The sequence below is a fragment of the Phoenix dactylifera genome, chromosome 5 (assembly GCF_051530095.1).
Source record: "Phoenix dactylifera cultivar Ajwa chromosome 5, Ajwa_hap1_PhDact_Kaust_v1.1, whole genome shotgun sequence".
Lineage (NCBI taxonomy): Eukaryota > Viridiplantae > Streptophyta > Magnoliopsida > Arecales > Arecaceae > Phoenix > Phoenix dactylifera.
Window position 1 is genome coordinate 16,879,670 of NC_143194.1, and position 286,568 is coordinate 17,166,237.

General features: G+C 41.8%; 6 protein-coding genes and 1 pseudogene across 16 annotated transcripts; 3 read left to right on the top strand and 4 right to left on the bottom strand.

Moving 5' to 3' along the window:
• Positions 1-14,189: 14,189 nt before the first annotated feature.
• Positions 14,190-17,595, bottom strand: LOC148703420 (uncharacterized). Its single transcript, XM_088722970.2, has 5 exons — positions 16,710-17,595; positions 15,439-16,234; positions 15,108-15,235; positions 14,355-14,586; positions 14,190-14,193 (listed from the first exon to the last, which is right to left on the bottom strand). The coding sequence occupies exons 1-5, from the start codon at positions 17,593-17,595 to the stop codon at positions 14,190-14,192; spliced, it is 2,046 nt and encodes a 681-aa protein (XP_088579096.2).
• A 3,399-nt stretch (positions 17,596-20,994) lies between these two features.
• LOC120104633 (uncharacterized) lies at positions 20,995-22,048 on the top strand (annotated as a pseudogene).
• Positions 22,049-23,256: 1,208 nt separating this feature from the next.
• LOC148703421 (uncharacterized) lies at positions 23,257-24,258 on the bottom strand. The gene has a single exon (XM_088722971.2). It carries the CDS (start codon positions 24,169-24,171, stop codon positions 23,257-23,259), a length of 915 nt encoding a protein of 304 aa, XP_088579097.1. The 5' UTR covers positions 24,172-24,258.
• A 40,631-nt stretch (positions 24,259-64,889) lies between these two features.
• Positions 64,890-75,483, top strand: LOC120104631 (uncharacterized). The gene is made up of 8 exons (XM_089923519.1): positions 64,890-65,330; positions 71,091-71,574; positions 71,819-72,974; positions 73,121-73,208; positions 73,322-74,026; positions 74,217-74,946; positions 75,081-75,363; positions 75,480-75,483. Exons 1-8 carry the CDS (start codon positions 64,890-64,892, stop codon positions 75,481-75,483), a joined length of 3,891 nt encoding a protein of 1,296 aa, XP_089779645.1.
• Positions 75,484-81,389: 5,906 nt separating this feature from the next.
• Positions 81,390-198,677, bottom strand: LOC103695786 (Small GTP-binding protein). Of its 11 annotated transcripts, none has more exons than XR_005507009.3 (23): positions 198,256-198,672; positions 186,826-187,002; positions 171,729-171,815; positions 171,280-171,336; positions 171,021-171,086; positions 164,281-164,343; positions 162,467-162,511; positions 162,232-162,332; positions 158,175-158,271; positions 140,643-140,714; positions 140,016-140,170; positions 139,858-139,915; positions 121,017-121,097; positions 120,851-120,937; positions 119,200-119,271; positions 118,959-119,093; positions 118,434-118,507; positions 112,413-112,500; positions 111,735-111,812; positions 99,583-99,611; positions 95,997-96,072; positions 95,758-95,798; positions 81,390-81,940 (listed from the first exon to the last, which is right to left on the bottom strand). XR_005507009.3 is itself a non-coding variant. In XM_039116098.3 (23 exons), the coding sequence occupies exons 2-23, from the start codon at positions 197,740-197,742 to the stop codon at positions 81,845-81,847; spliced, it is 1,977 nt and encodes a 658-aa protein (XP_038972026.1). In that variant the 5' UTR covers positions 197,743-197,753; positions 198,256-198,598; the 3' UTR covers positions 81,390-81,844. The 11 variants fall into 11 exon arrangements, 10 of the variants coding, with proteins under 10 accessions (XP_038972026.1, XP_038972023.1, XP_038972024.1 ...); XM_039116098.3 differs by lacking the exon at positions 99,583-99,611 and adding an exon at positions 197,572-197,753 and having other exon boundaries at positions 198,256-198,598; XM_039116095.3 differs by lacking the exon at positions 99,583-99,611 and having other exon boundaries at positions 198,256-198,677.
• On the top strand, positions 100,805-101,558 carry LOC148703422 (uncharacterized). The gene is made up of 2 exons (XM_089931117.1): positions 100,805-101,231; positions 101,300-101,558. The coding sequence occupies exons 1-2, from the start codon at positions 100,806-100,808 to the stop codon at positions 101,516-101,518; spliced, it is 645 nt and encodes a 214-aa protein (XP_089787243.1). The 5' UTR covers position 100,805; the 3' UTR covers positions 101,519-101,558.
• Positions 198,678-204,953: 6,276 nt separating the features above from the next.
• LOC120104629 (uncharacterized) lies at positions 204,954-205,346 on the bottom strand. Its single transcript, XM_088722973.2, has one exon. The coding sequence runs from the start codon at positions 205,344-205,346 to the stop codon at positions 204,954-204,956; it is 393 nt and encodes a 130-aa protein (XP_088579099.2).
• Between the last annotated feature and the right edge of the window lie 81,222 nt (positions 205,347-286,568).

Here is a 286,568-nt window from a genome sequence, read left to right on the forward strand (position 1 = left end):
CCTCATGTCATATCCTAAATAGGGTATTATTAAGACCTATCTTGAAAAGAACTCCATATGAACTTTGGAAAGAAAGAAAGCCAAAATTAAACTACTTTCATGTGTTTGGTTGTAGATGTTTTATTCACAATAATGGGAAAGACAACTTAGAAAAATTTGATGCCAAATCAGATGAAGGGATCTTTCTAGGATATTCTTGGTCTAGTAGGGCATGTAGAGTATTCAACAAAATAACTCTTATAGTTGAAGAATCTATACATATTATTTTTGATGAAACTAATGAAATTTCCTCTAGCAAGGAAGTAGTTGTTGATGATGATGCAGGATTTCTAGAAGACAAACTTGAAAGGATAAGCATTTGCGAGGAAGAACAAAGGCAAAATGAAGAAACCTTTATAATCCAAGAGGAAACAACTGAACATGATCTTACCAAAGTTTGGATAATGATTTCACTAGAGGACATGTAGATACAACCTTATTTCTGAAAAAGAGAAACAAAGACATGTTAATAGTTCAGATTTATGTTAATGATATCATTTTCGGTGCTACTAACAATTATCTTTGCAAAGATTTTGCCGAGCTCATGCAGGGAGGATTTCAAATGAGTATGATGGGTGAGCTAAACTACTTCTTTAGACTTCAAATTAAACAATCAAAGGAAGGTATCTTCATCAATCAAGCAAAGTACATCAAAGAAATGCTTAACAAATTTGAGATGAAGACAAGTAAAGCAATGAGCACACCAATGAGCTCCCCATGCAAATTGGACAAGGATGAATCAGGAAAAAGCATAGATCAAAAGTTGTTTAGAGGTATGATTGGCTCACTCTTGTATCTTACAGCTAGTAGACCAGATATTATGTTTAGCGTTTACATGTGTGCTAGGTATCAATCAAATCCAAAAGAATCATACTTGCATGCGGTTAAGAGAATCTTTAAGTACTTAATTGGAACAATAAATGTAGGATTATGGTATTCAAAGGATTCCAACTTAGATCTAATAGGATACACTGATGCTGACTTTGCTGGTTGTAAGTTAGATAGGAAGAGCACTAGTGGTACATGTCAACTATTAGGAGAAAATTTAATTTCATGGTTTAGTAAGAAACAAACCTCAATTTTATTATCTATGGCAGAAGCCAAATATATAGCAGCTGGGAGTTGTTGTGCTCAGATTTTATAGATTAAACAACAACTTGAAGACTATGGCATTAAACAAGACAAAATTTCTATAAAATGTGATAATACAAGTGCCATAAATCTAAGTAAAAATCCAATTCAACACTAAACCATTTCATAAGAGATCATATTTTGAATGGTGATATATTGCTTGAGTTTGTATGTACTGAAGATCAATTAGCTGATATCTTCACTAAACCATTGAGTGAAGATCGATTTAGTACTCTTAGAAGAAAATTAGGAGTGATTGACCCATTTGATTAACCTACCTTTTACTCCTAGTAAATTTAATTCCTCCATGACTTATTTCAATCAGATCTGAGCATATCACTGTCATATAAACTTGTTAGAATCAGTAGAACGTGATCAAGATTTATTTTAACCCAAGACAATTTGATACATATGGGGTAGACAGGGCTCGAGCCGACTCGAAGTAGAACTGTGAGTCGATGTTGCACAAGTCATCTCGAGGACGGGCGGACGATTACTTAACCTAGAAGGGACATTCTTATCCTATTCTTCCCTTTTGTCTCCATAGTGCCTCATTTACTCTCGTCCCCAAGAGCTGTCCCTAGAATCCATTTCCTTAGATTTTCTCTCCTTCCATTCCTTAGGTTCCGTGGCAATGGCTCCCAAGAAAGCAACCACATCCCGCGGAAAACACCCCCTTGTAGTAGACGAAGCGGAGAGACGGTCGAAGGCAAGGAACGAGCCGGCTCGTTCTGAGCCCGAAGCTTCTTCCTCCCCAAGACCGGTTCCCTCGCGTTCGTACGCCGGAAGATTGGTCACAACCGGGAGAAAAGTCGATTTCGATTTCTCTCCCGGGAAGAGTTCACCCTAGAGCATCATCTTAGGGCACAAGGCTTAGAGTTCTTCTGTACCTTGGACCTTCCCACATACCCAGGGCTAGTGAGAGAGTTCTTTAGCACTGCTAGTAGAGGTGGCGGAGGCATCATTGGTTCGGTAGAAAATGTCCAAGTAACCATTACCGAATCCCTAATCTCAAGACTCCTGAACCTCCTCAATGTCAGTGCCTCTTCTTCATCACATTCTGATAGGGGAGAGCTTCTTAGAACCATTCTGGATAGAGAACCCGAGAGTCCCCTAGAGGAAGTGTCTGCCAATCAGTTGAATGCTGAAATGCGGCTCTTTCAAAGCATCATTCATAGAGTCATATTTCCAAAAACTAGGCGCTTTGACTTCATATCTGAGAGAGATCTTGCTATCATGTATTACATCATTAAGGAGATTCCTCTGAACCTCTCTCAACTTGTCCTTCTTCATATGACTGATGTCCTTAACAAGGGTAGGACTAGTCTCCCTCACAAGATGGTTCTCACATTAATTTTTAGGGAGTTTGGAGTGCCTATCTCTGATGGGGAGTCCTCTCGTCCACTTCGTTATACAAATTTTGTAAATGAGGGAACCCTTATAAGGATGGGATTTCATCGGATAGAGGGAACCTGGACTAGGACAACCTTGAATACTGCTGCTTCCTCCTCTGCTCCACACCCCAATATTCCTATAGCTTCCCCTGACATATCCTCTTCGCCTTCCATCCATGCACCTACAACAACACATCCTGATCCATCTTCTTTTCCCTCTCCACCTGCACTGAGTGAGGATTAGTTGCGCAGATTAGCATCCCTTTTGGCTGATGAGATGGCATCTCATGGATCATTTGGTGGAGGACCTTCCACAGACATCCTACCCTCCACTGCTGCTCTCACTCAGATGGTAGCTGATATAGGTGCCGAGCTTTTTAGTCTCAGATGTCTTCTGCAAGGATAGTATAGACGATTCATGGATCTTGAAGACACCACAAGGCAGCTGCAGCAGTCTGTAAAGAGGCATTTAAGGAAACTCCAAGAGAATGCTGAACAAATGGCCAATAAATTACTTGGTGAGCTTAATGAAAACAGTCAGAGGATATCTAAGCTCAGGAAAACCTGTCAAGAGACCTCCCTTGAAATTATTCTGGATCTTGGCAAATGCAATACTGCAGTTCAGAAACTCATGGAAATCACCTCATCTAGACCATCAACCAGCAGACTTCGCTCTTCTTCTCTTCTGAGTGATTATGATTGTGTAGTGCAGTAAACTACATTTTGATGTTTCTTTTTGATGCACAATGTAATCATCTTCTTTTATAGTGCAACGTCTTGTAATCTGTTGCAATACAAAGAACTTTCCTTTTAAGTACTTCAACTTGCGCATCTTCTTCACTTTCACTTACTATGAATGCAAAGTATTCCCTATGCTTGACTTTTCTTTTTGCTGATGATAAAAAGGGGAAGAAGAAAGTAAGAAAGATCAAAAATTTCTATGCATTGCTTGAGGGGGAGATGAAGCTATGATTAAGGGGAAGAAGAAATTATGAAAATATGTTGGGATGAAAATGATTAGGGTCAAAGGTCAAACATTAGTTTTAATTATATTTTTTCACTATGCTCTGATACATTGGCTGAATCAAGCTCTAATATTTTAATTCAGACCAAGAAGACCTTGAATAAATAAAGAATATAAAGACGAGACTCATTTATCTAATATAAGCAAAATAGTTAATTGCATATTATGATTGCTTGTACAATTCCAAATGAAAGGGGGGAGTCTTAAGTTTTAAAGTTTATTATAAACAAAATTATTGAACATTGAATTCATTCTAATTCCTTCTGACTTAACTCATAGTATGTGTAAATTTAGTTGCATATACTCAGTGTTTTGTCATCATCAAAAAGGGGAAGATTGTTGAGTGATTGTTGTTCCCATATTTGATTTTGATGAGCCCAAAACACTTGAGTATATTTTATATTATACTAATGAATTCAAGTGAGTGTTTCAGGGAATATACTCCTATATACATTAGAATGACTTAGAAAAGTGGTTCAGAATTAGAAAGATCAATTATTAAAATGTTTGGAACCATTTTTATCAGGTCCTGAACTCGAGTTGACTCCAAGGTTTTGCGAGTCGACTCTGGCACAAAAGATTGTATCTGGCACGACCTTGAGTCGACACCCAGGTTGGGCGAGTCGACTCCGGATAGATTGGCTGAAAGCAGAATTATCAAGTTCAGAGCGCGAGTCGACTCCACCTGAGATTGAGTCGACCCCAGAAAAAAGACAGAAAACTCATTTTTCAACCTAACTGATTCCGAGTCGACTCCGACTGTTACCGAGTCGACTCCAACAAAAAGATAGAAGATTTATTTTTCAACCTAACTGATATCGAGTCGACTCCGACTGTTACCGAGTCGACTCCAACAAAAAGATGGAAGATTTATTTTTCTGCGTAACTAATATCGAGTCGACACATAAAGATTGCAAGCCGACTCCAACTTTTGGCGAGCCGACACCAGATGACGTGAGTCGATTCCAACAAGAGAAGATAGAACGATTAGTTTCTAACACTCTGAGATCAAGCCGACACTTGAAAGACGTGAGCCGTCTCCCGCCTTTGGCGAGTCGACTCTGGAATGTCACGAGCTGACTCCTGGAGGATAGCCGGGTAAGTATTTTTAAAAGATAAAGTGGGGGAGTCGTCACCTGAAGAACATGAGGCGACTCCAGCTACAGTCGAGCCGTCTCCAAGTCGCGCGAGTCGACTCCAAGATCAACGGTCATATTGTCAGGTTGCACAGTTGAGTCAGAATGGCTCTTTCACCTTTTGTAACGGCTAGTTTTCAAAAAGGAGGCATCTGAAAAGTGTTTAAAAGGAGAAAGGAGGCAAGAACAAAGTATCCATTGAAGAGAATTCAAGTTTATATCCACCAAAAAGGATTGAAGCCTTTCTCAAAGCAAAAAGAGGAGCAATTGCCCTAACATCAAATTCAGGAGGACTCCTCTCATTCAAGGCTTGGTTAACTGATCCTCAACCACCAGCATATTCAAGAGAAGATCCAGAAAATAAGAAGCCACATCCTACTTCAACATAAAATTTGTTTGAAAGCTTCTTCTCTTTAATATTGATTTTATTATGTTGTAACTATATAACTTTTATGTTTTGTTAGTATACTTGATTCAATCAGGAGATTGAATTAAGAGGAACAAGGTTGGTTCGTGAACCAATGTAAAACCAGCAAGATAAGTTATGGTTGGTGAACCAAGAAAAACCAATTGGGTTAGATTGTAATTCCGGATAAAATAATTAGTTTGGTTGTAGTCGGTGATCCTGTAAAAATCGACCGAGTTTGTTGTGATCTCGTGAAAACAACAAGTTAAGTTGTGAGCTTGTAAAACAACTGACTGAAATCAGGGAGATTATAGTGGAATTTTCAAAAGAATTTGAGAAGTGGACTTAGGAGCAGGGTTGGCTCCGAACCACTATAAAACTTATTGTGTTTGTGTTGTGGTTCCTTGAGTATCACGTTACCATTGCTTTCTTTATAGTTAAGATTTATCTCTTAGATTAAAATCAAGAAAGGTTTCATAATCTCCTTTGATATTTCGAATAGAAACTAAAGTTATTATTCATAACCCAATTCACCCCCCCCCCCCCTCCTGGGTTGTCTATTGGGCAACACAAATTATTTTCTTTCTAAATTGGTATTTTGATATAATTTTAAATTATATAATACAGATGGATAAACAGTTCATGAATATAGAGTTAGAGAGTGATGGTGATAGGGCAAATGAATCGACGTCCTTAGGTTCTAATGTAGTAGTATGTGACTCCACATATGAAAAACGTAAAAGAAAATTGACTTCCCCTGTTTAATATTATCATATAAATGAAGCAACTGAAAAATGCAAATGTATAAAGTGTGGTGCAAAATATTCGTTTAGTGGTAAGGTTTGGACCGGAAATCTGAAACGTTATTTAAAGAATTGCAGAAAGAACCGTGACATAGGACAGATGATCTTATCACAAGCTCAAGGGTCCATATCAATGTGTTCTACTAAGTTTTATCCTGACAAATTTTGTGAATTGCTGACACTTGCAATTATTAAGCATGATCTACCATTCCAATTTGTTGAGTATGAAGGCATTAGATCTTTATTTGCTTATGTTCATGAGGAGGCCAAGTTAGTATCAAGGAATACTGTAAAGGTTGATTTGTTGAAATTATATAAAAAAGAGGGGGAAAAATTAGTATTGTGGCTACATTCAATTCCTTTTAGGATAAGTTTAACTTCGGATTTGTGGAGCTCCATTACTACCGATCGGTATTTATGTTTAACTGCCCATTTTATTGATGATGAATGGGTGTTACAAAAGAAAGTTCTTAACTTTCGCTTCATGCCTCCTCCACACAATGGCATATCTTTATGTGAAATAATTTACAATTTGTTGATTGATTGGGGGATTGAAAAGAAATTGTATTGCATGACTTTGGATAATGCATCAGTAAATGATGTTTTTGTTGACATGCTAAAGATCCAACCTAATTTGAACAATGCACTTTACTAGATGGTGAGTTCTTTCAGGTCCGATGTTGTGCTCATATTCTTAACTTAATTGTACAAGAGGGATTAAAGGAGATAGATGAACCCATCTCTAAAATTCGTGAAAGTATTAAATATGTGAGAGGTTCACAAGTTCGGAAACAAAAATTTTTGGAATGTGTTAGATAAGTTTCTTTGGAAAGTAAAAAAGGCTTAAGGCAAGATGTTCCTACAAGATGGAATTCAATTTTTTTGATGCTAGATAGTGCTCTCTTTTACCGTCGTGCCTTTCTTCATTTGAAATTAAGTGACTCTAATACAAGCATTGTCCATCTAAAGAGGAGTGGGGTAAAGTTGAGAAGATTAGCAAGTTGTTGAGTGTATTCTATTGTCACGGCTCCTCGAATCGGGGCTGGACCGGATGCGGATCAAGGTATAAACCAGATCAGGTCGCTGGACGGGTTCGAGGTCTGACGGTGCTCTCTAGAGATTTGGGCAACTTGGAGACCAAATCTGGACCCTAGGATCACCTAGGGAAACGTGTGCTCCAAGCCTTGTTGAGAATACATGCTAGTTCATCATCAGGAGGAAAGCTGCTGCAACGAGATTGATTCAGCGTTGTGGGCTTATCTCGAAGCATGGACTGAATCCAGAAAATTGGGATGCATGGAAATGTGTGCCACTGATGGAGGAACGTGGCATAAGTCTTCAGAAGGAAAGGGACACGTTTTTATAACTGAAAACGTGTATGGTTAGAAGACGTGGCTGTAACGCTGTTTCCACACGCTTTCACTTTGAGGGGCATTTTGGAAACTCTATAGAAGTCCGTTCAAAGTGAGAAAGGTGCCATCTGGAAGGGTGTTTCGTCTCGAATCCAACGAATCTAGTTTCATGGTAATCCGAGTTCGTTTGGGACACGAACTTGGCTGTTTTATCTGATTGCGCAGAATCCTGCGGGAATCGGGGTTTTCCTATCTTATCTAGAATTCATCCTTATCTTGTGCATGGGAAGTTGAGTTCGTGAGGGACTTGTAATTGGAGGTTGCTCCTCTATAAAAGGATCCTCAAAGGGGAGGGAGGGATTGGCATCCGGTAGAGCTGGAGAGGCCAGGAGAGCTTATTGTAATCAGTTGAGTGGTTATTCAATAAAGTTCTCTTCCCCTATATTTCTCGTTCTCCTTCGTGGTGTTTTCTGGTGTTGTGCTTCACTGCATTATTGTTGTTAAGCGTGACCTAAGTCATAGAGACTAGGTACCCACGCCAGGAAGCCTAGTGGTACTGGGCAGCAATTCTAACCACAACGTCCCAAGTTCGAATCGCTGCGGCGACGATTAAATTGTGGACCAGAGCTCACTACTTTGGCCACTGCTTGGACTTGTGGTGTAGGACCGCTCTTGAACCGCTAGTAGCCGGGGTGGTGCCGGGTGTGACGTACTCACACGTGGGACTCGAGCCAGAGCTCAGAGGAGTAGCTGAGCCGGGCCTACGGGTGGGGAGGGTATGAGTAAAACCGGTCGGGGTGCCCAACACACGGCCATTTCTGCCCGCATCGAACATTCTCCTGGCGGGGCGGGGGCCCAGTGGGGCTGCTACGCGGGGGTGGGCTTGTCCCTTCCTCCCCCCTACCCCTTTTCTTTAGCAAAAAAAAAAAAAAAAAAAAAAAGGAAGGCTGATCGGTTATCTTCGGTAGACCAAGCCGCACATTGTTGGGATTAACTCTGAAATCCCTTCGTACGTGACACTTGGTATCAGAACCATACCAGAAACGAAGGAGACGACCTCTAAGGTAACTTCCATGGTGGGAATGGCGGACGCATCAACCGCGACCGTGGATCCCAATCCAGCCTTAGGAGGAGGCACGGCGATGGGTGGAGCACATCCAGTTGATGATTCCCTACATGGGTTACGTATTGCATCTTCGATTATCTCCGCCGACAATCGATTATGGAGGTGCGAGGCCCAAATAACTGAGGTTGAAGGGCGGATGGAGGACCTTGAGGGTAGGGACGCAACCCTCCGAGGTGAAATCGCCGCTCAGCTGAACCAGATTTTCTTCGATATGGAGCGGCGCTATAAGGAAGTGCTACGGCGTAACGAGGAGTTGGAGATCATGGTGAAGGCTCTCCAAAATCAGGTGGTTGACCTTTTAAAGGAGAGTACCACCACAAGCGTATCCTCTTCTCCATTGACAATGGAGGTCGCAAGAGAGGTTATGTGCCCCCTGCACAAGCTTGATGTTCCCAAGCCACAGGAGTTCTGCGGACGACGGTCTGCGAAGGAGGTGGATAACTTTCTTTTCGCCGTGGAACAATACCTGCAGGTTACCGGCGTGAGGGAGGAAGCCATGAAGGTGAGCACGGTGGCCATGTTCTTGAGGGACGTGGCGATGCTTTGGTGGCGACGTCGGGCCGACGATGTGAAGTGAGGGGCTGTTCCAATCACCACTTGGGTACAGTTCCAAACTGAACTTCGAAAGCAATTCTTCCCCGCGTTCGCTGAGGATGATGCTCGAGCACGACTACGGCGACTCATGCAAAAGTGCGATGTGCGTGAGTGTGTGCGGAGTTCAGCGAATTGTTGTTGGAGGTACCAGACCTCAGCAACGAGGACTCTCTCTTCACTGTCCTTGATGGGCTCAAACCGTGGGCCAGAAAAAACGAGGCGATAGCTCAAGTGGAGGCTCTCATCGAGTTCAAGACTCAACCCACAGCTTCCAAAGCCCAAGCATCGAAACAGGGCAATGGTGGGGGAGCGAAATCAGGTCACAAAGGAGGTAAAAAAGGCTCAAATCCGGGCTCCTCGAGTGGAGGGGCTTCCCAAGCGAAGGGCAAAGGGGTGGCGCAAGGTACCAGCACTATCTTATGCTATATTTGCAATGGACCACACAAGGTGAAGGACTGTCCATTGAGGGGCAAGATAGCATCTATGGCAGTGGAGGAGAAGCAAGAGACCGACCAAAGGATGGGCTCACTCAGTCTCAATGCCCTGAAGGCCAAGAGGCCACGAGGTCTGCTCTATGCACCTATCTGCATTGGTGGTCACACCTTCCAGGCACTCATTGATACGGGTGCCACTAACTTCTTCGTGGACCTAGCTACGGCAAAGAGGTTAAATCTGAAGATTGAACATGATGAACACACGTTCAAGGCGGTCAACTCCGCAGAAGTGGCTACGAGCAGAACGTCGAAGGATGTTGAGATCCAATTGGGCACCTGAACCGGACGGGTGACAGTGGTGGTCGCCCCGATTGACGACTACGAGGTGGTCATCGGCATGTCTTTGCTTACCCAGCTACAAGCCATGATAAAGCTGGATTCAGATGTGGTGGTGGTACTGAATCCAAGTGGAGCTTGTGTAGTTCCAGGGAAGCGAGTTAAAGGGACTCCACAGCGAGTCCTATCAGCGATGCAACTTGCTAAGGGGCTGAGAAGGGGACTTCCAACATATATTGCGTCCCTTCAGGAGGATGAGCTATTGGAAGGAGAGGAGATTCCAGCACCCATCGAGGGTGTTCTCAATGAATTCGAGGATGTGATGCCCCCCGAGTTACCCAAGCAATTGCCACCAAAAAGAGAAATCGATCATCGGATTGATTTGGTGCATGGAGCACGTCCACCAGCTCAAGCACCATATAGGATGGCCCCACCTGAACTCCAGGAGCTGAGGAGGCAGCTAACGGAATTGGTGGACAGCGGGTTCATTCTACCTTCGAAGAGTCTGTATGGAGCACCGGTACTTTTTCGGAAGAAGCACGATGGTTCGTTGAGACTCTGCATCGACTACAGGGCCCTCAACAAGCTCACGGTGAAGAACAAGTACCCCATTCCTCGAATTGATGATTTGTTCGATCTACTTGGCAAGGCACGATGGATTTCCAAGTTGGATCTTCGCAGCAGGTACTATCAGGTTCGCGTGGCGGAGGAGGACATTGAGAAGACTGCATGTGTGATAGGGTACGGGAGCTTCAAGTAACTTGTCGTGCCTTTCGGCCTCACCAACGCTCCAGCAACTTTCTGTGCTTTGATGCAGCGTGTACTCCACGACTTCATCGATAAATTCGTGGTAGTATACTTGGATGACATTGTTATGTACAGCCGGACGTTGGATGAGCTTGTGGCACACCTGAGGCAAGTCTTCTCTACCCTACGGCAGCACCAACTCTTTGTGAAGAGGGAGAAGTGTGTGTTTGCGCAGCGGAGGGTGCTATTCCTCGGGCACATCATTGGGGATGGAAGGCTCATGATGGATCCCTCAAAAATTTCAGCCATAGCCGAGTGGGAGGTACCTACACGTGTTACACACTTACGCTCTTTTCTTGGCTTGGCAATTTACTATAGGAGGTTCATCACCGGATATTCGAAGTTAAAGAAGGATCGACCATGGCGGTGGTCAAACCAATGTCAGGAGGCATTTGATCGTCTCAAGCAGGCGGTCACGGCGGAGCCGATCCTCGTGCTACCGGACTTTTCTATTTCTTTTGAAGTCCACACCGACGCATCAGATTTCGCCATTGGAGGGGTGCTCATGCAGGAAGGGCACCCAGTGGCCTACAAGTGTCGAAAGTTGAATGACACCGAGCGCAGGTATATGATTCATGAAAAGGAGATGACTGCGATTGTGCACTGTCTTCGAACCTGGCGTCATTACCTCCTCGGATTTAAGTTTGTGGTGCGCACGGATAACGTGGCCACAAGCTACTTTCAGACCCAACCAATACTCACCCCCAAGCAGGCGAGATGGCAGCAGTTTCTGGCTGAATTCGATTTCGACATTGAGTACAAGTCGGGCCGAACTAATTCAGTCCCTGATGCTTTGAGTGGGAAGGCATAGCTGGCTGCAGTCTCTTCCTTTTCCGGACCAGCAAGCAACCTTATGGAGATGGTCAAGACCGAGACGGAGAAGGATCAATGGGCCACTTCCATGGGTGAACTCATCAAAGACGGCAAGGCGCGCCGTTTCTGGACCGAAGGAGGGCTGATTTTGACACGAGGGCGACGTGTCTATGTGCCTTCAGGCGGAGGGCTGAGGCACGAGGTGCTGCGAGAACACCATAATTCTATGTGGGCGGGACACCAGGGGGTGCATCGGACCCAAGCTCTCATAGAACATAACTACTATTGGCCGAAGATGCGGGATGACATCGAGGAGTATGTTCGCACTTGTCTGCTATGCCAACAAGACAAGGTTGAACATCGACGACCTGTGGGGTTGTTGGAGCCATTACCTATACCAGAGCGTCCGTGGGAGAGTGTCTCCATGGACTTCATCATCGGGCTACCTCTAGTGGATGGGAACGGCTCTATCATGGTAGTGGTGGATCGCTTCTCGAAGTACGGAGTCTTCATTGCAGCACCTACTACTTTCCATGCGGAGGACGTGGCGCGGTTGTTCTTCACATATGTGGTGAAATATTGGGGGATACTGCGGAGTATCATTTCTGATCGCAATGCTCGCTTCACGGGGAGGTTCTGGGCGGAGTTATTTCGGATACTCGGAACGGAGCTGAGGATGTCCACGGCCTTCCACCCTCAGACCGACAGCCAAACAGAGCGAACCAATGCATTATTGGAGATGTATTTGAGGCACTATGTGAGTGCCAACCAGCGGAATTGGGTGCGACTCTTGGACCAAGGCCAATTCAGCTACAACTTACAGCGATTGGAGTCGATAGGTAAATCACCATTTGAGGTGATTACAGGGCTGCAACCAGACACTCCGGAAAGTATCGCAGCGGACTACATGGGACGTAGTCCGACCGCCTCCAGGTTCGTGAGGGATCTAAAGGAGGATACAGATTTGATTCAGGTCTCCTTGTTGAAGGCGACCAAACGGATGAAGAAGTGGGCTGACATAAAGCGGCGGGTAGCTGAATTTTAGGTTGGTGATCGGGTATTGGTGAAGCTTTACCATCACATGAAATTGAAGTCGGGCTACCATAAAGCACTTGTGAGGAGGTATGAAGGTTCCTTCATCATCACACATCGAATTGGAGAGACAGCATACCGATTGTCGCTGCCTTCCAAGCTGAAAGTGCACCCGATGTTCCACGTGTCCTTGTTGAAACCGTTCAGAGAGGACACAACTGACCCTTCTCAGGCTCGAAGCGGGCGAGCTCCAGTAGTCGTACGAGTTCATTACACCAAGAAGGTTTCTGAAATCAAGGCAGACAGGAAAAAGGGTAACCGTGTGCAATACTTAGTCCGATGGAAAGGACTATCAGATTCAGAAGCAAGCTGGGAATATGGTGACGAACTATGGCAGTTCGAGGACATCATCAACGAGTACCGCCTAGCCTCGTCAGGGGCGACTTCGGCTTAGGTGGGGGAGGGTGTCACGGCTCCTCGAATCGGGGTTGGACCGGACACGGATCAAGGTATAAACCAGATCAGGTCGCTGGGCGGGTTCGAGGTCTGACGGTGCTCTCTAGAGATTTGGGCAACTTGGAGACCAAATCTGAGCCCTAGGATCACCTAGGGAAACGTGTGCAAGATCTAGGAGAAATACCCAAGAGCATGGGGCCGTGGGCACGTGCTCCAAGGCATGTATTGTTGAGAATACATGCTGGTTCGTCATCAGGAGGAAAGCTGATGCAACGAGACTGATTCAACATTGTGGGCTTATCTCGAAGCATGGATTGAATCCGGAAAATTGGGATGCATGGAAATGTGTGCCACAGATGGAAGAACGCGGCATAAGCCTCCAGAAGGCAAGGGACATGTTTTTGTAACTGAAAATGTGTATGGTTAGAAGACGTGGCTGTAATGCTGTTTCCACGCGCTTTCACTTTGAGGGGCATTTCGGGAACTGACAAGAACCCACCAGGAGACCTGCCCTTGGAACCCTTGAATCAATTTGCTATACTTGCCCCGAGATTGCTAGAAAACAAGTTGTAGGTGATTAGATTAGAACTCTAAGGAAACTATGTCCTTAAAACCCTAATCCTTGAAGACGCCACAAAGGATGATCACTCCCTTTGATAAGTCAGAATTTTGTATTCCAATCCAAGAACACAAGAGAGTATAGCAAAGCTTGCCAACACTTTAATTCATTCATAATAATCCTTTGGTTACATATGGCAGCCTTTATATAGGCTTCAAACTAAGGTATTAGAAAGGACATCATCCCCTTTCCAAGGCAATAAGTAAAAAACGTTTTCCAAGTCACAACTTCCAAGTTACAACTTCAAAATAATAAATGACACAACTTTCAAGGTTCCTAACTACGAAGTACATGAATAACTTAGGAAAAACGAGTTGACAAGTCAAAACTTCATGTACAAGTAATTAGAAACACAACAAGACTCAAGCCCAAAAGTACCCACGAAATGGGCCTAAATAGCATCTCCACGTGGATCAGCCTTGTTTAATGGCTCCAAGCTTTGTTCTTCAGCATTTACTATGTAAAGATAAGTGATCAATCTTCAGCATTTCCAAGCTTTCTAGAGCAGCCTCCTTCTCTTGAATTTCCATGACTAGTCCATATAAAGCTTCTTTCATTTGTTTTGCCCTTGCTCTAGTCATTGGACCTCCAATTCCTTGTAATGGATCTTTGGAATTAGCTTGAACCATTCGGCCAGCCCCTTGATCTCTATCATTCCCTCCCTCCTCGAAAGGATTCGTCCTCGAATCACCTACATCAAATAAGGATAAATCAGCAACATTAAAAGTAGCACTAATATTACTATAGTTGCTTGGCAAATCCAGCTCGTAGGCGTTGTCATTGATCCTCTCTAAGACTTGAAAAGGTCCATCTCCTCTAGGCTGTAGTTTGGATTTTCGTTGTGTTGGAAACCGTTCTTTCCTCATATGCACCCAGACCCAATCACCAGGTTCAAAAACAATCTTTACACGTCCTTTGTTGGCTTGCTTAGCATATTGCTCATTCTTCTTTTCAATGTTAGCCCGAACCTTGGCATGTAAATCCTTCACAAATTCTGCCTTTTGCTTTCCATCAAGATTAGCACGTTCTTTAGTAGGCAAAGATAGAATATCCAAGGGAGTTAAATGATTAAAGCCATATACAACTTCAAAAGGTGAAAATGAAGTAGAAGAATGCACAGTTCTGTTGTATGCAAACTCAATGTGCGGTAAACATTTTTCCCATTGCCTTAAGTTCTTTAGAATGATGGTACGTAACAAAATAGTGAGTGTCCTATTAACTACTTCAGTTTGTCTATCCGTTTGAGGATGTGCAACAGTAGAAAATAAGAGTTTAGTTCCTAATTTATTCCATAAGGTGCGCCAAAAATGACTTAGGAACTTCACATCTCTATCACTAACAATTGTCTTAGGCAAACCATGCAAACGAACTATGTCTTTAAAGAACAAGTCAGCAATATATGTGTTGCATCATTGGTTTTAGAACATGCAATGAAATGAGCCATTTTGCTAAATCTATCAACAACAACAAATATGCTGTCCTTTCCACTTTGAGACCTTGGTAATACTAAAACAAAATCCATAAAAATATCAATCCAAGGTTGGTTAGGCACGGGTAAAGGTGTATACAAGCCATGTGGTAAAACTTTAGATTTCGCTTGTTTACATGTAATGCATTTATCATAAACAGCTTGCACATCATGCTTCATGTTAGGCCAATAAAAATGCTCATGCAAGATATCTAAAGTCTTTTGCACACCAAAATGTCCCATCAAACCACCCCCATGAGTTTCTCTGACAAGCAATTCACGAATAGAACAAATAGGCACACACAACTGATTTTTCTAAATAGAAATCCGTCATGCCTATAATACTCACCAAATGCACTCTTTTCGCATGTATTCCATGTTTGGCAGAAATCAGAATCATTGGCATGCAAGTCCTTAATCAATTCAAAACCAAGTAACTTAGTTTGCAAGGTAGTAAGTAAAGCATACCTTCGAGACAACGCGTCAGCAACGATATTTTCTTTTCCATGTTTGTACTTGATGAAATGAGGAAATGTTTCTAGGAACTCCAGCCACTTAGCATGCCTCTTATTAAGCTTACCCTGGGATTTCAAGAACTGCAAGCTCTCATGATCAGAATGAATGATGAATTCCCTCGGCCACAAGTAATACTGCCATGTTTGAAGAGTTCTCACTAATGCATAAAGCTCTTTGTCATATGTTGGATAATTCAAGGCTGCCCCACTTAGCTTTTCACTAAAATAAGCAATTGGTTTGGAATCTTGCATCAAAACAGCTTCTATTCCAATTCCGGATGCATCATATTCAACTTCAAAAGCTTTATCAAAGTTAGGCAAACTTAACAAAGGTGCATTAGTTAGCTTATCTTTCAAATCAGTGAAAGCTTGTTCATGTTGATTATTCCACTTAAAAACAACATTCTTTTTAACAAGTTCATTTAAAGGTGCAGCAATAGAACTAAAATTTTTAACAAACCTTCGATAAAAACTTGCTAAACCATGAAAACTTCTTACCTCGTTCGCATTCTTAGGTGTAGGCCAGTCCCTGATTGCCTTCACCTTCTCCTCATCCATGCTAATACCTTGAGAACTAACAACAAAACCAAGAAATACAACAGATTCCATGCAAAATGTACACTTCTTAAGATTAGCATATAATTGGTGTTCTCTCAATTTGCTAAAAACAGCATGCAAATTTTGTTCATGTTCATCCAAGTTCTTACTATAGACTAAAATATCATCAAAGTAAACTACCACAAATTGACCTATGAAAGCACGCAAAACATGATTCATCAATCTCATGAAAGTACTAGGTGCATTAGTTAAACCAAAAGGCATCACTAACCACTCATACAATCCATATTTAGTTTTGAATGCTGTCTTCCATTCATCTCCCTCTTTCATACGAATTTGATAGTAGCCATTTCTCAAATCAATTTTAGAAAACAAACAAGAGCCATGTAATTCATCAAGCATATCATCTAATATTGGGATAGGATGTCTATACTTAACTGTTATTTTGTTGATGGCTCGGCAATCCACACACATGCGCCATGTTCCATCTTTCTTTGGGACTAGGATGACAGGAACTGAACATGGGCTAAGACTTTCTCTGACAATTCCCTTTTGCACCAGCTCATCCACTTGCCTTTGGATTTCCTTTGTTTCTTCGGGATTAGCTCTATATGCAGGTCTGTTTGGAATGGTAGAACCGGGCATGAAGTCTATTTGATGCTCCACCTCTTAAGAGTGGTAGTCCATTAGGAATCTCTTTTGGAAATACGTCATCAAATTCCTGCAATAAAGTCACAACAACACTAGGCAAGGAGGGGTTAAGGTCGTTAGTAGAAAGATAAACATCCTTGTACATAAGTACAAGTAGTTGATGTCTTGAGAACATAACACTCTTAACCTCATTTTTTTCAGCAAACACACTCATTTTTTTACTTTTCTCTTGTTTTTGAATACTTTTCTCTCTGCTCTCAATCTCACTCCTTTCATTTGCATTTTTCCTCTCGGACTCACCTTCTCTCTTTTTACACTCTCTCACTATCCGAATCTGATCTTCATAAGCTTGCAAAGGTTTGAGAGGGGTTAGGACTACAGTGTGGTTGTTCATCATAAAAGAATAATGATTTTTGTATCCATTGTGTGTAACCTTCCTATCAAACTGCCATGGTCGTCCAAGCAAAATATGACTAGCATGCATTGGTGCCACATCACAAAGAATCTCATCTGTGTATTTGCCAATTGAAAATGAAACGAACACTTGCTTGTTTACCCTCACTTCTCCATATTCATTTAACCATTGCAACTTGTATGGATTAGGATGCTTCATGGTGGGTAACTCCAGCTTATCTACTAACAAAGTACTAGCAACATTAGTGCAGCTTCCACTATCAATAATCATAGTACATACCTTTCCCTTCACATGACATCTAGTATGGAAAATATGTTCACGTTGCTCCTTGTCACCATCATCCTTAGGTTGGATGCTTAGTGCTCTTCTTGTCACCAACATATCTCCATGTATAGGTTCTTCAATGTCAATATCACTACAATTTTCTAAGGGTGGCATCTCATCCTCACTTGAACTAGCACTTTCAATGTCACCATTCTCCAACATAATCATAATCCTCTTGTTTGGGCATTGGGAAGCAATATGCCCAAATCCTTGGCACCTAAAACACTTAACATTACGTGATTTAGAAGAAGTGTTAGTTTCGGTTTTACCTTTTGAAATAGCAACCGAATCTTTTGGCTTTGCATCTTCTTTTGTTTTTGAGGCAGATTTGTTATCCTTCCAATTAGACTTCCATGTGGAACTAGAAGCCAAACCCGATTTGGATCCTTTGGATTTGATTTGCTTTTCTATTTTGATGGCAGCTCCTCCATCTCCATATAGTGTTGCAATTCAACCACATCAGCAACCTCTTTGTTTAAGCCTCCAATAAATCTTGCCATGGTAGCCTCTCGATCTTCCTTTATATTAGCTTTAATCATCACCATCACCATTTCTTTGTAATAGTCTTCCACACTCATGGAGCCTTGAACCAGCCCTTGTAACTTTCTATGTAAATCTCTACAGTAATGGCTAGGTACGAATCTCTTGCGCATCACCAATTTCATTTCGTCCCACGACCGAATTGGCCTTTCTCCAATCCTTCGCCGACTAATCATCAATTGATCCCACCATATGCTTGCATAATCCGTGAACTCAACTGCTGCCAATTTCACCTTTTTCTCATTTGAATAGTTGTGACAATCAAACACATGTTCAACTTTTCTCTCCCATTCCAAGTAAAGTTCGGGATCATTCTTTTCTTGAAAGATAGGAATCTTCATCTTGATGCTGCCCAGATTATTATCTTTTGAATCATCGGCCTTCTTTTCCCTTCTAGAGTTAGATTCATAATCTAAATCTTCTTCATCATCTTCAAACATCCGCCCCCTCAAAGGTTTGATTCTGCTTGGTGATTCCAAATCATCCATTCGTGCACCAAGCTTAGTAAGTTGATTAGCAATGGCTTTCATTTATAACTTCATATCAACATCTGGTTGTATGCTGCAATCAAAAGATTAGAATAAATAGAATAGGTCCTCATACACTCTCTCGGGTGGGCACTCTTTTATGGCTTTTTCTTGATGATGATCTCACCCTCTTGCCTTTTACCACTCAAGCCAGCCCTCTTTATGTTCTTAAAAGAATCAAAATCAACAAATCACAAAGAGCGATCAGATGGATGGTGGCAAATCTCCAAAAAATCAGAATTTAAGGACTTAGATGAGGCAAATGGTACTCACAAGAAAAATTGTCTTAAAGGATCAAGAACATAAGAAGACTTCAAAAGGAAGTAAAGGATATGTCATAGAAACAACTAGAAAGCAAGAAGAAATAAGAGCAGGCTAAGCAGCCTTGTAATACGTAAAACGGTCTTGTAACAAGTGAAACAACCTTGCAACAAGGGGTCTTCAGCTTTGCAACAAGTGAAACAGCCTTGTAATTAATGCCCCTTAATCAATAAACTTCTTTCTTTTTTTTTCGTTTTTTTTTCGTTTTTTTTTGAATCAAACTAAGTAACAGAAGATTAAAGAACAAAACAGATTAGAGAAAACAAGAAACACAAGGAACTGAAAAGAACAGAAATAAGAGAACGAACAAAGAAACTTAAAGAAAGAAAATAAGAACAAAGGAACAAAGATGATAAAGGATAAGTAACCTGATTTCTAGAACCAAAGCTCTGATACCAAATGACAAGAACCCACCAGGAGACCTGCCCGAGGAACCCTTGAATCAATTTGCTATACTTGCCCCGAGATCGCTAGAAAACAAGTTGTAGGAGATCAGATTAGAACTCTAAGGAAACTAAGTCCTTAAAACCCTAATCCTTGAAGATGCCACAAAGGTTGATCACTCCCTTTGATAAGCCAGAATTTTGTATTCAAATCCAAGAACACAAGAGAGCATAGCAAAACTTGCCAACACTTTAATTCATTCATAATAATCCTTTGGTTACATGTGGCAGCCTTTATATAGGCTTCAAACTAAGGTATTGGAAAGGACATCATCCCCTTTCCAAGGCAATAAGTAAAAAACGTTTTCCAAGTCACAACTTCCAAGTTACAACTTCAAAATAATAAATGACACAACTTTCAAGGTTCCTAACTACGAAGTACATGAATAACTTAGAAAAAACGAGTTGACAAGTCAAAACTTCATGTACAAGTAATTAGGAACACAACAAGACTCAAGCCCAAAAGTACCCACGAAATGGGCCTAAATAGCATCTCCACGTGGATCAGCCTTGTTTAATGGCTCCAAGCTTTGTTCTTCAGCATTTACTATGTAAAGATAAGTGATCAATCTTGGTGAAGCCTTAGAGTCTTCTAGAGCAGCCTCCTTCTCTTGAATTTCCATGACTAGTCCATATAAAGCTTCTTTCATTTGTTTTGCCCTTGCTCTAGTCATTGGACCTCCAATTCCTTGTAATGGATCTTTGGAATTAGCTTGAACCATTCGGCCAGCCCCTTGATCTCTATCAGGAACTCTACAGAAGTCCGTTCAAAGTGGGAAAGGTGCCATCTAGAAGGGTGTTTCGTCCCGAATCCAACAAATCCAGTTTCATGGTAATCCGAGTTCGTTTGGGGCACGAACTTGGCTGTTTTATCTGATTGCGCAGAATCATGCGGGAATCGGGGTTTTCCTATCTTATCTATAATTCATCCTTATCTTGTGCATGGGAAGTTGAGTTCATGGGGGACTTGTAATTGGAGGTTGCTCCTCTATAAGAGGACCCTCAAAGGGGAGGGATTGGGATCCGGTAGAGCTGGAGAGGCCAGGAGAGCTTATTGTAATCAGTTGAGTGGTTATTCAATAAAGTTCTCTTCCCCTATATTTCTCCTTCTCCTTCGTGGTGTTTTCTGGTTTTGTGCTTCGCTGCATTATTGTTGTTAGGCGTGACCTAAGTCATAGAGACTAGGTACCCATGCCAGGAAGGCTGATCGGTTATCTTCGGTAGACCGATCCGCACGTTGTTGGGATTAACTCTGAAATCCCATCGTACGTGACAGTGGTCCCAGCAGTACAGGGGTCGACTCATGTAATTCAGGGGTCGACTCATGTTTATCCTGGGTCGAGACTTCAAGATATTGAGACGGCTCTTACTGTGATAACTTCAAAGGGTCGACTCTTTAACCAAAAGGGTCGATTGTAAGGTAGATTACAATAACGACTAAGTTAAAGGCAACTGATTGTAAGGTGTTGGTGGACCGGATTATTGCCAAAACCAAGAGTTGGACTTGCCGTGCTCTCTCCTTTGCAGGTAGATTACAACTCATCAAATCTATTTTGTTTTCCATCCAAGTTTATTGGTCCTCCTTATTCATCTTGCCCAAATCAATTATTAAGAAGGTAGAATCCACTTTACGCTCTTTCCTTTGGAAGGGTTGTAAGCTTAGCACTAGAGGTGCGAAGGTAGCATGGGACAATATTTGTTTGCCTAAGGAGGAAGGGGGTTTGGGCATTAAGAACATGGTGACTTGGAATAGGGCAGCCATGACCAAACACTTATGGGCTCTTTGTAATGATGATGGTAACTCTCTTTGGTCTTCTTGGGTTCGCTCTTATCTTTTGTGAGGCAGAAGTATTTGGGAGATCAAATGCCCTAGGGATTGCTCTTGGAGTTGGCGGAAGATTTTTAGTCTTCGCAGCCTTGTCCGATGGAAGATGAGATATCAAGTGGGCAATGGGAGTAGTATTTCACTTTGGTTTGACCATTGGCATCCCCTTGGTCCTCTTATTGAGGTGTTTGGGGAAAGGTTTATCTATGATTCTGGCCTTGGGCAGAATGCCAAGGTGGAGGCTATTATTGACGGCCAGGAGTGGCACTGGCTTATCTCTCGCTCCCCTGCATGGCTTGAGCTCATTAGTAGTACTCCTACTTCATTCCGGCCAGATAGCAGCAGGCCGGATGTCTTGCAGTGGATTGATGCTCCGAAGGGTTCCTTCTCTGTTCGTGGTGTTTGGGAGTCGTTGCGCCCGCGTCACAGTAGTAGAGTGGACTGGTGGAAGCTTGTTTGGTATAGCCAAGCTATTCCAAGGATGTCCTTTATTCTTTGGTTAGCCATCCGGGATGCCTTGTATACTCAAGCTAAGCTTATACGCCTTGGCATTATTTAGGTCGCCCAATGTGTTTTGTGTGGGGGGTGGGCATGAGGATGTGGATCATTTATTTTTTGAGTGCTCATTCTCTCAACGCATCTGGTCCGTTCTTTGTGCCAAGTGTAATATACCGTGGGCCTCGCGTAGATCGATGGATACGATCTCTTGGCTTTCTCACATGGATGGTCGTTCACTCTTGGGTCGAACTACAAAGCTTATGGTGGCAGCTGCGGTCTACTACATTTGGAGGGAATGTAATGCTCGTTTGCATGGTGATGGCCCTACACATGAGTGTGTTCTTCTGAGAGAGATTACTTTTTGTATTATGACTCGGATTAATCTCACATGGGGTGTGATTCCATCTCCTGGTAATAGATGGTTTCACAGTTCGTGGGGATTCTCTGATGATATCTTTTGACACTCTTGTCATTTTGTTCTTACGAGCTTTGTAGTTAGTTGTTGTGGCTAGTGGGGTATGCCCTCCTAGCCTTTGATTTCTGGGGCATGCCCCTGTGCATTTGTACGTCATTTCTTCAATTTGGATATATACACACTTACCTTTATCCAAAAAAAAAATGTCCAGTAAATATTATACCACTGTTATTGGTACTAGAAACTAAGTACATAGATGATTCGAAAGTCACAACATATTCTTTATCACATAATTGACTAATACTTAGTAAATTATGTTTTAATCCATCCACTAATAAAACATTTTCAATAAAAGTTGTTGGAGTGATCCGATTGTTACCAATACCAATGATTTTGCCTTTGCCATTATCACCAAAGGTAACCATTCCTCAATCTTTCCTTTTGAGGGACATGAATTGGGATTCATCCTCTGTCATGTGTCTGGAGCATCCACTATCCAAATACCATCTCTGTTTGATTCATGGGATGATAGACACTCCTGCAAAACAGAATTTAGGCTTTTATCTTAAGTACCCAAGCTCTCTTGGGTCCTTGCAGGTTAGCAATAATACTTCCTTTTGGAATCCATATCTTCTTAATTGAAACATTACTTACAAGATTTTGACTTTTAGGATTGCATGCAATGTATTTCTATTTCAGTTTGTCTAACTTAATTAGTGCAGATTTCGGTTGAGCATAAGTTGATTTTACAGACATATTTTTCAGAGATTTCTATTTTCTCCATAGATTATATCCTAATCCACCCTTATCATAGACAACTTTCTAACTTTCAAAAACTAAATTTAATTTTTTAGAACTTAGGGTGAATTTGTCTACTATAGGTTTCAGTTTATTAACTTCTTTAGCTAACTTCTGATTTTCTTCATGCAGTTCCTTTTCATTTTTCAGAAGCAGAGCATTTTCTTTTTCCAAGGATTGATTCTTAATTTTCAATTTCTTATTCTTTAAGCTAAGTTTTTTATATTCAATCATTAGCTCAGAAAAAGCATCTTAAAGTTCATCAAAAGTGAAATCATATTAAGTATCTAAGTATATCTCATTTTCGTGTGCCATTAGACACTGATTTGCAGCTTCCTACTGCTGTTCTTCTTCTCCAGAGCTAGAGTCATCACTGTCACTCCAAGTAGCCAGCATAGCTTTCTTCCTCAATCTTTTTGAAGCCTTTTTTAATAAGGGACACTCAGTTTTGAAGTGTCATGGATTTTTGCATTCATAGTAAATATATTGCTCCTTATTGTTATTTTCCTTGCTTTGCTCCTCCTTGATTACAGGCCTTTTCTTAAAGTTTTCTCTTTTTCTTCTTCTGAACCTTCTTGTAATCAGGACCATTTTCTCACTGTTATCCGATTCAGAATCCTCGCTCTCATCTTCATATAGAGTGGACTTAAGAGCAATGGTTCTGCGCTTCTTGGGTTCGTCCTCCTCAAGGTTCTGTTTCATTGAAAGCTCATAAGTCATTAAGGAACCCAACAGTTCTTCCAGTGGGAGAGAGTTGAGATATTTGGCTTCTTGAATGATAGTAACCTTTGCTTTCCATGCTCTAGGAAGAGACCTAAGGATTTTTCGAACAAGATCACTGTTAGAGTAAGATCTACCAAGGCTTTTCAAGCCATTTATAATATCAGTGAATCTAGTAAACATTTCAGTTATAGACTCATTGTTTTTCATTTTAAATAGTTCATATTTATGCACTAGCATACTGATTTTATATTCTTTGACCTGGTTAGTGCCTTCATGTGTAACTTCCAACCTATCCCAGATTTCTTTAGCAGTCATGCAGATTTCTTTAGCAGTCATGCAAATAGATATACGATTAAACTCATTTGCATCTAAAGAACAGTAAAGAACATTCATGGCTTTTGCATTCAGCTGAGACATTCTTTTATCATGGTCATCCCATTCAATTTTAGGTTTGAATAAGGTGATGCCATCTATAATCTTAGTTGGTGTGTGAGGTCCATTGACAATAACAGTCCATAAATCATAGTCAAGTGCTTGAATAAAAATACGCATACGTGCTTTCCAATAAGTAAAGTTTGTGCCATTGAAAAGAGGTGGTCTGTTGGTAGATTGCCCTTCGGCAATAGAAGATCCCATAGAGGCTGCCATGACCTTTAACTCTTGATCGTTAGATCAATAAGTTACTGTGAGTACCAGGCTCTGATACCACTTGTTGCCCAGAGGTGCAGCCCAAGAGGGGGGGGGGTGAATTGGGTTTTTTAAAATTAATAAAGTGAAGTGAATGAGTTACTGAAATCTTCTAGTAACTTGGAGATTTAGCAGCGGAATTAAAGTAGCACAAATAAACTAGTAAATAAGGTGAGGAATGCAGTTAGAAATATGCAGTGGAAGAATAGAGATAAGCCATACACAAATACCAGAATTTATAGTGGTTCGGTGCACTCCCAACACCTACATCCACTCTCCAAGCCTAGCTTGAGATTTCACTATAACCCAGCAGATTACAACCTGATTGTTTTCCGGGCTCACAATCACAAATCCAGTTGGTTTTTTCAGGCAACCAACCGAAAACCTATCACCATCTATTTTTCCGGGCTCACAAACAACCCAGTTGGTTTTCAGACAAACCAACCAAAAACTTTACACTGTTTGCTTTCCCAGGCTCACAAACAACCTAGTTGGTTTTCAGACAAACCAACTAAAAACTTTTTCCGGAGTATTCAGCAACTTCCAATCAAGGCTTGGAAGAGCCTTTATAAGTTTCAAATAGTGAAACAGTTACAGCAACAGATAATCCAAATAAATGATTGCTGTAACTAGAAAACTCAAAGCTTCAGAGAATATAGAATAAATCAATAGAAATAAAAGCTAAAGCCGATGAAGAAGTTGGCTGTGAAAGAGTGTTGTCAACCCTAAAGGATGAATTTTGATGATTACAAAATACTTGAGATGATGTTGTGTACTAATGATGTTGAATTAATTGTGAAGTTTTATAAGTCAAGAAAAATCAGAAGAAATGAAGCACTGCAAAATCATTAGTTCTTCACAAACACTTCATTGGATATGTTCTAAAAGGAAAATGATCTTAATCTAATCCATGGAGATCAAAGATGAAGTCTAAAGTTTTTTGTTTGAAAAACTTGAGTCGACCCCTAAGCAAAAAGGACAAGTTTGAGTTGACTCTAGCATATTTTCTTCAAGTGGCATAGTCAATCAGTCGACCCCCACAAAACATGAGTCGACCCTTGTGTAGTTCAAATTAAATAGAAAACTTTTACCACCTGAGACAAAGTTTAAAGAGTCGACCCTTGTTCTAAATGAGTCGACACCCAAAATTGAAGAGTCGACCCTTGTGTTTGAAGAGTCGACCCCAATTCAGTCTCAGCGTCATCCAGAAAAATTAGTGCATGAGTCGACCCTTGTGTTTAAAGAGGCGACTCCTGAAGAAGATGAGTCGACACTAAAGGCTAAAGAGTCGACCCTTGAAGTTATCACAGCAAGAGCAGTCTCAATATCTTGAAGTGCCAACCCAGGATAAACTTGAGTCGACCCCTGTACTACTGGGACCACAACGGAAAGCTTGCAACAACTTTTGTCTTCTTCTGTAACAGAAAAGATTCCCATCAGCACGAAAACAAAGAAATTCAAATCCCTCTTAAGAACTCGTCTATAAATTCAAGGAAACCTTAGAAGGGAAACAATAAGGAAAGTGAGAAAGATTCTATTGAGAAAGAAAAGTTTCCACTAAAGAAAGGAGAAGAAAAAGCTAAACAGTTCATCATCCTTATGTCACGGCTTCTCGAATCGGGGCTGGACCGGATGCGGATCAAGGTATAAACCAGATCAGGTCGCTGGACGGGTTCGAGGTCTGACGGTGCTCTCTAGAGATTTGGGCAACTTGGAGACCAAATCTGGGCCCTAGGATCACCTAGGGAAACGTGTGCAAGATGTATGAGGAATACCCAAGAGCATGGGGCCGTGGGCACGTGCTCCAAGGCGTGTATTGTTGAGAATACATGCTGGTTCATCATTAGGAGGAAAGCTGCTGCAACGAGACTGATTCAGCGTTGTGGGCTTATCTCGAAGCATGGACTGAATTCGGGAAATTGGGATGCATGGAAATGTGTGCCACTGATGGAGGAACGTGGCATAAGTCTCCAGAAGGCAAGGGACATATTTTAACACGTTTTTATAACTGAAAACGTGTATGGTTAGAAGACGTGGATGAAACGCTGTTTCCACGCGCTTTCACTTTGAGGGGTATTTTGGGAACTCTACAGAAGTCCGTTCAGAGTGGAAAAGGTGCCATCTGGAAGGATTCTTCGTCCTGAATCCAACGAATCTAGTTTCATGGTAATCGGAGTTCGTTTGAGGCACGAACTTGGCTGTTTTACCTGATTGCGCAGAATCCTGCGGGAATCGGGGTTTTCCTATCTTATCTAGAATTCATCCTTATCTTGTGCAGGGGAAGTTGAGTTCGTGAGGGACTTGTAACTGGAGGTTGTTCCTCTATAAGAGGACCCTCAAAGGGGAGGGATCGGTATCCGGTAGAGCTGGAGAGGCCAAGAGAGCTTATTGTAATCAGTTGAGTGGTTATTCAATAAAGTTCTCTTCCCCTACATTTCTTCTTCTCCTTCGTGGTGTTTTTTGGTGTTGTGTTTCGCTGCATTATTGTTGTTAGGCGTGACCTAAGTCATAGAGACTAGGTACCCACGCCAGGAAGGCTGATCGGTTATCTTTGATAGACCGAGCCGCACGTTGTTGGGATTCGCGTTGTAATCCCTTCGTTCGTGTCACTTGGTATCAGAGCCATACCAGAAATGAAGGAGACGACCTCTACGGTAACTTCCATGGTGGGGATGGCGGACGCATCATCCTCGACCATGGATCCCAATCCAGCCTCAGGAGGAGGCACGGCGATGGGTGGAGCGCATCCAGTTGATGAATCTCTGTATGGGTTACGTATTGCATCTCCGGTTATCTCCGCCGACAATCGATTACGGAGGTGCGAGGCCCAAATAGCTGAGGTTGAAGGACGGATGAAGGACCTTGAGGGTAGGGACGCAACCCTCCGAGGTGAAATCGCCGCTCAGCTGAACCAGATTTCCTTCGATATGGAGCGGCGCTATAAGGAAGTGCTGCGGCGTAACGAGGAGTTGGAGATCATGGTGAAGGCTCTCCAAAATTAGGTGGTTGGCCTTTTAAAGGAGAGTACCACCACAGGCGTATCCTCTTCTCCATTGACAATGGAGGTCGCAAGAGAGGCTACGCGCCCCCTGCACAAGCTTGATATTCCCAAGCCACAAGAGTTCTGCGGACGACGGTCCGCGAAGGAGGTGGATAACTTTCTTTTCGCCGTGGAGCAATACTTGCAGGTTACCGGCGTGAGGGAGGAAGCCATGAAGGTGAGCACGGCGGCCATGTTCTTGAGGGATGTGGCGATGCTTTGGTGGCGACGTCGGGCCGACGATGTGAAGCGAGGGGCTGTTCCAATCACCACTTGGGTACAGTTCCAAACTGAACTTCGAAAGCAATTCTTCCCCGCGTTCGCTAAGGATGATGCTCGAGCACGACTACGGCGGCTCACGCAAAAGGGCGATGTGCGTGAGTATGTGCGAGAGTTCAGCGAATTGTTGTTGGAGGTACCAGACCTCAGCAACGAGGACTCTCTCTTCACTTTTCTTGACGGGCTCAAACCGTGGGCAAAGATGGAGTTGCAGCGAAGAGGAGTCCAGAGTTTGAACGAGGCGATAGCTCAAGCGGAGGCTCTCATCGAGTTCAAGACTCAACCCACAGCTCCCAAAGCCCAAGCATCGAAACAGGGCAAAGGTGGGGGAGCGAAATCAGGTCACAAAGGAGGTACAAAGGGCTCGAATCCGAGCTCCTCAAGTGGAGGGGCTTCCCAAGCGAAGGGCAAAGGGGTGGCGCAAGGTACCAGCACCATCTCATGCTATATTTGCAATGGACCGCACAAGGTGAAGGACTGTCCATTGAGGGGCAAGATAGCATCTATGGCGGTGGAGGAGAAGCAAGAGACCGACCAAAGGATGGGCTCACTCAGTCTCAATGCCCTGAAGGCCAAGGGGCCACGAGGTCTGCTCTATGCACCTATCTGCATTGGTGGTCACATCTTCCAGGCCCTCATTGATACGGGTGCCACTGACTTCTTCATGGATCTAGCTACGGCAAAGAGGTTAAATCTGAAGATTCAACATGATGAACACACGTTCAAGGCGGTCAATTCTGCAGAAGTGGCTACCAGCGGAACGTCGAAGGATGTTGAGATCCAATTCGGCGCATGGACCGGACGGGTGACAGCGGTGGTCGCCCCGATCGACGACTATGAGGTGGTCATCGGCATGTCTTTGCTTACCCAGCTACAAGCCATGATAAAGCCGGATTCAGATGTGGTGGTGGTCCTGAATCCGAGTGGAGCTTGCGTAGTTCCAGGGAAGCGAGTTAAAGGGACTCCGCAGCGAGTCCTATCAGCGATGCAACTTGCTAAGGGGCTGAGAAGGGGACTTCCAACATATATTGCGTCTCTTCAGGAGGAAGAACTACTGGAAGGAGAGGAGATTCCAGCGCCCATCGAGGGTGTTCTCACTGAATTCAGGGATGTGATGCCCCCCGAGTTACCCAAGCAATTGCCGCCAAAAAGAGAAATCGATCATCGGATTGATTTGGTGCATGGAGCACGTCCACCAGCTCAAGCACCATATAGGATGGCCCCACCTGAACTCCAGGAGCTGAGGAGGCAGCTAACGGAGTTGGTGGACAGCGGGTTCATTCGACCTTCGAAGAGTCCGTATGGAGCACCGGTACTTTTTCAGAAGAAGCACGATGGTTCGTTGAGACTCTGCATCGACTACAGGGCTCTCAACAAGCTCACGGTGAAGAACAAGTACCCCATTCCTCGGATTGATGATTTGTTCGATCAACTTGGCAAGGCACGATGGATTTCCAAGTTGGATCTTCGCAGCGGGTACTATCAGGTTCGCGTGGCAGAGGAGGACATTGAGAAGACTGCATGTGTGACAAGGTACGGGAGCTTTGAGTACCTTGTCATGCCTTTCGGCCTCACCAACGCACCAGCAACTTTCTGTGCTTTGATGCAGCGTGTACTCCACGACTTCATCGATAAATTCGTGGTAGTATACTTGGATGACATTGTTGTATACAGCCGGACATTGGATGAGCATATGGCACACCTGAGGCAAGTCTTCTCTACCCTACGGCGGCACCAACTCTTTGTGAAGAGGGAGAAGTGTGTGTTTGCGCAGCAGAGGGTGCCGTTCCTCGGGCACATCATTGGGGATGGAAGGCTCAAGATGGATCCCTCAAAAATTTCAGCCATAGCCGAGTGGGAGGTACCTACACGTGTTACACACTTACGCTCTTTTCTTGGCTTGGCAAATTACTATAGGAGGTTCATCATCGGATATTCGAAGTTATGCGCCCCACTGACGGATTTGTTAAAGAAGGATCGACCATGGCGGTGGTCAAACCAATGTCAGGAGGCATTTGATCGTCTCAAGCAGGCGGTCACGGCGGAGCCGGTCCTCGTGCTACCGGACTTTTCTATTTCTTTTGAAGTCCACACCGACGCATCAGATTTTGCCATTGGAGGGGTGCTCATGCAGGAAGGGCACCCAGTGGCCTACGAGAGTCGGAAGTTGAACGACATCGAGCGCAGGTATACGGTTCATGAAAAAGAGATGACTGCAATTGTGCACTGTCTTCGAACCTGGCGTCATTACCTCCTCAGATTTAAGTTTGTGGTGCGCACGGATAACGTGGCCACAAGCTACTTTCAGACCCAACCAAAACTCACCCCCAAGCAGGCGAGATGGCAGCAGTTTCTGGCTGAATTTGATTTCGACATCGAGTACAAGCCGGGCCGAACTAATTCAGTCCCTGATGCTTTGAGTAGAAAGGCACAGCTGGCTGCAGTCTCTTCCTTTTCCGGACCAGCAAGTAACCTAATGGAGAGGGTCAAGACCGAGATGGAGAAGGATCAATGGGCCACTTCCATGGGTGAACTCATCAAAGACGGCAAGGCGCGCCGTTTCTGGACCGAAGGAGGGCTGATTTTGACACGAGGGCGACGTGTCTATGTGCCTTCAGGTGGAGGGCTGAGGCGCGAGGTGTTACGAGAACACCATGATTCTATGTGGGCGGGACACCAGGGGGTGCATCGGACCCAAGCTCTCATAGAACATAACTACTATTGGCCGAAGATGCGGGATGGCATCGAGGAGTATGTTCGCACTTGTCTACTATGCCAACAAGACAAGATTGAACATCGACGGCCTGCGGGGTTGTTGGAGCCATTACCTATACCAGAGCGTCCGTGGGAGAGTGTCTCCATGGACTTCATCATAGGACTACCTCTGGCGGATGGGAACAGCTCTATCATGGTAGTGGTGGATCGCTTCTCGAAGCACGGAGTCTTCATTGCAGCACCTACTACTTGCCATGCAGAGGACGTGGCGCGGTTGTTCTTTACATATGTGGTGAAATATTGGGGGATACCGCGGAGTATCGTTTCTGATCGCGATGCTCGCTTCATGGGGAGGTTCTGGACGGAGTTATTCCGGATACTCGGAACGGAGCTGAAGATGTCCACGGCCTTCCACCCTCAGACCGATGGCCAAACAGAGCAAACCAATGCATTATTGGAGATGTATTTGAGGCACTATGTGAGTGCCAATCAGCGGGATTGGGTGCGACTCTTGGACCAAGCCCAATTCAGCTACAACTTACAGCGATCGGAGTCGACAGGTAAATCACCATTCGAGGTGATTACAGGGCTGCAACCAGACACTCCGGGAAGTATCGCAGCAGACTACATGGGACGTAGTCCGACCGCCTACAGGTTCGTGAGGGATCTGAAGGAGGATACAGATTTGGTTCAGGTCTCCTTGTGGAAGGCGACCAAACGAATGAAGAAGTGGGCTGACATAAAGCGGCGGGCAGCTGAATTTCAGGTTGGTGATCGGGTATTGGTGAAGCTTTATCATCACATGAAATTGAAGTCGGGCTACCACAAAGCACTTGTGAGGAGGTATGAAGGTCCCTTCATCATCACACATCGAATTGGAGAGACAGCATACCGATTGTCGCTGCCTTCCAAGCTGAAAGTGCACCCGGTGTTCCACGTGTCCTTGTTGAAACCATTCAAAGAGGACACAACTGACCCTTCTCGGGCTCGAAGCGGGCGAGCTCCAGTGGCCGTACGAGTTCATTACACCAAGAAGGTTTCTGAAATCAAGGCGGACAGGAAAAAGGGTAACCGTGTGCAATACTTAGTCGATGGAAAGGACTATCAGATTCAGAAGCAAGCTAGAAATATGGTGACGAACTATGGCAGTTCGAAGACATCATCAACGAGTACCGCCTAGCCTCGTCAGGGGCGACTTCGGCTTAGGTGGGGGAGGGTGTCACGGCTTCTCGAATCGGGGCTGGACCGGACGCGGATCAAGGTATAAACCAGATCAGGTCGCTGGACGGGTTCGAGGTCTGACGGTGCTCTCTAGAGATTTGGGCAACTTGGAGACCAAATCTGGGCCCTAGGATCACCTAGGGAAACGTGTGCAAGATGTAGGAGGAATACCCAAGAGCATGGGGCCGTGGGCACGTGCTCCAAGGCGTGTATTGTTGAGAATACATGCTGGTTCATCATTAGGAGGAAAGCTGCTGCAACGAGACTGATTCAGCGTTGTGGGCTTATCTCGAAGCATGGACTGAATCCGGGAAATTGGGATGCATGGAAATGTGTGCCACTGATGGAGGAACATGGCATAAGTCTCCAGAAGGCAAGGGACATGTTTTAACACGTTTTTATAACTGAAAACGTGTATGGTTAGAAGACGTGGCTGAAACGCTGTTTCCACGCGCTTTCACTTTGAGGGGCATTTTGGGAACTCTATAGAAGTCCGTTCAGAGTGGAAAAGGTGCCATCTGGAAGGATTCTTCATCCTGAATCCAACGAATCTAGTTTCATGGTAATCGGAGTTCGTTTGAGGCACGAACTTGGCTGTTTTACCTGATTGCGCAGAATCCTGCGGGAATCGGGGTTTTCCTATCTTATCTAGAATTCATCCTTATCTTGTGCAGGGGAAGTTGAGTTCGTGAGGGACTTGTAACTGGAGGTTGTTCCTCTATAAGAGGACCCTCAAAGGGGAGGGATCGGTATCCGGTAGAGCTGGAGAGGCCAAGAGAGCTTATTGTAATCAGTTGAGTGGTTATTCAATAAAGTTCTCTTCCCCTACATTTCTTCTTCTCCTTCGTGGTGTTTTCTGGTGTTGTGTTTCGCTGCATTATTGTTGTTAGGCGTGACCTAAGTCATAGAGACTAGGTACCCATGCCAGGAAGGCTGATCGGTTATCTTTGATAGACCGAGCCGCACGTTGTTGGGATTCGCGTTGTAATCCCTTCGTTCGTGTCACTTATGTCACGTACGAAGGGATTACAAAGCGAATCCCAACAACGTGCGGCTCGGTCTATCAAAGATAACCGATCAGCCTTCCTGGCATGGGTACCTAGTCTCTATGACTTAGGTCACGCCTAACAACAATAATGCAGCGAAACACAACACCAGAAAATACTACGAAGGAGAAGGAGAAATATAGGGGAAGAGAACTTTATTGAATAACCACTCAACTGATTACAATAAGCTCTCCTGGCCTCTCCAGCTCTACCAGATACCAATCCCTCCCCTTTGAGGGTCCTCTTATAGAGGAGCAACCTCCAGTTACAAGTCCCTCACGAACTCAACTTCCCATGCACAAGATAAGGATGAATTCTAGATAAGATAGGAAAACCCCGATTCCCGCAGGATTCTGCGCAATCAAATAAAACAGCCAAGTTCGTATCCCAAACAAACTCGGATTACCATGAAACTAGATTTGTTGGATTCAGAACGAAAAATCCTTCCAGATGGCACCTTTCCCACTTTGAACGGACTTATGTAGAGTTCCCGAAATGCCCCTCAAAGTGAAAGCGCGTGGAAATAGCGTTACAGCCACGTCTTCTAACCATACACGTTTTCAGTTATTAAAATGTGTTAAAACGTGTCCCTTGCCTTCTGGAGACTTATGCCACGTTCCCCCATCAGTGGCACACATTTCCATGCATCCCAATTTCCCGGATTCAGTCCATGCTTCGAGATAAGCCCATAACGCTGAATCAGTCTCGTTGCAGCAGCTTTCCTCCTAATGATGAACCAGCATGTATTCTCAACAATACACGCCTTGGAGCACGTGCCCACGGCCCCATGCTCTTGGATATTCCTCCTACATCTTGCACACGTTTCCCTAGGTGATCCTAGGGCCCAGATTTGGTCTCCAAGTTGCCCAAATCTCTAGAGAGCACCGTCAGACCTCGAACCCGTCCAGCGACCTGATCTGGTTTATACCTTGATCCGCATCCGGTCCAGCCCCGATTCGAGGAGCCGTGACACCCTCCCCCACCTAAGCTGAAGTCGCCCCTGGCGAGGCTAGGCGGTCCTCGTTGATGATGTCCTCGAACTGCCATAGTTCGTCACCATATTCCCAGCTTGCTTCTGAATCTGATAGTCCTTTCCATCGGACTAAGTATTGCACACGGTTACCCTTTTTCCTGTCTGCCTTGATTTCAGAAACCTTCTTGGTGTAATGAACTCGTACGGCCACTGGAGTTCGCCCGCTTCGAGCCCGAGAAGGGTCAGTTGTGTCCTCTTTGAATGGTTTCAACAGGGACACGTGGAACACCGGGTGCACTTTCAGCTTGGAAGGCAGCGACAATCGGTATGCTGTCTCTCCAATTCGATGTGTGATGATGAAGGGACCTTCATACCTCCTCACAAGTGCTTTGTGGTAGCTCGACTCACTACAAGAAAATACACTTTCAGCGACCACTTTCGGCGACTAAATGAATAGTGGTCGCTGCAAATAAGGCTGTCTATGATAAAGCTTCACCAATACCCGATCACCAACCTGAAATTGAGCTGCCCGCCGCTTTATGTCAGCCCACTTCTTCATCCGTTTGGTCGCCTTCCACAAGGAAACCTGAACCAAATCTGTATCCTCCTTCAGATCCCTCACGAACTTGTAGGTGGTCGGACTACGTCCCATGTAGTCCGCTGCGATACTTCCCGGAGTGTCTGGTTGCAGCCCTGTAATCACCTCGAATGGTGATTTACCTGTCGACTCTGATCGCTGTAAGTTGTAGCTGAATTGGGCTTGGTCCAAGAGTCGCACCCAATTCCGCTGGTTGGCACTCACATAGTGCCTCAAATACATCTCCAATAATGCATTGGTTCGCTCTGTTTGGCCATCGGTCTGAGGGTGGAAGGCCGTGGACATCTTCAGCTCTGTTCCGAGTATCCGAAATAACTCCGTCCAGAACCTCCCCGTGAAGCGAGCATCGCGATCAGAAACGATACTCCGCGGTATCCCCCAATATTTCACCACATATGTGAAGAACAACCGCGCCACGTCCTCCGCATGGCAAGTAGTAGGTGCTGCAATGAAGACTCCGTACTTCGAGAAGCGATCTACCACTACCATGATAGAGCTGTTCCCATCCGCCAGAGGTAGCCCGATGATGAAGTCCATGGAGACACTCTCCCACGGACGCTCTGGTATAGGTAATGGCTCCAACAACCCCACAGGCCGTCGATGTTCAACCTTGTCTTGTTCGCATAGCAGACAAGTGCGAACATACTCCTCGATGTCATCCCGCATCTTCGGCCAATAGTAGTTATGTTCTATGAGAGCTTGGGTCCGATGCACCCCCTGATGTCCCGCCCACATAGAATCATGGTGTTCTCGCAACACCTCGCGCCTCAGCCCTCCACTTGAAGGCACATAGACACATCACCCTCGTGTCAAAATCAGCCCTCCTTCGGTCCAGAAACGGCGCGCCTTGCCGTCTTTGATGAGTTCACCCATGGAAGTGGCCCATTGATCCTTCTCCATCTCGGTCTTGACCCTCTCCATTAGGTTACTTGCTGGTCCGGAAAAGGAAGAGACTGCAGCCAGCTGTGCCTTCCTACTCAAAGCATCAGGGACTGAATTAGTTCGGCCCGGCTTGTACTCGATGTCGAAATCGAATTCAGCCCGAAACTGCTGCCATCTCGCCTGCTTGGGGGTGAGCTTTGGTTGGGTCTGAAAGTAGCTTGTGGCCACGTTATCCGTGCGCACCACAAACTTAGATCCGAGGAGGTAATGACGCCAGGTTCGAAGACAGTGCACAATCGCTGTCATCTCCTTTTCATGAACCATATACCTGCGCTCGGTGTCGTTCAACTTCCGACTCTCATAGGCAGTGGCCTTCCTGCATGAGCACCCCTCCAATGGCTAAATCTGATGCGTCGGTGTGGACTTCAAAAGAAATAGAAAAGTCCGGTAGCACGAGGACCGGCTCTGCCGTGACCGCCTGCTTGAGACGATCAAATGCCTCCTGACATTGGTTTGACCATCGCCATGGTCGATCCTTCTTTAACAAATCCATCAGTGGGGCGCATAACTTCGAATATCCGGTGATGAACCTCCTATAGTAATTTGCCAAGCCAAGAAAAGAGCGTAAGTGTGTAACACGTGTAGGTACCTCCCACTCGGCTATGGCTGAAATTTTTGAGGGATCCATCATGAGCCTGCCATCCCCAATGATGTGCCCGAGGAACGGCACCCTCCGCTGCGCAAACACACACTTCTCCCTCTTCACAAAGAGTTGGTGCTGCCGTAGGGTAGAGAAGACTTGCCTCAGGTGTGCCACATGCTCATCCAACGTCCGGCTGTACACAACAATGTCATCCAAATATACTACCACGAATTTATCGATGAAGTCATGGAGTACTCGCTGCATCAAAGCACAGAAAGTTGCTGGTGCGTTGGGGAGGCCGAAAGGCATGACAAGGTACTCGAAGCTCCCATACCTTGTCACACATGCAGTCTTCTCAATGTCCTCCTTAGCCACACGAACCTGATAGTACCCGCTGCGAATCTGATAGCTTGTTGAGGGCCCTGTAGTCGATGTAGAGTCTCAACGAACCATCGTGCTTCTTCCGAAAAAGTACCGGTGCTCCATACGGACTCTTCGAAGGTCGAATGTACCCGCTATCCACCAACTCCGTTAGCTACCTCCTCAGCTCCTGGAGTTCAGGTGGGGCCATCCTATATGGTGCTTGAGCTGGTGGACGTGCTCCATGCACCAAATCAATCCGATGATCGATTTCTCTTTTTGGCGGCAATTGCTTGGGTAACTCGGGGGGCATCACATCCCCGAATTCAGTGAGAACACCCTCGATGGGCGCTGGAATCTCCTCTCTTTCCAGTAGTTCTTCCTCCTGAAGGGACGCAATATATGTTGGAAGTCCCCTTCTCAGCCCCTTAGCAAGTTGCATCGCCGATAGGACTCGCTGCGGAGTCCCTTTAACTCGCTTCCCTGGAACTACGCAAGCTCCACTCGGATTTAGGACCACCACCACATCTGAATTCGGCTTTATCATGGCTTGTAGCTGGGTAAGCAAAGACATGCCGATGACCACCTCGTAGTCGTCGATCGGGGCGACCACCGCTGTCACCCGTCCGGTCCATGCGCCGAATTGGACCTCAACATCCTTCGACGTTCCGCTGGTAGCCACTTCTACGGAGTTGACCGTCTTGAACGTGTGTTCATCATGTTCAATCTTCAGATTTAACCTCTTTGCCGTAGCTAGGTTCACGAAGAAGTCAGTGGCACCCGTATCAATGGGTGCCTGGAAGGTGTGACCACCAATGCAGATAGGTGCATAGAGCAGACCTCATGGCCCCTTGGCCTTCAGGGCATTGAGACTGAGTGAGCCCATCCTTTGGTCGATCTCTTGCTTCTCCTCCACCGCCATAGATGCTATCTTGCCCCTCAATGGACAGTCCTTCACCTTGTGGGGTCCATTGCAAATATAGCATGAGATAGTGCAGGTACCTTGCGCCACCCCTTTGCCCTTCGCTTGAGAAGCCCCTCCACTCGAGGAGCTCGGATTCGAGCCTTTTGTACCTTCTTTGTGACCTAATTTCGCTCCCCCACCTTTGCCCTGTTTCGATGCTTGGGCTTTGGGAGCTGTGGGTTGAGTCTTGAACTCGATGAGAGCCTCCGCTTGAGCTATCGCCTTGTTCAAACTCTGGACTCCTCTTCGCTGCAATTCCATCTTAGCCCACGGTTTGAGCCCGTCAAGGAAAGTGAAGAGAGAGTCTCGTTGCTGAGGTCTGGTACCTCCAACAACAATTCGCTGAACTCTCGCACATACTCACGCACATTACCTTTTTGCGTGAGTCGCCGTAGTCGTGCTCGAGCATCATCTTTAGCGAACGCGGGGAAGAATTGCTTTCGAAGTTCAGTTTGGAACTGTACCCAAGTGGTGATTGGAATAGCCCCTCGCTTCACATCATCGGCCCGACGTCGCCACCAAAGCATCGCCACGTCCCTCAAGAACATGGCCGTCGTGCTCACCTTCATGGCTTCCTCTCTCACGCCGGTAACCTGCAGGTATTGTTTCACGGCGAAAAGAATGTTATCCACCTCCTTCGCGGACCGTCGTCCGCAGAACTCTTGTGGCTTGGGAACATCAAGCTTGTGCAGGGGGCGCGTAGCCTCTCTTGCGACCTCCATTGTCAATGGAGAAGAGGATACGCCTGTAGTGGTACTCTTCTTTAAAAGGTCAACCACCTGATTTTGGAGAGCCTTCACCATGATCTCCAACTCCTCGTTACACCGCAGCACTTCCTTATAGCGTCGCTCCATATCGAAGGAAATCTGGTTTAGCTGAGCGGCGATTTCACCTCGGAGGGTTGCGTCCCTACCCTCAAGATCCTCCATCCGCCCTTCAACCTCAGCTATTTGGGCCTCGCACCTCCGTAATCGATTGTCGGCGGAGATAACGGGAGATGCAATACGTAACCCATACAGGGAATCATCAGCTGGATGTGCTCCACTCATTGCCGTGCCTCCTCCTGAGGCTGCATTGGGATCCACAGTCGAGGATAATGCGTCCGCCATTCCCACCATGGAAGTTACCGTAGAGGTCATCTCCTTCGTTTCTGGTATGGCTCTGATACCAAGTGTCACGTACGAAGGGATTACAAAGCGAATCCCAACAACATGCGGCTCGGTCTATCGAAGATAACCGATCAGCCTTCCTGGCATGGGTACCTAGTCTCTATGACTTAGGTCACGCCTAACAATAATAATGCAGCGAAACACAACACCAGAAAATACCACGAAGGAGAAGGAGAAATATAGGGGAAGAGAACTTTATTGAATAACCACTCAACTGATTACAATAAGCTCTCCTGGCCTCTCCAGCTCTACCAGATACTAATCCCTCCCCTTTGAGGGTCCTCTTATAGAGGAGCAACCTCCAGTTACAAGTTCCTCACGAACTCAACTTTCCATGCACAAGATAAGGATGAATTCTAGATAAGATAGGAAAACCCCGATTCCCGCAGGATTCTGCGCAATCAAATAAAACAGTCAAGTTCGTATCCAAAACAAACTCGGATTACCATAAAACTAGATTTGTTGGATTCAGGACGAAAAATCCTTCCAGATGGCACCTTTCCCACTTTGAACGGACTTCTGTAGAGTTGCCGAAATGCCCCTCAAAGTGAAAGCGCGTGGAAACAGCGTTACAGCCACGTCTTCTAACCATACACGTTTTCAGTTATAAAAACGTGTTAAAATGTGTCCCTTGCCTTCTGGAGACTTATGCCACGTTTCCCCATCAGTGGCACACATTTCCATGCATCCCAATTTTTCGGATTCAGTCCATGCTTCGAGATAAGCCCACAACGCTGAATCAGTCTCGTTGCAGCAGCTTTCCTCCTAATGATGAACCAGCATGTATTCTCAACAATACACGCCTTGGAGCACGTGCCCACAGCCCCATGCTCTTGGGTATTCCTCCTACATCTTGCACACGTTTTCCTACGTGATCCTAGGGCCCAGATTTGGTCTCCAAGTTGCCCAAATCTCTAGAGAGCACCGTCAGACCTCGAACCCATCCAGCGACCTGATCTGGTTTATACCTTGATCCGCGTCCGGTCCAGCCCCGATTCGAGGAGCCGTGGCACTTACCGGCATTCATCTGAAACTTACTCCTATGAGAAAATCAGTCAAAAATTCTCATTGCATCGAGAAGAGCTACTGTTCAAGCATTGGGACATTCTTCCACAGCCAACTTTTTCATCGGCTTCAGCTTTTATTTATATTGATTCATTCTATATACTCTGAAACTGTAAGTTTTTTGGTTACAACATTCATTTTTGTGGATTATTTGTTGCTGTAACAGTTTCACTATCTGAAACTTGTAAAGGCTTTCCAAGCCTTGATTGGAAGTTGCTGAATTGGGAGTATTCAGGAAGGAAAAAAGTTTTTGGTTGGTTTGTTTGAAAACCAACTGGGTTGTTTGTGAGCCAAGAAAAACAAACGGTGTAAAGTTTTTGGTTGGTTTGTCTGAAAACCAACTGGATTGTTTGTGAGCCCGAAAAATAAACGGTGATAGGTTTTCGGTTGGTTGCCTGGAAAAACCAACTGGGTTTTTGATTGTGAGCCTGGAAAACAATCAAGCTGTAATCTGCTGGGTTATAGTGAAATCTCAAGCTAGGTTTGGGGAGTGGATGTAGGTGCTGCGTTGCACCGAACCACTATAAATTATGGTGTTTGTGTGTGTGGTTTATTTTTCTTCTTCCACTGCATATTTCTAACTGCTTTCCTCATCTTGTCCCCTACTTTATTTGTGCAACTTTAATTCTGCTACTAAATCTACAAGTTATTGGAAGATAGCAGTAACTCACATTCTTCTTGCTATTAATATTAAAAGACCCAATTTACCCCCCCCCCCCCCCCCCTCTCTTGGGCTGCACCTCTGGGCAACAAGTGTCCTAATGCTTGAACACCAGCTCTTCTTGATGCAATGAGAAGCTTCGACTGATTTCCTCACAGGAGCAAGTTTTAGATGAATGCTGGTGAGGATGGTGAACTTTTTAGCTTTTTTTTCTCCTTTCTTTTGTGAAAACTTTTCTTTCTTGATAGAATATTTCTTTCTTTCCTTGTTATTTTCCTTCTAAGATTCCCTTCAATTTATAGACAATTTCTTCAGAGGGATTCAAATTTCTTTCTTGCCGTTTTGATGGAAATCTTTTCTATTACAGAAAAAGAAAAAAGTTGTTACAAGCTTCCTGTTGTGGTCCCAGCAGTGCAGGGGTCGACTCATGTAACTCCGGGGTCGACTCATGTTTATCCTGGATCGGCATTTCAAAATATTGAGACAGCTTTTGCTGTTGCAACTTCAAAGGGTCGACTCTTTAACCTTAAGGGTCGACTCATCTTTTTCAGGAGTCGCCTCTTTAAACACAAGGGTCGACTCATCTTCTTCAGGAGTTGCCTTTTTAAACATAAGGGTCGGCTCATCCAATAATTTTTTTGGCCAATGTTGAGACTAAACTGGGGTCGACTCTTAAAACACAAGGGTCGACTCTTCAAATCTTGTCTCAGGCGGTAAAAGCTTTCTGTTTAATTTGAACTACACAAAAATCGACTCATGTTTTGCGGGGGTCGACTCATTGACTATGCGACTTGAAGAAAACATGCTAGAGTCAACTCAAACTTGTCCTTTTTGCTTAGGGGTCGACTCAAGTTTCTAAAATAGAAAACTTTAGACTTCATCTTTGATCTCCACGGATTGAATTAAGATCATTTTTCTTTTAGAACATATCCAATAAAGTGTTTATGAAGAATTAAGGATAATGATTCTGCAGTGCTTCATTTCTTCTGATTTTTCATGACTTATAAAACTTCACAATTAAGACAACATCATTAGTACATAACATTATCTCTTTGTAATCATTAAAATTCATTCTTTAGGGTTGACAGTACAGAATCCGTTCATGATCTAAGACTATCTTAAGCTTTCTAAGCTAGTTGTTAAAGTTAGGTCCTGTCAACTTGTCGCTATCCAATAGTCGGAGCGACAAATTTGTGGCTATTTCTACATAAAGAAAAATCATGAACCTTATTAGTATATGAATTAATTAGACCCAAGGACTTGGACTTTAGTCTAAAGGTTCTCCCACTGTTTTATACAAATCATTAACCTCTACATTCAATTCGAAGAATTACCCTAATCCTTTAGTGGCCACTAGAATGCACATGATCGCATATGGGCCCGAGTGTAGCTCGGCTAACCCATGTGCATCAATGGATAGGTTCTTAACCAATTGTTTCATCTAAACAATTTCTAGTGTTAATTTTGCCCCAGGCACCTCTTCAGTCGGCGTGTGACGTCTCTACTAAAAGTCCTAGTTAGGTCCAACTATTAACATGACAGCATTTAATGTAACCCACTAATAAATGACCAGGCCCGAGTGTGGCTTGGCTAACCTGATTACTTATCAGAGAGCACAATTGAATCATCATATCATGAATGATAATTCTAATGGTCGATAAGCACCAGGTGTGTGGCACCTCCAATGATTATCGTAGCATTGGATCCGTTATCATTCAACTTAATGGGAGGCTATGAGCTAGTTATCTCTATAACTATTTCATTTTAGGGATCTAATAATTATAGAAGATTTGATTCAATTGATAAGAGAAGAGAAGAACTAGTTAATTTGGATCCTCCCACTAACTTCATCAAGTCAGATTAATAAGAACTAGATTCAATCCGGTTAAGGAGTCACCTAAATCAATCAGACTAATTTTTCTTAAAGGCATGGGTCAACTCGAATTATTAAGTGATCTAATCAAAAAATGATTGACTAAGTCGGCCAAGTAAGCGAGATCGGTGGGAGGGATATGCCATTAACTCGACAAAGACGAATCAGTGCGAGTAGCTCCCAATTAAAAACTACCGGTCAAGATTGCCAAATTTACTTGAGACACCGACTGGTTAATCAATTTTGATTTGATTATTCAAATGACTCGATCTCAACCTCTGAGCCTCAATTAAGTTCCATCTTGGTCTAAACAAAGACATGGAATTTGATCAACTACAACTATTGCATTTGATCTAGAGTTTTCTTGACCTAATCTAGTTACTACTTAATTAGATTTGATCAATTAACTCTAATTAGACCATGTTTGATTCTAACCCTAGGTCTAACCCAATCTTAAGAACTTAATTTGAGCTAACCCAAATGCCCCAAGAATTATGCAATGTCATTGAATTGGGTTCACAATTCTACATCTAGATTGTCATCATCACTTAATTCTTAATTAAGTGTAAATTTATGAAAATTCAGATCATTGCATGATTCTTAATTACATATTAATTACAAAGTTTCAGTCCTTAAAACTTATTTTCAGATCTGAGATTTTCAATTAATCATGTTTAATTCAGATTTAATTTATATTCTTTATATCACATATAGATCAACATGAATTTACCTAGATCTTATGCATCACATGCAACTGATTTTCAGATCTGATTAATCATGCAAAATCAGTAACTAAATCATTCAAAAATTCTCTTTAGATCTGATCTAAACACATTTATAAATACCAGATTTAATTACAAAGATTAAAACAGATTTTAATCTACCTTTCGTTGTTCATCTTCAAGGATCAATCACAGTGGCACCCCTACATGCCATAGGAGATCCCATCGAATGGAAAAAGAGGGTAGCGAACCCTTCTTTCTCCTATGACTGGACGGCCTAGTGATTAATCCAATTAGATTACTAAACTACTCAGATTAATATAATTATTTTAAGCATAAACAGTTTAAACATTCAATGAACCTTGGCTCTGATACCCTTGAAAGGAACCCTTGCGGGCTGTATGCATTCATTTTCAAAAATTACAGCGGAAGCATTTAAAAATTAAACTATTTAATTTTCATGCATGCTAGAGATCAGGTCTCTACAATAAAAATAAGAATTATGATTTAAATATTTATGTAAAGCATGAACAATGATTGTATGTCTAACATACAATTCTGAAATTTCAGCAACCCTGAAATTTTAGCAACCATGTTTAAGATCTAATCTTAACTTTAATAAGATCAAATATCATATCTGATTTCTTGGAGGTTTTGGATGACTCTTTGATTATGCTTTGCAGCCGCACATGCGTTCAGCCTCTATAGATTGTCCACGCGAAGCCTTAGGTAGATCGTCTTCCGCGGGAGTGCTAACTCGCGCAGGAACGCTGCAATGGCTGAAGCTTTCTCCTTCTAAACACTCAACCTTTGATTGTTCTTCAAGGAGTTGGAGGATGGACATGAGAAAGAATGAGCAGAAGGGATGGTGGCCCTCAGAAAATTTTTTCATAATTTTTTGAAACCTCTAAATATTGTATACATTGAACCCTAGGTGTGGGGGTCCTTTTATAGCCAAAAGACCCCCCCATGCCTCACACCTAATTTAGCCAATTAATTTGGCTGATAAAATCTCCAAAAAATTCTAGTGATTCGGCAGCTAAGAGGAGATAAACATATCTTAATTTCGTGCATTTTGAATACCTAAAAGATAGAAATTCATGCATCCAAAGTTCAGCGGCAGACTACTCTATTTCATGCGCCATGCAATCCCTACAAATTAGGAATTTAATCATAATCATTTTAGGAAGATTTGAGGTGCCATTTTTATAAAAAATATAGCCCCACACCTTCTCTCTTCTCACGCTAATTTTTGGCCAAAAATAAGAAGGATAGACGTGGAGAATTCTGGGGATAAATCAAGGTGTCATTCTTCTCCAAGAAAGATAAGGTGGGTTTCTAAAATTTAGGGATTCTTCTCCTTATCTAATTTTGATTGTTTGAACTCATAATCCTCATTAAATAAGGTCTTCTAATTGATTTAGGTCAATCCCAATATAATTGGGTCAAGTTTCATCAATTGGGTCAAGCTCAATCCACTTGGGTTGAACCTAATTCGATTAGGTCAAACCTTGATGTAGCTCAAATTGAATCCAATTCAATTTTGCTCAACCTAAGCCCAATTACTCAATTAAATTGAGTTCATTAGCAATCTAATTGCTAATTTATCCTCCAATAATTCAATAATTATTTTAATGCAACCTTTGCTTAGGGTATTTTGTCAATCGATTTGACCAATGTACCCCTGGATGATTTTTAATCATCGATCAGCCATTTGATCAACCTAGAAACTTCTATGCATGTGACCCCATAGGTTCGAACCTAAGCCGGTAGCATAAGAACAACTTCCTGTACTAATCGAAATGACTATCTAGCAATGGTACCCGACGTTCGGATAGGCCAAATGATTGCAAAGCAACATTCAAGAACCTTTGGACTATGGTTATCGTATAATTCATCCCTATGACTCCAAATGCTCTGGACGATTTTAGCGTTCATTGTCAACTCTTTAATCAGTTCATCCATAATGTGTTTCAATTTTACAAATCCTATGACTCCTCACAAGGATTACCCTGGCCAAGGTTTTGTTAAATTGAACACAAGAGCATTATCTCCTGTCACCAGGAGGGGTCAATTCCATCTTGACTCACACACCGACTTCGCAAGTACTTGACTGCACCCAGTAACCTTCCATCACTGAATTAGAAACTCAGATAGTTCAGTACCAAAATACAGTGAGTTGCTTGCTAGTCACGATGGTGATCTTAGGTCGAAGGGACACATATACCCATATCCACTTGGAACATCTCTTGACAGCAGAGCATTTTAGAACTGGTCACATTCAGTGAAATGTACTCCTACACTTCACTTATGTGGCATATCAGTGTCTCTACACTCCTTGGTTAAGAGGACAACCAACGATATGGCACACAACGACCTATTCTTGATAATGCTATTGTCCCAATAATAGCATGTCGTTGGGTCGTGAACTGGTTTAAAGACTCATAGACAAATCCTCCTTTATCTCTTAAAAGAGTCCTAAGGACTTCATCACATCACAAGAGTTCAAAAAGACGTACAGAATATATGTGATGAATAATGCCAAATAATCTTTTATTAATTCATTAATTCATATACAATTCAATCATCAACAGGCCGACGATTGACTTTTAGGATACAATTCCTAACAAAATGACCATTTAGCAATGGTACCCGACGTCCGGATAGGCCGAATGATTGCAAAGCAATATTTAAGAACTCTTAGACTATGGTTACCGTATAATTCATCCCTATGACTCCAAATGCCTAGGATGACGTCAGAGTTCACTGTCAACTCTTTAATCAGTTCATCCAACATGTGTTTCAACTTTACAAATCCTATGACTCCTCACAAGGATTATCCTGGCCAAGGTTTTGCTAAATTGAACATAAGGGCATTATCTCTTGTCACCAAGAGGGGTCAATTCCATCTTGACTGACACACCGACTTCGCAAGTACTTGACTACACCCCGTAACCTTCCGTCACTGAATTAGAAACTCAGATAGTCTGGTACCAAAGTACAGTGAGTTGCTTGCTAGTCACCGTGGTGATCTCAGATCGGAGGGACACATATACCCATATTCACTGGAACATCTCTTGACAGCAGAGCGTTCCAGAATTGGTCACGTTCAATGAAATGTACTCCTACACTTCAGTTGTGTGTCATTCAGTGTTTCTACACTTCTTGATTAAGAGGACAACCAACGATATGGCACACAACGACCTATTCTTGATAATGCTATTCTCCTAGTAATAGCATATCATTTGGTCGCGAATAGGTTTAAGGACTCATAGACAAAAACCTCCTTTATTTATTAAAAGAGTCCTAAGGACTTCATCACATTACAAGAGTTCAAGAAAATGTACAAAATATATGCGATGAATAATGCCAAATAACCTTTTATACAATTCAATCATCAACAGGTCGACGATTGACTTTTAGGACATAATTCTCAACAAAATGACCATCTAGCAATGGTACCCAACGTCCGGATAGGCTGAATGATTGCAAAGCAATATTTAAGAACTCTTAGACAATGGTTACCATATAATTCATCCCTATGACTCCAAATGCCTAGGATGACTTCAGAGTTCACTGTCAACTCTTTAATTAGTTCATCCAATATGTGTTTCAACTTTACAAATCCTATGACTCCTCACAAGGATTATCTTGGCCAAGATTTTGCTAAATTGAATACAAGGACATTATCTCTTGTCACCAGGAGGGGTCAATGCCGAGAAATGCCCCATTCGATGCGACGTTCATAGCGGAATTCGAACGGGATGTCGTTCATCATATGAACGCGCCTCGAATCGTAGAATTCAAAAAATTTTCTAGATCCAAATTGATAGAGATCAAGGGGCTGGCCGAATGTTTCAAGCTAATTTCAAAGATCCATTACAAGGAATTGGAGGTCCAATGACTAGAGCAAGGGCAAAACAAATGAAAGAAGTTTTATATGGACTAGTCATGGAATCAAAAGAACGAGGCTGCTCTAGAAGACTTTAAGGTTTCACCAAGATTGATCACTTATCTTTACATAGTAAATGCTGAAGAACAAAGCTTGGAGCCATTAAACAAGGATGATCCACGTGGAGATGCTATTTAGGCCCATTTCGTGGGTACTTTTGGGCTTGAGTCTTGTTGTGTTCCTAATTACTTGTACATGAAGTTTTGACTTGTCAACTCGTTTTTTCTAAGTTATTCATGTACTTCATAGTTAGGAACCTTGAAAGTTGTGTCATTTATTTTTTTGAAGTTGTAACTTGGAAGTTGTGACTTGGAAAATATTTTTTACTTATTGCCTTGGAAAGGGGATGATGTCCTTTCCAATACCTTAGTTTGAAGCCTATATAAAGGCTGTCATATGTAACCAAAGGATTATTATGAATGAATTAAAGTGTTGGCAAGCTTTGCTATGCTCTCTTGTGTTCTTGGATTAGAATACAAAATTCTGACTTATCGAAGGGAGTGATCAACCTTTGTGGCGTCTTCAAGGATTAGGGTTTTAAGGACTTAGTTTTCTTAGAGTTCTAATCTGATCTCCTACAACTTGTTTTCTAGCGATCTCAGGGCAAGTATAGCAAATTGATTCAAGGGTTCCTAGGGCAGGTCTCCTGGTGGGTTCTTGACTTTATTGCAGAAATTTGAGGACGTATTTCCAAAAGATATTCCTAATGGACTACCACCCTTAAGAGGCATTGAGCATCAAATAGACTTCATGCCCGGTTCTACCATTCCAAACAGACCTGCATATAGAGCTAATCCCAAAGAAACAAAGGAAATCCAAAGGCAAGTGGATGAGCTGGTGCAAAAGGGAATTGTCAGAGAAAGTCTTAGTCCATGTTCGGTTCCTGTCATCCTAGTCCCAAAGAAAGATGGAACATGGTGCATGTATGTGGATTGCCGAGCCATCAACAAAATAACAATTAAGTATAGACATCCTATCCCAAGATTAGATGATATGCTTGATGAATTACATGGCTCTTGTTTGTTTTTTAAAATTGATTTGAGAAATGGCTACTATAAACTTCGTATGAAAGAGGGAGATGAATGGAAGACAGCATTCAAAACTAAATATGGATTGTATGAGTGGTTAGTGATGTCTTTTGGTTTAACTAATGCACCTAGTACTTTCATGAGATTGATGAATCATGTTTTGCGTGCTTTCATAGGTCAATTTGTGGTAGTTTACTTTGATGATATTTTAGTCTATAGTAAGAACTTGGATGAACATGAACAACATTTGCATGCTGTTTTTAGCAAATTGAGAGAACACCAATTATATGCTAATCTTAAGAAGTGTACATTTTGCATGGAATCTGTTGTATTTCTTGGTTTTGTTGTTAGTTCTCAAGGTATTAGCATGGATGAGGAGAAGGTGAAGGCAATCAGGGACTAGCCTACACCTAAGAATGCGAACGAGGTAAGAAGTTTTCATGGTTTAGCAAGTTTTTATCGAAGGTTTGTTAAAAATTTCAGTTCTATTGCTGCACCTTTAAATGAACTTGTTAAAAAGAATATTGTTTTTAAGTGAAATAATCAGCATGAACAAGCTTTCACTGATTTGAAAGATAAGCTAACTAATGCACCTTTGTTAAGTTTGCCTAACTTTGATAAAGCTTTTGAAGTTGAATGTGATGCATCCGGAATTGGAATAGGAGCTGTTTTGATGCAAGATTCCAAATCAATTGCTTATTTTATTGAAAAGCTAAGTGGGGCAGCCTTGAATTATCCAACATATGACAAAGAGCTTTATGCATTAGTGAGAACTCTTCAAACATGGCAGCATTACTTGTGGCCGAGGAAATTCATCATTCATTCTGATCATGAGAGCTTGAAGTTCTTGAAATCCCAGGGTAAGCTTAATAAGAGGCATGCTAAGTGGCTGGAGTTCATAGAAACATTTCCTTATTTCATCAAGTACAAACATGGAAAAGAAAATATCGTTGCTGACGCGTTGTCTCGAAGGTATGCTTTACTTACTACCTTGCAAACTAAGTTACTTGGTTTTGAATTGATTAAGGACTTGTATGCCAATGATTCTGATTTCTGCCAAACATGGAATACATGCGAAAAGAGTGCATCTGATGAGTATTATAGGCATGACGGATTTCTATTTAAGAAAAATCAGTTGTGTGTGCCTATTTGTTCTATTCGTGAATTGCTTGTCAAAGAAACTCATGGGGGTGGTTTGATGGGACATTTTGGTGTGCAAAAGACTTTAGATATCTTGCATGAGCATTTTTATTGGCCTAACATGAAGCATGATATGCAAGCTGTTTATGATAAATGCATTACATGTAGACAAGCGAAATCTAAAGTTTTACCACATGGCTTGTATACACCTTTACCCGTGCCTAACCAACCTTGGATTGATATTTCTATGGATTTTGTTTTAGGATTACCAAGGTCTCAAAATGGAAAGGACAGCATATTTGTTGTTGTTGATAGATTTAGCAAAATGGCTCATTTCATTGCATGTTCTAAAACCAATGATGCAACACATATTGCTGACTTGTTCTTTAAAGACATAGTTCGTTTGCATTGTTTGCCTAAGACAATTGTTAGTGATAGAGATGTGAAGTTCCTAAGTCATTTTTGGCGCACCTTGTGGAATAAATTAGGAACTAAACTCTTATTTTCTACTGTTGCACATCCTCAAACGGATGGACAAACTGAAGTAGTTAATAGGACGCTCACTACTTTGTTACGTACCATCATTCAAAAGAACTTAAGGCAATGGGAAAAATGTTTACCGCACATTGAGTTTGCATACAACAGAACTGTTCATTCTTCTACTTCATTTTCACCTTTTGAAGTTGTATATGCCTTTAATCCTTTAACTCCCTTGGATATTCTATCTTTGCCTACTAAAGAACATGCTAATCTTGATGGAAAGCAAAAGGCAGAATTTGTGAAGGATTTACATGCCAAGGTTCGGGCTAACATTGAAAAGAAGAATGAGCAATATGCTAAGCAAGCCAACAAATGACGTGTAAAGATTGTTTTTGAACCTGGTGATTGGGTCTGGGTGCATATGAGGAAAGAACGGTTTCCAACACAACGAAAATCCAAACTACAGCCTAGAGGAGATGGACCTTTTCAAGTCTTAGAGAGGATCAATGACAACGCCTACAAGCTGGATTTGCCAAGCAACTATAGATTAGTGCTACTTTTAATGTTGCTGATTTATCCTTATTTGATGTAGGTGATTCGAGGACGAATCCTTTCGAGGAGGGAGGGAATGATAGAGATCAAGGGGCTGGCCGAATGGTTCAAGCTAATTCCAAAGATCCATTACAAGGAATTGGAGGTCCAATGACTAGAGCAAGGGCAAAACAAATGAAAGAAGCTTTATATGGACTAGTCATGGAAATTCAAGAGAAGGAGGCTGCTCTAGAAGACTCTAAGGCTTCACCAAGATTGATCACTTATCTTTACATAGTAAATGCTGAGAACAAAGCTTGGAGCCATTAAACAAGGCTGATCCACGTGGAGATGCTATTTAGGCCCATTTCGTGGGTACTTTTGGGCTTGAGTCTTGTTGTGTTCCTAATTACTTGTACATGAAGTTTTGACTTGTCAACTCGTTTTTCCTAAGTTATTCATGTACTTCGTAGTTAGGAACCTTGAAAGTTGTGTCATTTATTATTTTAAAGTTGTAACTTGGAAGTTGTGACTTGGAAAACGTTTTTTACTTATTGCCTTGGAAAGGGGATGATGTCCTTTCCAATACCTTAGTTTGAAGCCTATATAAAGGCTGCCATATGTAACCAAAGGATTATTATGAATGAATTGAAGTGTTGGCAAGCTTTGCTATGCTCTCTTGTGTTCTTGGATTAGAATACAAAATTCTGACATATCAAAGGGAGTGATCAACCTTTGCGGCGTGTTCAAGGATTAGGGTTTTAAGGACTTAGTTTCCTTAGAGTTCTAATCTGATCTCCTACAACTTGTTTTCTAGCGATCTCGGGGCAAGTATAGCAAATTGATTCAAGGGGTCCTAGGGCAGGTCTCCTTGTGGGTTCTTGTCACAAATTCAGAAGATCTTTGAACTCATTAGGAAGGGAAAAATAGGACCTGAGGAGGGTTGATTAAAATTCATAAAACTGAAACAAAAATCAGAAGTTATAAATTTGAAGATCTCATCTTCAAAAATTCTGCAGGTGTAGGACACCGCAGCCTGATGATCTTTCTAGGTTCCTAATTAAGCCGCACATGTGTCCGACCTCTACAGGTATCTACACGAGGATCTAATCATCTGAGATAGGGTCTTACCAGAGTGCTACCTCCTTGCAAAGACCTCGCATGACTATCATGATATTAGAAGAAAAATCAACAACATACCTCTTTGAAGAAGAAACCTTTCTTCTTCAACCTTGCTCGCAATGGAGGAAGATGAGGGATGAAGCTTTAAGCATGGATCTTCCTTGCCTTCCTCTCGTGGATGAAGAGGAAGACGAGGTCCCCTTACTACCGTGGAGAAGGAAGGAAGAAGAGAGGGCTTGAGGTGTGAAGGAAGAACCCTTTCTTCCTTGGCGAGTTGATCTCTTCTCTTCCCTTACTTTTTCTTCTTTCTTTCAACACTTTGGAGAAGGAAGAGGAAGATATCCCTTGCTGCCGTGGGAGGAAGAGGAGAAGCCTCTTGCTACCCTGGGAAGGGAGAAGAAAAGAGAAAGGGGGCGTGGAGAGGAAGAGGAGAGAATTTTTTTACCATGATGTCTCCCTAGCTACCCTTTTATAGATTGGGTTTAAGGCTTCTCCTAATCTTATTAGGAGTATGGGATAATAACTCACCCTTGGATTAATGCCAAGTGTCCAATCCTTGTGCTCATGGCACCATCAAATAGATGCATAACATGTGTCTACTTAATCAATTTCCTAATCACATTAGGTCTTGATCAATTTCCTAGATTAGCCTAATTTCTAATCAAATTAGGACTTAGGCTAACTCCTAATCACATTAGGATAATTAATTTGGGACTTAAGTCATATTCATCCTATGACGACATATGGACTTTAAAATCCGCACAAACCCTGATTTAATCAAATTGATCCACTCATGAACCCAAATCAATTTGGTTCGAACCCAATTTGATTTGGTTCATTAAATCAGCCCAATTGCAATTAATTCCACTTAATTCTTCTTCCATTAACTCACTAACACTTAGTGGGTTAATTCAATCACCAATCATATTGATGATTGATTTTTATTGTGATTATAAATCACAATTATGATTGTCTGACTAATTAAATCATCTATGTGTGTGACCCTGTAGATTCTATTCTAACTGGTAGTGAGACATATTGAGATATCTATCTCAATATTACTGAAACTCCTTTCAGTGGATGGAAACGATTTCAGTTCTACTCTCAGGGTTCACTGATCACCAAGTGAATGCCTTTGAGTCTCACAATCCATTAGTGATACCTAGAAGTATGTGGTGGCAACCCAGTAGAATGGAATGTCTGAACCTCTAAGTGCAGTTAGCGTATGATACAGTCCCTCTATCATGGATCCCGACTTGACGGAGGTTATGGTAATCTCGTCAAACCCCATCGTCCGTCATATGTCAAATTTATACGACCTCCAGTTTGAGATATAGAAAACTCTTTTTCCAAAATACCTGGTCAGAAATTTATCGAACTCAGTCTCATAAATCACATAGGATCACTCCTAATCTATCAAGATCGATAGATCCCATCTAGATACAGCCCTATTCCAAAATGAACCTACTGCAGCCAATCTGCACTACAAGGATCCGAATGGCTAGGGCCCAAGTTCACATGCTCGTCAAACTACAACAACCTCACAGTGAATAGCTGAGGCATCGCAGGTCAAAGGACCAGTCATACAACTGCAGCATAAGTAGTCACTGACGAGTGGATAGACATCCATGTGACTACTATTTTTGGTCATGCTTAGTACCTTGTTCTCTAACAAGTACTCGCATAATCACTCTAGTGTCTCTACACCGTGGACTCAAGACTCGTCCATCTGACTAAGTGATCTGTGCACTCATCTCAGCGGATCGATCACCGTCCCTCGTGATGGATCCATCAATCAGGAGTATTTAGAAATTAATCCCTTATGACACATGCCTCAAATTCTCAACTCCTTGAGAATATGTGTCATCATCTATTAATTTCTTGGACGATTCATGGACACATATAAACATGAATGAAAAACAAATTGCCCAATCTTATTTATTAGTAAGTGTCAAATTGCAAATTTATGCCCCAGATTACAAATATGCGTCAGCCACATTGGCTTCTAGGGCATACTTCTAACAATCTCCCACTTGCACTAAAGCCAATCAGACATGTATTTAAGTCCCATTTTTTCAAGATGGACTTCTAATTTCTGACTCAGTTGCTTAGTCAATGGGTCCGCCACGTTATCAGTGGAGTCTACTCTCTGCACCTCTACATACTTTTTTCGAGGTAGTCGCGAATTAAATGTAATCGCTGCTCTATGTGCTTAGACTTCTGGTGAGACCTCGGCTCCTTAGCCAGTGCTAAGGCGCCGTTGTTGTCGCAGAAAAGGGTTATGGCATCTGAATGACATGTCTCCTAGCTCTTCGACAAACTTCTTGTGTCAGAATGCTTCCTTCGCAGCATCCGATGCTGCAATGTACTCTGCTTCCATGGTAGAATATGTAATAATCGATTGCTTGGAACTCTTCCAATTTATCGATCCTCCATTGCATAAGAATACATATCCTGATGTAGACTTTCTATCATCAGGGTCAGTCATGAAGTCTGAATCAGTATATCCTTCTACCTTTAACTCTGTGCCTTTCCCAAAGATCAAAAACATATCCTTAGTCCTTCTCAAGTACTTAAGGATATTTTTCACAGCTATCCAGTGCTCCTCACCTGGATTTGACTGATATCTACTCGTGACACTTACAGCATGTGCTATATCAGATCAAGTACATAGCATGGCATACATGAGGCTCCCTATTGCCGATGCATAAGGGATCCTACTCATGCGCTGAATCTCTTCAGATATTTTGGGGCACATCCTTTTGGAGAGATTTATCCCATGCCTTAAGGGTAACAATCCCCTCTTAGAGTTTTCCATGCTGAACCTCTTCAGCACTTCCTCTATGTACATTTTCTGTGATAGGCCAAGCATCCTCTTAGATCTATCTCTATAGACCTTAATCCACAAAATATAAGATGCTTCACCTAGGTCTTTCATGGAGAACTTCTTAGACAACCATAACTTGACCGATGTGAGCATGGGAATATCATTCTCAATCAGGAGTATATCATCCACGTACATTACGAGGAATATTATAGCCCTCTCACTGACCTTTTTGTACACACATGGTTCCTCTTCATTCTTGATGAAATCAAACGATTTGATCACATCATCGAAACGAGTGTTCCAACTCCGAGATGCTTGCTTTAGTCCATAAATGGATATTTGCAGCTCGTAGACCTTGTGATCACCATCACTGGAAGTGAACCCTGAGGCTATTCCATATAGATATCTTTCTCAAGATATCCATTAAGAAATGCAGTTTTCACATCCATCTGCCATATCTCATAATCATGATAAGCTGCAATGGCAAGCAACGTTCGAATGGACTTCAGCATGGCTACCGGGGAAAAGGTATCCTGATAGTCATGCCTTCGCGCTGACTATAACCTTTTGCCACCAACCTTGCCTTATAGGTCTCTACCTTGCCATCCGAACTCATTTTCCTTTTGTAGATCCATTTACAGCCAATAGGTACTATACCTTCAGGCGGATCTACTAAAGTCCATACTTGGTTGGAATGCATGGAGTCTATTTCTGACTTCATCGCATCCATCCATTTTTCAGAGTCGATGTCTAACATCGCTTCGTTGTAGGTCTTGGGATCATCACTATGATCTCTTTCTCCCATGAGGAACTCTTCCTCTATTTCCTCTGTAAGCATACCTAAGTATCTTTCAGGAGGATGGGAGATCCTACTGGATCTACGAAGTGGACGAGGTTCTTCATGTATTGGCTCAATGTGAATAGGTTCACTAGGCTCAGTTGCTCGTTGCTCTTCAGAGACTTTCTCTTCGAGTTCAATTTTTCTTCCACTGCCTCTATCAAGGAAAAACTGTTTTTCCAAGAAGATGGCATGTTGGCTCACAAATACTTTGTGATCCTCTGTGATGTAAAAATTATATCCTAACGACTCTTTAGAATATCCAATGAAACGAGCACCAATTGTCCTAGCCTCTAACTTGACTGCCTGTTGTCGCTTTACTTGGGCCGGACATCCCTAAATCTTGAGATAACCAAGGCTTGGTTTCTTAGCATGCCATATCTCATACGGTGTGGTAGGATCGAACTTAGAGGGAACTCTATTCAATATGTAGATGCCTGTAAGTAGGGCATCTCTCCACAAGAATAATGGTAAGTCAGTGAAGCTCATCATGGACCTGACCATATCCAATAGGGTTCGATTCCTCCTTTTTGACACTCCGTTGAGTTGAAGTGTTCCAGGAGGTGTCCATTGTGAAACTATATCATTTTGTTTGAGATAATCGCGAAACTCTCCACTAAAGTATTCTCCTCCTTGATCTGATCGAAGAACCTTAATGAGTTTTCCTGTTTGTTTTTCTACTTCAAATATGAATTCTTTGAACCTTTCAAATGCTTCAGATTTATGTCTCATAAGATAGATATAACGATACCGTGAGAAATCATCGGTAAAAGTAACAAAGTAGAAAAATTGACCCCTAGCCTGCACATCGAATGGGCCACACACATCAGTGTGTACTAGGGCAAGTATTTCAGCGGACCTCTCCTCGTGTCCGACAAAGGGTAATTTGGCCATTTTTCCTTAAAGGCAGGATTCACAAATCGGATATGACTCAAAAGTCAATGAACTCAAAAGCCCATGTTTCTCCAATTTATTAATTATGTCTTCTCCTATGTGATCAAGTCTGAGGTGCCATAAATACTTTTAATTTATCTCATCTCTAGATCTCTTAGATCTTATGGTACTCACTGTATGCTCAGATACGTTCACAGATATATCCATATGTAAGTGATAGAGACTGTCAATCATAAAACCACATCCAAATAGTTTATTTCGCAAATAAATGGAAACGTAGTTTTTATTGAAATTGAATTCAAAATGTTCCTGTGCTAGACAAGATACAAAAATCAGATTTTTGCTAGCACTAGGTACAAAATAACAGTCTCTAAGTATCAAACTAAATCCTGACGGTAAATACAAAGAAAATGTGCCCACAGCAACAGCAGCAACTCTTGCTCCATTGCCAACCCGTAGAGTTACCGCACCTTCCGTAAACCTTCTACTTTCCTTTAGACCCTACATGGTAATGTATAAGTGAACACTAGAACCAGAGTCTATAACCCAACTAAAAATAGAAGAAACCGTTAGATTAGTTTCAATAATAAGCATATTAGACGTACCTTCAGAAGGCGTGTCACCCTTCTTGCTCTTTATGTTTCCCATGTAGATAGGACAGTTCCTCTTCCAATGGCCGTCTTTATTGCAATAGAAACATTTTCCTTTGGGTTCGGCCTTCTTCTTAGGAACTTCCTTCTTCGGCTTTTTCTCGATCTTCTTTTTTGGATAAAGGTAAGTGTGTATATATCCAAATTGAAGAAATGACGTACAAATGCACAGGGGCATACCCCAGAAATCAAAGGCTAGGAAGGTCATACCCCTCTAGCCACAACAACTAACTACAAAGCTTGTAAGAACAAAATGATGAGAGTGTCAAAAGATATCATCAGAGAATTCCCACGAACTGTGAAGCCATCTATTAGCAGGAGATGGAATTACACCCCATGTGAGATTAATCCGAATCACAATACAAAAAGTAATCTCTCTCAAAAGAACACACTCATGTGTAGGGCCATCGCCATGCAAACGAGCATTATGTTTCCTTCAAATGTAGTAGACCGCAGCTGCCACCATAAGCTTCGCAGTTCGACCCAAGAGTGAACGACCATCCATATGAGAAAGCCAAGAGATCGTATCCATCCATCTATGCGAGGCCCACGAAATATTACAATTGGCACAAAGAACGGACCAGATGCGCTGAGAGAATGGGCACTCAAAAATAAATGATCCACATCGTCATGCCCACCCCCACACAAAACACATTGGGTGACCTGAATAATGCCAAAGCGTATAAGCTTAGCTTGAGTATACAAGGCATCCCGGATGGCTAATTCTGCTTTTTCGCAGGCTTCTTCTTCTTCCCAGTAGACTTTCTCTTGGAAGTAGAAGCTAGCTCAGCAGCGAGAACTGTGCCCCTTGAACCTTTCAAGGCTCCCTCAGTTGTCACCAACATATTCAACAATTCAAGCTTGGTGCATTCAATTTTATTTATATGAAGATAGCAACAATTGTAGGATCAAATCCATTTGCAAATCCTTGTGCATGGTCATGCCAAGCTTCTCAAGCTCCTCAAGATCCTTGATCATGGTCAAACCATATTCATGGATGGACTGCCCATCGCGCATCTTAGCTTTGAAGAGCCGCTTGGACACTTCAAACCTCGCTGCGCGACTCTGTTCACCATACAAGTATATCCTTAGTAGTCTTCATGCTCTCATGATGGCATTGCAATTCGTTGGACATGGATGCTAAAATGTAGCACCTAACCTTATTGTCATCATCTAACAATTTTGCATGTGTCTCATGCTGTTCATTGGTTGCACGGTCTGGTAACACCGGAAGTTCTTGGTCAAGAACATAAGCTATCTTTTCGCAACTCAAGACGATCTTCAAGTTAAGAAGCCAATCTTTGTAGTTTGGTCCGGTCAACCTATTGTTATCTAGGATTCGAACTATTGGGTTGGAAGTCATTGACATCTGCAGAGAGTAAAGATTTTAATTAGAAATTTGTATTTGACATTAATTTGTTTTAAGAACTTTTAAAACAAAATTGGATCAAATTCTCCCACTATTTCTTGGATCGCTCACACTCCCTTGGTAAAGATACGGAAACCTGCGACTTAGGGTTTCGAGTGGGGTGCTGCGGTCCCACCAATCTACATGTCATCTCATCTAACAGTTATTGGAGACACATAGACGATGAGTGTATAACTTTTGTCCAATGCTTCATAAGCATATTGAGCTAACCTGGTCTCCAAGTCATAAGGACCTCACCTAACAGTTATTGGACCCGTTCCTTGGTTAAGTCAGACCCACCATATATCCCGCGAAAATAAATCCGTGATTGGGTCCTCACCTAACAGTTATTAGGTTCTTTACCCCACAACATCTCATGTCAACAGAGAGGTCCAATCCCCCGATGCAACTAGCCCACTCTATCTAGCCGAGACTAATCAACGCCGGAAAGATCTTAGCAACTCTACTGCGGCGGAAGACCAATCGACTTAATATTAGGTAATCATATCTTAGTGATTCCAACTTTGAGCTTTCCATAGAAGGTAATCGATCAATTGGCCAGGTAAGCAGGTGGGAGGCTCCCCTTACTCAGAGAGTAAGGACCTAATTAAGTAACCACCTTTGAGCTTTCCTAAACACCAATTAGATCAATTAATCAAATATGGCTAGCTCAATGTATCGTTCACTCTCGATTGATTTAGGGAGGTTTTAGGTCTCATGGGATTTACATCTAATGCAATCGTCTACCCCAAACCACATGTCGTTTAATTTACATCTTATGTAAATGTCACATTGGTTCAAGTTTACATCCTATGTAAATATGAAACTCTTTTATATATTATGTAATTACATCTTATGTAATAACATGATTGTTTCAGTTTACATCTTATGTTAATGTCCTATTGTTTAAGGATTTTATTCACATCTTATGCAAATAAATTTTGTTTAACTTATATATACATCTCATGCATACATTGTTTTAAACATAACCTTAAACAAGTATGAACATTATGATTACCACATGCATCTCATGTATATTTTCAGATCTAAAACTTTAAACCTATTATGCTATTCTCTGGATTTCAGATCATGCATTACTTGATTTAAAATATTATAATCTAATTGCAATTCTAAAACAATTTGCAAGATCAAAGCAAATAAAAAAAATCTGCATGCTGAAAATCCAACAAGCATAATTCCTTAAAAAATCAGATTAAAAATGTGATAATCATTCCTTAAGTCCTAATTATGCTCCCTAGAACCATGGCTCTGATACCACTGCTGAGAAATGCCCCGTTGGATGCGACGTTCGCAGCGGAATTCGAACGGAACGTCGTTCATCATATGAACGCGCCTCGGATCGTAGAATTCAAAAAAAAATTTGGATCCAAATCCAGAAGATCTTTGAACTCATTAGGGAGGAAAGAATAGGATCTGAGGAGGGTTGATTAAGATTCATAAAACTGAAACAAAAATCAGAAGTTATAAATTTGAAGATCTCATCTTCAAAAATTCTGCAAATGTAGCACACAGCAACCTGATGATCTTTCTAGGTTCCTGGTTAAGCCGCACATGTGTCCGGCCTCTACATATGCACATGAGGATCTAATCATCTGAGATAGGATCTTACCGGAGTGCTAGCTCCTTCCAAAGACTTCTCATGACTATCATGATATTGGAAGAAAAATCAACAACGTACCATTTTGAAGAAGAAACCTTTCTTCTTCAACCTTGCTCGCAATGGAGGAAGATGAGGGATAAGGCTTTAAGCGTGGATCTTCCTTGCCTTGCTCCCATGGATGAGAGGAAGAGGAGGTCCCCTTGCTGCCGTGGAGAAGGAAGAAAGCAGAGAGGGCTTGAGGCGTGAAGGAAGGTTGTGATAACAAGTAGATGCCATTGCTCAATCGTCTATTTATTAAAGCAACCTCATTTATTGAAATTTCATAACCGTTCATGGCCAAAAGGCCTACGTAAATTATATTCAATAAGAACGTAGGACAATAGTGACAATCACTCAAGACAATTACATGAGAATTAAAATCAAGTTTGAGATTTCCTAAAGCTAGAACTGGAACAGATCTTTAATCTCCAACATTCAGGAATCTCTCGTTGTTTCCAAATCTCTTATTGACCTGAAGTCCTTACAACGAATTGCATATATTAAATGGACTTTCAGTATCTAATACCCAGGTCGAATTATCACATATAGAGAAATTACAAGGTGTTATCATATAAATACCTTGATCAGCAACTGATTGCCCTTTTCTCTTGCTTGGCCTATTCGGATCAAGTGAGGCAAGGTACTGAGGATAATTTCTCTTCCAATGCCCCTGCCTTTTACAATAGAAGCATTCTGCCTAACTTTGGTTAGCCTTAATCTTTTTGGTCTGACTATGCTGAGTTTTCAGCTTTCTAAGCCAGCTATTAAAGTTGGATCCCATCAGCTTATCACTATCCTTAGCGATTGGAGCGACAAGTTTGTGGCCATTTCTGCATAAAGAAAAATTATGAACCTAATTAGTGTATGAATTAATTATACCCAAAGACTTGGATTTTAGTCTAAAGGTTCTCCCACTATTTTATATAAATTGATAACCTCTACACTCAATTCGAAGAATTACTCTTACCCTTTAGTGGGCACTAGAATCAATTTGATCACATATGGGCCCGAGTGTGGCTCGGCTAACCCATGTGCATCAATAGGTAGGTTCTTAACCAATTATTTCATCCAAACAATTTCTAGTGTTAATTTTGCCCCAGGCACCTCTTCAGTAGGCGTGTGGCACCTCTACTGAAAGTCCTGATTAGGTCCAACCATTAACATGACAGAATTTAATGTAACCCACTAACAAATTACCAGGCCCGAGTGTGGCTCGGCTAACCTGATTACCTATCAGAGAGTACAATTGAATCATCATATTATGGATGATAATTCCAATGGTCAATAAGCACCAGGCGTGCGGCGCCTCCACTGATTATCGTACCATTGGACCCATTATCATTCAACTTAATGGGAGGCTTTGAGCTAGTTATCTCTAATAACTATTTCATTTTAGGGACCTAATAATTTTAGAGGATTTGATTCGATTGAGAAGAGAAGAACCGGTTAATCTAGATTCTCCCACTGACTTCATAAAGTCAGATTAATAAGAACTAGATTCAATCCGGTTAAGGAAGCACCTAAATCAGTCAGAGTGATTTTCCTTAAAGTCATGGGTCAACTCGAATCATAAAGTAATCTAATCAAAAAATGATTGGCCGAGTTGGCCAGGTAAGTGAGATCAGTGGAAGGGATATGCCATTAATTCGACAAAGACGAATCAGTGCAAGTAGCTCCCAATTAAAAACCACCGGTCAAAACTACCAAACTTACCTTAGACACTGACTGGTTAATCAATTTTGATTTGATTACTCAAATGACTCGGGCTTAACCTCTGAGCCTCAATCAAGTTCCATCTTGGTCTAATCAAAGACATTGAATTTGATCAACTATAACTATTGTATTTGATCTAGAGTTTCCTTAACCGAATCTAATTACTACTTAAATAGATTTGATCAATTAACTCTAATTAGACCATGTTTGATTCTAACCCGAGGTCTATCCTAATCTTAAGAACTTGATTTGAGCTAACCCAAATGCTCCAAGAATTATGCAATGTCATTGAATTGAGTTCACAATTCTAGATCTAGGTTTTTATATCACTTAATTCTTAATTAAGTGTAAGCTTATGAAAATTTCAGATTATTGCATATTCTTTTAATTACATATTAATTACAAATTTTCAGATCTTAAAACTTATTTTCAGATCTGAGATTTGCAATTAATCATGTTTATTTTAGATTTAATTTATGATTGAATCTTAGATGATTTATGTTCATATATCATATATACAAACTAATATGAATTAACTTAAACAACATACATCATATGCATTTGTTTTCAGATTTGATTTGTTATACAAAATCAGAAAATAAATGAATCATAAATTTCATTTAGATCTAATCTAAACAAGTTTATTATTTCAGATTTATTCATATTCTTTATATCACATATACATCAACATGAATTTACCTAAATCTCATGCATCACATGCAACTGATTTTCAGATCTGATTAATTATGCAAAATCAGTAACTAAATCATTCATAAATACTCTTTAGATCTGATCTAAACACACTTATTATTGCCCAGAGGTGCAGCCCAAGAGGGGGGGTGAATTGGGTCTTTTAAAATTAATAGCATGAAGTGAATGAGTTACAGTTATCCTCTAGCTTGAGATATGCAGTGGAAATAAGGTTGCACAAATAAAGCAGTGAATAAGAGGAAAACAGTCAGAAATATGCAGTGGAAGAAGAGAGATAAACCACACACACAAACACCAGAATTTATAGGGATTCGGTGCACTCCCAGCACCTACATCCACTCCCCAAGCCTAGCTTAAGATTTCACTATAATCCAGCAGTTTAGAGCCTGATTATTTTTCGGGCTCATAATCAAAAACCCAGTTGGTTTTTCCAAGCAACTAACCGAAAACCTATCATCGTTTGTTATTCGGGCTCACAAACAACCCAGTTGGTTTTCAGACAAACCAACCAAAAACTTTACACTGTTTGTTTTTCCGGGCTCACAAACAACCCAGTTGGTTTTCAAACAAACCAACCAAAAACTTTTTCCCTTGCTGAATACTCCCAATTCAGCAACTTCCAATCAAGGCTTGGAAGAGCCTTTATTTCAGATCAATAAAACTGTCACAGCAACAATTAATCCAAATAAATAAAAGCTGTAACCAGAAAATTTAAAACTTCAGAGTATATAGAATGAATCAATAAAAATGAAAGCTGAAGCTGATGAAGAGGTTGGCTGTGGAAGAGTGTCCCAATGCTCGAACACCAGCTCTTCTTGATGTGATGAGAAGCTTCGACTGATTTTCTCACAGTAAAAAGTTTCAGATGAATGCCGGTGAGGATGATGAACTGTTTAGCCTTTTCTTTTCCTTTCTTTTGTGAAAACTTTTCTTTCTTTGACGGAATATTTCTCTCTTTTCCTTGTTATTTCCCTTCAAAGGTTCCCTTGAATTTATAGACAAGTTCTTCAAAGGGATTTGAATTACTTTCTTTCCATTCTGATGGGAATCTTTTCTGTTACAGAAGAAGACAAAAGTTGTTTCAAGCTTTCCGTTGTGGTCCCAGTAGTACAGGGGTCGACTCATGTAACTCAGGGGTCGACTCATGTTTATTCTGGGTCGGCACTTCAAGATATTGAGACGGCTCTTGCTGTGATAAGTTCAAAGGATCGACACTTTAACCTTAAGGGTCGACTCATCTTCTTCAGGAATCGCCTCTTTAAACACAAGGGTCGACTCATCCAGTAGTTTTTCTGTCTGACACTGAGACTGAACTGGGGTTGATTCTTCAAACGCAAGGGTCGACTCTCCAATTTTGGGGGTCGACTCATTTGGAGCAAGGGTCGACTCTTCAAACTTTGTCTCAGGCGGTACATGCTCTCTATTTAATTTGAACTACACAAGGGTCGACTCATGTTTTGCGGAGGTCGACTCATTGACTGTGCCACTTGAAGAAAATATGCCAAAGTGAACTCAAACTTGTCCTTTTTCCTTAGGGGTCGACTCAAGTTTTTCAAACAAAAAACTTTAAACTTCATCTTTGATCTCCATGGATTAGATTAGGATCATTTTAGAGAGATGAATTCCATGGCCCATCGGAAGATGGCCTTTCTTGGAATTCAACATGCTGAACCTCTTTAGCACGGTATCTATCTCTATAGATCTTCATCCCTAGGATGTAGGATGCTTCTTCCAAATCTTTCATGGAGAATTGTGATGAAAGCCAAACTTTTATTCCTTGTAATGCAGGGATGTCATTCCCGATTAAGAGAATGTCATCTACATACAAAACAAGAAATACAATTACTGAACCGTTAGCCCATTTATATATGCAAGCTTCTTCTTCATTCTTAATGAAGCCATACGTTCTGATCACCTTATCAAAACGTATGTTCCAACTCCGTGAAGCTTGCTTTTATCCATATATAGATCTCTGAAGCTTGCACACTTTAGATTCATCTGCAGATGTAAAACCTTTAGGTTGTGTCATATACACCTCTTCTTCCAAATTTTCATTTAGGAAGGCAGTTTTTACATCCATTTGCCATATTTTATAATCTAAATATGTTGCTATAGCAAGCATAATGCGATAATGCGATTGTCCTAGTGTCCTAGTAAGGTTCTAATGCGGACCTCTCTCTCTTCCTCCCTCCCTCTCTTATTTCTCTTCTTCCTTCGTAATCATCCTTGATTCTTCTTGTTGATTACGATTGTTCCTTCTTTCCTCTCTTCTATAGTTGGATTAGCCTCCTTTTTGATCCGATTATTTTGGTGGTTTTTTTTTTTTTGTGGGATTGTTTGGTTCTGGTGGGCTCTTCTTTTCATCTCTTTGATGGATTCTCCTTCGAATGATGGTGAGGTGAAGAAGAATCTTGTTGGTGGTGAAGTTATTGGTTGTTTAGGCCCTGGTTGCGGTGCTTTGAATCTTGATCCGAGTGGGTCTAAGTGTGGTGGTGCTGCTAGTTCAAAGATTGTTCTTGGTGACAAGAAGGGAGTTGTGGATGCTAGTTCTGCACGAATAGCCTTGGGGTTGCCAAATACCAAGGTTGGAGATGTTAATGGTGGCGTTCAAGTTGCTGGGTTGGATCATATGGTGCATCCACTTGGAGGTGAGAATGCAGGTCGGTTTGGAGCCATTGGTGATGGTGGTGTGCCTACTCAAGGGGCAATACAGCCTCCTACAGCGGCACTACTCTTCCCTCAACAACTGCTGCGAAATTCAAATGGAGATTGTTCTATTGATGGCAAAGAAGCTATTTTCGGAAGTAAATTATTGCCTATGAATGATGCTGATTATGAAGGAAACTTTCCTTCCTTGCAAGCTAGTAATTATGGAAAGAATTTCAAAAATTTGCTGGCTTTAGAAGATTAAAATCTCTCCAAATTAAGTCAGCCACCCTCTCCTTCCTTTGTCTCTCAAGCCCAACTAGGTAACTTTCCTGTATTGCAAGCTACTACTTTTGGGAATTATTTGAATGATCAGTTGCCTTTGGGAGATTCATTTATCTCCAAAAAAAGTCAGCCAGCCTCTCCTTCAAGTTTGAATCAAGCTCAAGGCCTCGGAGTGGGCTATGATCTTGTGGGGGCCGCACATACCAATGGGCCTAGTGTGATTGTGGCTGAAAATCCTAAAGTTCAGCCTAGCTTTATTAATGTATAGCGTGGGCCTCAATTGGTAGAACATTCCAAGACCTCTCATTCGTTGCATTATGAACCATCATTGAGAGAAGAAGGTCGGGTTAAGGTGCTACCACCTCCTAGCATTGTTGAAGAAGGGTGTGAGGTATGGAAGGCTACTCTCATTGGCTACTTTGTTGGCAATAAGCTCCCATTTCCAATTGTGAATTCGATTGCTCATAAGATATGGGGTAGTTCGGGATTGAAAGACGTTCTAGGTTCTGAAAGTGGCTTCTTTTTCTTCAAGTTCGATAGCATTGAGCATGCATACAACATCCTAGACAAGGCTCCTTGGCATATGGCGAATAGGCCGCTAGTGCTTAAAAGGTGGCAACCTAACTTGAAGTTGGCCAAAGAAGATATGCGGAAGATCCTGGTGTGGGTTCAGCTTTACAATGTGCCACTTGAATATTGGACTGTTCAAGGCTTAAGCTTTGTGGCTAGCGCTGTTGGGATTCCTTTGCATGCGGATCACATCACCCTTGCAAGGAAGCGACTTAGTTTTGTTCGGGTTTGTGTGGAGATTGATGCTTCTGAGGATCTCATTAAGGAATTTGATTTGCAATGCCCTAATGGGGAGCAAATATGTGTTGTTGTTGACTTTGAGTGGCTGCCTCATAAATGTGGACTTTGTGGAGTGTTTGGCCATTCGAATGACACTTGCCGTAAGGTGGCCAAGGAGAAAACAAAGCAAGTTTGGGTTCCTAAGATCGATGGTGGTGACAAAGTGGTGCCTAAGGTGGGTTCTACTAGTGAAGGTGAATGGCAAGAAGTTACAAGGTGTAAAAAAGAAATGTCACCGGTGGAATGTGGGGTACCTTCAACTTCTTGAAGGAATGTCCTTGTTGAAGGCGACCAAACGGATGAAGAAGTGGGCTGACATAAAGCGGCGGGCAGCTGAATTTTAGGTTGGTGATCGGGTATTGGTAAAGCTTTACCATCACATGAAATTGAAGTCGGGCTACCATAAAGCACTTGTGAGGAGGTATGAAGGTCCCTTCATCATCACACATCAAATTGGAGAGACAGCATACCGATTATCGCTGCCTTCCAAGCTGAAAGTGCACCCGGTGTTCCACGTGTCCTTGTTGAAACCATTCAGAGAGGACACAACTGACCCTTCTCGGGCTCGAAGCGGGCGAGCTCCAGTGGCCGTACGAGTTTACACCAAGAAGGTTTTTGAAATCAAGGCGGACAGGAAAAAGGGTAACCATGTGCAATACTTAGTCCGATGGAAAGGACTATCAGATTCAGAAGCAAGCTGGAAATATGGTGACGAACTATGGCAGTTCGAGGATATCATCAACGAATACCGCCTACCCTCGTCAGGGGCGACTTCGGCTTAGGTGGGGGAGGGAATCACGGCTCCTCGAATCGGGGTTGGACCGGACGCGAATCAAGGTATAAACCAGATCAGTTCGCTGGATGGGTTCGAGGTCTGACGGTGCTCTCTAGAGATTTGGGCAACTTGGAGACCAAATCTGGGCCCTAGGATCACCTAGGGAAACGTGTGCAAGATCTAGGAGGAATACCCAAGAGCATGGGGCCGTGGGCACGTGCTCCAAGGCGTGTATTGTTGAGAATACATGCTGGTTCATCATCAGGAGGAAAGCTGCTGCAACGAGACTGATTCAGCGTTGTGGGCTTATCTCGAAGCATGGACTGAATCCGGGAAATTGGGATGCATGAAAACATGTGCCACTGATGGAGGAATGTGGCATAAGTCTCCAGAAGGAAAGGGACACGTTTTAACACGTTTTTGTATCTGAAAACGTGTATGGTTAGAAGACGTGGCTGTAACGCTGTTTCCACGCGCTTTCACTTTGAGGGGCATTTTGGAAACTCTATAGAAGTCCGTTCAAAGTGGAAAGGTGCCATCTGGAAGGGTTTTTTTATCCCGAATCCAACGAATCCAGTTTTATGGTAATCTGAGTTCGTTTGGGGCACGAACTTGGCTGTTTTATCTGATTGCGCAGAATCCTGCGGGAATCAGGGTTTTGCGATCTTATATAGAATTCATCCTTATCTTGTGCATGGGAAGTTGAGTTCGGGAGGGACTTGTAATTGGATGTTGCTCCTCTATAAGAGGACCCTCAAAGGGGAGGGATTAGCATCCGGTAGCGCTGGAGAGGTCAGGAGAGCTTATTGTAATCAGTTGAGTGGTTATTCAATAAAGTTCTCTTCCCCTATATTTCTCCTTCTCCTTCGTGGTGTTTTCTGGTGTTGTGCTTCGCTGCATTATTGTTGTTAGGCGTGACCTAAGTCATAGAGACTAGGTACCCACGCCAGGAAGGCTGATCGGTTATCTTCGGTAGACCGAGCCGCACGTTATTGGGATTAACTCTGAAATCTCTTCGTACGTGACAATATGCATCTTATTTTCAGATCTGATTTAACATACAAAAACAGAAAATATATCAATCATAAATCTCTTTTAGACCTAATCTCAACATATTATGATTTTAGATTTAAATACAAAGATTAAAACTACTTTTAATCTTCTTTTCGTGGTTTATCTTCATGGGATTTGATCACAATGGCACCCCTACACGCCTTAGGAGACACCATTGAATGGGAAGAGAGGGTCATGAAACCCTTCTTTCTCCTATGACCAGACGGTCTGGTGATCCACCCAATCTAATTACTTGACTACTAGGATTAGAAATCATATTTTAAACATAAACATTTAAACACTACATGAATCTGGCTCTGATCCCATTGAAAGGAACCCTTGCGGGCTGCATGCATTATTTTTTAAAAATTTTTAGAAATCAGCGAAAGCAATTAAAAATTAAACTCTTTAATTTTCATGCATGCTTGAGATCTTATCTCTAACATAAAAATGAAAACCAAGATTTAAATGTTTATGTAAAGCATGAAACTTTGATTGTATGTCTAACATACAATTCTAAAATTTCAGCAACCCTGAAATTTCAGCAACCATGTTTAAGATCTAATCATAATTTTTAATGAGATCAAATCTCATATCTGATTTGCTAGAGGTCTTTGATGAGACTCCTTGATCATGCTCTATAGCCGTACACGTGTTCGGCCTCTATGGATCGTCCATGCGAACCTCCAGGAAGATCGACATCTGCGGGAGTGCTAGCTCGCGTAGAGATGCTGCAATGGCTGAACCTTTTTCTTTCGAAGCACTCAACCTTTAATTTTTCTTCAAGAAGATGAAGGATGGAGATGAAGGAGAGGAAGGAGAAGAGGAGGACAGCACAATCTCAGAACTTTCAGAACCCTTTTGAAAACCCAAGAAGCATATCATGAACCCTAGGCGTGGAGGTCTTTTTATAGCCTTGAACCCCCACGCCACACCTCTATTTTTGCCAACTTATTTGGCTGATAAAATCTCCAAAAATTCTAAAAAATATGGCAGCTAAGAGGACAATAATTTCTCTTAATTTTGTGGAACACTCCTTCCCTAAGAAGGATTACCAAGAGGATAAGGATGAGGTGTCAATCTTCTCCAAGAGATAAAGCTAGACTCCTAAAATTTAGGGATTCTTCTCCTTATCCAATTCTGAATTTTTGGACTCATAAACCTTATCAAATAATAACTTCTAATTGACTTGGGTCAAGCATAATCCAATTGGGTCAAGTTCCATCAATTGGGTCAAGCTCAATCTACTTGGATCGACCCCAATCCAATTAGGTCAAACCCTGATGTAGCCCAAATTGAATCCTATTCAATTTGGCTCAACCTAAGCCCAATCATTCAATCAGATTGAGTTCATTAGCAATCTAATTGCTAATTAATCCTTCAATAATTTAATAATTATTTTATTGCAACCTTTGCTTAGGGTAATTTGTCAATTGAATTAACCAATATACCCCTGGGCGATTCTTAATCGTTTGTCAGCCATTTGATCAACTTAGAAACTTCTATGTGTGTGACCCCATAGGTTCGAACCTAAGCCAGTAGAACAAGAACAACTTCCTATACTAATCAAAATGACCATCTAGCAATGGTACCCGATGTCCGGATAGGCCGAATGATTGCAAAGCAACATTCAAGAACCCTTGGACTATGGTTATCGTATAATTAATCCCTATGATTCCAAATCCCTAGGATGACTTCAGAGTTCTGTCAACTCTTTAATCAGTGCATCCAAAATATGTTTCAACTTTACAAATCCTATGACTCCTCAAAAGGATTATCCTGGCTAAGGTTTTGCTAAATTGAATATAAGGGCATTATCTCCTGTCACTAGGAGGGGTTAACTCCATCTTGACCCACGCATCGACTTTGCAAGTACTTGACTGCACCCAGTAGCCTTCCATCACTGAATTAGAAATTTAGATAGTCTGATACCAAAGTACAGTGAGTTGCTTGCAAGTCACCGTGGTAATCTTAGGTCTGAGGGATACCTATACCCATATCCACTCGGAACATCTCTTGACAGCAGAGCATTCCGAAAATGGTCACGTTCAGTGAAATATACTCCTACACTTTGCCTGTGTGTCATATCAGTGTCTCTACACTCTTTGGTTAAGAGGACAATCAAAGATATGGCACACAACGACCTATTCTTGATACTGCTATTGTCCTAGTAATAGCATATCGTTTGGTCGCGAACAGGTTTAAGGACTCATAGACAAGTCCTCCTTTATCTATTAAAAGACTCCTAAGGACTTCATCACATTACAAGAGTTTAAGAAGATGTACAAAATATATGCGATGAATAATGCCAAATAACATTTTATTAATTCATTGATTCATATACAATTCAATTATCAACAGGCTGACGATTGACTTTTATGACATAATTCCTAACAACTCTGTGATTACTCTATCAAGGCTAGTGAGTATGAGTCTAGCCCCGCTGTCCTCCAAGCCTGATGACCCATCTACATGTAGGATCCACGGCCGCTTTGTGGTCTTCTTTTTAGGGAGATCAGTACGATCTTCATCAAGTATGGTAAATTCCAATAGAAAATCCGCTAGCACCTGTGCCTTGATTGACGATCGAGGTCAGTACTCCAGGTCGAACTCTCCGAGCCCCACTGCCCATTTTGCCATCCGACCTATATTTTTGGGCTTTTGTATGATCTGCCTCACTAGCTAGTTGGTCAAGATTGTGACATAATGGGTCTAAAAATACGGTCGAAGCTTTCGAGCCGAGATGATGAGGGCGTAGACCATCTTTTCCAACCTAGAGTATTTGGTCTCGATGTCTCGTAGGATTAGGCTTGTGTAATAGGTCGGTCTTTAGCACCTTCTTTCTTCTCGCACCAAGATTGAACTCATAGCTGAAGGAGAAATGGCTAAGTATAAGTAGAGCATTTCTCCAACCTGTGGTTTTGTGAGGAGAGGCGACGACCTGAGGTACTCTTTTAGTCGATCGAAGGCCACTTGACACTCTTCAATCCATTGAAATCCCTTGGGAGGCAGTGCTCTGCCGATCTGGAGATGAACCTCGCAAGTGTGGCGATCTGTCCAGTTAGGCATTGGACTTCTTTGACATTCCATGGCAATTGCATCTCTTGCACTACTCGGATCTTCTCAAAATTTACCTCGATGCCTTGTTGCGTCACCATGAATCTCAAGAATTTCCTCGAGGTGACCCCAAAGGCGCACTTCATTGGGTTGAACTTCATTTGGTACCTCCTCTGAGTCGTGAAGGTCTCCTCTAGATTGGCTATGTGCTGCTCTGTTACTCAGCTTTCTATGAGCATATCATCCACATACACCTCCATGTTTCGGCCAATCTGCTCTTTGAAGATCATATTCACGAAGCATTGGTAAGTTGCCCTGGTATTCTTTAAGCCAAAGGGCATCCATCACCTTGTAGCAGTAGAGGCCTCTATCAGTAAGAAAGGCCATTTTCTACTCATCCTTAGGCGCTATTTGAGTCTGGTTGTACCCATAGAAAGCATCCATGAAGGTCAGTAGTTGGTGCCTCGAGGTCGCATCCACGAGCTGATCAATCCTCGGGAATGGAAAGCTATCTTTTGGGCATGCCTTTTTTAGGTTAGTGTAGCCGATGCAGACTTGGCACTTTTCATTGGCTTTTATCACAAGAACAACATTGGCCAACCAGTCAAGATACCTACTTCACAGTCAAAGCTAGCCTCTAGGAGTTTGTCAACCTCGTAGTTTATGATTTGCTACCTTTTTATGGTGAAGTTCCTCTTTTGGATTCAGTTCATCCTTCATTTGCAAGAGAGACGGTCTAATGAGGACCTCTCTCTCTTCCTCCCTCCCTCTCTTATTTCTCTTCTTCCTTCGTGATCATCCTTCTTGTTGATTACGATTGTTCCTTCTTTTCTCTCTTATGTAGTTGGATTAGCCTCTTTTTGATCCGATTACTTTGGTGGTTTTTTTTTCTGCGGGATTGTTTGGTTCTGGTGGGCTCTTCTTTTCACCTCTTTGATGGATTCTCCTTCGAATGATGGTGAGGTGAAGAAGAATCTTGTTGGTGGTGGAGTTATTGGTTGTTTAGGCCCTGGTTGAGGTGCTTTGAATCTTAATCCGAGTGGGTCTAAGTGTGGTGGTGCTGCTAGTTCAAAGGTTGTTCTTAGTGACAAGAAGGGAGTGGTGGATGCTAGTTCTGCACGAATAGCCTTGGGGTTGCCAAATACCAAGGTTGGAGATGTTAATGGTGGCGTTCAAGTTGCTGGGTTGGATCATATGGTGCATACACTTGGAGATGAGAATGGAGGTCGGTTTGGAGCCATTGGTGATGGTGGTGTGCCTCCTCAAGGGGCAATACAGCCTCCTACAGCGGCAATACTCTTCCCTCAACAACTGCTGCGAAATTCAAATGGAGATTTTTCTATTGATGGCAAAGGAGCTATTTTCGGAAGTAAATTATTGCCTATGAATGATGCTGATTATGAAGGAAACTTTCCTTCCTTGCAAGCTAGTAATTATGGGAAGAATTTCAAAAATCTGCTGGCTTTAGAAGATTTAAATCTCTCCAAATTAAGTCAGCCACCCTCTCCTTCCTTTGTCTCTCAAGCCCAACTAGGTAACTTTCCTATATTGCAAGCTACTACTTTTGGGAATTATTTGAATGATCAGTTGCCTTTGGGAGATTCATTTATCTCCAAAAAAAGTCAGCCAGCCTCTCCTTCAAGTTTGAATCAAGCTCAAGGCCTCGGAGTGGGCTATGATCTTGTGGGGGCCGTGCATACCAATGGGCCTAGTGTGATTGTGGCTGAAAATCCTAAAGTTCAGCCTAGCTTTAGTATTGCGTGGGCCTCAATTGGTAGAACATTCCAAGACCTCTCATTCGTTACATTATGAACCACTATTGAGAGAAGAAGGTCGGGTTAAGGTGCTACCACCTCCTAGCATTGTTGAAGAAGGGTGTGAGGTATGGAAGACTACTCTCATTGGCTACTTTGTTGGAAATAAGCTCCCATTTCCAATTGTGAATTCGATTGCTCATAAGATATGGGGTAGTTCGGGATTGAAAGAGGTTCTAGCTTCTGAAAGTGGCTTCTTCTTCTTCAAGTTTGATAGCGTTGAGCATGCATGCAACATCCTAGACAAGGCTCCTTGGCATATGGCGAATAGGCCGCTAGTGCTTAAAAGGTGGCAACCTAACTTGAAGTTGGCCAAAGAAGATATGCGGAAGATCCCGGTGTGGGTTCAGCTTTACAATGTGCCACTTGAATATTGGACTGTTCAAGGCTTAAGCTTTGTGGCTAGCGCTGTTGGGATTCCTTTGCATGCGGATCACATCACCCTTGCAAGGAAGCGACTTAGTTTTGTTCGGGTTTGTGTGGAGATTGATTCTTCTGAGGATCTCATTAAGGAATTTGATTTGCAATGCCCTAATGGGGAGCAAATATGTGTTGTTGTTGACTTTGAGTGGCTGCCTCATAAATGTGGACTTTGTGGAGTGTTTGGCCATTCGAATGGCACTTGCCCTAAGGTGGCCAAGGAGAAAACAATGCAAGTTTGGGTTCCTAAGATCGATGGTGGTGACAAAGTGGTGCCTAAGATGGGTTCTACTAGTGAAGGTGAATGGCAAGAAGTTACAAGGCATAAAAAAGGAAAGTCACCGATGGAATGTGGGGTACCTTCAACTTCTCATTGTGAGAATAAAGGGTTGACAGCACTTTGTGGGTGTGAATTGGAGGCAACACCATCTAATGCGATTGTTTTACATTCACCTAGCTCGGAGAGGATGGATGAGAAGTCCACGCTTCCATTCATTGCTTTTGAGGACCTTCAGGATAATGTGGAATTTGAAGAGGGAGAGTGTTATTTTTCTGAAAATGATGTTGAAGAGCATACACCCAAAATGGATGAAACTACTCCACAATTGCTAGCTATTTGTGCTGATGGTGCTACTACTCCTATGGCTAATCAGATGACTATTAAGGCAAAGGACTCGCTTGAAAAGAAGAAGATGAAAGGGTCAGGTGGCAAGGGCAAGAAAGGGCGGAAATACTACTCCCCGAGGGGGGGGGGGGGGGGGGGGGGTAAATGGAGTTAATCCTTTATGGAGCTTGATTTCTCTCTCTTTTCTTAGTTTTTATGATTATTGACTATTGGAATGTTAGGGGTTTGAATGACCCTTTCAAGCATTCAGAAGTGCAACAACTTATTCGAAAGGAAAGACTGTCACTTTGTGGTTTGGTGGAAACTAAAGTTAAAGAGAGAATAAAGAAAAGCTGGCGAACACCATCTTTCGAAATTGGGGTTTACTGTGCAACTATAATGCTTCTTCTCATGGACGGATTTGGACTGGTTGGAATCCACAGGAGTTGGATGTGGTTCTTATAAATTCATCTGACCAAGTGATGCATGTGCATGTTAGGGATCTTGCTAAGGATTCCTCTTTCATTGTCTCAATTGTGTATGGTGATAATTGCCCTATTAAGCGGAGTGAATTGTGGGCTGATTTAGTTTCTTGCAGTGTGGGATGGGAATCTTCTCCATGGGTGCTCATGGGGGACTTCAATGCTATAAAGTCACAAGAGGAGATGGTTGGGGGCTCTCATAGTTGGCCTTCTTGGCAGAATGACCTTGCTACTTGTTTCTTTCAATCTGGTCTAAGTGATTTACGACAGAATGGCAGTCTCTTCACGTGGTCTAATCGGCAGGACAAGGCTCCTATTATGAAGAAGCTAGACCGGGTCTTTGCCAATTTGACATGGGAGTGTGACTTTTCAGGCTCTGAAGCTTACTTTCCTCCCTCCGGTGTTTCGGATCATTCTGCAATGGTGGTAACACTTGCTGCCTTACCTTCGCGAAAAACACCATTTAAATTCTTTGATCTTTGGGCTGAGCATCCGCAATTTCTATGCGTGGTAGCTAAGGCATGGGCTATAGATATAAAAGGAAGTCCAATGTATCAACTATGCCATAAGTTGAAGCATTTGAAAGGGGAGTTGAAAAAGTTCAATAAGGAGTTCTTTGCAAATTTGCCTCGGCGAGTGGTGCGAGCTAAAGAGGCTTTGGAGGAGGTACAACGTATGATTCAGCGTCATCCTCTTGACTCGACTTTTCACCCCGAGGAGTCAATGCTCATTAAAGATTATTTGGAGTTGAGCAGAGCGGAAGAAAGTTTTTTTGAAGCAAAAGGCTCGGGTTCAGTGGCTGAATTTGGGAGACAAGAATTCGAGGTTCTTCTTCCAATCTATGAAGCTTTTTCAGAGTCGTAGCAAGATCACATCTATTTCTACTGATGATGGGGCTCGGGTGGAGACTCCGGATGAGGTCAGTGACACCATTGTGCAGTTCTTTCAGAATCTTCTAGGTTCTCATGAGGTTGCGGGTGTTGATGAGGACATGCTTCAGCGAGTCCTTTCAAAGCGGCTCACTGAGATTCAGAGGGAGGATTTAGATCGATCTGTTTCAGATGACGAAATAAAGATGGCGATGTTCTCTTTGAAGGACAACAAGGCTCCCGGTCCAGATAGTTTTAGTGCTGGCTTCTTTAAGAAGGCTTGGAATATAGTTGGGGCAGATGTCATAGCGGCTATCCAATCTTTTTTCTCCTCCGGGCATCTTCTGAAACAAGTAAATGCTACAACACTTTCTTTGATTCCTAAGATTCAAAACCCTACCAAGGTAAAGGACTTTAGACCAATTTCTTGTTGTAACACTGTTTACAAGTGTATTGCAAAGCTCATAGCAAATAGGGTGAAGGTGGTACTTCCGGGATTGGTGGGATCTTTCCAAACGGTCTTTGTTACGAGTCGACGTATTAGTGATAATATTATCCTCTGCCAAGAGTTAATGCGGAACTATCATCGCTCTGGTGGCTCTCCGAGATGTGCTCTTAAGGTGGATCTAATGAAGGCATATGACTCTGTTCAGTGGGATTTTTTACTGGCTGTATTACGTGTTATGGGGTTTCCAGATAGAGTTGATGGATTGCGGAGTATATCTCCACTACTCGCTTCTCCATCTCTATTAATGGCGAACTTCATGGATTCTTCCCTAGGGGTCGGGGCTTGCGGCAAGGGGATCCTATGTCACCTTATCTTTTTGTCCTAGCCATGGAGGTCTTTTCAGGTCTGATGGCTAATATGGTAAGGGATAGTGGTTTCAAGTGCCATTGGCGTTGTGAAAAGAAAAAGATCTCTCACTTGTGTTTTGCAGATGATCTTATGATTTTCTGTAAAGCGGATTTGGCTTCTGTGTCTTTGATCGGTGGTTGTCTTCAGCAATTTCGAGACTTCTCTGGACTTATACCAAATCCAGATAAGAGCAGCATGTTCATTTGTGGAGTGCCTTCCGAGCTTCGAGTGCAGCTTTTGGATATCCTCGGGTATAATGAAGGAGCGCTTCCGATTAGGTATCTTGGTGTGCCACTTATAACGACTAAGTTAAAGGCTACTGATTGTAAGGTGTTGGTGGACCGGATTATTGCCAAAACCAAGAGTTGGACTTGCTGTGCTCTCTCCTTTGCAGGTAGATTACAACTCATCAAATCTATTTTGTTTTCCATCCAAGTTTATTGGTCCTCCTTATTCATCTTGCCCAAATCAATTATTAAGAAGGTGGAATCCACTTTATGCTCTTACCTTTGGAAGGGTTGTGAGCTTAGCACTAGAGGTGCGAAGGTAGCATGGGACAATATTTGTTTGCCTAAGGAGGAAGGGGGTTTGGGCATTAAGAACATGGTGACTTGGAATAGGGCAGCCATGACCAAACACTTATGGGCTCTCTGTAATGATGACGGTAACTCTCTTTGGTCTTCTTGGGTTCGCTCTTATCTTTTGCGAGGCAAAAGTATTTGGAAGATCAAATGCCTCAGGGATTGCTCTTGGAGTTGGCGGAAGATTCTTAGTCTTCGCAGCCTTGTTCGATGGAAGATGAGATATCGAGTGGGCAATGGGAGTAGTATTTCACTTTGGTTTGACCATTGGCATCCCCTTGGTCCTCTTATTGAGGTGTTTGGGAAAAGGTTTATCTATGATTCTGGCCTTGGGCAGAATGCCAAGGTGGAGGCTATTATTGACGGCCAGGAGTGGCACTGGCCTATCTCTCGCTCCCCTGCATGGCTTGAGCTCATTAGTAGTACTCCTACTTCATTCCGGCCAGATAGCAGAAGGCCGGATGTCTTGCAGTGGATTGATGCTCCGAAGGGTTCCTTCTCTGTTCGTGGTGTTTGGGAGTCGTTGCGCCCGCATCATAGTAGAGTGGACTGTTGGAAGCTTGTTTGGCATAGCCAAGCTATTCCAAGGATGTCCTTTATTCTTTGGTTAGACATTCGGGATGCCTTGTATACTCAAGCTAATCTTATACGCTTTGGCATTATTCAGGTCGCCCAATTTGTTTTGTGTGGGGGTGGGCATGAGGATGTGGATCATTTATTTTTTGAGTGTCCATTCTCTCAGCGCATCTGGTCCGTTCTTTGTGCGAAGTGTAATATTTCGTGGGCCTCGCATAGATGGATGGATACGATCTCTTGGCTTTCTCACATGGATGGTCGTTCACTCTTGGGTCGAACTACAAAGCTTATGGTGGCAGCTGCGGTCTACTACATTTGGAGAGAACGTAATGCTCGTTTGCATGGCGATGGCCCTACACATGAGTGTGTTCTTCTGAGAGAGATTACTTTTTGTATTGTGACTCGGATTAATCTCACACGGGGTGTGATTCCATCTCCTGCTAATAGATGGCTTCACAGTTTGTGGGGATTCTCTGATGATATCTTTTGACACTCTCATCATTTTGTTCTTACAAGCTTTGTAGTTAGTTGTTGTGGCTAGATGGGTATGCCCTCCTAGCCTTTGATTTCTGGGGTATGCCCCTGTGCATTTGTACGTCATTTCTTCAATTTGGATATATACACACTTACCTTTATCCAAAAAAGAAGTTCCTCTTCCTTTGCAACAAAGGTCAATGAGTTGGGTCGACGTTGAGCTTGTGAACTATCACCTTAGGACTTATACCTGGCATGTCGGTAGATGACCAGGCGAAGACATCAGCATTGGCCCGAAGAATGCCAATCATCCTGACTCGATTTTCTTGGTCTAGTCTTGAGCCAATCTGCACAGTCCGATCGGGTTCGTCCTCCTTCAGTGGGACCATCACCAGCTCTTCGGCCGATTCTCCCTACTGCTTCTTGACCTCATCCCTTATGTCGAGCCTCTCAATCTGTAGAGTCTCCACTGGCTTTTTTCATTTGAGGGTGGCCATGTAGCATTGGCGAGCTACTACTTGGCCACCTCAAATTTCTCCAACCTTGCTTTTTATGGGGAATCAAATGGGCAAGTGTTAAGTTAACACCATAGCTTAGAAGGTATTGAGGCCAGGTTGGCCTAAAATTGCATTGTAAGCTAAGGGGACCCAAACCACCAGAAAGTTCAGCCTCAGTGTGCTGCTTTGAGGCTCTTGTCCTGTGGTGACCGGCAGATTGATCACGCCTTCTATGGGGACAAAGTCCCCTATGAAGCTAACCGAAGGGGAATTGACTTTCCAAAGTTGTTCGGGAGGTAGCTTCATTCTTTGGAAAGTATCATAGAACAACAAGTCAGCCGAACTTTCATTATCAATTAGTATTCTCTTTACATCATAATTTGCAATTTCAAGAGAAATAACTATAGCATTGTCATGAGGAGTTTAGAGTCCTAGGTCGACGTCGAAGAAAGTGATGATGTCTCCCATATGCTGTCTCTTCGGGGCAGCTTCGACTTCTTGGGGGGCTCAGCTGCTCGAAGCACTTGGATCCTCAAGAGGCCTGCGAGTGATTGTGTTGATGATGCCTACTGTCGGACGATTGTCGATTGGCTCCAAGGGTGGCAGATTAGTGGTCAAAGCAAGAGCTCTTCAGTCTTGTCGAGCGTGCACGTATTGGTGTAGCCACTTGCACCTATTGAGTTCCTCGATCTCGTCCTTGAGTTGGATGTACTCTTCGGTGTCATAGTCGTGGTCCTGGTGGAAGCGGTAGTACCGCTTCTGGTATCTCTTGATCGCTAAGACCTTTATGTGATGCAGAGGGTAGAAGTAGCCTCGGAGTCCTCAGAGCTATAAGAAGAGTGTACCTTTCAAACTTTTGAGGAGGGCTCTTTGGCCGTCGCGAGCTCCTTTTTAGGAGGGCTCTTCTGCCAGCAAATTCTCAATGGGAGGTCATAGCCTTCTCCGCATTGGCATACTTTTCTGCTCATGCCAATATTTCGGCAAAGTTGGCAGAAAAGTGCTTCTCAAAGGAGAAGAGGAAGCGTGACAGTTGCAAGCCACCTTTTATTGTTGACATTGTGACCGACTGATCCAGGTTGCAGACCTCTAGTGTCGCCGGATTAGAGCGGATGACAGTCTTTGAAGGACTCTTTCTCCCTCTGCTTGATATCGAACAACGTGTCCGAACTAAGACATCATCTTTGGATGGAGACGAAGTGTGTCGTGAAGAGGCGGGCGAGCTACTCGAAGAAGTGGATGGATTCGAGCTGAAGCCCGAAGAACTAGAACTGAGTCGCCTTGCCAAGGGTCATAGGGAACACCTTACAAAGCATGGCGTCAGTGGCTACATGTAGCATCATGTGAGCATTGAAGCTCTCCAAGTGATCTAGAGTGTTGGTGATGTCGTCACACAACTTTACTTGGGGCATATTGAACTGAGGTGGGATCTATTCATTCAAGACCTACCGAGAGTAGGGGAGATCGAAGAAAAGTTGAGGTCGTTGTTCGCTCTTAGAGTTTGTACCATGAGGGCCTAAATCGGTTGACCCATTTCCTTGATTCTCCTATCGAGGTCGGCATCCTGCTAGGGCGGGGGCTCCACATGGCCAGGAGGTAGGAGGCTTGAAGTAGTGTCCTTGCCAGAATGGGGGCTTAGAGTGACCCATTTCCCATCTCAATTAGGACTGCTTCGATGAGTGTGTCAACTCTAGCGAGACCTCTTGAGGTTCCGACCCCGAGAGTGGTGGCTAACCCGACACATGTGGTGCGCTGGCGACTAAGAGTGGTGACTGGGCTAATCGGACTCTAACTGGACCTGGTCTGGTCATGTAGCTGCCTGCTGTAGACTTTGGACCACTGCGGTCAGTGCCTACACCTGTTGAATGAGCAAGGGACTGCTTGTTGTCCACAGGCACGGGTTTTTTTTGGCAGAGCAGGTTTTGGGCTTTCCAACTATCCTCGGAAGGTCTGAGCACAGCGTTGCGAAGCAAGCGATGTACTGCGAGATCCTCGTGACCTCATATTGGCAATTTATTCCTTTGTTAGATATCAATGCCGTTGGGGAGTGTCCTTCCGCTAGCGCTAATCTATTGCCGCTAAATTTGGATAGAGGTCGAAGCGTAACCCGAGATGACTTTGAGGTCGCCGGGTACCGAGCCGAGCAAGGTGGCTAAGGTGTGCCTGTAGCTGGCTTCCTCCAGAGGCCTGCAAGAAGTCCACTCCTTGGAGACTTTCCGACGAAGGACCCTTCGATACGTAAGTCAGGATAGAGAGGCAACAGTATGGAAGAAAGAAATTTCAGCAAAGAGTGGTTCTCTGTGATTTATCTGCATGATATCACATACTTGAGACCCCTTGGATTGCCCCTTTATATAGGGGTGTCAATTTTGTCGTTACCTGGGTTGGTGTGATGTGCACTAGTCACTAGTAGTATGACTTCGGCATGGGCGGCATATGGTACTGACCATGCGTCGGATGCAGAGCTGCCACTATGGCTAGTTGCATTCACGACGGCCGATTGCCCAGACTGTTCCTACACTACTTTAGTGGATTCGTCTTTATACTAGTTAAGCCCTTCCTTTTTTTGTGTTCCTATGCATTTATACTCTTTGGAGATGGTTGGAACACTTTTCTAGCCACTAGATAGGTAATAGAGTCGTTGTGAGATAAAAATAGCCGTTTTGATTCACAAGAAAACTCGCACTTTTCTAGCCGTATTGTAAGCGTAGAGGGGTCGACTCACCATTTTTAGGAGTTGACTCGTGATCTTCAGGAGTCGGCTCGAACTTGTTGTAGCTTTTGCTGTGCTTGGTCTTTTTACTGTGGCCATTGTGGAGTCGGCTTTCTTAGTTTAAGGTCGACTCGTCAGCTGACTGGGGTCGACTCGTTGTTATCAAAGATCGACTCTTCAATGGACTAAGTTTCACTGCTTTTTGTCTCCTTAATGTGGTCGTTCAAGGGTCGACTCGTCTGTTTCTAGGGTCGACCCTTGTTTGTCTAGAGTCGGCTCGTGGTTCCAATGGGTCGACTCACCAGTGCGACAAATCTTTCAGCTCTCTATCCTTTCGCTGTGGCCATTTAGGGGTCGACTTTGGCTAAACTGGAGTTGGCTCATGTGCTTTATGGGTCGACTTGTCAATGTGATAAATTTTTTAGCTTTTTGTTTGTCTTTTGAGACTGTTATGCAATCGACTCGCTATCTGCTGGAGTCGATTCTGAAGGCGTATCAGATAGCGATAGTGTGTCAAAGTCAACTTGTTGCAAGCTTGAATCGATTTTTAAAAAAGCTCTCTCTATCTTGTATGTGAGCTTTCAAAAAATATTTTTATAGCTTTTTTGTAGTTTATCTTCTTGATGTAGAGCTCCAGATAAATGATCTGCTTTTTAGAGTAGTTGAAGGCTTTCTTCTTATTTTTTTGAAATTAATCAATTAAACTCAAAGTAATAAATTAGTCAACATTTTACTCAGCTATTTTGTATCATCAAAATCATCCCTTTAGGATCAATACGATTGGCTCCTGGAGATGAAGTTGCTCATCTCGATTGACTAGCTCCTCGGTCGGTTGGCTCCTCGGCTGGGGCAAAAGTAACCTACCTCAATTTATACCAATGTTGTCGAAGTCAGTCTGGTCCGAGGACGAGGTGTTCAGTATTTTTCTCATCACCTCCAAAATTTATCCCACAACTAAATGCAGCCTTAGGCTTCGGCAAGTTAGAGCTTTGAGCGTGTGATAAAAAGCAAGACCGATTGACTTGTGGACGCAATACTTGCTTATTTTAATTTTGGTACCGAGATGTGAAAAGTTTCTTCCGCCGCCGGCTTGTTTGGCAGTGAACAAATTTGGGGCCTACTGTGTCTGAAAGTACATGGGAATGCTGTTCATGGTCCATGAATAGTTTTACATGTATTTTGAATAAGTACAGGAGACCGTCGAGAACTCTGATAATTATACCCTGCCTGTATGATTCAGGAATGTTGTTAGGACTGGATTACAGGTTGAAACCTTCCATGTTCATTGTGTTCATTGGGCATAGCTCTAAAAGCTCTAAGACGTTGCCATGTCTCTAGCTTGTGCATTCAAGTTGGGGTGTGAGAAGGATCTTCTTGATCCTTGATATGAGAAATGAGAACATAATAGAATCCGACACTTATTCAAGCAATCAATATGATAATAATAAATACTCTACTACATTATGGAAAGCTAATAGAATCTGACTCTTATTCAAATAAAAGTGCATATTGATTGGATCAATCTCAGAGATTTACAAATCATTTTATGTAAGAAAAATTTGAAGATTTTTTCCTGCTCATACCCCCTAAGCTGTGGAATGAATGCTGCATATAAATTAATAAATGCTTCATTTTGTCCTTCTGAGTGTATTTTGGACGTACAAGTCAGCATTCTGGCCAAGCAAAAGACTGTTTAGGTGCAAGCAATTGATAGAAGTGGAAAAATCAACAAGCGAGCAACTCGGGGCCTTTAATGTCCATTAGCTGCAAGCATATGGGAAGAAGAATGACGGGTAAATTATGAAGCCTGCATTGCTCTTCTTATAGAACTTGGATATCTCTTGAGCACATGATGGCGAGAAAAGTTGCTAGCAACAGACAATTATTTTGGCTCTTTGATTGATTTTGATTACACAGGATATCATATCACTTCCTTTTCTAGTCTCAAAACAGCCATAAAGGCTTCTTGTGGTACTTCAACCTTGCCAATTGCTTTCATCCTTTTCTTTCCTTCAGCCTGACAAATCATGCAAATGGTGAGAGTTGGTTCACAAAATTATCAAGTTCCTATTAGGTGCTTGATTGGTGTTCATGGTTGGTCAATGAAATGTCATTTGTTAAGCATAGAATAACTCCATTACTTTATGTGACAATGGATGCTTGGCCTTTTTCACATCAGCATTCAGAGGAAAACGGGTAACAGTAACATATCAGAAGTTGCATTTGACTTTAATATATGAATCATGCTAGCACTGCTCAAAGTAGCACACATGATCTGTTTCAACCCTGTGCGTTACATGCAGATGGAGACAAAATTCAGTTATACATTAAATCCGTTAAACCAATCATGAAGTACACCTTAAGCCACATGCAATGAATTTAAATGCCACCAGTAAAAACAAAACATGACATCATGTCAGAGACTATTTCAGGTCCACTTGAGTATAATAAACATGGGAAGTGCAGAATTTCTAATTTTTAGTTTATTAGTATTTCAAAGTCGTAAATTAGGATCTCCTAAAGTTACGTTTCCTATCAATAGATTTTCTGATTGAGGCCCCCACATTAGGATTGGTACTCAGGATCAACTCTCACTATCCCCATACCTAACACCTAACAATATGCTATTATTTGATTTTATAGATTACCAACAAACAATTACTCTAAATAATGATCAACCCAATGGTTTTTGGACCCCTCCGAACTGTTGATCAAATAACATAACAGTTGTATACCAGGATGCCATACATAATATTATAAATTGTTGACAGTATAAAATTACTTTTACAATAAATAAGGCAATGGTGTTTTATTATATGCAAAGCAATACAATAAGAGGTATCCACAGTGTTGTCATCAAAATGTTACCACTAGTATGTTAAATATTTCTAACTACTGATAATACTTAGGCCCTGTTTGGGGGAGCTGTTAGTAGCAGAGCTTTTGGAAGTAAAGCTGTTAGAAGTAGAGCTGTTTAAAGCAGAGTGTTTATAAAATGCTGTTTGCTGTTTGGTAACTATATTTCTAAAGTGCTGTGACACTTTAACATGTGTTTGGTAAACAAACTGAGAAAGTACTTTTGTGTGACAAAATAAATGACCATAAAGGACATTACCAGTATTATATAACAGAGCATAATAAAATATAATATGTATTAATACATAAATATATGATATAGTATAATATTAATATAATGTAATATAATATTATTATAATATAGTACTATAACATTATGTATTATAGAATAATAATTTAATATAATATTAAATTATTTAAATAACATATCAATGTATTATGATATAATGTAATATAATATTATATTTATAGTATAATACAATAATAAATATATAAAATATTATAATTATTAGTGTAAATTAATTTTTCATCCTTCTAATGACCATTTATCTTTCTAACAAATAGAGAGAAAGGAAGAAGAAGATTGAGAGGGAAAGGGAGAAAGGAAGAGGCAGGATAAGGATTTTGGGGAAAAAAGTGTGATTTAAATGGGGGTATTTTGGTTCAAAAAACAGCTTCCCAATAAAACTGAAAACAATATTTTCGAAAAGCTCCAAATTGGAGCTTCTCCCCAAAAGCTGTTTTCAGCTTTCCGCAAAAGTTGAAACAGCTTTTCGAAAATTTTACCAAACACCATTTTTTATCTAAAAGTACTTTTGGAGGACCAGAAAATGCTTTTTGGTCCTCCAAAAGCTCCTCCAAACAAGGCCTTAGTCAATGTACTTTTCAATAAGTGGTATAACATACCAGTATATTAAATATTTCTAAACAACATTTTCAAATTTCTGGCAAAATAAATGCCATTATAAAGCTAAAGCTACGTGAACAGTAACAACCGAAAGTGAAAAACTGAAAAAAGGGCCAACAAATCATGCATGTGGTGAAATCAAGGTTTGAAATATCAAGTGTTCAACCAATATCAACCAAGGATGTGTCTAGTACACACCATATTACACACTGCATCAACAAAGGATATTCACCAATATTCTTTTGTCGGGTTACTCCCGCACGCGTTGCGACGATCGCAGCGGAAACACACGCGCGAGATCGTTCATCACATGAACGTCCCAGGAAAGGTAGAATTCAAAAAAATTCTGAGTTCACAAACTCAGAAAATTATGAATTCAAAGGAAAGATTAAAATTAAAAACTTGATTAATTTAATAACTATAACAATAGCAATAGTAAAGATCATATCTTTACCTTTGAGCGGGTAGATCTTCACCGCAATCTGATGATCGTAGAAGTCGGGTTCGCTTGAAGCCGCACAAGTGTCCGGCCTCTACGGGTATCCACACGAAGATCTGGATCGATCAAGGTCGTGATCTCACCGGGGTGCTAGCTCCCTTGCAGAGATCCCTTTTAATGGTTGGAACTCCTCTAAGCAATCAACTCTTGTTTGCTCTCAAGAGGAGGAAGGAGAAGGAAGAAACACATTCTTTTCTTTCCTTTGCCATGGAAGAAGGAAGGAGGAGAGAAGAGTGGAACACCTTCCTCTCTGTGTTCTTCCATGTGGTTGATGAAGAGGAGGAAGAAGACTCCAATCTTGCTTCCCTTTTCTTTTCCCTTGTGGATGGAAGAAGAAGAGGAGAGGAGGCCGCCAAGCATGAAAAGGAACCAAGAACCAAAAGGGGCCAGCCCCTTTTTATTCTTTTCTTTCTTATGATGCCCTAGGTGTGGACTCCTAAAAATTAGGAGGAGCCATGCCCCCAAGCCCCTCATCAGCCCTTGGATCAAATTAGGAGGGGTACACGCCCCTCTTTTTCCTTTTTGATCATGCACGCCCCATCCTAATCCAAATTAAGTTGGGGCGTGGGCTAATTTCATTTGGATGTTTTAAGCCTCTTCTAAAGAGGATTAGGTGCCATGTGGAGTCTTTATCCATAAGAGTCCTAATCCAATTAGGACCCAATTGGATCATGACTCAATTGAACTATTCAATCCTAATCCAATTAGAAGTCATCTTCATCTATTAGACCAAAATTAATTAGGACTTTAGAAATCCTAATCCAAGTAGGATTCATATAATTTTAGTCCTAATCCAATTAGGACTTTAGGAATCCTACTCCAAGTAGGACTCTAATAATTTGAAGTCCTAATCTAATTAGGACTCTAGGAGTCCTACTCCAAGTAGGACTCTTGAACCTTATCTAATAAGATTGAGCCCAATTAATTAAGTCCAATTAATTCAATCAAATTGCAATCCAATTGCAATTATTCCTTCTTCAACTCAATAACTCTTAGTGGGTTAAACCAATTATCAAATAAATTGATAATCAAGAACTATTGCGACTCTAAATCGCAATTCAACCATCAGATCGATCAGATCCTCTATTGTGTGTGACCCTATAGGTTCTATTCTGTCTGGTAGTGAGCTATCACAATATCATTGAAACTCCTTTCAATGGGTTGGAACAATTCCAACGCTTCTATTTTTGTCTTCGTTGTTTGCCTTTTGTTTGAGTTCAAGTCGTTGCCCCAAGCTTCGACATTGTCTTGTAGATCTTTTTGCTCGGCTTCTGCCGAGGTCAATGTATGTACTAAAAAATAATAAAAGCAAAGAATTTTCTAAAGTAACTGACTTCAATCTTTACTTGTGTTGTTCGTTTCTTGGTTTGAGTTCGGGTTGTTGCACCGAACCTTCTCCGTGAAGAGCTTTAGCTTGTCATAGGCTCCACGATCAATCTTTCTAGAGTTCGGCTTCTGAGAAATTCTAAACTTGGTTAAAAGAAGTCTCAGGTCGGCCCAGAGTGTCTCCTTTGTTGATCATCTCTGGACTATGGTCCTAAAGGCATCCCTGGACTACGGTCCTAAAGAAATTTCGAGTGGGCTCGCTCTTGAGGTCCCAGGTCGGCCCGGGGTGTCTCCTTTCACCTATGGACTACAATCCCAGAGGCATATCTGGACTATGGTCCCAGAGAAATTCCAAGTGGGCTCAGACTTGAGGAGGTCCTAGGTTGGCTTGGGGTGTCTCCTTTCATTAGGCATCTTTGGACTATGGTTCCAGAGAAATTCCGAGTGGGCTTGGTCTTGAGGTGGTCCCAGATCGGTCCGAGGTGTGTCATTTCACTCTAGACTACAGTCCCAGAGGCATCTCTAAAACTATGGTCCTAAAGAAATTCCGAGTGGATTCGGTCTTGAGGAGGTTCTAGGTCAGCCCGATGTGTCTCCTTTCATCTCTAGACTATGATTCCAGAGGCACCTCTAGACTATGGTTCTACAGAAATTTCGAATGGGCTCGGTCTTGTAGATTTTTGGACTACGGTCCTAGAGGCATCTCTGGGCTATGATCCTAGAGAAATTTCAAGTCGGCTCGATCTTGAGGAGGTCCCAAATCGGCCCCTAAGTTGTCTTCCTTGTCGGCCATCTTTAGAGTTATCGCTCTTAGAGGGATTTCGAGCGAGCTTGGTTTAAGGAGGCCCCAAGCTTCCCTGAGGGTCTCCTTTATTGGGGTCTGGGCGTCTCTAGGGTGTCCTAAGTCGAATACGGTCACTATGGTCGTTCGATCTGAAAGATAAAAACGACAAGAGGATTTCTATTAAACGAAGGTTGTCAGAGTTTCAAGTTCGTGGAATTGGAGCATCATTGAGGTGCTCCAGCTTGTATGTCCCTCGTCGCATTGTTTTAGTTATCCAAAATGGTCCTTCCTAGTTCGGGCTCAACTTTTCGAGCTCCTTTGGCTGAGCTTCGCACTTCCTGAAGACGAAGTCGCCAAGTCGGAAGAGCATGCCCTTGACCTTGGAGTTGGAGTACCTGGCCGCTTTTCTCTGGTACGTCGCCAAGCAGACTCGAGCTTGCTCCCTCCTAATTTCTTCCAGGAGATTGAGGTTTGCCCGGAGCTAATCTAAGTTCGTCTGGTCATCGAAGCTTTCTACATGGTGTGATGGAAGCCCGATCTCCAGTAGGATCATTGCCTCCATTCCAAAGGCGAGGTTGAAGGGCGTCTCCCTATTGGAGATCCGATGTGTCGTGCGGTATGCCCATAGGACACTGTACAACTCTTGGTCCCATAGCCCTTTTGCTTAGTAGTCTTGCCTTTAGCCCCATAGGATAGTCCGGTTGGTCACCACAGCCTCTTCGTTGGTCTACGGGTGTGTTACCAAGGTGAACCGACGGTTGATCCCGTGTTTGGAGCAGAACTTGAATTGGGCATTGTCGAATTGGCGCCCGTTGTCTGTAAAGATCACTCGAGAGAGTCTGAACCAGCAAATTATGGCCTTCCAGACGAAGTCTCGGGCCTTGGCCTCAATAATCCAGGCCACTGGCTTAGCATTTGCCCACTTTATGAAGTAATTCACTGCCACAAAGAGGAACTAGCGTTGCCCTATTGCCAGTGGAAAGGGTCCGAGGATGTCAGTTCCCCATTATGCAAATGGCCAAGGAACACTGATCGGCGTCAACAGCACGACTAGTCGTTGTTGGATGTTTGCATGGCATTGACATCAATCACACCTCTTAATGAAGTTGGCCGCGTCCTTCTGTAGGGCTAGCCAGTAGTATCCTTGCCGCAAAATTTTGTAGGCCATGGACCTGTCTCCTAGGTGATTGCCACAAATTTTCTCATGCACCTCCCAGAGTCATAGTCTGCCTCGGTCGGATGGAGGCAGTTGAGTGGCAGCGAGAACGATCTCCGGTATAACTTGTCGTCGGGGAGGATGTAGTGCGAGGCTTGGCGCTTTATCCGATAGGCTCCAGCCCGATCTGCAGACACGTCGTTCTTCAAGAAGTCAATGAGAGGATCTATCCTGTTCAGCTCGATGGTGGTGTTCAGTACAGCCTTAAGCTCATCGATGCTTGGTACCACCAAGACTTCGAGGTAGGTGGACTTGGTCAGCTCGACAGTCTCCGAGGTGGCTAATCTTGACGTAGGTTGGCTCTTGCATTCTCCGTCTAAGGGACCTGTTGTATGTCAAAACTACAAAAAGCTAAGGTGATGCCCTTTACCTTTTGTAGATATTGAATCATCGACAGTCTTCAAGCCTCGAATTCTCCTCGTACCAGGCCGACGACCAGTTGCAAGTCACCGACGACCAGTTGTAATTCACCGAAGACCTTCAATTGCTGGACTCCAAGCTCCTTAGAAAGATTTAGTTCGGTGATGAGCGCCTCATACTCAGTCTCGTTATTTGAGGCCGAGAACTCGAACCGTAGGGCATACTCCATGATTACTCCGTCCAGACTGGTGAGAATAAGTCCAGCCCTGCTGCCGTCCGGGCCGACGACCCATCTAAATGCAGGATCCATGGTCGCTCGGTGGTTTTCTTTCTAGGGAGCTTGACAAGGTTTTCATCTGGGATGATGCATTCCACCAGAAAATCTGCTCGTGCCTGCGCCTTGATAGACGGCCGAGATCGATATTCGAGGTGGAACTCTCCGAGCTCTACTGCCCACTTTGCCAGTCAATCTTCGTTTTTAGGCTTCTGCAGAATCTCTCATCAGTTGATCCGTCAGGACTGTGATTGAGTGGGCTTAGAAATACGGCCAAAGCTTTCGAGCTGAAACGATGAGGGCGTAGATCATCTTCTCCAGTTTGGAGTATTTCATTTCGGCGTCGCACAGAATCCGAATTGTGTAGTAGATCGGCTTCTGGCATCTTTCCTCCTCACCAGCTCTTCGGCTGGTTCTCCTCATTGCTCCTTGAGCTCGTCCCTTGTGTCGAGCCCTTCTATTGGCGGAGCCTCTACCGGTTTTTTTCCTCTAAGGGCGGCCATATAGCATTAATAAGCTATCATCTGGTCACCACGGATTTCTCCACTCCGCTACTTGTGGGGAATCACATGAAAGCATTCAGACTAGGTCGGCCCAAGATTACATTGTAGGCCGAGGAAACACGAACCACGAGAAAGTTTAACCACAAAGTGTTACTTTGCGGTCCTTGTCCCGCGGTGACTAGTAGATTGATTACTCCTATCGAAACAAAGTCTTCTGAGAAGCCAACCAGAGGAGTGTTGACCTTTCAGAGCTGTACGACTAGCCTCATTCTTTGGAGAGCATCGTAAAATAATACATCGGCCGAGCATCCATTATCAACAAGTATTCTCTTTACATCATATTTTTAAGAGAAATGACTACGTCTTTAGGAGTCTGTACTCCTTCCAGGTCATTGTCGGAGAAGGTGATGACATCCCCCGCATGTCGTCTCTTCAAGGCAACTTTGGCCTCTTGGGGAGCTTTGTTGCTCGAGGTGCTTGGGACCTCGGGAGGTCCACTAACGATGGTGTTGATGACGCCTGCTATCGGACGATTACCGATCGGCTTCAGGGGCGGTGGATCAGCGGCCGAAGCAGGCGCACCTTGGTCCTGCCAAGCACGCACGTACTGGTCAAGTCGCCTACGCCTAATGAGCACCTCGATTTCATCCTTGATCTGGATGCACTCGATGTTCTGGCCGCTGTCTTGGTAGAAGCGACAGTACTTCTTTTAGACCGTCGGGCTCCTCATCGAACATGGAGGGCGGAGATAGCCTTGACCCTCAATCTTCGTGAGGATTTGAGTCCTTAAGGCGGAGAGCGAGGTGGACTTGCCAAAGTTCCGAGGGTTCCTGAGTCACCGGGAGCCCCTCTCATGCCAGGTGAGGCAGCCCTTGGCTCCTTATGCTCTTCGCATCCCCTCTTGGCCCCTCAAAAAAGTCTCCCGCTAGCAAACTCATGATAGGAGGCCATGGCTTCCTCCGCATTCGCATACTTGTTTGCATGCGCCAGCATTTTGGCGAAGTCCGCTAGAAAATGCTTCTCCAAGGATAAAAGAAAGCGCGATGCTCAGAGGCCGCTCTTCATTGCCAACATCGCGACCGACTGGTTTAGGTCGCGGACCTCTAGTGTCGCCATATTAAAGCAGCCATCAATCTCTGAAGGACTCTTTCTCTTGCTGCTTGATGTCAAGCAGTGCATCAGAACTGCGACACCATCTCTGGCTGGAGACGAAGTGTGCCATGAAGAGGCGGGCAAAGTACTCGAAGGAATGGATGGAATCAGATCGAAGTCCGAAGAATCAGAACCGAGCCGCCTTGCTAAGGGTCGCTGAAAATGCCTTGCACAACACGACATCAATGGCTCTATGCAGTATCATGAGCCTTGAAGCTCTCCTGGTGATCCAGGAGATCGGTGGTGCCATCGTACAACTCCACGTGGGGCATCTTAAACCGAGGTGGGATCAATTCCTTCATAATCTGCCCCCAAAAAAAAGGCTCCGAGGAGAAGTCGAGGTCATTGTTTGCCCCCAGAGCCTGTCCTCTAAGGACCTAGATCTGTCGGCCCATTCCTCAATTCTTCTATCGAGGTCGACATCTCGCTGGGGCGGAGGCTCCATAAGGTGGAGTCGAAAGGCTCTAGATGGAGTCCCTGCCGAAATGGGGGCTTCGAGTACGTCGTTTTCCATCCAGGTTAGGACTACTCTGTTGAGTACGTCAGTTCTGGCGAGACCACTCCAAATCTTGGTGTTGAGAGTGGTGATTCACCAAGCGCATGTGGTGCGCCGGTGATTGAGGGTGGTGGCTGGGTTGACCAAACTCCGGTCGAACCGGGTCTGACCACGCTGCTGCTTGCTGCAGGCCCTGAACTGCCACAGTCAACCCCTGCATATGTTGAATGAACAACTCATTGTCCACAGGCATGGCAAGTTGTTCCAGCAGAGAAGGTTCTGGGCCTTGTAGCAACCCTTGAGAGTGGATCACGGCATTATGAGGTGTACGATGCACCGTGGGCTCCTCGTGACCTCATCTCAGCGATTTTTTCCTTCATTAGATGTCGATATAGCTAGGGTAGGATCCTTCCTCTAGCGCTAATTTGTTGCCGCTGAATCCGAACCGAGGTCGTAGCGCAGCTCGAACGACCCTGAAGTCGGCTGGAATCGAGCTGAACAAGCTGCAGAGGCATCAGTGGTTGAGCTCCTCCGGAGGTAGCCTGCAAAAAGTCCGCTTGTTGGAGAGTTTTCGGCGGGGGACCCTCCGATGCTTAAATCAAACTAGAGAAGCAATAGTATGGAAGGAAGAAAGCTTCAGTAGAGGATGGTTCTCTGTGAATAATATTGCATGTATATTCTTGCATTTTTGTTGCGTACCTAAAGTCTTCCAGGTTGCCCCTTTATATAGGAGAGCAGTTTTGTCGTTATCTAAGCTGACGTGGCTTGCACTAATAGCTAGATAATGGCCGATAGTATGGCTCCGGGGCAAGAGCCAGTCTGCATGGGCGACATGTAGTGTTAGTCGGACGTAGACTGTGGTGTTGCTATGACTACGAGCTACCAGAGCTATAGGTTGTTAGGACTATCAGCCTTATCAACACGTGTTGACTGTTCTCCTCGGCTGATTGGCTTCTCGATCGGAAGCAAAGTTATTCTCCTCGGTTGGTCGGCTCCTCGACTGGGGCTGAAGTTATCCGAGGTCGGCTTATGCCGAGGTCATGGAAAGGTTAGTCTTGTCCAAGGTCAAGTGTTCAATATTTTTCCCATCACATGGTAAACTGAAGTACAAACTAAATGTAACATTCCAATCAATGCAAGATGTAGTTCAATTAGCTTTCTTAAAAGCTATTCTAAAAACATGCAAAACTAATTGTTGAATATTTTCAAAATCATTGCATGACTAAAAACATATATAAGTAAAAGACAAGTTTCATTATTGATGGCATGTAATCTTTGCCCTATAATCAAATTTTTGAGCAGGTGATATGGTGCTTCTTGATGTCAAATACAATGATCATGAACACCAATAGGCTTCCCAATGTGAATGTGAACCATTTGAACTTGTCGCACAATGAGTATCAAGTTTAATTATTGATGGCATGTAATCTTTGCCCTATAATCAAAATTTTGAGCAGGTGATATGGTGCCTCTTATCTCAAAATACAATGATCATGAACACCAATAGGCTTCCCAATGTGAATGTGAACCATTTGAACTTGTCGCACAATGAGTATATATACTAAAAGAAATAGGACAATTTTTTTTGACAATTTTGAAAACTTTGGATGCAAAACCAAAGGATTGCTCAGGGTTCTCAATTGATTTTTGGTTGCTCCTTGCATGAAGATGTTATCGACATTAAATGGTGTCTCTCTTGAACTGTATCCTCTCATATTATAAAAAGGTGTCCGAGATCCAACAGAAAAACTAAATATACTGATAGGCAAAGGGGAGATGCTTCCCATGTGAGAAATCAAAAGAGAGAAATTGTCACTCATTTTTAACAGGAAAGAAAAACTCAGATTTAAATTAAATAATATACTAGGTACAAAGTCTAATGTAGACTTTAACCTAGATCTGACCTTTGATGAGGCTACACATGACTTGACATGGTATGGCTGGATAAATTGTTGAGTGGATGTGTGCAAACACATCGAAGAAACTTTTCCTTTAAAAGGCAAGACCAAAATAATTATAGCTAACATAAGGAAACCGAAGTTTCAAAACATGACCAGATAAAGGATTTGATGTGAAATAGAGGTTCGAGAGGCAAGTTTGATGCAAACCTATTATATGGTTTAACATAACCCAAACTTGACCTTTCTAGGTCGACCAATTGGTCCATGAATCAGGCATGCATCGAGCTTGGTTTGGTTTCGGGTTTCAGTCATTGGAATCTACCCTGTTAGGTAATTGTATTTCATGGTTTAGTTGGAGGAAGATAGGAATTATGCAAACATCAAGAGCGAAGTGCATTGACAATTATCTAATATACGAAAATTAGAAAGATGGAATCATGTCATCCATCTAGAAAATGCTACAGACAATGTTTTTCCCATCTTGCGCCTTCTTCCACTCTAATTTTTTTGCCTCTTCCTTCAACTGATCCTTACTATCTCTATCTCCATCCATCTACTCTCCCCTCTACTCTTCCCCTCTCCAATCCTTTCCCCCTCCTTTCCACTTTCTCTTCTTTCCTTCTCAAATCTTAGCAGGCTCCATTGCCACCCTTGTCCCTAGTTGCAACCACCTCCACCACTCACTGTCATCCCAAGCTCATAGTTGAGGCTTGTTGCCTCCTACAAGTATAGTCATCCAGCCTCAATGTTTTCCACTGTCGACATATACTCATCATAGTTGTTGGGTCTTGCTACCTCCCATGGTCATCATTGGGACCAACCTTTGGTATATGCTGCATAATTAATTAATTCCTACCCATCATAGACTCCTTCCTCCTCTGCTCTCAATTCAAACATCATGATTACCCCCACTGCAACTTCAAGGATTTGGAGAATGGAACATGGAACCAAAAAAAATCTCCAAGTTATGAACAAAAAGGTCCCTCCAACCAAAAGTTTCATGATTGATTGAAGCAATTCTTCTAAATCCACAAACAACTCCAATATTCACCTCACAATTCTAACAAAACAAAAGGAAGGCCATAAAGACTAAATTATGCACAAAATTTAAGATAATTAGGTGCACCTTTATCGTAGATAGGCCAAGATTTTACTTAAAGGTGACAAGTCCTATGCCAAAATATCATCACCTTGAGGCATACAAAATTACCTCTCTTGAAGGGAAAGTGTCTAAGAACCTATGAAATTTATATCTTCTTGTTCTCCAAAAGAAATGTCATGATTCATAGCATATTTGGAAAAACCCTATCCTCCCCTACATGAAGATCCCCTATAGTAAGGTGAAAGATACTAAGGTATAAAATGCCGGACAGAACTATCCAATACAGTTAGTACTCTACCATGAATGAAGATGGCTCATGGTCTTGATATAGGTTTGCACCCAATGGTCTTTACCAAGTCGAACTGCTCGGTTTCAAGCGATTTAGCCTAGTAAGGGACCCATAATGATTCAGAACCTTAGTTATCGAGGGAGAAAGGGCCTGACATCCTCTTCTCCCTCTATTTCAAGGTAAGAGAGGAGAAAGAGAAGAGAAGGTGAGGATAAAGAGAGGGAGAGAGCGGAAGGGTGAGCAAGAGGTCCAATCCAGGTATTTCCTTCTTCCTTTTATGTTTTCTTTTATTCTTAAATCCCATAAATGGGTATAATTGGAAAAATAAGGGATGTAACTGCAATGAAAAATGAAAGAAAGAGGGAAATACCTGGATCTTAGTTAGATCTACACAATCATATAACTTTTTTTAACTTTTTGACATGTATTTTATTTTTTATTAAATATATAATTATGGATAAAAATATATAAACATAAACGAGATGCTAGATTCCAAAAATTAGTATCATGCTCGTGGTTTAGCATGCTATCAATTGTCTTCTTGTCCTAGATGTTCATGAAGGACATCGACACTCGATTTGGAATTGAACAGATGAAAGTATGTTGTATTTTCAAATTTTAATATAATTATTTTACATTTTCAATGTTATTCTTAGTTAATTTAACTTGAATTATATAGTTACACCATTCTTTGGCCATCTAATATAAAAAATACAATATATTATATTTAAACATCAAATATGAACTCAAAAAATCGTATTTTCCACGCAAACCTAAATAAAGGAAGTTTAAACCCAGATATTGGTTCCTAGCGTTGGAATAGACAGAAAGAAAGATCAATATTTATCAACCCTGCTTATCTCCATATCTTTCAAAGAAGGCGTGGTTTTACACCATGTAGCAAAATGACCCACTCCTTACACTTGTTTTAATAGTTGCAAGTTTCACCAAACTTGGAAGAAAAACATGTTTCGAAGGCGTGAAGGAATTTGCTAAGCTGCATGATTTTCAACCATCTTCAATTAACTGCTCTCCCATCAACATTAGTTTTCAAAACAGGTCTAGCCAACTTTTTGTCTTCTTGTTCTAGCAAGGGTTGAGGTTTCCCGACTTCCATTTGGTTAGGGTTCAGAGAGTATTTAATCGAAACCTTTCTAAAGACTAGAATTTGATCAACATCATCCAGCAGCACTTTCTGCCACCATCAGCTCAATGGAAAAGTTCAATTACTCACCTTAATAAATAGTCTTTCAAGTTTCATCATTTAGGTCGAAAGCAACCACTCGAAGAAGCCTAGAGTGGTATTTCAAAAGAATGCAGCCTAGGTTCATGCTACAGTCAGTTCTTCTTGTTTCAAGACCCTAACAAGTACCTCTTCTATTGCAATGAACTATAAGGTCTCAATGATATGGAAGCGCTAATGTCCATGCTCTCTTCCTTGGCCTCCTTGATGCCCTTGTTCTCTCCCTCAACCTCTCTCCCTCCAGATGCTTTTGCAAGAGGTTGTACTTCTATCTGTCTGGTTTGAACACTCCCTCTATATATCAAAGATTTCCTCTGGTTTCCAGTTTTTCAACCATAAAGGCAATACTAGTACAACGAAACTAACATATAAAAAACTGTATATATTCAATCTAACATCTCCATGCAAACATACTATAGGTTCTTTTGATTTGTCATTCTCAAGGACATTGCATAAACATAATTGAGCTGTAACCAATAAACCTCTTGAGAGTCAAATGATGCTTAAGCAAGGCTCAAATGAAAGCCAAATCAAGCTTAAAATGAGCTAACATAAAATTTGTGCTTTAGGATGAAGCTCAAGCTCAACTCTTATAATGTTGAAGCCAAACTCAAGCTATATATGAAGTCTTACTAGAGAGGTGGTTTTCAACTGATCGATTACGTGATCATAAATTAATCTTAATTGAGCAAAACATGATCATGCTAGCCACTCCTAAGCTTGGTGAAAACTATTTCAAGATCATAGTCAAGGCTCACGCCTGCTCATTTTGTAAATATTTATTGAGCCAACTATCAAGCTCATCAGCTTCGAACACAATCTTGCATCAACAAGCACACGGAATATAGCATATAAAATATTCAAAATTAATCCATCAAATAGACAAAAACAACTAGGACACGATGCAACTATGTTGAGAAGATCACCTGCTTCTTTAGCAACTTCTTTTTCCTTGTTATATCACCCCCTACAAGAAAACAAAGAATATATTAATTCTAGAAGAGATCTTCAATTTAAATAATTGTTTACTTTATGCTACATGAGAACTTGCCATGACATATCATTTTTTCTTCTAGAATCAAAATATATAAAAATTTCAAATATGAAGAAATAACAATTTTGACTTCCACATATTTGGAAAGTTTGTAAGTCTTATTATACACACCATAACATTTTGATAGAACATCTTTCCTGATGGCTGACAACGATTCACTAGCAATCACCTTTGAACCAATACATGCCTGTCATTGCATCACACATCATTTACATGTTAGCATAATCTAAAGAAAAATCAAATTGATATGGAGAATAGTTGTTTTCGAAGATACAAAAGGCACGTTAAAAATTTAAGTGATAGTGTTGATGGATGTGCCAACAATGGCTGCCTAGCAAGTGGTTACACTAGATGTTCCATACCATGCCATACCAACCAAAAAGAAAGAAAGAGGCTTTGTAGCATGGTATCAAGCACTACCGAGCCATGTTGATTTATTATGCCTTATTGATATTGTTCAATACCAATGATATTTGGATTATCACGAAGCACATTGTTATGCCCCCGACCTAAAATCGTGAGCCAGGGTCGCGACAACTATCGCATACTCATGGAGAACTCTTCCCATAAGCATGCAAGGCATACCAGCATGATATCAAATTCATTACAGTGGAGATAATTCAAATCAAAGTTAGCTGAACCGATATCGGGATCTGTGCCGGTCGGCTACCAATTCGGTACGATACTGGTTTAGTCCGATACCGGTTTGGTATAGGATGAGCCAGATGGTTCACCTGATTCAACAGACCATTTTCAAGCTTTTTGAGATATTGAAAATGGAGGGGGCCCGAACTCGTTCGAACCTTTTTGAGATATTGAAAGTGGAGGGGGCCCGAATCAGCTCGAATCAGTTCCACTCCGAACCGCCTGGTTGGGAGAAGTTCAAACTATTTTTTGAAACAAGCACAGAGCTGTGCTGGTTTCGCACCGGTTCGGTTCGGTATGGGGTGAACCGGGCAGTTCGGCCTGGTTCGACAAACCATGATTTAAATAACTAAAATCCAACATTCAATCAATTAACAAATCCAACTGACAAATAAAATTTTAAAGTTGTATCAATTAAACTTTAATTAATAATCCAATAAAAGAATTATAATAATAAATCTAAATCTAAACTATGTTGATATTGCCGAAACTTGCTTCTAGTATCACTCCCAGAGTAATACCCACATCTGCGAAGCTAAGTATCTGAATTTTGAAAGAAAGAAGAGATAATGAGCTAGACAGCCTAGTAAGTAATGATACCTTAGCTAGATAATTTATAAGATACAATAGTCAAATATAAATTACCATAAATCAGTGTAAAAACATAATCAATTCCTTTTCAAAATACAAATCTAATAAACAATATCTTTCAAACATTCATACACATGTTCATAAATTCAGTTTGAAATAAATTATATTCAATTCAGCAGCCTTTAACTATAACCACACTAATATCTTGTGGCTAGACCCAAAATAGAAACAAAACCACACTTATATCCTATAGAGTGGACCAAAATACCACACTTATACACTATGGCATGGGGCCAAAATACCATATTTATACACTATGATAGGGCCAAAAATAGAAAATTGAGCTTAAAAATAGTCAAAGTGCCAATACATAATCCCTAATTGGCAGGGTCTAGAACATAGTTAGGCTAAGAGTCCAAATCTAATACGTATCAAAACTCTTTCTACATATTAACATATATACCATAATCTAATCAAAATATGCATATACGATATAAGATCAGTAAAGAGTAGAATAATAGTCCAAAAAATACTGCTTCAAAATTACATGTATATTTTTCATTCAAAAACACATTTTCATAAAATTCATAAATAACATATAAATTTATTAACAATTTATTTGATGTCAAAAATAATATTATGTATATGAAAAATCTAGAAAAAGTGGATCATTACTTATCTTGCACGAATAATGAGCAGACAAATCCAACTAATCCTGAGAGACTCCTTCAAAACCTAATATTCAAAATTATACTTTTATCAAACTTAACCATGCCTAATTTTAAAATAAAAACCCTAAGTCCTAGCACCTTTATAGAAGATCAAGCTAAAAAACTAGAGAACATTATAGTCAAAATCAAGGCTAGGGTGGAAGGTGGAGGAAGGGCAGGCTAACCAAGCGGTAATGTCAACACCTTGGATCAGTCTGATCAAAGTAATTTCATCTGATTAAGGTCAAACTAGGATACAGGTGGATCAATAGAGACCAAAGGAAAAAATCTAGTGATGTTCGATAAGGACCAAGGTGGAGACCTATACGCTGCTAGGTGTCCAAGGGTTAGGACCTGTGAGACCCTGGAACTGGGCCCGGTCAACTTGACCAGCCCAGCCCCAAGTTTTTGGCCTCACGTGCGTCGCACGTGAGGGCGCGGGATGGAGGGATCCATCCCAAAGAAGAGGGAGCCCCTATTTTAGGGCTTCCTCTCCTTCTCCTTTGTGGTATCAGGTAGAGCCGCCACACCCAAGAAGAGGGAAGGGGGGTTCTTCTTCGTGTTGCCGCCCAAGAGAGGGAGAGCCGTTAAAGCCGTAGGGGGTGGTCCTTTCCCTCCATTGCCGCCGGAGAGGAAGAAAGCCGCCAAACCCTTGTCGAGGCTGAGGTAAGGCCTTCTCCTCCTCCTCTCTTGATGATTAGCCATGGTGTATGGTGGTTTTGAGCCGGCCGATCACCGAAAATTGGGCCCGAAAGCTCTTGCCGCCGGCCTTGTTTGCCGCCGCCAGCCGCCGGGGGTGGTCGGGCTTGCTCCGTTGCCTCCTGCCGCCGTCGGGGCCGACCACCACGGTCGCCCCTGAGTTCGACCGAGAAGGAAGAAGGGGGGGTCACGGATCCCCTATTTCACCAAAGGAGAAGAGGGGAGTCGGAAAAGGAAGGAAAAAGAAAAAGAAAAGAAGGAAAAAGAAAAAGAAAAGAGAAAAAAATAAAAAATAAAAAAAATAAAGAGAGGGGGGTGGTTTACGGGTATGAACCCGAACTGGGGGTGCTAGGCACTTCTGCAGGGTTGGCCATGGGAGGATATTAAAATTTAAGTTATATATATATGTGTTGTGAATTGTGATGAATTTTAAAAGAAGAATATGATTTTGGATATTAGGTTCTGCGAGGGATTTGCATAATTAATTGGATTTATTATGGATCGTGTTCGCGAGGTAAGTAATGCAACCTCTTTACTAGATTTATCGGCAAACTATATATGTTTTACGAATCGAATTATTTGTGATTACGAATTTGATGCATGGGTTATATGTATATTTTTAGAATATTGTATGACTCTGATTGAACGTATTTGCTTCTGATTTGGATTGTGTTAATTGCTCTGACATTGTATCTTTCAGTTTGAAACACTGAACGTAATGTGAGAAAAAATAATAACTTGAAACAGATTTAGACTCATAGTCAGGCTATATTGAGGACCCTGCCAATGAGGGCTAATACATTAGTACCGCAAGAAGATTAGTCGGTGATATGACCCCGCCACATGGAACATGTGGCCATAGTTCCTGGCTGTTGAGTTGAATCTGATAAACTGAAAGAAATTAAGATATGAACGATATTTGGTTTTTGACACTGCATGTTTTCATAACTGAAATATGAAATAGAGAACTAATTCAACTTTGACTTGGCTATGTTGAGGGCCCCACCATTGGGGGCAGATACGTTGGCAATTGACTGTCCTGAAGGACTCACCGCAAGAAGATTAGTCGGTGTTGATGACCCTGCCACAGAGAACATGTGGTCATAGTCAAGGATCGACAAGATGAATTGAATATGTGAAAGAATCTCGAAATCGTGAAAAGAATCTTAAGAATTAAGAAATATTTAACTTGTACCTTGAAACTGCATATATATTTATTTTCTACATACTATTGCCTGATTTATCTAGCTAGAGTGTTCATTACTTACAGGGCTGTTTAGCTTATTATACAATTTCTTATTGTTTTACAGATTTTGAGAACTAGTCTATTGGAGTTCCAAAATAGGAGAGCGACTAGAAAGATTGTGGCGCAAGCTATCTTAGATTAGGGTTATTTAAGTTGAACTGTTAACTTGGACATTCATTATGATTGTTGGACATTGCAAGGTTTTGTTATTTTAAGAACTAAGTTTTGTTATTTTAAGAACTAAGTTTTGCATGTTGGTAAATTATTGTTCTGCTGCGTATTTAGAACTATGAGACTTTATGACTTGAGTTAGTCAATGGAATAAGATTGCATTTATTTAGTTGAATTATTTTAGATTTATATAATTGAGATGTTGGTTAAGATGTCTTGCATGCTCGTGGGGAGAGTTTCCTACGGGTGTGTGGCGGTTGGCGCATCACCCGGCTCGCGATTTCAGGCCGAAGGCGTGACAACTTTTGTGGTATCAGAGCTTAACTGGATAAAATCTAAGATAAAGAATTAGACACGATATAAGTGTAGGTGGGCAGACACTACGGACATTGGGACGTTAGGTGTGAAGAATGTGATGACTATTCTAAAAACTTACAATTAATTTGGTAAGCTTTTTATGAGTATGCTGTTATTTGATGCATATAGGTCAGGATGCCTCCACGTCAGGCGAAAAAGACTACTATTGGTGCTGCTGATGAGGCACTGAACCGGCACGATGACAACACACCCCAATGGGTCAGAAGTATCCCTCAGCAGGAGGGAGTCATGAGCCCTCAAATGGGACAGAAATCGGGCTTAGGCCAGGTTATGTAGACCATAGTTGGCCTTATGCAAATACAACAGCAGGTGCAACAGCAGTTGCTCCAACAACAAGCGCAGTTGCTTCAGACACAACCACAGCAAGGACGAGGGGAACAGTGTGAATAGCGTAGCAATATAGCTGAATTTAAAAGGCTGGCTCCTCCAGCTTTCAAGGAGACTACAGAACCTTTGGAAGCAGACAATTGGCTTACAGAGATGAAAAAAGCATTTGCTGTCTTGAGATGCCGGGACGATGAAAAAATTTTGTATGCATCATACATGTTGCAAGGAGAAGCATTTAATTGGTGGCGGATGTTGGAGCATAAATTTGAGCATGATGGGGAACCTCTCACTTGGGGTAAATTTCGAAAAGCATTCTATGATAAATATTTTCTTCGGAGTGTAAGGACACAGAAAGAACAAGAATTTATCCATTTGAAGCAAAGGGGTATGACAGTGGCTGAATATGAAGCCAAATTTACAGAGCTAGCCAAATTTGTTCCGAGATTGGTAGAGGATGAGCAAGACCGAGATCACAAGTTTGAGATGGGATTGAAGACTGAAATTACAAAGCAAGTGGTACCCTATGAGTTGACTACCTACGCAGCTGTGGTGAATAAAGCTTTAATCATTGAAAGGGAAGTCAACGAAGCTTTTGCTAAAAGGAAAAGAAACCAAAAGAAAAAAAATAGACCTGCTGAATTTAAAGGGGGAACAAGAATTCCAAGAATTCAGCCCAGAAGTCAAATAATTATATAAATCTCAAAAATGAGAGTGGGAAGTGTTCAAGATGTGGCGGTAATCATGAAGTTGCAAATTGTCCCTGGGTTACTGGTTCTTGTTGTCATTGCAGACAGAAAGGTCATAAAATTGCAGACTGCCCACAAAGAAACGAGAATAGATCTACTCAAACAATAGAAGCAAGCTAGAGGCCAAAGACTCAAGGAAGAGTATTTGCACTTACACAGCAGGATGTACAAGCTTCTAATGCGGTGGTGATAGGTACTATTCCTGTATCCGACATTTATGCTTGTCTTATTTGATCCTGATGCCACGCATTCATTCATATCCTCAAACTTTGTCAAAACACATGATATATTGTGTGAATCTATGACCACTAAATTCTATGTGGAGACACCAGTAGGCGGTATGTTGAGTGGTTGTGAGTGCAACTAGTCTACTTTCGCCCTTATCCACAGCAAGTAGAGAAACCATCTAACAAAGAAGCACCTCAATGACCTTATGTATGTTCACTACAATTTGAGGTTGAGGCTGAAGTGTATTCAGGAAGTGGAGCTAAAGTATATAGAGCCGATCCATAGTGCTTTCGTTAACGATGAGTATGATTCTATGATTGGATGACTTGTGGGCCACCAGCAGAAGCCAGAGCTTGATGAGCGAGAATTGCCTCCACGACCAACCAGTTTTGTAGCTAGCGAGGCTAGGATTGACGCAGGTCAATAAGTAAATCGCAATATTTCACGCATCCTTCCAACTGATCAACCGCAACCACAGGGGCCATTGAGAGGCCGGTCATCACATGACTCCTTATCTGAGACAATTTTTTAGAGATATGATCAAGAGATGCTTAGACGAGGCCACTACGCTACCCAGTCGACTCGGTCAAGAGGGCGACATCCATTATCCCAAATAGTCAGGCAGAGTGGGGCACAAAGAGTAAGCAAGCAAAGAGAGGCACCAAAGATAAGCAGGCAGCTACTCAACACACCGAAAAAGAAAAAGAAAAGGCACCTGCAGCCCACATGAAGATTGTGGAGTAGCAAGTTCACTCAAATTTAGATATCAGGAGCAAAAAAAAATCAAATTATTTTTAAAATCATTAAAAAGTTGAAAAAAATTTGATTACCAATTACCGACTCGCCCGGCGACCAGTACGGGTCCCGGTACCGATTCAACGGACTTTACAATAAGTAATGAATACCTTAACTTGGTAACTCATAAGATACAATAGTCAAGTATAAATTACTATAAATGAGTGTAAAAACATAATCAGATCCTTTTCAAAACACAAACCCAGTAAAAGCAATATGTTTCAAATATTTGTATACATATTCATAAATTTTGGTTCGAAATAAATCATATTAAACTCAAAAACCTTTAACTATAACCACACTTATATCGAATGGCTAGGTCAGAAACAAAACCACATTTATACCATATAGAGTAGGCCGAAATACCATATTTATACCTTTTAGTTTGGGCCAAATGCCATACTTATACCTTGTGGCAAGGTTAGGAACAGAAAAATGAGGTCCGTAATAATTAGAGTGTCAATACATAACTTCAAATTGGCAGGATCCAGAATGTAGTCAAGCTGAGAATCCAAATCTGGTGCATATCAAAGCATTTTTTATAGATTAACAAATATACCATAATACAATCAAAATACGCAAATATGATATAAGACCAGTAAACAGTACAATAATAGTTTGAAAAATATTACTTCGAAATTACATTTCTATTTCCCATTCAAAAACATAATTTCATAAAATTCATAAATCATATATAAATTGTTTAACAATTTATCTAATGTCAAAAATAATATTATATAAATAAAAAAATTTAAAAAAAGGATCAATACTTTCCTTGCACAGATAACGAGCAAAAAAGTCCAACTAATTCTAAGAGTCTCCTTCAGAACCTAATATTCAAAATTATACTTCATATTTATCATGACTAATTTTAAAATAAAAATCCCAAATCCCAGCATCTTTACAGAAGATCAAGCTCAATAATTAGAGAATATTATAGTCAAAATCAAGGCAAGGGTGGAAGAAGGTGGAGGAAGGACAGGGCTGACCAAGGGCAACGCCGACACCTTGGGTTAATCTAATCAAAGTAATTTCATATGATCAAGATCAGACTAGAGTACAAGTGGCTTAATAGAGATCAAGAATGACAAAATATAATGGTGTTTGACAAGGACCAGGATGGAGACCAGTACGCTGCCAAGCGGGTGGGTCAGGGTCCCTTATGGTGGTGAACTAATGCTGCAAGGGGTTCCATTAGAATCCATGGTGATAAGGATAGATGAAGAAAGAAAAGAGAAAAGATAGAAGGGGGATAGGCAAGTTTTGCCTCCTCTTTTTTCCTCGCAAAAGAGGGGAGTATGCCCATGCCCAATTTCTAAAGCAAAGAAGGGGAATGGAAGGGGTGGTGTGGTCCGGCAAGGTGCAGCAGCACAGCCTGAGGCTTGGCAGTGGTCAAGTAGGAGAATGGTTGGCAGGGATAGGCATTTAGTGAAACAAAAACAATCTTTTGGTTTGGAGGATTCTGGGTCCTAGTCCGCTCGCCAATGGCTAGGGCTATGACGATGGCCATGAATGGACACAGGAGGACTAGTTGTGGACTCTAACGACGAGCACTGACGACAATGACAATCTGAAAAAGAGAAACAATGGCTGAAATCAAATTTGAAAATAGAGCAGAACAGAGGATGATTTTTCTTGGTTAATTTCCGGTGGATTTCACGACCAGCGATGGGGTTTTATGCAAGAACAATAGGAGAAAGTGAGATGGAGGAAAAACGAGGTTCTTACCCGACGAGATTCCGATGTTGACTCCGTTGGTTTCAGTGAATCTAGACCGTTAGCAAACAAGAGAAAAGAAGAGAACCCCGGCCAAGATCAGTGGTGATCTCCAGTGAGGTGCTTCAAAGAGCGAGCCTTTAATAGATGACTAATTATAGGTAGAAGGTCGGTAGAAGTCCGACTCCCACCTGGAGTCAAAGTCGACAGAGGAAAGAAAGACTCCCTTCAGCAATCTGTTTCAATGCCAGCACGTGCGTCACAGCCCCCCCACCTTTTTGTTTTGGGCTGAACCATGCTTTCTCGGCCAATCAACTAGACCAGGCTCAATTTGCTATCAGACCCTAAAGGGCCTGGGTATTACACATATGCTTCCAACACAGTAGGCATAGCAAAGTTGGCATGGATTGACACAAACTTGCACTTGATTCTTTGAAAAATGTATTTCAGTTATCAAGACAAAAGATATGCAAACTTGCACTCTCGTGTGTACTGTCCCCGATCGTACGACCCGGTTCGGTTTGGTTCAATACGGTACTGGTACCGGTGCCCACCGATACGTCGGTACGGTCGGTACGGTGGATCTTGGCTTTAGATTATACTGATTTTACGTGAATTACTATAGGGTAAACTGCAAAACTAGAAGAGATACCATGAGCTTAAATTAACAAAGCATTAATACATATATAAAATAATGACCAATTTAAACTAGCCTGGTTTTAGTTATTGTTAGAACGATCGTGCTTAAAAATTAGTGTATATGTGCATCTTACAAATAACTGACAATTTTTGGGTTAAAATATCCCTAACCATTTCAAAATTTAGTTTCTCCAATTTGTTTAGGTGTTTGTAATATTTACTTATCTATCCATCTATTCTTTCAAAATTTCAATCGCAAGCAAGAGTGCAGGATACATAAAGAGAAGTTTCAGTAGATACATGATGGAGTTCACAAGTATTGTCCAAGAAAGAGCTAGGAGGCCGCTACACTCCCTAAGCTTCTAGATTCCTTTAAATATACTTCCATGCAAGGTCCGCCGTATCGGTACCAGTCGGCGTACCAATGGCGGCTCGGACCGATACGTATCAGTCCGGTCCGGTCCCGTACCAGTCCCGTATCGGTCCCGGTTGAATGGCCGGGTTTTGGGTTCCGGTGGATTTTTTTTCTTGAAGTTCTGTCTCTGTTGGATCTTATTTTGTGAAATTAAGTGAAGCTTGATGTCCTTTTATTATTTTTTTTATGATTTTTGATATTTCTATGTTTAAGTTTAGGATTGAAGATAGATGATGCATCTTTTTACTTTCTTCCGTTCCAAATGATACAAAATTACAAATGATAAAATGATAGATATAAAATATATTCAAATTAAGATACAATTATTTACATACATTTAAAGTACTCTTGGATATCTAAAATCGGGACAAGTGTCGATGGCTCTCGTAGATCTCCGGATCATAAGGCAGATCAACCCAATCAGAAGGAATGCGCGCCAGGTCATAAGAACTGTCGGATCTCTTGCTCACGCTCTGGGTCTAAGAGGTGTCTTCTGACTGTGTAGAGGCCCATCCAAATATGGCGGAAGCAAAATCCGATGTACCATATCCATATTCGTAAGATTAAGGCTCTAGATAATAGAATCTGTATCCGTATATGAGCTCATCTGTAGCTGTATCCTGTCTTCCTGAGCCACCTCAAGAAGCCCGTCTTCTATATTTAATGATATGCTCACGAACTCTATCAGATGGTCGACCGTGGTCCGTATCCTGTGTAACATGGATAAATTGGGACTCACCGGTGAAATGAAGACAACCCTCCGGCTGTCTCATAAGTACCATACGGTCCTCCGCTTTCTTGATGGCTAGAAGATCCATCACCACCAGAACCTTCATCGCTGCTGGTCGAAGTCTCCTCGACACTCTCCATTAAGACCTTTTGTTTTTCTTTTCTATCCCTCTGCTTGGCTATGTCGCCCTCCTCTGCTGAGCATCTCTCGATCAGCTCTCTGAGAGGGTGTCGAGGGTGTCTCGTACCAATCATGTGGTGACTGGCTCCCTTGTGCCTGCAGCTAATCAGCTCTGAAAGTGTGTGGAATATTGTGCTCCGCCCATTGCTCTAGATCGACCCTAGCCTCGGTGGCTATGAAGCTGGCTGGTCATAGAGACGATCCTGGCTCGTCAAGCTCGGGCTCTTGCTGCTGGCTCACAAGCCAGTTGAGCAGTGGATCATCATCATCATCAGTGAAGGTCCTATAGATCGGATCTGCATACTTAAGCTCCACTTCCTCCTGAATGCTCTTTAGCCTCAACCGCAGATTGTAATGCACATAAACAAGGTCGTTGGGGCGCTTTTGTGTCAAATAATTTCTCTGTTTGCTGTGGATAAGGGCAAAGGTGGACCAGTTGCGCTCACAGCCACTAGAGGAGACCGTTCGGGAGAGGATCCGGATAGCTATCAGCTTTAGATTTCTCGCGGATCCGCCGAAATGCACCCACCATTCAGCTGCAAAAAATATTTATAAAAATTACATATTTGGTTGTGCTATATTAGTAACCAACACCAAGTGAATATCTTTCTGATGTGTGACATACCTGGATTCATAGTCTGCTAGCTGACGACAGCCGGTTGTCCAAAACTATAGGTGCCCTCTCTAAATATTTTGTTCTGTGAAAAAGAAGCATGTTCTACGATGTTAATCATTGCAGATGCCGGTATACTTACACATGCTGCTAATTACTAAATCATAGTTACCTCTTCAACACATAAGACCGCGGTTTCTAGATCATGCTCCATCTTGTAAATGACATTATGCAAACCCTCTAGAAGTGTGTCATCCATACCAATTCCATCTACGTTGTACTGAAATCGGAGGTTTAGGTAGTACGCTGCACATATATGAGACTATCTTAGCATAATTATACAAGTACATCCATCACTATAATTGTCAATGATCTTGCTTACCTGCTAGATGCAATTCCGTACCCATTTGCGCTCTCCATCATCGTTCAATGATGTTGATGCACGACTGGCCATGGGCTGGATGTGCCTCCATAATCTGAGTCTTTGCCTTTTCCGTCATGTGGTACAGAAACCCCATCTGGGGATAGATCTCGGTATCTACGGCCCGCAGCACTTCATATAATGATTTGATAGCATTGACTATTGAAGTGGCCCGCTGCCAGAATGACTATCTCGTCACAAAGTCTTCTATCTTGTTTCCTTCACTGCCGGCATAAGAATATCTACTATCATGCCACTCAGGACTGACAAACATCTGACGTAGGGCTCCTTTCTTATCGAGAATGCTATCAAGTACAATGAAGTTGGTAGCAAACCGTGTGACTCCTGATCTCAATCTCTCCTGCATACTTTCTCATCAGTGAAAGGACCCAAGTATGGTTATAAATATACCTGGTGATGCGTTGGGCTGCCTCCACTGTTTGCTGCATCCTACGGATCTTTTCAATGTCCATCAGCATGAGATCGATACTTGCCCTTGTAGGAGTCAATCCATTTCTCCAGCTTCTTATTGTTGTCAAGAAGCTCACCGAAGATGTCCTTCGGGCCTGGAGGAACTACACCAGGATCGGCAGCTTGTATGGCAGAAATGGCAGACCTGTAGTATGTATTGTCTGCCACATTCGCTGGGATGTGGCTGAAGTAGAACAAGAATCCAATAGCTCGTCACATATTTTTCTTCTTATCCTTCATCCACATTGAGTCCATCATCTGCTGCCTTGAATCTTTGCTGGAGAGAGCATGCGGATCTACATCATGGATTGTCACTCCTGGTGGAATCCCTCGAGATGACTTCTTTCGGCTACCAAAACCATTCAACATAGATGTAATCCGGCCACGTTCTCTGCCGACGCCCTCCCTAACTGAGGTTGTCCTCAAGAACTCTGGATCTTGCCTGGTGCTCCCAGAACCGCCGCTCGACTCGTAGGCAGAGGGCCCAAATCGAGCCCTATGCTTGGCCACCTCCTGCTGCCACTGATCCTCCAAGCTTGCCTGCATGGCAGCCTGGATCTCTGCCACATCTAGATCCTCAACCTCCTCTGGCTCCCTAGAGTGATAGGAAGATGGCTCTGCCGCTCGGCGATCCACCTCCGCCCTCTTCTTGAAAATCCTCTCCTTCACTTCTTTGACCTCAATGAGGTTCTGTCTCAACAGCACAAGGATCTCGCCTAGGCAATTCGGGCATGTAGCAACCTCACCGAAATTTTCGGCTAAGTATTGCTTCAACCTGGTTACCCCTCCTTCCTTGAAGACTTTGTTGCAAAAGTTACACTGAAACTGGTGTTGCTCCCTGACTCTTCGCCCATAAGACTAGCCAATATCATGCTTTGTGGGGTTGGTTTTCCTTGATAGCTCCATTCCTACCATAAATCTACAATATATCAAAAAATTAAGCCAAAATATTAAATTTTGGCATGATCTTTTTTTTGGCAATTTCTAAACTATTTTTTTTAAGCTACTTATTAACAAAATTAAAGAAATAAAATAGGAGAAAGAAATCATACCTTAAATAGTCTCCGCTTGATTTTTTGAGAAAGACCCGCTCCTCAATTTGTAGGCTCTCTCAAATCTACCCTTCTCTAATTACCCCTCAGAGACTCGGAGCCACTTCATCTATGTTGAATAGCATCACTCTCGTTCGATTTTTATAGCCGAACGAGAGTGATAGTTTTTCACCATGTCGCTTCTTTTTTTTTTTAAATAGTCTGTCGCCGTTTCGGTGACAAAACCACCAGCACGTGGCCGAAAGGCCACGCGCTTTGACCAACTGTGGCCGAAAGGGCCACAGCGCATGGCCCTTCGGCCACAACAAATTTAAAAGAAGTGGCCATCATCGGCCACTTCTTTTAATTTTCAAAACTTTACTATGGCCAACGACCACTTCTTTTTTTGAACCACCGCGCGCGACGCTGTCGTTTTTTTAAACCACAGTGCACGGCGTTGTGCTGTTAAAAAAAAAACTACGTACCAGTGCGAACCAGCCGGTTCGCACCGGTACATCACCAGTACAGGGCCGGTACCGACCAATACCGGGTACCGGTCGATTTAAAAAAAAAAAACCCTGCGGTACCAGATCCCACGCTGATCCGGTACCGTTTTGCTCCCGAGCCGGTTCGTATCGGCCCATACCGGCCGGTATGGCATACCCTGCTTCCATGTATTACCTCAAAAATAATAATAACGCCCTCTTTCTGAAGCTGTTTGAGCCCCTCAAAGCTCTCTTATCCTAAGGATATAATAGAGATGCTCCTTGATCGAATTTTGGACCTCCACAATCTATTTGTGTTCCTCTTATAGTTTCATCCATGAATATCTTTCCATTTGAGTAACACACATTATTAAGTTATTCTTACTAGATAAAGAAATATTTTGTTAAAAGTTGTTCATACCATAAATCGCATTATCGTTTTCAAAGGAGACATAGGATTTAACCATTTAGTTCCTAATGGCGTATATCCTAAATAAGGTCACCCTCAACCTGCCCCCCCCCCCCCCCCCCCCCCAACCTGCAAGCAACCTGCTCAATGTTTCGTGGTCTTGTATCAGTAGTTCAGATGTAGTTCTTGTTCCAGGAAATGGAAAAATATTAGCTTATGCTGGCATCTTTTCTGGTTAGGATGCCTCTTAAGTGTAATGCTTTCATTTCTTTTAAACAAAAGATAATGCACGTCTCTTTCGTCCCTTCTGGTTTTGCAACATATATCAAAGCATGTCTTTTGAAAGACCTTTTTTTCCCTAATATAAGAGATTATGTTTGGTAACATTGTTCTTACCATGTGTTATTTTGTTGTTAATTTTGATAATAATTGTATAGTGATCCATTATTTCTTTTTCACAAATTATCCCTTCTCCCCTGCCTATGGTGGAAAAATTTGCAACTCTGCACTATTCGCAAGTTTGATGAAGATTCCAACTGCTGATTCTCTAGCCAGTCTAATGCAGAAATGAGTTCATCATATTCCATGAGGCATGCTGCTGCCGTTGGAGTTCTTATTGGTTGATGGTTTCTTAGAAATAAAAAGTTGTTATCATCATTTTTGTAACATTTCATAGAGAAAAAAAGTAGTTGCTTCCCCTCAGCATGGAGTCCCTAAGGTCCCTTGGAACAGCAAAAGGTACCCTAACAGATTAAAGAACCAAAGTCAGAACCCATAACAAATGCTATACGGAAAAATGTTTTTTTGCATCCAGCATAAATAGAATCTGGTCTGTTAGCACGGCTTGTGTAGCCTTAGGATCACAAACATTATTCTAGTTACTACTAAGTACTAATCAAACTATCAGATTGATCTGACAAAAGAAACTTGACTCAATTCATGGTAATTAATGATGACTCATTTAGTTACTGGACCTCTGCTCGCTGACCTTTGTGGGAACTGTGAAGGAGAATACTCTGTAACTTTCTATTAACACTCAATACTGCACCATCTCTGTTCAGGACCTGACATTGAATTTTACAACTTTATTCTCTTGACTTCTTCATGTGTCATGGGGTTTTTTGATGTTCTTGATCACAAATTTGGGCCACAGTTCACTGGTCAAGTCTAACAAGATGTGTCCCATGTCCCACTAACGTTAAACTAGATGACGAATCTAATATAATCATCTCCTACCAACAATCATTGGAATTAAGACCAGTCACCAAGAATGAGATAATGGTTAGTTTACATATCACTCCTTACATATGAGGCTTCATGAGGATCAAAGGTAGTAATTCCATAGGATGAAGAGCCATCAATTTAAAATGACGACTTTCCATTAAGTGTCCACACTTGCAATGGCATTTCAACTGGATGGTGCAGGAGAGGAAGGTACAATGATATGGATCTCCTTTCATAAAGAAAGTGGTCAAAGCAAATCAATTATTCATTATGGTTCCAAGAGAGCCCTTTGATTATAACCTGAGAGGCTCTAAGAGAAGTTACGACTCCACTCAACTTTTACTTGCTAGCATTTTTCCTGAATTATATTCTAAAATCCTTTAAAATCTGAAAATAAATTTTAATTCCTTGTCTCATTGCAAAATTCTGAACATCTTCTACATCAAGTGCCGTTTTGTTCATAAAAATATACACCAACTATCCTACTGCACATCTTTCAGACACTTTATAATGAAATGTTTTTCAGCCGTCTTTTTCAATAAAACCAACTTGATACAGGGCTTGAAAATGAAAATCTAATAACATGTAGCTAAACTTACCAAGGCAGTTTCTGGACCCTTTATTAAATTGAAGGAACCAAATTAGTTTTCTGAATTCATATGCAAATATGAAAATTTGGAAACTAAGCATCCTACTGCTACAATATTACTCAAAACATACTACGAGATGTTTTTGGGACTGTGGTTTTCACTAAAGACTTGATAGAGGAATTAACAATGAGAGGCTAATAAATGTTTATATGGTTGAAGTTGACAAATCATTTTCTAGATTCATATGCCAATGTGGAATAAAAATTTCATTACAAGAAGCGGCATAGACGAGGTATAAAAGGCTTTCTATAACCCCAGTAATTGTCATGCACAGTCAGATTCATTTTACGACTATAAAGACATTCTCAGGAAAAGAAAATGGATCTTACTTGAATGGGTAGTTTGAACATCTGTCTAGGAATTAGTTCTTTCAGTTTCTGAGTCAGAGCCCTCCCTACTGCATATGCCTGGAAACATGCCATCATGGCACAGTTTGGTGAGACATGAAAACATAGCAGCAAAATAGGGCCACATGTTACTATAGTAACAGAAATGCAGTGCAATACTCTGTAACATATTAAGTATAACTGTTTGTATAAATGAGCTAGATATGTTATTGAATATAACAGCATGTGTGTGCATGTGATTCACTCAGAAGCAAAGAATTATTTGTGGGGGTTTGCTGGGACCTAAGAGACATTAAGGATTAAACGAAAATTGTTTATGAGCCATTAAGTATAAACTGAATAAGTGCAAGGATTAGGCTGTAATACTCTAATACTAAGCTGCCATCTCGCACTTGCTAATAAACTGCCACCATGTGCTTTTTGAGAGCTGCCACCATTCGGGGCGGTTCAGGGCAGTATGGCCAACCATTGTGATACCATTATACAATCATCCAACAAGCTGATAACGAATAGTTGGGACGAGGCTGGAGGATTATGGTTATATGTACCATTATGCAAAAAATTTTAATCATCCATAAAAAAATTAAAACTGCACATATGTGTACGTAAGTCTTTATGTACAATGTCAATTATGTATATGAAGAAAATAATTTAAATCACCTTATCCTTGTGGACAATTGTTGCTAATGGTTCAACAGGCTCACCATTGATGTGGATGTCAAGCTTCACCAATTCACTTTCCCTATAACTGCCCATTGAAAAAAAGTTGCACGAAGTCACACAGAGAGTCTCCAGGCAGATCGAACAAAATCAGTTCATAAACTTCAGTTCATTCTCTACTTTTAGCTGAAATAAAAACATTCATATTTCCACAATCTACTAACTACTTTGATTGGGTGAAATGTTCTTGCAAGCCATCATGCTTCATAGTTCATATCATTGAAAACTTCCCACAGAAAAAGTTGCACATCGTCACATACACCCAAGGTATGCTGAACCGACCGGTTCCGGTCGGTTCAGCCTGTACCGAACCGGTGCCGACGGGCACTGGTACGATACAGCGTATAAAAACAGTTCCGACCCAAAATGGGTCGGAATCGATTCTTGTACCAATGCGAACCGGACCGGTTCGCACTGGTACAAGCCAGTACCGGTGCGAACCGGACCGGTTCCCACCGGTCCAAGCACAATTTCCCTGCGCATGGGCCTCTTATGCTACAGAGTGGCATTTAAAGCCACTCTGTGGCATTTAACTTTTTGTTTTTTTGGGAAACGCGCGCGGACGCGCGAGCGGAGAACGCGCGCCCGCGCGCGATTCCCCAGTAGGGAATCGATCCCGCGCGCGGTTCCCCGCACGGGGCACCGTGCCCACGCGGGCTGCCAGCCCGCATGGGCCATTTAATGCCTCAGAGAGGCATTAAATGCCACTTTGTGGCATTTGACGTGTCCACGCGGACGCGCACAGACGCGGTAATTTTTTTTTGGGAAACACGCGCGGACGTGCGAGCGGAGAACGCGCACCCGCGCGCGATTCCCCGCGCAGGAAACGCGCCCACGTGCGATTCCTCACGCGGGGCACCATGCAGCCCGCGTGGGCCATTTAACGCGTCCACGGACGCGCGCGGACGTGTTGTTTTTTTTTTTTTTTGATGTCCGCGCGCGCGGCTCCGGGTCGGTACCGGTTCCAAGCTGGTACCGAGCCAGAACCGTACCGGTGCCGGTGCTCACCGGTACGCCGATACAGTCGGTCCGACGAACCTTGCATACACCATTAGTGCAGTTTTGATCAAAGGCATAAAATGGCTGCTAGAAAGACTATTATATAATATGCTAATAAGAAACACAACATTATTGCTTATCTCCCATTCTAATGGCAAACAAAAGTAACAAATCAGATAGCATGAAGAGATTAACAAGAGAATCAAACATCATGAACTAATTCCATGCAAAGAAGTATGTTCTACCATAAAATGAACACGATGAAATCAAATTCTGTTATATATCTAAAAATAATGACAAACACTACAACATTCATAACTCATCCACTACCATGGCCTGGGACCGATACCGGATCAGCGTGGAATCCGGTACCGGTTGTTTATTGTTGGAGAACCGGTATGAGACCGGTACGGGACCGGTTCGGACCGGTACGAGACTTACATAATCACTAATAGGACCACTACTATCTCCCCTCGTGGTAGTTAATTGTTAAAGATCAATTTCTTCACAAATAGGACTTACATAATCACTAGTAACTCATGGCTTATCTGGAACCAGAAATAGCAAAAATAATATTTACCTAGTTGATAAAAAACATGACTACAGGGAGATAAGGAGTTCAGAAAGTTATACACTTATGCAAGAAGTCATAAAGGTGCAATATGGGCTAGTGATAAAGATAGGCATGCTGGAAAAAATATATCATAGAACTAGAAAGAGTAGCATCAGAGGAGGCATGATGAGTGAGAGTTGCCACTATTCAAGGAAAAAATGATGGAAGACTGATTAAGATGGGGAACATGCACAACTAAAACAAGAAAAAGCCCAAACAAAAAGAGGTGCTCAAACAGGTGAAGTATTTAGAAAGAGAACGAGCAAAAGAAACATAGAGGTTGGAAGAAAGGTTCTGAAGTAGTTTCCAAGGGTGAGGTGGCCCTCCAATAGAAAATGTTGTAAAGGATGACAAATAATCAGGACAAGGTCTAATGATCATCACATGGCATGTACAAGGGTTAAAAAAATAAAATGACAATACCTGAAAGCAAGGTTCACCGTACCGGTCGCCTACCAGACCGGTACGGTTCTGGTTCGGTAGAACCGGAACACTCTTCTCCGCCGGAGCCGCAGAAGAAGAGAACAAGAGAGCGAGTGGGGGAGAGAGGGAGGGAGGAGAGGAGAGGCCCCCCGTGGCCCTCCACAGGCAGCGGAGGCCTCTCCTTCCTCCTCTTCTCTGCTCTCTCTCTCCTTCGCTTCGTCTTTCCCAGCTCCGGCTGGGTTCGGCCCGTATCAGTTTTTCCAGCTCCGGCGTACCGGTTACAGGCAGGAACTGGCCGGTACCGGACGGAACCTAACAGAACCCGTCTGCATCGATTGGGACTCGATGCAAACCGACCGGCTCACACTGAGTCGGGGGCCAGTGGCCCGTTGTGGCAATAATGCTACATGGGGGGGCGCTGTAGCGTAGCGTCGGCTTTAAAAGCCAAACGCCACTAAAGGGGAAGGCCGAAGAAGGCCATCCCAACGGTCAAATACCGGTTTTCTCTTTCCAAAAAATCTACAAACAACACTGATTCAGGCTATCAGAAGGAAGAGCCAATGCTAAATAAGGAGTGCTTTATTTTTCTTATCATCTTCCTTCTTTTTTTTTTTAGAGAGCTTGAAAAGATAGCTCAAAAATTGCAAAAAAAGAGGAGATATGCCAAATTTTTCGATTTAGGCTTGTTTTTTTATATGTTGTAGATCTATGGAAGATGTATATGCTAACATAAAAATTTTTAATTTTTGAATTATCTATAATTTTTAAAAATTATAAATATATTTTCAGATTAAAAAAAATTAAAAAAAAAAATACAAAATCAGGAACCTATTTAGGGCATGCAAGCTACTTTATATAAAAATTTGATATCCATTCATTCAAATTTTGATGCGATCATGCGTGCAGTAGCCTAAGCCTAAATTTGAAAAAAAATAAGAAATAAATAACTTTTTTTTGCATACTCGAGGGCCTAAAAAAATACATGTAGCATCCATTATTGGGTTCTACATGGATCTGAGCTGAAATTAATTTTTTAAAATATTATTATTTAAAAATTATTTTTAAATATAAAAAATAATTTAAAATATATAATTAATACCAAAAATTATAAAAAAATTAGTAGTACGTATTACATAATTCAAAAATAATTTCTAAGGTAGAAATCATATTTTTCTGAATTTATGATATATAAATATTTTTTAAACTAGAAATTATTAAAGATATATAAATAAATAAATAAGAAAAATTAGGGTTATATATAAGATAAATCAGATGTATTTTTTGAGGTAAAAAAATATCATCCTCGTATTAATAATTTGCTAATTTTAAATAATTGATAAAACTTGATCGACCCGGTGTAGGAATGGAGCGATCAAGGACAAAAAACCCAGAGCATGGTATTGGCTGGGAGCATGGGCGAATGCTCTTGGGCCGGCACTAGTGGCAGTGCAATTAGTGCAACATAGTTCGGGAGAGGAGGGATAATCAAGTTGAAGCAGCACTTAGCTGGTGGTTACCCCGACGTTTCTATGCGCCGCAAATGCCCACAGGAGGTTTGGCAGCTAATGAAGAAAAACCTCGCTGATTTCAAACAAGCAAAAGAGAGGGCTGCCAAGAAGGCGCATGTGCAACGCCAAGCAGCAGAGCCACCTTCCTATCACTCTAGGAAGTCGGAGGAGGTGTCCACTCCAGATGACGACGAGGCACAGATCCAAGCTGCCATGCAGGCAAGCCTGTATGATCAGTGGCAGCAGGAGATGGACAGGCATAAGGCTCAATTTGAGCACTCGTTCTAGGAGTCGAGCTTCGGTTCTGCGAGCAGCAGGGCATATCAAGAGTTCACGAGGACCCCCTCAATCAAGGAGGGCGTCAGCAAAGGCGGTAGCCAGATTGAATCTATGTTAGGGGCTTTTGGTACCAAAAAGAAGTCATTTAAAGATATTCCACCAGGAGCATCAATCCATGATTTAGATCCGCTGCCTTCTCCAATAGAGATTCGAAGCAGCAGAGAGTTGACTCAATGATAAAGAGGTGGCGAGCTATTAGATCCTGGTTCCACTTTAGCCACATCCTAGCGAATATGGCAGACAATACGTACTACAGATCTGCCATTTTTGCCATACAGGCTGCCGGTCCCGGTGTAGATCCTCCAGGTCCGAAGGACATTTACAGTGAGCTTTTTGACAGCAATAAGGAGCTAAAAAAATGGATTGCCTCCTACAAGAGCAAGTGGCCCACATATGGACTGACTGTGATGTGTGATGGTTGAACCGGTCCTACCAGGCATAGCATCATCAACTTTCTGACATACTGTAATACGAAGACTTTCTTCCACAAGTCAGTTGATGCTTCTGATTAAATGCACGATTCCACATACATCCTCAAACTTATAGAGAAAGTGATTGATCAGGTAGGAGAGGAGAATGTCGTGTAAGTCGTCATTGATAATGGGTCACAATATAAGGCTGCTAAAGGATCTTGATGAAGCGGCGAGCACATATTTTCTAGACCCCATCTGTTGCATATTGTATCGACCTCATGTTGATGGACATTGTGAAGATCCATAGGTACAGCATACAATAGAGACAACCCAACCATTACAAGGTATATTTATAACCATAACTGGGTCCTTTCACTGATGAGAAAGTTTGCAGGGGAAGAGATTTTGAGACCAGAAGTCACATGATTTGCTACTAACTACGTTGCACTGGATAGTCTTTTCGAGAAGAAAGCAGCCCTACGTCAGATGTTTGTCAGTCCCAAGTGGCAGGAAAGTAGATATGCCCAGCACAGCACTAAAGGAAGCAGGGTCGAAGACTTGGTGACGAGGCAAACATTCTGACAGCGGGCCACTACGATAGTAAAGGCTATCAAACCATTATATCAAGCCTTACCTGTAGTCATGGTATGCTGAACCGACCAATTTCAACCGAATTGGTGCCGACAGGCACCGGTACGGTACAACATCTAAAATCGGTTTTGACCCAAACTGGGTCGGAACCGATTGATTCTGTACTTGTTATTCGCACCGATACAAGCCGGTACCGATGCGAACCGGGATGGTTCGCACCGTCCCAAACGCATTTTGCCCGCGCGTGGATTGCCCATGCGGGCTGGCATTTAACGCGTCCGTGGATGCGCGGGGACGCGTAGGGATTTTTTTAGGAATCGTGCGCGGACGCGAAAGCAGTTCCCCACGCGGCCAATTCTCCAGCAGGGAATCCGTGCAGAAAAAACGCACCCGCGGCCAATTCTCCAGCAGGGAATCGCGCCCGCGCGCAGTTCCCCACGCGGGGCAGCGCGCCCGCGCGCGGATGCGTTGTTTTTTGCTTTTATTTTTGACGTTCGCGCACGGTCGCATCCGCACGCGCGTCTACGGTTCGGTACCGGTTCCAACCGATAACGAACCAATACCGGTGCTCACCGGTACGTCGGTACGGTCGGTCCGACGAACCTTGCCTGTAGTGAATCTACTTTTCTACTTGGTTCTTGTCTTGTTCTAGCAATTACATCTAACTCTTATAGACAGGCATTTGTTGTAATGTTCTCTGAGTTTTATATAAATGTTCTGTTCTAAGAAACGTTTTAGCCCCAACTGCACCAGCTCGTACAGGGAGTAACGCACAAATCCAGCATGACACCAATATCATATGAGTGCTTGGTACACCCACACACCTACATGTACAAATTTTGTGCCAACTACAACAACATACCATCTGTACATGGGGGCATACTGGATCATACCATATTATGCTAGTAAGGTACTAGTACGGCTCCAATACCTATTGCTTCAAAGAACTATTGGCATATCCAAAAGTTATAAATACCAATTCCTGTTATAGCACATAAACCGATATTTAACAATCTTATCTGGCAGTACAGAATAATATATTTATGTCCTAAAAAAATAAGATATACAATAGTACCCCACAAAAGTGTATTCCATGCTAGCATATCCTTTACTTCTAGACTTCAGCTGATCAAAGAAATCCCCAACCATCTGCATATTAACACAAGTAACATTGAATGAAACTGATGTTATCTGATGATACAACATGAAAAACAATTACTACGCCATGAGAGGATATAACTGCAAACTAGTTCCTGAAGGCAAAGCATGCAATTAACAATTCAGCATTCTTCCTAGGTTGGCAGCCTACAACCACTGAAACTAACATCCATCAACCAGGGTGACCAGCATCTGGTAATATCTAAAGTTCAGACAAGGTCCAGTAAAGATCATGGGCCAGATTGCAAGTAATAGGATAGTAGAGACTTCATATGAAAGAGAACTTAGCCAGAAATCTAGAGGACATATCAAATTAGCTTGGTTTAATAATGGGGTTAGATAGGAATTATGGAGATCTTTCCATAAATCCAGACATGTATTAAATATTTTTTTTTATGATTGCAATTTTGTGAACAAAATATAATCTTTCCATCAGGGATACCTCTGCTAGCGGTAACTCATAAATAATTGAGGCTCTATTCTCTGTGATAAAGTTCATTTGTTTAAATTCGCCTCTTCTTTCTTGACCAAGCTCCATTAGAGAGCCTATATATTCCTTTGGTGTGAGCATTTCAATCTGCAAATCTTAAACTTGGATCAACAACACTCCCAGATAATCCTTTATGAAACACAGAGAAATTCAATTTGACAACAAATAAATAGAAATTGTAAGAATAAAAAACCTTAACAAATGGTTCTTCAATTTTACTTCTCTTTCCAGGCTCTGGCAGTAAAGTTGGATTTGAGCAGTCAATCTATATCAAACAAAATTAATATGTTCATATATATCACTAAATTAAAAAAGATCACAGTTCAGCTGACTCAGCTTCATTGATATCACTGATGAGATTCGGCATTACATAACATTATCGGAAGGAAAATTCCGAACAAACTACCAAACAAAATTGTGCAATTTCAGTTCACCTCAGGAATTTTCTTGTTAATTTTATCAGAATGCTAATTTACTATGAAAATCAATATTTACAGGGTTTATTGTGTTATTTTAGCAATAGACATTTTTCCCTAATAGCCGAAGTACTGCTTCTTCGTAAATTAAATCCTGCAGCCAATGAGATTATTTGTCAGTTGTCACACATGAATGGCCATCTTAGAGTGTTCATAATCTGGAACATGCTGGGTAGCATGTTAAGCACTTTTTTTCTCACCATCCTTCCCAACATCAACTATGTCTTCCATAGTTTCACTTAATTCTAAAGCACTCTTTTGAAATTTTGAAATCTCTCTTTATTCACCTATTATTATGGTTTAAAACAACTCGCTCTGTACTCCAGATGTTGATCAAAATATGGTATTGAAGTCTATTATAATCACTCTTCCTTCATGTAAAATAGGGTCTCATGTCTGTAGATATTACAGAAAGGTCATGATTTCGTTTGTCTGAATATCATCTCTTTGATCCACTATACATTAAGCCTGTATAGGGTATCATTATGTTGTACTTTGCAAGCCGGTGATATGGAGACATCCATTCAAGATAAGCTGGAGAAAATGTAGAAGAACACAAGGTCTGCAGATCAGTGATTCATAAGCCAACAATGCATTGGATAACGTGTAAGGGAAAAGTTTTAAGGTTGAGTTTTAATGAAGGCAACTGCAACTGGCTCCTACCATCACTTAACCCTACTCTTATATCATGTCCTTGATGATCTCAATATATTGATTTATATGACCATTCTTCCTTCTTCAGCACCACATTACTTTACCTAATCATAGAGTTTCTTCAAGTAGATAATAGGAACATAAGGGAAAGCATCTATGCTCAAGCATTGGTGGAGGCAACAGAACAGGATACTGTATGCCTTTAATCATTTTCTATATCCTTAAAGATCTCGATTGATTAACTAAATTCACCATTCTTCCTTCTCAAGCACCAAATTATCTTTTAACTTGCTTCAGTGAAGACTTACACCAAGTAAACAAGAACAATGTTCCAGCTACTGTTCTCTCCTTGTTTATGCTCCATGGCAAGTTGAGTTTCATCAGTATCTAACTGCAAGATCTATGCTACCCATATACACCATTGCAAGATGTTGCTACTATTTACTTTTGCATAAATCAAGGAAATGAACTTGACTCTGTTAACAATTTACTTCTAGTTAAATCCATATCCAGTGACATATCAGATTAGAGTTGACCTATGAGATAATAAGTAAAGCTTTTCCTTTGGAAATTAGGATACAAAAAGTTCAAACGTACTTAATGTTTGTACAGAGTATCCCATATTATCCACAGAAGATTTGTAGCAAAAAGCAAACATGTCAGAAAGCATGATGTACACTTAACCAACAAAGGCTGAAGGAATACAGAACTTACAGTATCACCGTTTATACAATTGACACGGTAAACTACACTTGGTGCAGTTGTTATCAATGTCAAGTTGTACTCTCTCTCAAGCCTTTCCTGAAAAAATGGATATTAAAGTTAGAATAATTTAGAGAATTTAAAATCATCACCTATATTGCACAAGGACTACTCAAACCTGGACAATTTCCATATGGAGAAGACCTAAAAACCCACATCGAAAACCAAAACCCATAGCACTAGAAGATTCAGGCTCAAACTGCAAAAATCAAGCAAATAAATGGAGATGAAAAATCCGAAGAATTTTCAATGAATCATTATTATAGTGCCCTTTGAAAAATCACAGTGCTACTACAAGATCAACAGAGGTACAGTAGGCTGATGCCGTTGATGTAACATAGGTTAGTAATTCACAAAATTTTGCAACAGAATCACCAAATTGGAAGATGACATGAAAACTTAGAGCAGAAACTGAAGAAAGAAATTTTAGAAACAAAAAGTTAAACATAAGGAGACTGAATGTCTCAACCATGGAATGCCGTACCGGCCCGTACCGGCCGGTACGGGCCAGTACGTACCGGTCCGGTCCTAGACCGGTACCGGAACCACAAGAAAACCGGTATCTCCGATTTTTTTGTGCGAACCGGCCGGTACGGAGTCCGTACCGGTCGGTACCGGCCTCGTCCGGTGCGAACCGGCCGGTTCGCACCGGTACGAATTTTTTTTTTTTATGAACCACAGCGCGAGGCGCTGTGGTTTTTGGCTCGCGGTACCGGCCGGTACTGTACCGATACCGGCCGGTACGTACCGGACCGGACCGGTACCGTACCGGTCCGGCCCGCCACCGGTACGCCGACCGATACCGGTACGGCGGACCTTGGTCTCAACTCTTAAATCTTTAAAAAATGAAGTTTAACTTGTGCTCCATATAATATTTAAATTTGAAAGCTAATGTAAAATACACTTTCTATATTGGGAAAGAAAATGTCTCTTAAAGCAACTCTTAGTGCACTTTTCATTAGTTCTCGTATCTTTATGTGCCAATGCATGCGCATAAAATTAGGAGTTTAGCATAGTAGTGTATGCTTTTAGAATCGATAAAACGGGATGATTCACGATACTTCAAACAAGGCTTTTCATAATGTAGCTGCACTTAATCATCCAAAGTCCAATGGATAAGGAAGTACTAAAGTAAATCAGAGTAAGAAAAGTGAAGAGGTCACTTTAAAGATAATCCAAACACCATTGGAGCTCGGATTTCTTGAAGGGAAATCAAAGGAAAAACCTTGTACAGAAAAGAACCGAGTTCTGTCCAGAAAAGTTGTTGTAGATTAATTCAATTGTATTCCTTACATGTCCCTTACAACTCCTTTATATAGACTCCTAAGCAATCTCCTTAATAATGGACTTACATTAGAAATAAAAAGTATTTACTCTAGTCAGCCTAGAAGACACCAACATTAAATACATTCAACTTAGAAGACTGGATACTATATTTCCCATGACTTTCACATAGAACAAGATTGAATTACTGACTGACTTTCCAACTTCCAAGAGCATTAATTTGACTCGAGACTTCTACTGTAGAACTGATTTAGACAGGTAACAGTGACACTAACCCATGATTTTTTTTTATATTCCCGCACCAATACTATTTGCATTAGTCCCTCCTCCTTGGACAAAACTCGCCCTCGAGTTAATGGCGTCAGCTACTTCATTATTAGAACCATGGTAGTGACACAAATCTGAAACATTGAAGGTAGGTCTATACCTAAGGCTGCAAATGGATTGGGTAGACCCGACCTGACCCAAATTTTTGGACCCGCGGGGCTGGATCGGGTCCTAAATTTGGACCCGTTCTATTTTTCGGGTCGGTTCTGGGTCAACCCAATCTCAACCCGGCCCGACCCGACCCTTTTTTTTGGGTCAATTTTGGATCGTTTACCAAAAAAACATGATCCGACCGACCCGACCCAAACCCAGATAACCCCTTTAGACCCGCAGGCCCACAGGCCCACAGCCCACAAGGAAAAAGTGCTCCAAGTCCCGTGAGTCCTCAAGCCCACAGGCTTTCAGCCTGCTAGCCATAGCCCATAAGATATAAGTCCAATGTTTATTTGCTTTATGTATTGATGCTGATGCTGTGATGAATCTGAAAAGAATTATCAGACATAAATGACCTACCAATGTTTATTTGCTTTATATATTAAATGTGCCTGATGAATATATTTTTTTTTTGGCTCATTTGTAGACTGTAGTTATCTTTTTTTCTTGGCAACATCTACAAAAAATTCTTCAAGCATTTACTACTGTCCTTGAAATTCTGGAACCTCTTTTTATCAGTATAAGCTTTGTATTTGTCATTTGACTCTTCAATCTTCATTCAAATCTTCTCATGCAACTCTTTTATTGCCTCAGTCATGTGGTCACCTTTTATGCTACCCTTTTTGACTTGTGGCAAGGGAAGTAAATCAAAATAATGATTGGGCTGCCTGCCATACACCATCTCAAAAGGGCTTCTTCCGGTAGTTCTATTTGTTGAGTAGCTGTAGGCAAATTCAGCTTGTGCAATGACTGATTCCCATCTCATTGGGTGATCTCCCACCAAACATCTCAGCAGATTTCCCAAACTTCGATTCATCACTTCAGTTTGCCCATCAGTTTGTGGGTGGTGTGAGATGCTATATTGCAGAGTTGTGCTAAATCTCTTCCACAAAGTCCTCCAAAAGTGTGACAGAAACTTAGAATCTCAATCAGATGTGATTGTTTTTGGAACTCCATGGAGACGAACAACTTCACGAAAATAGAGATTAGCAACATGGGAAGCATCCATGGTCTTCTTGCAGCCAACGAAATGAGCCATTTTAGAGAACCGATCAACCACCACAAAGATTGAATCCATTCCTCTGTGTTTGGGGCAGTCCCAAAATAAATTCCATACTAACATCCTCCCAAGGTGCTGTTCGAACAGGCAATGGGGTGTAGAGGCCTGTGTTTTGAACTTGCCCTTTAGACTCTTGGCAAGTTTGGCATCTTTGAACAAGCTTGATCACATCCCTTCTTAAACTTGGCCAAAAATACTTTTGCTCTATCATGGTAAATGTCTTATCTTACCCAAAATATCCTCCCAATCCACCACCATGCATATCTAGAATGAGGCTTTCATGTAAGGAACAATATGGTACACATAGGCGATTGCCCTTGAAGAGGAATCCATCATGTAGGACATAATCTCCTTGCTTCCCATTAGTGCAATCTTTCCAAACCGAACTAAAGAAAGGATCATTTGGATATAAATCTTTGAAAGATTCAAATCCAACAATTGTTGAAGACATGCTGGTCAGTAGCATAGACCTCTGACTTTGTGCATCTGCAAAATTTTCAGTGTGGCCTAGAAGTAGAGCCAAACATTTTTTTCAGTGTAGTTGTTGGAATTATTTTATAGGATTCCCTTCTTGATTTATATTGGACATTTCGAGAATTGTTTAAGCTAGAACCTTAAAAACAAATTTCTTAGTCGTATCTTATTAGTTTTGGAATTGTTAACTATTAAATTTGGAGCTTGAGTTCCTAAAATTTTATTTCTGATGCCTATGTTGAATCTATTATGTTACCAAGTTTATACTAATGTAATCATAGTTGGATGCCTTGCATGCTTGTGAAGGAAAAATTTTCCGAGTTGTCCGATAAAATCGAACGCCAGGCATGAAAAATCAGTTTTAATTTTTTTTATTTTATTTATAACAATTATAAATATTAAATTTAACTTTTGTGTAAAATTACCTCAAGGCCGTAGCGGAAGTTGGTCGAGGTAATTTGAATCTGGATCTGGATCTAGATCCCTGAAGGTAGCTCTGCGAGGCCTGGATCTACAAGCCCTCTACTTCGCACGCACGTCAAACTTCGCAAGAAGGTTGGATGATGTTTTTACTCGTGCAAAACAATCTTTTGCAAAAGGACCCTTGGAAGAAAAGAAATCCAGAAAAAGGACGTTCCCTTTTCTCTTTCTTTCTTTCTTCTCTTTCTTTCTTTCTTCAGTTTCTTTTCTCCCATTTCTTCACAGCACGCACAAGCCACAAATGCCCGTCTCTTGATCCCGATCACAGAGGGAATGGAAGGGAGGAGAGGACACCGGATCTGGGCTGAACTCCAAACCACCAGAGAGAAAGGACTCCTTCCTTTCTCTTCTTCTTCTTCTCCACAGAATCAAATCTCCTTCTCTGTCTGACGTTTTCTTCCCAAGAAAATTTTTTTTTCTCTCTCTCTCTATTCGAGAGGAAACAGTGGCCTACAAATAGGCCAACGCTGAGAGGAGTTAAGAGGCGTAATGGTCCAGCGTTATTGAATTCATTCATTATCAAATATGAATGAATTTGATAACGGTTGTTTCAAAAACAACCATGGAATAAACCAGCGATTAATGCCTATTATTGCCGGATTTCAAAAATCAAACTGGACTGGAATGTTGGCGGTTCAAAACCGCACATTCCAGTCCAGTCGGCCGTCTGGCCGGAGGCCGGTTGGCCGCGCAATCGCCGGTCGGAAAGCTTGCGGACGCGTGAAACAGAGAAGCTCTGTTTCATGCGTCCCAGGTGAGTCGCGGCTCACAAAACAAATGCTAAGGGTCCATGTGAAGGGAGTGGTCCACGGGTCCATGGCATTTATTCACGGTCAGCAACCACACAAAATGGGAAAAGTCAACTTGATACAAATGGGTTAGCCCATTTGATCATAAGTTAGTCTATTTGGTTCTAAACCAAATTTGCAGCCCATTTGAATGAATTTTTGACCCGAAAAAATTCCACATGAGTCTGACTCATAGGAGATTCAATTGGGTCTAGTTTCGGCTCGATCCAAGTCCGACTTAGATCAGAACAAATACGAAATTAAATTCCAATTAAATCATGATCGAGCCCAATTACACTAATTTAGACCCAATCAAATCCAATCTCAACAATTGAGTCCTGATCAAGTTCAATTATATTAATTAAAACTTGATTGACCCGAAATACAGACTTAATTAGTTGTTCATCCATGAAATTTAGCATGTACCTCATGTTCAGTGCTAGCTGAACATAGACAGAGCCAAATTCCAAATGACCCATAATTTAATTCTTAATTAAATTGGGTCAAGACCTTCCTACTCAGCTTGACTAATGTGCGTGACTCCGATAGGTTCGAACACTAAGCCGGTAGTACATGGACTACTCCATGCACTAATCGAGGTGACCATCTAGCAATGATACCCGACGTCCGGATAGGTCAAATTATGCAAAGCAACATTCAAGAACCTAGACGTATGGTTGTTGCATAATTCATCCCTATGACCATCGATGCTCAAGATGACCTCAGAGTGGACTGTCGAACTCTGGGTCCGGTCATCCATAGTGTATTTCAATTAATCAAATCAAGTGACCATCACTTGGTTTACCCTGGCCAAGGTTTTACTGAATTGAAATACAGCGAGACATCAACTCCTATAATCTGGAGCGGTCAATCCCATCTTGACTCGTACACAGACTTCGCGAGTACTTGACTGCACCCAGCATCCTTCCGATCCCTGAATTAGAAATTCAGGTCATCCAGTGCCTAAGTACAGTGAGTTGCTTGCAAGTCACCGTGACAGTCTCAGGTCTAAGGGGTACTTATGCCCATACGCTTTGCGAGCTAACTCCCGACAGTAGAGTGCTACGCAGGTGAGTCACTGTTCAGTGATGATGTACTCCTACATCTCACCTGTATGCCATACAGTGTCTCCACACTTCTTGGTTTAAGAGGACAACCAACTAAATGGCACACAACGACCTATACTTGACATAGCTATCGTCCAATTGACAGCTTGTCATTTGGTCGCGAACTGGTTTAAGGACTAAATGATAAAACCTCTTTTATCCACTAAATTAGTCCTAAGGACTTCATCACAATACACAGGAGTTCAATTTGAAGATGCAACACTTGTGATGAATAGAAAATTACCAGAATAAATTTTTATTCATTTTAATAAAATATATATACATAATCCAATTTCTTACAATTAAAAATTGGCTTTGGGACACAATTCCCAACAACTCCCACTTGGACTAAAGCCAATTTGTACAGTATCTTATACCCATCTTCGATTTGTGATAATCGAACTCCTTTACAGAAAGGGCTTTAGTGAATGGGTCAGCTAGGTTCTCCTTTCCATCGATCTTCTGAAGATTGATGTCACCTCGTTCCACGATCTCTCGTACAAGGTGGTAGCGACGCAGAATGTGCTTGGTCCTGTGGTGAGACTTTGGCTCCTTTGCTTGTGCAATGGCTCCAGTATTGTCACAATACAAAAGAACTGGACCGTTGATTGAGGGAGCAACACCAAGTTGATTTACAAATTTCTTGATCCAAACAGCTTCCTTTGCCGCATCTGATGCAGCAACATACTCTGCTTCGCATACGGAATCGGCTACTGAATGCTGCTTGGAACTTTTCCAGCAGACTGCTCCTCCATTCAGGGTAAACACAAATCCTGACATACCCTTACTGTCATCATGGTCTGACTGAAAACTAGAGTCTGTAAACCCCACAAGTTTTAAGTCAGATTCTCCATAGATTAACCATTGGTCCTTAGTATTTCTTAAATACTTAAGGATGGTTTTCACCACCTTCCAATGGTTCTCACCCGGATCAGACTGATACCTACTCGCTACTGCTAGTGAGTAAGCAACATCCGGTCTTGTACATGTCATGGCGTACATAATAGAACCTACTGCAGAAGCATATGGGATTCTACTCATACGCTCTCTCTCTTCGGAAGTTGTCGGACAATCTTTCTTAGAGAGAAAAATTCCTTGGCCTATCGGAAGATAGCCCTTCTTGGAATTCTCCATGTTGAACCGCTTCAACATAGTGTCGATGTACGTGGATTGGGACAATCCAAGCAACCTCTTAGATCTATCTCTATAGATTTTCATCCCTAGGATGTAGGATGCTTCTCCCAGATCCTTCATGGAGAACTGTGATGACAGCCAAAGTTTCACATTTTGTAATGCAGGAATGTCATTCCCAATTAAGAGAATGTCATCCACATACAACACAAGAAATGTGATCACTGAACCGCTAACCCACTTGTAGACACAAGGTTCTTCTTCGTTCTTAACGAAGCCATATGTTTTGATAGTTTTATCGAAACGTATGTTCCAACTTCGAGAAGCTTGCTTAAGTCCATAAATGGACTTTTGTAGCTTGCATACTTTGGACTCGTCTATGGATGTGAAACCCTCAGGTTGTATCATATACACCTCTTCTTCCAGTTCTCCATTTAGAAAAGCTGTTTTCACATCCATTTGCCAGATTTCATAATCCATATATGCTGCTATAGCTAGCATGATCCGAATAGATTTTAGCATTGCCACAGGGGAAAAAGTCTCGTCATAATCGATACCATAACGTTGACGATACCCCTTGGCAACCAGACGGGCTTTATAGGTTTCCACCTTTCCGTCTGCGCCTCTCTTTCTTTTGAAGATCCATTTGCACCCTATGGGTTTTATCCCTTCGGGTGGATCAACTAGTGTCCATACACTATTGATTTCCATGGATTCCATTTCGGATCTCATGGCGTTAAGCCATAACTCAGAGTCGGACCTTTGCATAGCATCCATATAGGTAATCGGATCCTCATTGTTCTCATCAAGCTCAATAGGATCTGCATCTTGGACCAAGAAACCGTAGTATCTGTCCACTTGACGCGGTACTCTACCTGATCGCCTTAATGGTGCTTCTACATTGGGCTCCGGGTTTGATCTAATCGAATCCGGTTCTGTGGGTTCAGTAGTTTGTGTTAAATCTTCCATCTGCTGAGCTTCATTAAGTTCAACCTTAGAGGCAACAATTCCTTCACTAAGGAATTCTTTTTCCAAAAAGGTTGCCTTAAGTCCTACGAACACCTTTTGTTCATTAGGAAGGTAGAAGTAATAACCCTAGTTTCCTTGGGGTACCCTACAAAATAACACTTATCGGACCTAGGACCAAGTTTGTCAGTTTGAGAACGTTTAACATAAGCCGGACATCCCCAAACCCTAAGGTATGAAAGTGTCGGCTTACGCCCAGTCCATATCTCATATGGAGTCTTCTCAACAGACTTACTTGGAACCTTATTTAGTATTATACACGCAGACTCTAAAGCATAACCCCAAAAAGATACAGGCAGACTAGTAAACCCCATCATGGATCGAACCATGTCTAACAGAGTTCGATTCCTCCTTTCGGATACACCATTGTGCTAAGGTGTTCCTGGAGGGGTCCATTGTGAGAGAATCCCATTCTCCTCTAGATAAGTCAAGAAATCACCAGAAAGGTATTCTCCTCCTCGGTCTGACCGAAGGATCTTAATACTCTTTCCAGTCTGTTTTTCTACTTCATTACGAAATTGTTTGAACATTTCAAATGATTCCGACTTATGCTTCATCAGATAGACATACCCATGCCTGGATAGGTCATCTGTGAAGGTTATGAAGTAGGCATAACCACCTTTGGCACTTACGTTCATAGGTCCACATACATCAGTATGTATGAGGCCAAGAACATCGCTAGCTCGTTTACCCTTTCCAGAAAAAGGTGACTTGGTCATCTTACCCAGAAGACAGGATTCACAAGTTGGCAATGATTCACAATCATTGATTTCTAAAATGCCCTGTTGGGCTAACCTGTTTATCCTGTTTTTATTTATGTGACCTAACCGGCAATGCCACAAATAGGCTTCATTGACATTATCTAACTTAGGGCGTTTATTAGAGGTGTACATTACATTCACAGGCAGTGATAGAGTATAAATGCCATATTTCAATTGTCCACGAAAAATTTTAATACCATTCAAAATGATATCACAAAAATTTTCTTTTATTGATAAACAATAACCATTTTTGGCCAAAAGGCCTACAGAGATGACATTCATTAAAAATGTTGGACAATAATGACAATCATCTAATATGACTACTCTAGATTCAAAAACAAGCTGAATAACTCCTAAAGCTAGGACTGGAACTGATCTTCCATCTCCAACGTTCAGGAATCTCTCGTCATTCTTGAATCTTCTACTAACTTGAAGTCCCTGCAACGAATTGCAAATATTAATTGGACTTCCGGTATCCAATACCCAAGTGGTAGAATCATAAATTGAAAAATTACAAGGTGTTATCATATAATTACCTTGTGCAGCAACTGTTTGCTGCTTTTTCTTCTTAGGCCTGTTTGGATCAAGGGACGCTATGTAAGCCGGACAGTTCCGCTCCCAATGACCCATCTTCTTACAGAAGAAGCACTCTGCCTTGCTCTTATCGGCTTTACGCTTCTTAGTCTGGCTGGGCTTAGAGACCCCAGCACGAGCTTTTTGCACCTTCTTCTTCTTTCCTTTCTTAAAGGAAGAAAGTCCTGCAGAAGTCCCACCTACCACATTCACCGTTTCCTTTTTGAGTTGGTGATCCTTCTCATAGGTCTGCAGTAAACCTAGCAAACCATGATAGGATACTTCAGGTTTAGTCATTCTATAATGACTAAGGAAGGTCAGGTAGGACTTGGGAAGTGAGTTCAAAATGGCGTCCTTGCCCAATTGCTCGTGCAAAGGAAAGCCAAGTTTACTTAGGCGATCGATTTGTTCGACCATATACAATACATGATCGGTGACCGATGCCCCTTCCCTCATGCGGGCATTGAATATAGCGCAGGAGGTCTTATGTCGTTCAACATCATCAGGTGTGCCGAAAGACTCCTTCAACATTTGAAGGATTTCCACTGGCTGCGCTTCCTCGAATTTACGACTAAACTCATCATTCATCGAGGCCCTCATGATGCAACGCACTGTAGTGCGATCGTTGAGCCACTTCTGATAAGCGTCTCTGATTGCACGTGGTGCATTGGCTGCAGGTTCCTCAGGTGCAGGATCCGATATCACATACAGGATCTGCTCATGCTCTAATACTATTTTCATCTTTCGATACCAGCTATCGAAGTTAGGTCCATTAAGCTTATCATTGTCTAATAGTGTTCGGAGGGACAATGAGTTAGCCATATCTGAAAAATAAAGGAAAAACCCAACTAATCAGTATATGATTTATTTAATCCTAAAGACTTGGACTTTAGTCTAAAGTTTTCTCCCACTATTTTAATCGAATTAATAGCCTCTACCTTTAATTCGAGGAATTACTTTAATTCCCTAGTGGGTACTAGAATCCGCATAGACTGCATACGGGCCCGAGGAAGGCTCGGCCAACCCATGTGCATCTAAGGGTAGGTACATTACCAATTATTTCTCTAAACAATTTCTAGCAATCAATTTTGCCCCAAGTGGTAATCAGTAGGCGGAGGCCTCCACTGAAAATCCTGGTTAGGTCCAACCATTAATGAACTAACTCGATGATACTACCTAATGTATGATCAGGCCCGAGGAAGGCTCGGCCAACCTAATCACAATTAGATAGCTCAAAAAGCTATCATATAACGAAGGATAATTCCAGTATTCAGAGGAACACCAGACGGAAGCGTCCTGCATGTTCAACTGTAATATTGGACCTATTATCATTCACCTTAATGGGAGGCTATGATCTAGTTATCTATATAACTTTATCATTTTAAGGACCTAATAATTTAGAGGATTTTAAATGATATGTAACACTGACCGATAATTCTAAATCCTCCCACTGACTTCACCAAATCATATAGAGGACTAGCTCTTATTGGTCTATTAGACACCTAAATCAGTCACACTGATTTTTCTTAATGGCATGGGTGAGTGCCAAGTATCAAGGTACCTTAATCAAAACTTGATCGACCAAATTGGCCAGGTAAGAGAGATCATGGGAGGGTTACGCCATTAACCTCTTTCCTAGACACCAACTATGTTGGCCAGGTAAGAGGTAGCCCCAATTAAAAACCATGATCAAATGCCGACTTACCTTAGACACCAATTGGTTTATCAAGTTGATTTAGGTTATCCTTGGGAACTCGGGCTCGACCACTAAGCCACAATCAGATCCAATTGAAATGTTTGGATATGATAAACTACAACTATTGAGTTTGATCATTTTATAAACCTTGATTTAGTCTAGTTCAACTATTGATTAGATTAAATCATGTTTCTTAAGTTAGTCCATTTCAATTTGATTTCATGATTAGGTCTAACCTAGTCAACTAATCTGATTGTGCTAACCCATCCCCAAATCCCATGTTCAAATTTAAATTTTAATTCGAATTTCAAATTTTGAATTTTAAATCTTTATTTGAAATTCAAATTTTAAATTTTAAATTCAACATTTAATTCTTTATTAAATGCATTATGATCATGGATTCAAGGTGTCAATTTATTCCAAATATAAACAATTTATATTTAAATTTTGTGGTCATAATAAATTTAAAACTGAAATTTCATAACATCAATTATGCATAATTTCACAAAAATAAACTATTTATTTTATGATACAAATTAATCTCAATTTTGTGCTAGGACAACCTTTTCACTATAAGGGGTTAACCTTATAGCAGGACAACCTTATAATTCAGCACAAGATTGATATTTTATCAATAAATCTAGATCTAATCTAAATTTAAAAATTAAATCATGCATAATTCTAGATATTATAGGCCAATTCCATCGGCCAACCTGGCTCTGATACCAGTTGAAGGAAAAATTTTCCGAGTTGTCCGATAAAATCGAACGCCAGGCATGAAAAATCAGTTTTAATTTTTTTTATTTTATTTATAACAATTATAAATATTAAATTTAACTTTTGTGTAAAATTACCTCAAGGCCGTAGCGGAAGTTGGTCGAGGTAATTTGAATCTGGATCTGGATCTAGATCCCGGAAGGTAGCTCTGCGAGGCCTGGATCTACAAGCCCTCTACTTCGCACGCACGTCAAACTTCGCAAGAAGGTTGGATGATGTTTTTACTCGTGCAAAACAATCTTTTGCAAAAGGACCCTTGGAAGAAAAGAAATCCAGAAAAAGGACGTTCCCTTTTCTCTTTCTTTCTTTCTTCTCTTTCTTTCTTTCTTCAGTTTCTTTTCTCCCATTTCTTCACAGCACGCACAAGCCACAGATGCCCGTCTCTTGATCCCGATCACAGAGGGAATGGAAGGGAGGAGAGGACACCGGATCTGGGCTGAACTCCAAACCACCAGAGAGAAAGGACTCCTTCCTTTCTCTTCTTCTTCTTCTCCACAGAATCAAATCTCCTTCTCTGTCTGACGTTTTCTTCCCAAGAAAATTTTTTTTTCTCTCTCTCTCTATTCGAGAGGAAACAGTGGCCTACAAATAGGCCAACGCTGAGAGGAGTTAAGAGGCGTAATGGTCCAGCGTTATTGAATTCATTCATTATCAAATATGAATGAATTTGATAACGGTTGTTTCAAAAACAACCATGGAATAAACCAGCGATTAATGCCTATTATTGCCGGATTTCAAAAATCAAACTGGACTGGAATGTTGGCGGTTCAAAACCGCACATTCCAGTCCAGTCGGCCGTCTGGCCGGATGGCCGCGCAATCGCCGGTCGGAAAGCTTGCGGACGCGTGAAACAGAGAAGCTCTGTTTCATGCGTCCCAGGTGAGTCGCGGCTCACAAAACAAATGCTAAGGGTCCATGTGAAGGGAGTGGTCCACGGGTCCATGGCATTTATTCACGGTCAGCAACCACACAAAATGGGAAAAGTCAACTTGATACAAATGGGTTAGCCCATTTGATCATAAGTTAGTCTATTTGGTTCTAAACCAAATTTGCAGCCCATTTGAATGAATTTTTGACCCGAAAAAATTCCACATGAGTCTGACTCATAGGAGATTCAATTGGGTCTAGTTTCGGCTCGATCCAAGTCCGACTTAGATCAGAACAAATACGAAATTAAATCCCAATTAAATCATGATCGAGCCCAATTACACTAATTTAGACCCAATCAAATCCAATCTCAACACTTGAGTCCTGATCAAGTTCAATTATATTAATTAAAACTTGATTGACCCGAAATACAGACTTAATTAGTTGTTCATCCATGAAATTTAGCATGTACCTCATGTTCAGTGCTAGCTGAACATAGACAGAGCCAAATTCCAAATGACCCATAATTTAATTCTTAATTAAATTGGGTCAAGACCTTCCTACTCAGCTTGACTAATGTGCGTGACTCCGATAGGTTCGAACACTAAGCCGGTAGTACATGGACTACTCCATGCACTAATCGAGGTGACCATCTAGCAATGATACCCGACGTCCGGATAGGTCAAATTATGCAAAGCAACATTCAAGAACCTAGACGTATGGTTGTTGCATAATTCATCCCTATGACCATCGATGCTCAAGATGACCTCAGAGTGGACTGTCGAACTCTGGGTCCGGTCATCCATAGTGTATTTCAATTAATCAAATCAAGTGACCATCACTTGGTTTACCCTGGCCAAGGTTTTACTGAATTGAAATACAGCGAGACATCAACTCCTATAATCTGGAGCGGTCAATCCCATCTTGACTCGTACACAGACTTCGCGAGTACTTGACTGCACCCAGCATCCTTCCGATCCCTGAATTAGAAATTCAGGTCATCCAGTGCCTAAGTACAGTGAGTTGCTTGCAAGTCACCGTGACAGTCTCAGGTCTAAGGGGTACTTATGCCCATACGCTTTGCGAGCTAACTCCCGACAGTAGAGTGCTACGCAGGTGAGTCACTGTTCAGTGATGATGTACTCCTACATCTCACCTGTATGCCATACAGTGTCTCCACACTTTTTGGTTTAAGAGGACAACCAACTAAATGGCACACAACGACCTATACTTGACATAGCTATCGTCCAATTGACAGCTTGTCATTTGGTCGCGAACTGGTTTAAGGACTAAATGATAAAACCTCTTTTATCCACTAAATTAGTCCTAAGGACTTCATCACAATACACAGGAGTTCAATTTGAAGATGCAACACTTGTGATGAATAGAAAATTACCAGAATAAATTTTTATTCATTTTAATAAAATATATATACATAATCCAATTTCTTACAATTAAAAATTGGCTTTGGGACACAATTCCCAACAACTTGTAAGGCAATGCTCCATGAGTATGTAGCAATTGCTATGCCTCTAGCTTGTGATTTTGGGTCAAGGACATTACGCCCAACTAGGAGACCCTTGAAAATTAATTGGTTTCTTTGGGCAATTGGAGCAAGAACAGATTTTTCAACTCCTTTTCCATAAACTAGCCACAAATATAAAGATTCTTGGAAAACCAAATTAACATGGCTCACAATTAAGATAGTTACAAACAAGATTCGCCATACCGGTACCGGTAGGCGTACCAGTTGGCTACCGAACTGGTACGGTTCCGGTCAAGATTTGTCGTACCAGGTCCGGTAGGCGTACCGGTCGCCTACCGAACCGGCCAGCTCTTCCCCGCCGAAGCCGGGGAAGAAGAAGAGGAGAGAGAGTGCGGCGAAGAGAGGGAAGGAGGAGATCCGTGGCCGCCATCGGAGAGCCGCGGAGGGGCGGCGGAGGCCGAGGGGGCGGGGGAACCTGCGGGGGCGCAGCAAAGGCCAAGGCTGCGGCCGCATCCCCGGTTTCTTTCGAAACAGGGGCCACGGCCGCGGCACCCGATTTGCCGACTTCACTTAAAATCCCCAAATTAAAAAGCCGCAGCCATGTCCCCAATTTCGAAAGAAACTAGGGATGCGGTCGCAGCCTTGACCTCCGCAACACCCCCGCGGGTTCCCCGGCGTCCCTGCAGGCTCCGCAGCCCCCCCGGCCTCCGCCACCCCTCCACGGCTCTCCAATGGCGGCCACGGGTCTCCTCCCTCCCTCTCTTCCCCGCGCTCTCTCTCCTTCTCTTCATCTTCTTTGTCTCCAGCATAGAACCAGCCCGTACCGATTTTTATTACTCCGGCGTACCGGTTACAAGCCGGACCGGTCCGAACCGGCCGGTATGGGCCGATTCGTCAGACCTGGGTTCCGGTCGCACCGGTTTAAACCGGTATCAAACCGAAACACTCTTTTCTGCCGAAGCCGGGGAAGAAGAGAACGAGAGAGCGAGCGGGGGATGGAGGGAGGAGAGGAGAGGCCGCCCGCAAAGAGCCACGGGGAACCAGCGGAGGATGGGGGGGCGACAGAGCCGGCGGGGGCGCAGGGGAGGCCAAGGCTGCAGCCGCGTCCCCTGTTTCTTTTGAAATAGGGGATGCGGCTGGAGAAAAAAATATAGGATTTTTAAGTGAAGTCGGCAAATCGGTTGCCGACTTCACTTAAAAATATATAAATTTTTTAATTTGAGAATTTGTAAATGAAGTCGGCAACTGATTTGCCGACTTCACTTAAAAATTTTTAAATTTTTTTCGCAACTGTGTCCCTTGTTTCGAAAGAAATAGAAAATGCGGCCGCGACCTCGGCCTTCGTCGGGCTCCCCCGCCCCCCCGCGGGCTCCGCCGGCCCCTCGCAGCCCTCCGCGAGCGGCGGAGGCCTCTCCTCCCTCCCTCCCTTCCCCGCTCTCTCTTTCCTTCTTTTCGTCTTCTCCGGCTCCGGCTGGGTTCGACCCATACCGGTTTCCACAATTCTGGCGTACCAGTTACACGCCGGACCAGTCCGATACAGTCCGAACCGGCCGGTATGGGCCGGTTCGTCAGACCATGGTTACATCCTTTTTAAATTGCTAGAGTAGACTTCACATCAACTTTGATATTTCAAGACACATTTTAAAAAGTTGACAAATCTAGCCAAAATAACACTTTCTAGATAAACCATGTTTTCATGATAGCTTTTAGATATTCCCTTACCAAAGATATTCATGTGGATTTGTGCATGTAGTCACTTTCATGGCTGTGTTGCATAAACCAAAACAAGATTTTATGTTATGGGCTGAAGAGATGATCAGCACAATCAATATGGCACAATAGATAATGTGTCAATCAAGGTCCGCCGAACTGGTATCAAGACCCGTACCGGTCGGCAGACGGCTCGGTATGGTACCGGTTCGATACCGTACCGACACACAACATGCTTCAGTTTTGAGTTTAATTAATTGGTAATCAATTTTTTTCAACTTTTTCAATGATTTTAAGTCTAAAAGTACAACATACATACCGATATACAAAATCTCGTCGAGTGGCGATGCCTCTCATAGATATCCGAATCATTAGCATAATCAGAAGGCACATCAGCCCATCCCTCTAACCAAGCGGCGTTGTAGTCTTGTATGTTTATCCCATAAGAAACGCGTTCCAGGTTATAAACACTCTCGAATCTCTCGCTAAAGTACTGGCTTTGAGAAGTATCCTTTGGCTGATAAAATGGCTGTAATGGGGCCCATCTAAATAAAACGACAACAAAATCTAACCTGTAAGATTCTCCGGACTGCGTAGGATAGTAGCCAACGAAAGATGCCTCGAGCGCACCATATACGACTCCATGTATGAGGATCCAGTATACGACGCGGAACCTGATACGTCGATGGATTCTACTCCATGTGTGAGGTCATCTGCAGCTGCATCGTCTCCTCCTGATGTCCTTAAGGAGCCTGTCTTCAATATGAAATCGGATCTTGGCAAGCTCCACCAGATCGTGCACCATAGTCCCTATCATGTGTAGCATGCATAAACTGGAACTCACCGGTAAATCGAATACTACCCGACGGCTGTGTCTAATAAATGGTGGTCTCATATCCTCCACTTCCTTCTCTATCAGCAAATCTATGACCACTAGAATTGCTGCTTCTGGTCTATAAATCTTAGTGAACTGGCTCTTCCACACTCTCCATTGTGGCTATATATGCCTGCTTACCTTTCGTGCCACTCGCTGCCTACTTCCTTCATGCCACTCATTGTCTGCTTACCCTTTGTGCCACTCGTTGCCTGCTTAATCTTCGGGCTCCTTTCTGCCTAGCTATGTTGAAGGATGTATGTCGCCCTCTTGACCGAGTAGACCAGGTAGCATAATGGCCTCATCTAAGCATCTCTCAATTATATCTCTAAGAGGATATCTCGGACAAGGAGTCGTAGCTTCTCTGTAAATATAACTGATCAGCTGAAAAAATGCGTGGAATATTGTTGTCTGTCCATTGCCCTATATCGATTCTAGCCTCGCTGGCTACGAAATTGGCCGGTCATGAAAGCAATCCTCGCTCATCAAGCTCCGGCTTCTGCTGCTAGCCCACAAGCCATCCGATCATAAGATCATCCTCATCAACAAAAGCACTATAGATCGGAGCTGTGTACTTCAGCTCCACTTTCTGCTGAATATACTTCAAACCTAATCTATAGATTGTAGTGAACATATGCACGGTCGTTGAGGCACTTCTGTGCCATACGGTTTCTCTACTTGCTGTGGATAAGGGCGAAGGTGAACCAGTTGCATTCACAGCCACTCGAGTAGACCGTCTATAAAAGAATCCAAATAATTTCTCAAAAAATACATCTAATTTATCTAATACAAAATACTAATTTTAAATATTTTTTATTTATATATATTTTTAATAATTTTTAAATTTAAAAATATGTTTAAATATCATAAATTTAAAAAAATATGTTTTCTACTTCAAAAAATACTTTTGAATTATGTAATATGTACTACTAATTTTTCATAATTTTTGGTATTAATTATCGATTTTTAATTTTTTTTAAAATTAAAAATAATTTTTAAATATAAATATTTTAAAAAATTAATTTCAGTTCAGATCCGTGTAGAAACCAATAATAGATAACACATACATTTTTTAGGCCCATGGGCATACATCAAGGACTACTTATTTCTCAATATTTTTCAAATTTAAGCCTAGGCTACTATGCGCATGATCGCATCAAAACTTTAATAAATGGACACCAAATTTTGCTGAAGAATAGCTTCCATGCCCCTAAATTTGCTTTTATTTTTTTTGAATTTTATTTTTTATATTTTTCTATTTTTTAATCCTAAAATATATTTTTCTTTTTAAAAATTATATATAATCTGAAAAATAAAATTTTTTATATCATCGTATAGACCATCCATAGAGCATGTACACTAGGCCTACTAGAATCACTAGGCCTCGTTCACTCGTCAAGGGCAAGGGCTTGGCTCTTTGGGTCTTGTTATATGTTTTATCAGGTTTGAAGATTAAGACATGTGAGTGCCACCCCCTCTCCTTGATGTTGGGATGGCAGGAAGGCTGGCCCCACATAGAAGTGGGATACCATTTCCCTACTAAGCATTAAATGAGGTACCCATATCCTAGGGTGCAATTCTCTGACATCCCTCTCTTCTCCTAATTTTTTAAAGGACCGGGAGGAGATCGCCTCTTAATTTTGTGACAAAATCCCTCTCTAACTCTCTCCCTCACACTACTCTCTTTTCCTTTTCTTGCTCCCTAAAGCAAGTCAAGCTTTAGATAAACCCTAGCAACAACGTTCTAGTGAAAGAAGCAATTACGAGGTACAACTCAACGTGTGTACCAGGATTGGAAACCATGCATTTGCAATAGGCTCCATCCAATCACATATATCAAGCTTATCTAACTGCTTAATACCCTAACCCTCACATGCTTGATTTCTTGAGAAAATATTAGTATGCCACTATGCACTGTTATTAATCTCTAGGCACCTACACCTTCCTCCACCTGCTCAGCTCAAAAGCAAATAAACCAGACGTTTGAGTAAGAAAATGGTGATAGAGAGATGGTGCTGAAATCTTTGAGAAGTTTGTTTTGTGAGCTGAATATTCTTTTTATGTGTTGTGAATAGTAATCTGACAAACACCAAAGAGAAATTTTGGAGTAGCACAAAAAATATTGAGCCATTCAAAATAAATCCTAGGATTCTAGCCAGCTACCATGCAATTACTTAAGTTGATAGTTTAGGTGATATACTTCTTGATTCTTATGAAATTCAAACTCATGATTAGAATGTAGAAAGATCATAAAGCCATCAACATAACAGCTATCAAAAGATCTGAAATCTTTATAATCAAAAGCAAGGATAAAAAAGAAAAGACTTAAGATTCAAAGAAAAGAGGAACGTGAAGAGATCCAAAGAATGACTAAACACAATCCCACCTTCAGAGCAGCATCATTGAGTTGAAGCTTTTCCAATGCATCACGCAACTCAGGAAATCTATCAAAAATAACAGAAGAAAAGAATAACATGCAAGATATTGTAAATAAGCTAGGTAGTTGCTTAAACAATGAAATCAAATATAGTAAGAGGCCAATACTGATCAGCATCAACAGGGAATAGACCACAAAACACCATGGATCTGGCCTCCTCATATCCTGGCAATGAGCTCTCTGCCCTTCTTCGGAAGTGAGTAATTGTGTCACCAACCCTGGCATCTGCAACTGATCTTATTGAAGCTGAAATATAGCCCACCTGAAATGTTGGTGATTAGCAAGGCCAAGAAACACAATAAATAAATAGAAAGTGCAAGATATGCAGACGGTGCACAGAATCTCAGAGATCAATTTTAAAATGAGAACAAAAGGTATTGCCCGGATATCAAAATTTTAAGCGATAGCCATGGTGAATATCATGAGATCTGGTCAGATGCCAATAAACTATCCTATCAAAAAATGAGTGAAGAAATTAAGTAAATAGCACACACCATGCAAACAAGAACTTGCTATGCAGTTAAGTCATTTATGGATGCCTAAAATCTAATCTACAGAAACATATGAACTAGCAGCAGGCAGAGAAACACTTGTGAAGTAACATAGCATCAATATCCAGAGAATTGATATAATAGCAGGCGTATTTGACATTTTGAAATATTCAAGTATACCTAAAAATATAATAATAGAAAGAAATCAGATTTTCAATCACATTTTGAAATATTCAAGTATACCTCACCAGAATATAGCTCATTTACAGGCAGTTGATTGGGTGACAAGACACCAATTTCATCAGCAACGTAATCCTGATTATGTTGAAAAGCAAAATTAATGTAGCACAGTGACCTTGTAATATTGTTGCAGTTTATATTGAGAAAAATAAACTGAGGGAAAAGTGAAGATCATTTATCAGTTTAACAAAAAAAATAATTTCGCTCCAGTAAAAACTTCCAATAATAGACGATGTACTTAATAACGAATATGCACTGATGGAGTAGTTTCATAAATGTAATATTATCAGCTTTAAAATCCAAATCCAATTAGCATTAAGAAAGAATGTTAATATCTATTGAATATGCATATCATCCTGTTCGAAAATTAATATTCAACAGTATCTTCAAAATTATGCAGAACTTCTTCTCAATATTAAACAATCTGAGGATGGTGTATTACCATCACTCATATATTATAGCCTCATGACTTCTATGCTGAATTCTAGCCATTCATGTATGTTTCTGAGTGCATATTAAAAATCATATTCTGTATGTAGTGTCATTTTGATGGATATCCCTGATGTTTCAGAACTCAAGTTTATATGCTTCAACTATTTTACATGTTTTAGCTGATTTCTGCATCTATATTCTAAGCAAAACGGATTTCTGCAATTTGACAATATAAACAGATCTAAGATGGTTAGCTATTAAACATGCTACTTAGATGCTTGACTCAAGTGCCACCTGTCCAGCATCCTTTAAGTGCTTGAACTTCAGTCTCCAAGAAAGCCAGATAGGACATATGCATAGAAACTAAATATAAAACTCTCCCTAGTTAAAATATAAAAGCAAGTTTACTACTAAACAGGGAGCCTATACCATGTAATGGTTCTGTAGGGCGAGCAATGACCCTATCATATTTTAGGAGATCACTCCCCACATATTCTCCTAAATTTTGAATGTTGAGCTTTGAAATATCGAGATGCATGATGTAACAATAGGGGATGGGTACATTACACACTGTCTAGGATCTAACCTACAAAGAGTATCAGTAGGCACTAATCCTGGAAACAGGCCTGGTGTCAACCCTAAAGGATGAATTTTGATGATTACAAAACACTTGAGATCATGTTGTGTACTAATGACATTGGCCTAATTGTGAAGATTTCTAAGTTAAGAAAAATCAGAAGGAATGAAGCACTGCAAAATCATAAGTTCTTCGCAAACATCTCATTGGACATGTTCCAAAAGAAAATGATCATAATCTAATCCATGGAGATCAGAGATGACTAAAGTTTTCTGTTTGAAAAACTTGAGTCAACACCTAAGCAAAAAGGACAAGTTTAAGTTGATTCTGATAAGTTTTATTCAAAGAACACAGTCAATGAGTCGACCCCTGCAAAACATAAGTCGACCCTTGTGTAGTTTGAAGTAAATAGAAAGTTTTTACCGCCCGAGAGAAGCTTGAAGAGTCGACCCTGGTTCAAAATGAGTCGACCCCCGAAATTGAAGAGTCGACCCTTGCATTTGAAGAGTCGACCCCAGCTCAGTTTAAGCGACAGCCGGAAAATTATGGTATGAGTCGACTCTTGCATTTAAAGAGGCGACTCCTGAAGACGATGAGCCGACCCTTGTGTTTAAAAAGGCGACTCCTAATGAAGATGAGCCGACCCTTAAGAATTAAGAGTCGACCCTTTGAAGATGACACAGCAAAAGCTTTCTCCGCATTTTGAAGTGCCGATCCAGAATGAACATGAGTCGACCCCTGAGTTATATGAGCCGACCCTTGTACTGCTGGGACCACAACGGGAAGCTGTGAACGACTTTTGTCTTCTATCATAGAAAAAGATTCTCATCAGAATGGGAAGAAAGGAATTCAAATCCCGCCGAAGAATTTGTCTATAAATACGAGGGAACCTCAGAATAGAAAACAACAAGGAAAGGGAAAAGATTCTATTGAAAACAAAAGGTTTCCACCGAGAAAAAGAGAAGAAAAGCTCTAACAGTTCATCATCTTCACCAGCACTGTAATCTGAAACTTTCTCTTGTGAGGAGATCAGTCGAAGTTTCTCACTACATCGTGAAGAGCTGTTGTTCGGACATTGGAACATCCTTCCACACCCAACTTGTTCATCGGCTTCAGCTTTTACTTTCATTGATTTATTCTTTATATGCTCTGAAGCTTTAAGTTTTCTAGTTACAGCATTTTTTTAGTTGGATTAATGGCTGCTGTAACAGTTTCATTGATTTGAAACTTGTAAAGGCTCTTCCAAGCCTCGATTGGAAGTTGTTGAATCGGAAATATTCAGCAAGGGAAAAGTTTCTGGTTAGTTAATTTGAAAACCAACTAAGTTGTTTGTGAGCCCGGGAAAACAAACGGTGTAAAGTTTTTGGTTGGTTTATCTGAAAACCAACTGGGTTGTTTGAAAACCCGGGAAAACAAACGGTGTAAAGTTTTTGGTTGGTTTATCTGAAAACCAACTGGGTTGTTTGTGATCCCGGAAAACAAAAGGTTTTCGGTTGGTTGCCTGGAAAAACCAACTGGGTTTTGATTGTGAGCTCGGAAAACAATCAGGCTGTAATCTGCTGGGTTATAGTGAAATCTCAAGCTAGGCTTGAGGAGTGGACGTAGGTGCTGGGAGTGCACCGAACCACTATAAACCTTCGTATTTGTGATTGTGGGTCTTCTCTTCCTTTCCTCTGCATATTCCTGACTGCTTTCCTAACTTTATTCACTATCGTATTTGTGCAATCTTATTTCCGCTGCCGAATCTATAAGATAACAGTAACTCATACTCTCCATACGTTTTAACTTTAATTATTTTTAAAGAGATCCAATTCACCTCCCCTCTTGGGCTGCACCTCTGGGCAACACCTGGACTAGCCCAACACCAATTGGCCTAGGCTGAATTCTAGCCAGGCTTTGCACCAGGTTTTAGGTTGGGTCTCTAACTCTCTATAGGTTCAGGTCAAGCCTGCACCCGAAATTTAAGACACGAAAGGATCCAGGCCATGTTGAGGCAACCATTGGCCAGCCTCAAAGCCCTAACCATATATTATTGTTTTATATTATATACTTTTTATATTTAAAATCCAAGTCATCCATTTTGAATAGATGGATGGGATCTACTATTCCCAAGGAGAAATCCTCACCAACTTTGTTTCCCAAACCTTATCTCATCAACGAAAGCACTATGGATGGGATCTATAAACTTGAGCTCTGCTTCCTCCTGAATACACTTCAGCCTCAACCTCAGATTGTAGTAAATATAAACAAGATCGTTGAGACCAAGGTCCGCTGTACCAACCATACCGACGTACCGGTGGGCATCGGTATCGGTACGGTACCGGTACTATACCGAACCGAACCGGCACTGTACCGGTTCGGCTGGTTCGGGCCAAAAGCCAAAAAAAATTTGAGGTCAGTACGAGCCGGTCGGTACGGGCCGGTACGGGATCTGTACGGCCGGTACCGGGCCGGTACGGCCGATACCGGATCGGTACGGGGCAGTACCGGGTCGGTACCGACTGGTACGAGTTACGAATAGTCGGAACCGAAAAATATAGCTACATCGTACCGGTTCCGTCTGGTACCGATATGTACCGGCCTGTACCGATCCGTACCGATCGGTACGGCAGACCATGGTTGAGACGCTTCTTGTATCAAACGGTTCCTCTGCTTATTGTGGATGAGGGGCTAAGGTGGACTAGTTGCACTCACAGCCACTCGAGAAGACCGTCTGAAAAAGAATCCGGATAGCTAGCTGCTTAAGATTTTTCGCGGAAAGCACAAAATGAATCCACCATTCAGTTGCAAAAATATTGAAAAAAATTATATATAAGATAATACCACATTAGTAATCATCTAATGCCAGGTAAATATCCTCCTGACACAGCAAAAGCTTTCTCCGCATTTTAAAGTGCCGATCCAGAATGAACATGAGTCGACCCCTGAGTTATATGAGCCGACCCTTGTACTGCTGGGACCACAACGGGAAGCTGTGAACTACTTTTGTCTTCTTCTATAACAGAAAAAGATTCTCATCAGAATGGGAAGAAAGAAATTCAAATCCCGCCGAAGAATTTGTCTATAAATACGAGGGAACCTCAGAATAGAAACAACAAGGAAAGGGAAAAGATTCTATTGAAAACAAAAGGTTTCCACCGACAAAAAGAGAAGAAAAGCTTAACAGTTCATCATCTTCACCAGCACTGTAATCTGAAACTTTCTCTTGTGAGGAGATCAGTCGAAGTTTCTCACTACATCGTGAAGAGCTTTGTTCGGACATTGGAACATCCTTCCACACCCAACTTCTTCATCGGCTTCAGCTTTTACTTTCATTGATTTATTCTTTATATGCTCTGAAGCTTTAAGTTTTCTAGTTACAGCATTTTTTTAGTTGGATTAATGGCTGCTGTAACAGTTTCATTGATTTGAAACTTGTAAAGGCTCTTCCAAGCCTCGATTGGAAGTTGTTGAATCGGAAATATTCAGCAAGGGAAAAGTTTCTGGTTAGTTAATTTGAAAACCAACTAAGTTGTTTGTGAGCCCGGGAAAACAAACGGTGTAAAGTTTTTGGTTGGTTTATCTGAAAACCAACTGGGTTGTTTGAAAGTCCGGGAAAACAAACGGTGTAAAGTTTTTGGTTGGTTTATCTAAAAACCAACTGGGTTGTTTGAAAGCTCGGGAAAACAAACAGTGTAAAGTTTTTGGTTGGTTTATCTGAAAACCAACTGGGTTGTTTGTGATCCCGGAAAACAAAAGGTTTTCGGTTGGTTGCCTGGAAAAACCAACTGGGTTTTGATTGTGAGCTCGGAAAACAATCAGGCTGTAATCTGCTGGGTTATAGTGAAATCTCAAGCTAGGCTTGAGGAGTGGACGTAGGTGGTGGGAGTGCACCGAACCACTATAAACCTTCGTATTTGTGATTGTGGGTCTTCTCTTCCTTTCCTCTGCATATTCCTGACTGCTTTCCTAACTTTATTCACTGTCGTATTTGTGCAATCTCATTTCCGCTGCTTCTATAAGATAACAGTAACTCATACTCTCCATACGTTTTAACTTTAATTATTTTTAAAGAGATCCAATTCACCTCCCCTCTTGGGCTGCACCTCTGGGCAACACCTGGACTAGCCCAACACCAATTGGCCTAGGCTGAATTCTAGCCAGGCTTTGCACCAGGTTTTAGGTTGGGTCTCTAACTCTCTATAGGTTCAGGTCAAGCCTGCACCCAAAATTTAAGACACGAAAGGATCCAGGCCATGTTGAGGCAACCATTGGCCAGCCTCAAAGCCCTAACCATATATTATTATTTTATATTATATACTTTTTATATTTAAAATCCAAGTCATCCATTTTGAATAGATGGATGGGATCTACTATTCCCAAGGAGAAATCCTCACCAACTTTGTTTCCCAAACCTTATCTCATCAACGAAAGCACTATGGATGGGATCTATATACTTGAGCTCTACTTCCTCCTGAATACACTTCAGCCTCAACCTCAGATTGTAGTAAATATAAACAAGATCGTTGAGACCAAGGTCCGCTGTACCAACCATACCGACGTACCGGTGGGCATCGGTATCGGTACGGTACCGGTACTATACCAAACCGAACCGGTACTGTACCGGTTCGGCTGGTTCGGGCCAAAAGCCAAAAAAAATTTGAGGTCAGTACGAGCCGGTCGGTACGGGCCGGTACGGGATCGGTACGGCCGGTACCGGGCCGGTACGGCCAATACCGGATCGGTACGGGGCAGTACCGGGTCGGTACCGACTGGTACGAGTTACGAATAGTCGGAACCGAAAAATATAGCTACATCGTACCGGTTCCGTCTGGTACCGATATGTACCGGCCTGTACCGATCCGTACCGATCGGTACGGCAGACCATGGTTGAGACGCTTCTTGTATCAAACGGTTCCTCTGCTTATTGTGGATGAGGGGCTAAGGTGGACTAGTTGCACTCACAGCCACTCGAGAAGACCGTCTGAAAAAGAATCCGGATAGCTAGCTGCTTAAGATTTTTCGCGGAAAGCACAAAATGAATCCACCATTCAGTTGCAAAAATATTGAAAAAAATTATATATAAGATAATACCACATTAGTAATCATCTAATGCCAGGTAAATATCCTCCTGACACAGCAAAAGCTTTCTCCGCATTTTAAAGTGCCGATCCAGAATGAACATGAGTCGACCCCTGAGTTATATGAGCCGACACTTGTACTGCTGGGACCACAACGGGAAGCTGTGAACTACTTTTGTCTTCTTCTATAACAGAAAAAGATTCTCATCAGAATGGAAAGAAAGAAATTCAAATCCCGCCGAAGAATTTGTCTATAAATACGAGGGAACCTCAGAATAGAAACAACAAGGAAAGGGAAAAGATTCTATTGAAAACAAAAGGTTTCCACCGACAAAAAGAGAAGAAAAGCTTAACAGTTCATCATCTTCACCAGCACTGTAATCTGAAACTTTCTCTTGTGAGGAGATCAGTCGAAGTTTCTCACTACATCGTGAAGAGCTTTGTTCGGACATTGGAACATCCTTCCACACCCAACTTCTTCATCGGCTTCAGCTTTTACTTTCATTGATTTATTCTTTATATGCTCTGAAGCTTTAAGTTTTCTAGTTACAGCATTTTTTTAGTTGGATTAATGGCTGCTGTAACAGTTTCATTGATTTGAAACTTGTAAAGGCTCTTCCAAGCCTCGATTGGAAGTTGTTGAATCGGAAATATTCAGCAAGGGAAAAGTTTCTGGTTAGTTAATTTGAAAACCAACTAAGTTGTTTGTGAGCCCAGGAAAACAAACGGTGTAAAGTTTTTGGTTGGTTTATCTGAAAACCAACTGGGTTGTTTGAAAGTCCGGGAAAACAAACGGTGTAAAGTTTTTGGTTGGTTTATCTAAAAACCAACTGGGTTGTTTGAAAGCTCGGGAAAACAAACAGTGTAAAGTTTTTGGTTGGTTTATCTGAAAACCAACTGGGTTGTTTGTGATCCCGAAAAACAAAAGATTTTCGGTTGGTTGCCAGGAAAAACCAACTGGGTTTTGATTGTGAGCTCGGAAAACAATCAGGCTGTAATCTGCTGGGTTATAGTGAAATCTCAAGCTAGGCTTGAGGAGTGGACGTAGGTGCTGGGAGTGCACCGAACCACTATAAACCTTCGTATTTGTGATTGTGGGTCTTCTCTTCCTTTCCTCTGCATATTCCTGACTGCTTTCCTAACTTTATTCACTGTCGTATTTGTGCAATCTTATTTCCGCTGCTTCTATAAGATAACAGTAACTCATACTCTCCATACGTTTTAACTTTAATTATTTTTAAAGAGATCCAATTCACCTCCCCTCTTGGGCTGCACCTCTGGGCAACACCTGGACTAGCCCAACACCAATTGGCCTAGGCTGAATTCTAGCCAGGCTTTGCACCAGGTTTTAGGTTGGGTCTCTAACTCTCTATAGGTTCAGGTCAAGCCTGCACCCAAAATTTAAGACACGAAAGGATCCAGGCCATGTTGAGGCAACCATTGGCCAGCCTCAAAGCCCTAACCATATATTATTATTTTATATTATATACTTTTTATATTTAAAATCCAAGTCATCCATTTTGAATAGATGGATGGGATCTACTATTCCCAAGGAGAAATCCTCACCAACTTTGTTTCCCAAACCTTATCTCATCAACGAAGCACTATGGATGGGATCTATATACTTGAGCTCTACTTCCTCCTGAATACACTTCAGCCTCAACCTCAGATTGTAGTAAATATAAACAAGATCGTTGAGACCAAGGTCCGCTGTACCAACCATACCGACGTACCGGTGGGCATCGGTATCGGTACGGTACCGGTACTATACCAAACCGAACCGGTACTGTACCGGTTCGGCTGGTTCGGGCCAAAAGCCAAAAAAAATTTGAGGTCAGTACGAGCCGGTCGGTACGGGCCGGTACGGGATCGGTACGGCCGATACCGGATCGGTACGGGGCAATACCGGGTCGGTACCGACTGGTACGAGTTATGAATAGTCGGAACCGAAAAATATAGCTACATCGTACCGGTTCCGTCTGGTACCGATATGTACCGGCCTGTACCGATCGGTACGGCAGACCATGGTTGAGACGCTTCTTGTATCAAACGGTTCCTCTGCTTATTGTGGATGAGGGGCTAAGGTGGACTAGTTGCACTCACAGCCACTCGAGAAGACCGTCTGAAAAAGAATCCGGATAGCTAGCTGCTTAAGATTTTTCGCGGAAAGCACAAAATGAATCCACCATTCAGTTGCAAAAATATTGAAAAAAATTATATATAAGATAATACCACATTAGTAATCATCTAATGCCAGGTAAATATCCTCCTGACACAGCAAAAGCTTTCTCCGCATTTTGAAGTGCCGATCCAGAATGAACATGAGTCGACCCCTGAGTTATATGAGCCGACCCTTGTACTGCTGGGACCACAACGGGAAGCTGTGAACTACTTTTGTCTTCTTCTATAACAGAAAAAGATTCTCATCAGAATGGGAAGAAAGAAATTCAAATCCCGCCGAAGAATTTGTCTATAAATACGAGGGAACCTCAGAATAGAAACAACAAGGAAAGGGAAAAGATTCTATTGAAAACAAAAGGTTTCCACCGAGAAAAAGAGAAGAAAAGCTTAACAGTTCATCATCTTCACCAGCACTGTAATCTGAAACTTTCTCTTGTGAGGAGATCAGTCGAAGTTTCTCACTACATCGTGAAGAGCTTTGTTCGGACATTGGAACATCCTTCCACACCCAACTTCTTCATCGGCTTCAGCTTTTACTTTCATTGATTTATTCTTTATATGCTCTGAAGCTTTAAGTTTTCTAGTTACAGCATTTTTTTAGTTGGATTAATGGCTGCTGTAACAGTTTCATTGATTTGAAACTTGTAAAGGCTCTTCCAAGCCTCGATTGGAAGTTGTTGAATCGGAAATATTCAGCAAGGGAAAAGTTTCTGGTTAGTTAATTTGAAAACCAACTAAGTTGTTTGCGAGCCCGGGAAAACAAACGGTGTAAAGTTTTTGGTTGGTTTATCTGAAAACCAACTGGGTTGTTTGAAAGTCCGGGAAAACAAACGGTGTAAAGTTTTTGGTTGGTTTATCTAAAAACCAACTGGGTTGTTTGAAAGCTCGGAAAAACAAACAGTGTAAAGTTTTTGGTTGGTTTATCTGAAAACCAACTGGGTTGTTTGTGATCCCGGAAAACAAAAGGTTTTCGGTTGGTTGCCTGGAAAAACCAACTGGGTTTTGATTGTGAGCTCGGAAAACAATCAAGCTGTAATCTGCTGGGTTATAGTGAAATCTCAAGCTAGGCTTGAGGAGTGGACGTAGGTGCTGGGAGTGCACCGAACCACTATAAACCTTCGTATTTGTGATTGTGGGTCTTCTCTTCCTTTCCTCTGCATATTCCTGACTGCTTTCCTAACTTTATTCACTGTCGTATTTGTGCAATCTTATTTCCGCTGCCGAATCTATAAGATAACAGTAACTCATACTCTCCATACGTTTTAACTTTAATTATTTTTAAAGAGATCCAATTCACCTCCCCTCTTGGGCTGCACCTCTGGGCAACACCTGGACTAGCCCAACACCAATTCGCCTAGGCTGAATTCTAGCCAGGCTTTGCACCAGGTTTTAGGCTGGGTCTCTAACTCTCTATAGGTTCAGGTCAAGCCTGCACCCGAAATTTAAGACACGAAAGGATCCAGGCCATGTTGAGGCAACCATTGGCCAGCCTCAAAGCCCTAACCATATATTATTGTTTTATATTATATCCTTTTTATATTTAAAATCCAAGTCATCCATTTTGAATAGATGGATGGGATCTACTATTCCCAAGGAGAAATCCTCACCAACTTTGTTTCCCAAACCTTATCTCATCAACGAAAGCACTATGGATGGGATCTATATACTTGAGCTCTACGTCCTCTTGAATACACTTCAGCCTCAACCTCAGATTGTAGTAAATATAAACAAGATCGTTGAGACCAAGGTCCGCTGTACCAACCAAGGTCCGCCGTACCGGTACCGGTCGGCGTACCGGTGGCGGCCCGGACCGGTACGAAATCGGTCCCGTACCGGTGGCGTACCGATCCGAACCGGTCCCGTACCGGTCCGAACCGGTCCCGTACCGGTCCGCACCAATCCCGTACCTGTCCGAACCGGTCCTGTACCGGTTCCGTACCGGTTTTTCAACAATAAACTACCGGTACCGGTTTTCATGCTGATCCGGTACCGGTCCCAGGCCGGACCGGTACGGACCGGTACGGCAGACCATGGTACCAACCATACCGACGTACCGGTGGGCATCGGTATCGGTACGGTACCGGTACTATACCGAACCGAACCGGTACTGTACCGGTTCGGCTGGTTCGGGCCAAAAGCCAAAAAAAAATTTGAGGTCAGTACGAGCCGGTCGGTACGGGCCGGTACGGGATCGGTACGGCCGGTACCAGGTCGGTACGGCCGATACCGGGTCGGTACGGGGCAGTACCGGGTCGGTACCGACCGGTACGAGTTACGAATAGTCAGAACCGAAAAATATAGCTACATCGTACCGGTTCCGTCTGGTACCGATATGTACCGGCCTGTACCGATCCGTATCGATCGGTACGGCAGACCATGGTTGAGACGCTTCTTGTATCAAACGGTTCCTCTGCTTATTGTGGATGAGGGGCTAAGGTGGACTAGTTGCACTCACAGCCACTCGAGAAGACCGTCTGAAAAAGAATCCGGATTGCTAGCTGCTTAAGATTTTTCGCGGAAAGCACAAAATGAATCCACCATCCAGTTGCAAAAATATTGAAAAAAATTATATATAAGATAATACCATATTAGTAATCATCTAATGCCAGGTAAATGTCCTCCTGATGTCAACATACCTGGATTGATACTTTTCTTACTTACGACAGCTGTCGATACTCTAAAGTTGTCGCTGCCCTCTCTAAATATTTTGGTCTGTGAAAAAAAATTGGTTTGTACTATGTTAATAATACAAGATACCACTTAACTTATACATGTCATTTAAGTTAACTTACCTCTTCTATACATAGGGCCACGACTTCAAGATCTGGCTCCATCTTGTAAATCACATTACAGAGAGCGACCAGAATTTCGTCATCCATATCGATTCCAAGCAAGGTACCGGTGTACCGGTGAAGACCGGTTCCGATACGGTACGGTTCGGTACCGATACCGAACCGATCGAGATAGAAAAAAAATGCGTCCAACGCACGCTCGCGCGCATGTGCCTGCACGCCCGCGCGTTACTAAATGCCACTTTGTGCGGCATTTAAAGCCCACGCAGGGCAGGCCGCGTAGGCTCGCAACCCCGCGCGGCGAGCCCGCGCGGGAAATCGAGGCAGCGTGGGGAACCACGTGCGGGGGCGGTTCCCTGTGAGCGAGCGCGAGCAGGCTTGCGGTTCCCCACTCGGCCCCGCGCACGGGGTTTTTTTTTCCTTTATTTTTTTCCTCCCCTTCTTTCCGAACCCTCCTTCCCCTCTCTCCTCTCTTCTCCCCTCTTTCCCGATTCTCCCCATTCTCCCGCGAGCAAGGAAGGAAGAGAGGTCCCGCCCGCGAGCAAGGAAGAGAGGTCCTCCTTTTCCCGGTACTTGCCTTCTCTTCTTCCCCGCTTCTTCTTCTCTTCTTTCTTCCTCTTCTTCCTCCTCTTCTTCCCCACTTCTACCGGTGTCGGTCGCACCGATTTCGGTTCAGTACCAATTTTCCCAGCCGAACCGTACCGGTAGCTGTCGGCACCGAATTGAAACAGCCTGAACCGACCGGTTCCGGTCGGTTCGACAAACCTTGACTCCAAGTATACTGTACTAGAACCGAGGGTTCAGGTAGTATGCTGCACATAGAATCTGTTATTGTCTCAGTAATATTATACAAGTACAAGAGCAGTCTAATTTTTAATGTTCTTTATTACCTGCTAGTCGATCAATGATTCCATCTGGTAGTCCCACCGTCGCTCAATGATGTCGATGTACTTCTAAGCATGCGTCGGATCTGTTCAATGATATGAGTTTTTGCCCTCTTCATCATGTGATATAGGAAGCCCATCTAGGGGTACCTCTCGTTGTCCACGGCCCGAAGCACTTCATACCATGGTCTAATAGCATTCACATCACAGTAGCCTGCTGCCAGAATGTCTGCCTCGTCACCAAGTCCTCAACACTGCTCCCTTCAGTGCCGGCCCACGCATATCTACTTTTATGCCACTCGAAACTGACAAACATCTGAGTAGGATTGCTTTATTCTCAAGAATGCTACTTATTTCTCAATTTTTTTCAAATTTAGGCCTAGGCCACTATACGCATGATCGCATCAAAACTTAAATAAATGGACGCCAAATTTTTATGGAGAGTAGCTTGCATGCCCCTCAATACGTTTCTAATTTTACAGTTTTTTTAATTTTTATTTATTTAATTTTTTTATTTTTTATTCTAAATATATTTTTAATTTTTAAAAATTATATATAATCCAAAAATTAAAAATTTTTATGTCAGCGTGTAGATCGTCTAAGGATCTACAACATACAAAAAATAAGCCCAAATCAAAAATTTTGGCATGATCTCTTCTTATTTTGCAATTTTTGAGCTATTTTTTCAAGCCCAAAAATGAGTCGACCCCAGAGTTATATGAGTCGACCCTTGTACTGCTGGGACCACAACGAGAAGCGGTGAACGACTTTTGTCTTCTTCTGTAACAGAAAAAGATTCTCATCAGAATGGGAAGAAAGAAATTCAAATTCCGCCAAAGAATTTGTCTATAAATACGAGGGAACCTCAGAATGGAAACAAGGAAAGAAAAAAGATTCTATTGAAAACAAAAGGTTTCCACTGAGAAAAAGAAAAGAAAAGCTTAACAGTTCATCATCCTCACCAGCATTGTAATCTGAAACTTTCTCTTGTGAGATCAGTCGAAGTTTCTCACTGCATCGTGAAGAGCTGCTGTTCGGACATTGGAACATCCTTCCACAGCCAACTTCTTCATCGGCTTCAGCTTTTACTTTCATTGATTTATTCTTTATATGCTCTGAAGCTTTAAGTTTTCAAGTTACAACATTCTTTTAGTTGGATTAATTGCTGCTGTAACAGTTTCATTGATTTGAAACTTGTAAAGGCTCTTCCAAGCCTCGATTGGAAGTTGCTGAATCGGAAATATTCAGCAAGGGAAAAGTTTCTGGTTGGTTTATCTGAAAACCAACTAGGTTGTTTGTGAGCCCGGGAAAACAAATGATGTAAAGTTTTTGGTTGGTTTATCTGAAAACCAACTAGGTTGTTTGTGAGCTCGGTAAAACAAATGGTGTAAAGTTTTTGGTTGGTTTATCTGAAAACCAACTGGATTGTTTGTGATCCCGAAAAACAAAAGGTTTTTGGTTGGTTGCCTGGAAAAACCAACTGCGTTTTGATTGTGAGCCCGAAAAACAATCAGTCTGTAATCTGCTGGGTTATAGTGAAATCTCAAGCTAGGCTTAAGGAGTGGACTTAGGTGCTGGGAGTGCACCGAACTACTATAAACCTTGGTGTTTGTGATTGTGGTTCTTCTCTTCCTTTCCTCTGCATATTCCTAACTGCTTTCCTAACTTTTATCACTGTCGTATTTGTGCAATCTTATTTCCGCTGCTGAATCTATAAGATAACAGTAACTCATACTCTCCATACATTTTAACTTTAATTATTTTTAAAGAGACCCAATTCACCCCCCCTCTTGGGCTGCACCTCTGGGCAACACCTGGACTAGCCCAACACCAATTGGCCTAGGCTGAATTCTAGCCAGGCTTTGCACCAGGTTTTAGGCTGGGTCTCTAACTCTCTATAGGTTAAGGTCAAGCCTGCACCCGAAATTTAAGACACGAAAGGATCCAGGCCATCTTGAGGCAACCATTGGCCAGCCTCAAAGCCCTAACCATATATTATTGTTTTATATTATATACTTTTTATATTTAAAATCCAAGTCATCCATTTTGAATAGATGGATGGGATCTACTATTCCCAAGGAGAAATCCTCACCAACTTTGTTTTCCAAACCTTATCTCATCAACGAAAGCACTATGGATGCGATCCATATACTTGAGCTCTACTTCCTCCTGAATGCACTTCAGCCTCAACCTCAGATTGTAGTAAATATAAACAAGATTGTTGAGAGTAAGGTACGCAGTACCGACTGTACCGACATACCGGTGGGCATCGGTACCGGTACGGTACCGAACCAAACCGAGCCGAACCGGTACGGTACCAATGGGGCTAAAACCCAAAAAAAATTGAAGCCGGTACGGACTGGTCGGTTCGGGTTGGTACCGATTCGGTTCGGGCCGGTATGCGGTCGGTTCGCGTCGATACCGATCGGTACGCACCGGTACCGGTCGGTTCGGGCCGGTACCGGTCAGTACGGTTCGGTACCGAATTATGTAGCTGTACCGTACCGGTAGGATCCGGTACCGGTATGTACCGGCCGGTACCGACACGTACCGACCGATACGGCAGACCATGGTTAAGACGCTTCTATGTCAAACGGTTCCTCTGCTTATTATGGATAAGGGGCTAAGGTGGACTAGTTGCACTCAGCCATTCGAGAAGACCGTCTGAAAAAGGATCCGGATAGCTAGCTGCTTAAGATTTTTCACGGACACCACAAAATGAATCCACAATTCAGTTGCAAAAATATTGAAAAAAATTATATATAAGATAATACCATATTAGTAATCATCTAATGCCAGGTAAATGTCCTGAGGTCAACATACCTGGATTGATACTTTTCTTACTTACGACAACTGTCGATACTCTAAAGTTGTCGCTGCCCTCTCTAAATATTTTGGTCTGTGAAAAAAAATCGTTTTGTACTATGTTAATAATACAAGATACCACTTAACTTATACATGTCATTTAAGTTAACTTACCTCTTCTATACATAGGGCCACGACTTCCAGATCTGGCTCCATCTTGTAAATCACATTACGGAGAGCAACCAGAATTTCGTCATCCATATCGATTCCAAGCAAGGTACCGGTGTACCGGTGAAGACCGGTTCCGATACGGTACGGTTCGGTACCGGTACCAAACCGGTCGAGATAGGAAAAGAAACGCGTCCGACGCGCGCTCGCGCGCACGTGCCTGCACGCCCGCGCGTTACTAAATGCCACTTTGTGCGGCATTTAAAGCCCACGCAGGGCAGCCCGCGTAGGCTCGCAGCCCCACGCAGCGAGCCCGCACGGGAAATCGAGGCAGCGTGGGGAACCACGTGCGGGGGCGGTTCCCTGTGAGCGAGCGCGAGCAGGCTTGCGGTTCCCCACTTGGCCCCGCGCATGGGGTTTTTTTTCCTTTATTTTTTTCCTCCCCTTCTTTCCGAACCCTCCTTCCCCTCTCTCTTCTCTTCTCCTCTCTTTCCCGGTTCCCCCCATTCTCCCGCGAGCAAGAAAGGAAGAGAGGTCCCGCCCGCGAGCAAGGAAGAGAGGCCTCCTTTTCCCGGTACTTGCCTTCTCTTCTTCCCCGCTTCTTCTCTTCTTTCTTCCTCTTCTTCCCCACTTCTACCAGTGTCGATCGCACCGGTTTCAGTTCAGTACCAATTTTCACAGCCGAACTGTATCGGTAGTTGTCGGCACCGGATCGGTACAGCCTAAACCGACCGATTCCGGTCGGTTCGACAGACCTTGACTCCAAGTATACTGTACTAGAACCGAGGGTTCAGGTAGTATGCTGCACATAGAGTCTGTTATTGTCTCAATAAAATTATATAAGTACAAGAGCAGTCTAATTTTTAATGTTCTTTATTACCTGCTAGTCGATCAATGATTCCATCTGGTAGTCCCACCATCGCTCAATGATGTTGATGTACTTCTAGGCATGCGTTGGATCTGTCTCAATGATCTGAGTTTTTGCCCTCTTCATCATGTGATATAGAAAGCCCATCTAGGGGTACCTCTCGTTGTCCATGGCCCGAAGCACTTCATACAATGGTCTAATAGCATTCACTGTCACAATAGCCTGCTGCCAGAATGTCTGCCTCGTCACCAAGTCCTCAACACTGCTCCCTTCAGTGCCGGCCTATGCATATCTACTTTTATGCCACTCGAAACTGACAAACATCTAAGTAGGATTGGTTTATTCTCAAGAATGCTACTTATTTCTCAATTTTTTTCAAATTTAGGCCTAGGCCACTATGCGCATGATCGCATCTAAACTTAATTGAATGGACACCAAATTTTTATGGAGAGTAGCTTGCATGCCCCTCAATACGTTTCTAATTTTACAGTTTTTTTTAATTTTTATTTATTTAAATTTTTTTATTTTTTATTCTAAATATATTTTTAATTTTTAAAAATTATATATAATCCAAAAATTAAAAAATTTTATGTCAGCGTATAGATCGTCTAAGGATCTACAACATACAAAAAATAAGCCCAAATTGAAAATTTTGGCATGATCTCTTCTTATTTTGCAATTTTTGAGCTATTTTTTCAAGCCCAAAAAAAGAGGAAATGAGGTAGGGAAGAGGAAGCACACCTATTTAGCCTTGGATCTTTCTTCTGATAGCCTGAATCAGTGTTATTTTTGGAGTATTTGGGAGGAGGAAGCGGCCGAGACAGCAAATAGCTTTCAAAATGCTGTTGGGAAGGCCGAAGTCTATAGTGTAATCTACAGTGTCAACCCAATTTGGAACCGGGTTGACTCAGTGCACCGAACCGACTGATTCCAGCCAGTTCCGGCAGGTTCGGGCACTTATCGGCCAGTTCCGGTAGGTAGGGACCGGTTCTGGCCGGAACCGGTCGGTAAGGGACCGGTTCCGGCTTGTTCTATATGGGTTTTGGCCGGTATGGGGCCAGAACCGAAAGTAATAGGTGAACCGACCCGGTTTCGCACTGAGTCGATTCGACACTGCTGAACCGAGCCGACCCGATTCAGCAGTCCTTGCTTTCTTCGTTATTGGTAATAGTTCTTTACTTATTTGGGTAGAATTTATCTATTCCATACAAATCTAGTCCCAAACATTACAGAATAAATATAGTGTTGAGTCTTTGAAACGACAATTGGTATCTTTACAACCTAAGCTAAAGCTGGTTTCTTTCTGCCCATTCCTATCACAACAAGATGGACTTTGCCTAGGATGAGAATGGACTAGCTATGAAATAGTCGATGCAATTTGTTTTACCTATTTCTCCAGGAAATTTATGAATGTCAGCTTCTTCCTAATGGGTTTCACTATAAATAACAATAACATAATATGATAACAGTATTCCAGATTCTTAACCTCTTTCAAACAAGAGCAAGAAACATCAAATTATTCCTACACGTTTCTAGATACCTTTGCAGTGCATTTTTTTCTTATCCATTCAATTTAATACGACAAAGGAAAGTGTCACTTGTTGACTTTTGTTTTCTTTACAAGCAAAGCAACAATAAATTTAAGTGCAAGCTATACCTAATAATTTGATACGAAAGTTTTTGTAAGTATTTATCCATATGATTTGACTTCTTTATTTGCTAATATGAATATGAAATAAAAAAGATAGAAAATATTGGGAATTTCTACCTTCCCACTAGCCATGAAATATATCCTGTCACCTTTCTTTATAGTTCCATCAACAATCCGAAAATAAACAATTACACCTTTGTATGGATCATAGTAGCTACAATTCAAATATATGTATTAGAGTCAATCATCGAGATATTTTCTAAGACAATGAATGAAAGACTTGACATGTTCATATTATCACAACACCAAAAAAATGTTAATAGAAATCCTATGTAACACCAATGAAAATATGAACTCTATGGTCATGAATAAAGTGTTAACATGATAGACAAATGCATGCCACAGTTACAAGTGCAGAAATGTATGTAGATAAGTATAGATTCATCATACATGTAGATGTAAGCATGCATGCATGAAATTCTATTATGCTTTTTGGTTGCAGCAAGGTAATGCAGTGTCGTTTGCACTTTAATGGTAAGGCTAATGCCAAAGAAATATTGTTAATTTGATTTGCATCTATCAACATACAGTCCATATGAGACTTGAGAATTCCAGTAACCTTGTATTTGTCTTTTCTAGTTATGTGGCATATTTCTTGTAAAACTTATATTAAAAATTAAAGCAAAATTCCCAAGTAATTACATGATACCATAATAAATTTTTATAATGCATCACTTTGTAGATTTTGAGCCACTATGATTTTAAGATAAGCAAAATCATAATAAGAAACCAGAGATATATGTCAATGATTAAACATTGCTAAGATTTAGCTAGACTAGTTGCATAAATTAACTTAATCAAAAATCCCATGTTAACTTACAAGAACATGAATATGGGGTACACTACCACACAATACAAATACTTGATAGGGCAAACCTTGAAAAGATCATAATATGGAGCTGGGATACACCAGTGAATATATATCTATTTCGTACATTTATACAAGTATACATATATACACAAATATATATACATATTTATGAGTGCAACAAAAAGCATCCATAAAGCAAATTAGGCTATCAAAATGACAAAGTCCAGTTTATATGATAGCATCAACTTCTACAAGCTCATTATTTAGTCTATTTTATGAATATAAAGAAGGTCCATAAAGCCTGATAGACTACCAAAATAAAACGGTACAGTTTATAACTTTATATTATAGCATCAACTTCCATAAGCTCATCATTGAATCACCATTCAAATACAAACACCCTAATCCATACTGCGAAGATTAAAATTGAAATCATAGACTACAAATTTGACAATTTATAGTTAAGAGTTTAGCATTAGAAGAAGAAAGAAAACACTCTCTCTATCATTTCTAGAGGCATCGGGGAAGTCAATTGAGTGTATCCAGAAAACATCCTAATATTTTTTTAAAATTTTGAAAACAGGATACTTTACACAAGTATCGGACATGTGTCTGAGAAGGATTCAGTATCAACACCTGATACACAAGATGTGAGCCAACCAACCATAAAAGGCACCAAGTGAACTTGTATCACACATAGGCACTACACATGCAAATGAATGTTTTTCATTACCCACCTATGTTCCCAACCAAGTTCTCCTCTACCGATAGTGGGACCTATACCAGTCGGCAGCGGTACCGAATGGTATCGGTTTGGTACCATACTGACACTCAGTACACCATGGCATATCACTAACCTGACTAGTATGCCATTTTGATTATTCTTTTTGCTTTTTCAATTTTTTTCTTTTCTCAATTTTTCTGGATTTGCACATAAAAATTTTATTGATTCTTTTGTCCAATTTGGGGTTTTAACCTTATTTTGATATCTTTCTATCATGAAATGGATCTATAACCTCTCCAGGCAACGTATTTATAGGTAAAAATGCATACAATACAGCAATTGAATTGATTTTAATGTATTTAAAGCAAGATACTCCATATTAGTATCGGGCCCCGTACTGGTGTCGCACTATCACTGTGTCAGGACGGTATGGGGCCGGTTCGGCATACGAAGTGTCGGTATGTCCCCCATACTGTATACAAGTATCGAGCCAGTATGCTATGGTATTGCCCCATACCGCCCGATTCGGTACGGTACGATGAACCTTGATTTAAAATATAAATACATATCGACATCTAAAGTCTAGTGAAGTGTCAATGTGACTCATAGATATTGGGATCATAAGAACACTCTAGAAGAGCATCCCACCAACTCTGCAAGAGATCCATATTGCGATAGGCCTCGATAATCCTTCCATGGTCCACTAGATAGCTACCCTAAGAGGAGTCATCTATTTGATTCTGAGACTAGGCTAGCCACTAAAAGATGGTTGTCTGTGAAATATAGTAATTACTCGAGTACAATGCCTCAGACGATCCATATGCATACAAGTCATAGACTGTCGGTATGGAATAGGATCTGGCATGCAAATCGGAACCAGATATGTCTAGGGACCCTACTCTACATGAAGTGTAATCTGTCTAGGAACCCTATCTCCTATATGCAATAGTGTCCTCACAGGCTCTACCAAGTCGTGCACCATAGTCCCTATCCTATATGGCATGAGTAAACAAAGATTCATTGGTAAATCGAAAACCATTCTAAAACTATAAGTCATAAACTATGGTGCTTTATGCCCCGCTTTCTCCCAAGCCACCAGATGCACCAGCATATGAACTATCATTGCTAGTATCGAATGATAATCTAGGCAGCCAGTCATCAAATGGCTCGTTGGTCTCTGAATCTGAGTGAATGGGTTCCTCTTCGAATCTCCCCAAAAACATGGTTTGACTATATAAATCAGAAACATACTAGGTGTGTGTGTGCGCGCGTGCATGTGTGTTATGTATTTGTGTGTGCATGTATGTATGTAACCATGCAATTCCCCTTTCTCACAAATATCTAATCACTAGTGACTAGCACAAATAACATCGCCAAAACCCAGTGTCTGCCGAGCCGACCGAATGGGTGTGCCAGTAGGCTCCGATACCGGTTTGGAACCGGTTGGAACCGTTGCCGAACCAAACACCCCCCCCCCCCAAAAAAAAAAAAACCGACACGTGCGGGGACGCGCCCCCTCGTGGGCTCGCTGCCTAGCGTGAGGAACCGCGCGCGGGCGTGGGGAAATAGCGCGAGCGCGGGGAACCGCGCGGGAGTGAGGTCCTTGCGCGTGGAATCACGCGCGGGCACGAGCGATTCCCCGCTCGCGCCCGCATGGGGGTGCTGCCCCGCGCGCGGAAAGGATTTTTTTTTCTTTTCTTTGTTTTCCCCTTCCCTTCTTCTTCCTCCTTCCCGAGCTATCTCCTCTTCTTTCTTCCCCTCTCTCCTCCTCTCTTCTCCTTCCTTCTCCCGCGAGCAAGGAAGGAACTGCTGGGAGGGCCGCGCGTGCGTCGAGGTACTCGGGAGGGGGTTGGCCCGAGGTACGTCGAACCGTCTTCTTCTTCTCTTCTTCTTCTCCTCTTTCTCTTCTTTCTTCCTCTTCTTTCCTCTTCTAAGCTTTCTCTTCTTTCTTCTTCTCTGCTCGGTTCCGGCCCTGAACCATTTGATGTGGCTGTACCGTACCGCTGAAGGTAGGTACCGGTACGGTACGTGCTGAACCGGCCAGTACGTGCCGGTTCAGCAGACCAGCCAAAACCATTATTGGAGCATATAAATCAGAAAATTAAGTTCGTTATTAAACATGTACTGTATGTATGTGTGTCAGTGTGTGTGTTATTTTCTGATTGTATTTTTAGGTTCTAAAGAACCACAATTTAGAAGTGGGTAGTCCTCGCAGAATACTGATTTGTCTGCATTTTAAGTCAAAAAATTAGTTTGTCGGTATATTACATGAAGCCAAAAAATCTTACCAAGTTTTTGATTTAAATCTTCTGCAGATAAGGTTAAAGTTTTTAAAACATTTATTTCCTCAAGCATTTTCACAGAATGTGTTGTGTCAGATTTTTTATATGAGCTGGAGATAGTAATGTATTTTCTGGAAACTAAAGAACAGTTCAAGAAGTGAGATAATAACATCTTTAGCAAGCAATCAAGCATGTAATATGATGGTAACAAGAAGAAAAAAAAATGAAAAGAATGCATCGAAATGTTTGTGAAAAGAAGGAACATGCATCAAGAGGCCTCAGAATTTTGCATGGTACCTATCAAATATAAGAGCTCTAAGAGGACTTCCAGCAGTATCCTTAGGGGGAGGAATCCTTGTGATTATAGCATTGAGAATGTCAGTTATACCTATTCCCTCCTACAATATAGGAAAAACAACCAAGAATGAATATGTCTCCTAATTTCCATTTTAAAAAAGAAATGGTTCACATACTGTGTCCAACATAAATTTCATATGCTCAAACAAAGAAAACAAGATACCAAGACACTAACCTTAGCTGAACAATGAATTGCATCGCTGCAATCTAATCCAATAATCTGCAGAAAAATGACACAATCAGGTCCTCAAAAGATTAAATAGCATGTAATTAAAAAGTAGGTAATAGTTATCGTTGATGTGTAATATCTGGATTCCAACTTTTCTTACTTATGACAGCTGCGGAGACTCTAAAACTGTCAATGCCCTCTCTAAATATTTTAGTCTACGAAAAAAAACCGTTGTAATATGTTAACAATTCAACATATCAGTTTATTTACACATATCACTTAAGTTAACTTATCTTTTCTAGATATAGGGCCGGGACTTCTAGATCAGGCTCCATCTTGTAAATCACATTACACAGAGCAGTCAGACGTTCGTCATTTATATCGATTCTAGGTATGGTGTACTGAAACCTCGGATTCAGATAGTATGCTACAAATAGAGTTCATAATTGTCTAAGTAAAATTGTACAAGTATAGGAGCAGTCTAATTTTCAATGTTCTTGCCTACCTGCTAGATGTAAGTCCCTATCCAATGGTTTAATAGCCTTAACTATCTTCTCAGCCCGCTGCCAGAGTATCTGCCTCGTCACCAAATTCTCGACTGTGTCGGCCCTTGCAAATCTACTTTCTTGCCACTCGAAACACAAACATCTGACGTATGGTGACTTTCTTCTAAAAAAGCTACCAAGCGCAATGTAGTTAGTAGCAAACCGTGTCACTCCTGGTCTCAAAATCTATTCCCTATATACCTCCCCATCAGTGATAAGGCTGATTCCCCACGGAACTGGCCGGTTCGGACTGAGTTCGGGCAGTTCGCGACTAGTTCCGGCCGGTTTCTGTTGGTTCGAAACCAGTTCCAGCTGGTTCGGAGCTGATTCCGAAAAAAGAGATGAACCGATCTGGTGCCCCACCAGGTCGGCTTGGTACGGGTCGAACCAAGTGATTTGGCCTGGTTCGGCGGATCTTGGGTTGTAGCAAACTATTTGGTTTTTGGTAAGTAACAGTTTTGATATTGCACTTTCTTCAAAGAATTTTGGAGAGTCTTGCAACTAAATCCTAGAACGAGTTGGGTCATGACATGTCTTCCTTAAAATCTATGCGCTTTCTCAAGACCTTTCCTTTGTATTCTAGCACTTAATTTGAAAACAATGCATCCAAGAGATTATTTTTAGATGGCTTTAGTTTTTCCATGGTTAGTGTTCTGTTATTAGAGCACTTAGTAGATTCTGCATGGACTTTGCACCAGTTGCTTACATATTCTTTTCTTATTCTGAAATGTGGCATCCTTGGTATCTTTCACTACTATAATGTTTAATGAAAATGGAAAGACTAATAATAAATGCAGGATAACTAGCGGAGTCAGTAATAAGTTTCCCATAGCTGCAGATTCTGTACAATGTATGGATAAGTCTAGCAACTACCCTACGGTTCAGTTAGAGCAGATAACGTGCATCACTCTGTATGGTTCTTCAACTTGCAGATACATTTTTACATAAGCACTTTCTCCTAAGTTCGGATAACATACTGATCCAACACCTCAAATGTTGACACACTTATTAGTTAGAGGAGGCAAGTTTATGTTATGTAAAATTGTCAAAATAAAAAGGATTACATGATATCATAAACGGGTGTTTTGAGCATTCTCTTGGATCTCTAAGATAGACGAGGGTATAAATCCCCCTAAAATTGTCAATGATATACTAAGATAGTTCAAAAATGATAATTTTTATAAAATTGATTTGTTGGCACCTAGAAGTAATTCTATTTTAACCGAGATCTCGTCCAGGGTTTCAAGCAAAATAGGAGGGGATTTTTCCACAAACCTCTTCAATATCCCGGGAAACACGATCTGGTTCAGCACCTGGCAGATCTATTTTATTCAAAACCTACATCATAATAGATTCTTGTTAATAAATTTCATCATCGATGTACATTAAGATCACATAAAGCTCAAGCTAAAAGTTGAGTACTTCAGAAAGACCAATTCATCAGCAGACTGAATTGCAAGCAAAAAGTTTAGCAGTTTTTAGGACCTAAGTCCTTAGTGACATCTGTCTTCCTGTAACAAACCATGCATGTTGTTGCAAAAGATATTCACGGCTCACTGTGATGCTTGTAACGTTAGGACACACAAGGAAAAGCAGCTATCTCAAATAAAAAGCTAAAAGAAACACTGGGAGGAGTTCTAGACCATCTCTATAATAAGGCTGTCCAATCTATTACATATTATGCCAGTCCACTCTGATTCAAATATCAATTAAGGACCAGAATGGTATAACATGTGCACCTCAATGCTGTAAACAACTGAGACACTTAAAGCGAATATCCAACCACTTACCATCATTTTGGTAAAACCTTGTTTTAAGGACTCAACAAAAAAGAAAAGCCGCAAATAAAAGGGGAAGCAAAACTTTCTTTGATAACAAATCACATATATTGCCTTAAACTGGCAAGCCGTAGGGCCTCTTTCATAGCTTTTTCGTGACTTCTTTACAAATAGATGAGTGCCCTTAAAAAACAAGCAGCCAATTTCCATATGGACACCCAAAATATTTTCTAAAATGCAAAAGCCAGAATCTGACTTAAGAGTACAAAAATTATACCCTAGCAACTGTATGACTCATCTAATGAGTTCAAATCTTTTACAAGGTTGTTGGGTTTTCATCTTGGAATTGTAATATTTATGTTCAATAATACCTTGAGTAGCTTTCTCAAGTTCTCCTTAAGAAAATAAACCTTTCTTAAAAGAGACCATATGTGATGTAACATGTAAGGCCCAGTCCACTTGATCGGCCTTACGTTGTCTAGACCGGCCTCACATGTGCCGTTCGCATGCCACGGAGAAGAAGAGTCCTGCTAGGAGTCTTCTTTCCTCCTGATTCTGATGGATGCCGAGAGTCCTAGGGCATGCCAAATTGAGGCTAAACCCTAGGATCTCGTCTATAGAACGGCCTCCCACTTCCTCCTACGAACTCCGCCACAATCCAACACAACTATTATTTCTTCCTTCTTCTCTCGATTGCTCGATGGCTAGGGTCATTACATCTGCCAAATATCGCAGCCAAACCCTCGCTGGAACCCTAGGTGAGGTTCTTAATCCCTTTTCCCTATTGTTCTCACACATAAGCTCCACCACCGGTCGAGATTTTGCCGGAATAAGCCAAGGATAAGGGGCCTTGTTTATCTCTTGTTTTTGGATCTGAAAACCCATCGCGTTCCTTTCTCCGGTCATCCCCACCACCGAAGCTTGTCGCTGGTGATCAAGACTAGTCCCCCGCATCGGCTTATGGTCGCCGCCGGAGCCCAGCCACCAGCAATCCATGGATGTGCCAAAATCCCTAACCGAACGTCTGGGATACACCGTCGCCATCCATCCACATGATAAGATGATGGGTCAATGGGAATGAAGTCCAGTCATTAATTACTTGATTATTTTTTGATAATAGTACATAGAAACAATGCCCGTAAGGAGTCCTATTGAAAGTAAGAAATATAGGCCTACCGAAAGTCGTCAAGCAGTCTTGGGCTCCATCAAGCAGTGAGGGGGAAGCCAAAACCTGTCAGAGATTCATTCTTTTTATTTTCTGACGTTGGTCACACTATCACCACCGCCTATAGCCCCTATTGTCACCGCCGACAGCCCCTATCGCCAACCCTTCAGCTGTTGATCACCACCTCAGCCACTTAACCACGGTCCTTCTACTGCTTCTTTCTTCTTCTCTATTTTTCTCTCTTACTTTATCCCTCTCTTCCTTTCTCTCTCTTCTCTGATCTCTTTCTCTCTCTAGAGAACAGGTAACCCTATAGGTTCCCTCCTTTGTAACCTCCATAATTTTTCTCTCTTGCTTTATCCCTCTCTTCCTTTCTTGCTCTTCTCTGATCTCTTTCTCTCTCTAGAGAACAGGTAATCCTATAGGTTCCCTCCTTTGTAACCTCCATTGATTTCAATAGAGGACCTGAACTCCCCTGGCGGTCAGACAGTATATTGGCCCCCACCCTGACCCATGTCTGGTACGTTGTGCTTTACCATCAGCCACTATTTTGGTTATCTGTTTCCTAGTCTAACTTTTGTTTTATAGTTTGATTGGATGAAATTACTTTAATCGGGCCAACTCAAGCCATCAGGCATCGCCCACTAGCTGGCCGATCCTTAATCTATCCCGATTCAAGCATGAAGCCGCAACTCCTGCCCCATCTTAACCTATTTAGGCTTTGTAGGGTTTTCTATTTTATGAAACTTTTAAGATGTCGATAATAAAATTAATTAAATTTTAATAACATTGAATAAGTGAAATTGACCTGTCTAGCTGAAGTGGGATTTTGAGGCAATAAGAGGTAAGTAACCTACCACTTCACAGTGTTTTTCCTTCAAAATTGGTTAGAAGAAATAATCTTTGGAAAATTACGATTAGTTTATTAAATTTGTTTTCTGATTTCTTCTTTTTGTTGATAATATGGGTCAAGCATGTTATTATTACTGTCATAATTGTTTTAGAATATGTTATGCATTTTGTTCTTGTAAAAATGAATTTTGGAAATTTATCTGGGTAATTTGTGAAATTTACTTTATATGTATATATTTTCAGCATGGCTATGACTTGGGCCCTGTTTGGGGGAGCTGTTGGCAGTAGAGCTGTTGGAAGTAGAGCTGTCTGAAGTAGAGCTGTTATAAAAAGCTGTTTGTTGTTTGGTAACTATATTTTTAAAGTGCTGTGGCACTTTAATATATGTTTGGTAAACAAACTGAGAAAGTACTTTTATATGACAAAATTACCATAAAGGATATTGCATAGTATTATACAATAGAGCATGATAAAACATAACATATATTAATACATAATATACGATATAGTATAATATTACTGTAATATAAAATATTATTATTATAATATAGTAATATGATATTGCATAGCATAGCATAATGGTAATATAATTATTAGAGTAAATTAATTTTCTATAATATAACATAATATTAAATTATTTAACATAACATATTAATGTATTATGATATAATGTAATATATATTATATTTATAGTATAATACAATAATAAAGGTATAAAATATTATAATTATTAGTATTAATTAATTTCTCATAATATAACATAATATTAAATTATTTAAAATAACATATTAATGTATTATGATATAAGGTAATATAATATAATATGTATAGTATAATACAATAATAAAGGTATAAAATAATATATTATTAGTATAAATTAATTTTTCATAATATAACATAATATTAAATTATTTAACATTACATATTAATGTATTATGATATAATGTAATATAATAATATATTTATAGTATAATACAACAATAAATAACCATTTATCTGATTAATAGATTATCTCTTTACTTAACTATTTGCAATGGCGACAAATTCACTGTACTTATCAATATCATAAGGATCAGATTATTTGCCACTCACTCATTATTTTTCTTTATATTTATTTATTTATACGTTCATTCGTATATATATTTTTATTTATGCATTTATTTATTTATTATTTTATCCATTGAAATATATTTATTTATTATCTTATTTATTTATTCATTCATTCATTCATTCATTTATATAAATATTTATTTATGCATTTATTTATTTATTTATTCTTTTCTTTTCTTTTCTTTTCTTTTCTTTTCTTTTATTTCCTTTTTTTTCCTTTTCTTTTTTTCTTCTCTTCTTCTCCTTCCTTCGCCCCCTTCTCCGTTCTTCTCCTCCCGCGCGGCCGGCAGCACCGGAAGGGGGCCAGGCCGCGACGGCCGCCGGAGGGGGCCGGGCCGTGGCCGGCGGCAGTCTCGGTGGCCGACGACGCCGGAGGGGGTGCGGCACTATGGCGGTGGGGGAGAGGGACGGGGTGCAGCGGCGGGGGAGAGGAAGGGGGTGCGGCACTGCAGCGGCGGGGGAGAGGGAGGGGGTGCGGCGGCGGGGCACTGCAGCGGCGGGGGAGAGGGAGGGGGTGCGGCGGCGGGGCACTGCAGCGGCAGCGGGGGAGAGGGAGGGGGTGCGGTGGCGGGGGAGAGGGAGGCACAGCAGCGGCAGCGGCGGCGGCGGTGCGGGGGGAGGGGTGGGGGTGCTGGTGGGTTGGGAGGTGGTTTGGGAGAGGAACAGGGCAAGGGGGAGGGGGGGCGGGTCGGTTGGGAGAAAAACAGGCACGAGGTTTTGAGGGAGGAATTTTTTTTTTACATGGGGGTATTTTGGTCAAAAATACAGCTTTCCGAAAAAGCTGAAAACAGCATTTTCGGAAAGCTCCAAATTGGAGCTTCCCCCCAAAAGCTGTTTTCAGCTTCCCGCAAAAGCTGAAACAGCTTTTCAAAAAATTTACCAAACACCAATTTTTAGCTAAAAGTACTTTTGGAGGGCCAGAAAGTGCTTTTTGGCCCTCCAAAAGCTCCCCCAAACAGGGCCTTGGCCCTACCAATTGGGATTATATGTTGACCTTACCGACTTATAATCTGAGAAACTAGTTTTGATACTAAGCCACTGATAATTAGAATACTGGTTATTGGATGCTCGTTATTTGTTACCCGCTATTCGTTATCCGATGCATGCCACTAGATTACATCACCATAGCCAAATGTTGGAATGAGTATCAATTTTTGAAAAATATACTATTGAAAAGAAAAAGAAATATTATTATCTGATATTTGATAAAAACAAATTCTTCCTGGTCAATAATATTTTATAAATTGTGTTTGATTTATCATCTATTGGCATGATTAGACCCTACTCTGAAGTGTTTTGTTGCTTACTAGATTGGTATAGCTCATTATTCTTTTTTTTCTATTTTCAAATCCTGAACCTTAAATTGCTCAAGACTTGGGGGAGTGTGCTAGACCTTTTAGAGATATTTGTGTTATATGGACTTCTTAGTTTGCTTAAGTTTAGATTAGTTTAGTTTAGTTTTTCTTAAGACTTTTATTTGGTTTGAACGATAATAATTGGTTGGAACTTAATGACTCTTGTTATTTTGGGATATTGGTCTATGAGAATGATCTGATTGGATCTTTATTAAATTAATGTTCAAGGATTGAAGAAATTTTATTATTCCTCTAAAATTATTATGATTTGATCAATAATCGTGTATGCTTCTATGGTTCATCTTGAAGGCATGCGGCATTTGTTACGCTCTTGGTTCGGGGCATGACATAACAAGCTGCAAGAAATCTTATTCTTTACTTTGTATTTAAGTCCCTTTAGAGTTGCTTGAAATATTATGTTGGATGTTTGAAATAAAGACCTCTTTTTCTCAACTTACTATTTTTATTATGCTTGATCTGCAATTTAATTCACCAAGATGATATGCAATATCCCAAAAAAGAATAAAAATCAAAGAACATACAAGCATAGGGACAAGCAAGAAAGGTAACTATCCCGAACCGTCCGATTCGGAGCGTACCAAGCCATACCCGCGACGGACTGGGACGGCTCCAGCAACAAAATCGAAAAACCAGCGAGGGAGGGGGAGAGGGAGAAGGAAAGAGAGGAAAAGAAAGAGCAAGAGAGGGAGGGATAAAGAGAGAGAGAGAGAGAAGAGGGAGAGACGCTGGGAGAGGGAGCTAGGAAGCCCTCTTCTCCTCCTCCGATCACCCGCAAGCTCCATTGGGTGGAGCTCTGTTTCGAACGAAATAGGAGCTCAACCCCATTCTTTTTTAATTTTTTTATTTCTTTAAATGAAGTTTGCACTGGATGTGCCAACTTCACTTAAAGAAGTGAAAAAGAAATTAAAAAAAACCCGATCTCCTATTTTATTCAAAACAAGGGCTCCGCCCAGCGGCCCCTATGGACGAACAGAGGAAAGGTGGGATTCAAGACCCTTCTCTCCCTCTCCCGGCATCTCTCTCTCCCCTCCCTCTTCCACACTCTCTCTCTCCCTCCAAGCCTCTATTTTATTCGAAATAGGGCTCCGCTCAGCAGGGCTTGCGAACGATCAGAGAAGGAGGAGGGCTTCTGAGCCCCTTTCTCTTCCTCTCTCGGTATCTCTTTCCCCCTCCCTCTCCCTCTCTCTCTCCCGCTCCCTCCCTCCCCCGCCCCCTCTCTCTTCCGCTCCCTCCCTCCCTCGCCCCCCTCTCTCTTTTCCTCTCTCTCGTTCTCCCTCTCCCTCTCTGGTTTTTCTTTTTCGATACATACCGGGATGGAACAGCACAATACCGTACCATACTGTACCACCAGCCTACCGGCACGAGTGTCGGTTCCAGTATTGCGGACCTTGGGGTAGGCACCATAACAAGATATGGCAGCAGACTTATGGATCTGATACAAAATTTGAGGAAAGGGATACAAGGTTCAGCTAGGTTGCGAGAGATGACAAAGCTAGCACATAAGCATATAGTCATGGATCAAAAATTTTAACAATGTTAACATATAGAATGACTTAAAATTTTCCAATGGCTGCACCACAACCATGACAGGGATAAACTATAATCTAATGAACAATGAGTTTTTGTTATGCATCTTCAATGATAAATCCCTTAAAGGTGAATAAGTTGATAGAACACCCCAATGAAATGAGAAGTAATAAATCATTGTGAAGAAGATAAGAGAAAGACCCTTACTGGTATAATCTCAAGGTTGTTTTCTAGAGCCAGATAAACATTAGCTAATGTCTGAGCTTCCACACCCTGAATCATTATAATTCAATGAGAATATTGGTCACTACAATCCAAAAAGATTATTGCCATTAAAAGAAAATATGCTATTTAAGCAGAAATCTAATATCTATAGCATCTATTAATATTATTAGCCCTGCAATATATAAGTTGTTTGTAGTAAAACTGCACTTTCAATATTAAGTCAGATGAAAAACAACTGCACCTGAGAAGCATCTACAACTAGAAGGGCACCTTCACAAGCCGCAAGAGAACGAGAAACCTGGCCATCAAATGGAATAATTTTCATTTAACAACGTAGGCTATGCTTGGCAAAAAGAAATATATAAACAATCAGTATATGCAATCACAGAACAGTTTGGTCCTATGGCAACGGTGCCAATGAAAGATCCCTTTTGTTCCCATCAGTGCAGCTAGTGTCTAGTAAGCCAGAAAACAACTTCTTCCCAATATCATCTTCCATCTATAATATTTACGTAACCTCCAGCAATAAACTTCCTACTAGTTAAAATAATGAGTTCTTCCTCATTTAGAATAAATAAATTATGCTAAATACTTAATGCTATGTGAGGCTTACAAAACATGGAAAATGGATCAACGATTTCAGTATTATAGATTACATCATATTGCAAAAATATTACTAGATTATTGTACCTCATATGAGAAGTCCACATGCCCTGGAGTATCAATTAAATTAAGGCAATACGGTTCACTTTCCAAAACATAACGCATCCTGGCTGCCTACAGTAAGGGATTAGATATAAAGAAGAAAAGCAGTTCATATATCAAGTATTGAAGATTATCAACAATCAAGAATTTATATAACTTTCAAGATCAAATAGTAATATATAAGAGGGATATCAAACCACATACTTCTATTCAGTTATATGGTTCAAAGATGAATTATGCACAAAAAAAAAATGTATTTATTGTAAAGTCACTGATATTAACAAAATAGACTAAAAATAACAACACAACAAGCTCACTTTCCAAATAGATTGAACAATGCCGATTAAAGGCCATCTGCCATTTATGTGCAAGCTGTAGGAGCATGGTCTGTTGTGTTGGAACCGGGGTCCGGACCGATTGTCCGGCGGCATGGGTCGGTATGTCCCGGTACCGTTCCATGCCGGGCCCGTACTGTTGGGATTTGTATCCTAAATGTCAATCGTCAGCATATTGATGATTGAATTTTGTAAATAAATTGACAAATTAATAAAGTATTATTTGGCATTATTCATCATTTCATCTTCAAATGAACTATATGATGAAGTCCTTAGGACTTATGTTATGATAAAGGAGGATTTATTTTTGAGTCCTTAAACCAGTTCGCGACCAAATGATATGTTGTTACAAGGACGACAGCATTATCGAGATTAGGTCATTGTGTGACATATACGTTGGTTGTCCTCTTAACCAAGGAATGTGGAGACACTGGTATGCCACACAGGTGAAGTGTAGGAGTACATTTCACTGAACGTGACCAATTCCGGAACGCTCTACCGTCGAGAGATGTTCCGAGTGGATATGGGTATAAGTTTGGCCCTCTGACCTGAGACCGCAACCTGTGACTAGCAAGCAACTCACTGTACTTTGGTACCGGACTATCTGGATTTCTAATTCAGTGACGGAAAGTCACTGAGTGCAGTCAAGTACTTGCGTAGTCAGTTGTGAGTCAAGATGGAATTGATCCCTCCTGAAAATAGGAGATAATGTCTTGTGATTAATTTAGCAAAACCTTGGCCAGGGTAGTCCCAGTGAAGAGTCACGGAATATCTACAGTTAATTACATAATGGATGTACTAATTATAGGGTTGACAGTAAGCTCTAAGTCATCCTAACATTAGGAGTCAAAGGGATGAATTATACAATAACCATAGTCCAGGGTTCCAGAATATTTGCTTCGCATATATTCGGCCTATCCGGACGTCGGGTACCATTGCTAGATGGTTACATCGATTAGTGTAGGAAGTCGTTCCTATACTACCGGCTTAGCTTCAAACCTATGAGGTCACACGCATAGAAGTTTTCTGATTGGTCAAGAAGGCTGATGAATGATTAAGAATCATTCGGGGGTAATTTGGTCAATTTGATTGGCAAATTATCTTATAAAATAATTAAAGTAATTATTGGAGGATTAATTAGTAATTAAATTACTAATAAACTCAATTTGATTGAGTAATTGAGCTAAGGATGAGCCAAATTGAATTGGATTCAACTTTGGGCTCAATCAGGATTTTGACCTGATTGGATTAGGTTAGAACCAAAAAGACTTAAGCTGATCAAATTAATTTTAAATTAATTTGTGCTTAATTGGGGATTGACCTAATTGGATTAGGTCCAACACAAAGTAATTAATTCAATTTGATTGAGTTTGGATGAGCCAAAAATTGAATTGGATTCAATTTGAGCTCAATCAGGGTCTGACCTGATTAGATTGGGTTCAACCAAATTGCTTTGTTTTAATCCGGGTTTGACCACATTTGATTAGGTGCAACCCAAGGAGATTAGGCTCAGATAATGTGGCAATTAGTGGTGACATGGAATTGGATTTCCTGAATTTTAAATAAACCAAAATTATTGCATGGCGCATGGACCCATTGCTTGACACATGGCGACATTGTTTGTTGTTTGAATTTGAATTCAAACATTAAGCAATATATTAAATGATTTCATACATCAAATAACTTCCCAAGCTGGCGTGTGAACCTCTGAATCATTTAAATTCGAATTTCAAATGAAATATATGCGACAAGAGGAAGAAAAATTCTGCCGCATGGATTTCAAATTCCTCCCCTCTTGCACATGTGTTTAAAATTTGAATTTAAATCAGATTTGGTTGAGATCTGATTTGGGTTGTTCCTATTCCAGTGCATGCGCCAACTAAAGGAGGTTTTCTGAAAATAATTTTCGAATTTTGAATGAAAATTCGGAGGCCATTAAAAGGGGTCAAACATGAGCACCGGCAACAGATCGATTGCAGCCTTCTTCCTCACACGCCTCCTCCTCCTCTTCTTCTCCATTTTAGATAGGGTTTTCAGGATGAATATCTAGAAGATTCAAGATCAGATCTGAGTCCTCTACTTCCCTTACAAACCTCATCTCCATCTACTTCAAGACAATTGATCAAGAGTTGATTGAATCCCGGCAAGCAGATTTCAGCTTTCAAGTGTTCTGCAGCTGCTAGCACTGTTGCGGAAGAAGATCCTTCAGGGCTTCGCGTGTACTTCTCGTAGAGGCCATTCGTGTGCATGGCTGCGAAGTCAAGAATCAGATCCACAACTTTCATCCATCATAAAAGGTATTAATCTAGCATTAATCATTTATTATGGTGTCAAGGTCTAGGTCCGATTCCCCGAGGTTTTACCCTCTATTGGGGCTCCTCACGGAGATATCTCCAGAATCCATTCGATGGATATTCGGAGATTAATTGGAATAGAGTTCTTAAGTTTCAGATCTGATAGTTAATCATGCATAAAAGTTTTAGCATAATTGTTTAAACGATTCCGGCATAATCCTATGTGTTTTTAATGTGCTGATTTCTAGATTTGATCTTGTAAGCATGCATGAATTAAATTGTTTGATTCATTTTTCCGCTGCGTTTTTGAAACTCAAAAAGAACTACGTGTGGCTTGATCCCCCTTGTGAAGGGGTACGTAGGCAACCCGATCAGGTTCAGCCATGGTTTTCAAAAAAAAAAAAAAATTCAGCATGCTAAACACCGAAGAACCTAGGATGCACTTTCACGTACCAACACAGTAGAGAAGACGGAGGAGAGGGAGAACGGGACAGAGAAAATGAGAGAGAGAAGGAAGAGAGAGGGTGGTGCGGACACCAGTCCTAGATCTTCGATTAGGCACGTGTATAGTCGCAGACGCAGGAGGGCAGCCCACCCGGTGACACTTTGGCTGGGTGAGGAATTATGAGAAAGGGCTTATTTGTTGGGTATTTGGGTCTTTTTCCTCTGTAGGGATATTTTGGAAATTTTCTCTTGTCACGTGCCTATATAAAGACTGGTAGGGCTTGTTAACATTTTAGTTGTTAGTGAATGAATTGAGTTTTCCTTCCATATTGTGTTTGTTGGTGGATTCCGACACCCTGCTAGTGGATTCCGCGGGTTGAGCGTTCGTTTGAATATTGTTCGGCATCAACTTTGGTATCAGAGCATCTAGGCTTTGCCTCTGTTGCCAAAGCTCTGAGATCCAGTTGATGGACGGGCCACCCCCGATCCCTCTTATTCCTTTGCCTCACGAGATTTTCGCCGGAGCAATCGCACCGCGGACGCCGGACCGTGTCGAAGCTCACCGCACACTGCATACTACAAACAAAAAAGGCAACATTTCTTCCCTTCTTTCTTCGTTTTCGTCACTCTCTTTATTTTCAGCTTCATCCCGAACAAGAGCAAAGGACCCCTTCATCGCTTCCCCCGCATGCCATCACCACCCTCACCGCCACTGCATGCCGCCTCTGCTGTCGTCGGAGCGAACCCAAACGACGTCGCCGCTGCCCGCCAACGACAACGCCGCCACCCGCGATCATTACCGCCTCCCGTCGGCCGGGTCTGAGGGGGCCTTGTCCAGGCCAACTTCGACCAGATTCGAGGAGCAGATCACCCCGAGCGTCGTCGTCGCCCGGATCCGGGAGTCCTACAGCCGAGGAGCCGTGATCAAGCCACCGGCACCGTGCTCCGTTTGATCTCCGGTCTTCGTCGTCTTCATCGACGAATCCGACCGAGAGAACAGCCGAGGTCTTCGCGTCGTCAACGAAGGCCACCATTTCCGCGCGAGGCACCGCCATCGTGGAAGCCACCGCCGCCTCCTCCCCCCTCTCGACTCTCCCCTCACGAAGGAGAAACCCTAATGGGTACTTAACGGATAAGTTCCAACCCATTATCCTCATCCGTTAGCCCGAACCCGTCAGCACCACAAAAAAAAAGCACGTGATTCGCATGTGACCCAAAAAAAAAATTAAAATTAATAGGGGTCGCACGTGACCTGTAAGTCACGCACGTGCCACAGCTCTCTCCTTGCTTCCTCTCCCAAGCCCTTAATTCCCCCAGCTCCGCCTCCTTCTCCCTCAGCCGCTTCGCCACCCGATCTTCCACTGCCTACACCAGCGACCGGCAATACCTCTTCTAGCCGCATCCACCACACCTCACCGTTCTCCGCGGCCATTCCACTTGGAAACCTCTCCACCATTCCCTTCCCACTTTCGCCACCGCCAACACCCCGGCCGTCACCACCTCCCCACGGCCACCTTCGCCCTCCCTTGCTCAGCTGCAACTTCCTCATTCCCGCCAGGACCTCATTCATCGCGTCCGCCTGCACCGGCCCACGGCCGCCTCCGCACCCCCCCTCAGCCGCAGCACCGCCCACCTCACTGTTTCCGCCTCCGCCCCGCACACCTTACACGAGCCCTGCCACCAGAGCTCCTCTCTATCGCTGCCGAAGACCCTCTGGTGACGAATACGACAATCGTCCTCCTCGGCTAGCTCGTCCTCCTCGGCCAGCTTCATCTTGGAAGCCTACTCCCTCCATCCGGTGTTTATCACCCACCTTTCTTTGTTGGCTCCATAGGATGTGCCACCATAGATCAAAATCACCCCCACAGCGTCCTCGAAGCAGCCGATTGGGCCTCATCATCCGGGAACGGAGCGCCATTGCCGTCGCCTCCCTGCGGCTGCTGCCCCTCTCACTGCTTCCTCTTCGCCGGTTTCGCTGCCCCTTCTTCCTGCTTCAGCTGTGCCCGTGGCCGCTGCACGCACCTGCTGCCGCCATCCCCATTACTGCCACCGTGCCAGCCGCTACCGCCAGCATCTGCTGCCTTAGTGGACTCCTCGGAACGCAGATGACTCCTGTCCTTAGTAGTCTTATCTATTTATTTCTGATAGCATCTGTCTTATCCTTGGTGTGGACCTACCCTTTACATACCCACATTCGACACACTGACACCCTATCTGCTTGACTCATTACACCGCCACAATTCTATTGGCTACTAGACTTAGTATTACAAGTGCAACTAGCCAACCTAGAGGGACATTTTTGACTTATTTGGCTTTCCGTTTCGATTACGAGGTCGCGTACTACTAGTCTGCAATTAACCTGACAGCATGTTAGCTCTTTGAAAATCACTCTTAAATTATTTCGCAGCTTACTAATTCCGATTCGCTACTGATCACCGGCATCTTATTCCATCTCTTGCATTAGTTAGTTGCATTTCACGTTGTGAAGCCACATTTGCATGAACCTACACACTGGACGCATGTCCTCTAAAACCCAGTCCCAGTCTGTTATGGAACCCTCCGCCATGGAGGACATCCGCAACATCATTCAAGAGTCCTTTAAGAAATATAGCACCCACGTCACCATGAAGCTTGATAGCTTCAATGTCCGCCTCGAAGCCCTTGAAGCTGGTCGTGATCGAGAGGCAAACGGCAGTGATGTCAAAACTTTCCACATGGGCGCTACTCGTGTTGCTCACGATACCGAGGCTCCTCAACAACACCTTCACCACAGTTACCAAGAGAGAGCCCCGGCACGGTTCCCACAGTGCCATCATTATAGAAACGACATGTTTGATCCGGATATGCCTCGGGGCTTACGGACCCAACCTGTGTATAGAGACCTTAGGCACCCTGAAGATCATTTCATCAAAGATATCAAAGTAGATGCTCCCACTTTTGATGGTCATTTGGATGCAACAGCATTCACTGACTGGATTCATAAAATGGACCATTTCTTTCAGTGGTACAACTTGTTGGAGGATAAGAGAGTGTGATTCGCTCAAATGAAACTAGTCGGTCGAGCTAAACTCTTTTGACAGAGCACTGAACAGCTTTTGTGCAGGAGGAACCAACCGCCCATCACTGATTGGATAGAAATGAAAGAAAAGTTAAAAGAGAAATATCTACCACATTCATACCACGGTGATCTGTTAAACCAGTGGAACAATCTTAGGCAAGGGGTAAAATCTGTTAGTGACTATGTCTCCCAGTTTGAGGAATTCATAATGAGGTGCGATGTCATCGAAGATGAAAGAATGACATTAAGTCGCTTCCGATGCGGTCTTAATGAGGACATTAGGCGAGAGTTAGTTCTTTGTGAGATCACTTCGTTAGACCAGGCCTATTCTTTTTTCCTAAATTATGAATTGGTCACAAAACAACTGGCATGGTGACCTGCTAGTCGACCTCATTTACCTTTTGCTCCATCTGGAGCTAGACCTCAAGCAACGACGACATCCTCTAGGCCCAGTCAAAACATGTTGCCCGCTAACCGAGATAAAGGCAAAGGACCAATGCCTGATAACACGCCATTTAACGATCCCTGACAATGTTACAGATGTAAACAAGTGGGGCATGTGGCAATGAACTGCCCACGCGAGGCACTCTATCTTAGGGAACAGGAGAACACACTTGATGACGATATCGTCGAAGAACAAGTCTACGAATCCGATCCCGATGACGTGCAGAAAAGTGACGACGATGATACTCCGGGGGCCCATCTTGACGAATGCATTCGGCCCACCCTAGGAGTCATCCGAAGTGCTGTAACCCAACCTAAAGTGACCGATGACTGGCGTCGCACTACAATTTTCCACACCTACATCAAGTGCAGGACTAAGGACTGTAAAGTGATTATCGATAGTGGTAGTTGTATCAATGCGGTTTCATCTAGCGTTGTGTCCTGCCTCGGGTAGAAAACAGTTCCTCACCCAAATCTATACAAGGTATCTTGGGTTGACACTTCTTCCATTTCCATCAACGAACTGTGTCGTGTCCCTATCCACTTTCTTTTTATAAAGAGGACATTTGGTGTGACATCGTTCCAATGGACGTCGGTCACATTATTTTGGGCCGCCCTTGGCTTTATGATCAAGATGTGACCATCTTCGGATGTTCGAACTCTTGCTCATTCATTTTTGGAGCCACAAAGATCACGTTGAACCCCTTACGTCCTAAGCCAACCCCCCAGAATAACAAGAAAGAAGCATCTAGTAACAAGGGCATACACATCATAAGTCCAAAGGAATTTGAAAGGAAAGCAAACCAAGAGTCCATTGTGTTTGCCTTGCTCGCACGCGAAGTTGAGAACACCACCATTGACCAACCTTCTGGAGATGTGGCTCCGTTACTGGACGCGTTTCACGATGGTTTCCCTCACAATCTTCCAGATCATCTACCGCCTATGCGTGAGATCCAACACGCTATTGACCTAGTCCCGGGAGCATCTCTTTCCAATTTGTCGCACTATCGAATGAGTCCGACCGAACATGCCGAGTTACAACGCCAGGTACAGGAGTTATTAAAGAAAGGATTTATTCGTGAAAGCTTGAGTCCTTGTGATGTTCCGGCATTGCTCACACCAAAGAAAGATGGCATGTGGCGCATGTGTTGATAGTTGAGCGATAAATAGAATAACGATCAAAAATTGCTTTCTCATTCCTTGGCTTGACGACATGCTAGATATGATGATGGGAGCCACGATTTTTTCTAAGATTGACTTAAAAAGTGGCTACGATCAAATTCGAATCCACCCGGGCGACGAATGAAAAACTGCATTTAAGACTAAGGATGGCTTGTATGAATAGTTGGTGATGCCTTTGGGACTTTCTAATGCCCCCACCACATTTATGCGAGTCAAGACCCAAGTACTCCGGCCATTCACGGGCAGATTCTTAGTAGTGTATTTTGATGACATCTTAATTTACAGCCAGTCGAGGGAGCAACGCATGGACCACCTCTGACAAGTTTGTCAAACCCTTCGTGCTGCCAAACTCTACGCCAACAGAAACAAGTGCTCATTCCTTGTGAATCGAGTCATCTTTTTGGGTTTTGTCGTATCATCTGAAGGAGTCTGCGCTAACCCCCAAAATGTCAAGGCGATTGTCGATTGGCCTGAACCTACAAACATCCATGAGGCCCGCAGTTTTCATGGACTTGCCACTTTTTATCGGCATTTTGTCCGTGGATTCAGTACCATTATGTCCCCAATTAACTGCCTCAAACGGGGAAACTTCTAGTGGATGCGATCGGCCGCTAGAGCATTTGAGAAGATCAAGAAAAGGATGACGGAAGCCCCCGTGATGCGCCTCCCTGATTTTTCCAAGGTATTCGAGGTGGAGTGTGACGCCTCCAGAATTGGGATAGGTGGCGTCCTCAGCCAAGAGCGCCATCCTGTCACCTATTTTAGCGAGAAGCTAAATGTCGCTAAACAAAGATATTCCACATATGACAGAGTTCTATGCAGTCATTCAAGCTTTACGCTATTGGCATCATTATTTGCTTCCACATGAATTCATCCTTTACTCCGACCACAAAGCCCTCCGATATCTCAACTGTCAAAAGAAACTCAATCCCCGGCACGGTCGTTGGATTGAATTCTTACGGGAATACACTTTTGTTCTCCGACATCGAGCTGGGTCCGAAAATAAAATCGCTGATGCGCTAAGTCGACGGGTTAATCTTCTCTCCCTCATAAGTGTTAGAGTCACAGGATTTGATAGGCTGAAGGAAGACTTTGCATCCTGCCCTGACGTTAGGGAAGTTTACCTAACCCTATCAAATGACACAAATGTCTCACTTGACAGCTATTTCCTTCGCGATGGATACTTATTTAAAGCCAACAAACTCTGCACACCCCGTACGTCCGTATGTGACTTCCTCGTATGGGAAATTCATGCGGTGGCCTTCTTGGTCACTTTGGACGGAATAAAACCATCGAGAAAATTGAATGCCAGTTTTACTGGCCCAGTCTCAAATATGATGTGGCCAAGTTAATTGGACAATGTAGAATGTGTCAGTTGGCTAAACGTTGCAAGCAAAACACTGGCTTGTTCACCCCACTACCAATGCCTGATTGCCCCTGGCAAGACGTGAGCATGGATTTTGTACTTGGTTTGCCACGTACCTTTTGCAAGCATGACTCTGTCTTTGTGGTCGTCGATTGTTTTTTAAAAATGGCGCACTTTATCTCCTGTTCCAAAACCTCTGACGCTTCGAACGTTGCAAAGTTATATTTTGAGCATGTAGTCAAGCTGTGTGGCTTGCCGAAAACTATCGTGTCAAATCGCGATGTTCGATTCATGAGCTACTTCTGGAAAACCTTATGGCACATGGTGGGCACGAAATTAAAATTTTTGACCGCCTACCACCCTCAAACTGACGGTCAGACAGAAGTTGTCAATCGTAGTCTGGAAAATCTTTTAGGCTGTCTGGTGGGTGATCATAACAGAAATTGGGACTTTGTTCTTCCTATTGCTCAGTTTGCATACAACAATTCCATTAATCGGTCTATTGGCATGAGTCCATTTGAGGTTATTCATGGCTTTCAAGCTCGCAAACCTTTGCACCTTCCCATGTCACCGCATACTAGTCTCTGAGTCGGCCGAAGCATTTGCAAATCATGTCCATTTATTGCATCAAGAGATCAGTAAGCGAATTGAATCTAGTAATCTTCGTTATAAATTACAAGCCGATTTGCATAAACGCGCTAAAGAGTTTCATGTTGGCGACTACACCATGATTCGTGTCAGACCCGAATGGTTCCCATCTGGAACCACAAGAAAATTGAAGGCTCGTAGTGCCTGACCTTTTCAAATCTTGAAACGGGTCGGCCCAAATGCATATGTCATTGATCTCCCTTCTGATTATGGCACTAGTTCCACTTTTAATATTGAGGACCTAGTTGCTACCACACCTTCTTTGCATGTCCCGGATGCCCCATTTGACACACCAACTCCACCTCCACCAGATATGCCTACCTTTAATCCCCACACTTCTCCTTTTCAACCAACACGGAAGGACAAGATAGATACTATTTTGGATGAACAGGTAATATCTACTACTGACGGAGGCCTTCAGCATTTCCTAGTCCGATGGAGAGACCGTCCAAAGTCTGATAGCACGTGGATTATTCGTGAGGAGCTATAGCAGATCGATCCAGATCTTTTGTAGCACTACTAGAGCCGCCCGCTGTCCCACTCGACTGAGTCGAGTTTCTCCCACTCTAGAAGAGTTGGTGCAGACACCAGTCCTAGATCTTCGATCAGGCACGTGTATAGTCGCAGACACAGGAGGGCAGCCCACCCGGTGACACTTTGACTGGGTGAGAGATTATGAGAGGGAGGGCTTATTTGTTGGGTATTTGGATCTTTTTTCTCTGTAGAGGTATTTTGAGAATTTTCTCTTGTCATGTGCCTATATAAAGGCTGGTAGGGCTTGTTAGCATTTTAGTTGTTAGTAAATGAATTGAGTTTTTCTTTCATGTTGTGTTTGTTGGTGGATTCCAACACCCCGCTGGTGGATTCCGCGGGTTGAGCGTTCATTTGAATATTGTTCGGCATCAAAGGGAGGGAGAGAGAAAGAGGATGGCGGAGGCCGGCGAGCGCGCGGAGGGCCGCGGAGGAGGGGCTCCGCCTCCGGTCTCCTGTTCCGAATAGAGGGTGGCGGAGGCCGTTGAGCGTAGGGAGGACCACGGAGGAGGCGCTCCTCCACGGCCCTTCGCGTGCTCTCCAGCCCTCCGCTGGCCTCCGCTCTTCCTTCCTCTCCCTCTCTCCCTCGCTCTCACTTTTTCTCTTATTCCTTCTCTTTCTCCCCCTCCATCGACTTTTATTTCGAACAAAACAAGAGATTGAAAGAGGAGCCCCTCGTCCGCAGCCCTCCGCATGCTCGCCAGCCATCCGTTGGCCTCCGCTCTTCCTTCCTCTCCCTCTCCCTCCCTCCCCTGCTCGCTCGCTCTCTTTTCCTCTCTTTCCTTCTCCTTCTCCCCCTCCAACTTTTATTTCATTTCGGTTGCCGGAACCGTCTCGGTCTGCCGCCAGTACGACTCGGTACTCCCCAAATAGCCCAGTTCGGAAAGATTCTGCCGACCTTGTGTAGGAGTACTTGATCTAATCTTTAATTGGCATAAAAAATAATAGATCTCATATTGAATTTAATTTGATCATTTGAAAGTGAAACACATCAAATTATTAATAAAATTGATCAGAATGGGTATTAAGTGTTTACAAAATCACGCAACCTATTCATTCACATTGGAGAAAATAAAAAACTTGGTCATAATACAGCCCATTGATAAATAATCATTAGTTTCCTTCTCAAGATTGTAAATAAAATAAATAAGAAAGGGAACTAAAAATTGTCCTAGTTATGAAAATGTCTAACCTAATTATCTAGATAACTCGTACACATAAAAAACTTTATCATAATGCACATTATTAGTAAATAGTCATTAGTCTCCTTTCCAATGATTTGAATAATATATCATGACATTCATCAGGTGAATTTTGTGATCTCCTTGCTTCTTGAAATCTACCCAACAAGTATTACATTCATTTTCAGAAGTCTGTGAATTAAAGGCAACCAAACTTGGAAATCCAACGTCTGAGATAGAAAAATTAGTCCATGATCCAATGTACAAGAATCTTTAGAAAATGAAGGGTAGTTGAAAGCAATAAGGCACTCACCAAGCAAAATACTTTTATATTTGAATGGTATTAAGACATTTGAAAGGTTTATATGTAAATATAAATGCCAAAATAGGTTTATGGGAGTAATGATTGTTATGCAGTTGAGTTCTTGCTATTTGATTATTATGTCATGTCCTAGAATATGGACCATTAGGGTTTCTCGTATGGGGTCACAATAGATTGACAGTTGACAATTGGACCCAAGTATTCAAGTTCTAGTGTTAATGCCAATCCCAGTTTGTTACCGAGTCAATACGGCACAAGAAGCCCCTATTCGAATACTTAAGACGGCAAGGAGTCCCAATTTGATATCCGGAAGCAACTTTTCCATTTTATATTTTTTTTATTTTCTTCAAGTCTTAATTTTTTTGTTTCTAATGAATTTTAACATGTTTAAGATCCTTAATAGGGTTTTTGAGTTGACGATGAGGTATGTGCGGTTTAGTATCCCTTCTTCTCCTTCCTCGCTTTCTCTCTTTCTTGGTTTTCCTCTCTCCTGTGCTTGAACAACCTTTTTCATGAGCAAAACCTAGTTGTCTCAACTGGTATGGGGAACTCAGCTAGCATCCCAAACTGCTCATGACCAATACCAATAGAGATAGTGGGGATGTCCTAGTTCATGAGCAAATTGGTGTCCTTAGGGCATCCCCAGTACCCTTCTCTCATCAGAATGATATGATACCAGAAGGATATGCCAATAGCAAATTGGTGTCCTTAGGGCATCCCCGTTACCATTCTCTCATCATAATGATATGATACCAAAAAGATATGCCAGTACCATTAGGACATGAATCCTTTCTTGAACCTGGTCTCTATTTCACTAGTTGGAAGCAGCACTTAACTGGTGATTACCCCAATGCAGCTGCATGTAAGAAATGTCCACAAGAGATCCAATAGTTGATGAACTAGCACTTCATAACTTTATAAAGAGCAAGAAAAAGTGCAAAGAAACAAGCAAAGATTGATCGTCGGGCAACCGAACCACCATTAATGAAACTCCTCGATCTCTCCTCAAGGTCCTGAACTTTCAATTTTGCAATCTCTCTCCTAGGATTCCAATCTAGGCCTCTCAATCTCTCAATGAAGGCCCTCTCGTCCCCCTTTCGATCGCTTTCCGTCACCAGAAAGCCCCTCGCCACAAACAAATGAAGCCCGCTCCCCCCACGGCCGCTGCTCTCCTTGAACCACGACGGTACTAGCCTCTCTCCCTCCCTCTCTCCCTCACCCTCCCTCTCCGTCTCCCTCCCTCTCCTAGGGTTTTGATCTTCACCCCTCATTGGTGCACCACCTCTCAATCTCTTGATGAAGCCACTCCCATCTCCCTTCCAGTCTCCTTCCATCATCAAAAAATCCCCCTACCGCAAAGAACCGGAGCCCGCTTCTCCCACAGCCACCACTCTCCTTGAACCACGATGATACTAGCCGCTCTCCCTCTCTCCCCCTCCTTCCCTCCCTCTCCCTCTCCCTCTCCCTCTCTTGCTCTCTCCTTCTTCCTCTCCCCCTCACTCTCGCTATTTTAATATGTCCCAGAGCGGCATAGTACGGACTCACGCAGTGTTGAACCGGTCATCTACTAGTATGACCCCCAGTATCACTTCGGTGAATCTTGGTTGAAATTATGAAAGAGTAACAAGTAGGAGTTATGCACATTAGCTAGCTTTCATGATTTGTCCCCACCATGGAATGCAAAATCGCCTCGAACAGCCCAATTCTAGGCATCCCAAGCTGTATCGGAGCCGTACCTGTGTAGTTATGCCCCTCATTTCAAGAAATGTACAAGGGAAGGGGAGACAGAGAAGGAGAGAGAGGAAAAGAGAGAGAGGGAGGGAGAGGGAGAGAAAGGGAGGGAGAGGGACAAGAAGAGGGAGGGGGAGGGGGAGGGGGAGAGAGGCAGACACTGCTGACTTCATTTTGTTTTTTCAAAATAGGACCCTCGGCTCCTGTTTCATTCGAAACAGGGGATCGAGGGCTTCCAACGGCCCTCCCTCCCCTCTTTCAGTCTATCTCACGGCCCTTCCTCTGCCTCTCTGTCTCTCTCTCCCCCCCTCTCTCCCTCTCTCCCCCTCCCTCTCTCTCTCTCTTTTTCTCTCTTTCCTTCTCCCTCTTCCCCTCCCTCACCGGCTCTATTGTGTCTATACAAGCTGGGAACGGAACAGCGTAATATCGTATCATACTTTCGGCTAACCGGTATTTGTTATTTTTGTAGCAAATGCATGCCTGACCCCTTCATGAGATAGAATCCTAGTATTTGTTATTTTTGTAGCAATCAACCAGATTAAAGAAAAAAGAATAGAAATGGATTTTGTCATATACTTATGATCCAAAACCAACAATGGAGCTGGAGATATCCACGGGAGGGGCATGGGTTCTCTTTAAGGGCAACAAGGTCATGGTGAGAAGTGAAAAAAAAAGTATTAGATATCAAATCAATTAGGTAGGAAAAGGATAGATGGGATAGGACCAATTGTCTAGTTTGACTTCCAAGTCTAGGAGGCCCATTTGAATGGGGAAGATGGGATATGATCAAAGAGGGGCAAGCTTCAAATTAGAAGTTTATGAGGCTCACTAACACTACTTAAATAGTTTACTCTCCATGATGTGCATGGTTTTGTGTAGATGTGGTCTTACATTCTTATGTTATTGATTTTCTAAGCAGTCTAATTTCCTGCTACCAAACCAACCCCAGATATAACATATATAATGCAGATACCTATTTCACCTTTATAGTAGAAAGACACCTAAAAACTTTCTAAAACTAAATCAAAATGATTTTAGGACTTCCCTAGCCCAAACCTAATACATGACCTTTACACATAAATCCTACTAAGAGGATGCTAAAAGTTAAAACCAAGTTAAAATTACCCAAAGAAAAGATCAAATAATATAATAAAATTTTAAATTAAACAATTTTGACTTGGTATTCAATTTTCCTCATTGTTGTGCTTAGTCTAAGCTTTCGATATTTTTGATGCTTCAATGCCATCCATCACTCTCCTCAAAACTGTATATGAACCTGATTCATTATGATATGAATTGAGTCACATGATTTAAGCTATTAGCTTCATCAGAAAGCCAAGAACAACATTTGAAGGAATGATGGCCTTCATCTAATACTTAATTTAAAGATATGATGTCTAAGGCAGCGAAAAAGAGTGTAGTGGTACTTCAAAATCTAACAATATGTAGTTTCATCAAGATGATTAAAAATTATTTTAAATACAATTCATGGATTGCAATAGCATTCAATGATTTTATGTAAGCAAGACAATCGACCTAGGCATACCTGTAATTTGATTGTGATGCCTCTTTCTCTTTCTAAATCCATGTTATCTAGGAATTGTTCTTTCATCTCCCTCTTCTGTATCGTACCAGTCAACTGTAATAATTTATCTGCTAAGGTTGACTTCCCATGGTCAATGTGCGCAATAATGCAGAAATTTCTTATATTTGCTATGGGGACCTGGTCAAATAGAAATAAGAGGTGTCAAAAAAAGTGGAAATTAAATTTGTACACCATGTTATAAATACACAGCAAGGATTAAGGTAGTGCCCATTCTAATGCTGTACCATATTATAACTATCATATTGACTAGGGACCGCACACGTCACCTCTCAGGTAGTTCCACCAGATATTTGACCACATGCTGAATTGTACCTCTACCCTGCACCAACTTATTCCACCATGTGCGGATCCCACATCACTCAATCCACCTTTTCTTTCCTTGTTCATTTGAACCCATCAGTCGGCCTGTGCAGCCCCCACACCTTGAATCTTTAAATCCTTAGTGTGTGAGTCTAGCACTGGCATGGTAAATATCATGTGGTGCAATGTGAAGACGTGTCAATGTCAGGCATGCTTATCACAGCAAAATGCCAAGTACGGGCACATATCCTTACTGTGCCAATCAATAAGTCACTAGCATGTTACATATCATGTGCATAGTTTCATACCGACCAGTAAACCATGGCATTCTTGAATGTTCAAAGACAGCTTGATACTCATGATTCCTTGAACAGAAGCAACTCAGGCAAGAAAATATCATAATTTTATTTTTTAAGAAGCAAGAATACTGTTATTATTGGTTAGCCTTGCAAAAGAAGACAAGCTAATAGCTTTTTTTTTTGTTTTACAAGGACAGGGAATAATGTATAATTTTCATGTTTTCCATTAAAAATTATAATAACTGAAAAATTGGTAAATTAAAATTAGGAAAACAACAACAACAAAGAACAATAAATCATTTCACGAAAAAATAGACAACATCTCAAGATACATTATAATGTTTGCGACCTTCAAATTTATCATTTCAGTGGATTTTAATTTTTCGGAGGCCATCCAAAATATGAAAGTATGAAATTACTTTTCCCTCAAGAGTCAAGATTGTCATGGAACCTAACATCGCGATGCTTCCAAATTCTACATCTTCAAGATCAAGTTTGATGTAGATAAAATGCTTCCAGATATTTAAAGAAATAAAAAAATAAAAATATATTAGCCAAGGACCTAGACAGTTCATATAATTGGTCCAATAAGTTGGTTTTGGGCAATATGGTTTTGGCCAAAATTGCAAGACCAAAAACAATTTTGGGTCAGTTCCAAATGAAACAAGCATACTGTTCACCGTTGGTTCTTCGTGCAAAAGAGTCAAAACTAAAAACTGAAATGATAATCGGTAATAGAGTATCAAATAAAAGGGAAAAGGAAAAATCATAAAAAAAAAAACTTTAAAACAAGATAACCATGACTTAAATATATATATATATATATATATATATATATATATATATATATATGTTTGGTATATTGCAAGTTCAAGCATAAGATTTATTACAGTTACTATACATATTCAAATGCAAATACAAACCAGCAAGTTTAAAATAGCAGTATGTATCAAAGAGCATAATGATATTAATGGTAATTAATATATTATAATGGGCGATATCTACTTATTCTACTTATAATGAGAACTCTAATTGTTGGACATGCAAAGCCAAACTCCACAAAAATGAAGCCTCTGCCTTATTTGTTAGAAGCATGCCCTAAAAGCCAACGTGGCTGACGCATATTCGTAATCTGGGGTATAAATTTGTTATTTGACACTTATTAATAAATAAGATTGAGCAATTTGTTTTTCATTCATGTTTGTATGTGTCCATGAATCGTCCAAGAAATTAATAGATGATGACACATATTCTCAAGGAGTTGAGAATTTGAGGCATGTGTCTTTAGGAATTAATTTCTAAATACTCCTGATCGATGGATCCATCACGAGGGACGGTGATCGATCCGCTGAGATTAGTGCACAGATCACTTAGTCAGATGGACAAGTCTCGAGTCCATAGTGTAAAGACACTGGAGTGATTATGCGAGTACTTGTTAGAGAACAAGGTACTGAGCGTGACCAAAGAAAGTAGTCTTGAATGTCTATCCACTCGTCAGTGACTACTTATACTGCAGTTGTATGACTGGTCCTTTGACTTGCGATGCCTCAGCTATTCACTGTGAGGTTGCTGTGTTTGACGAGCATGAGAACTTGGGCCCTAGCCATTCGGATCCTTGTAGTGCGGATTGGCTGCAGTAGGCTCATTTTGGAATAGGGTTGCATCTAGATGGGATCTATCGACCTTGATAGATTAGGAGTGATCCTATGTGATTTATGAGACTGAGTTCGATAAATTCCTGGCCAGGTATTTTGTAAAAAGAGTTTTCCATATCTCGAATTGGAAGTCGAATAAATTTGATATATGACGGATGATGGGGTTTGACGAGATATCCATAACCTCCGTCACGTCGGGATCCGTGATAGAGGGACTATATCATACGCTAACTGCACCAAGAGGTTCAGATATTCCATTCTGCTAGGTTGCCACCACATACTGCGAGGTGTTGTGGATTGTGACTCGAAGGCATTCACTTAGTGATCAGTGAACCCTAAGAGTAGAACTAAAATTATTTCAGTCCACTGAAAGGAGTTTCAGTGATATTGAGATGGAGATCTCAATATGTCTCACTACCAGTCAGAATAGAACCTACGAGGTCACACACATAGAGGATTTAATTAGTCAGACTATCATAACTGTGATTTGGAATCACAAAAAAAAAAATGCGTCCGCGTGCGTCCGCGGACGCGTCAAATGCCACTCTGTGGCATTTAATGCCCCCACGCGGGCTAGCAGCCCGCGTGGGCACGGTGCCCCGCGCGGGAACCGCGCTCGGGCGCGATTCCCTGCTGAGGAATCACGCGCGGGCTCAGTTCCTGCGTAGGGAATCGTGCGCAGGCGCGCGTCTCCGCTTGCGCGTCCACGCGCGTTTCCCAAAAAAACAACAAAAAAAATGCGTCCACGGACGCATCAAATGCCACTCAGTGGCAGTTAATGCCCCCACGCGGGCTGGCAGCCCACGTGGGCACGTTGCGTCGCGCGGGGAACCGCGCTCGGGCGCGATTCCCTAGCAGGGAATCGCGCGAGGGTGCGGTTCCTGCACGAGGAATCACGCGCGGGCGCGCGTTCTCCGCTCGCGCGTCCGCGCGCGTTTCCCAAAAAAACAAAAAAAAAACCGCGTCCGCGCGGACGCGTTAAATGCCACTCTGTGGCATTAAGAGGCCCACGCGGGCTCCAGCCGCGTGGGCGCTTTTTCCCGCACGCGGGGCGCGCTGCCCCACGCGCGGGCGCTCTTCCCGGGGAATCCTGCCTTCAAGGAAAAATGGCCAAATTACCCTTTGTAGGACACGGGGAGAGGTCCACTGAAATACTTGCCTGAGTACACACTGATGTGTGTGGCCTATTCGATGTGCAAGCTAGAGGTCAATTTTTCTACTTTATTACTTTTACCGATGATTTCTCACGGTATGGTTATGTCTATCTTATAAGACATAAATTTGAAGCATTTGAAAGGTTCAAAGAATTAAGATTTGAAGTAGAAAAACAGACAGGAAAACTCATTAAGGTTCTTCGATCAGATCGAGGAGGAGAATACCTTAGTGGAGAGTTTCGCGATTATCTCAAACAAAATGGTATAGTTTCACCATGGACACCTCCTGGAACACCTCAACTCAACGGAGTGTCAGAAAGGAGGAATCGGATCCTATTGGATATGATCAGGTCCATGATGAGCTTCACTGACTTACCATTATTCTTGTGGGGAGATGCCCTACTTACAACTATCTACATATTGAATAGAATTCTCTCTAAGTCCGTTCCTACCACACCGTATGAGATATGGCATGGTAAGAAACCAAGTCATGGTTATCTCAAGATTTGGGGATGTCCGGCCCAAGTCAAGCGACAACAGGCAGACAAGATAGAGGCTAGGACAATTGGTGCTCGTTTCATTGGATATCCTAAAGAGTCGTTAGGATATAATTTTTACATTCCAGAGCATCACAAAGTATTTGTGAGCCGACATGCCATCTTCTTGGAAAAACAGTTTATTCTTAATAGAGGCAGTGGAAGAAAATTGAGCTCGAAGAGAAAGTCTCTGAAGAGCAACGAGCAATTAAGCCTAATGAACCTATTCACATTGAGCCAATACATTAAAAACATCGTCCACTTCGTAGATCCAGTAGGATCTCCCATCCTTCTGAAAGATACTTAGGTATGCTTACAGAGAAAATAGAGAAAGAGTTCCTCATGGGAGAAAGAGATCATAGTGATGATCCCAAGACCTACCATGAAGCGATGTTAGACATCGACTCCGAAAAATGGATGGATGCGTGAAGTCAGAAATAGACTCCATTCATTCCAACCAAGTATGGACCTTAGTAGATCCGCCTGAAGGTATAGTACCTATTGGGTGTAAATAGATCTACAAAAGAAAAATGGATTCGGATGGCAAGGTAGAGACCTATAAGGCAAGGTTGGTGGCAAAAGGTTATAGTCAGCGCGAAGGCATTGACTATCAGGATACCTTTTCACCGGTAGCCATGCTGAAGTCCATTCGAACGTTGCTTGCCATTGCAGCTTATAATAATTATGAGATATGGCAGATGGATGTGAAAACTGCATTCCTTAATGGATATCTTGAGAAAGATATTTATATGGAACAGCCTCAGGGTTTCACTTCCAGTGATAGTGATCACAAAGTCCGCAAGCTGCAAAGATCCATTTATGGACTAAAGCAAGCATCTCGGAGTTGGAACACTCGTTTCGATGATGTGCTCAAATCGTTTGATTTCATCAAAAACGAAAAGGAACCATGTGTGTACAAAAAGGTCAATGGGAGGGCTATAGTATTCCTCGTATTGTACGTAGATGATATACTCCTGATTGGGAATGATATTCCCATGCTCACATCGGTCAAGTTATGGTTATCTAAGAAGTTCTCCATGAAAGACCTAGGTGAAGCATCTTATATTTTGGGGATTAAGGTCTATAGAGATAGATCGAAGAGGATGCTTGGCCTATCACAGAAAATGTACATAGAGAAAGTGCTAAAGAGGTTCAATATGGAAAACTCTAAGAGGGGATTGTTATCCCTAAGGCATAGGATAAATCTCTCCAAAAAGATGTGCCCCAAAACATCTGAAGAGATTCAGCGCATGAGTAGGATCCCTTATGCATCGGCAATAGGGAGCCTCATGTATGTCATGCTATGTACTCGACCTGATATAGCACATGCTGTGAGTGTCACGAGCAGATATCAGTCAAATCTAGGCGAGGAGCACTGGATAGCTATAATAAATATCCTTAAGTACTTGAGAAGGACTAAGGATATATTTTTGATCTTTGGAGGAGGCATAGAGTTAAAGGTAGAAGGATATATTGATTCAGACTTCATGACTGACCCTGATGATAGAAAGTCTACATCAGAATATGTATTCTTATGCAATGGAGGATCGGTAAATTGGAAGAGTTCCAAGCAACCGATTATTGCAGATTCTACCATGGAAGCAGAGTACATTGCTGCATCGGATGATGCGAAGGAAGCATTCTGGTACAAGAAATTTGTCGAAGAACTAGAAGTCATGTCATCAGATGCCATAATCCTTTTCTGCGACAACAATGGCGCCATAGCACTGGCTAAGGAGCCGAGGTCTCACCAGAAGTCCAAGCATAGAGCGGCGATTTCATCTAATTCACGACTACCTCGAAAAGAAGTATGTAGAGGTGCAGAGAGTAGACTCCACTGATAACATGGCGGACCCATTCACTAAGCAACTGAGTCAGAAGAAATTAGAAGCCCATCTTGAAAAAATGGAACTTAAATACATGTCTGATTGGCTTTAATGCAAGTGGGAGATTGTTAGAAGTATGCCCTAGAAGCCAACGTGGCTGACGCATATTTGTAATCTGGAGCATAAATTTGTAATTTGACACTTATTAATAAATAAGATTGGGCAATTTCTTTTTCATTCATGTTTGTATGTGTCCATGAAGCGTCCAAGAAATTAATAGATGATGACACATATTCTCAAAAGGTTGAGAATTTGAGGCATGTGTCATTAGGAATTAATTTCTAAATGCTCCTGATCGATAGATCCATCACGAGGGATAGTGATCGATCCGCTGAGATTAGTGCACAGATCACTTAGTCAGATGGACGAGTCTCGAGTCCACAGTGTAGAGACACTGGAGTGATTATGTGAGTACTTGTTAGAGAACAAGGTACTAAGCGTGACCAAAGAAAGTAGTCACATGGATGTCTATCCACTCGTCAGTGACTACTTATGCTGCAGTTGTATGACTGGTCCTCTGACCTGCGATGCCTCAGCTATTCACTGTGAGGTTGCTGTAGTTTGATGAGCATGAGAACTTGGGCCCTAGCCATTCGGATCCTTGTAGTGCGAATTGGCTGCAGTAGGTTCATTTTGGAATAGGGTTGCATCTAGATTGGAACTATCGACCTTGATAGATTAGGAGTGATCCTATGTGATTTATGAGACAGAGTTCGATAAATTTCTGGCCAGATATTTTGGAAAAAGAGTTTTCCATATCTCGAACTGGAAGTCGAATAAATTTGACATATGACGGATGATGGGGTTTGACGAGATATCCATAACCTCCGTCACGTCGGGATCCATGATAGAGAGACTGTATCATACGCTAACTACACCGAGAGGTTCAGATATTTCATTCTACTGGGTTGCCACCACATACTGCTAGGTTTCACTAGTGGATTGTGAGACTCGAAGGCATTTACTTAGTGATCAGTGAACCCTAAGAGTAGAACTGAAATTGTTTCGGTCCACTGAAAGAAGTTTCAGTGATATTGAGATGGAGATCTCAATATGTCTCACTACCAGTCAGAATAGAACCTACGGGGTCACACACATAGAGAATTTAATTAGTCAGACTATCATAATTGAGATTTGGAATCACAATAGAAATCAATCATCAATATGATTGGTGATTGAATTAACCCACTTAGTGTTAATGAGTTAATGAAAGAAGAATTAAGTAGAATTGATTGCAATTGGATTGCAATTGGGCTGATTTAATGAGCCAAATCAAATTGGGTTCGACCCAAATTGATTTGAGTTCATGATTGGGTCAAATTGATTAAACCAGGATTTGTGCGGATTTTAAAGTTCACATGGCGTCGTAGGATGCATGCTCCCAAATTAATTATCCTAATGTAATTAGGAGTTAGCCTAAGTTCTAATTTGATTAAGAATTAGGCTTATCTAGGAAATTGATCAAGACCTAATGTGATTAAGAAATTGATTAAGTGGACACATGTCATGCATCTATTTGATGGCGCCATGAGCACAAGGATTGGACACTTGGCATTAATCCAAGGGTGAGTTATTATTCCATACTCCTAATAAGATTAGGAGAAGCCCTAAACCCAATCTATAAAAGGATAGCAAGGGAGACATCATGGTGAAATTCTCTCCTCTTCCTCTCCACGCCTCCTTTTCTCTTTTCTTCTTCCTTCCCACGGGAGCAAGAGGCTTCTCCTCTTCCTCCCATGGCAGCAAGGGATATCTTCCTCTTCCTTCTCCAAAGTGTTGAAAGAAAGAAGAAGAAGCAAGGAAAGAGAAGAGATCAACTCGTCAAGGAAGAAAGGGTTCTTCCTTCATGCCTCAAGCCCTCTCTTCTTCCTTCCTTCTCCACGGCAGCAAGGGGACCTCGTCTTCCTCTTCATCCACGGGAGCAAGGCAAGAAAAATCCACGCTTAAAGCTTCATCCCTCATCTTCCTCCATTGCGAGCAAGGTTGAAGAAGAAAGGGTTCTTCTTCAAAGAGGTATGTTGTTGATTTTTCTTCTAATATCATGATAGTGATGAGAGGTCTTTACAAGGAGCTAGCACTTCGGTAAAACCCTATCTCAAATGATTAGATCCTCGTGTGGATACCTGTAAAGGCCGGACACATGTGCGGGCTAACCAGGAACCTAGAAAATCATTAGGCTGCGGTGTTCTACACCTGCAGAATTTTTGAAGATGAGATCTTTAAATTTATAACTTCTGATTTTTGTTTCAGTTTTATGAATCTTAATCAACCCTCCTCAGATCCTATTCTTCCCTCCCTATTGAGTTCAAAGATCTTCTGGATTTGGATCTAGAAAAATTTTTGAATTCTACGATCCGAGGCGCGTTCATACGATGAACGACGTTCTGTTCGAATTCCGCTGCGAATGTCGCATCGAACGGGGCGTAACTCAGCATTATTTAATTAAAAAAGAAAACCTGAGACACTGTGTGCCTCCATATGGCTTCTCTACTTCCACATCTGTCACCTCCACCTCCCCCTTCCTCAAAAATCACACGTATGACACATGTAAAACACTATTAATCAACTAATGCTAATCATAGCTATGAGATGCCTTACGGTGATGCTCCTTCTTAATCCATAATGTTGTGGATAATAGCAAGCAATGGTTGTATACAAATATTACTGCAACAAGAAGTATCATGCCCCTAAAAGGATCATAGGTGCACCTTGTAGTTATTATAATTGAGCTTCATCTCCCATGTGATCCTGATCATTTGGTCCACAATCCAAATGAGATGAAACAATTCAGTCCAGGCACAGACTAATGGTTCAGGATCCAACTTTGCTGCACAATCCAAATATAGATTCTTCTACCTGGATCTTGCAGCTTATTTTCCAATTAGGTCAGGCTTTCATGCACAAAAATAAAACAGAAAGCCCTCTTTTAAGTTACGAACAATAGAAAATATTTTCCTTTTTGAAGCCTTCTTTTGTCTCATTTCCATGTCAAAATGACCTTAATTAGCATGTGTTTAGGACCCTTTTAACTCAATATATATGGTGTTATTTTTATCCTTATAAGCTTATGACAACATTTAAATTAAAGAATTTGAGATCTCTTATGAAAATCTAGAGAAAATGAGATCGTCATCATTTCCAACTTACTGGTCAGAAATGAATACAGATTTTCCTATTGATGTGTGGAAGATGACTAATGTGCAGACTGTTTTCCAAGTTTGAATATTCCTAATGTTTGTAAAACTTCAGCTCATTCCAAAATTTATAATTATCACCTTTGTCTCTCTCTTTACCTTCAAGATTTTTCAAATCAAGGTGTGGACGTAGGCTGAAATTGATACAGCATAGAAGCATAAGTTTATGATAAATCGAATATTGGATAAATTGAGCAGAGGGACCAGAATTGGTTGAAAACTTGACTTCTTATGAAATGTTCAATGGTTCTTTCCTCAACTCATTTACATTAGTGGATTCTGCACAAATAATCTGCTCAATTGTTTTTTATTGCAACAAAAAGTAAAAATATCTTTTTGCAGAAGGTATCCCTATGCTGAGTTTATCTCCAAAATGTGCTTATAATGTTACATTTTATTATAACCAAACTATACCACTATTACCCTGGAAGATTTACCAATTGCCAACTTAATTTATCATGCCAAGTTTATTCCCAAAATACACATACAGTTTTATTATATTGCGCCCCAAAAAGATAAATGAGTTCAGTGAGAATTAACGCAGTTGCATAGTGCTACTATTTTGTAATGGGCTTCAAAACATTGTTAATAAGAGTTAATGATAGACTACTTGGTATCCTTGTGAAGAACCTTTGTCTATGCTATTCTAGCAATTGTTGCATGATGTGCCAAGTTTATTCCCAGAATAAATTTCATTAATTAAACCCAAAATATACAAATGGGTTTCTAGAAAAGAATAGGTTTGCATCACCAAATATGGCCATCACAACCGCCAACTCTATTTATTACGCCAAGTTTATTCCCAGAATATGCATAAAATTTCATTTTGTTGTGCCCAAAATACACTAATGAGTTTCATGAGAATTTAACATGCTCCCACTACACTGTATTGTTGACCATGGATCATAGGCTAAACTAAGCGGGATTCAAACTAGTCAATGATATGTTATATAGCTGTTTTCCTGAAGAACTTTTGTCTATACCACTCCTGATATCATCACATGAGGTACCACATGTCAACGACCCTCAATTAGAAGAAACTAAACGACGCTCTTTCCATTTTCCTAGTTCAGCCATCTCAAGATTTATCTATTTGTATTGCTAAAAGATGATTCTATCAGGACTATTGACCATCATTACGTATAAATCTAAAAGAATCTAGATTGTTACATTCATTTAGTTGTTATGATCACTATGATCAGATTTTTCCAATTTGACAGAGTCAGGCTATATCCATTTTTTTGTATAATTTAATTGTGTTCGGCAAACAACTATTTAACTGTAATTCAAACATATTTCCTCAAGTAAATACACTATCATCAATTAACACCACATATCGTTTGCAATTTATATTGACTATGAGTCCTTATTAAGTTATTTTTATTTGTTGCACATGCTTAAGAGCATGTATTATAACTAGTTCTTGAATATACACATATCAAATATTACATTTTCAGAATAAGTGTGGGTCCATTGATAGTGTAAACAAGTGTTTGGCATTGACCCTCTTGTGATCATTCAATCAAGTTATTATCAGCACTTTTACCTCCTCACTTAAGGTATCCAAGTTCTTTATAAAATCAAGGAACTATATTCTCAGAGCAACCACAATAAATATGTAATTATGAAGCATGCTTCGATTCTTGGTTTTAGATGCCTTACTTCTCTTTCATTTTTTATCATGCTTCTGATCATGGGTGACACCAGACTGCATAAGTTTTCTTTTTTTTCTATCCTCACCACCTGCCATAATATGGTCTGAACAGACTCCTTATAGCATCTTGTTGCACTATTCGCCCTGTATGTGCCTGACACATTTCTTCCAGCAAACATCCAAAAGATACCTATCTCATCAAACAAAAAAAAAGCTATAGATATAGATTTGTATTAAATTCTTTCTAGACACTAGCTATTTAGCACATGCATGATTCCACTAATGAATATTTGGCATACAGAATAAATTTGAAAAAAGAAAAACTTTTGTGAGGATTAAATTCTGGCATATCTTCCTCTTGAGATTATTCAAGATTTTATTTGATACATTATGTTCTTAATCTGAATAAGCCTATGTTTCCTATGACAAAAAAATCACTGTGGATTTGGATTTTGTAGTACATGGAACTCTTCTTAGCACAGAATCATGGAAATCCCAACTTATTGGGGAACCTGGCGACTTTTGTCGAGCGGTAGAAGTAGGATTAGGATTAGGACAGAAGTGTCATCAGTCCTTAACCAAGTATCCTCCCAAATAAAACTGTAGGGTGATAAGAGAAGTTTCTCCCACCATCCATGCGTTCATATCAACCATTACATTACGAGGTTCAATAGAATCAATAAGAAGCGTACCTTCATGAGTCGGTCTTGGCCCGGATCAGCGGTGATTTCTGAGGCTCGACAGGAGACGCTGCGGCCTTGTGAGATAGCAGAAGGCCGGGCAATCCGCAGGCACCTGAAAGCCCATGGTTCCGAGGGACGGCCATCAGAGGGGAAACGCCAGGGAGAGCAAGAACCCCGCCTAGCTCCTCTGTGGTTCGCGGCGGGCTGAGGCCACGGAAAGTTGGCGAGCCGGCAAAAGTTACCGGCCATAAGCATTCTCCGGGAGGACGTGGAGGAGAGAGCGGAGTGGTCGGAGTATGCGATCTCGTGCACCACCGAAGCCAAAAATTTTGGCCACAGAAAAAGGAGCGGTATCCACTCCCGAGCCGGAAGCGATGGGGTATGGGCTGCACGGCCCAAACCCGTATTCGAAAACCCAGGGAGCTGGTGGACGGGTCGAGTTTGATCTGCCAAATCCTATCTTTATCTTTTTCTTTTTCTCTTTTTTTTTAAATTTTACTGAAATGGACATTTCATACATTATGGGTACGAATACATCCAATAGAATCGGCAAACAAAAGGTCCCGTAATGCAATAGGCATCTCATCCTCCCCAACCTATAGGATACTTCCTGAGTTGCGTGCTACATATGCCGCCACCCAGTCCGCTGCCCCGTTAGCCTTACGATAGATATGCAAAGCCTGAAGTGTAATGTCCTCCCTCACCATCAACCAAATATCACAAAGCAGGGGATGAACACCTCCAGCCCTGCTCGTGCCCCGTCGGACCCAGCCGATCACCGTGGCCAAATCACCCTCCAGGAGAATCGAGGTCGCCTGAAGCACGTACCGTGCATAACGCAATCACATCCAAGCCGTCCGTAACTCCGCTCCTGGATCCGAGGTGTCGAAAATCTGACACCCCCTGCCACCAGGGTGGTTCTATATACACCCCCCCTATTGCTCAGGACACCCCCCAAAAATAAAAAAAAAAATTAAATACTCTCTACACCCCCCCCATTTGCTAAGGACACCCCTAAAAAATTGAAAATTCCTAAATTACCCCCCACCCTCCCCACCCCCTCACCTAAATTGCTCTCTACACCCCCTCGCCTCAAGCACCTCGCCGGCGACCAAACCCCCTCCGTCTCCCTTTGAACTGTTCCGCCCAAAGCACCTCGCCAACGCCCAAAACCCCCCCGTTCCCCCTTCTCCCTCTCGTCGCCGGCATTCTCCCGATCTCCGACCACCTCGCCGGCTTCTCCCGGAACCACCTCGCCGGCTTCTCCCGAAATTTTTTTTTTTCACGGTTCGTGCTCCGTTCGGCACTGGATCGCCGAACAAAAGGCTTCTGTTCGGCTGAACAGTGCCGGACAGAAGCCTTCTGTTCGGCACTGTGCAGCCGAACAGATCTGTTCGGTTGAGGGTTGCCGAACAGAAGGCTTCTGTTCGGCACTGTTCAGCCGAACAGAAGCCTTTTGTTCGGCGATCCAGTGCCGAACGGAGCACGAACCGTGAAAAAAAAAAAATTTCGAAACAAGGTGGAACACATACCTTTGCGGCCGATTCTTCGTCCCAAATCACTAGTTGCTTGTCCATGCTTCGAATGGGGCTTAAATCTCCTTCAAAGATCGCCTAAACGATGTAAATGGATCGAGGGGTTTAAGGGGGGTTTGAGGGGTGTTTTTTTTTTTCTTTTCAAAACGAAACGGAGGAGGAGGAAGGGGGGTGTATGAGAAAATTTCAAGGGCAATATGGTAATTACACTAAAGGTTAGTTTGGGTATTTTTTTTTTGGTTTTTGGGGGGTGTCCTTAGCAATAGGGGGGGTGTATATAGAACCACCCCTGCCACCACCCTCGAACTCGGGCCCCTGATGACAAAATCGGCCCCTCCCCTCCTGCCTCCATCCAGGACAGAGCCATCAAAATTGACCTTGAGGAAACTCGGGAGTGGGGGCTCCCAGGTGAAGAAAACCGTATAAAGAGCTACCGAAGCAATGTGGGGGCCCCAGGTGTCCCGAGCTATCAAAGGTCTAACCCTACCTGAAGAAGCTCTGTTGCCTGTGCCCAAGCCTGCTCCGTCACGAAACATGGAGACGGACTAAGCTCGCCAAATACCTGAGCGTTCTTGGCCATCCATACCTAATAAGCTATGCAAACCGCCCTAATGGCTACATGACGCATCTGGGGGTTACCCGACCAATGCCGTACCTCCTCCAAAAAATGGTCCCTCCGACTCCAAGCATCCACTGGAATGCCGGACAGCCTCCATGTGAGACCTTGAAACTGGGCCCGGTCCATTGACCGGCCCAGCCCAAGGATTTCGGCCTCACATGCGGCGCACGTGAGGGCGTGTGATGAGGGGGGAGCCATCCCGAAGAAGCCGGCTCCCCTGTTTTTAGGGCTCCATCCTCCTCTCGTTGAGGCCATTGGAAGAGGAGCCGCAAACCCCCGAGTCCCCTCTTTTTCCTCGTGCAGCCGCCTAAGAGGGAGGGGGAGAGAGAGAGAGAGAGAGAGAGCCGAGAAGCCACGGCACGGGTTTCTTCCATTGCCGCCGGAGAGGAAGAGAATCGCCGGTCTTCGTCGAAGGCTAACGTAAGGGCTTCTAACTTTCCTCTCTTCCTTTCGTGATGCTAGTTGTCATGGCTTTGAGCCGACTATCGTCGGGATTTTTATCCAAAAATAGAAGAGCCCTGTTCGAGCATGTCCTCTCGCTGCCGGCCTTGTGCGCCGCCGCCAGCCGCTGGGGGTGGTCGCACTTGCTTCGCCACCCTTTGCCGCCGACGGGGCTGGCCACTGCGGCCGCCCCTGAGTCCGATGGAGAAGGAAGGAAGCGGGGGTATGGGTCCCCTGTTCCGCCAAAGAAAAGAGAGGAGAAGAGAAGAAGAAGAAAACGAAAAAAAAAGAAAGGAGAGGAAGCTTCGGGAGAAGAAGAGAAGAAAAGAAAAGAAAAAGAAAAAAGAAGGAAAGAAAAAAAAAAGAAAAAAAAAGAAAGAAAAAAAGAAAATAATAATAATAATAATAATATATAAATGAAGAGTATAGAGAAGGCAGTTCATTACTTACATCCAAAGCGATCCAATTAATCTCACAAATCCCTCGCAGGAACCTAATATCCAAAAATCATATTTTTCTTTTAAAATTCATCACAATATATATAAAACTTAAATTTTAACATTCTCCCAGGGCCGACCCTGCAGAGGTGTCTAGCACCCCGGATTCGGGTTCATACCTGTAAACCACCCTCTTCCCTTTATTTTATTATTATTATTATTATTATTATTATTATTTTTTCTTTCTTTCTTCTTTCTTTTTTTTCTTTTCTGTTCCTTTTCTTTTCTTTTCTTTTCTTCTCTTCTCCTCTCTTTTATTTGGCGGAATAGGGGACCCATACCCCCGCTTCCTTCCTTCTCCGTCGGACTCAAGGGTGGTCGCGGTGGCCAGCCCCGTCGGCGGCAAGGGGTGGCGAAGCAAGTGCGACCACCCCCAGCAGCTGGCGGCGGCGCACAAGGCCGGTGGCGAGAGAACATGCCCGAACAGGGCTCTTCTGTTTTTGGGTAAAAATCCCGACGATGGCCGGCTCAAAGCCATGACAACTTGCATCACAGAAGGAAGAGAGGAAAGTTAGAAGCCCTTACCTTAGCCTCCGATGAAGACCGGCGATTCTCTTCCTCTCCGGCGGCAATGGAAGAAACCCACGCCGTGGCTTCTCGGCTCTCTCTCTCTCTCTCTCCTTCTTGGGCGGCTGCACGAGGAAGAAGAGGGGACTCAGGGGTTTGTGGCTCCTCTTCCAATGGCCTCAACGAGAGGAGGATGGAGCCCTAAAAACAGGGAAGCCGGCTTCTTCGGGATGGCTTCTGATGAGTTACGCCCTATTCGATGCGACGTTCGCAACGAAATTCGAACGGGACGTCGTTCATCGTATGAACGCGCCTCGGATCGTAGAATTCAAAAAATTTTCTGGATCCAAATCCAGAAGATCTTTGAACTCATTAGGAAGGGAAGATTAGGATCTGAGGAGGGTTGATTAAGATTTATAAAACTGAAACAAAAATCAGAAGTTATAAATTTGAAGATCTCATCTTCAAAAATTCTGCAGGTGTAGAACACCGCAGCCTGATGATCTATTCTAGGTTTCTATTTGAGCCCCACAATTATCCGGCCTCTACAGGTATCCACACAAGGATTTAATCATCTGAGATAAGGTCTTACCAGAGTGCTAGCTCCTTGCGAAGACCTCTCATGACTATCAAAAAAGATGGAAGAAATTCTGCAACATACCTCCTTGAAGAAGAACCTTTTCTTCTTTGATCTTACTCGCAACGGAGGAAGAGGAAGGAGGAACCTTTGCGCGTGGATCTTCCTTGCCTTGATGCCGTGGAAGAAGAGGATGCAGAGGATCCTCTTGCTACTGTGGAGAAGGAGGAAGAATGGGCTTGGGCGTGGAGGAAAGAACTCATTCTTTCCTTGGGCGAATTGATCTCTTCTTAGGTTCTTCTTCTTTCTTTCTTTCCAACACTTGGAAGAAGATGAACTTGATCTCCCTTGCTGCCGTAGGAAGAAGAGGGGAAGCCTCTTGCTACCATGGGAAGGGAGAAGAAAAGAGAAAGGGAGGCGTGGAGAGGAAGAGGAGAGAATTAATTCATAATGTCTCCCTTGCTACCCTTTTATAGATTGGGTTTAGGGCTTCTCCTAATCTTATTAGGAGTATGGAACTATAACCCACCCTTGGATTAATGCCAAGTGTCCAATCCTTGTGCTCATAGATGCATGACATGTGTCCACTTAATCAATTGATTAATTTTCTAATCACATTAGGATTCCTAATCTCATTAGGAGAATTAATTGATTTGGGAGCATGCATCCTACGACGCTATGTGGATTTTAAAGTCCGCATAGTGTGAATACGACTTAAGTCATATTCATCCTACGACGACATGTGGTCTTTAAAATCTGCATAATACTTGGTTTAATCAAATTGACCCAATCATGAACCCAAATCAATTTGGATCGAACCCAATTTGATTTGGCTTATTAAATCAGCCCAATTGCAATCCAATTGCAATCAATTCTACTTAATTCTTCTTCTATTAACTCACTAATACTTAGTGGGTTAATTCAATCACCAATCATATTGATGATTGATTTCTATTGTGATTCCAAATCACAATTATGATAGTCTGACTAATTAAATCCTCTATGTGTGTGACCCCGTAGGTTCTATTTTGACTGGTAGTGAGACATATTGAGATCTCCATCTCAATATCACTGAAACTTCTTTCAGTGGACCGAAACAATTTCAGTTCTACTCTTAGGGTTCACTGATCACTAAGTGAATGCCTTCGAGTCTCACAATCCACTAGTGACACCTAGCAGTATGTGGTGGCAACCCAGCAGAATGTAATGTCCGAACCTTTAGGTGCAGTTAGCGTATGATACAGTCCCTCTATCATGGATTCCGACGTGATGGAGGTTATGGATATCTCGTCAAACCCCATCGTCCGTCATATGTCAAATTTATACGACTTCCAGTTCGAGATATGGAAAACTCTTTTTCCAAAAATACATGGCCGGAAATTTATCGAACCTAGTCTCATAAATCACATAGGATCACTCCTAATCTATCAAGATCGATAGATCCCATCTAGATGCAACCCTATTCCAAAATGAACCTACTGTAGCCAATCCGCACTACAAGGATCCAAATGGTTAGGGCCCAAGTTCACATGCTCGTCAAACTACAGCAACCTCACAGTGAATAGGTGAGGCATCGCAGGTCAAAGGACCAGTCATACAACTGCAGCATAAGTAGTCACTGACGAGTGGATAGACATCCATGTGACTACTATCTTTGGTCACGCTCAGTACCTTGTTCTCTAACAAGTACTTGCATAATCACTCCATTGTCTCTACACCATGGACTCGAGACTCGTCCATCTAACTAAGTGATCTGTGCACTAATCTCAGTAGATCGATCACCGTCCCTCGTGATGGATCCATCGATCAGGAGCATTTAGAAATTAATCCCTAATGACACATGCCTCAAATTCTCAACTCCTTAAGAATATGTGTCATCATCTATTAATTTTTTGGACGATTCATGGATACATACAAATATGAATGAAAAAACAAATTGCCCAATCTTATTTATTAATAAGTGTCAAATTACAAATTTATGCCCCAGATTACAAATATGCGTCAGCCACGTTGGCTTTTAGGGCATACTTCTAACAATCTCCCACTTGCACTAAAGCCAATCAGACATGTGTGATATCAAAAGATATCATCAAAGAATCCCCACGAACTGTGAAGCCATCTATTAGCAGGAGATGGAATCACACCCCATGTGAGATTAATCCGAGTCACAATACAAAAAGTAATCTCTCTCAGAAGAACACACTCATGTGTAGGGCCATCGCCATGCAAACGAGCATTACGTTCCCTCCAAATGTAGTAGACCGCAGCTGCCACTATAAGCTTTGCAGTTCGACCCAAGAGTGAACGGCCATCCATGTGAGAAAGCCAAGAGATCGTATCCATCCATCTATGCGAAGCCCACGGAATATTACACTTGGTACAAAGAACGGACCAGATGCGCTGAGAGAATGGGCAATCAAAAAATAAATGATCCACATCCTCATGCCCACCCCCACACAAAACACATTGGGCGACTTGAAAAATACCAAAGCGTATAAGCTTAGCTTGAGTATACAAGGCATCCTGGATGGCTAACCAAAGAATAAAGGACATCCTTGGAATAGCTTAGCTATGCCAAACAAGCTTCCACCAGTCCACTCTAGTATCACGCGGTGCAACGACTCCCAAACACCACGAACAGAGAAGGAACCCTTCGGAGCATCAATCCACTGCAAGACATCCGACCTTCTGCTATCTGGCTGGAATGAAGTAGGAGTACTACTAATGAGCTCAAGCCATGCAGGGGAGCGAGAGATAGGCCAGTGCCACTCCTGGCCGTCAATAATAGCCTCCACCTTGGCATTCTGCCCAAGGCCAGAATCATAGATAAACCTTTCCCCAAACACCTCAATAAGAGGACCAAGGGAATGCCAATGGTCAAACCAAAGTGAAATACTACTCTCATTGCCCACTAGATATCTCATCTTCCATTCACCACACTTTCTCTGCACACACTGATTTAAACCTCAACATACTCGTGTCAAATCTAGAATTTTTTTTCTTTTCTAGAATTACTTGCTTATTGGTACATTCATTATTATGTCTTCATCCGTGTGAACACTTTCGAAATTTAAAAATTCATATTCTTCTTTTGACAATTAATCAAAAATGTTATGTAACTATTTAATCTTTTTTAGCAGCATAATGAGTTGTCTAACAAAGAGCAGTGGGCATGGCTAGACAATAAATAGAAATAAATATTGGGACTAGATTAATACCTGTCGTCAACACATCAGAAGCCTGTGCATCTTGCTGTGTAAGTGCAAATACTCTTCCTTGAGTCTTTGGCCCCTGGCTTCCTTCCATTGCTTGAGTAGATCTATTCTCATTTCTTTTTTTGGATAAAGGTAAGTGTGTATATATCCAAATTGAGGAAATGATGTACAAATGCACAGGAGCATACCCCAGAAATCAAAGGCTAGGAGGGCATACCCCTCTAGCCACAACAACTAACTACAAAGCTTGTAAGAACAAAATGACGAGAGTGTCAAAAGATATCATCAGAGAATCCCCACGAACTGTGAAGCCATCTATTAGCAGGAGATGGAATCACACCCCGTGTGAGATTAATCCGAGTCACAATACAAAAAGTAATCTCTCTCAGAAGAACACACTCATGTGTAGGGCCATCGCCATGCAAACGAGCATTACGTTCCCTCCAAATGTAGTAGACCGCAGCTGCCACCATAAGCTTTGCAGTTCGACCCAAGATCTATTCTCATTTCTTTGTGGGCAGTCTGCAATTTTATGACCTATCTTGCCACATCTAAAACAGGCACCGGTGTTCTAATGGCAATCCTTGTCAGCATGAGCCTTACCACATCTGAAACATTTATTGATATTCATCTGCTTAGGGTTGTCGCTTGTTGATTTCTTGTTTGAACTCTCGGTGTTTTCATTGCTCTGCCTCTGAAATTCATTTGACATGTTCCTCTTCTTTTGATTTCTTTCCCTTTCCAATCATTCATCATTTACTTTTCTTTCAATTATTAAAGCTTTATTTACCACAGCTGCATAGGTAGTCAATTCATAAGGTACCACCTATTTTCTAATTTCAGTCTTTAGTCCCATCTCAAATTTATGCGCTCGATCTAGCTCATCCTCGACTAACTTTAGAACAAATTTGGCTAGCTCGGTAAATTTAGCTTCATATTCTGCAACAGTCATATTTCTTTGCTTTAGATGAATAAACTTCTGCTATTTCTGCGTCCTCACACTCCGAGGAAAACACTTATCATAAAATGCTCCTCGAAATCCTTCCCAGGTGAGTGGCTTCCTATCCTGCTCATATTTATGTTCCAACATCCGCCACCAGTTGAATGCCTCACCTTGCATCATGTATGATGCAAACAAATTTTTTTCATCATCATGGCATCTTAAGACAGCAAATGCTTTTTCCATCTCTGTAAGCCAATTGTCTGCATCCAACGGTTCTGTAGTCCCCTTGAAAGCTGGAGGAGCCAGCCTCTTAAATTCAGCTATATTGCTACGTTGTTCACACTGTTCCACTCGTCCTTGCTGTGGCTGTGTCTGGGGCAACTGGGCTTGTTGGAGCAACTGTTGTTGCACCTGCTGTTGCATCTGCATAAGGTCCACTATGGTCCGCATAACCTGGCCTAGGCTCGGTTTCTGTTCCGTTTGAGGGCTCACAACCCTCTCCTGCTGAGGGATATTACTAACTTGTTGGGGTGTGCTGCCATTTTGCGGGTTTGTTGCCTTATCAGTAGCTCCGCGAGTAGTCTTTCTCATCCGACGTGGAGGCATCCTGACCTATATCTATCAGATAGCAGCATGCCAATAATAAGCTTACCAGTTAATTACAAGTATATAGGATGGTTGTTACAATCATCATAAACTAACGTCCCAATGTCCCTAGTGTCTACCCACCTACACTCATGTCATGTCAGATTTTTTTATCTTATAATTTATCCAATCATGCTCTGATACCATTTGTAACAACCCATGATCTCACCCAAAATGGCTAGCTGGAAGGTATTATTTGGGTTCCTTGATCTTGTATAAGTACCCAAGATCTATCCAGTGAATAACCGATGTGGGACTAAACACATGCCCGCACGGATCCTCACATACTTCTCCCGTTTAAGCCTTGACGTCCTTGTTAGGCTAAGGGTTCATATCTATTCAAATCTAATCACAAACACCACGATTGGCCCGTGGTCAACCCCAATGGATCCGTACTGCAGTGTCCCCTAGTACACATAGGTTATGGGTCAAGTCCGCTCTAATACTATATAAGTTGTCACGCCCCCGACCCGAGATCGCGAGCCGGAGGTCCGCGCCAACTGCTGCACATCCGTAGGAAACTCTCCCCACGAGCATGCAAGGTATCTTAACCAAATCTCAAAAATATAACTAAAATAATTCAACTGAAATAAATGCAATCTTATTCCATTGACTGACACAAATTATAAAATCTCATAGTTCTAAATATACAGCGGAACAATAAAGATAAAACATCAATTTAAATAAAACCTAATCTAAGATAACTTGTGCCATAATTCTTTTATTCGCTCTCCCATATTGTAAAACCCCGGACCGAGCTAATTCTTCGGATATGTAAAAACAGTAAGAAATCGTATAATGAGCTAGACAGCCCAGTAAGTAATAAATATTTTAACTAGACAATTCATATAATAACATAAAATATAAATACAAATTACGATGAATCAGCATAAAGACATAATCAATTTCTTTTCAAATACAAATTCATTGAAATCTGTATCTTTCAAATATCTATATACATAATCATAAATCCAATTCAAAACAAATCACATTCAACTCAACAACCTTTAACTACGACCACACTTATACCCTATGGCTAGGCCAGAAACAGAACCGCACTTATATCCTGCGGAGTGAGCCAGAATACCGCACTTATACCCTGCGGAGTGGGCCAGAATACCACACTTATACCCTGTGATGGGGCCAGAATTGCCAATGCATAATCCCCAATTGGCAGGATCTAGAACATAGGCATGCTGAAAGTTCAAAATCTGATGCACATCAAAATTCTTTTTGTAACATAATAGATATATATCATAGTCCGATCTAAATATGCATATACAATGCAAGAACTGTAAATATATCCAAAAAATATTATTCCAATTCACATATCTATTTTTCATTCAAATCATCATTTCGTAAAATTCATAAATTATATATAAATTCATTAACATTTTATTCGATGCAAAAATAATATTATATAAATGAAGAGTCTAGAGAAGGCAGTTCATTACTTACATCCAACGCGATCCAATTAATCTTCCAAATTCCTCGCAGAACCTAATATCCAAAAATCATATTTTTCTTTTAAAATTCATCACAATATATATAAAACTTAAATTTTAACATTCTCCCAGGGCCGACCCTGCAGAGGTGTCTAGCACCCCGGGTTCAGGTTCGGATATTTATAACAACCCAGGATCTCATCCAAAATGGCTAGCTGGAAGTTATTATTTGGGTTCCTTGATCTATCCTGTATAAGTACCCAAGATCTACCCAACGAATAACCGATGTGGGACTAAACACACGCCCATACGGGTCCTCACACTCCAAGTCTCCCTCGCCCACACACACTGGAACAGTGCATGGTCCACCGACTCGTCCACCTCACAGTCCAAGCACAAGGGAGGAATGCCAACTCCTCGTCTACTCAGCACGTAGCTCGTCGGCAAACGTTCTCAGGCCACCTTCCAGAGGAATAGTGCAACCCTCTGGTGCAACCCAAACCTCCATACCCAGCCACAGTCCGTACCCAACTCTGACTCCTGCTGAAGAACCCGGGAAACATCGTCGACCCCAACCTTGGCTCTGCAAGTGTACTCCATACCCTAACATCTGAACCTGCTAATCCTGAGACAGGAAGGGCTCGTATCTTCTCTGCAAGATGCTCCCCAAATAACTGGCCTAATCTGTCATCATCCCACTCTACCTCCCCCGGTCTCAGGAGGTCGCACACCCGGAGCCCTACAACTCCCTTGCCACTGATCATCGTCGGCCACAGTCTCAATGGGAGTGCATCCACCCATGGGTCCTCTACCACATCAATGCTCCGTCCGTCGCCGATCAGCCACCTAGAATGCGCCAAAGCCATAGGCAGGTACCTCCCAATCACCTGCCACATGAGGGAGCCCCTCCGACTGCCCACCACTCGGCCAACTGAGCCTGCCCGACCATGTCTAGCTAGCTATCATGACCGACTCCAGAAGCTGTGCGGCTCCAGAACAATCGGCATCGCCTGCCGTGCCAGGACTGCCTCGCGCCTCGCCAGTAATGACTGCACTCCCAAACCACCCTCGCTCAGTGGTAAACAGACTCTCTCCTAGGCCACCAGATGTACCCTGTGGCCCCCATAAGGGAGCCCCACAAGAAACTCCGCATGAGCCGCTCGATCCCCGCCAGCACTGTCTTCGGCACAATAGTATGGGCCATAAGATAAATAATCATAGAACAAAGGACTGACCTGACCAGCATCAATCTGCCTATCATAGAGAGTGATGATGCCCTACCAAGAATTTGGTCTGTCTAATAGATTGTTGTGCTAGCATGCTTTTTCTGACTAACTCATGCTTGGGCCGAAAGCTTATGCATTGAATTTTGGCTCAGTATTAGCTCATCCGATTGGTAATTAAGATGAACATGAATGATGATCTTGAGCATAAAAAGAAATGAATTGCAAAGGAGCTAGGCTTGGATCATTCTTGTTCGGCTTAATTAATTTTTTAATGGACTACATCCATAGCTATTGGATTTAAATCTAATGAAGTGATTATTTGCCAATAAATATTCCACTCATCAAATTAATTTCAATGAAGGAAACCTAAGAGTACCCCTAACTCTTTGCATCTTTCACCTTCCCAAATATTCTAGCCATTACCTATCCCTATTGTTTCTCTCACTCACCTAATCCCTCCTCTAACCTAATTCTGCCTTTTTCAGCTCCATAAAGTCTCTTCCGCCTCTTCTCTCGATAAACACAATACTCATTCTTGTTGGTTGTGCATCACTTTTTCACACAACCGGAGCACTAAAGGTGGTACAAGCATTGATCTTGGAGAAGCCTTATCATGCTCCCTCCTTCCACCATTAGTTGGTTTGACTAAGAACTTCAAATCAAAGATTTTAACTCAATATTGGGAAAATGAGAGATTGGAGATTAGAGTTCTAGATTTTCTTGTTTTCCTCTTGTTATCACTGAAAATCAGTCCGACCAAGGTACCAAGCTAGTTGAGCTGGTAGAGAGCTTGGACGATCAGTTGTACAGACCATAGAGGTCAGCCGAAGATCACGATATACATCTAGGGTAGCTATGTGGTTGATATTGTGCTCGGATAGTGAAGGCTCCAATATTGCTTGCTCCCGAGGTGATGCTATAAAGAGATGAGATCGTGCTCAACCCTTCACTAACTCTGAATTTGACCTAAAATAATATAGACGAAGAAGTCCTCTTGTCGGAGAGTGTCCAATGAAGAATTAACATGGTACGAGCAATTTTTTCTAAAGTTAAATTCTTTTCTCTACTACCTTGATGCAGAACGGAGGTGGGTGCTACTGAATTTTTGTGGAAGATGGCTATACCCAAAACCCAAGGGGTTTTTTTGGCGTCTCACCAAGGAAGAAGAAGAGCCTTTGGAGTCTTACCAAAGGGGAAGAAGAAAAGCCTCTTGTCTCTAGATCACAAGCAATTTGCAAGCCAAAATATTTTTCTTTTATTCTTCAACGTCCACCCTTTAAATAGATGGGATGTTGGAACAAAATAGAAAATTAATCTCATGACAAAACTAATAGCTAAAGGACTCCTAACCAAAGTAGGATTTGACCAAGTTCTCTTTTCACACTACATGATGTGGGCCCCTTGATACCACTTGGCGATCAATTACATAGACTCAATTCAATAAACTACAACTCAATTAAGAACTTAATTGACAAAACAAACGAACCAAAAATCAAACCCGAACCTCATGCGCACGCCCTAAGGATTGGACGCCTTGCTCTTGTATCAATTCTCTCCGGCTGAAAAGAACTCGACTCCGTCGAGTTGGGGCTGAAAAGCTCATGTAAATCAAGCAGTCGAGGAGGAGGACCCTAGGCAATCGATAAGTGAAACAAAGTTGCATGGAAAAACTCCGTGTGTGCTGATCCGCTGCACACTTGAATGTGCTGGTGGATGCGAGGCTAATGTGCACGGACTGATGCAGGCTGCCAACTAAAAGGGCATGCTGATATGGGCTAATGCGTGCCGTAATCTGCTAATCCCTTGATCTGAATTTATGAATTCTAGGAAGTAATCTTGAAAATCAGCAAAGAAATACTTTTTTAGACTTACATAAAACTCCTTTGATCGAAGAACCTGAAGATCTAGTAGAAGGTGCTGCTTGTGTTCCTCTCGGTTTTGACTAAAAATCAGATTATTCACATCAAAATCTGATGGCATCTCTTCTGAAATTTCAGAACCATCTAATGCGAACACAGTTCCATCTTCATATTTGATCTCCGCTAAATTTTCTGAACTGTCTTCTTTGGACAATTCTTCTATAGTTACATTAGAAAAATTAACTAAAATAGTATCACCTCTGAAATTTATTTTTCCACGTTGTCTTTCTCCTTGTCCACAACCTTAGTGAGCTTAGGAGAGACTTCGGGGGAAGGAGAAGGAATATCAATGGCAGGGACTATCGGATTACCCCCGCACGTGTTGCGACAATCGCAGCAGAAAGACACGCGCAGGGTCGTTCATCTCATAAACGTTCTAAAAAACATAGATTTCAAAAATTTTCTTGAGTTCTCTTACTCAGATTTATGAAATCTAAAGAAAAGATTAAAATTATAGACTAGAAAAAATTTCAGATCTACTACAATTCTTAATTGTAAAGGATTTATAAAGATCTAATCTTTACCTTAAGTGGGTAGAACTTCTGTTGGCGCTGTGCGAAAGCGTGTGGATCCCTGATATCCGCTGACCTAGGGCATCCCCTAGGGCGTCAGGCTGCGTGGGGAAAGAAGGAAGAAGAGATGAAGAATCACAATCACAAACTAGGATTTTCGTGGAGAAGAAGAGGAAGAGAAGAGAAAACGTGGGAGAAAGTTTTCTGGCAGCTCTTATTTCTCCAGAAAATAAAACAAGTGATAACCCTAAAACTGATTACATCAAGCCTTTATATAGTTTCTCAATTTTAGTCTAATCCCAAGCCAACTCAATCTCCTCCTAAGCCACATTAGAAAGCAATCAACCCAAGTTCATGACTTACATGCTCTCTCCCCTTGAGTCTAAACCTAGCCCAAGAATGACTTAGATCCTTAGGAACATAAATCATGAAGTCCCTAAGCTAGTCAAAGACCAAAAATTCCTGTCATTGACAGAATGGCACGCCTGGCACGGCGTTGGAGTCGACCCCTGCAGATCAGGTGTCGACCTCAATACTTCAGGGGTCGACCCCTCACAGACAGGGGTCGACCCCTCCATGAGACCGACAGAGAAGTGCTCTCTGTCGTCTTCCTGTGATTTCTTGAGGTCGACCCTTCCTTCACTGGGGTCGACCCCAGCTTTCCATGAGTCGACCCCAGCCTTGCAGAAACTGAATTTTGAGCTGGTTTTCTTTGGATGCGCCACACATGAGCCTACAATCTCTACCTTGGCGCTCCAAAGCCTCTGCAAGCTTCTCCTGGTCCATCAATCCTATCAGCATCACACACTTAAGGAAGCCATCCCTTGGAAGAGTCTTGGTCAGTGCATCTACTAGGTTCTCCTTCGTATGAACTTTGGCTAGCTCCACTTCACGTTCTTCCACCAACTCCTTAATCCTGTGGTACCTGATGTCAATATGTTTGGTCTTCGCATCATAGACCGAGTTCTGAACCAAACATAATGCACTCTGGCTATCACAATGCACCCTGACAGCCTCCTGTGCAAATTCCATTTCCAATGCCAATCCTTTCAACCATAGAGCTTCCTTAGCAGCTTCTGTAATGCCAATATACTCCGCTTCCGTTGTAGACAATGCCGTGATTGGTTGCAAGCTTGATCTCCATGACACTGGACCTCCGTTCAAACAAAACAAACCTATGGTAGAACGCCGTGTGTGGGTCTCCTCCGTAATCAGCATCCACAAAACCAATCATCCGGCTCTGGTTCTCCTTGGTCATGTTGGAATTCTTCTCCTTACTACCTTCCTGTCCATAGCAAATACCAACTCCAACTGTGCCCACCAAGTATATGAAAACACCTTTTAGTGCTCTCCAATGCTCTTTGCCAGGGTTAGCCATGAACCTACTGACCTGGCTAACTGCATGTGCAAGATCTGGTCTACAACAAACCATGGCATAGATCACACTCCCAACTCCTGAATCATATGGAATGCTCTTCATCTCCTCAGCTTCCACCTCAGTTTGTGGTGACATTGTCTTCGAAAGACTGACATGACCAGCTATTGGTAATGCCGCCGATTTCGCTCCATCCATGCCATATCTTCTTAAGACCTTTCTGATGTAACCTCTCTGAGATAAAATGCAGCACCTTCTTGGTTCTATCCCTGAGAATCTCCATGCCTAGAATCTTCGTGGCTGGACCCAAATCCTTCATCTCAAATTTTCGAGATAAGGCTACCTTCAAGTCTTCCTCAATTCCTCTACTTCTGCAAGCAATCAGCATGTTATCTACATACAAGAGTAGATATTATGTAGACTCATCCTCAAGAGTCTTCACATAGACACAAGGGTCATACTCACATCTGGTCATACCAATACTCCTCACATATGTGTCGAACCGCAAGTACCATTGCCTTGATGATTGCTTCAACCCATAGAGTGATCTCTGCAGCAAACAGACCTTTCCTTCTGACCCTGGCTCATCAAACCCCTTGGGCTGCTCCATATAAATCTTCTCCTCCAAATTCCCATGGAGGAAGGCTATTTTAACATCCATTTGCTCCAACTCCAAATCCTGGATGGCAACAATGCTCAACAGCATCCAAATAGAAGTATGTCGAACAACTGGGGAGAATACTTCATTATATCAATGCCCTCCTTCTAGGAGTATCCCTTAGCCACTAACCTGGCCTTGTATCCGATGCCTTCTCTATCTGAAAGTCCTTCCTTGTATTGGAACACTCACTTGCATCCAATGGGCTTCTTTCCACTTGGCAACTGCACCAACTGCCAAGTCTGATTTTTCTGGAAAGACTACATCTCCTCTGCCATAGCTTGGACCCACCTATCGCTATCCTGGCGTGCCAATGCCTCCTCATAGGTCTTCAGGTCTCCATTCACAGCAACCAATGCATAAGACATGGTTTCGCCAAAACCATACCTCTCCGGCTGCTTCACAATCCGCTTAGGCTTGTGCAATGCGACTCCGATGCTTCTGCTGGGATCTTGTTCCTTCCTTTGCACATCTCGTCTCCACATGTGGAGGCACCTCTGACTGGTGCTCCACCTAAATTTCATGTCCTTCTTGTGCACCTGCAAAAGGTAAAACTGAATAAGAAGTTAGCTATCCAACCCTGTCCGGTTGGTTCTCCCCCGCTCTTCTTTCACCCTTTGCATCTTTAGGACTGAATTCTCATCAAAGACCATATCCCTACAGCCGATAACCCTTGACTCCACGCGGATATCCTATGAACACCATCTTTCGTGACTTGGCATCCAACTTGCTCCGCTCACTGGGATCAATGTGCACAAATGCCGTGCACCCAAATACTCTAAGATGGCCAACCTCCACCTTCTTTCCAGACCATAGCTCCTTTGGAATCCTCCCATCTAACTTTGTATGAGGAGATCGATTCACCAAGTAGCAGGCTGTGTCTACTGTATCCATCCAAAACACCTTGGGAAGCCCTGTCTGCAATCTCATACATCTAGCTTTCGGCCACCCCATTCTGTTGAGGAGTCTTCCTTACTGAAAATTGCCTCTTGATCCCACAATCTTCGCAAAATCTTAGAAACTCCTTACTTGTGAATTCGCCATCATTGTCGGACCGCACACACTTCACGCAGCATTTCTTCTCTTTCTCTACCTCTGCCCTCCAGGCTTTGAACTTAGAGAAGACCTCTGACTTTTTTCTCAAGAAGTACACCCAAACTCTCCTTGAAAAGTCATCAATAAGGGTTAGAAAATACCTTGCCCTATTTCTCGCTGTGACCGGGGCCGGTCCCCAAACATCCGTGTGCACTAGCTCCAGGGGACCACCACTGCGTGTAGTACTGGTAGCAAACTTCACCCTGTGTTGCTTTTCCAACTGGCAAGGCTCACAAACCTCTGGAACTCCTCCATCCAGATCTGATATCAGTCCATCTTTGCTCAGCATCTTCATACCACGATCTCCCATGTGGCCCAAGCGGTAATGCCACAAACGATATGCTTCCTGCTGGCCCTGTGCCACTGCTGCTATTTCGGGTCCCCCACACACCACGAACCCTTCCATCGTGTACAAATTATTCTCCAACCTCCTCCCCTTCATCACAATGATGGCTCCTGTGGATATATTCAAAATACCACTCCTGGAACGGTAACAAAAGCTGTAATCATTCTTCTCCAAGTAGCCAAGTGACACTAGATTCTTTTTCAGATCCGGGACGTGCTTTACATTGGTAAGAGCCCGCACCATCCCATCAAACATCCTCACCTTGATGGTCCCAATGCCGGCCACCTTGCAAGGATGATCATCTCCTAGTGTCACACTCCCCTCATCGATTTTGGTGTATGTAGCAAACCAAGACCGATTTGGTGTGTAGTGATGAGAGCAGGCTGAATCCATTGTTCAGATATCCGTGTTGTTCCTGTGATCATCCGAAACTACCAAAAGGTCATCCTCCACCTTGAGATCAGCCACGACACTGACTGAATCCTTGCCATTCTTCTCTCCCTGAAGCTTCTTCCAAAGCGGACTATTCCGCTTCAAGTGTCCTGCTTCATTGCACTTGTAGCATCTGAACTCTTTCTTGCCTTTTTTGGATTTTGATCATCCCCTTTGCTTGCTCCGTTCCTTCCCTTTCCCAGGCCTCTCTCCGACAGTAAGACCTTCCTGAGGAACTCCATCCTTTGTCAATCTTTCTCTTTGCTCATTTGACCTTAGCACAGAAATTATGTCTTCATAATTCAGCGTCTCCTTCCCATATAGCAAAGTAGTAATCAAAGGATCATAAGAACCTGGCAGCGAGCAAAGCAAGAGTAGAGATCTATCCTCCTCTTCCATCTTCACTCCAAGGGTCTGCAAGTCATTGCAAACCTGGTCAAACCTCTGAATATGAAGAACAATATCTCCATCTTCATGCATCCGAAGGCTGTACAATTGTTTCTTTAACATCAGCTTGTTGCACATATTCTTCCCTATATACATGGTATGCAACTTTGTCCATAATCCCTTGGGTGTCTTCTCCTCTAGGAAGCTGTACAAGGCTGAATCCGCCAAGCATCCTCTGATGGCAGCACAAGCCCTTTTCTCTAAAGAAAACCATTCCTTATCTGTCATACCCTCCGGCCTGTCCTCCAAGGCCGAATCCAAATAGTTCTGCACCAAGAGATCCTCCATCCGAACCTTCCACATAGAGAAGCTTCCCTTTCCATTAAACTTCTCAAACTCCACCTTCATGTTATTGTTCATGGTTGGCCAGACCACAATCACAAATAAACACAAATTTGATTTGAGAAATTACCTTGAAGGGAGATGAGCGGACTACTTTCCTCTTGATGTCTTTCCTTCGTTTCTTCTTTCCCACGCCAAAATCTTGCTCTGATACCAATTGTTGGCGCTGTGCGGAAGCGTGTGGATCCCTGATATCCGCTAACCTAGGGCGTCCCCTAGAGCGTCAGGCCGCGTGGGGAAAGAAGGAAGAAGAGATGAAGAATCACAATCACAAACTAGGGTTTTCGTGGAGAAGAAGAGGAAGAGAAGAGAGAATGTGGGATTCTAGCAAAAAAAAAAAAAAAGAGAGAATGTGGGAGAAAGTTTTCTGGCGGCTCTTATTTGTCTAGGAAATAATACAAGTGATAACCCTAAAACTGATTACATCAAGCTTTTATATAGGCTCTCAATTTTAGTCTAATCCCAAGCCAACTCAATCTCCCCCTAAGCCACATTAGAAAGCACTCAACCCAAGTCCATGACTTACATGTTCTCTCCCCTTGAGTCTAAACCTAGCCCAAGAATGACTTAGACCCTTATGAACATAAATCATGAAGTCCCTAAGCCAGTCAAAGACCAAAAATTCTTGTCATTGATAAAATGGCACGCCTGGCACGGCGTTGGAGTCGACCCCTGTAGATCAGGTGTTGACCTCAATACTTCAGGGGTCGACCCCTCCATGAGACCGACAGAGAAGTGCTCTCTGTCGTCTCCCTGTGACTTCTTGAGGTCGACCCTTCCTTCACTGGGGTCGACCTCAGCTCTTCATGGGTCGACCCCAGCTTTTCATGGGTCGACCCCAACCTTGCAGAAACTGAATTTTGAGCTGGTTTTTCTTTGGATGCGCCACACATGAGCCTACAACTTTACCACTATCTGATGATCATTGGATTTGGTTCGCTTGAAGCCGCGCAAGCGTCCGGCCTCTATAGGTATCCACACGAGGTAGATCATTCCAAACTGCTTGATCTCACCGGGGTGCTAGCTCTCTTGCAGAGATCGCTTTGATGGCTGATATCCTCTCCCTTTAATCAACTCCTTGATTACTTTGAGAGGAAGAAGAAGGAGAACGAAGAAGGACGAAAAGGAGGAAGTGGAAGACACCTCTTCTTCTTTCTTTGCTCGCGCCAGGGAGGATGAAGGGGAAGGGGTGGGCGGCTGAATGAAGGCTCCAATCCTACTTGTGTCCCACGCCAGGCCCCCTTTTATAGGCATCTCATGCCCACACAAATAAGGAATAATCTCAATGATAAATCACTCCTTTATTCATTCCTCCAAAATCTACCATACCCCTTACTTAATTCTATCACACCCCTTACTTAAAAAAGATTGGAGAGAATCTAAGGAGTGTGCTTGCACTATATGGCAATTCGTGTGAACATGGAGGAGGAGGAGGGGCGGATGCACCTCCTCTTGGCGTGTGGACCAAAAAGGAAAGGAGGGGCTGACACCCCTCCTTCATTTGGGCATGTGAGAAGGAGGGGCGGACGCCCCTTCCTCTTTCCTTCTTTGCCTCACACGTATGAAGAAAGGGATCCTTCCCTTCCTTTCATGCATGGGTCTCCTAATCCAATTAGGAATTACATGGTCCCACTTGATCAATTAAATCCTAATCCAATTAGAACCTAATGTGTCCTCCAAATTGATTCATATGAATCGTAATCCACTAGGATCCAAATTGGACTTCATGAATTAAGTTTCTTATTTAATAAGGAGTTCTAATTAATTAGATCTTCCCATCCTTATCCAATATGGTTAAGCCTAATTTAATTAGGTCCAATTTAATCAATTAAATTGCAATCCAATTGCAAATCCTTCTTCTTTAACTCACTAACTCCTAGTGGGTTAAACCAATTGTCAATCAAATTGACAATCAAGATCAATTACGATTCTAAATCACAATCCAACCGTCAGAACGATCAAAACCTCTAATGTGTGTGACCCCGTAGTTTCTATTCTATTTGATAGTGAGATATATTATGATCTCTATCATAATATCATTGAAACTCCATTCAATGGGTTGAAACAATTTCAACTCTACTCATCAGGGTTCACTGATCATCAAGTGAATGCCTTTGAGTCCCCACAATCTACTAGTGACACCTAGCAGCATATAATGGCAATCCAGCAGAACGGAATAGATGAACCTCTAGGTGAAGTTAGCATATGATACAATACCTCTATCGTGGATCTCGACATGACGGAGGTTATGGATAACTCGTTAAACCCCATCGTCTTTCTTATGTCAAATTTATTTGACTCAAGTTCGAGATTGGAAAATTCTTTTTCCAGAACTGTCCTGGCCAAGATCTTTCGAACTTAGTCTCATAAATCACATAGGATCACTCCTATTCTATCAAGATCGATAAATCCCATCTAGTTGCAATCCTAATTCGATAGTAAACCTACTGCAGCCAATCTGCACCAAAAGGACCCTTAGGGCCCATATTTATGTGCTCGTCAAACTACAACAACCTCACCGTGATTCACTGAAGCATTGCAGGTCTAAGTACTAGTCATACAACTGTAGCATCAAGTAAATCACTAACGAGTGGATGGACATCCAAGTGACTTATTGTTTTGGTCAGGCTCAGTACCCTTGTTCTCTAACAAGCACTTGTACAATCACTCTAGTGTCTCCACACTGTGGACTTAAGACTCGTCCATCAAGAAAAGTGATTTGTGCACTAATCTCATCAGATGGATCACCGTCCTTCGTGATGATCCATCGATCTGGAGTAATTCAGGAATTAACTACCGAATGATACATGTCTTAAATTCTCGACTCTTGAGAATATGTGTTATTATCTTATTAATTCCTAGGACGATTTATGAACACCTAATAACATGCATGAACAAAATGCCCAATTTTATTAATTAATAAAAAGGTCAAGTACAAATTTCTTGCTGAGAACGAATACAATGTGTCTGCCAAATTGGCTTCTAGGGCATACTTCTAACAATCTTCCACTTGCACTACAGCCAATCAGACATATATCTAAGCCCCATCTTCTTAAGATGTGCTTCTGTCTTCTACTGACTCAGCTGCTTAGTGAATGGATCCGCCACGTTGTCTGTGGAGTCTACTCTCTGCACCTCTACATACTTTTTTTCGAGGTAGTCACGTATCAGATGATATCGCCGCTCTATGTGCTTGGACTCTGGTGAGATCTCGACTTAGTGCTATGGCGTCATTGTTGTCGCAGTAGAGAGTGATGGCATCTGATGACATCATACCTAACTCTTCAAACTTTTTGTACTAGAATGCTTCCTTTGCAGCTTCGAGGCGGTAATGTACTCAGCTTCCTATTGAAAAATGTATCCTAAAGGTCAATCGTCAACCTGTTGATGATTGAGATGTAAATGAATTAATAAATAATAAAAGTTATTTGGCATTTTTCATCGCATATTTTGTACATCTTCATGAACTCATGTAATGTGATGAAGTCCTTAGGACTCTTATAAATGATAAAGGAGGATTTATCTACAAGTTCTTAAATTTGTTCACGACCGAATGATATACTATTACTAGGACAATGACATTATCAAGTATAGGTCGTTGTGTGCCATATTTGTTGGTTGTCCTCTTAACCAAGGAGTGTAGAGACACCAGTATGCCACACAAGTGAAGTGTAGGAGTACATTTCACTGAACGTGACCTGTTCTGGAACACTCTGCTGTCAACAGATGTTCCGAGTGAATATAGGTATAAGTATCCCTCCAACCTGAGATCACCACGGTGACTAGCAAGCAACTCACTATACTTTGGTAACGGATTATCTGAATTTCTAATTCAGTGATAAAAGTATTTTGGGTACAATCAAGTACTTGCGAAGTCGATGTGTGAGTCAAAAAGGAATTGACCCCTCCTGCTAATAGGAAATAATGCTCTTGTGCTCAATTTAGCAAAATCTTGGTCAGGATAATCCTCGTGAGGAGTCACAAGATTTGTAAAGTTGAAACATATTTTAGATGAACTGATTAAAGAGTTGACAATAAACACTGAAGTCATCGTTTGCATTCGGATTTAAGCATGTTTATTTGACAAACCTTGATCTGAAAATTATTTGACAAGAACCCACCAGGAGACCTACCCTAGGAACCCTTGAATCAATTTGCTATACTTGCCCCGAGATCGCTAGAAAACAAGTTGTACGAGATCAGATTAGAACTCTAAGGAAACTAAGTCCTTAAAACCCTAATCCTTGAAGATGCCACAAAGGTTGATCACTCCCATTGATAAGTCAGAATTTTGTATTCTAATCCAAGAACAGGGTGAAAATCAAAGATGAACTAATTAGAGTAGTTGATCAAATTTAACTAAATTGTAATTAGATTAGGACAACGATGCTCTAAATCAAATACAATAGTTGTACTTGATAATCAAAACTGATTAACCAATCGGTGTCTAAGCTAAGTTTGATAGATTTGACCAGTGGTCATTAATTGGGAGCTATTCGCACTGATTCTGTCTTTGACGAGTTAATGACATATCCCTCCCACCGATCTCACTTACCTGGCCGACTTGGTGAATCATGTTTTGACTGGATCACTAATGATTCGAGTTGACCCATGCCTATAAGAAAAATTAGTGTGACTGATTTAGGTGCCTATGAACTGGCTTGAATCTAGTCCTTTTTAATCTGACTTGGTTAAGTCAGTGGGAGGATTAAGATTAGCCGGTCCTTCTCTTCTCTATTAAATCAAATCCTCTAAAATTATTAGGTTCCTAAAATAAAATAGTTATGGAGATAACTACCTCACTGCCTCCCATTAAGTTGAGTGATAATGGGTTCAGTGGTTCGATAATCATTGGAGGCGCCACACGCCTGGTACTTATCATCCATTGGAATTATCATCCATAATATGATGAGTCAGTTGTACTTTTTATAGGGTGATCAGGTTGGCCGAGCCACACTCGGGCCTGGTCATTTGTTAATGGGTTACATTGAATTCTGTCATGTTAATGGTTGGACCTGACCATGACTTTCAGTGGAGGCGCCACATGCCTGCTGAAGAGGAGCCTGGGGCAGAATTGACACTAGAAATTGTTTAGTTGAAATAATTGGTTAAGAACCTACCCATAGATGCACATGGGTTGGCCGAGCCACACTCGAGCCCATATACGATATGTGTGGATTCTAGTGCCCCCTAAAGGATTAGGTTAATTTTTACCAAAAAAAAAAAGAAGGATTAGGTTAATTCTTCAAATTGAAGATAGAGGTTAGCAATTCGAATAAAATAGTGAGAGGACCTCTAGAATAAAGTCCAAGTCTTTAGGTTTAATTAATTCATACACTAATAAGTGTCATATTTTTCTTTTTATGCAGAAATGGCCACAAATTTGTCGCTTCGATCGCTATTAGACAGTGATAAGCTGACACGACCAAATTTTAATAGCTAGCTTAGAAAGCTGAAAATTGTCCTAGAGCACGAGCGGATTCTGTACATTCTGACAGATCCAGCACCTGAGCAACCTGCACCGAATGCCCGGAGAACGGTCCAAGACACTTGCCAGAAGTAGCTCAATGACCGAATCACAGTCCGTTACATTATGCTAGCTGCTATGAACGACGAGTTCAGTCATAGGTTCGAGAACGCTCAGTCAGAAGATATGCTTCAAATGATGAACGAGTGTTTTGGCACTCCCGACGATGTTGAAAGACACAAGACTAGATGTGCCATTTTCAGCGCCCGTATGAAGGTTGGAGCCTCAGTTACTGATCATGTACTGTACATGATCGAGTTGATTAAGCGCCTCAACATGCTCGGATTTTTCCTGCACGATCAGCTGGGAAAGGATGCGATACTGAATTCCCTACCTACATCTTACCACCCATTTCTTACTCATTTTAGAATGATAAAGCCTATAGTAAATTACCACGGATTGCTGAAATTGTTGCAGACCTTTGAGAAGGATCATCAGCTCTAGAAGGAGTCGATGCATATGGTGGGAGGATCTTCAGGAGGGCATCGTCCTTTTAAGAAAGGGAAGAATAAAAATAAAACTAAAAATAAGAAGGTGCAACGTGCTAAGACATCTCAGTAAAGTCAGACCAAGAAAATCAAGACTGACTAGAGTTAGACAGAATGCTTCTGTTGCAAAAAGCAAGGGCATTGGAAGAGGAATTGTCCTTAGTACATTACCTCACTTGATCCGAACAGGCCAAGCAAGAGAAAAGGGCAATCAGTTGCTGATCAAGATATTTATATGATAACACCTTATAATTTATCTGTTTGTGATAATTCGACCTAGGTATTAGATACTGGTAGTCCTTTTAATATTTGCAATTCGTTGCAGGGACTTCAGATCAGTGAGAGATTTGGAGATAGCAAAAGATTTCTGAATGTTGGAGATGGAAGATCTGTTCTAGTTCTAGCTTTAGGAAGCCTTAAACTTGTTTTCAATTCTCATATAATTGTCCTGAGTGATTGTCACTATTATCTATCGTTCTTACTGAATGTGATTTTTTTTTTGGATAAAGGTAAGTGTGTATATATCCAAATTGAAGAAATGACGTACAAATGCACAGGGGCATACCCCAGAAATCAAAGGCTAGGAGGGCATACCCCTCTAGCCACAACAACTAACTACAAAGCTTGTAAGAACAAAATGATGAGAGTGTCAAAAGATATCATCAGAGAATCCCCACGAACTGTGAAGCCATCTATTAGCAGGAGCTGGAATCACACCCCGTGTGAGATTAATCCGAGTCATAATACAAAAAGTAATCTCTCTTAGAAGAACACACTCATGTGTAGGCCTTATGGCCATGAACAATTATGAAATTTCAATAAAGAAATATTCTTATGATATCGTTATGAATGGTGTTACTGTGATGAATGGACTATTGAGCAATGACATCTACTTGTTATCACAACCTGTTAATGTAATGTACACGTCAAGTAAGCGTCCTAGAATAGATAGTGTCTTCGATGTCTACCTTTGGCACTGTAGGCTAGGTCACATTAACAAGAAAAGGATAAACAGGTTAACTCAAGAGGAAATCCCCAAAGTTGATGATTGTGAATCATTGACCACCTGTGCGTCCTATCTTCTTGGAAAAATAACCAAGTCACCTTTTACTGGAAAAGGTGAACGAGCTAATGATATTTTGAGCCTTGTACTTTCTGATGTATGTGGGCCCATTAGCATAAAAGCTAGAGGGGGATATTCCTATTTCATTACATTTACAGACGACCTATCTAGGTATGGGTATGTCTATCTTATGAAACATGAGTTCGAATCATTTGAAATATGTAAACAATTCCATAATGAAGTAGATAAACAAAGTAGAAAAAAGTATTAAAACTCTTGGGTCAGATCGAGGAGGTGAATACCTCACCAGTGAATTCATGATATATCTAGCGGAGAATGGGATTCTCTCTTAGTGGATATCTCTTGGGACACCGCAATATAATGGAGTGTCAGAGAGGAGGAATCGAATTTTGTTAGACATGGTTCGATCCATGATGGGCTTTGCTAGTCTGCCGATATCCTTATGGGGATATGCACTCGAAATGGCTTGTTATATTCTTAATAAAGTTTCGAGTAAATCTGTGGCTAAAACACCACATGAGATGTGGATAGGGCATAAACCAGTACTCACTCACCTTAGGGTTTGGGGGGTGTCTCGCCTACGTCAAGCGTCTGAAAGCAGATAAACTCGAAGCTAGGTCTGACAAATGTTTCTTTGTTGGCTATCCAAAAGAGACCAAGGGATATTATTCTACCTTACTGAAAAACAAAAGTTGTTCAACAGCAGTAGGGTTATTTTCTTGGAGAAGGAACTAATGGCTCTAATGTAAAACTTGAGGAAGTTCGACATGTAGAAAAACCAACACCATCCAGTGAACCTTTAGAGTCTGAATTGATTAGATCAAACCCAGAACCTATTATAGAGGCATCCTTGATGCGATCTGGTAGAGTACCGCGTCAGCCGGATAGATACTACGGTTTCTTAGTCTGGAACGGGGATCCTGCTGAACTTGATGAGAATGATGAGGATCCAGTCATCTATATGGATGCTATACAGAGGTACGACTCCGACAAATGGCTTGATGCCATGCAATCCGAAATGGAATCCATGAAGGTCAATGATGTGTGGACATTGGTTGACCCACCTGAAGGGATAAAACCCATAGGGTGTAGATGGATTTACAAAAGTAAAAGATGCGCAAGACGGGAAGGTGGAGACCTACAAAGCCCGTCTGGTTTTCTCCCATGACAATGCTCAAATCCATTTGGATTATGCTTGCAATAGCAGCGCATTTAGATTATGAAATCTAGCAAATGGATGTAAAAGCCGCTTTCCTAAATGGAGAGTTGGAAGAAGAGGTGTATATAATACAACTTGAAGGTTTTACATCTGCCGATGAGTCTAAAGTGTGCAAGCTTCAGAGGTCCATGTATGGATTAAAGCAAGCTTCTCAGAGTTGGAACATGTGTTTTGATAAGGTGATCAGAACGTATGGCTTCATTAAGAATGAAGAGGAACCTAGCATATATAAATGGGCTAACAGTTCGGTAATTATATTTTTTATTTTATATGTAGATGAAATTCTCTTAATCGGGAATGACATCCCTGCATTACAAGGAATAAAAGTTTGGCTTTCATCACAATTCTCTATGAAGGATTTGGGAGAAGCATCCTACATCCTAGGGAAAAAGATCTATAAAAATAGATCTAAAAGGTTGCTTGGGTTATCCCAATCCACGTACATAGATATCATGTTGAAGAGGTTCAACATGATAAATTCCAAGAAAGGCTTGTTGTGAGACCCTTGGTGGTCGCATGCATATATTTTTAGAAATTTTACAATGGAAGCATGAATTAAACTATTTAATTCCTATGCATGCTAGAGATCATATCTCTACAACAAAAATAGATTTAAAACTTTAAACATTTATCCTAAACAAGTAGGTATAATTCTATGTCTAACATGTAGTCATGCAGAATTTCAACAACCTAATTGATTTCTAATCTTAATTTTTAATAAGATCAGATCTCATACCTTTTTGCTTTGAGAACTTTGATGATGCCTTTGTCACGTACGAAGGGATTTCAGAGTTAATCCCAACAACGTGCGGCTCGGTCTACCGAAGATAACCGTTCAGCCTTCCTGGCGTGGGTACCTAGTCTCTATGACTTAGGTCATGCCTAACAACAATAATGCAGCGAAGCACAACACCAAAAAACACCACGAAGGAGAAGGAGAAATATAGGGGAAGAGAACTTTATTGAATAACCACTTAACTGATTACAATAAGCTCTCCTGGCCTCTCCAGCTCTACCGGATGCCAATCCCTTCCCTTTGAGGGTCCTCTTATAGAGGAGCAACCTCAAATTACAAGTCCCTCACGAACTCAACTTCCCATGCACAAGATAAGGATGAATTCTAGATAAAATAGGAAAACCCCGATTCCCGCAGGATTCTGCGCAATCAGATAAAACAGCCAAGTTTATGCCCCAAACGAATTCGGATTATCATGAAACTGGATTTGTTGGATTCAAAACGAAAAACCCTTCCAGATGGCACCTTTTTCACTTTGAACGGACTTCTGTAAAATTCCCAAAATTCCCCTCAAAGTGAAAGCGCGTGGAAACATCGTTACAGCCACGTCTTCTAACCATACACGTTTTCAGTTACAAAAACGTGTTAAAACGTGTCCCTTGCCTTCTATAGACTTATGCCAGGTTCCTTCATCAGTGACATACATTTTCATGCATCCCAATTTCCCGCATTCAGTCCATGCTTCGAGATAAGCCCACAACGCTGCATCAGTCTCGTTGCAGCAGCTTTCCTCTTGATGATGAACCAGCATGTATTCTCAACAATACATGGAGTGCGTGCCCACGGCCCCATGCTCTTGGGTATTCCTCCTATATCTTGCACACACTTCCCTAGGTGATCCTAGGGCCCAGATTTGGTCTCCAAGTTGCCCAAATCTCTAGAGAGCACCGTCATACCTCGAACCCGTCCAGCGACCTGATCTGGTTTATACCTTGATCCGCGTCTGGTCCAGCCCCGATTCGAGGAGCCGTGACACCCTCCCCCACCTAAGCTAAAGTCGCCCCTGACGAGGCTAGGCAGTACTCGTTGATGATGTCCTCGAACTGCCATAGTTCGTTGCGATAGTTCGTTGCCATATTCCCAGCTTGCTTCTGAATCTGATAGTCCTTTCCATCGGACTATGTATTGCACACAATTACCCTTTTTCCTGTCCGCCTTGATTTCAGAAACCTTCTTGGTGTAGAACTCGTACGGCCACTGGAGCTCGCCCGCTTCGAGCCCGAGAAGGGTCAGTTGTGTCCTCTCTGAACGGTTTTAATAAGGACACGTCGAACATCGGGTGCACTTTCAGTTTGGAAGGCAGTGACAATCGGTATGCTGTCTCTCCAATTCGATGTGTGATGATGAAGGGACCTTCATACCTCCTCACAAGTGCTTTATGGTAGCCCGACTTCAATTTCATGTGATGGTAAAGCTTCACCAATACCCGATCACCAACCTGAAATTCAGCTGCCCGCCACTTTATGTCAGCCCACTTCTTCATCCGTTTGGTCGCCTTCAACAAGGTGACCTGAACCAAATCTGTATCCTCTTTCAAATCCCTCACGAACCTGTAGGCGGTCGGACTACGTCCCATGTAGTCCGCTGTGATACTTCCCGGAGTGTCTGGTTGCATCCCTGTTAGCACCTCGAACAGTGATTTACCTGTCGACTCCGATCGCTGTAAGTTGTAGCTGAATTGGGCTTGGTCCAAGAGTCTCACCCAATCCCGCTGGTTGGCACTCACATAGTGCCTCAAATACATCTCCAATAATACATTGGTTCGCTCTGTTTGGCCGTCGGTCTGAGGGTGGAAGGCCATGGACATCTTCAGCTCCGTTCCGAGTATCCAAAATAACACCGTCCAGAATCTCCCCGTGAAGCGAGCATCACGATCAGAAACGATACTCCACGATATCCCCCAATATTTCACCACATATGTGAAGAACAACCACGCCACGTCCTCCGCATGGCAAGTAGTAGGTGCTGCAATGAAGACTCCGTACTTCGAGAAGCGATCCACCACTACCATGATAGAGCTGTTTCCATCCACCAATGGTAGCCCGATGATGAAGTCCATGGAGACACTCTCTCACGGACACTCTGGTATAGGTAATGGCTCCAACAACCCCGCAGGCCGTCGATGTTCAACCTTGTCTTGTTGGCATAGCAGACAAGTGCGAACATACTCCTCGATGTCATCCCGCATCTTCGGCCAATAGTAGTTATGTTCTATGAGAGCTTGGGTCCGATGCACCCCCTGGTGTCCCGCCCACATAGAATCATGGTGTTCTCGCAGCACCTCGCGCCTCAGCCCTCCGCCTGAAGGCACATAGACACGTCGCCCTCGTGTCAAAATCAGCCCTCCTTCGGTCCAGAAACGGCGCGCCTTGCCATCTTTGATGAGTTCACCCATGGAAGTGGCCCATTGATCCTTCTCCATCTCGGTCTTGACCCTCTCCATTAGGTTGCTTGCTGGTCATGACGCTAGGTCCGAAGACAGTGCACAATCGCAGTCATCTCCTTTTCATGAACCGTATACTTGCGCTCGGTGTCGTTCAACTTCCGACTCTCGTAGGCCACTGGGTGCCCTTCCTGCATGAGCACCCCTCCAATGGTGAAATCTGATGCGTCGGTGTGGACTTCAAAAGAAATAGAAAAGTATGGTAGCACGAGGACCGGCTCCGCCGTGACCGCCTGCTTGAGACGATCAAATGCCTCCTGACATTGGTTTGACCACCGCCATGGTCGATCCTTCTTTAACAAATCCGTCAGTGGGGCGCATAATTTTGAATATCCGGTGATGAACCGCCTATAGTAATTTGCCAAGCCAAGAAAAGAGCGTAAGTGTGTAACACGTGTAGGTACCTCCCACTTGGCTATGGCTGAAAATTTTGAGGGATCCATCATAAGCCTTCCATCCCCAATGATGTGCCTGAGGAATGGCACTCTCCACTGTGCAAACACACACTTCTCCCTCTTCACAAAGAGTTAGTGCCGCAGTAGGGTATAGAAGACTTGCCTCAGGTGTGCCACATGCTCATCCAACATCTGGCTGTACACAACAATGTCATCCAAGTATACTACCACGAATTTATCGATGAAGTCGTGGAGTACACGCTGCATCAAAGCATAGAAAGTTGCTGGCGCGTTGGTGAGGCCGAAAGGCATGACAAGGTACTCGAAGCTCCCGTACCTTGTCACACATACAGTCTTCTCAATGTCCTCCTCCACTACGCGAACCTGATAGTACCTGCTGCGAAGATCCAACTTAGAAATCCATCGTGCCTTGCCAAGTTGATCGAACAAATCATCAATCCGAGGAATGGGGTACTTGTTCTCCGTGAGCTTGTTGAGGGCCCTGTAGTCGATGCAGAGTCTCAACGAACCATCGTGCTTCCAAAAAAGTACCGATGCTCCATACAGACTCTTCAAAGGTCGAATGAATCCGCTGTCCACCAACTCTGTTAGCTGCCTCCTCGGCTCCTGGAGTTCAAGTGGGGCCATCCTATATGGTGCTTGAGCTGGTGGACGTGCTTCATGCACCAAATCCATCCGATGATCGATTTCTCTTTTTGGTGGCAATTGCTTGGGTAACTCGGGGGGCATCACATCCTCGAATTCATTGAGAACACCCTCGATGGGCGCTGGAATCTCCTCTTCTTCCAATAGTTCTTCCTCCTAAAGGGATGCAATATATGTTGGAAGTCTCCTTCTCAGCCCCTTAGCAAGTTGCATCGCCGATAGGACTCGCTGCGGAGTCCCTTTAACTCGCTTCCCTGGAACTACACAAGCTCCACTCGGATTCAGGACCACCCCCACATCTGAATCCGGCTTTATCATGGCTTGTAGCTGGGTAAGTAAAGACATGTCGATGACCACCTCGTAGTCGTCGATCGGGGCGACCACCGCTATCACCCGTCCAGTCCATGCGCCGAATTGGATCTCAACATCCTTCGACGTTCCGCGGGTAGCCACTTCTGCGGAGTTGACCGCCTTGAATGTGTGTTCATCATGTTGAATCTTTAGATTTAACCTCTTTATCGTAGCTAGGTCCACGAAGAAGTCAGTGGCACCCGTATCAATGAGTGCCTGGAAGGTGTGACCACCAATGCAGATAGGTGCATAGAGCAGACCTCATGGCCCCTTGGCCTTCAGGGCATTGAGATTGAGTGAGCCCATCCTTTGGTCGGTCTCTTGCTTCTCCTCCACCACCATAGATGCTATCTTGCCCCTCAATGGACAGTCCTTCACCTTGTGCGGTCCATTGCAAAATAGCATGAGATAGTGCTGGTACCTTGCGCCACCCCTTTGCCCTTCGCTTGGAAAGCCCCTCCACTTGAGGAGCCCGGATTCAAGCCTTTTGTACCTCCTTTGTGACCTGATTTCGCTCCTCCACCTTTGCCTTGTTTCGATTCTTGGGCTTTGGGAGCTGTGGGTTGAGTCTTGAACTCGATGAGAGCCTCCGCTTGAGCTATCGCCTCGTTCAAACTCTGGACTCCTCTTCGCTCCATTTCCATCTTGGCCACGGTTTGAGCCCGTCTAGGAAAGTGAAGAGAGAGTCCTCGTTGCTGAGGTCTGGTACCTCCAACAACAATTCGCTGAACTCTCACACATACTCACGCACATCGCCCTTTTGCGTGAGTCGCCGTAGTCGTGCTCGAGCATCATCCTTAGCGAACGCGGGGAAGAATTGCTTTTGAAGTTCAGTTTGGAACTATACCCAAGTGGTGATTGGAACAGCCCCTCGCTTCACATCGTCGGCCCGACGTCGCCACCAAAGCATCGCCACGTCCCTCAAGAACATGGCCGCCGTGCTCACCTTCATGGCGTCCTCCCTCATGCCGGTAACCTGCAGGTATTGTTCCACGGCAAAAAGAAAGTTATCCACCTCCTTCGCGGACCGTTGTCCGCAGAACTCATGTGGCTTGGGAACATCAAGCTTGTGCAGGGGGCGCATAGCCTTTCTTGTGACCTCCATTGTCAATGGAGAAGAGGATACGCCTGTGGTGGTACTCTCCTTTAAAAGGTCAACCACCTGATTTTGAAAAGCCTTCACCATGATCTCCAACTCCTCGTTACGCCGCAGCACTTCTTTATAGCGCCGCTCCATATCGAAGGAAATCTGGTTCAGCTGAGCGGCAATTTCACCTCGGAGGGTTGCGTCCCTCCTGGCGAAGGGATTTCAGAGTTAATCCCAACAACGTACAGCTCGGTCTTCCGAAGATAATCGATCAGCCTTCCTGGCGTGGGTTCCTAGTCTCTATGACTTAGGTCACGCCTAACAACAATAATGCAGTGAAGCACAACACCAGAAAACACCACGAAGGAGAAGGAGAAATATAGAGGAAGAGAACTTTATTAAATAACCACTCAACTGATTACATTAAGCTCTCCTGGCCTCTCCAGCTCTACCGGATGCCAATCCCTCCCCTTTGAGGGTTCTCTTATAGAGTAGCAACCTCCAATTATAAGTTCCTCATGAACTCAACTTCCCATGCACAAGATAAGGATGAATTCTAGATAAGATAGGAAAACCCCGATTCCCGCAGGATTCTGCGCAATCAGATAAAACAGCCAAGTTCGTGCCCCAAACGAACTCGGATTACTATGAAACTGGATTCGTTGGATTCATAACGAAAAACCCTTCCAGATGGCACCTTTTTCACTTTGAACGGACTTCTATAGTGCTCCCGAAATGCCCCTCAAAGTGAAAGTGCGTGGAAACAGCGTTACAGCCTCGTCTTCTAACCATACACGTTTTCAGTTACAAAAACGTGTTAAAACGTGTCCCTTGCCTTCTGAAAACTTATGCCATGTTCCTCCATCAGTCCATGCTTCGAGATAAGCCCACAATGCTGAATCAGTCTCGTTGCAGCAGCTTTCCTCCTGTTGATGAACCAGCATGTATTCTCAACAATACATGGAGTGCGTGCCCACGGCCCCATGCTCTTGGGTATTCCTCCTAGATCTTGCGCACACTTCCCTAGGTGATCCTAGGGCCCAGATTTGGTCTCCAAGTTGCCCAAATCTCTAACGAGCACCGTCATACCTCGAACCCATCCAGCGACCTAATCTGGTTTATACCTTGATCCACGTCCGGTCCAGCCCCAATTCGAGGAGCCGTGGCACTGGGATGATTGTGCAAGTGCTTGTTAGAGAACAAGGGTACTGAGCGTGACCAAAGCAAGAAGTCACTTGGATGTCTATCCACTCGTCAGTGACTTACTTGATGCTGCAGTTGTATGACTAGTACTTATTATTCCTGCGATGCCTCAGTTAATCACGGTAAGGTTGCTGTAGTTTGACGAGCACATAAACATGAGCCCCAAGAGTCCTTGTGGTACAGATTGGCTGCAGTAGGTTCATGTTGGATTAGGGTTGCATCTAGATGGGATCTATCGACCTTGATAGATTAGGAGAGATCCTATATGATTTATGAGACTAAGTTCGAAAGATCTTGGCCAGGGCAGTTCTGGAAAAAGAGTTTTTCAATCTCGAACTTGAGTCAAATAAATCTGATATTAGACAGACAATGGGGTTTGACGACGGTATCCATGATAGAGGTACTGTATCATATACTAACTGCACATAGTGGTTCATCCCTTCCGATCTGCTGGGTTATCACTATATGCTGCTAGGTATCACTAGTGGATTGTGAGACTCGAAGGCATTCACTTGGTGATCAGTGAACCCTAAGAGTAGAGTTGAAATCGTTTCATTTCATTGAAAAGAGTTTCGATGATATTATGATAGAGATCATAATATATCTCACTACCAGTCAGAATAGAACCTACAGGATCACACACATTAGAGGTTTTGATCGTTCCGACGGTTGGATTACGATTTGGAATCGAAATTAAAATTGATTGTCAATTTGATTGACAATTAGTTTAACCCGCTAAGAGTTAGTGAGTTAAAGAAGAAGGAATCGCAATTGGATTGCAATTTAATTGATTTAATTGGACCTAATTAAATTAGGCTTAACCTTATCGGATAAGGATGGGAAGGCCTAATTAATTAGAACTCCTTATTAGATAAAGAACATGATTCATAAAGTCCAATTCAAGTCCTAATTGGATTAGGATTCATATAAATCAATTAGGAGGACACATTGGGTTCTAATTGGATTAGGATTCAGTTGATCAGGTGGAACCATGTAACACCTAATTAGATTAGTTGACCCATGCATGGAAGGAAGGGAGAGAGCCCTTCCTCCATGCGTGAGGATCAAAGAAGGAAAGAGGGAGGGGCGTCCGCCCCTCCTCCTTCTCACACGCACCAAGAAAGGAGGGGCGGACTTTCCTTTCATGGTCCCCACGCCATGTGGAGGGGCAGATGCCCCTCCTCCTCCTTCTTGTTCACGCGGATTGCCATATGGAAAGAGCACGTCCCTTGGCAAGAAGGGGAAGGAGGAGGAGAAGAAGAAGAAGAAGAAAGAGTAGGAGAGGAAGAAGAAGACAAAGAAGGAGAAGAAGAAGATAATGATGAAGAAGAAGAGAGAGAAGAATATGGAGGAGAAGAATAAGGAGAAGAACAACAAGAAGAAGAAGGAGAAGAAGTAGAAGAAGGAGGAGGAGGTGGTGTTAGATGTATGCCCTAGAAGCCAATATGGCTAACACATTATTGATTCTAGGATATAGTTTTGTACTTGACTTTATTATTATTGAATAGTAAAAGGCATTTTTTCATTCATATTGTTTATGTGTCTATGAATCATCCAAGGAATTAATAAGATGATGATGCATATTCTCAAGAGTTGAGAATTTGAGCCATGTATCATTGGTGATTAATTTCTAAATGCTCCTGATCGATGGATCATCACGAGGCCGGTGATCGATCCGATGAGATCAGTGCACACATCGCTTTCCTTATGGATGGACGAGACTCGAGTCCACAGTATGGGGACACTGAAGTGATAGTGCAGGTGCTTGTTAGAGAACAAGGGTACTTAGCGTAACCAAGACAAGAAGTCACTTGGATGTCTATCCACTCGTCAGTGACTTGCTTGATGTTGCAGTAGTGTGACTGGTCCTTTGACCTGCGGTGCTTCGGCTACTCACAGTGAGGTTATTGTAGTTTGACTGCACGTACACATAGTTTCTGGCCATATGGGTCCATACAGTGTAGATTGGCTGCAGTAGGTTCACTGTAGGAGTAGGGTATGCACCTATATGGAATCTATCGACCTTGATAGATGAGGAGAGATCCAATGTGATTTATAAGACTGAGTTTGTAAGACCTCGGTCGGGACAGTATGCACAATGGAGAAAGAGTTTTCCACTCTCAAGCTTAAGTCGAATAAATCTTGACATATGACAGACGATGGGTTTTGACGAGTTGTCCATGACCTCCGTCCTGTAGGGATCCACGATAGAAGGACTGTATCATACGATAACTGTACCTAGAGGTTCATCATTCCATTCTGCTGGGTAGCCACTACATGCTGCTAGGTGTCACTGGTAGATGGTGAGACTCACAAAAAATATCTCGATGGTTGATAAACCCTAATGAGTTGAGTTGGAATTGTTCCAACCCATTGAAAGAAGTTTTCAATGATATTGTGATAGAGATCGCAGTATATATCACTACCAGATAGAATAGAACCTATGGGGTCACACACATTAGAAGTATTGACTGATCTGATGGTTGAATTGTGATTGTGAATCACGAATAATCAATTTGATTGATAAAGAGTTGAAGAAGGAATAATGGAATTTGATTAATTGGACTTGAACACGAATCCTACTTGGAGTAGGATTCCTAGAGTCCTAATTGGATTAGGACTGGGAGTCCTACTTAGAGTAGGATTCCTAAAATCCTAATTGAATTAGAATTTCAACTTCAAACTAGAGTGCTACTTAGAGTAGGATTCCTAGAGTCCTAATTAGATTAGGACTTCGGATTCAAATAAGAGTCCTAATCGGATTAGGACTAAAATTGAATAAGTCCTAATTGGATTAGGACTTCTTAAGTCCTAATTAATTATTAATCTAACGAATTAACATGACTCCTAATTGGATTATGATTGAAGAGTTCAATTGAGTCATAATTTATTCGAGTTCAAATTGGATTAGGACTAGCATGGATTAAACCCAAAAATGGTTCCTCCTTGGACTAAGCCTAATTAGATTAGGACTTAGCCACATTAGGGCCTCCCAATCCTCCTTAGAGGAGGACTAGGGCAACACAAGAGGGAGGGGCGTGTGAGGGGCGCACGCCCCTCCCCTTTTTCTTTGTTGATGCGGCAACACAAGAGGTGCCGGCGCCCCTCTTGGAAATTCATCAAGGAGCTCCTAATTTGTAGGAGCTCCACATGCTTTTAAAAGGGGATGTGGGCGGCACCCTAGGGCAATTGAAGCTCTCCCTTCTCCAGCCGTGAGCCCCCTCTCCTCCTCTTGTTTCAGCCACAAGCAAAGGAAGAGGAAAAGAAGTCTTGGCGGCATCCTTCTTCTCCCTTTGGGTTCCAACGCCAAGCAAAGGAAGAAAAGGCTGCAAGTCTGTGAGTTCTTCTTCCTTGAGACAAGAGAGCTTTGATCAGTCTTTTGCTTCGTGTGGATACCCGTAGAGGCCGGACGCGTGTGCAGCTTTAAGCGAACCTTCATCCAAAACCACGAACTTCAGTTTACGGTGATCATCTACCCACACAAGGTGAAGATCTGATCTTCTTAATGGTTTAAAAGTTTTTAATCCTAATCTATCTACAAACAGTTTTTGAAATACGTTCATGAGATGAACGTTGATCCCGCGCATGCCCCATCCGCTGCAATCTGATTTTTGAAATCTCTGCAGCATGGGCGGGTTCCCAGCAGGTGGAGGAGGATAAGAAGAAGAAGGAGAAGAAGAAGAAGAAGAAGTAGGAGGAGAAGGAGAAGAAGAAGAGGGAGGAAGAGGAGAAGAGAAGAAGAGGGAGGAAGAGGAGAAGGAGAAGAAGAGGGAGGAAGAGGAGAAGAAGAAGAAGAAGAAATAGGAGAGGAAGATGATGATAATGATGATGATAAAGTGGAAGGAGAAGAACAAGAAGAAGAAGAGGTAGAAGAAGAAGAAGAAGAAGATGATAATGATGGCGACGAAGTGGAAGGAGAAGAAGAACAAGAACAAGAAAAGGAAGAAGAAGAAGAAGATGATGATGACGACGAAGTGGAAGGAGAAGAACAAGAAGAAGAAGAGGAATAAGAAGAAGGAGAAGAAGAAGAAGGAGAATGAGAAGAAGAAGAAGGAGACGAAGAAGAAAGAGTAGGAGAAGTAGAAGAAGAAGATAATGATGAAGAAGAAGAGAGAGAAGAATATGAAGGAGAAGAATAAGGAGAAGAACAACAAGAAGAAGAAGGAGGAGAAGAAGAAGAACAACAACAAGAAGAAGAAGGAGAAGAAGAAGAAGAAGAAGAAGAAGAAGAAGAAGAGGGAGGTGGAGGGGGATAAGAAGAAGAAAAAGGAGAAGAAGAAGGAGCAGGAGAAGAAGAAGAAGAAGAATAAGAAGTTGGAGTTGGTGGTGGAGGACAACAACAACAAAAAGAAGAAGAAGAAGATGGGATAGGAGAAGAAGAAGAAGAAGTTGGAGTTGGCAGTGGACAACAACAACAACAAAAAGAAGAAGAAGAAGATGGGGTAGGAGGAGGAGAAGAAGAAGAAGAAGAAGAAGATGGGGTGGGAGAAGAAGAAGAAGAAGAAGAAGAAGAAGAAGATGGGGTGGGAGAAGAAGAAGAAGAAGAAGAAGAAAGAGTAGGAGGAAGGAGATGAAGAAGGAGAAGAAGAAGGTGAAGGAGAAGAAGAAGAGGAAGGAGAAGAAGAAGAAGGAGAAGAGGAAGAAGAATAAGGAGTGGAGGAAGAAGAAGATGATGATGATGTAGAAGGAGAAGGAGAAGAAGAAGAATAAGGGGAAGGAGAAGAAGAAGGAGAAGAAGAAGGAGAAGGAGAAGAAGAGGAGGAAGAAGAATAAGGAGAAGAAGAAGAAGGAGAAGGAGAAGAAGAAGAAGAAGAAGGTGGAGGAGAAGAAGAAGAAGAAGGTGGAGGAGAAGAAGAAGAAGAAGAAGGTGGAGGAGAAGAAGAAGAAGAAGAAGGTGGAGGAGAAGAAGTTGAAGAAGGTGGGGGAAAAGAAGAGGAAGAAGGTGGGGGAGAAGAAGAAGAAGAAGAAGTAGGAGGAGAAGGAGAAGGGGGAAGAGGAGAAGAAGAAGAAGAAAAAGAAGAGGAAGATGATGGTGATGATGATGATGAAGTGGAAGGAGAAGAACAAGAAGAAGAAGGGCAAAAAGAAGAAGAAGAAGAAAAAGGAGAAGAAGAAGAAGGAGAACGAGAAGAAGAAGAAGAAGGAGAAGGAGAAGAAGAAGAAGAAGAAGGTGGAGGAGAAGAAGAAGAAGAAGAAGGTGGAGGAGAAGAAGAAGAAGAAGAAGTAGAAGAAGAAGGAGAAGGAGGAGAAGGAGAAGAAGGAGAAGGAGGAGAAGGAGAAGAAGAAGAAGAAGGAGAAGGAGGAGAAGGAGAAGAAGAAGAACGAGAAGGAGGAGAAGAAGAAGAAGAAGAAGGTGGAGGAGGAGAAGAAGAAGAAGAAGAAGGTGGAGGAGAAGAGGAAGAAGAAGGTGGAGGAGAATAGGAAGAAGAAGGTGGTGGAGGAGGAGAAGAAGAAGTAGTAGTAGAAAAAGAAGAAGAAAAAGAAGAAGAAGGAGAAGGAGGAGAAGAAGACGAAGAAGAAGGAGAAGAAGAAGAAGAAGGAGGAGAAGAAGAAGACGAAGAAGAAGGAGGAGAAGAAGAAGGAGAAGGAGAAGAAGACGAAGAAGAAGGAGGAGAAGAAGGAGAAGGAGAAGAAGACGAAGAAGAAGGAGGAGAAGAAGAAGAAGGAGAAGGAGAAGAAGAAGATGAAGAAGGTGGAGGAGAAGAAGAAGAAGGAGAAGGAGAAGAAGAAGATGAAGAAGGTGGAGGAGAAGAAGAAGAAGAAGGTGGAGGAGGAGAAGAAAACGAAGAAGAAGAAGAAGAAGAAGAAGAAGGTGGAGGAGGAGGAGGAGGATAAGAAGAACAAGAAGGAGAATCAGGAAGAGGAGGAGGAGAAGAAGAAGAAGAAGGGGAAGGGGAAGAAGGAGAACAAGTAGGAGAAGAAGAAGAAGAAGGAGGAGAAGAAGAAGGAGTAGGAGAAGAAGAAGATGAAGAAGGAGGAGAAGAAGAAGATGATGATCAAGAAGAAGAGGGAGAGGAATAAAAAGGAGGAGAAGAAGAAGAAGATGAAGAAGGAGAAGAAGAAGGACGAGGAGGAGGACAAGAAGAAGGAGAAGAAGAAGTAGGAGCAGGAGAAGAAGAAGTTAGTTCTTCTTACAAGTTTTGTAGTTAGTTGTTGTGGCTAGAGGGGCATGCCCTCCTAGCCTTTGATTTCTGGGGTATGCCCCTGTGCATTTGTACGTCATTTCTTTAATTTGGATATATACACACTTACCTTTATCCAAAAAGAAGAAGAAGAAGAAGAAGAAGAAGAAGAAGAGGAAGAAGGAGATGGAGATGCAGATGATGATGGTGAAGAAGAGGAAAAAGGAGGAGGAGAGAAGAAGAGGAAGAACGAGGGAAGAAGAAGAAGAGGAGGTAGAAGAAGTGGAGAAGAAGATGAGGAAAAAGAAGAAGAAGCGGATGGAGGAAAAGAAGAAGAAGGAGAAGGAGAAGAAGAAGAAGAATAAGGGGAAGGAGAAGAAGAAGAAGAATGAGAAGGAGAAGAACAACAAGAAGAAGAGCAAAAAAGAAGAAGAAGAAGAAAAAGGAGAAGAAGAAGAAGGAGAACGAGAAGAAAAAGAAGAAGGAGAAGGAGAAGAAGAAGAAGTAGGAGAAGAAGGAGAAGGAGAAGAAGAAGAAGAAGAAGGAGAAGGAGTGTAAGAAGAAGAAGAAGGTGGAGGAAGCAGAGAAGAAGAAGAAGAAGAAGAAGAAGGAGGAGGAGAAGCAGGAGGAGAAGAAGAAGAAGAAGAAGAAGAAGAAGAAGAAGAAGAAGAAGAAGAAGAAGAAGGAGAAGGAGAAGAAGGTGGAGGAGAAGAAGAAGAAGAAGGTGGAGGAGGAGAAGAAGAAGGAGAAGAAGAAGAAGGAGAACGAGAAGAAAAAGAAGAAGGAGAAGGAGAAGAAGAAGAAGTAGGAGAAGAAGGAGAAGGAGAAGAAGAAGAAGAAGAAGGAGAAGGAGTGTAAGAAGAAGAAGAAGGTGGAGGAAGCGGAGAAGAAGAAGAAGAAGAAGAAGAAGAAGAAGAAGGAGGAGGAGAAGCAGGAGGAGAAGAAGGAGGAGGAGGAGGAGAAGAAGAAGAAGAAGAAGAAGGAGAAGGAGATGAAGGTGGAGGAGAAGAAGAAGAAGAAGGTGGAGGAGGAGAAGAAGAAGAAGGTGGAGAAGAAGAAGAAGAAGAAGGAGAAGAAGAAGAAGAAGAAGGAGAAGGAGAAGAAGGTGGAGGAGAAGAAGAAGAAGAAGGTGGAGGAGGAGAAGAAGAAGGAGAAGAAGAAGAAGGAGAACGAGAAGAAAAAGAAGAAGGAGAAGGAGAAGAAGAAGAAGTAGGAGAAGAAGGAGAAGGAGAAGAAGAAGAAGAAGAAGGAGAAGGAGTGTAAGAAGAAGAAGAAGGTGGAGGAAGCGGAGAAGAAGAAGAAGAAGAAGAAGAAGGAGGAGGAGAAGCAGGAGGAGAAGAAGAAGAAGAAGAAGAAGAAGGAGAAGGAGATGAAGGTGGAGGAGAAGAAGAAGAAGAAGGTGGAGGAGGAGAAGAAGAAGAAGGTGGAGAAGAAGAAGAAGAAGAAGAAGAAGAAGAAGAAGAAGAAGGTGGAGGAGAAGGGTAAGAAGAAGTGATAGAGATCAAGGGGCTGGCCGAATGGTTCAAGCTAATTCCAAAGATCCATTACAAGGAATTGGAGGTCCAATGACTAGAGCAAGGGCAAAACAAATGAAAGAAGCTTAGACAGCCCCTTGAAGTAATAAGAAAATCTCTTTTGCTTCTGTCTCGGTCTCTTGCTCCTTGCCTCTCTCCTTCCTTTCCCCGCTTCCGCTCCGAGGGACAGCTTACCCTCAAAAGTTGGTATCAGAGCCAAGTTAGGTCTTGGTTCAGGGAGGAGACTACCGCACGCCGGTAGGCCGGCAGGAACAGGGCTTAGCCTAATGATAGGCTAAGAGGCGTCTGGCTTGGGAGTGCTAAGGCACTCGAAGGTATATGGTTCTTCTATGTAACCTTATTATGCTGCTGAAATAGTATAGGATTCTGCTAAAAGCATGATCTGGTGGCTATTGTCTATCTCGTTTTGAGCTTTGAATCTCCACTATCTGTTATGATGTCCAAGCATGATCTTATATGGTAGTTTAATATTCTGTGTCCTTGGTCCGCCGAAAGAGGATTCCTTCGTACGTCCTTTTCTTATCCTCTGCTGGTGGAGATGCCATCCGTCAGAGTGACGTGACATTGGTCTGTGTTGCTTTCTGCCGAAAGTAGTTCCTTCGCTGCCAAGAAAGCATCTTTCCTGCCAAAAGTAATTTCTTCTGGCCCAAGAAAGCATCTTTCCTCGAGTGGAGGCATTCCTTCCGCGTGAAGGAAAGCACCGATGTGATGTAAAGTGGCCTCGGGCTGAGCCACTCTGCAAAGGCGATTCCTCCTGTTGGATGGAGGACGTCCTTCTCTGTACTGGCTTCACGGGCAAGCACTGCTGGTCTAATTTAATCCAGCTTTGTTCAGAGCATCTTCTCTGGACTTGTCCTTGTGCTTGGTGAGAGGTCATTTCTTCCACCGAAAGCATTGCTTGATGAAGACACAAGGCTTGGTTGTTCTGCCAAAAGTGGATTCTCTCGATCATAGAACAATCATCTTCCTCTGTTTAGTCAGAGGCAGGTTCTTTTTCCTTGGTTTGGTGTAGCTTCACCGGCTTGAACCTGGGATCATCCAGTATTAACTGGTGTTGGGTCTTAATTGCACCCTTTCTTGGATGGATTTCCAAGATGCTTTGCCACACTTCAGAGCATCTTCTCTGGACTGCGTCTCGATCAGAAGCGGATTTCTTCGTCTGCAAGACTTGATCAAGAATAGCTATAGCGCTTATTAGCGTCTTTTATAGCTATAGAGCTTATTAGCTTCTTTTAACCAGAATTGGCTATTACCAATCTGTTGCCAAGGAGTTAATTTATTTTTAACTCTATGAACCTTCTATCATTCAGATAGCCTTCATTATGATATTGGTTCAATAACCTCCCAGAATGCTTCTCTGAGAATGAGTAATATACTCCCTTTGCTCCTGGCTAAGAACAAAGTTGGCTGCAACTTATTTATTGCAGTATAGCAATTTGCTATCAAGGCTATTCTTCCAAATAGAATGCCAATTGTGGGAAGTGCTTCCTCACTGCGTCCCGTAGGATTATTCCCAGTATTTCGGGAAGTGCATCAGCACTGCGTCTCATATTATGAGAAGTGCTTCCTCACTGCGTCCCTTAGGGATAATTCCCATTATTTCGGGAAGTGCATCAGCACTGCGTCCCCTGTCATAACAAGTGGGAAGTGCTATTAGCACTGCGTCCCCTGATTTATCAAGCAGATAAAATTTTCTGTCCTGATCTTGTGCCTGCATGGTAAACAGGTTAGGGAGGACTATTTTCAAATCCAGTATTATAATGTTTATAATACTCTATAGCATCTATTATTGATGCATAATCAGGCAAATAATTTACCTCAAGGAATTTCCCTTTTCTTACCAGAGCTTGGTGCTGTGGTTGGCTGCAGCTAGCATTGTTGGCTTTTCATCAAGAATTTCTTGTGGACTTTGTGATTCAAAGTGTGGTTGTGATAATTTCTCCTTCTTATTAAGATGAAGTTTTATCTTTCTAACAACCTGAAAGGAAGACTTAATTTGTTCTCCTTTATACAATAATTCTTGTTTCATTATCCTTGTAAAAATTCTCTAGTTAGAAAATCAGGAAGAGAATTTTCTTCAGATTTAAGAAATTCAATTTCAAAATAAAAAACACTTAATTGTGCTTGCCATGATGCAAATATTTGCTTTGATACAAGATTTTTCACATCTTGTTCAATAATTTGTTTTACTCCCGTGCAATCAACTCTTAACAAAAATTGTTTGTTTAAGAGATCATCTTGAAATTTAGAAATGGTTTTTACGATTGCACACATTTCTTTTTTAATTGTTGGATACTGCCTCTGAGTGGGATTCCACTTAGCAGAGACATATCTTACTAAGATTTCTTTACCAACATTTGGGTCCTTTTGTTTTAAGATGCCTCCATAACCGATATCAGACGCATCAGTTTCGACAATCTTAAACCAATTAGGATTTGGTAAAGTTAAACAAGGTAAATTTTTTACCTTAGACTTGATTAGTCTAACTTTACTGGTATGAATTTCATTCCATGGAGCAGGGTTTTTATTTAACCTGTCATAAAGGATAGCAGTATCTTGTGCTAGATCCTTATAATAATTAGACACATAATTTAAACTTCCTAGAAACCTCTGAAGTTGTTTGGTGTCTAATATTTCATCCGGAAATTTGGATGCAAACTCAATACTTCTTTCTATTGGAACTATTTTTCCGAAGCTTATATAATGACCCAAAAATCTTATTTGGGTTCGGAATAAATCCATTTTCTTAGCAGATACCGCTAAGCCATTTTTTATGGCTACCATTTCAAAGGTCTTTAAGTCCTTGAAGTGTTCTTTTAGTGATTTAGAAAACACAAGAATATCGTCTATATAGACTAGAATGAAATGAAATGGATTAAAGATTTCATTTATTATGCTCTGAAATTCAGAGGGTGCATTCTTTAGGCCAAATGGCATGACATTCCATTCATAATGTCCGAATGGTGTAGTGAATGCTGTCTTGTATCGATCAGATTCCTCTATTTGAATCTGCCAATAACCTGATTTCAGGTCAAACTTAGAAAAGATTAGTGATTCTCCTAATCTGTCTAAGAGATTCTTTTTGTTAGGTAATGGATATCTTATCCATTTTAAAACCCTATTTAGAGGCTTGTAATTAATAACCAATCTTTGTTTTCCTCTTTCTTTTTCTGCGTTTTTATTAACGTAGAATGCTGTGCAACTCCATGGGGATTGGGATTTCTGAATCAGCCCTCTATTTAGGAGTGTTTGTATTTCTGTCTTACACAAATCAAGGAAATTCCTATTCATTTGTGTAGGCCTAGCTTTGGTAGGTATGTCCTTTTCATTAAAGGAATCTTCATAAGGTAAAGAAACAATATGTTTCTTTCTGGACCAAAATTGGTGCGGTAGTTCACTACAGATATGATCTGTAAGTTGATCCTGCAGATCCTTAATTTTTTCCTTAATATAAGGATCCTGTAGTCTCTTTTCTATTTGCAACATTGTTGCTTCTTTTTTAAGGAAAATTAATTGTTTTTCCTTTTGGGCTAGAAGATTCCTAACCTGACTAACCTCCCTTTGGGGTTGGGTTATAAAAGAGAAATGAACTCTTTTCCCTTGCCTATCTGAATAGATACCATTACTATCTATCTTAATTATAGGCATTAGTTTATTTAGGAAAGGTATTCCTAAAATGATTTTCTGAGTCAAATTTTTGACTAGAATAAATGAAGTCTGTATGCAGACTTCAGCATTACAGACATAAGCTTGTGGTATCTTATAATTGATTTCCAGCTTAGCTCCGTCTGCTGCAGTTAAGTTCTGCATTGTTTTCTCAAAGAAGGTTGTAGGAATTATACCTTCTTGAATGCAATTTAAGTCTGCACCACTATCAATTAATGCAGTAATATTTTGTAAGACTAATTTGCCTTTTACTACAATATTAATTATTGTAGTCCATCTATTATATCTTATTTGATTTAAGATATAAGATGTATTTTCTTGAGTTAATTGATCTTCCTTTTGAGATCTTAACAGATTTATTTCTGTTTTTAATTCTTTAATTTCTTGCCTCAGCTGATTCACCGAGACAATGGCCCTATGGTTACTGGTTAACATATTAACCATATGAACCATCTGATGTAGAGCTATAATCTACATCACTTTCTTCTTCATTAGAAGAATAATCGACTGCTTCTTCTTCATTGGAAGAATAATCGACTGCTTCTTCTTCATTGGAAGAAGGATACTATTGTTCTTCCTCTTCTTCATTTGAAGAAGGGTAACCTCTCTGTTCTTCTTCTTCTTCATTTGAAGAAGAATCTTCTAATGGATCGTCCCTAATTTTGGACTTCCAATAATGGACTGACAGGGAAGGCTGCCTATCCATTTTTAATCCTAATTTAGGATAAAAGGTCCGTTCACGGAGTCTATTTACTCCTTTCTGTGGACGCTTAGGTTTATTTTTAAACCTTAAGTAAAACTCTAATAGAGTCTTAGCTTCTTCTGAGTAGATTTTAACTGACTCAGTTTTTGGCAGACTATTTTCTGTCTTCTTTATAGGTTCAGAATTATCTTGACCTATATTCCCTTTCTTAATCTGAAAAGGATCTATATCTGACTCGGGTATAGTAGTAAATTGTCTCAAATTATTAATCTTTTCTTGAGCTTGATCCAATTTACTAGTATTCCAGTCAGGTAAGTCTGACAGATCTATCAGATCTGGTAATATCCTAGATTTATTATCTAGGGGATCTTTCTCAGAACTTATTGAGTTCTGAAGACCAGAAGCAACCTTAAGTTGATCTATTTCAACCTTAAGTTGTTCTATCTCTTTTTCCTCCTCTTTAATGAGAGAGGAATAAACATCCTGTTGGGGTAAAGCAGTGGACTTTATAGGTTTAATTATAGGTTTCGGTGCACTGTTTCCCTTAACAGACATTGTTTTTACCCTAACTAATTTATCAGGGTTAGTCCTAGAAGTGTCTAAGACTTCTTCTTCTATTAGAAGTTTACCAAGACCTTTTTGTTCTAAAAATTCATTATAGAACTTTTTAAACCAAAGGGGAAGACCTATTATCTTTCCTGTGGTCTGGAGGTCCTGTAAATAGAGAGTTTTAATTTTTAATCTCTCTGTTTCGGAGAAATGGTTTTTATACCAATCTCTAAAAGGCTTATTTGCCTTAGAATTAAAATCTTTACTTAAGATTTGTCTTAAGGAACTTCCTTCTTGAAGATTCCTTTCTTGGTCTATTAGACTCATTGTTCTAAAATTAAAGAACAAAAAGAGTTGCTCCATAATATTATTATTATGGGTTAAGCCAGTGGGAGGGGAGACATTCTCCGACTTCATGGAAACATTGTCCATGACCACTGTGGAACCAGGGCAACTGGAGATCATCTCCATAGGTTCAGGCAGTGCTGGCTCTTTGGGCAAGTGCTAAGTTGAATGTGCACAGTGAAGATATAGCTTTCTTTCTATTAACCTTATCAACAGATATGTATATGCTAACTGATCAACAAATAGTGTATGATTCTGAACAATAAAAGTAGTATGATATGGGAGCTATATTCTAGTCTATATTTGAACTATGAATCTTACTATACAGATATATGATATAAATGCATGCTCAGGATATGATAGCTTAACTCTATGGAACTTAGAAGCAAAACATGATAATCTTTTATTCTAGCATTGAAAAATACAACTCTTCAATCCTGCCATCTTATGGATGGCCAACCCTACGGTCCTCGATCACCGGGCGATGTACCATACAGGGGAGGATCACTGCGGGGACTTAGGCTTCATCGTCCTCTCTTCCCCTCAACTGCCGCCTCCATGCGGACTTACCAAACGGGTACTTCAATCGGACTTCATCACCCTCCCGCTCTCGGCCTCAACCCATCCAAGTACATTATCCCCGGGAGAGGGATTGTAGTATACTTGAAACCATCCTTATGACGGATTCAGGATGAAGATGTGTTCATACCGTTCAATGATAGATAAACTATTACCATATAATGCCTTCGGACACAGAATATTAAACTACCATATAAGATCATGCTTGGACATCATAACAGATAGTGGAGATTCAAAGCTCAAAACGAGATAGACAATAGCCACCAGATCATGCTTTTAGCAGAATCCTATACTATTTCAGCAGCATAATAAGGTTACATAGAAGAACCATATACCTTCGAGTGCCTTAGCACTCCCAAGCCAGACGCCTCTTAGCCTATCATTAGGCTAAGCCCTGTTCCTGCCGGCCTACCGGCGTGCGGTAGTCTCCTCCCTGAACCAAGACCTAACTTGGCTCTGATACCAACTTTGAAGAAGGTGGAGGAGAAGAAGAAGAAGAAGGTGGAGGAGGAGAAGAAAACGAAGAAGAAGAAGAAGAAGAAGAAGAAGGTGGAGGAGGAGGAGGAGGATAAGAAGAACAAGAAGGAGAATCAGGAAGAGGAGGAGAAGAAGAAGAAGAAGAAGGGGAAGGGGAAGAAGGAGAACAAGTAGGAGAAGAAGAAGAAGAAGGAGGAGAAGAAGAAGGAGTAGGAGAAGAAGAAGATGAAGAAGGAGGAGAAGAAGAAGATGATGATCAAGAAGAAGAGGGAGAGGAATAAAAAGGAGGAGAAGAAGAAGAAGATGAAGAACGAGAAGAAGAAGGACGAGGAGGAGGACAAGAAGAAGGAGAAGAAGAAGTAGGAGCAGGAGAAGAAGAAGTTAGTTGTTCTTACAAGTTTTGTAGTTAGTTGTTGTGGCTAGAGGGGCATGCCCTCCTAGCCTTTGATTTCTGGGGTATGCCCCTGTGCATTTGTACGTCATTTTTTCAATTTGGATATATACACACTTACCTTTATCCAAAAAGAAGAAGAAGAAGAAGAAGAAGAAGAAGAAGAGGAAGAAGGAGATGGAGATGCAGATGATGATGGTGAAGAAGAGGAAAAAGGAGGAGGAGAGAAGAAGAGGAAGAACGAGGGAAGAAGAAGAAGAGGAGGTAGAAGAAGTGGAGAAGAAGATGAGGAAAAAGAAGAAGAAGCGGATGGAGGAAAAGAAGAAGAAGGAGAAGGAGAAGAAGAAGAAGAATAAGGGGAAGGAGAAGAAGAAGAAGAATGAGAAGGAGAAGAACAACAAGAAGAAGAGCAAAAAGAAGAAGAAGAGGAAAAAGGAGAAGAAGAAGAAGGAGAACGAGAAGAAAAAGAAGAAGGAGAAGGAGAAGAAGAAGAAGTAGGAGAAGAAGGAGAAGGAGAAGAAGAAGAAGAAGAAGGAGAAGGAGTGTAAGAAGAAGAAGAAGGTGGAGGAAGCGGAGAAGAAGAAGAAGAAGAAGAAGAAGGAGGAGGAGAAGCAGGAGGAGAAGAAGGAGAAGAAGAAGAAGAAGAAGAAGAAGAAGAAGAAGAAGGAGAAGGAGAAGAAGGTGGAGGAGAAGAAGAAGAAGAAGGTGGAGGAGGAGAAGAAGAAGGAGAAGAAGAAGAAGGAGAACGAGAAGAAAAAGAAGAAGGAGAAGGAGAAGAAGAAGAAGTAGGAGAAGAAGGAGAAGGAGAAGAAGAAGAAGAAGAAGAAGGAGAAGGAGTGTAAGAAGAAGAAGAAGGTGGAGGAAGCGGAGAAGAAGAAGAAGAAGGAGGAGGAGAAGGAGGAGGAGAAGAAGGAGGAGGAGAAGCAGGAGGAGAAGAAGGAGGAGAAGAAGAAGAAGAAGAAGGAGAAGGAGATGAAGGTGGAGGAGAAGAAGAAGAAGAAGAAGGTGGAGGAGGAGAAGAAGAAGAAGGTGGAGAAGAAGAAGAAGAAGAAGAAGAAGAAGAAGAAGAAGAAGGAGAAGGAGAAGAAGGTGGAGGAGAAGAAGAAGAAGAAGGTGGAGGAGGAGAAGAAGAAGGAGAAGAAGAAGAAGGAGAACGAGAAGAAAAAGAAGAAGGAGAAGGAGAAGAAGAATAAGTAGGAGAAGAAGGAGAAGGAGAAGAAGAAGAAGAAGAAGGAGAAGGAGTGTAAGAAGAAGAAGAAGGTGGACGAAGCGGAGAAGAAGAAGAAGAAGAAGGAGGAGGAGAAGCAGGAGGAGAAGAAGGAGGAGAAGAAGAAGAAGAAGAAGAAGAAGAAGAAGGAGAAGGAGATGAAGGTGGAGGAGAAGAAGAAGAAGAAGGTGGAGGAGGAGAAGAAGAAGAAGGTGGAGAAGAAGAAGAAGAAGAAGGTGGAGAAGAAGAAGAAGAAGAAGGGTAAGAAGAAGTGATAGAGATCAAGGGGCTGGCCGAATGGTTCAAGCTAATTCCAAAGATCCATTACAAGGAATTGGAGGTCCAATGACTAGAGCAAGGGCAAAACAAATGAAAGAAGCTTTATATGGACTAGTCATGGAAATTCAAGAGAAGGAGGCTGCTCTAGAAGACTCTAAGGCTTCACCAAGATTGATCACTTATCTTTACATAGTAAATGCTGAAGAACAAAGCTTGGAGCCATTAAACAAGGCTGATCCACGTGGAGATGCTATTTAGGCCCATTTCGTGGGTACTTTTGGGCTTGAGTCTTGTTGTGTTCCTAATTACTTGTACATGAAGTTTTGACTTATCAACTCGTTTTTCCTAAGTTATTCATGTACTTCGTAGTTAGGAACCTTGAAAGTTGTGTCATTTTTTTATTTTGAAGTTGTAACTTGGAAGTCGTGACTTGGAAAATGTTTTTTACTTATTGCCTTGGAAAGGAGATTATTATTGCCTTAGTTTGAAGCCTATATAAAGGCTGCCATATGTAACCAAAGGATTATTATGAATGAATTAAAGTGTTGGCAAGCTTTGCTATGCTCTCTTGTGTTCTTGGATTAGAATACAAAATTCTGACTTATCAGAGGGAGTGATCAACCTTTGTGGCGTCTTCAAGGATTAGGGTTTTAAGGACTTAGTTTCCTTAGAGTTCTAATCTGATCTCCTACAACTTGTTTTCTAGCGATCTCGGGGCAAGTATAGCAAATTGATTCAAGGGTTCCTAGGGCAGGTCCCCTGGTGGGTTCTTGTCATTTGGTATCAGGGCTTTGGTTCTAGAAATTAGGTTACTTATCCTTTATCATCTTTGTTCCTTTGTTCTTATTTTATTTCTTTAAGTTTCTTTGTTCGTTCTCTTATTTCTGTTCTTTTCAGTTCCTTGTGTTTCTTGTTTCCTCTAATCTGTTTTGTTCTTTAATCTTCTGTTACTTACTTTGATTAAAAAAAACGAAAAAAAAAGGAAAGAAAGAAGGTTATTATTAAGGGGCATTAATTACAAGGCTGTTTCACTTGTTGCAAAGCTGAAGACCCCTTGTTGCAAGGTTGTTTCACTTGTTACAAGACCGTTTTACATATTACAAGGCTGCTTAGCCTGCTCTTATTTCTCCTTGCTTTCTAGTTGTTTCTATTACATATCCTTTACTTCCTTTTGAAGTCTTCTTATGTTCTTGATCCTTTAAGACAATTTTTCTTGTGAGTACCATTTGCCTCATCTAAGTCCTTAAATTCTGATTTTTTGGAGATTTGCCGCCATCCATCTGATCGCTCTTTGTGATTTGTTGATTTTGATCCTTTTAAGAACATAAAGAGGGCTGGCTTGAGTGGTAAAAGGCAAGAGGGTGAGATCATCATCAAGAAAAAGCCATAAAAGAGTGCCCACCCGAGAGAGGAGTGTGTGAGGACCTATTCTGTTTATACTAATCTTTTGATTGCAGCATACAAAGATGAGTAGTGGAGGTAGTGAACAACCAGATGTTGATATGAAGTTATGGATGAAAGCCATTGCTGATCAACTTACTAAGCTTGGTGCACGAATGGATGATTTCGAATCACCAAGCAGAATCAAACCTTTGAGGGGGCGGATGTTTGAAGATGATGAAGAAGATTTAGATTATGAATCTAACTCTAGAAGAGGAAAGAAAGCCGATGATTCAAAAGATAATAATCTGGGCAGCATCAAGATGAAGATTCCTATCTTTCAAGGAAAGAATGATCCCGAACTTTACTTGGAATGGGAGAGAAAAGTTGAACATGTGTTTGATTGTCACAACTATTCAAATGAGAAAAAGGTGAAATTGGCAGCAGTTGAGTTCACGGATTATGCAAGCATATGGTCGGATCAATTGATGATTAGTTGGCAAAGGATTGGAGAAAGGCCAATTCGGTCATGGGACGAAATGAAATTGGTGATGAGCAAGAGATTTGCACCTAGCCATTACTATAGAGATTTACTGATAGAGATGCAACCAGCCCATCTAAAGATCCTTTGCATGGAATTGAAGGTCCTATGACTAGGGCCAAGACTGAGAGGATGAAACAAGCTTTGGAAAGCCTGATCATAAAAATCAAAGGAAAAGAAGACCCACGTGAGATAGAGGCTGCACCTAATTGGGTCACTTTCATACAATTGGGTGAAGATGCTTTGAGTCCAACCTGAAGACAACACTTTGGAAAGTCCAAATCACATGACAAGAAGCATTCATGGGAAGGCCAACTTTCCTATTGTATTTGGATTTTCGTGCATATTTTTTGGGGTGTCTTTTCAGATGATATTTTGTATTTCCCAAGTCACATTCAGACCTTCTTGTAGTTCCCAAAGTCACTATAATTACTTTGGGATCTTTTTCCTAAGTTCTGGTTACTTTTCTAGGAGTAGGTGTAACATGCATTTTTCCAAGCCTTGGTAAACGCAGCCTTGGTAAATGCATCACAAGTAGTGCTATGTAATTTTCTAGGAGTTGCTTCTCTTTGAAGCCTTTTCAGCCTTAAAATAGCACCTGATTGTACTTGAGAGGTAGAGGACGCATGAATGAAATTTGAGAGTTTCTCTTATGTGAGAGCTTCACCTTTGTTCTTGGATTAGAACTTGATAGTGTTGGTTCTACCGGCAGGTCACGGTTAGGGTCACGCTTCTTTTGATAACTTTGGTTCTACCGGCAGGTCGCGGTTAGGATCAAGTTCATCTTTCTCTACCTGTTTCCAGGACGGTCCGAAGTGTGCTCTTATCATTTGGTATCAGAGCTCGGTTCCTGAAATCAGGTGTTATCTATCCTTTGTGTGTTTATCTTGTTTAATTCAAAAAAAAAAAAGTGTTCCGCTGTTGTTTATCTCTATATCCTTGGTGACATCTTCCTTTAATTGATTTGTGTCATCTTCCTTTGTTCTTTTCTGTTCTGCTATTTCAAAAAAAAAAAAAAGAAGAAAGAAAGAAAAGAAAGAAGAAAGGAAGAAAGAAGAAGAAGAAGAAAAGAGAAAAAAAAAAGAAAAAAAATTTGGAGCAGATTTTGCTTCTAATTTCTTTGTTGGTTCTTTAACGCTTCCATTGAATTGTTCTCAATTCAAACCTTCCTTGAATCCCTTGTTGGTTCTAATTAAATTATTCCTTGCGAGTTCTTGTTTCCCAAGGTTATCATCGACTCCTTACTGTTTCCTGTTGTGTAGAAACATCCAAAAGGTTCTTATTTAAGAGCTCATAAGGTGAAGCTGAGTGGTAAAAGGCAAGAGGGTAAGATCATCATCAAGAAAAAGCCATAAAAGAGTGTCCACCAGAGAGAGGAGTGTGTGAGGACCTATTCTGTTTATACTAATCTTTTGATTGCAGCATACAAAGATGAGTAGTGAATGTAGTGAACAACCAGATGTTGATATGAAGTTATGGATGAAAGCCATTGCTGATCAACTTACTAAGCTTGGTGCACGAATGAATGATTTGGAATCACCAAGCAGACTCAAACCTTTGAGGGGGCGGATGTTTGAAGAAGGAGAAGAAGAGGAGTATTCGGATGGAAGAAGTAATGGAAGGAGGCAAAGAGATGAATCAAGTAAAGACAGTCATTTGGAAAGTATTAAGATGACAATCCCTGCATTCCAAGGAAAAAATGATCCTGAATTATATTTAGAGTGGGAGAGAAAGGTTGAACATGTGTTTGAATGTCATAATTATTCCGAGGAGAAGAGGGTTAAACTAGCCATTGTTGAGTTCCATGATTATGCTAGTATTTGGTGGGATCAAATTGTGACTAGTAGACGTAGAAATGGGGAGAGGCCTATTGGTACATGGGATGAGATGAAGGCTGTCATGAGAAAAAGATTTGTACCCAGCCACTACTATAGAGATTTGCACAGAAAATTGCAAAGTCTAACTCAAGGCTCCATGAGTGTGGAAGATTACTATAAGGAGATGGAAATAGCCATGATTAGAGCCAATGTTGAAGAAGACCGAGAGGCAACTATGGCTAGATTCATTGGAGGTTTAAAGAAGGAGATAGCTGATGTGGTAGAATTGCAACATTATATAGAGATGGAGGATTTGCTGCACAAAGCTATTCTAGTGGAAAGGCAATTGAAAGCTAAGAGTACTTCCAAATTTACTACTAGTTCTTCATGGAAGTCGAATTGGCAAAACAACAAATTTGTGTCAAAGCCAAAAGAAGATGCAAAGGCCAAAAATTCGATTGCTGCACCTAAAGGTAAAATGGAAACTAATTCATCCTCTAGATCTCGTGATATCAAATGTTTCAGGTGTCAAGGAGTTGGACATATTGCTTCTCAATGTCCAAATAAAAGAGCCATGATACTGCTGGATAATGGAGACATAGAGAGTGTGAGCTCAAGTGATGATGACATGCCACCATTGGAGGATTGTAGTGATGTTGAAGTTGCTAAACCTGTTGTTGGAGATGTGCTTGTTACTAGGCGTGCTCTCAACATGCAACCTAAGGCGGGTGGTAATGAGGAGCAACGTGAGCATATATTTCATACAAGATGCCATATAAACGACAAGGTATGCAGCTTAATCATTGATAGTGGAAGTTGTACTATTGTTGCTAGCACCTTGTTGGTTGAAAAATTGAGTTTGCCCACATTAAAGCACCCTAATCCATATAGACTTCAGTGGTTGAATGATTGTGGAGACATAAGGGTGACTAAGCAAGTGTTGATTTCATTTTCCATTGGTAAATACAAGGATGAAGTTCTTTGTGATGTGGCACCTATGCATGCTGGACATCTACTTCTTGGGCGTCCGTGGCAATTTGATAGAAGGGTTATTCATGATGGGTACAAAAATAAATACACTCTTGTTATGAACAATCACACCATTGTTTTAACACCTCTCCAACCAGTCGAGGCCTATGCTGATCAAATCAGAATTACAAGAGAGTGTAAGTTGAGAGAGGAGCAATTGAGCATTCAAGAAAAAGAGAGGAAAGATAAGAAAAATGAGAGTGGGCAGAAGAAAGAAAAGAATAAATCAGAATTCAAAGAAGAGAAAAAAAAGAGAGTGAGTGCATTCGCAAGCAAAAGAGAGGTTGAGAGTGCCTTGTTAGCAAAAGAGCAGCTACTTGTGCTCATACACAAGGATGTTTATTTCACTAACGAACTCAATTCTTCTTTGCCTAGTATGGTTGCTTCTTTGTTACAGGAATTTGGTGATATTTTTCCAGAAGAAATCCCCCATGGATTACCTTCTACAAGAGGTATTGAGCATCAGATTGACTTAATTCCAGGTTCTTCAATCCAGAATAGACCAGCCTACAGAACAAGTCCAGAGGAAGCAAAAGAAATCCAAAGGCAAGTAGATGAGTTGCTGCAAAAAGAATTTGTGAGGGAGAGTGATGACCCAAAGATTGATTCATAGATTGATTTTGATGATCACAAAACCTTGAAGTATGGATACTAATGTTTATGTTGCAAGGAGAAAGATATTCATTTTGCAAGGAACATAGCAAGTTGGAAGAACACAAGAAGGCCTCCAAAGCTCTCAAGTTGGAAGAAAGCTACAATTTATTGGCCCAAGTTTAAAGTTCAAAGGATTCAAATTGGAGGAGTAAAATCAAAGGAAAAATTCAAAAGAATAGTCTTCGAGTCGACTCCTGAGGACTTCGAGTCGACTCCAATGTTTACCGAGTCGACTCCGGAGAAGTATGAGTCGACTCCAAGGAGTCACAGGAAGAAAAGTTAGAGAACAGTTTTCGAGTCTGAGATTCGAGTCGACTCCAGTGGAACGCGAGTCGACTCCGATGGTTGGTAGGTCGACTCCAAAGAAAGCAAGAGTCGACTCTCAGCGGAACACAAGGAAAAAGTCAGAGAGCATTTTTGGGACTCTGAGATTCGAGTCGACTCCCGCATTGCACGAGTCGACTCCGAGACTCCGCGACCATCAACAGACAGAAAATCAAGTTACTGCCTCTGAGATTCGAGTCGACTCCCAGACAGCTCGAGTCGACTCCAAGACAGCTTCACGTCAAAAGGCAGAAGACCAACTTTCGGAAACTGAGAGCCGAGTCGACTCCGAGGAAGTTCGAGTCGACTCCAAGACTGGACGAGCCAAAAGACAGAGGATCGGGAGTTCGGGCTCTGATATTCGAGTCGACTCCCAGGACAGTCGAGTCGACTCGAGAGGACAAAATTCAAAATTGGATCCACGGACTTCAGTGGATGAGCCGACTCCGAAGTTGCCAAGTCAGCTCCAGAAGTTGGCGAGTCGACTCCGGGTTAAGTCGAGTCGACTCCCAGTCGAGGCATGCACTTTAATTCAAATTTGGAACAGTGGCCGAGTCGTCTCCAGTAAAGCACGAGCCGACTCCTGCAACAGGCGAGTCGACTCCTGATCGCGCGAGTCGACTCCGATCCCAACGGTCATATTGTCAGGAGGTGCAGACTGGTTCCAACGGCTCTATTTTTGTCTCTAACGGCTATATTCTTGTCTCCACGCCATCTAAAGCTATAAAAACAAGAGGAGAGCTAGGGGAGACGGCATGGAAGTGGAAGAGATCATTTAGGAAAGAGATTCCAAAGAGATTACAAGGGAAATCTCCCATAAGCACAAAAGGGCCATCAAAAGTGAAATAGAGAGAAGAAGAGCATCCAAGTGTATCCCGAAACTTCTTCTCCACCTGTGTGCTGCCTCGGTGATCCTCTACTTCAAGCAAAATCAGAAGAGGGTCAAGTAAAGAAGAAGCCGAGCTCCTTCATCTTCAAAACGCGATTAAGGGCTTCTCTTTACTCTATTTGTCTATATTGTTATATCTGCTTGTTTAAGAAGCTTTGTTTTGTTTAATACTTTGTTTTAATATCTTGTAACTTGATTCAATCCTTGATTGAATCAAGGGGTTAAGGTTTGTTGGTGAGCTAAAGGGAAAACCAACTGTGTAAGGTTTGTTGGTGAGCCAAAGGGAAAACCAACTGTGTTAGGTTTGTTGGTGAGCCGAGGGTAAAACCAACGAGTAGGGTTCGATTGTGATCCCGGAAAAACAATCGGAGTGGTTCTAGTCGGTGAGCCTGGAAAAACCGACCAAGTTCGTTGTGCGCTCGTAAAACAACAAGTTGGGTTGTGAGCTTGTAAAACAACCGGCTGTAATCTGTAGGATTATAATGAAATTCCCAAGAGATCTTGGGGAGTGGATGTAGGTGCTGGGATGCATCGAACCACTATATTTCTGTTGTGTTTGTGATGCTCCTTGTTGACTGACCTCCTCACTCACTTACTTAGATATTAAGCTTGCTTAACTCTTCTTCGTGCATCCTTTAGTTGCAAGCATAATCAATTTACTCAATCATTAAATTGAATAGCATACTAGGGCAAAATTAGACTAATCTTTTATTGAACCCGCTGCTTAATAGTTGATTAGATTAGAATCATACTCTTGCTAAGGTTAAGCTTCACTAAGCATCCATACAACTTAGCATAATTAATCTAAAAGATTAGAAGTAGTTTAAAAGTTTTTAAAAGACCCAATTCACCCCCCCTCTTGGGTTGTCACCTTGGGCAACAAGTGGTATCAGAGCAGGTGCTCAAATATTATTTGTAGTCTTAACCGACTAGAGCCAAAGATCATGACAACTCAAATAGATAGTTTTCTAGGAGAAGGACAATCAATTGATACACCTCCATTATTTAATGGCACAAACTATACACATTGGAAAATACGCATGCGCATTTTCATTCAATCACAAAACTATTATCTATGGAAAATCATAATAAATGACCTTCACACACTCTCTCATATTAATGAGAAGGACTTAGCACAATTAAATGCTAATGCTATGAACATATTATATTGTGCTATTCAAGAAACAAAGTTTAATGAAATTTCTGCATGCTTATCTGCTAAGGAGATCTGGGATACTTTAGAAAATATTTATGATAAATCTCAGATTAGCTCTCATATGCTTCAATTATATACTAACAATGAGACTGCAGAAAAGGGTGATGAATCTCCCTCAGTCGAGTCGACTCCAAGTAGCTCAGAGTCGACTCTCAAGTTCACCGAGTCGACTCCAATAAGGTCCGAGTCGACTCCGAGGCAAATCAGCTTCCTAAAAACAAAGAAGAAGAGGAAGCAAGAAGAAAGGAAGAAAGAGATAAAAAGGAAGAAAGTCTTGACCAAGAAAGAGTCAAGCCAGAAAATAAAGGTTACGAGCAACAATGATGATATTAGCTCCAAGAAACTACAAGAGGTAACTGACTTGTGTTTTATGGCACAAGAAGACAAGATAAAATCTGAATCTACTCTTACCTCAAATGATTTTCAAGAAGAATTCTCTTTTGATGAATTATTAAATACTTTTCATGATTTGTATAGTGAATATAGAAAATTAGCTGTGAAGAATAAAGATCTTAAGAAACTAAATCTGAAAATATCAAAAGAAAGAAATTCTAATGATGAAATACAAGATAAATTAAACTCTGAAAATGAAATCTTAAAGTCAAATTCAGAACAATTGATCAAAAAAAATCAGAACTTAATTAAAGAAAATCAAAACTTAAGTAAAGAAATTAATCAATTAAAATCTTATATTAACAAATTCACCGTAAGCTCAGAAAGATTAAAAATGATGTTTGAAAGCCAATATGTTGCTTATGATAAATCAAAACTTGGCTTGACTCCTTTACTTAACAATAAATCTCTAGAGAAAAAGGTTATCAATTCACCAAGCAAACCATTAAGTAAGATAACTTATTTCAAAAATGAAAAGAATAGGCATAACAACTTTACCTATCATTCTAACACAATTAAATCAAATGGTAAAGTTATTACTATTAAACAGATTTGGGTTCCAAAAGGAACCATATGTCCTAACTCTCAAGGACCCAAGCAAGCTTGGGTACCCAAAATGAAAATATGAGGATGCAAACATAGGTGTGCCAAGATACCCATGGAACAAAAGAAACTTAAAATATTCTTATGAAAAGTTATTAACAAAAATCAGTAATCCTTGCATCTCATCATTATTTTTGCTTAGTATTTGATATGAATTGCTAGTAGTGATCAATTTTGTGATATAGAAAATACTTTTGGAAATATAATCAAATCATTTCATCTATAGTATACTTTACTCACTATTGGATAAGTTGCTAAATGATTAATCAATTTATTAAGAATAACTCTATGAATTCTCTATATGCTTGATTGAGAGTTATTATCCATGGCATTATTGTTTATTGATCATAGATATGATAATGTGTACTTGGTATGTTTCTGAATATATGCACTATGAATACCAAGATTAAAGAAACCATCTTTAGCATACAAAATCAACTCATGCTAGTATGTACTTAATCTCAAAAGACCTTGCCATAGGCTTACTTAGATTATCCTCTTAAAGGTCAAAGCTTTGCTAGGCATGCTAACTAAGGAAACAAACAAAAATTTCTAAATTTAGAGATGTTGTTTCCAACACTAATTTTTCAAAAGCTTACATTAGCCTTGTTCTTGGCACTCAAATTGAAATATTTTTCTGCATTGGCACAAACTCACAAAAAGCAATCAAATGATAAAGATTTGCAAACTATGAATCACGGCATAGGTTTGAAAACCAATTTTTGTGTTAAGTTGTGCACAGAAAATAATATTGAATACAATTGTTTCTGCACCAAGAACACTATAAGTAAAATAGGATTAATAGAATCTTTGAAAAATTAAAAAAGGCAATGTTGTATGATAGCCACTTTTTAAAAAGCTATCATCAATACTTGTCATACATATGACTTCTATTAGATTTATTTTTGATGAAAGCTTCTTTTGATCTTCTGAAAAATAGAGAATGAACTATTGCGTATCTCTCATATTTTTCAGTCATTCATACTATGCTTGATATGTTCTTATGAAAATAATGCCATCCTTGGATATCACTCATCAAGCAATGCATATAGAATATTCAATGAAAAGATTTTAGTTGCAGAAATATCAATTTATCTTATTCTTTATGAGGCTAATGATCTTTCATAAAGACACTAAAATCAGATTATTTGACATATATATGATTAATCTTTTTGCATACATATAATAATCTGAAAACTAAAACACTCATTACAAATATAATAAAGCAATATATGATTTGAAACAAGCATTAAAAGCGTGATATAAAATCTTAAGCAACCTTTTTGATAGAAAGTAATAGTGATAAATCTTTGCATCAAAAAGAAGAATTTGTGATATCTTATTTGCTCAAAGTATGCATTGATGACATCATGTTTGGTTCTACTAATGAAGAGTTATATTGCAAAGTGAGTTTGAAATATGATGAATGAATTAACATCTTCTCTCAAACTCCAAATTAAGACAAACAAGAAAGGGGATCTTCATTGACCAACGTTAGTCCACAAGAAAACTCTTATAGAAGATTGGCATGAAGAAGGTACATCTATGACCCCATCTTGTAGAATTTGAAAAGGGATGAGCAAAGTAGATCTATTGTTTAAAGCTGTAATGAAACATGATAGAATAATTATTTTATCATACAGCTAGTAGACCAGATTGTATGCTCATTATGTGTCCTTATGTAAAACTTCAATTCAACTTTAATGAATCATATTTCATTGATAACAAAAAAATCATAATCTGAATTTTGATATAAAACTTAGCTAACATGACTTATTAATAATTATCTTAAGCAAATAGAATCTAAGCTCAATTGATTCTGAAAATAAAAAAATTGATTTGACCTTGATAAATCTTCCTATTGCCTCACATGCTTGTCCTTGAACCATCTGATTTAATGAATCTATCTCTTTAGTTCAAATGATATGTGCTTGCTTATATTTAGGCAATCTCTTGAGTAAAGTGACTCAACATGCAACTATTGTCATATCTCATATTGAGTCATCTAATTAAAAATATATATATGTTGGATGAATGCTTTGTATCTTAAAGAAACTAATGACTCTTCTTCAAGAAAGAAAAATGAGAGATTTTAGCTTGAAGGACACCTCCACATAAGATACAATAAACTTTCACATGCAAACAAGAGAGAGGATCTTCTTCAGCCAAAAGTTCACACATAAGAAATTTAGTTTGGCTTGAAGAATATATAATAAATAAGTAATTCTAGATATCTCTCTCATAAATTAGCTGAACTAAGTCAATAACTTTAAATCTTATTATGACATGATTAAGATCATTAATTGTTAATTTTTGATATCATGTCTATATGTGTATTGACTGACTTATACTCTTAGAAATTGTTTCATGGTTTGCCCAAACTAAATAATTTCTTTGCCTATATCATAACCATGAAATACACAAGTATATGCTTAAAACTTTGATTTAAAATGACTTGTGAGAAGCTATGAATTCTTAAGCATAATGAAAATGCTGTTTGCATGATATACCTTAATATGATACATAAGATTAATTCTTCATTCTGCTCTTTCATGAAAATCACTTGAGAATAACAAAAAGAGAGAGAGATAAAGAAAAAAAAATGGATATTATTCAAGAGATAAAAAAAAAAAAAAATCTAAGCAAAGGCAAGTACTCCAATCTTAAGGAAAAGCAAAACAAGCATAATATATTCGACACATTTGGAAGGGATAAAATCCGTAATTAATTACACTTAAACAGGGAGAGTTTGAAGTAAATATTTCAACATTTCTATATTGCTCATCATAGGGATGGTGCCAATGGGGAGGCTAGTGGTAGTACCCGGCACTATTTGACCCAACTATTCGGTGTAGGGCATATTAGGGACGGCACAAGAGGGAGGCTAGTGGTAGTACCTCGTGCCCCTTCCCAACTCCACCGGATAGGGAGCAAATAGAGTATAGAGCATAAGAAAATAAAAATGAAAGACAAAGTAAATGAAAATATATAAGAAGAATCAATTCAATTTCTTTCTCACTTGGAAACACACCTTAAGGATGAAATCAATGCAAGATTATATTTAAATAGGAGGAGTTTATTTGAAAAGAATTGATTTTGATCCGTGACATGCTTGTTCTTAATATCTTAATGCATGACTTAACACACACTATATTTTGCATATGGCATGATATTTTAAATTATGGGTTCTCAATATTTTTTTTAGTACCCCATACTTGGACAACTTGATTGTATGTTTGAAATACTACATAACATCTTTTGTTTGACATTATTGAAAAGAAATTTTCAGATTGGTTGTTAACAATCATCATTAAAACCTGAAAGTTGAATAAAGGAGAAGAGAAGGATATCTCTATTTAGGAAAAATAAATTGATTTTGTTCTATCCTTCAACTTGCCTAAATTTGGTATATAATGTTCAAATTCGTACCAAAACTCAACATTTAATACAAAGATTCTGAATATGCTCTTATATGTTTGAAATATGTATTTTCAATCGTAATCATTCAAGATGAGCTATAATGTGGAAGATACATATCTCAAAGTATGATTTTGAAAGAAAAACAGAATTAATTTTGATGCCTTTGGTGATTGCTCCGATACGCATCCGAAACATATCATTTCTTATCTTCAAAGTGTACTAATATTGGTCCAAATGATGTGTCTTCTATTGATCTTAACTCCAAACAAATATTTTTAAATATATGATTTTATTTTAATATTAAAAAAAAAACTATTGGGCTTCATGTATACATTGCTGAAAAACTGTGATTAAGAAATTGAGTTCTATAAACACACATACCTCAATGATCATCTATATGTTTTTCTCTCCTACATTATTAAAGACTTCCATCAATAGAGTGAATGATCTTAAAGCTGGAAATATTTCAACTCACTCAAATGATTCTTAAAAAGAAAGAAAATGTAAATACTTTTGAAAGGAACTGAGCTTCAAATGAATCATTTTCTGATTAATATTTCAGTACATTTTCTCAAAGATAAAGAGGAAGCATAACTTGTTCTTGAAAGATTAAAAAGGGTGATTGCTATAAATTTTGAATAATTCTTGATCACTCTACATTCTCGATATCATAGAATTTCAGTTTTATTCACGCTTGTCATTAAAATCTGAAATTCAACAAAAAGAATGATTAAAGAGGAATGCATCTTTTGAGGGGGAGCTTTAGATATTCAGTATCTTATCCTAAAGATACTTTAATTTGATGCATACCTTGACTTTTATGGATTGATTTTGATAAACCTCCTTATATTGCAATACGTGCTTTAATTATAAGTCTATACCTTGAGATGAGTTCTATAAAGGTTGTCTTATCTCAAACCTTGAGTCTTATGAAAATAAGCTGAAACATATTTTTGAAATTGACAATCTTATTGAACATTATCTTAGGATTCTAAACTCTTAAATGGAATGATCAATTGAGGGGGAGAAAGAAAATTTCAGAAGGAGAGGTCTTATGGAACTTAATTACATAAATCTATAGGAGAGGAAAAGAATACTAAATGAAAAGTGATCCTAATACTCTCCAATATGTATCATCTGAAACTTAAATCTGAAAATCTTAATGAAAAAGGGGGAGAATAACGTGTAAAATTTTCTTGAGTATCTTTTGGAAAATCTTTTTGATATTCACTAATTAGTCCTAATTGACTTGATCTTTAGAACTTAAATTGTGTGCCAATTCATATTTTTATGTATCAAATTGTGCTTACTTTCTAAAGAAATAAAAGAAAGTCTTTAAAAGAGCTCTAAGATGTATCAAAAATTGCATGATTTCATATTTTGGTATTTGTGCTCCAATGCTCTTATTATCATAGAAGAACTTTGAAGTCATAGAAGAATTAATGATCCAACATGATGATATGTCTTTCACATATATAAGTTTTGATCTTTTACTCTGAAACTTAATTAAATTGCTCTCAAAATACTTAATAGATTAGGCAAAAGGTCTTAAATGAACAAGCTTTCATACTTAGTGAAGAGAAGTTAGATTTCCACTCATGGTTTTCCTTGAATATCATTAGTGGTACTTCTTGAATTAACTAAAGAAAGATTCCACCTACACTTGATTAGAAAACTATCTGTGGTATCAACTTAGAAAAACTTATTGAAAACTATCTTAATTGGCTCTGATCTGTGCTCACTAATCTGATTCCAATATTATTGCCTTAAGTTATATGATTCATATCCTTGCAATAATTTAACATTCCAATCAGAGTACAATAAGGGAAAGAAATATTTGAGTGTTCTTATCTTTGTGCTTAATGTTTCCCTATCTTTTTGATGTTGTCAAAAAGGGGGAGAAATATCTAAGTATATGCTATATATATTGCTTTGAATTGAATACAAATCAGCTTAAAGTTTAAATATGGTGATTGTGTTAAGCTGATTAAATCTAAAGCATTATCATGAAGTATGTTTTTAAATATATATGTTTTCTACTTCATGCAACTTAGCTATGTATTACTTCTAGAAATCAATATCTTTTATATTGCATATACTCCAAGTTTTGTCATCATCAAAAAGGGGGAGATTGATGACCCAAAGATTGATTCATAGATTGATTTTGATGATCACAAAATCTTGAAGTATAGATACTAATGTTTATGTTGCAAGGAGAAAGATATTCATTTTGCAAGGAACATAGCAAGTTGGAAGAACATAAGAAGGCCTCCAAAGCTCTCAAGTTGGAAGAAAGCTACAATTTATTGGCCCAAGTTTAAAGTTCAAAGGATTCAAATTGGAGGAGTAAAATCAAAGGAAAAATTCAAAAGAATAGTCTTCGAGTCGACTCCTGAGGACTTCGAGTCCACTCCAATGTTTACCGAGTCGACTCCGGAGAAGTATGAGTCGACTCCTAGGAGTCACAGGAAGAAAAGTCAGAGAACAGTTTTCGAGTCTGAGATTCGAGTCGACTCCAGTGGAATGCGAGTCGACTCCGATGGTTGGTAGGTCGACTCCAAAGAAAGCAAGAGTCGACTCTCAGCGGAACACAAGGAAAAAGTCAGAGAGCATTTTTGGAACTCTGAGATTCGAGTCGACTCCGCATTGCACGAGTCGACTCCGAGACTCCGCGACCATCAACAGACAGAAAATCAAGTTACTGCCTCTGAGATTCGAGTCGACTCCCAGACAGCTCGAGTCGACTCCAAGACAGCTTCACGTCAAAAGGCAGAAGACTAACTTTCGGAAACTGAGAGCCGAGTCGACTCCGGGGAAGTTCGAGTCGACTCCAAGACTGGACGAGCCAAAAGACAGAGGATCGGGAGTTCGGGCTCTGAGATTCGAGTCGACTCCCAGGACAGTCGAGTCGACTCGAGAGGACAAAATTCAAAATTGGATCCACGGACTTCAGTGGATGAGCCGACTCCGAAGTTGCCAAGTCAGCTCCAGAAGTTGGCGAGTCGACTCCGGGTTAAGTCGAGTCGACTCCCAGTCGAGGCATGCACTTTAATTCAAATTTGGAACAGTGGCCGAGTCGTCTCCAGTAAAGCACGAGCCGACTCCTGCAACAGGCGAGTCGACTCCTGATCGCGCGAGTCGACTCCGATCCCAACGGTCATATTGTCAGGAGGTGCAGACTGGTTCCAACGGCTCTATTTTTGTCTCTAACGGCTATATTCTTGTCTCCACGCCATCTAAAGCTATAAAAACAAGAGGAGAGCTAGGGGAGACGGCATGGAAGTGGGAGAGATCATTTAGGAAAGAGATTCCAAAGAGATTACAAGGGAAATCTCCCATAAGCACAAAAGGGCCATCAAAAGTGAAATAGAGAGAAGAAGAGCATCCAAGTGTATCCCGAAGCTTCTTCTCCACCTGTGTGCTGCCTCGGTGATCCTCTACTTCAAGCAAAATCAGAAGAGGGTCAAGTAAAGAAGAAGCCGAGCTCCTTCATCTTCAAAACGCGATTAAGGGCTTCTCTTTACTCTATTTGTCTATATTGTTATATCTGCTTGTTTAAGAAGCTTTGTTTTGTTTAATACTTTGTTTTAATATCTTGTAACTTGATTCAATCAAGGGATTGAATCAAGGGGTTAAGGTTTGTTGGTGAGCCAAAGGGAAAACCAACTGTGTAAGGTTTGTTGGTGAGCCAAAGGGAAAACCAACTGTGTTAGGTTTGTTGGTGAGCCGAGGGTAAAACCAACGAGTAGGGTTCGATTGTGATCCCGGGAAAACAATCGGAGTGGTTCTAGTCGGTGAGCCTGGAAAAACCGACCGAGTTCGTTGTGCGCTCGTAAAACAACAAGTTGGGTTGTGAGCTTGTAAAACAACCGGCTGTAATCTGTAGGATTATAGTGAAATTCCCAAGAGATCTTGGGGAGTGGATGTAGGTGCTGGGATGCACCGAACCACTATATTTCTGTTGTGTTTGTGATGCTCCTTGTTGACTGACCTCCTCACTCACTTACTTAGATATTAAGCTTGCTTAACTCTTCTTCGTGCATCCTTTAGTTGCAAGCATAATCAATTTACTCAATCATTAAATTGAATAGCATACTAGGGCAAAATTAGACTAATCTTTTATTGAACCCGCTGCTTAATAGTTGATTAGATTAGAATCATACTCTTGCTAAGGTTAAGCTTCACTAAGCATCCATACAACTTAGCATAATTAATCTAAAAGATTAGAAGTAGTTTAAAAGTTTTTAAAAGACCCAATTCACCCCCCCCCCCTCTTGGGTTGTCACCTTGGGCAACAGAGAGTCTTAGCCCATGTTCTGCTCCTATGATCTTGGTTCCGAAGAAAGATGGGACGTGGCGCATGTGTACGGACTGCCGAGCCATAAATAAAATCACTGTAAAGTATCGATATCCTATCCCTAGATTGGATGATATGCTTGATGAATTGCATGGTTCGTGTGTGTTTTCTAAAATAGATTTGAAGAGTGGATACTATCAAATTCGCATGAAAGAAGGTGATGAATGGAAAACAGCTTTTAAAACAAAATATGGTTTATATGAGTGGATGGTCATGCCATTTGGCTTATCTAATGCACCCAGCACCTTCATGAGGTTAATGAACCGTGTTTTGCGTTCTTTCATTGGGAAATTTGTTGTAGTGTATTTTGATGATATTTTGATTTATAGCAAAACCTTAGATGAACATGTTAATCATTTGCATGTTGTTCTTAATGTTTTGAGAGAAAACAAATTATATGCTAATCTTAAAAAGTGTTCATTCTGCCATGAATCTGTTGTGTTTTTGGATTTTGTTGTAAGCTCGAAAGGAATAAGTGTGGATGAAGAGAAGGTAAGGGCAATTAGAGAATGGCCTACACCTAAGAATGCAAATGAGGTAAGAAGTTTTCATGGTTTAGCAAGCTTTTATAGAAGGTTTGTAAAGAACTTTAGTTCTATTGCTGCACCTTTGAATGAACTTGTTAAAAAGAATGTTGTGTTTAAGTGGAATGATGTGCATGAGGAAGCTTTTAATTCATTAAAAGAAAAATTGACCAATGCACCTTTGCTTTGTTTGCCTAATTTTGATAAAGCTTTTGAAATTGAATGCGATGCATCTGATGTTGGTATAGGGGCCGTACTAATGCAGGACTCTAAACCAATTGCTTACTTTAGTGAAAAGCTTAATGGGGCATCATTGAATTATTCCACGTATGACAAAGAGTTGTACGCTTTGGTGAGAGCTTTGCGAACTTGGCAACACTACTTGTGGTCAAGGGAATTCGTAATTCATTCTGACCATCAAAGCTTGAAGTTTCTAAGATCTCAAGGTAAGCTTCAAAAAAGACATGCCAACTGGTTGGAATTCATTGAGATGTCTCCTTATGTAATCAAGTACAAGAATGGTAAGAAAAACATAGTGGCTGACGCATTGTCCAGAAGGTATGCATTGCTTACTTCTTTGCAAACTAAATTACTTGGTTTTGAGTTTATAAAGGACTTATATGCTAATGATTCTGACTTTGGCCAAATATGGGATTCTTGTTCTAAACATGCTTTTGGGGACTATTATAGGCATGATGGTTTCTTGTTTAAGAAAAATAAGTTGTGTGTGCCTGTTTGTTCCTTGCGTGAAATGCTAGTTAGAGAAAGTCATGGTGGTGGATTGATGGGATATTTTGGGATAAAAAGGACTTTAGAAATATTGCAAGAGCATTTTTATTGGTCTAACATGAAGCATGATGTGCAATCTGTCTGTGATAGGTGCATAGCATGTAAACAAGCTAAATCTAAAGTCATGCCCCATGGCTTCTATACACCTTTGCCTGTGTCTAATCAACCTTGGACTGATATTTCAATGGATTTTGTGTTAGGATTACCTCGATCTCAAGGTGGCAAAGATAGTATATTTGTCGTTGTTGATAGGTTTAGTAAAATGACACATTTCATTGCATGCTCTAAAACCAATGATGCAACACATATTGCTGATCTGTTCTTCAAAGAAATAATGCGCTTGCATGGATTGCCTAGAACAATAGTAAGTGATAGGGATGTGAAGTTCCTAAGTCATTTTTGGAAAACTTTGTGGAATAAACTAGGAACAAAACTCTTATTTTCTACTGTCGCACATCCTCAAACGGATGGACAAACTGAAGTAGTAAATAGAACACTTACTACCTTGTTGCATGCTATCATTCAAAAGAATTCGAAAAATTGGGAGAAATGCTTGCCACATGTTGAGTTTGCTTGTAATAGAACTGTTCATTCTACTATTTCTTATTCTCCTTTTGAAGTTGTGTATGGCTTTAATCCTCTGACTCCTTTGGACATCTTACCTTTGCCTACTAATGAGTGTACCAATTTGGATGGTAAGAAAAAGGCAGATACTATTAGGGAGTTGCATGCAAAAGTTCGAGCCAACATTGAGAGGAAGAATGAGCAATATGCAAAGCAAGCAAATAAGGGGCGTATTAAAGTTATTTTTGAACCGGGAGATTGGGTTTGGGTTCATATGAGGAAGGAGAGGTTTCCCACTCAAAGAAAATCTAAGCTGCAAACAAGAGGAGATGGACCCTTCCAAGTTCTAGAGAAGATCAATGACAATGCCTACAAGCTGGACTTGCCAAGTGAATATGGTAATGTAAGTGCTACCTTTAATGTGGCTGATCTATCTTTGTTTGATGTAGGTGATGAATCTGATTCGAGGACGAATCCTTTTGAAGAGGGAGGGAATGATAGAGACGCAACCAGCCCATCTAAAGATCCTTTGCATGGAATTGAAGGTCCTATGACTAGGGCCAAGACTAAGAGGATGAAACAAGCTTTGGAAAGCCTGATCATAAAAATCAAAGGAAAAGAAGACCCACGTGAGATAGAGGCTGCACCTAATTGGGTCACTTTCATACAATTGGGTGAAGATGCTTTGAGTCCAACCTTAAGACAACAGTTTGGAAAGTCCAAATCACATGACAAGAAGCATTCATGGGAAGGCCAACTTTCCTATTGTATTTGGATTTTCGTGCATATTTTTTGGGGTGTTTTTTCAGATGATATTTTGTATTTCCCAAGTCACATTCAGACCTTCTTGTAGTTCCCAAAGTCACTATAATTACTTTGGGATCTTTTTCCTAAGTTCTGGTTACTTTTCTACGAGTAGGTGTAACATGCATTTTTCCAAGCCTTGGTAAACGCAGCCTTGGTAAATGCATGACAAGTAGTGCTATGTAATTTCCTAGGAGTTGCTTCTCTTTGAAGCCTTTTCAGCCTTAAAATAGCACCTGATTGTACTTGAGAGGTAGAGGACGCATGAATGAAATTTGAGAGTTTCTCTTATGTGAGAGCTTCACCTTTGTTCTTGGATTAGAACTTGATAGTGTTGGTTCTACCAGCAGGTCGCGGTTAGGGTCACGCTTCTTTTGATAACTTTGGTTCTACCGGCAGGTCGCGGTTAGGGTCAAGTTCCTCTTTCTCTACCTGTTTCCAGGACGGTCCGAAGTGTGCTCTTATCATTTACATAGAAAGTTACAAGGGCTGGTTCAAGGCTCCATGAGTGTGGAAGACTATTACAAAGAAATGGAGATGGCGATGATTAAAGCTAATATAGAGGAAGATCGAGAGGCTACCATGGCAAGATTTATTGGAGGCTTAAACAAAGAGGTTGCTGATGTGGTTGAATTACAACACTATGTGGAGATGGAGGAGCTGTTGCACAAGGCCATCAAAATAGAAAAGCAAATCAAGTCCAAAGGATCCAAATCGGGTTTGGCTTCTAGTTCCACATGGAAGTCTAATTGGAAGGATAACAAATCTGCCTCAAAAACAAAAGAAGATGCAAAGCCAAAAGATTCGGTTGCTATTTCAAAAGGTAAAACCGAAACTAACACTTCTTCTAAATCATGTAATGTTAAGTGTTTTAGGTGCCAAGGATTTGGGCATATTGCTTCCCAATGCCCAAACAAGAGGATTATGATTATGTTGGAGAATGGTGACATTGAAAGTGCTAGTTCAAGTGAGGATGAGATGCCACCCTTAGAAAATTGTAGTGATATTGACATTGAAGAACCTGTACATGGAGATATGTTGGTGAAAAGAAGAGCACTAAGCATCCAGCCTAAGGATGATGGTGATAAGGAGCAACGGGAACATATTTTCCATACTAGATGTCATGTGAAGGGAAAGGTATGTACCATGATTATTGATAGTGGAAGCTGCACTAATGTTGCTAGTACTTTGTTAGTAGATAAGCTGGAGTTACCCACCATGAAGCATCCTAATCCATACAAGTTGCAATGGTTAAATGAATGTGGAGAAGTGAGGGTAAACAAGCAAGTGCTTGTTTCATTTTCAATTGGCAAATACACAGATGAGATTCTTTGTGATGTGCCACCAATGCATGCTAGTCATATTTTGCTTGGACGACCACGGCAGTTTGATAGGAAGGTTACACACAATGGATACAAAAATCATTATTCTTTTATGATGAACAACCGCACTGTAGTCCTAACCCCTCTCAAACCTTTGCAAGCTTATGAAGATCAGATTCGGATAGTGAGAGAGTGTAAAAAGAGAGAAGGTGAGTCCGAGAGGAAAAATGCAAATGAAAGGAGTGAGATTGAGAGCAGAGAGAAAAGTATTCAAAAACAAGAGAAAAGTAAAAAAATGAGTGTGTTTGCTGAAAAAAATGAGGTTAAGAGTGTTATGTTCTCAAGACATCAACTACTTGTACTTATGTACAAGGATGTTTATCTTTCTACTAACGACCTTAACCCCTCCTTGCCTAGTGTTGTTGTGACTTTATTGCAGGAATTTGATGACGTATTTCCAAAAGAGATTCCTAATGGACTACCACTCTTAAGAGGCATTGAGCATCAAATAGACTTCATGCCCGATTCTACCATTCCAAACAGACCTGCATATAGAGCTAATCCCGAAGAAACAAAGGAAATCCAAAGGCAAGTGGATGAGCTGGTGCAAAAGGGAATTGTCAGAGAAAGTCTTAGCCCATGTTCAGTTCCTGTCATCCTAGTCCCAAAGAAAGATGGAACATGGCGCATGTGTGTGGATTGCCGAGCCATCAACAAAATAACAGTTAAGTATAGACATCCTATCCCAATATTAGATGATATGCTTGATGAATTACATGGCTCTTGTTTGTTTTCTAAAATTGATTTGAGAAATTGCTACTATCAAATTCGTATGAAAGAGGGAGATGAATGGAAGACAGCATTCAAAACTAAATATGGATTGTATGAGTGGTTAGTGATGCCTTTTGGTTTAACTAATGCACCTAGTACTTTCATGAGATTGATGAATCATGTTTTGCGTGCTTTCATAGGTCAATCTGTGGTAGTTTACTTTGATGATATTTTAGTCTATAGTAAGAACTTGGATGAACATGAACAACATTTGCATGCTGTTTTTAGCAAATTGAGAGAACACCAATTATATGCTAATCTTAAGAAGTGTACATTTTGCATGGAATCTGTTGTATTTCTTGGTTTTGTTGTTAGTTCTCAAGGTATTAGCATGGATGAGGAGAAGGTGAAGGCAATCAGGGACTGGCCTACACCTAAGAATGCGAACGAGGTAAGAAGTTTTCATGGTTTAGCAAGTTTTTATCGAAGGTTTGTTAAAAATTTCAGTTCTATTGCTGCACCTTTAAATGAACTTGTTAAAAAGAATGTTGTTTTTAAGTGGAATAATAAGCATGAACAAGCTTTCACTGATTTGAAAGATAAGCTAACTAATGCCCCTTTGTTAAGTTTGCCTAACTTTGATAAAGCTTTTGAAGTTGAATGTGATGCATCCGGAATTAGAATAGGAGCTGTTTTGATGCAAGATTCCAAACCAATTGCTTATTATAGTGAAAAGCTAAGTGGGGCAGCCTTGAATTATCCAACATATGACAAAGAGCTTTATGCATTAGTGAGAACTCTTCAAACATGGCAGCATTACTTGTGGCCGAGGGAATTCATCATTTATTCTGATCATGAGAGCTTGAAGTTCTTGAAATCCCAGGGTAAGCTTAATAAGAGGCATGCTAAGTGGCTGGAGTTCATAGAAACATTTCCTTATTTCATCAAGTACAAATATGGAAAAGAAAATATCGTTGCTGACGCATTGTCTCGAAGGTATGCTTTACTTACTACCTTGCAAACTAAGTTACTTGGTTTTGAATTGATTAATGACTTGTATGCCAATGATTCTGATTTCTGCCAAACATGGAATACATGCGAAAAGAGTGCATCTGGTGAGTATTATAGGCATGATGGATTTCTAATTAAGAAAAATTAGTTGTGTGTGCCTATTTGTTCTATTCGTGAATTGCTTGTCAGAGAAACTCATGGGGGTGGTTGGATGGGACATTTTGGTGTGCAAAAGACTTTAGATATCTTGCATGAGCATTTTTATTGGCCTAACATGAAGCATGATGTGCAAGCTATTTGTGATAAATGCATTACATGTAGACAAGCGAAATCTAAAGTTTTACCACATGGCTTGTATACACCTTTACCCGTGCCTAACCAACCTTGGATTGATATTTCTATGGATTTTGTTTTAGGATTACCAAGGTCTCAAAGTGGAAAGGACAGCATATTTGTTGTTGTTGATAGATTTAGCAAAATGGCTCATTTCATTGCATGTTCTAAAACCAATGATGCAACACATATTGCTGACTTGTTCTTTAAAGACATAGTTCGTTTGCATGGTTTGCCTAAGACAATTGTTAGTGATAGAGATGTGAAGTTCCTAAGTCATTTTTGGCACACCTTGTGGAATAAATTAGGAACTAAACTCTTATTTTCTACTGTTGCACATCCTCAAACGGATGGACAAACTGAAGCAGTTAATAGGACACTCACTACTTTGTTACGTACCATCATTCAAAAGAACTTAAGGCAATGGGAAAAATGTTTACCGCACATTGAGTTTGCATACAATAGAACTGTTCATTCTTCTACTTCATTTTCACCTTTTGAAGTTGTATATGGCTTTAATCCTTTAACTCCCTTGGATATTCTATCTTTGCCTACTAAAGAACGTGCTAATCTTGATGGAAAGCAAAAGGCAGAATTTGTGAAGTTTTTACATGCCAAGGTTCGGGCTAACATTGAAAAGAAGAATGAGCAATATGCTAAGCAAGCCAACAAAGGACGTGTAAAGATTGTTTTTGAACCTGGTGATTGGGTCTGGGTGCATATGAGGAAAGAACGGTTTCCAACACAACGAAAAATCCAAACTACAGCCTAGAGGAGATGGACCTTTTCAAGCCTTAGAGAGGATCAATGACAACGCCTACAAGCTGGATTTGCCAAGCAACTATAGTAATATTAGTGGTACTTTTAATGTTGCTGATCTATCCTTATTTGATGTAGGTGATTCGAGGACGAATCCTTTCGAGGAGGGAAGGAATGATAGAGATCAAGGGGCTGGCCGAATGGTTCAAGCTAATTCCAAAGATCCATTACAAGGAATTGGAGGTCCAATGACTAGAGCAAGGGCAAAACAAATGAAAGAAGCTTTATATGGACTAGTCATGGAAATTCAAGAGAAGGAGGCTGCTCTAGAAGACTCTAAGGCTTCACCAAGATTGATCACTTATCTTTACATAGTAAATGCTGAAGAACAAAGCTTGGAGCCATTAAACAAGGCTGATCCACGTGGAGATGCTATTTAGGCCCATTTCGTGGGTACTTTTGGGCTTGAGTCTTGTTGTGTTCCTAATTATTTGTACATGAAGTTTTGACTTGTCAACTCGTTTTTCCTAAGTTATTCATGTACTTCATAGTTAGGAACCTTGAAAGTTGTGTCATTTATTATTTTGAAGTTGTAACTTGGAAGTTGTGACTTGGAAAACGTTGTTTACTTGCCTTGGAAAGGGGATGATGTCCTTTCCAATACCTTAGTTTGAAGCCTATATAAAGGTTGCCATATGTAACCAAAGGATTATTATGAATGAATTAAAGTGTTGGCAAGCTTTGCTATGCTCTCTTGTGTTCTTGGATTAGAATACAAAATTCTGACTTATCAAAGGGAGTGATCAACCTTTGTGGCGTCTTCAAGGATTAGGGTTTTAAGGACTTAGTTTCCTTAGAGTTCTAATCTGATCTCCTACAACTTGTTTTCTAGCGATCTTGGGGCAAGTATAGCAAATTGATTCAAGGGTTCCTAGGGCAGGTCTCCTGGTGGGTTCTTGTCAAGAAGAAGGTGGAGGAGGAGGAGAAGAAGAAGAAGAAGAAGGTGGAGGAGAGGTAGAAGAAGGTGGAGGCGGCGGAGGAGGAGAAGAAGAAGAAGAAGAAGAAGAAGAAGTAGGAGGAGAAGGAGAAGAAGGAGAAGGAGGAAGAGGAGAAGAAGAAGAACAACAAGAGGAAGATGATGATGATGATGATGATGATGATGAAGTGGATGGCGAAGAACAAAAAGAAGAAGAGGAAAAAGAAGAAGAAGAAGATGATGATGAAGAAGAAGAATAAGGAGAACAAGAAGGACAAGAAGAAGATGATGATGATGATGAAGAAGAGAGAGGAATAAGAAGGAGGGGAAGAAGAAGAAGAGGAAGAAGACAAAGAAGAAGGAGAAGAAGAAGGACGAGGAGGAGGACGAGAAGAAGAGGAAGTAGGAGGAGGAGTAGGAGAAGAAGAAGAAGCAGGAGTAGGAGAAGAAGAACAAGAAGTAGGAGTAGAAGAAGAAGAAGTAGAAGAAGAAGAAGAAGGAGATGGGGATGGAGATGATGATGAAGAGGAAGAAGAAGAAGAAGAAGAAGGAGCAGGAGAAGAAGAAGAAGAAGGAGCAGGTGAAGAAGAAGAAGAAGAAGAAGGAGCAGGAGAAGAAGAAGAAGAAGAAGAAGAAGAAGAAGATGGAGCAGGAGAAGAAGAAGAAGAAGAAGAAGAAGAAGAAGAAGAAGAAGAAGAAGGAGAAGGTGAAGAAGAAGAAGGAGAAGGAGAAGGAGGAGAAGAAGAAGAAGAAGAAGTAGAAGAAGGAGAAGGAGAAGAAGAAGAAGAACGAGAAGGAGAAGAAGAAGAAGAAGAAGAAGAAGGTGGAGGAGGAGAAGAAGAAGAAGAAGGTGGGGGTATGTTAGACATACAATCATAGTTTCATGCTTTACATAAATATTTAAATCTTAGTATTTATTTTTTTGGTAGAGATCAGATCTCAAGCATGCATGGAAATTAAAGAGTTTAATTTTTTAATTGCTTCCGCTGACTTCTAGAAAATTTTTAAAATCATGCATGCAGCCCGCAAGGGTTCTTTTCAGTTGGAAGAGTCCTTGTGTGTTGGGAGTTTGTCTATTTATTCCATGGGGCATGTGGGAGGAATCCTAGCCAACTTGGACTCTAGTCCATGTGGAGTCCAAATCGAGTGGGAGTCCAATCATATTATTTGATATAGTCAATAGTTTGATTTAAAAGACTCCATGTCAAGTAGGAGTCCTTGTTAAAGGAGTCCACAAAAATTTAGATTGTAAGAGTCATACTTACCCAACCTCTTACTCCATATAAAGAAAAGGTTTAAAGAATAAAATTCAAAGATAAATTGATTTGAGTTTTAAAACCCTTGAGAGGTTTTTTCGTGAGAGGTGAGACGCCAAGAACCTTGGTTGAAGTCGGTGAAGGTGAGACTCCTCCTTCTTCGTGCCAACCCTTGGATTAGAGTGAAGGTGAGACTCTTTCGTCCTAATCCATAGTTTTCTTTTCCTTTCCTCATGTTTTAGCAAATTCCTTCTCATCCTCATGCCAAAACCCCTTCTCAATCTCATGCCATATCCTCCCATTTTTGAGAGTCCTAATGATAAGACTCTTCCTTTTTCCCCACGCCAAAGCCTTATCCCACGCCATCCTAAAATCCTTCCCCAAATTTTTAGTGTCATGGCCAACTGAAACTCGCGTCCCGGACAACCAAGATGCATGTCCCGGATATCCCATGCCATCCTTATCTTGCCACCTCAGTAAGAAACCAAATCTCATTAGAACTCTTAATCCCTAGCCACAACACAAGTCCTTCACATCCTAACCCAACCCCACAATGAGTCCAAACCCAACAAGTTAGGGTCCCAACCCAACTCCATCCGCCTCTAATCCAATCTAGCACCATCCCCAATTTAGCCACCAATCCCTTGTCACGGCTCCTCGAATCGGGGCTGGACCGGACGCGGATCAAGGTATAAACCAGATCAGGTCGCTGGACAGGTTCGAGGTCTGACGGTGCTTTCTAGAGATTTGGGCAACTTGGAGACCAAATCTGGGCCCTAGGATCACCTAGGAAAACGTGTGCAAGATGTAGGAGGAATACCCAAGAGCATGGGGCCGTGGGCACGTGCTCTAAGGCGTGTATTGTTGAGAATACATGCTGGTTCATCATTAGGAGGAAAGCTGCTGCAACAAGACTGATTCAGCGTTGTGGGCTTATCTCGAAGCATGGACTGAATTCGGGAAATTGGGATGCATGGAAATGTGTGCCACTGATGGGAGAACGTGGCATAAGTCTCCAGAAGGCAAGGGACACGTTTTAACACGTTTTTATAACTGAAAACGTGTATGGTTAGAAGACGTGGCTGTAACGCTGTTTCCACGCGCTTTCACTTTGAGGGGCATTACAGAAGTCTGTTCAAAGTGGGAAAGGTGCCATCTGGAAAGATTTTTCGTCCTGAATCCAATGAATCTAATTTCATGGTAATCCGAGTTCGTTTGGGATACGAACTTGGCTGTTTTATCTGATTGCGCAGAATCGTGCGGGAATCAGGGTTTTCCTATCTTATCTAGAATTCATCCTTATCTTGTGCATGGGAAGTTGAGTTCATGAGAGACTTGTAACTGGAGGTTGCTCCTCTATAAGAGGACCCTCAAAGGGGAGGGATTGGTATCTGGTAGAGCTGGAGAGGCCAGGAGAGCTTATTGTAATCAGTTGAGTGGTTATTCAATAAAGTTCTCTTCCCCTATATTTCTCCTTCTCCTTCGTGGTATTTTCTGGTGTTGTGTTTCGCTGCATTATTGTTGTTAGGCATGACCTAAGTCATAGAGACTAGGTACCCACGCCAGGAAGGCTGATCGGTTATCTTCGATAGACCGAGCCGCACGTTGTTGGGATTCGCTTTGTAATCCCTTCGTACGTGACACCCTGAACCCAATAGAACCCAAATCAGCCACATCCCATCATCATCTTCCTCCTTTCCTCCACTCCAAGAAGTCTAGACGTCATTGATAGAGAAAGAAAAGAAAAAAAATCATCTGGAACATATATGTATTAGGACCCAATCATTTCAACACCTTGAATGGTCCCCCTCGTCGAGGGTGAAGCTTTTGATACTGCTTGTGGGGGAACCGTTCAGCTTTCAATCTCATGAGAACGAGATCACCAATCTGAAATTCCAAGTAACGACGATGTGCGTCAGCTTGTTGCTTGTAGATCTCGGTGTCAGTGACAATCCGACGTCGAACGTCAGCATGTATGCTTTGAATGTATTGTGCAAATTCTTCTCCAGCTTCGCTGATTCGAGTATGAGTTTGTGGGAGAGGAAGAAGATCGATCAGTTGGCATGGTTTTAGGCCTAAAACAACTTCAAATGGAGACAAACCAATGGTTTGGTTGATGGAGCTATTGTAGGCGAATTCGGCGTTCGGCAAAATCGGATCCCATGATGTCACATGGTCACGAACCACGCAGCGAAGTAGATTTCCAAAGCTCCAATTCACCACTTCGGTTTGCCTATCGGTTTGAGGTGGTAGGCACTAGAATAAGAGAGACGTGTACCAAGCTTTTCCCACAATGTCCTCCAAAAGTAATTGACAAACTTAACATCACAATCTGAAACTATTTATTGTCTTGGGTAGCCCATGCAAACGAACTACCTCCTTTAGGAACAAAGCAGCCACTCAAGATGCATTATAGATCTCCGAACAAGAAACGAAGTGCGCCATCTTTGAAAACCTATCGACAATAACATAGATAAAGTCATGGTCGTGTACCATCTTTGGAAGCCCTAGCACAAAATCCATGCTAAGATCCTCCCATGGAGAGTTCGGAATTGGCATGGGGGAGTAGAGGCCGACATTGATTTTTGATCCTTTGGCCAACTGACAAGTACAAGACAGCTTGATGATGCGAGTAACATCCTTGCATAGGGTCGGCCAGAAGAAACGCTCTTCCACCATGGCAATCGTTTTGTCACACCCAAAGTGACCAGCAAGCCCTCCTCCATGGATCTCTATGATGATATGCTCACGAAGAGAGGTTTCGGAAATACAAAGCCTTATGCCTCGAAACAAGTTACCATCATGTAGCGAATAATTTAAGTGCTTTCTCTACGACTTAGTGCATCAGCCACACGATTCTCCACATCGAACTTATGTTTCAGCACAAACGTAAATGCTGCAGCACATTAACCCACCGTGCATGTCGTGCGTTGAGATTCTTTTGTGAGTTAATATACTTCAATGAGTCATGGTCGGTGTAGAGGACAAACTCCTGGTGAAGTAGGTAATGCTTCCAATGCTCAAGAGTTTGAACCACAGCATAGAACTCAATGTCGTAGTTAGAGTACCTTCGTTTGGCATCGTTGAGCTCCCGATCAATTTTACATAATTTTTCTGATGTCATACCTGAGGAACATCCCAAGGAGCTTTCGCCCCTTCAAGATATCCAGCATGCTATCGATTTGGTTCCAGATTCAAGCCTTCCCAACTTTTCTGCTTACCGGCTGAATCCCATGGAACATAAAGAGCTGCAGTGTCAGGTACAGGAGTTATTGGATTGTGGTTTTATCAAGAAGATCCTCAGCCCATGTGCCATCCCCGCCTTGCTCACGCCAAAGAAGGATGGATCATGGCATATGTGTGTGGATAGTCGAGCCATCAACAAAATAACGATCAAGTATCAGTTTCCTATTTTTCGATTTGACGATATGCTTGATTTATTGCATGGTTCATCTATTTTTTCTAAGTTAGATATGAGAAGCGGATACCATCATATCCGAATTAGACCCAACGACGAATGGAAGACCATGTTTAAGACCAAGGAGGGTCTTTATGAATGGATGGTCATGCCGTTTGGCCTATCCAACATGTCGAGCATGTTCATGCGCATAATGACACAAGTGCTAAAACCAGTTATTGAAAAATTTGTGGTTGTGTATTTCGATGATATTCTGATTTTTAGTCACAACCGGGAGGAGCATCAGCAGCATCTTCGACAAGTCCTACAACTGCTACGTTCAGAGAAGTTATATGTCAACTTGAAAAAGTGTTCCTTTGTTGAAACCTCTGTACCATTCTTAGGTTTCATTATTTCTGACCAAGGAAGTGTAGCGGTCCAGATGTCACGTACGAAGGGATTTTAAAGCGAATCCCAACAACGTGCGGCTCGGTCTACCGAAGATAACCGATCAGCCTTCCTGGCGTGGGTACCTAGTTTCTATGACTTAGGTCACGCCTAACAATAATAATGCAGTAAAGCACAACACCAGAAAATACCACGAAGGAGAAGGAGAAATATAGGGGAAGAGAACTTTATTGAATAACCACTCAACTAATTACAATAAGCTCTCCTGGCCTCTCTAGCTCTACCGGATACCAATCTCTCCCCTTTGAGGGTTCTCTTATAGAGGAGCAACCTCCAATTTACAAGTCCCTCACGAACTCAACTTCCCATGCACAAGATAAGGATGAATTCTAGATAAGATAGGAAAACCCCGATTCCTGTAGGATTCTGCGCAATCAGATAAAACAGCCAAGTTCGTGCCCCAAACGAACTCGGATTACCATGAAACTAGATTCGTTGGATTTGGAACGAAAAACCCTTCCAGATGGCACCTTTCCCACATTGAACGGACTTCTGTACAGTTCCCAAAATGCCCCTCAAAGTGAAAGCGTGTGGAAACAGCATTACAGCCACGTCTTTTAACCATACACGTTTTCAGTTATAAAAACATGTTAAAACGTGTCCTTTGCCTTCTGGAGACTTATGCCACGTTCCTCCATCAGTGGCACACATTTTCATGCATCCCAATTTTCCGGATTCAGTCCATGCTTCGAGATAAGCCCACAACGCTGAATCAGTCTCGTTGCAGCAGCTTTCCTCCTAATGATGAAGGGACCTTCATACCTCCTCACGAGTGCTTTGTGGTAGCCCGACTTCAATTTCATGTGATGATAAAGCTTCACCAAAACCTGATCACCAACCTGAAATTCAGCTGCCCGCCGCTTTATGTCAACCCACTTCTTCATCTGTTTGGTCGCCTTCAATAAGGAGACCTGAACCAAATCTGTATCCTCCTTCAGATCCCTCACGAACCTGTAGGCGGTCGGACTACGTCCCATGTAGTCCGCTGCGATACTTCCCGGAGTGTCTGGTTGCAGCCCTGTAATCACCTCGAATGGTGATTTACCTGTCGACTCTGATCGCTGTAAGTTGTAGCTGAATTGGGCTTGGTACAAGAGTCGCACCCAATCCCGCTGGTTGGCATTCACATAGTGCCTCAAATACATCTCCAATAATGCATTGGTTCGCTCTGTTTGGCCATCGGTCTAAGGGTGGAAGACCGTGGACATTTTCAGCTCTGTTCCGAGTATCCGAAATAACTCCGTCCAGAACCTCCCGGTGAAGCGAGCATCGCGATCAGAAACGATACTCCGCGGTATCCCCCAATATTTCACCACATATGTGAAGAACAACCACGCCACGTCCTCCACATGGCAAGTAGTAGGTGCTGCAATAAAGACTCCGTACTTCGAGAAGCGGTCCACCACTACCATGATAGAGCTGTTCCCATCCACCAGAGGTAGCCTGATGATGAAGTCCATGGAGACACTCTCCCACAGACACTCTGGTATAGGTAATGGCTCCAACAACCCCGCAGGCCGTCGATGTTCAACCTTGTCTTGTTGGCATAGCAGACAAGTGCGAACATACTCCTCGATGTCATCCCGCATCTTCGGCCAATAGTAGTTATGTTCTATGAGAGCTTGGGTCCGATGCACCCCCTGGTGTCCCGCCCACATAGAATCATGGTGTTCTCGCAGCACCTCGCACCTCAGCCCTCCGCCTGAAGGCACATAGACACATCGCCCTTGTGTCAAAATCAGCCCTCCTTCGGTCCAGAAACGGCGCGCTTTGCCGTCTTTGATGAGTTCACCCATGGAAGTGGCCCATTGATCCTTCTCCATCTCGATCTTGACCCTCTCCATTAGGTTACTTGCTGGTCCAGAAAAGGAAGAGACTGCAACCAGCTGTGCCTTCCTACTCAAAGCATCAGGGACTGAATTAGTTCGGCCTGGCTTGTACTCGATGTCGAAATCGAATTCAGCCAGAAACTGCTGCCATCTCGCCTGCTTGGAGGTGAGTTTTGGTTGGGTCTGAAAGTAGCTTGTGGCCACGTTATCCGTGCGCACCACAAACTTAGATCCGAGGAGGTAATGACGCCAGGTTCGAAGACAGTGCACAAGCGCAGTCATCTCCTTTTCATGAACCGTATACCTGCGCTCGGTGTCATTCAACTTCCGACTCTCGTAGGCCACTGGATGCCCTTCCTGCATGAGCACCCCTCCAATGGCGAAATCTGATGCGTCGGTGTGGACTTCAAAAAAAATAGAAAAGTCCGGTAGCATGAGGACCGGCTCCGCCGTGACCGCCTGCTTGAGACGATCAAATGCCTCCTGACATTGGTTTGACCATCGCCATGGTCGATCCTTCTTTAACAAATCCGTCAGTGGGGCGCATAACTTCGAATATCCGGTGATGAACCTCCTATAGTAATTTGCCAAGCCAAGAAAAGAGCGTAAGTGTGTAACACGTGTAGGTACCTCCCACTCGGCTATGGCTGAAATTTTTGAGGGATCCATCATGAGCCTTCCATCCCCAATGATGTGCCCGAGGAACGGCACCCTCCGCTGCGCAAACACACACTTCTCCCTCTTCACAAAGAGTTGGTGCTGCCGTAGGGTAGAGAAGACTTGCCTCAGGTGTGCCACATGCTCGTCCAACGTCCGGCTGTACACAACAATGTCATCCAAGTATACTACCACGAATTTATCAATGAAGTCATGGAGTACACACTGCATCAAAGCACAGAATGTTGCTGGTGCATTGGTGAGGCCGAAAGGCATGACAAGGTACTCGAAGCTCCCGTACCTTGTCACACATGCATTCTTCTCAATGTCCTCCTCCGCCACGCGAACCTGATAGTACCCGCAGCGAAAATCCAACTTGGAAATCCATCGTGCCTTGCCAAGTTGATTGAACAAATCATCAATCTGAGGAATGGGGTACTTGTTCTTCACCGTGAGCTTGTTGAGGGCCCTGTAGTCGATGCAGAGTCTCAACGAACCATCGTGCTTCTTCTGAAAAAGTACCGGTGCTCCATACGGACTCTTCGAAGGTCGAATGAACCCGCTGTCCACCAACTCCGTTAGCTGCCTCCTCAGCTCCTGGAGTTCAGGTGGGGCCATCCTATATGGTGCTTGAGCTGGTGGACGTGCTCCATGCACCAAATCAATCCGATGATCAATTTTTCTTTTTGGCGGCAATTGCTTGGGTAACTCGGGGGGCATCACATCCCCGAATTCAGTGAGAACACCCTCGATAGGCGCTGGAATCTCCTCTCCTTCCAGTAGTTCTTCCTCCTGAAGGAACGCAATATATGTTGGAAGTCCCCTTCTCAGCCCCTTAGCAAGTTGCATCGTCGATAGGACTCGCTGCGGAGTCCCTTTAACTCGCTTCCCTGGAACTACGCAAGCTCCACTCGGATTCAGGACCACCACCACATCTGAATCCGGCTTTATCATGGCTTGTAGCTGGGTAAGAAAAGACATGCCGATGACCACCTCGTAGTCGTCGATTGGGGCGACCACCGCTGTCACCCGTCCGGTCCATGCGTCGAATTGGATCTCAACATCCTTCGACGTTCCGCTGGTAGCCACTTCTGCGGAGTTGACCGCCTTGAACATGTGTTCATCATGTTCAATCTTCAGATTTAACCTCTTTGCCGTAGCTAGGTCCACGAAGAAGTCAGTGGCACCCGTATCAATGAGTGCCTGGAAGATGTGACCACCAATGCAGATAGATGCATAGAGCAGACCTCGTGGCCCCTTGGCCTTCAGGGCATTGAGACTGAGTGAACCCATCCATTGGTCGGTCTCTTGCTTCTCCTCCACCGCTATAGATGCTATCTTGCCCCTCAATGGACAGTCCTTCACCTTGTGCGGTCCATTGCAAATATAGCATGAGATAGTGCTGGTACCTTGCGCCACCCCTTTGCCCTTCGCTTGGGAAGCCCCTCCACTCGAGGAGCTCGGATTCAAGCCTTTTGTACCTCCTTTGTGACCTGATTTCGCTCCCCCATCTTTGCCCTGTTTCGATGCTTGGGCTTTGGGAGCTGTGGGTTGAGTCTTGAACTCGATGAGAGCCTCCGCTTGAGCTATCGCCTCGTTCAAACTCTGGACTCCTCTTCGCTGCAATTCCATCTTTGCCCACTGTTTGAGCCCGCCAGGAAAGTGAAGAGAGTCCTCGTTGCTGAGGTCTGGTACCTCCAACAACAATTTGCTGAACTCTCGCACATACTCTCGCACATCGCCCTTTTGCGTGAGTCGCCGTAGTCGTGCTCGAGCATCATCCTTAGCGAACGCGGGGAAGAATTGCTATCGAAGTTCAGTTTGGAACTGTACCCAAGTGGTGATTGGAACAGCACCTCGCTTCACATCGTCGGCCCGACGTCGCCACCAAAGCATCGCCACGTCCCTCAAGAACATGGCCGCCGTGCTCACCTTCATGGCTTCCTCCCTCACGCCGGTAACCTGCAGGTATTGTTCCATGGCAAAAAGAAAGTTATCCTCCTCCTTCGCGGACTGTCATCCGCAGAACTCCTGTGGCTTGGGAACATCAAGCTTGTGCAAGGGGCGCATAGCCTCTCTTGCGACCTCCATTGTCAATGGAGAAGAGGATACGCCTGTGGTGGTACTCTCCTTTAAAAGGTCAACCACCTGATTTTGGAGAGCCTTCACCATGATCTCCAGCTCCTCGTTACGCCGCTGCACTTCCTTATAGCATTGCTCCATATCGAAGGAAATCTGGTTCAGCTGAGCGGCGATTTCACCTCAGAGGGTTGCATCCCTACCCTCAAGGTCCTCCATCCGCCCTTCAACCTCAGCTATTTGGGCCTCGCACCTCCATAATTGATTGTCGGCGGAGATAACCGGAGATGCAATACGTAACCCATACAGGGAATCATCAACTGGATGTGCTCCACCCATTGCCGTGCCCCCTCCTGAGGCTGGATTGAGATCCACGGTCGAGGATGATGCGTCCGCCATTCCCACCATGGAAGTTACCGTAGAGGTCGTCTCCTTCGTTTTTGGTATGGCTCTGATACCAAGTGTCACGTACGAAGGGATTTTAAAGCGAATCCCAACAACGTGTGGCTCGGTCTACTGAAGATAACCGATCAGCCTTTCTGGCGTGGGTACCTAGTCTTTATGACTTCGGTCACGCCTAACAACAATAATGCAGCGAAGCACAACACCAGAAAATACCACGAAGGAGAAGGAGAAATATAGGGGAAAAGAACTTTATTGAATAACCACTCAACTGATTACAATAAGCTCTCCTGGCCTCTCCAGCTCTACCAGATACCAATCCCTCCCCTTTGAGGGTCCTCTTATAGAGGAGCAACCTCCAATTTACAAGTCCCTCACGAACTCAACTTCCCATGCACAAGATAAGGATGAATTCTAGATAAGATAGGAATACCCCGATTCCCGCAAGATCTGTGCAATCAGATAAAACAGCCAAGTTCGTGCCCCAAACGAACTCAGATTACCATGAAACTAGATTTGTTGGATTTGAAATGAAAAACACATCCAGATGGCACCTTTCCCACTTTGAACGAACTTCTGTAGAGTTTCCGAAATGCCCCTCAAAGTGAAAGCGCGTGGAAACAGCGTTACAGCCATGTCTTCTAACCATACACGTTTTCAGTTATAAAAACATGTTAAAACGTGTTCCTTGCCTTCTGGAGACTTATGCCATATTCCTCCATCAGTGGCACACATTTTCATGCATCCCAATTTTCCGGATTCAGTCCATGCTTCGAGATAAGCCCACAACGCTGAATCAGTCTCGTTGCAGCAGCTTTCCTCCTAATGATGAACCAGCATGTATTCTCAACAATACACGCCTTGGAGCACGTGCCCACGGCCCCATGTTCTTGGGTATTCCTCCTACATCTTGCACACGTTACCCTAGGTGATCTTAGGGCCCAAATTTGGTCTCCAAGTTGCCCAAATCTCTAGAGAGCACCGTCAGACCTCGAACCCGTCCAGCGACCTGATCTGGTTTATACCTTGATCTGCATCCGGTCCAGCCCCGATTTGAGGAGCCGTGACACCCCAAGGGGAGGGATTCAATAAAGGGGACCCTCAAAGGGGAGGGATTGGTATCCGGTAGAGCTGGAGAGGCCAGAAGAGCTTATTGTAATCAGTTGAGTGGTTATTCAATAAAGTTCTCTTCCCCTATATTTCTCCTTCTCCTTCATGGTATTTTCTGGTGTTGTGCTTCGCTGCATTATTGTTGTTAGGCGTGACCTAAGTTATAGAGACTAGGTACCCACGCCAGGAAGGCTGATCGGTTATCTTCGGTAGACCGAGCCGCACGTTATTGGGATTCGCTTTAAAATCCCTTCGTATGTGACACAGAGAAGATTCGAGCTATCCAAGAGTGGCCGATGCCAAAGTAATATTCATGATGTCCGAAGCTTCCATGGTCTCACTTCTTTCTATCGGCGCTTCATTAAAAATTTCAGCAGCATCATGGCGCCAATCACCAATTGTATGAAGCCCGGTTCATTTCATTGGACACCCGCAGCTACCAAGGCATTGGAGGAGATAAAGCATAGGTTGACTCAGGCCGCTATCCTTCGTCTTTCCAACTTTGGACAGATCTTCGAGGTGGCATGTGATGCTTCCTACGTTGAGCTTTGTCACCAGTCTACATGAAAAGGTGGCTTCACTGGAAGAAAAGTATGATCAAGGCAGAATGGGTCAAGCTTCAAATAAAGATATTGTGCATATTTCAGATTTTGCTTTGGAAGCTGGAAGACTCAGAGAAAGAAATGAGTTTGATATATAGCAATTGGGAGAAAAATTTCAAAGCACCTCGATTGCTATTTCCTTGGAATAGCCAAGCTATTCCAAGGATGTCCTTTATTCTTTGGTTAGCCATCCGGGATGCCTTGTATACTCAAGCTAAGCTTATACGCTTTGGCATTATTCAGGTCGCCCAATATATTTTGTGTGGGGGTGGGCATGAGGATGTGGATCATTTATTTTTTGAGTGCCCATTCTCTCAGCGCATCTGGTCCGTTCTTCGTGCCAAGTGTAATATTCCGTGGGCCTCGCGTAGATGGATGGATACGATCTCTTGGCTTTCTCACATGAATGGTCGTTCACTCTTGGGTCGAACTGCAAAGCTTATGGTGGCAGCTGCGGTCTACTACATTTGGAGGAAACGTAATGCTCGTTTGCATGGCGATGGCCCTACACATGAGTGTGTTCTTCTGAGAGAGATTACTTTTTGTATTGTGACTCGGATTAATCTCACACGGGGTGTGATTCCATCTCCTGCTAATAGATGGCTTCACAGTTTGTGGGTTCTCTGATGATATCTTTTGATACTCTCATCATTTTGTTCTTACAAGCTTTGTAGTTAGTTGTTGTGGCTAGAGGGGTATGCCCTCCTAGCCTTTAGTTTCTGGGATATGTCCCTGTGCATTTGTACGTCATTTCTTCAATTTGGATATATACACACTTACCTTTATCCAAAAAAAAAGCAGACTAATTAGGTTAAAGCCCTTGTCACAAAATTGACTTATACTTAATAAATTATGTTTTAGTCCATTAACTAACAATACATTGTCAATAAATGAGGAGGGTGATATGGAGATTTTACCAACACCAATGATTTGACCTTTAGCATTGTCTCCAAATGTGACTACTCCTCCTTCTTTTGACTTCAAGGTGACGAAAAGGCTCTTGTCACCGGTCATATGCCTTGAGCAACCACTATCAAGATACCACATTCTCTTTTTACTCCCGGCTGCAAGGCATACCTGCAAAATAATCATGTGAAGCTCTTAGGTACCCAAGTTTTCTTGGATCCTTCTTGGTTAGTGTAGTTGGTTCCCTTAGGCACCCACACTTTAGTTGTGTTTTTACCTTTTACAAATGTATTCTTGTTAGTTTGAATCTTTCTTTGAATGCAAGAATAGGCTTTATGTCCACTCTTCCCACAATGAAAGCATGTAGGTTTTTCAGTCTTGATATCTTTTGCTTTCACAAAAAAATTCTTTAGATATTTTTGTTGTTTGCTAGTTTTATATCCTAATCCGGCTTTATTAAAAACAGCTCTTTGATTGGATAGAATAAGATTTAATTTTTCAGAGCTATGTGTAAATTTCTCCACAATTGGTTTGTACTTATGTACCTCATTTTTAAGAACCAAATTTTCTTTAGCCAATTCTTCCTTATCATTTTTAAGGGATTCAACATTTTGCGCAAGTGAGGTATTACTATTGAGTAGGGATTTAACTTTTAGATTTAATTCCTTAATTAGTGTTTTTGCCGTTTCATTTTCAATGCTAAGTTTTGAATTTTTATTTTCTAGGTCAATGGTGTTAACATTTTCAAAGCTCTCCTTCTCAATCAATAGGTTTTTAATGTCATCCTTTAGTTTTTGATTGGAGGCCCTTAATTCTTTATTCTTTGCTCCTAACATACTACAATCACTCATGAGCTCTTGAAAAGCTTCATATAATTCTTCTAAAGTAAAATTTGTAGTCGAGCTTTGACATACCTCATCGTCGTCGAATGCCATGAAACACAAGTTGGCAGTCTCTTCCTTCTCTTCCTCGGAGGAGGATGTGTCGCTATCATCCCAGGTTGCTTTCAACGCCTTCTTCTTCTTCTTTCCATAGTGCTTCTTCTGTTGAGGGCATTCGGAACGGATGTGTCCGGTCTCTTGCAATCATAACATATGATTGGGTCTCTTTCTTTTTCTTTTTCCTTTTCCCAATCATTTCTCCCTCCAAACTTCTTTCTTGGAAAGGGTTTCTTTCTTCTCATGAATTTCTTGAACTTCCTTACTATTAAGCCCAAGTCCTCATCTTCGCTTTCTTCTTCACTCTCACTGCT

What these genes read in the sequence shown, in the direction of transcription:
- LOC103695786 (XM_039116095.3), bottom strand. Translation starts at nt 198,501, where the DNA reads ATGCTTATGGCCGGTAACTTTTGCCGGCTCGCCAACTTTCCGTGGCCT. An exon ending in ATGTGGACTTCTCATATGAG is followed by an intron (nt 171,337 to 171,728) that starts GTACAATAATCT and finishes TTTGATGGCCAG; the next exon opens with GTTTCTCGTTCTCTTGCGGC. An exon ending in TGTTCAAACTACCCATTCAA is followed by an intron (nt 96,073 to 111,734) that starts GTAAGATCCATT and finishes ATGCAATGACAG; the next exon opens with GCATGTATTGGTTCAAAGGT.
- LOC148703421 (XM_088722971.2), bottom strand. Translation starts at nt 24,171, where the DNA reads ATGGCAGCCTCTATGGGATCTTCTATTGCCGAAGGGCAATCTACCAAC.
- LOC148703422 (XM_089931117.1), top strand. Translation starts at nt 100,806, where the DNA reads ATGAAAAAAGCATTTGCTGTCTTGAGATGCCGGGACGATGAAAAAATT. An exon ending in CTTTAATCATTGAAAGGGAA is followed by an intron (nt 101,232 to 101,299) that starts GTCAACGAAGCT and finishes TGAATTTAAAGG; the next exon opens with GGGAACAAGAATTCCAAGAA.
- LOC120104629 (XM_088722973.2), bottom strand. Translation starts at nt 205,346, where the DNA reads ATGAGATATCTAGTGGGCAATGAGAGTAGTATTTCACTTTGGTTTGAC.
- LOC148703420 (XM_088722970.2), bottom strand. Translation starts at nt 17,595, where the DNA reads ATGTTGGAGAATGGTGACATTGAAAGTGCTAGTTCAAGTGAGGATGAG. An exon ending in TGGACTACCACTCTTAAGAG is followed by an intron (nt 16,235 to 16,709) that starts GTGGAGCATCAA and finishes GTGCTTTCATAG; the next exon opens with GTCAATTTGTGGTAGTTTAC. An exon ending in GCTGACGCGTTGTCTCGAAG is followed by an intron (nt 15,236 to 15,438) that starts GTATGCTTTACT and finishes ATTGCTTGTCAG; the next exon opens with AGAAACTCATGGGGGTGGTT.
- LOC120104631 (XM_089923519.1), top strand. Translation starts at nt 64,890, where the DNA reads ATGGCGAATAGGCCGCTAGTGCTTAAAAGGTGGCAACCTAACTTGAAG. An exon ending in GAAAAGAAGAAGATGAAAGG is followed by an intron (nt 72,975 to 73,120) that starts GTCAGGTGGCAA and finishes TTGGAATGTTAG; the next exon opens with GGGTTTGAATGACCCTTTCA. An exon ending in GTGGTTTGGTGGAAACTAAA is followed by an intron (nt 73,209 to 73,321) that starts GTTAAAGAGAGA and finishes TGGAATCCACAG; the next exon opens with GAGTTGGATGTGGTTCTTAT.